Source organism: Saccopteryx bilineata, chromosome 3 (genome assembly GCF_036850765.1).
Source record: "Saccopteryx bilineata isolate mSacBil1 chromosome 3, mSacBil1_pri_phased_curated, whole genome shotgun sequence".
NCBI classification, from domain to species: Eukaryota; Metazoa; Chordata; class Mammalia; order Chiroptera; family Emballonuridae; genus Saccopteryx; species Saccopteryx bilineata.
Window position 1 is genome coordinate 113,015,436 of NC_089492.1, and position 288,358 is coordinate 113,303,793.

The following is a 288,358-nucleotide window of genomic DNA, read 5'->3' on the forward strand; positions in this document are numbered from 1 at the left end:
GTATAACTTGTGCTGTTGCTGTAGTCTGTTTATGTAATGTACCTCACCCTTTGCACAAGGACCATTGTGGAAGATACCTGTTGTGTAGATTATGAGGTGAGCAATCCTAAAGGGTGGAATGTGGGGAAAACAGCTCTGTTAGGCTTGCTCACTGGTTTGCCAGCTGCAAACACTTTGCTTGATTAATGTGTGAGCACGTGGCAGCACTACGTGTGTATAGTCTATGTAAGGCTATGGGTGCTGGCACTCAGTGTGGGAGATTGCAGATGGTGGATTGCAGATTGCCTCCCCGCCATTGTGAGGGGCCATTTTTGCTGTTTGTTTGCTTGAGAAGCAGTTATCCCTGCCTGTTTGCTCATCCACTGTGGTGAGACTCTATTCAATAAAAATAGCCCTATGCTTTCTGTCTCCACAGTTCTTCTACAGTCAGCCTGAATCTAATGTAAACCTGTGTGGCCTCAGCCACTGGTATTATACTGGGGAAATCTATAGTTTAGTGGTATAGGCTCACGATAAGACTAAGACCCAATTAGAGAACTCATAGGTATCATACTCGAGGGCAACCACTAAAAATGTTTTAAAATATATAATTGATATACTAAGAAAGGAGATAAAATAAAATCATGTAAAATGCTCATTTAAAACCACAAAAGGCAAAAAAAGAATGAAAGACAAAAATGAGAACAAATGACAAAGGCAGAAAATGAAAAAAAATATTAACCGATATTAATCCAACTATATCAGCAACCACTTTAGATGCCAATTGTCTAAATACACCCATTAAAAGACAGAAGTTGTCAGAATGAATCAATAAACAAGAACCCACTATAGGATGTCTACAAAAAAATCTACTTTAAATATAAAAACATATATAGATTAAAAATAAAAGGGACTCAAGGATTCTGGGAAGATGGCAGAGTAGGGAACAATTACTATATAGATCTCTCTTCACCTACCGTATTCCCCCATGTATAACACACACATATTTTTGAAAAATTTGGGGTCTAAAAACTGGGTGCATCTTATACAGTGGTTGTAGAAGTATGGCATTTCAAATGCCATAGATGGAACTGAGGACAAGGCAATATATGAAGACTGATTCATCATCAGACACAGATGAGGGCAAGCTAATGGATGGGAGTTTTGACAATGATGAGGAGTGGTATGAATTTTATGATGAATAAAACTTGAGTTCAATAACTTTATGTATTACATTTTTTAAAAAAATTCCAGGCCCCCAAATTAAGGTATGTCTTATACATGGGATCATCTTATCCTTGGGAAAATATGGTATATAACAATTGCTCCTGTAGAATCTGTCTGAGGTAACTATTTGGGAACACTGGGGCCACAGAAGGTTTGCAACTTCCATAAGAAGGGTTGGATGGTAAATGGTGGTTAATTGTGATTTATTTCAGCTCTTAGCATAGTAGCATCTACCTATCCCCCTCTCTTCAGTCACATACAGGCAGCTGTGACCTGTTCCTAGAGCAGACAGCACATAGGTTGTGAGATCCAGGGTGGAAAAAAAATATCAGCAATCTGAACTCTGCTGATTTCTGCTTCTGATCCCAGGGATTCAGACAAAGAGGAAGGCAACCACTGTTGTTGCCCCAGCCGCACTGTCCTCTGGCTTAAGTGACTTCGAGGAGTTTGAAGAGCCAGAGCCCTTCCTCCTTTCATGGTTCTCTCCTCACTCCTTTGGGAGTCAGATAATAAGGACTAGAATACTCAAAAGTGATGGCATTTATGGAGAAAATAACTCTGTATGGCCAGGGAAAGGCTCAGAGAAAATTTTAAGTTAATTTCTCAAGCTGATCTCTGCACAAATAGACTACAACAATCAAAGAAAAAATAAACAATAAACAAAATAATAAAAACCCAGAAAACCCTAGGGAAGGGAGAGAATCTGATTTCCAGCTACCTCACTATTAGATTTAAAATTCCAGTTTTCAAAAAAAGAAATTAAAGGAAAAAAGCAAAGAAGGAAGGAAGGAAGGAAGGAAAGAAAAACAGAAGGAAGGGAGAGAGAGAGAGAAAGAAAGAAAGCGAGCAAGCACATGGCATACAAAGAAATAGAAACATATAGTCCATTCAAAGGAAAAAATAATTTAATAGAAACTGTCCCTAAAAAAGACTTGATGACAGATATACTAGACTATCTTTAAAATGCTCAAAGAACTAAAGAAAGATGTGAAGAAAGTCAGTAAAATTATTTACAAACAAAACAAATATCACTAAAAAGATCAAAAGCCAAAAATAATTTTTTTTCCTGGTGCTGAAAAGTACAATACCTGAACTATATAATGTGGATGGAAAAGGAGCCACATGCTGAACCTGTCATACTCAGGGAAAGCCCACATGGTGGCCTTGCATACTCAGAGACCTATAGTAACCACACAGGATAATCTGAAATTAAAACTTTCTAACTGTTGGTCAAATAAGTTTGTAAAATATGATTTTTATGTTTGCTCACTGATAGTTTGCATTGGGGCTGGGCAGTGCCAGGTATATGTGCTCTGTGAAATTGAAAATTACCTTCCTGCTTGGGTAGGGCTATTGTTTTGCTAATTTTTGCTGGAGGAAAGGTTTTCACACCCGAAAGTTTCAAAAAGAGAGAGAAGAAGGAGAAGGAGAAAAAAGCCATGTTTTGCAGGGACAGCAGAAAGAATGCAGAATGATGAAGGAGAAGCCATGTTGGCAGGGAAAGAGAAGGTGTGAAGATGGGGAACCAGAGTTGAGGGTCTTTGTGAGCTCCCCTAAGACTGGTGAGGCCTTTGATTCTAGGAGAAACTGGAGAAGATTCTCCTGGTTGTGGAACCAGAGAGAAGTGTTTTACCTGTATGTTTGCTCGTCAGCTGGTGTGAGACTTTAAAGAAGGAATGAATGGTCCACCATTTTTTGGCTCCACTGTTTCTTTACTGTCTGCCTAAATCCAATGAGAACCTGTACCTGCATGGCCACGACAGCCATGACTACTGGTCCTACACTGACTGAAAGCAATTCATGATGGGTAGACATGTCCTAGGCGAGGTATTTTTCTCTAACAAGGTTCAGTGCTTACTTTAATCAAGCCTGTCTGTTGTTATTGCATCTACAATAATGTACCTGAGAACATGCCTTTGAAATGTAAGGGTAATCTTTTTTTCTGCTCCTCCCTCCACAGGGTAGGCATTCTAACAAAGCAGGAACCAACAGACCCTCTCATTGTTATTGTTATCATGTTAACTCTTAACTTTCTTATTCCTAGCTATGTAAAAGAAATTTCAGTACATACATTTTTACTTTTTAGTCTAATTCCAGAAATTTTCCCACTTTGTTTTCTCCTGCTTCCCTAATCTATCATCAATCAATTTCATGTAACCCCCTTCATCTTTCCCTTTGTTTCTGATATATAAAATAAGTGGTGAAATCACCATTTTCCAGAGCCCTTTCTCAATTCATTGAGATTTTGCTTCCTGGCAATTGTTGAGAGTTTGGTGCAAATAAACTCATAAAAAATTCTTACAGGTTTGAAAATTTCTTATGTTAACAATAATATTTTTTTTATTTATTTATTTATTTATTTATTTATTTATTTATTTATTTATTTTTACTGAGAAAGGAACATAAAAGGACAGACAGAGAGGAAGGGAGAGAGATGAGAAGCACCAACTCATACTTGTGGCACCTTAATTGTTCATTGACTGCTTTCTCATATATGCCCTGACTGGGGGGCTTCTGCTGAGCCAGTGACCCCCTTGCTCAAGCCAGTGACCTTGGGCTCAAGCCAGTGACCTTGGGCTTCAAGCTACTGACCTTTGGGTTCAAGCCAAAGACCATGGGGTCATGTCCACAATCCCATGCTTAAGCCGGTGACCTTGTGCTCAAACTGGTGAGCCTCCACTCAAGCCACTGACCTTGAAGTTTTTAGCCTGGGTCCTCAGTGACCCAGGCCAACACTATATCTACTATGCCACTGCTCATTCAGGCACATTAACAATAATTTAGTAGAGGGTTACAAAGGTAGATTTAAGCAAGCAGAAAAGGAATCAGCAAACATGAAGGTAGGACAATAATAATTATTGAGTCTGAAAAACAGAAAGAAAAGAAGAATTCTATATCTCCAGAAACCTATGTAAACCTCATATATATGTGCATCTTTAATAAAATTATGTATTAAAAATTAAAATTAAATAAAATGGGCCATTCTCTATATAGCTTGAAAGTATCAATAAAATTGATAAAGCTCTAGCTAGGCTAACTGAGGGGGAAAAAGAGAGAAGCCACAAAGTACTAAAGTCAGAAGTGAAAGATGGGATATCACAAAAGATCCCATGGATGTTAAAAGAATATGCAAGGAATGTTATAAACAACTCTAGATTCATACATTTGATAACCTAGATGAAATGGACCAATTCCTTGAAAATACAATCTTCTAAATTATCCTAGAAGAAATAAATAAACTGAATAGATCTATATCCATTAAAGAATTTGAACTTGAATTAATAATTAATAATCTAAAACAGAAAGCTCTAGGTTGATATTGGTTCACTGGTGAATTATACCAATTCTCTAAAATCTCTTTCAGAAGACAGAAGCAGAGGGAATATATCCTAGAATATCTTATTCTAGGAGGACAGCATTACACTAATACTGAAAACAAATGAAGACATTACAAGAAAAAAAACTACAGACCAATATTTCTCACAGACATAGCTGCAGAAATCATCAACAAAATATTAGCAAATTAAATCCAACAATATATAACAGGAGCTATAGATTAATTGACCATATAAGTAATGGTTTATTTCTGGGTTCTAGTGCATTAATCTGTATTTCTGTTTTTAGGACAATACCATACTATATATCTGATTATTTTAGCTTTGTAGTATAATTTTATATCAGGGAGCATGATACCTCCTACTTTTTTCTTTCTCAGAATTTCTTTGGCTATTTGGGGTCTTTTGTGGTTCCATATAAATATTAGAATTAGCTATTCTAGTTCTGAGGACATGCTATTGGTATTTTAATAGTATTGCATTGAATATATAATTTTAGGTAGTAAAAACATGTTAACTATATATACACTATATATACTTTTTTTTTTAAGTGAGAGGAGGAGAAATAGAGAGATAGACTCCTGCATGTGCCCTAACCAGAATCCACCTGGCAATGACATCTGGGGCCAATGCTCAAATCAATTGAGCTATCCTCAGCACCTCAGGCTGATGCTCAGACCAACTGAGTTATCCTCAGCTCCCAGAGCAAATGTTCAAACCAATTGAGCCACTGGCTGTGAGTGGGGAAGAGGGAAAAGGGGGAAGAGAAGGCTGAGAGGGAGGGGAAGAGAAGCAGATGGTTGCGTCTATGTGTGCCCTGACCATGGATCGAACCTGGGAGGTCCACATGCCAGGCCAATGTTCTCTCCACTGAGCCAACTGGCCAGGGCCCATTTTAACAATATTAATCTTTTCATTTCATTAACATGGAATGTCCTTCCACTTATTTGTCATTTTTTCAATTTCTTTCTATAATGTCTTATAGTTTTCAGAGTACAAGTCTTCCCCCTCTTTAACTTTATGTGGTGAGTTGGTGAAATAGAAGTTCTAGGTATATGTTAGAGTGAGAATTTTTTAAAAAAAGGAATTATATATAACAATCAAGTAAGGTTCATTCCCTGTATGCAAGGTTGATTCAACATTTAAAAATCAATTAATATAATTCATCACATTAACAGTCTAAAGAAAAAGAAAAATCACATGATCCTATCAATTGATTGACAAAAGCACTTGACAAAATCCAACACCTATTCATGATTAAAATTCTCAGCTAACTAAGACTAGAGGGGAATGTCCTCAACTTGATAAAGAAGATCTGCAAAACTTATATAGCTAATATTATCCTTAATAGTGAGAAACTTGAAGCTTTCCCACAGGATCAGGTATAAATTGAGGATGTTCTTCCACTGTGCTGGAAGGCTTAGATAACCCAATAAGACAAGAAAAGGGATATGTGTGAACTCTGCATTTTGTACTCAATTTTGCTGTGAATCTAAAACTTCTCCAAAAACACTATTAATTAAAAAAAACCTAAGGAAGTTGTTAAGTACAAAGAATAATAACATTCTGTTCAGGAAAGAGGAGATTGTCATATCAGATTGTTTTAAAAAGCAAGCATAGAAATGCACTTTAAATTGAAGCATAAAAAATAGAATTAAGGTACAAAGATAGAAGAAGATACCATTCAGACAATAAGATACAGAAAGCTGGCCTGGCTATTATTAATATCAATATCAATACTTTAAGGCAAAGAAGATTATAAAATATAAAGAGGAACATTTCATAATTATAAATGTGGTTCCTTAGGAAGTAATAACTCCTAGATATGATTAGACCTAATAATGAAAGTTGTTTCTACTTATTTTCTCAGTTGACCCTAAAAAATTCTGTCCTCAAATCCATCCCACCATTGGCTTCTGGTAAACCCAACATTCAAAATTAATAACTGCAACTCACCACAATAACTAAATAAAAAAGAAAAATCAGGTGATTACCACAGTAGACACTTTCATGATAAAAACACTCCACTAAGGCCCTGGCTAATTGGCTCAGTGGTAGATCATTGACCTGGCATGTGAATGTCCTGGATTTGATTTCCAGTCAGGGCACACAGGAAAAGTGAATATCTGCTTCTCCTCACCTCCCCATTTTTTCTCTCTCTCTTTATCTCTATCACACTCTCTCTTTCCCCCTCTTGCAGCCATGGCTCGATTGTTTTGTTTGGGGTTTTTTTGGCTCAATTGTTTTGAGCACATCAGTCCTAGGTGCTGAAGATGGCTCTGTGGAGCCATTGCCTCAGGCGCTAAAAATAGCTTGGTTTTGAGCACTAGCCCTTAGATGGGCAGAGCATCGGCCCCAGATGGGGGTTGCCTGGTGGATCTTGATTCGGGAGCATGCAGGAGTCTGTCTATCTCCCCTTCTTTAACTTAAAATAAAAAATAATGAAAACAAAACAAAACAAAAACTCCACCAACTAAGAGCTTAGTTTCAACTGTAAATGGACAATTATAATAACCACAGCCTTGAAAAGGACATGACAACCATGGGATGAAAGTCTATGTCACAGCACCTAGTATGTCACCAGACCCAACTGAAGTGCTAGCTAAGATTGAGAAGAATTTAAAATAGGTGACAAAGGAAAAGGACTATGAAATTGATTATGGCCTTGGGACCAAATATACCAACAAAGGTTGTATGTAGCTCATCCCATTAATTTTTGTAATTTTTTTCTAGAAATTTTGATGACCACCATGTTGAAGAAGCTGTGACAGGGTAAAGTAAATGAAGTTAGATTCAGATGACCAGAGCAATGCAAGGCGTGCAACACTAATGGAAAGTGTTCATGTTATGCCAGATTCCTTTATCATTTTTGTCTTCCCTGCTCCCAGCTTTTATACAATCTTTACTCCAATGAGTTACACCTATACTCTTCTTTGTCCTTTCTTTGGGCTACCAGAATCATTTGTGCAAAAACCTGGAAATACATTCTCATTCCCATCATGACTTGCTCACCACATATTCTTGCTCTATATCCAGTCCTTTAAGAGTAACAGATTTTTGTAGCAGGATGAAAGGCCAGTTTACTTGCCTTGGTTCAGGACAGATTCTGAGGTATACTATAATTATGCTCCAGTATCCTTGTAGTGTAAGGCTGAAGGTATATCCTCCACACTCTGCCCTTGCATGGCTTTTTCCCCTTTCTGCTCATGCTTTCCACAATTCCTATCTGGTTCCTAAGGAGAACACTTCCCTTGGACAAGAATCCTTATCTCTGAGTCTGTTCCTGGAAAACTGAACCTAAAGCATTTTGTGGTAAACGTACAAAGCGCCTTGTACTTCTACTTCATCTTATTCAACTCATGAGCAATTACTTATTTAAAATTGATCTTCCTTTCTAGCATGTAAACTGCGTAAGTCAGTGGACTGGGGTTTTCCTACTTCAGCATCCCTATGTATAAAAATTTGTAACACATGAATTCAAATACATATTGGATTATACCATATTTCTCTATGCATAAGACACATCTGTTTTTGAAAATTTTGGGGTCTAAAAACTGAGTGCATCATATACAGTGGTTGTAGATTTTTTTAACTTACATTTGCCATTTTTTGCACTTGTTTTTGCGCTCATTGTTGAAGACAGTGATTCATCATCAGACGAAGATGAGGAAAAGCTAATGGATGGAAGTTTTGACAGTGATGAGGAGTTGTATGAATTTTATGATGAATAAAACTTGAGTTCAATAACTTTATGTAATTTTTTTCAAATATTGGGCCCCCAAATTAAGGTGCTTCTTATACATGGGAGCATCTTATACATGGGGAAATATGGTAACTAGGTGAATGAACAAACCAAGAGGATCAAGATTAATAAGTGAAGTTTGTAATTTTTTAAAAGAATTATGCTTGTAATATTTTTTTTAAAAAAACAATGCTTTGTGGTTTTTAAGTTGAGTTAACTGTTAGTGAATTAACCAACAATAGATAAGCAAGCCTTATTACTAAAATATAGACATTTTAGAAATATGCTTATCAGTTATCAATCTTCTGCGCATTCTTTCTCTATATGTTCTACTCTGATAACTTTTCTTAGAAAACAGAATTGAGACAGGAGCTAAAGAGGTACCAACCACACTGAGTGCCAAAGTCATCTCCGGGTCATTCTTCCCCTTATGTTCCCTCCTGGCTGTGATGAATTTAACAGGATTCAGAATGATTCTTTGGACAGTATCAGCAAGACACAGCACATGATGTGAGCCCCAAATGACCACTGCTGCGGCTCATGTCTGCTAAGTGAGGCCTCAGTAAAATAAAGGGTTCCTGACATTACAGCAGTAACTACGGGAGATAAAACTTGTACATTAATCCACACACAGGGAGCTCTCCATTGGAAGGAAGAGGAACTGACTGGTTCTCTTGGTGTGCGTTCTCATTACTTTCACTGCACTGCTGCAGGTAGATTTCCTGTATATTTTAAGACAGAATACAGAAGAGAAGAACACATGAAAAAAAAAAAGCAGTTCTCTTTGCTAGTCTGTCTAGAATTTTAACTACTAAACTTAACCAATTTGACTTTTTGTTTTTTACAATCTTTTTCAAACCCAATTCTTCCTCTGTGAGTTGAATACACTTTATCCAATAAAAATGCCAATTTTGAGTAGTAACATGAAAAATGATGGGTTTGTTAATCATAGTACCTTGGCTCCAACTTGCACCATCTTCCCTTTGGGAGGTGAAGAAACTTTGTTCAAGATAAAAGAAATTAGGGTCCCTGCTGAGAGTGTAAAGAATATCCCAGTGAGGGAAAAGTGAATGTATATTTATCTGCAAAGACGCCATCTTTATAAAAGCCTCATGCTAACATTTTAGACATCATTATATCATCTGAGAAAAGAATGAGAGCTATGTTTGACTTTACCCACTAAAGGAAGACATAATTCAGGTAATTTTTTTAACTCGATAACTAAATTACTGTTTAATTGTAAATGAAAATTAACCATATAAGATTATATAACTTATTCCAAATTTTAGGTAAAAGGTTTAATCATCCAAGCAAGTGTAGAAAGGAAACAAAACCCCTTTGTTCATGGCAGCACTGGTTTTTTGTTTTGTTTTTGCTTTTATTGTGGTTAATTTAGAATTTCCTTAAAGCTGTTCCTGTGGCTTGATAGTCCCTCAATAAAGGCAGCCTGACTGTTGTTTTTAAAATTCCTGAATATATACTACATTTCTTTCAAAACTATGCCATAAGCATACAAAAAGAGGACCCTGGAATGGAGGTTAATAAATCAGGTAAAGGAAAATGGGAAATGAGAAAAAATAAAAAAGGGGATTTAAAGATACTAGCCATGGAAATTAATGATGTTTATATGACTGAATTTCTAAACAGGCCTCTGGACTTCCTGACAGCCAGACAAAAGGCCAAACATTGTAAATTTCAACAAATGATGATAATGGGGGTGGGGGAAACTCATTATTTAATTAGGATACAAAGATTTTCCAATTACAAATTCTAGACTGAATTTTTCATTTGGGATTGTATAAGAGATCCTGTTTAATCAATGGACATTATGCTTGGTTTTGCAGCAAACCCGTGGTTATTTTATGAGATAGTTCTTGGTCAAATAATGTCACTGAGCAAAGGTGATTCTGTAAGACAAGTTTATACAGCAAGTTCTTAATATCTAATTTGTTTTACTTATAGTTTTAAATTACCAAATGTAAGGAGTACACTATTTTTCCTAGATGAAACTTCTCAGCCAGGCTTTTGTTGGGATATAGAAGAAAACTAGATATATAAGAAAACTATACTTACCAAGCAAAGATTAAAAAGTGAATTCCTATATTGGTTGTGCATTGGAGAGAGCATCACATGCTTTGGAAACCAAATGAGCAGGTAAATAGACTGATCTTTTTTCTAATAACAGTTGATGAACAATCTAACAGAAGAACTCTTGAGTTTAAGTTTGTTATCTTTAGTTGTAGTTAATAGGCTTAATAGAGCTTTAAATTTTAGTCTTAACAGAAGCATTTAGGGATTAACAGATGTAAATAGCTGTTGTTTCAGGCAATTAAGCATTTGTTCCTAGGACTAGGAAAGCAGGCAGCAAGCAATTAACCACTTGTTGTCAGAGGGATGCATCAATCAAAGTGGTGTCTGAAATGCCAGAGAGAGAGAGAGAGAGAGAGATTTCTTTCCATTTATTTATATATTCATTGCTTGATTTTTTTGTATGTGGTCTGATTGTTAATCAAACCCACAACCTTAGTGTATCAAGACAACACTAACCAATTGAGCTACTTGGCCAGGTTCCACTTTGTTTTTTCTCAAGATTTCTCTGGCAATTCTGGGTTGTTGTGGTTCCATATAAATTTTAGAATTAGTTTTTTTAATCTGAGAAAAATGCCATTGGTATTTTAATAGGGATTGCATTTAATCTGTATAGTGCTTAGAATGGACATTTTATCAATATTAATCATTCCAACCCATGAGTATAATATATCCTTTCATTTATGTGCATTCTCTTCAATTTCTTTCTTCAGTGTTTTATAGGTTTCAGGGTAGAGGTCTTTCATCTCTTTGGCTAAATCTATTCCTAGGTATGTGTGTACTTTCCTATGCAATAGTGAATGGGATGTCTTCTTAATTTCTTTTTCTGAGCATTCATTATTGGTGTATAGAAATGCACCATATTTTTGTATATTGATTACATATCCTGAAAGTTTACTGAAATAATTTATTAGTTCTAACAGTTGTTTCTGTGGAGTCTTTAGGGTTTTATACACATAATATGCTCTCTGCAAATAATAAGTATTTTACTTATTCCTTTCTGATATGAATGCCTTTATTCATTTTTCTTATCTGATTGCTATAGCTAGGAATTTCAACACTATGTTGAAGTAAAGTGATGATAAGTGGGCATCCTTGTCTTATTCTTGATCTAGAGAAAAGGCTTTCAGCTTTGCACCATGAATGAAACATCAGTTGTAGGATTGTCATGTATAGCCTTTATTATATTGAGATACATTTTTCTAAATGCATTTTGTTGAGAGTTTTCATAAAAGGATGTTGAATGTCAAATGCTTTTTCTGCATGTATTGAGATCATCATATGGTTTTTAGCCTTTAAATTGTTGATACAGTATATTGTATTAATTGACTTATGGATGTTGAACCATCTTTGCACCACTGGATGAATCCCACTAGATCATAGTGTATACTCCTTTTAATGTATTCTTGAATTGGTTTACTAACATTTTGTTGAGAATAGGATATTTGTACCTATGTTCATAAAGGATATTGGACTATACTTTTTTTTTAATGTCTTCATCTATTTTGGGTATCAGGGTAATGCTGGCTCCATAAAATGTTTGGAAGCATTTCTTCCTCATAATAATTTCTCACTGACTATTTGATGATATTCACCTGGGAAGTCACCTGGTCCAGAATTTATTTTGGGGGAGTTTTTTTTTCTACTTCTGCTTCAATTTCATTGCTAGTAATCAGCCTGTTCAGATTTTGTATTTATTCTTGGTTCAGTCTTGGAAGGCTATGTACTGCTAGAAATGTATCCGTTTGTTTAAGATTGTCTAACTAGTTGGTATATAATTGTTCACAGTATACTTTTTTTTTGTTTTTTGTATTTTTCTGAAGTGAGAATCAGGGAGACAGAGAGACAGACTCCTGCGTGCGCCTGACAGAGATCACCCGGCATGTCCACCAGGGGGTGATGCTCTGCCCATCTGGGCTGCTGCTCCATTGTAACCAGAGCCATTCTAGACTTGAAGCACGGGCCATGGAGCCATCCTCAGCACCCGGGCCAACTTTGCTCCAATGGGAGAGGAAGAGAGAGTTAGAGAGAAAGTAGAGAGGGAAGGGTGGAGAAGCAGATGGTTGCTTCCCCTGTGTGTCCTGATTGGAAATCAAACCTGGGACTTCCACACACCAGGCCGACACTCTACCACTGAGCCAACTGGCTAGGGCCATTCATAGTATACTTTTAATGATTCTTTGTATTTCTGTGGTGTCACATAACTTTTTTTCAATTATGATTTTATTTATTTGAGCTGTATCTTTCTCTTTTTTTGATGAGTTGGCTAAAATTTTGTCTTTTATTTTTTCAATGAGCCAGCTTAGCTTTATCAATCTTTTCTATTGTTTTTTAAAATTTCTATTTCACTTATCTCTAGTCTGATCTTAATTATTTCCTGCCTTTTGTTTATACTTAATTTTGTTTGTTCTACTTATTCTAGTTTCTTTGTGTAGAGTTGTTTATTTGGGATTTTTCCTATTACTTGAGGTAGGCCTTTATAGCTATAAAATTTTAGAACTCCTTAGAACCCCTTAGAACTCCTCTTGGCTGCATCCCATAAATTTTGGAGATGTACTTTGATTTTCATTTGTTTCAAAATAGTTTTTGATTTCTTCTTTTATCTATTGGTTGTATAGTGGTACATGTTTTCATCTCTACATATTTGTTTTTTCTAGTTTTCTTCCTGTGGTTGATTTGTGGTTTCATTCCATTGTGATCAGAAAATATTCTTGATATAATTTCAATATGCTTGAGTTTGTTGAGGCTTGTTTTGTGGCATAATTGATCTAGGTTGATCTATCCTTAAGAATTGTTTCATGAGAGTGACGTCAGAGAAATGGCGCCATGAGGAGCGCTACCGATAAATATCCCCCAAATTTCAACAAGTTCTTCAACCAGAGACAGAAAAATCTATCCTTGGAGCATCTGGAAGTCCCATACACTGAAAACGAAGGTATGATCGAGTGAAAAATTGACTAAATATATAATCAACCCTGTAGGAAATAAGAAGGAGAAAGGAACACTCTGCCTTCCTCACTAACCTGAGCAAGGGCTGCTTTCACTGGGAACTGAGATAGAGTGAGGGCTAAAGGTGTGGAGGGAGCCAGGCTGCGGCACAGACATCCAAGCCGAGGAAAAAGTGTGCCTGCGGCAACTCAGCCAATGCGAGCTAACGCCTGCGCTGGACCCCGGCAAAGATGGGCAAGCAGAAGCCGCCATTAGCCCCGATATCCTGGCCAGCAAGTGTGGATAGTGTGCAAGAGGTTCCTTCTAGCACCCTGGGAGTGGGCACCCATGTTCCTGTACAGAGGGGAAGGGTCAGAGGCCTTTGTGTGGGCTGTGACCAGAGTCTCGGTGTGGTCCCTGTACCCTGAACAGCAGCACATGAGGAGTGCGTGAAAGCAAACTTCCCTATGCTCAAACTTCTCTGAGCTAACATCCCTGGGGGGAAAAAAATGAAAGCGTTAGGGAGAAGGGCATGCAAGAAGCTTGCAGTCTGTCTCTGGAGCAGATCTGCAGATCCAATCACTGAAATTAGCTTAACCCACAGTCTGCTCACCTCCCAATTGATCTACGTAGCTCTAACTGACAAGATCTCTCTCAGTTCAGCGATCTAAGACAAGAGGCATGATATGTTTTAGTGCCTCTTGCTATGCACATAGGGGTGGGAGAAACTTCTGATTGGCAGAGCTTTCATACTCAGGGCTATACGTTAAAAAGAGGGACTTGGCAGCTTTTAAGACCTCCTATATTGCAGGCAGTGACTAGGGTATCTTCTTCCCAGCCAAAACAGTTTACAAAGTGTAAAAAGCCTGGGGAGAGTGGTCCCACAGAGTGCTGAGGCATACTGGACATGCCTGGAGGCTCATAGAAAGGCACCTTGAGAGCAATTGGCTCCGAGCCCCGTCTGATTACGCTGGTGGCTCTGACTGAGAGATCCTTACCCAGAGCCCTGCACAGAGTGGGGATAGAGTGAGGATTTGCCAGCTCTTTGAACCTCTTACTCTCCAGGCAGAGGCAGTGGCAACCTCATAGCTGGATCATCAGGCTGCTAATTCAGGAAGGAGAGACTAGGAGAGAGGCTCTGGGAAAATAGACGCTCATTGTTTGAGCCTGCAAATGCTAACAAGCCTTGACTACCAACAAGACTGAAGCCTAATATATGACATTGCCATAGAATCTTATCAACTGCAAATCTCTACCTAAGTGTGCCACAGGGGCAGAGTCACAGACCAGGAAGAGGGAAAGGAAAGAAAAAGCAAAAAGATAACCTCCAAAAATCAAGAAAAATCCATTTTTTTTGTTTCTTTCATCTTCTTGTCTTTATTATTTTTTTCTCTTCCACCTTGGTTTGTTTATTCTCTGCCCATCTAATTATTTCCCCTTCTTGAACTACACTACCCATAAGTGTTACATCTCCCATTTTCTTTTCTTCTTCCTTTCTCTCTATGAGGGTTACACTCCAAAACCCTTAACTCTCTCTATCTCTCCCTTTGTTCTTTTTTCTTCTTTTCCTTTTTCCCTTTTTCTTTTTTCTCCCTATTAGTTTCTTCTTTTCTCCTTTACTTTTCCTCCCATTCAATCCTCAATCATGAACAAATTATTTTATTTGGGACTCAATTTTTTTTTTCTTTGTGGCATTTTGGGTACTTTTGACTTCACTTTTTAACTCATTAGCATTCCCCCCAACCCAGGCTCTCCATTCTACCTAGTTTTTGCTCCACTTAATACAATACTAATTTGTTTCTTTTTCCTGTTTCCCATTTATCCCTCTCATTATATCTCTTAGTCAACCATCACTTACAAGCAAATCATTCTATCCTTGACCCGAATTTTTTCCTTTTTTTGCATTTTGTGGGTACCTATCTCCTTTTTTGCCCCTTTATCATTTCTCCCCAACTCAGGCCCTCCATTATAGGTAGTTTTTGTTCCATTTAGCACAATATAATTCACAGTTCATCAGGATATTTTCTCAAGGAGAAGGGGAGAGGAGAAGAAAAAAAGAGGGAAATAATAAATTTTTTTTTCTTTCCATTTTTTTCTTTTTTTACTTTTTATTCTTAATTAATTCTCATTAGTGCAATCAACAAAACCACCCTCGGATGCCATTATGGAAAAGGAAATCAAATATCACAGATACAAAAGACAGAGATGTAGCACAGATAGATGAGGAAAAAATCTACAGAGAAAAAATTTAATATATTGAAAACCTTGGAGTTAAATGACAGAGAATTTAAAACATAAATCCTAAAAATACTCAGAGATATACAAGAAAACACAGAAAGGCAATTTAGGGAGCTCAGAAAATAACTCAATGAACACAAAGAATATATTACCAAGGAAATTGAAACTATCAAAACAAATCAAACAGAGATGAAAAACTCAATTCATGAACTGAAAAATGAAGTAACAAGCTTAGCTAATAGAACAGGCCAGATAGAAGGTAGGATTAGTGACATAGAAGACAAGCAACTTGAGGCACAACAGAGAGAAGAAGAGAGAGACTCAAAAATTAAAAAAAAATGAGAAAGCCCTACAGGAATTGTCTAACTCCATCAAAAAGAATAACATAAGAATAGTAGGTATATCAGAGGGAGAAGAGAGAAAATGAAATGGAGAACATATTCAAACAAATAATAGATGAGAACTTCCAAAGCCTGTGGAGAGAACTAAAGCCTCAAATTCAAGAAGCAAACAGAACACCGAGTTTTCTTAACCCCAACAAACCTACTCCAATTTCATCATAATGAAATTGACACAAACCAACAGCAAAGAAAAAATTCTCAAGGCAGCCAGGGAAAAGAAGAATACAACATATAAAGGAAGGGCTATTAGATTGTCATCGAATTTCTCAGCAGAAACTCTACAAGCTAGAAGAGAGTGGACCCCAATATTTAAAGTCCTGAAAAGAGAGGAACTTTCAGCCAAGAATACTATACCCATCAAAGCTATCTTCAAATACAAAGAAGAAATAAAAACATTCACAGATACAGAAAAGATGAGGGAATTTATCATCAGAAAACTCCCAAACCAGGAAATACTAAAGGGGGTTTTCCAACCAGATACAAAGAAGAAAACAAAACAAAACCACAAGTAAAAGCTCCACCAAGAACACAATAAAACCAAGTTTAAAATGTGACAACAAAAACAAAAAAAAAGGGGGGGAGAGGACAGAGGTTAATATTAGCAAAAGATGATGGAGTGCAGAGGCACTCATAAGATAGTATACTACAATGAACATGGTAGGTACCCTTTTCATTACTAAATGGTAACCACCCTTGAAAAAACCACCACAGAAGCACATGATTTAAAGAAGATAGCAACAGAGGAAAGAAGTATGGAATATAACCAAACAAATAGGAAAACAAAAGACAAGAATCAAACAAGATACAAAACTAACAGAAAGCAATTTATAAAATGACAATAGGGAACCCACTAGTGTCAATAATTACACTAAATGTAAATGAATTAATCACACCAATAAAAAGACACAGAGTAGCAGAATGAATTAAAAAAGAAAATCCAATTGTATGCTGCCTACAAGAAACACATCTAAGCAACAAGGATAAAAACAAATTCAAAATGAAAGGTTGGTAAACAATACTCCAAGCAAATAACATCAAAAAAAAAAAAAAAAAAAGCAAATGTAGCAAAACTCATATCTAATAATGCTGACTACAAGACAGGAAAAGTACTCAGAGACAAAATGGTTATTTCATAATGATTAAAAGGACATTGAATCAAGAAGCCATAACAATTCTTAATATATATGCACCAAACCAAAGAGCATCAAAATATATGACAGCTACTTATTGACCAAAAATAAAAATTGACAAAAATACAATCACTCTTGGAGACCTTAATACACCACTGATGGCTCTAGATCATTCATCCAAACAGGAAATCAATAAAGATATATTGGCCTTAAATGAAACACTAGAGCACCTAGATATGATAGACATCTACAGGACATTTCATCCCAAAGTGACAGAGTATACATTTTTCTCTAGTGTACATGGAACATTCTCAAGAATTGACCTTATGTTGGGTGACAAAAATAACATCAGCAAATTCAGAAAAATCAAAATTGTACCAAGCATATTTTCTGATCATAAAGCCTTGAAACTAGATATCAACTGCAAAAAACAGGAAAAAAGAACCCACAAAAATGTGGAAACTAAACAACATACTTTTTAAAAATGAATGGGTCAAAGAAGAAATAAGTGCAGAGATCAAAGATATATACAGAGAAATGAAAATGACAATACAACATATCAGAATCTCTGGGATGCAGCAAAAGCAGTAATAAGAGGGAAGTTCATTTCACTTCAGGCCTATATGAACAAACAAGAGAGAGCCCAAGTAAACCACTTAACTTCACACCTTAAGGAACTAGAAAAAGAAGAAAAAAGACAACCCAAAACCAGCCGAAGAAAGGAGATAATAAAAATCAGAGCAGAAATAAATGAAATAAAGAACAGAAAAACTATAGAAAAAATTAATAAAACAAGGAGCTGGTTCTTTGAAAAGATCAACAAAATTGACAAACCTTGGCAAAACTCACCAAGGAAAAAAGAAAAAGGACTCATACAAACAAAATCTGAAATGAAAGAGGAGAAATCACAACAGACATCATAGATATACAAAGAATTATTGTAGAATACTATGAAAAACTATATGCCACCAAATTCAACAATCTAGAAAAAATGGAAAAATTTCTAGAACAATACAACTTTCCTAGACTGAGTCATGAAGAAGCAGAAAGCCTAAACAGACCAATTAGCAGGGAGGAAATAGAAAAAAACTATTAAAAACCTTCTCAAAAATAAAAGTCCATGCCCAGATGGTTATACTCGTGAATTCTATCAAACATTCAAAGAAGACTTGGTTCCTATACTAATCAAAGTCTTTCAAGAAATTGAAGAAGAAGCAATACTTCCAAACACATTTTATGAGGCCAACATAACCCTCATACCGAAACCTGGCAAAGATGGCACAAATAAAGAAAACTACAGACCTAATATCTCTAATGAATACAGATGCTAAAATACTAAACAAAATACTAGCAAATCGAATACAACAACATATTAAAAAAACAATACATCATGATCAAGTGGAATTCATCCCAGAATCTCAAGGATGGTTCAACATACATAAAACAGTTAACATAATACACCATATCAACAAAACAAAGAACAAAAACCACATGATCTTATCAATAGATGCAGAAAAGGTATTTGATAAAATACAGCACAACTTTATGTTTAAGACACTCAACAAAATGGGTATAGAAGGAAAATATCTCAACATGATAAAGGCCATATATGATAAACCATCAGCTAACATCATATTAAATGGCATAAAACTGAGGACTTTCCACCTTAAATCAGAAACAAGACAGGGTTGTTCACTCTCTCCACTCTTATTCAACATGGTGCTAGAGTTCTAGCCAGAGCAATCAGACAAGATAAAGAAATAAAAGGCATCCATATCAGGAAAGAAGAAGTAAAGGTATCACTTTTTGCAGATGATATGATCCTACACATTGTAAACCCCAAAGACTCCACAAAAAGATTACTAGAAACAATAAACCAATACAGTAAAGTCGCAGGATACACAATTAATATACAAAAGTCCATAGCCTTTCTATGTCCCAACAATGAAACATTAGAAACTGAACTCAAAAAAATAATTCCCTTCATGATTGCCACAAAAAAATAAAATACCTAGGAATAAACATAACAAAGAATTTAAAGGACCTATATAATGAAAACTACAAAGCATTGTTAAGGGAAATCAAAAAAGATACAATGAAATGGAAGAATATTCCTTGTTCTTGGATAGGAAAAATAAATATAATCAAAATGGCCATATTACCCAAAGCAATATACAAATTTAATGCAATTCCCATCAAAATTCCAATTACATTTTTTAAAGAAATGAAACAAAAAATCATGATTTTTATGGAACTATAAAAAGCCCCAAATAGCCAAAGCAATTATAAGGAAAAAGAATGAAGCTGGGGGCATTACAATACCTGACTTCAAACTATATTATAAAGCCATGACAATCAAAATAGCATGGTATTGGCAGAAAAATAGACATTCAGACCAATGGAACAGAATAGAAAGTCCAGAAATAAAACCACATATAATGGTCAAATAATTTTCGATAAAGGGGCCTAAATACACAATGGAGAAAAGAAAGCCTCTTCAACAAATGGTGCTGAGAAAACTGGAAAGCCACATGCAAAAGAATGAAACTGGACTACAGTTTGTCCCCTTGTACTAAAATTAATTCAAAATGGATCAAAGACCTATATATAAGACCTGAAACAATAAAGTACAGAGAAGAAGAATGGACCTTGATTTTTAAGAGCATTTTATGAATTTGACTCCAAAGGCAAGAGAAGTGAAGGCAAAGATAAATGAATGGGACTACATCAGACTAAGAAGCTTTTGCTCAGCAAGAGAAACTGACAACAAAATAAACAGACAGCCAACTAAATGGGAAATATTTTCAAACAACAGCTCAGATAAGGGTCTAATATCCAAAATATACAAAGAACTCATAAAACTCAACAACAAAAAAACAAACAACCCATTAAAAACATGAGAAGAGGACATGAACAGACACCTCTCCCAGGAAAAAATACAAATGGCCAACAGATATATAAAAAGATGCTCATCTTCATTAGTTATTAGAGAAATGCAAATCAAAACTATAATGGGAAACCACCTCATAGCTGTTAGATTAGCTGTTATCAACAAGACAGATAATACAAATGTTGGAGAGTCTGTGGAGAAAAAGGAACCCTCATTCACTTTTGGTGGGAATGTAAAGTAGTACAACCATTATGGAAGAAAGTATGGTGGTTCCTCAAAAAACTGAAAATAGAACTACCATATGACCCAGCAATCCCTTTACTGGATATATACCCCCAAAACTCGGAAACATTAATACGTAAAGACACATGCAGCCCCATGTTCATTGCAGCATTGTTCACAGTGGCCAAGACATGGAAACAAAAAAAAGCCCTTCAATAGATGACTGGATAAAGAAGATGTGGCACATATACACTATGGAATACTACTCAGCTATAAGAAATGATAACATCGGATCATTTACAACAAAATGATTGGATCTTGATAACATTATAAGGAGTGAAATAAGTAAATCAGAAAAAAAACAAGAACTGCATGATTCCATACATAGGTGGAACATAAAAACAGACTAAGAGACATGGACAAGAGTGTGGTGGTTATGGGGGGGGGGAGGAGAAAGAGGGAGAGTGGAAGGGGGAGGGGCACAAAGAAAACTAGATAGGAGGTGATGGAGGACAATCTGACTTTGGGTGATGGGTATGCAACATAATTGAAGGACAAGATAACCTGGACATGTTTTCTTTGAACATATGTACCCTGATTTATTGGTGTCACCCCATTAAAATTAATAAAAATTTATAAAAAAATAAATATAGAACTATTAAGGTAAAAAAAAAGAATTGTTTCATGTGCACTTGAATGAAAATGTGTATCCTTCAGTTTTGAATACAGTGGTCTATAGATAGCTAAAAAGTCCATTTTTCGTAATGTGACATTTAAGGCCATTATTTCCTTATTAATTTTAAGTTTGAACAATTTATCTATTGATGTTAATGGGGTATTAAAAGCCTCTACTATTATTGTGTTACTATAGATTTATCCCTCTATGTCCATTAATAATTGCTTTACATATTTAGGTGCACCTATGTTGGCTGTGTAGATATTTACAATTATTACGTCCTCTTCCTGGATTGACTCCTTTGAAATTATGTAATGTTATTCTTTGTTTTTTATTTATTTTTTGGTTTAAAGCCTATTCTCTCTGATATGAGTAATGTAACACCAGCTTTTTATGTTCATTTCTACTTGCATAATTCTTTTTCTATCCCTTTACTTTTAGTCTGTGTGTCTTTTGAATTGAAATTAGTCTCTTGTAAGAAGCATGTAGTTGGATTATGTGCTTTGATTCATTCAGCAACACTATATCTTTTTATTGAAACGTTTAATCTACTTACATTTAAAGAAATTCTTGGTAAGTATGTACTTATTACTATTTTGTTAATTTTGGGTTGTTTTTTATAGTTTTCTCTGTCCCTCTCTTCTTCTCTTGATCTCTTTTGTTGTGGTTTATTGATTTTTTGTGTGTTTTATTTGGGTTTCTTTCTATTTAGTAGGTTTTTGGTTTTCAGTTACTATGAGATTATATACATCATTCTATATCTATAGCATTCTATTTTAAGCTGACAGGCATTTAAATTTGAATATATTCTAAGGATTACATTTTTATTCTCCTTTCCATGCTATACATTATTGATACATTTTAGATCTTGTTATGTTTTATATCTTCTAACTACTTATTTCAGTTTGAGTGGAATTTAATACTTTTTCTTTCCTTTGTTATAACTTTTTAAATGTCTGATTCACTGTATTTATTTGTATGTATTTGGTTTCACTGGTGAGAGCTTTTTTTTTTTTCCTTTCACATATATTCTTATTTTTGTCTATGAACTTTCCATATCTATTTCAAGAAGACCCTTTAAAAAGGAGACCCAAACTTGACATTTCTTGTAAAGTTTGTTTAATGGTGATAGGCTTCTTCAGTATTTGCTTATCTAGAAAATTCTTTCATTTTTCCCAATTTTAAATAATAACCTTGCTGGATAAATTATTCTAGGTTATATTTTCCTTTCTTTCAGTACTTTAAAGATGTCTCACTATTCTCTTGTGACCTATAAAGTTGCTGCTTAGAAATCAGCTAATCAACTTATGGAGTTTTCTTTGTATGTAACTGATTGCTTTTTTCTTGTTTCCCTCAAGATTGTCTTTTTAACTTTTGCCACTTTAATTACAGGATATCTTGATGTGGGTCTCTTTGGGTTTATCTTGTTTGGATTCTCTGTGCTTCCTGGACCTTAATGTCTGTTTCTTTTCCCAGATTAGAAAAGCTTTAGCCATTACTTCTTGAAATAAAGCTTCTGCTTTCTTTTCCCCTTCCTTCTCCCTCTGGGATCCCCATAACACAAATGTTTGAAGGTTTGATGTTATCCCAGAGGTCCCCTAATCTATCCTCACTTTTTCTAAAAATATATTGTTTTCTTCCTGCTGGTCTGAGAGGTTGATATTTCCACTAGTCTGTCTTTTAGGTCACTGATCTGTTCTTCTGTATTAGCTAATCTGCCCTTGATTCCTTCCAGTGTATTTTTTTCATTTCAGGTATTGTATTACTCAGGTCCAGTTGTTTGACTTTGCTAGGTCCACCTCTGGATTGAACATCTGATGGGCAGGAACCTTGTTTTGCTCCTTTTCTCATGTTTTCAGGTACAGGCAGTATTGAACTAGGAAGTATTCAATACAAGATTAAATTCAATTGACAATTCTATTTTGGAAAGGTCAGAAAGCCCAAGAAAAAGAACATAAAAAAATATCAAAATGTCTCTTCTTCTCTTTTCAATCAAAATTCAGCAGAGACCAAATATATTAAAAAATGTTCACTACCTCATTAATCCAGAACAGAAATATCTCTTTTGCAAAGAATAGAATTAATACAAATCCCAACTGTTTTGCCAAACTTCTTGAAAATAAATTTTTAAAGAATTTAATGCAACTCTATTTCGACCAAATACTTAGCTTGTTGTCATGTTTATATCACTTAAATTGAAATACCCAATATTTTTAATTTCTTCCAAATGAATCTCTAAATACTGTCAGTGCCTTCCTTTGATGGGTAGATTGCTTTGTGAAACACATGATATACTTATGAACTCCAATTTCTACATAAGGGCTTTGATCAGACTCTATAATCTATTTCCTGCATTAGCCAGGCTCTCTACTATGGCTTTCAATCAAAATTATTTGATCTCTTTAACTTTTGGCTTCTGCAGATAGGCACATTGATTCAACCTGTCTTTCTTAAGCTGTCAATTGTCATTTAAATGAAAGAACTTTTTTAGCTGTCATTATCAAACCCTGAATACAGAAAATCCCCTGAGCTACTTCCTTAACTGAAAAAAGCCTAATTGCATTTCTCAGACCATTCCTTGAAAGAACCTTCCCAAATATAACAATCATGTTCCATACAGAAATTTCGAGGGAGTGTGATAGATTAGGCTCAAGAGAAAGATCAAAATCCAAAAAATTGCTTCAGAATAAAATCTCCCTCTATAAATAAAGTCAGACAAATTTAGTCAATATGATCTGTTTTGAAATGTATGTTGCCCTGAGAGAATAATCTAAAGCATTTAGTTCTTCTGGAATAAGCACATTTATGAGGTCACAAAAGAAAGTCAAATTAAGTTAGCCTAGTTATTACAATTCATTAGTCTTCCTCATGGTATGTTCATTTCCATATATTAGAAATAAAGATGTAGGGAAATTTTAAGTGATATTCTGAATCATATGCTTCTTTCTTCCTTAAACATTTCTCTCTCTAAGTTTTTCAGAATGGCAAATATGGCACAGATTAAGACAAGACATTATACACAGCTTTCCAGCTGGTTTAGATTTCCAAACTGGAGAAAAGAGTCAGATTTTTAACATTTGCTTACTCACTGACATCATTTATTAACTCTGAGCACCTGACACTTATTGGTTTCTTCAACTGCTGTGTACTGAGAGCAGGTACAGAAGAGGTGAATTGTTATTGCTTTCCCAGGCAGATGGGCTTTTATCCAAAGTAAAGTGCTGGGATAAGCATTTCAGATAGAGGGTTCATCACGGAGTCTGTTTTACCAACAAAATCCTCCCCTTAAATAAGACTGGGTGATCTTGTCATCTGCTTTTGGTCCTAGTTGTTGGAGAGGTTTAAGTTATTTTTTGTGAATTATTCCTAAAGAATTGTTTCCACCCACTTTCTTTGTGGTTTCCCCATTCTGTTCTCACATACCTTCAGTCAGCTTTGCCTTTTTGTTCTTTAATATTAAAAAGTCTGTAAATGTATTTACCAAACTGTTCCTCAAAATGCCAAACACTCTCACAATAAGCCTTTAATTAGCTATATATGCTGCTTGGAACGATCTTTTACCTCATCTGCAATCTGCTGGTAACTTAAAAAATGTAAATTTCAGACTATTGCTGACTACCTGATCTATAGTAACTACCCAGTCTCTCATTATATTGTAATGTTTTGAATAGTTACTATAACTGATGTTTTCCTTGATTTTTATTGTTATTGTCATTGTTATTTGGAGGTCCTATTTTAAAAACATAAACTGAGACCAGAGACCTAGTCTCTCTACCTGACTCCCTATATCAAATACCTAGAACAGTGTCTGACACAGATTGGATGCTAGATAAATATTTGTTGGATGAAAAAAAAATATATATATATATTATTGCAGATATAGTCCACAATGTGGTCTGCTGAAATAACACATTCTTTTGTTTATATGATGGGACCCTATTTTGACTTCAGTCTGGTTTTGTGGTTAGCAAGGCTGGGTAAACAGTTGTGAAACAACAATATACACGCTTTATGATAACTGGCATTTTGCCATGGTAAGCCCCAACACTTTGCTCAGTCTTCAGAACAGAACAATTTTCTTCTGGTCTGTCTGTAACTTTAAGAAAGACTGTCAACTTGATTACTGGAAAGTGTCCCCTGAACTGAAAATAGCATCATAGCACAAAATTCTGCCCTGCAGCTGAAGTGGCCTGGATGTTTCCTCACCAGCAGCCGATGCCAGACAACCTTTCACTCCACCAGATAGGCAGCCAGCTGGGGAAGCTGTGATTGCTGTCAAAAACTATATATAGTGGGGGAGATAAAAGGATTAGGCGTTCTATGTGAAAAGAGAGAGAGGATTCAACCATATTCCTGAAATAGCTGGAAGGTTTTTTTTTTAGACTTTGGGGGACTAAATAGAGAAATAGTTAGCTGGAGATGCGTCGATTCCAAAGCAGCAAAATGGTGGGTGGAGAGTAATTGAGCATACCTTTATGGAAATCCTTTATCTATACTTCTCAAGGCTTCCTGGGTATCTTGCTAGTCCAAGTGATTATATCAATATTTATAGCCCAGCCCACCAGGGGGCCCATGTTTCCCAGCAGGGGCGATTAAAATGTGATAGCAACATCTGTGATAAGACACATTCTATTTCTGTCAACAGACAAAGAGGTTTCTGCTATCTCTGTCTGCTGAATACCTAAACCTTTTCTTTTGCTATTTTGCATAATAAACCATCTTTAGCTGGAGCTGAAAGATAGATGCTGGACTGCAGTCAGTTCTTTAAATAGTTTTCTTCAACTGGCAGGAGACCTGCCTATAGCTTGTATCAAATATGAGGAGCTCTACTTTTTGTAGAAAATAGGCAAGCAAGGGAAGATTTGCCTGCTATGGTTTTCGTAGTGTGTTTTCAAGCACTGAGCTATATATAATGGGGGAAAAGGCAGGGTTTCCATCCTCAAGGACCCTTCAAATAAATCTAGTATATATTACACAGTAAATATTAAGGAAAACTTATCTTTAAACAGTGGTTTCTTTTGAAGACTTTGAGGTGCTATGCAAATGTTAATTTCTAGAGTTACAATGAGAAGATGAAATGGACCCCTGTGAATTTTATTTAAAATAAAGCTTCTTCCTGAAAAACTAGAAATCAAGAACTAGTTCTTAGATAAAAGAGAAGCATGGTTTTATAATTTGTAGTGTGAGAATGTGATTACTAAAGAACAAAAGGTGTGTTACCCCATGCTGCAGATAATGCCCCTAGGTGTTGCTGAAGGGGTTTTTTTTGGGGGGGTGAAACTGAGTAGGTTGAGCTGAATTGTGGCTATAGTCCTTCTGCTCATGTTGCTCAGCCCACTGTGCCCCTGCCGCTACTTCCAGAAATAACTATGCTTGAGTGCTTCTTGAACCATTGGATTCTATGCAGCACATCCCTGGTCTCTACTAAGATTTTATCACTGATGTTAATAAAGAAGTAGATCCACTAAAGTTGTTAGCATCATTAAAATATCCATGGAGTTAATGGGACAACTGCTTGCTAACACACACACCAGTCTTAAAGTGGGTTCTTCTCTCGGTTATCAGGCAAATAAACTCCTTAGTGAAATGACAAAATATTATTTGCTATGTGATTTCTGAAATTTGATTAGAAAATGATGATAGTGTTAGCTAGCTAGTATATTTATTAGGAGCATGTTATGTTCTCTCTGTGCATTACCTATGTTATATCATTGAATGATCATAATCATTCCATTAGGTAAAATATTTTACTATGCCTATTTTAGAGATTAAGAAATAATTTTATATTAAACAATTTGTCTAAGTTCTCACAACAGTAAGTGGTGTTGCAAGGAATTAAATTAGGTTTTTCTGACTTTGATGCCTTTTGGTCTTTGATAGAGCAGATTATTATCCCAAAGAGCAGACTTATGCTACCCAACAACTTCCTTGGAGCATCTACTATTTTCTCAGCATCATCCTTTCCATTCTGGGAGATATAATTCCCTGGAAATGTTTAACTTTGCTCTCAGATATTTAAAGTCCTTAGAGACAAGGCAAATAAACATGAGTTAAACAATTAGAGAACAATTTAAAAGGAAATAATTAAGTGCTAATAAAATAAAACCAAGTGCTAGCCTGGTATCACATACAGAGCCCTTGATCTGATATCAGAAACATAGGTTGAAGTATATAGTTCTATATGTATTTAAGCAAATTACTTAACTTTGATTTCCTAACAGTATAATCCAGTCTGTCATGGGGATTTGTCCCGTCTCCACTGGACTGGATCTGAGTCCTGTGAAGTCTGCACGTACAAACAGAAGGTGTTTCGCTCAGTGTCTCTTCCAAATATGAGTGCACACATCCGACTGCCTGGGCTTCTCCTCAGAGAGATGGTAAGCTAAGGAAACCTTGAGCAAAGTGTGCTTCTGAAACAGTCTTTGCACCAGGAGGGGCCTAGAGACCCTGGTGCCAGAGAAGCAGGGGCAGAGCAGCCAGGAGGAACAGCAGGACCAGGGAAGCTGGTGAGATGCAGTGGTGCCCAGCAGAGCAGGGGAGGAATCAGCAGCTCCTGTTGAAGGGCTGGGGGCAAGAGAATAAATGAAGTCAACATAACATATATCTAAATATTTTAAAGTTGTAATGTAAATAGAGCTAATAGACTGCTAAGTAAAACCCTACCTTTATATGATCTTCAGCCTGATAGCACTGGGAGATATTGATCACCCCTAGCTGGTGGCATTTGTTCCTGACTTTTTACTACCTAAGTAGACTCTGTTCAGCCTTTCAGTGACCTCACAGATGCATGTGGACACCCCACACAAAGTGCCTAAGCTCCCTCTATAATCTCCATGAACAGCTCCACTGGGCTGCACCTCAGGCCTAGGGGTGTCTTCATGACAGTGTGATTTACTCTCACAAGGACAGAACTGGGCAGGTAAGAGCTGGCAGATGAATGGTGCTTCAATAGCTGGCAGAATACTGCAGGGAGGGTAACTTGAAATGGCAAAAAGAAAAAGAGCTAGCTCCTTATAGAAACCCTTCCAGAACCTAAAGGAAGGTAGGAAGTCATCAAAAGTAAACACTATGTCACAGACTGCTACAGCTTTGGCACTTGGCATAAATATTGTTGAAGAAATAACTCCTACAAAGTATCTCCCAGCTAATCCAAAATTATAATTGCATCATCAGTATCTAAATTCAGACATGACACATAATGACAACTACGCATTTGTTAAATGAATGCATAATCAGCAAAGCTATGTGCTAGAATCAAAGGTCGTTTGAATCCAGAAAGAATTCTTTTAATCAAATCAGAATAAATTAGTGAAAGAAATAATAAGTGAATGAAATATTTTTCAAAGGAAAATCACGGTACTGTCATTATCACTATTATCTTGTGAGAAATTAAGTAAGCAAGCTCGAGTAAAGAATCAAATTATTCAGGTTTAAGACAAAAATTTAAAAATAAAATAAAATAAATATAAATTTTCATTGTTATACATGAAATCCTGTATAAGTTCTTCGAGAAAGGAGTTTTCCAGATCATCGTCCATTGCAGGTGCAAGCAAAGCCTAAGGAATAGCATATGTAAAGTTTCTAGTAGATTTTTCCAGCCCAGAGATAACTCAGAAATAATGAACTTTATTTAAATTATGACATACTAGTTTTTCCTATCCATAGTGCAATAAAATCTCTATAATATTTGATAAATTTAAGCAATTCTTTCTTTTATCACATAAAAATAATCAAATGGAATCAGGTTTATATTTCTTATATTTAAAAAAAAAAATCCTTTCTCAGGAACCTGTTTTGCCTCACCCTGGAAAGAATTTTTATAAGAAGGATCTGGGACAATGTGGGACAGTAAACTTAGACATTTTTTAAAAGTTACCTTTTCCATTAAACTTTTCTCCTTGGAAGCTTCTAAGTCTGATATCCTTTACTCTGTATTAGTTTAATATTAAATTATATTGAGATTTTTACTCAGTAGGATTTCAAGTAATACACTTAAAAAATTAAGGAGTTCTTTCATATCCCAAAATGACTTCTCTCAGAAGCATTCTTCGTCATCAAGGAGATGGACTCTGGAAGCCATGATGAAAGATGGGCATTAGTTGATGTTCTCAGCACAAAGAGTAATTCCCTATCTTTGTGTTCAGAAAAAAACATATATCCCTTAGTCCTGTGAGATTTTCCTATATAAATACTGCTTGAAACCCTGGCTGCTCCATCCTGACGAATTTCCGCCTGCCCTACTGTACATGGGCTAGGTTCGGTGGCTTTCCCTTGCCTACAGTTATGTCCGGCTTTACTTTGTATCTTCCATTCCTTGTCAGAATATAACTGAATTGATATGGATTCTGGTTGACCAAGAACTTGCCAATTTACCTTCTCTGTCAGTGCCTAAAAAAAATGAATTTAAAAGCATCATTTCTGTCAGTTACCACTAGAGGGAGGTAACTAAAGGGCTTAATAAAAGTTCCCTGTTTGCATTTCCCGGAGGAGTAATAGTACTAAGTAACATATATCATTGGGTTTGTACATGCTTATAAATCCTACTGCCTTGGATAATCCTGAATTCAGGTACTATCTTAACTCATGATATATATATCTATCTCATGAGTTTATATATAAATAAAATAAACATACTGTCATCATGCATTTTTATATTAGTCCTTGCTCTATAATATATGTTCAAAGGTTGTTAATAATGAGGTAAATACTTCTCTGACTTGGCCATAGTCAGAGAAAATTTATTGCATATCATTTTATTGGAAGGCCTTCAATAGTTGACAAAATATAATAATGTTAGTTGAAATTGAGACTGAAGTAAGGGATATATCCAGGCAAAAGTAAATGATGCTTATATTCAGAGCAAGATGTCCCCTTTCTGCTCCTCTCCATGCTTATCACAGCACCCTTGTGTTTTCTGGCCTCTCACTCCCAACAGATATCTATTTTCAAAATACATCTGACAGTCTATTCACACTGAAATCTAAATGATAACTATGTGCCATGTGTTTCTTCACACAGGAAACTGTTTTAAAACAGGGTCTATAATATTAAGTTTAAGTCTTTAGCAAAGGAATGTCAAATATCAGCAATTTGGTGGCAAGAACCTGAATTATTTTCTCTCGATCCCTGAAATCACTCACCAAGGAGGAAAGGCAGCCCATATCGAGCTGCAGGAAGATTCTGATTGATTTTCTATTTCTTCACCATGGCACTTGGTGCAATGCAGAAAGACAGTCTCTGGACTTGGGATGAGTTGGAGAAGGTGGGGGAGCGCCATGGTTTCGCAGCATGACAGGGCAGCTGGCAAAAAAAAACAAAAAAAACACAAAACAAAACCACCAAAAAAACAAAAACAAAAAAACCGTACCGACCACAGTCCTTCAAGAAGAGAAAGGGGTGAGTCTATGGGGCCATTTTGTTTCTCGGAGGGAAAACTGAAATGGGGTGAAGACTGTGAATGGCCAACATGGAGAATGGAAATAGAAGAAAGACCAGTATCCCTTATGGATCTGTAGGGGCAACTTATTCACACGTATGTCCCCCAAAGTCTTAAGATATAAGAAAGTGAAATCTAAATTATGAGGAGTTGGAATAAAAAAATAGATATATATGGAGCATTAACAAGAGAAGTTCTCACTAGCTACTCTATCTCTAAATATTCAGAGTGCTTAAAATTTTTTTCTTTTAATCTAGTCCAGGCAATTCATTTAGAAAACATTACTAAGTTTCCAGAAAGACAATTAAAAAATATTTTTAAATTTATTGATTGCATTTAGAGAGAGAGAAGAAAGGAGAAAGAGAGAAGCATTCATTTATTGTTCCACTGTTTGTGAATTTCTTGGTTGCTTCCCACATGTGCCCTGATGGAGTATCAAATCTGCAACTTCAGTGTTTCAGGACAGTGATCTAAACCACAGAGCTAACAAGCCAGGGCCTTTTGTTGGCTATTTGTATGTCTGCCTCTAATAGCCTCCTCTTCTGTTTCCTGCCCAGCCCCCTTTTCTGATAGCATCAAAGCAAGCCATTCCCACTACTCATTCTATGTCACTTAGCATCTGCAGTGTTTGTTATCCTTTCCTGAACCCCACAGCAGCCCCCCACAAAAATCCTGGGAAGGACACTGCATGGCACAGGCTTCACCATCACTTCTTCGGAGATGGCAAGAAAAGCAATCAACACTGCTAAAAACCAACTCTCTCACCAGAGCAGGCAACTTACCCAGAGGCAATAGTCGTGACAACTCCACTTGGGGAAACTGAATCACAGAAAGATACTGCAGGCCAGTTGGACTGACCACAGCTCTGAGTGATCTCATTCATGCCAGGATGTAGTAGAATGGTGTCCAAATAAACAGCAAGCCCAGAGATGTCACTTAGTGGCTAGTAACATATTTAAATGAATGTTTGTTTAACTCTTTTTTTATATAACTCAAATTAGATATTCTGTTCAGATGTTACTATTTGAAAAACATTAAGTCATAAGATTTGATAACTTTTAAAAATTATGCTCACTTTTTTTTTAAAAAGTTAATATTTAAATATCACTTAAAAAAATAAGCAGTTCTGCTATTTCCCCCAGTATTGTAATCACTGCTTTTCCCCTCCTGATGCCCTTGCTGCTCCACAGGACTCTTGGTGGCCACATCCACTCTCCCTGAAGGGGAGGCACCAGGACCCAGATGCTCAGCAACCTACAACCATCTCTCAACACCAGTGCTCCACCGGAACTGACCCCATTGAACCTCTCCTCCCTCGCTGGCCAGCCTTCACACACATTCACCATGGTTAACAGCGCCCTCTCTTCAAGGGACTATAAACAGGTGAGGTAAAGGATCAGATAATAAAGCATATTTGATTGACACCAGATCAGTAACTCTTGAATTCAGTGGTTTTGAAGAAATGGACCCTGTTAAATATTAAAGCAGGACCAGCAGAGCGCTGCTGTGAAATGAAAGTCAATATATCTCAGAATCCTGACAGTGCCTGACATACGTCAGGATTTTTAATATTGGATAAAATCTGGGCACCTTTCACGGGCTTAACAGAAGCTACTTTTTCCCCACTTCAGAATTATTTCTAAGACAAATGCATTGACTACAGAGAACAGCCACTCATTTCTTTTTTTCTTCTCCTTCTCCCCATCCTGCCTTTCAGAGCTCAGTACATATTCCCTATTTCCAAAGTTTTTTTTTTTAGATTTCTAAAAGAATTGGCAAAACTTTGTTTTTTTAAATAATCCATGAATTTAAAAATTCATTGTTGAGTATGTCTCTAGTCATAGTAAGCCAAATAACAAATTTGAAATGAATATGCAATTTCCTTTTGATTAGTTTGGAAGCTAAGGGTGATTGTGCAAAGGCAACACTCGGTTGAGTGGGATTCCTGCCTGCTGCTGAGAGCAGGGCTTGCTATAAACACATAAACAGCAAATGAAGATGCATTGCCCAGACACGACCTCTACAGGGGTCCTGCAATTCTTCTGTTCTCTTACATTTTCTTGAAGACAACAAATTACTTTAAATGTTATACCTCATCTTGGAAGACCTGCTTGATTTCTGCTTCTATATTACACACATACACACACACACACAAATAGTGCATTCCTATGACAGTTATGAAAATCTTAGTATTATATTTCTAAATATATTGCATTATTAAGAGAAGTCACTTAGAAATAATTTCAAGCATGTGGTCTTGCTATTTTTGAGTGGCTATCAGGCATGACACATGCCTTCTGATGAGGAACCTGACAAGGTAGGCAACCCCCCACAAGATTTTAAAAACAACTATTTAAAACAACCACAGAGGTATGGCAAACCCATGAATGCAATTTTTCCGAAACCAAGAAGAAGACTAAGATCTGTTCTCCTCATTAGAACCAGGCTGAGGATATCTATGAAAAAGGAAAGAAAGTACTTCCTTTCTCTGCCCTTGTACCCTCAACTGGAGGTCACTGAGAAATATAAAATAGGTGCTCCAACATTTAATATGCACACTTCCACCCATCTCAGGGTCTCTGGGATTGTCTCAGAGAACATACCAGCTAAGTAGTCACAGCTGTGGGCTCCTTGGCCTTGTGCCATCACAGAATGTGCTGTCACTCAGGGACATGAATGCACTGTGGAGGTCCTACCATTGAACTGGTGTGTCTTCCAGGACCTCCAGCTGACCACAGTGTGACCAGAGTCTCGGAGACGCAGTGCTCACAGGCCTTGGTGCCCTACCAGGGGTTGGGGAGAGCCACATCCCCCAAAATGCTATAGCGGCTGATAAAACTGAAGCTAATGGATGATAAAAATACTGCCTCATACATGGGTAAAACCCAGCTAATGTTACGACTGTCCAAAGGAAAGCTCAAAGGACTGCACATTTCAGTGTTTTAAATAACACACAGTGAGAAGAAAAAAAAAAACCCACCAAACTAATGTCTTATCACTTTATTAGAGATAGGCTAAAGTCTGTATATTTTTATTTGAATATAAAAGTGGAAAGAACATTGTCTTTCTAAGTTTTCCCCTAGCAACTTGTATTGGAAAAGTTATTCCTGATCTAGGAAAGCAGTCATTTCAAATTCTGATGGCGCCATAATGTTCCACTAGGAAAGATCACATAACAGTGAACAGGACCGCCTTCTCCCCTATTAAGATCATCTTTCCACACAGTTGTTCTATCAGTGTGTAGCTCAATGCATGTATTTCTACAGGAGTAGATGATGGTTTAAAACATATAGGCTGCATATGGATAAAGTAAAGAGCAAACATTGAGATTTCAAGTTCCTTCCCAATGCCATATTACCCAAGTCGGATATGAATCAAGGCTGCCTGGTGCTTACAGCTTATTCTCTCCCTCCCCAAAAGGTACTTCCTCCCATCACACCTATACATCTCCACCCTGCACAGAGAGTAAGTGAAAAAAATCCTGAAAAAATGTTATTTTTTTAAAAAAAGGAAAGCTTGATGTTTCATTCAGTATTGGAGCAGAAATTAAATTCTGTTAGCCTTCACAATGCAGAATTGTTTTTGTACTTAATTATTTAGACATGGAAAAACACTAGAAAAAATTAATAAAACCTAAAGTTGGCTCTTTGAAACTATTAATATTTATAAACTATAGATACTTCTAATAAAATGAGAAAAGGTATATATAATCAATACATGGTTCAAAAACTGTAACTTATCTGTAGACAAAGATTAAAAATGAGAATTATGTAAACAATTTATATATAAATTTGACAAGTTAGATAAAATGGAAACTTAAAATACATAAGGACTTGTTCAATTGACTTTAAAATAATTTTAAATATAAAAATAAACCAATAATCATTAAAGAAATTTAATAGGTTGTTAAAATTCCATTTTCCTGCTCATACCCATGGTTCATACACAACCACCCATTCAACCTTTTGCACACATAACTTTCCCAAAAGGCTTAAGCCACTTAATTTTAAGAAAACATTTCCCAAACATAAACCTCTAAGAAACAGATAAAGTTTATATAATGTGAAGACTACAAAACAAAAATAAAGTAATCCAATTCACTCTATAATGAATATATAATCCAGAGTCAGAACTGTACAAATATATACAATTAAACACACTGAAATATAAGCAAAATTTCTAATCAAATTTATTGTAGTAAAAATATACCTCTTGAACACATACTGCCAATAACCATAAATGAAAAAATGATTGGCCCATTCAGGATAAAAACTATTGGCGAACAAGAGGTAGTGAAGAACTTTCTTAATTTGATGAATAAATCTATTCAAAGTTCATATTTAATGGCAAATTAGACAAAATATAATTTATTTAAACTGGAAGATTGATATAGTATGGTTATCTTATATATATTCTACAATACATTTTCTTCATACTTAAAATATTTCTTCATAAAATTATAATTAAATATAGTTTCAGGGGAAAGAAAGGTAAAAAGGGAAAAAAGGGAGAAAGGGAGGGAAAAAGGGAGGGAAGACCTTACCATTTATATATTAAACCCTAGCTGAAGAATCCTAGTAGCATTAACAAAAGTTTGGGTATATGCAAGGATTCTAGAAAAAGGTGAGTAAAAAGTAAGATTTTATCAAACTGTTTATCTAGCACTGATTAAGGAGGCAGGGCGCTTTAATTTTAGCACCCCTAAATGCCTGTCATTTGAGATGTTAATTATAAAGAGATGGAATAGTTTTCATTAGATTTTGTTGTCATTATTGTTTTCATCAAATGAATGAAATAGCTCTAAAGATAAATTACCTTTGATGACATTCTTTACAATCAATTTATGACTATTGAGTAGCCTCCTAAGTATCCTGATATGTACAAAGATTATCTTAGAGAGCAAACATAAATATCTATTCTACAAGAAACAATATTGAGTGCTTTTTGTAAATCCTATGATTGGGCTAGCTTACATGTTAGTTCCCTCTAACTTTGGTTACCTTCTATCTGTCTCCTTAAAAATGATCAAACTGTGTGTGCCCTGGAAGAAAAAATAATTCTGGGACAACAAATCTGGGAATAAGATTCTCTTGTTGGCTCAATAACTGGGAAGTTCTGCCAAGAGACTGACTTGCTCCTAGTATCGATCTTTTTCCATTTTTTAATTCTAATAAAGCCTACTTGAGAGACTAGCTACCAAGCTTCGGTTAATGTAATCCTTAACTGGTTGCAAGGTACTTGGCATATCAGAACTGGTTCCATAAATGTTAACTCAGCACCCCCTACACCCTTTTGCATCCATAGTCATGACATAATTGAATCCTATTCTGAAGAACTTTTCCAACTCCCATGACTTCTGTTTTATTATTTTTCTTCTAAAACATGCAGGAATTTGAGGAGAAAAGGCATGAAGTTCAATGCTATTGATTAATCTAATAATGAGAAGTACTATATCTCTAGTTTTATGCTTGTTCTAATTTTGAATTCTCATAGTATTGTTCATAAATGTAAGCTACCATCAGAAAACCACTCATTAGAAATATCCTGGAAGCTATTGGACTGTGCTGGAGAGAACTCACTTTAAGGGTTATAACTCTTAGCACAATAGGCAGTCTTTCTGTCGTGAAGTACTCCATCCCATAACTCCTCTTTTTTTTCTATATTTTGGAGAGTATGACAGGAGTTGGCTATAAAACTCCAAATGACTTTCTGAGTAAATACTAATAATAAAGAAGGTTATACCTTGCTTATTCCTTTGCTTGAAACCACCTCCTACTGATTCACATCTCACTTATCTCCAGAGTAATTTCTTTCTCAGAGAGCAATAAGATCCTAATGCTCAAATACATAAACCAGTCATGTGGAATAAATGTTCCCAAACAGAAGTCCTTTCTGTGTCTAAGAGAGGAAATGTACTAAATGCTGCCCTGCCATCTTGGAGGTGAGTTAATTCATATAGGGTTCTACTTTAGAAATATTTATATTAGAAAAAGCCTAAGTTCAATAATAAAATGGCAATAACACCTCAGGAACACTGGCTGTGTTTGCTTGCAAGTTTTCAATATAACAGTTATTTATTACACTGTAAGTGTTTGGAGAAAAGGGGGAAGAATAAAAAAGATTATCATTTCTGTTCTTTCTATGTCTGCTATACTACCAATCAGTTCTCAAGGTAGGTCAGTGTTATGTGTTTCTTTTGAGGAATCATTATTTATAAACTTATATTTTAACTCTTCTCATCTATTGACATTCTTCAACAGAATCTGTTATGTGAATTAATAACTTTTCTGCCAGGACACTATGTGTATGAATATTTATAATATATATACATTATTTGTGGGGTGTCATAGGTCTTTAGCTACACCTGGGTTTACTTAAATAAGGGCTGGGCATTATGTAAACAAAGGTGCAGTTATTAATTGTATTAAAAACTGCATTGATTGTATAAAGAATAGAGTGTACTGAATTCACTTAGCATTAAAGGTAAAATTAAGAGTTAGGTATAAGAAAGATCTCAGACACAAATCTGCTATATCTTGTGGGAAAGAAATGAGGGAAAAAGAAACTAACATAAATAGCAAGACAACAAAGTTACAAATGTCTATGAAACATTAAATTCCTGTCTATGAAAGTTGTCATAAAGTTTCAATCTAGGCCAGGTAAAGAAAAAGACATGTTTATAGACTGATTCAGATTGAAATGGCTACCTGTGTAACTGAATAGCAGTTGCTAGGACAAATTTCTCATCTAGGTACCAAGCCCCACGATGGCTGTCCATTATGATTCAGCAGTTCTTATCAGGTGTATGCTGGAAACCATGATAAAATATTGATATTTAATATCAGTTACAAAATTTAGAGAGACTGCAAATATGCAGGTTCCAGGGGAATGTGTTTAGGTATATACCAGAAAAGTATGGCTGCTATAATCCTATGTATTTATATTATACAAATATACCTAAAAGAAAATGCAGAGGATGACGTCAGAGTAATGGCGGGGAAGGAAGCGATACCAATAAATCTCCCCCAAAACTCAACATGATCTTCAACCAGAAACAGAAAAACCTATACTTGGAGCTTCCAGATGCTTCGCAATACACCCAAAGGTATGATTGAGTGAAAAATTGGCTAAATATATAACCAAACCCCGAAGGAAATAGGGAGTAAGAAATGCTCCGCCTTCCTCACTAACCTAAACAGGGCGGCTTTCTCTGGTAACTGTGAATATAGAAACTGAGGCGGGCAAAGGGGGTGAATAGATCCAGGCCGCTGCAGCACAAACGGCCGAACCAGGCTGTGGCATAGAGATCCAAGCCGAGGAAAATCTGATCCTGTGGCAACCCGGGCAATACAAGCTAACACTCGCGCCAAACCCAAACAAAGAAAGACAAGCGGAGCGGCCATTTTACCCGGTCTCCTGGTCGGTGCGCAGTTAGTGGGCGAGAATTTCTTCCTGGGAAAGCCACGCACGGGAGGGAGTGAGAACTAATTCCAACGGTGGAGATTTTCCGTGCTGGAGGGTGTTTCACTCAGAGGGAACCGCGGCCGGCCTCATATCCTGGTTTGCGCACGCAGATAAGGAGTGAGCAATTCCTCCGAGTGCCTCGGCAGTGTGCGCCCGTGTTATCACACAGAGGGGCAGAGTCAGGGGCCTTTGTGTGGGCCAAAGCGGAATCTCGAGCCGCCCCAGCGCCTTGCAAAAGCCACGCACGGGGACGGAGCGAGACTCAATTCCAACGGTGGAGATTTTCCGTGCTGGAGGGTGTTTCACTCAGAGGGAACCGCGGCCAGCCTCATATCCTGGTTTGCGCGCAGATAAGGAGTGAGCGATTCCTCCGAGTGCCTCGGCAGTGCGCGCCCGTGTTATCGCACAGAGGGGCAGAGTCAGGGGCCTTTGTGTGGGCCAAAGCGGAATCTCAAGCCGCCCCAGCGCCTTGCAAAAGCCGCGCACGGGGACGGAGTGAGACTCAATTCCAACGCTACAACTTTTCCCTGCGGTTGGGGGTTTCACTCAGAGCGTGAGACTGCTGGCCGGATATCCTGGTCGCAGACAGTGAGTGAGAGTTTCCTCCAAGCGCCCCGGAAGTGGACGCCCGCTTGTGTTACCGGACAGAGTGGCAGAGCCAGAGGTCTTTGAGTGGGCAGAAAGCCCGCCTGATTATGCTAGCAGCTCTGACTAACTGAGCCTTACCCAGAGCCCTGTGCTGAGTGGAAATAGAGTGGGGAGTTGCCAGCTCTTTGAACCTCTTACTATCCAGGCAGAGGCAGCAGCAACCCCATAGCTGGATTATCAGGCTACTAATTGAGGAAGGAAAGACTAGGAGAAAGGCTCCAGGAACACGGACTCTCTCACTGTCGGAGCCTATAAATGCTATTGAGCTTCGACCGCCAACAAGACTAAAGCACAATACATGACATTGCCATAGAGACTTATCAACTGCAAACCTCTACCTGAGCATGCCAAAGGGGCAGAACCCGGGGTACAGAGTCACCGACCAGGAAGAGGGAGAGAAAAGAAAAAGCAAGAAGATAACCTCTCAAAATCAAGAATAATCTGCAGACTTTATAACCTATCCCATTTTATTATATTTGTTCGTTTGTTTCTCTTATCTTCATTCTTGATACTTTTTTTTCCTCCTCCAATTTGGCCGATTAACTCTCTACCGGTCTTACTCTCTCCTCTCCTTGAACTACACTACCCAAAAGTGTTACATCTCCCATTATCTTTTCTCTTCTCTTCCTTTCTCTCTATGAGGGTTGCACTCCAAAACCCTTAACTCTCTCTCTCTCTCTCCTTTCTTTTTTCTTCTTTTAGTGGTTCCCTCTTTTTTTCTCTCTCTCTCTTTCTTTTCTCCCTCTATATTAGTTTCTTCCTTTCTCCTTTACATCTCCTCTCATTCAAACCTCAATAACAAACAAATTATCTTATCTGGGACTCAAACCTATGTTTGTGGCATTTTGGGGGGTTTTTACTTCACCTTTTTAACTCACTAGCAGTGCTCTCATCCCTGGTTCTCCATATTATCTAGTTCTTGTTCCACTAAATACAATAGTAATTTTTTAATTTGTCCCCCCATTTTTCCGTTTTCCTCTTATTCCTCTCATCATAACTCTTAGACAACCAACACCTAAAGCAAATCATTTCATTCTTGACCCAAATTTTTTCCTTATTTGCTTTTTGTGGATCCATACGCTCTTTTTTTTTCTTTTTTCTTTCCTTTTTTTTTTTTTTCTTTTTTTTTTTTTTTTTGCCCCTTTATTACTTTTCCCCAATTCAGGCCCTCCATCACAGGCATTGTTTGTTATAATTCACAGTCCACCACAAGATTTTCTCAAAAAAGAGGGGAGAGGAGAGGAGAGGAAAAAAGGAGGGGGGGAATAATTTCCTTTTTTTTTAATTTTTATTTTATTTTTCTTTATTTCATTATTAATTTTTTTAAAAAAAAAACAACTCTTCGATTTTTTATTTTTTTATTGTTATTTTTTTTAACTTTTTATTCTTTATTAAATCTCATTAATACTATCAACAAAACCACCCTCAGATGCCATTAAGGAAGAGAAAATCGAATATCATGGATACAAAAGAAAGACAGGTAACACAGCTAGATGAGGAAAAATCTATGGAGAAAAAATTTAATATATTGGAAACCTTGGAGCTAAATGACAGAGAATTCAAGATAGAAATACTAAAAATCCTCCAAGATATACAAGAAAACACAGAAAGGCAATTTAGGGAGCTCAGAAAACAACTCAATGAACACAAAGGATATATGTCCAAGGAAATTGAAACTATAAAAACAAATCAAACAGAGATGAAAAACTCAATTCACGAGCTGAAAAACGAAATAACAAGCTTAGCTAATAGAACAGGTCAGATAGAAGAGAGGATTAGTGAAATAGAAGACAAGCAACTTGAGGCACAACAGAGAGAAGAAGAAAGAGACTCAAAAATTAAAAAAAATGAGATAGCCCTACAAGAATTATCTGACTCCATCAAAAAGAATAACATAAGAATAATAGGTATATCAGAGGGAGAAGAGAGAGAAAATGGAATGGAGAACATACTCAAACAAATAATAGATGAGAACTTCCCAAGCCTGTGGAAAGAACTAAAACCTCAAGTTCAAGAAGCAAACAGAACTCCAAGTTTTCTTAACCCCAACAAACCTACTCCAAGGCATATCATAATGAAATTGACACAAACAAACAGCAAAGAAAAAATTCTCAAGGCAGCCAGGGAAAAGAAGAATACAACATATAAAGGAAGGCCCATTAGATTATCATCAGATTTCTCAGCAGAAACTCTACAAGCTAGAAGAGAGTGGACCCCAATATTTAAAGTCCTGAAAGAGAGGAACTTTCAGCCACGAATACTATACCCATCAAAGCTATCCTTCAAATACGAAGGAGAAATAAAAACATTCACAGATACAGAAAAGATGAGGGAATTTATTATCAGAAAACCCCCACTCCAGGAATTACTAAAGGGGGTTCTCCAATCAGATACAAAGAACAAAGAAAAACAGAGCCACAAGTAAAAGCTCCAAGAACACAATAAAACCAAATTTAAACTGTGACAACAACAAAAAGAAAGAGGGGGAGAAGATGGAGATTAACAGTAGCAAAGGACGATGGAGTGCAAAAGTACTCACAAAATAGTTCGCTACAATGAACAGGGTAGGGACCCATTTCATTACTCAAAGGTAACCACCATTGAAAAAACCACCACAGAAGCACATGAGATAAAAAAGATAGCAACAGAGGAAAGATGTATGGATTACAACCAAATAAAAACAAAAGATAGAAAAACGAAAGAGAAGGATCAAACAAGACACAAAACTAACAGAAAGCAAGATATAAAATGGCAATAGGGAACTCACAGGTATCAATAATTACACTAAATGTAAATGGATTAAACTCACCAATAAAAAGGCACAGAGTAGCAGAATGGATTAAAAAAGAAAATGCAACTGTATGCTGCCTACAGGAAACTCATCTAAGTAACAAGGATAAAAACAAATTCAAAGTGAAAGGCTGGAAAACAATACTCCAAGCAAATAACATCCAAAAAAAAGCAGGTATAGCAATACTCATATCGGATAATGCTGACTACAAGACAGGAAAAGTACTCAGAGACAAAAATGGCCATTTCATAATGGCTAAGGGGACACTGAATTAAGAAGACATAACAATTCTTAATATATATGCACCAAACCAAGGAGCACCAAAATATATAAGACAGCTACTTATTGATCTTAAAACAAAAACTGACAAAAATACAATCATACTTGGAGACCTCAATACACCGCTGACGGCTCTAGATCGGTCATCCAAACAGAGATTCAATAAAGACATAGTGGCCTTAAACAAAACACTAGAGCACCTGGATATGATAGACATCTACAGGACATTTCATCCCAAAGTGACTGAGTATACATTTTTCTCCAGTGTACATGGATCATTCTCAAGAATTGACCATATGTTGGGCCACAAAAACAACATCAGCAAATTCAGAAAAATTGAAGTTGTACCAAGCATATTTTCTGATCATAAAGCCTTGAAACTAGAATTCAACTGCAAAAAAGAGGAAAAAAATCCCACAAAAATGTGGAAACTAAACAACATACTTTTAAAAAATGAATGGGTCAAAGAAGAAATAAGTGCAGAGATCAAAAGATATATACAGACTAATGAAAATGACAATACGACATATCAGAATCTATGGGATGCAGCAAAAGCAGTGATAAGAGGGAAGTTCATATCGCTTCAGGCATATATGAACAAACAAGAGAGAGCCCAAGTGAACCACTTAACTTCTCACCTTAAGGAACTAGAAAAAGAAGAACAAAGACAACCCAAAACCAGCCGAAGAAAGGAGATAATAAAAATCAGAGCAGAAATAAATGAATTAGAGAACAGAAAAGCTATAGAAAAAATTAATAGAACAAGGAGCTGGTTCTTTGAAAAGATCAACAAAATTGACAAACCCTTGGCAAGACTTACCAAGGAAAAAAGAGAAAGAACTCATATAAACAAAATCCAAAATGAAAGAGGAGAAATCACCACGGACACCGTAGATATACAAAGAATTATTGTAGAATACTATGAAAAACTATATGCCACTAAATTCAACAACCTAGAAGAAATGGATAAATTCCTAGAAAAATACAACCTTCCTAGACTGAGTCAAGAAGAAGCAGAAAGCCTAAACAGACCTATCAGTAGAGAAGAAATAGAAAAAACCATTAAAAACCTCCCCAAAATAAAAGTCCAGGCCCTGACGGCTATACCAGCGAATTTTATCAAACATTCAAAGAAGACTTGGTTCCTATTCTACTCAAAGTCTTCCAAAAAATTGAAGAAGAAGCAATACTTCCAAACACATTTTATGAGGGCAACATAACCCTCATACCAAAACCAGGCAAGGATGGCACAAAAAAAGAAAACTACAGACCAATATCTCTAATGAATACAGATGCTAAAATACTAAACAAAATACTAGCAAATCGAATACAACAACATATTAAAAAAATAATACATCATGATCAAGTGGGATTCATCCCAGAATCTCAAGGATGGTTCAACATACGTAAAACGGTTAATGTAATACACCATATCAACAAAACAAAGAACAAAAACCACATGATCTTATCAATAGATGCAGAAAAGGCTTTCGATAAAATACAACACAATTTTATGTTTAAGACTCTCAACAAAATGGGTATAGAAGGAAAATATCTCAACATGATAAAGGCCATATATGATAAACCATCAGCTAACATCATATTAAATGGCACTAAACTGAAGGCTTTCCCCCTTAAATCAGGAACAAGACAGGGTTGTCCACTCTCTCCACTCTTATTTAATGTGGTACTAGAGGTTCTAGCCAGAGCAATCAGACAAGACAAAGAAATAAAAGGCATCCATATCGGAAAAGAAGAAGTAAAGGTATCACTTTTTGCAGATGATATGATCCTATACATCGAAAACCCCAAAGAATCCACAAAAAGACTACTAGAAACAATAAGCCAATACAGTAAGGTCGCAGGATACAAAATTAACATACAGAAGTCAATAGCCTTTCTATATGCCAACAATGAAACAACTGAGAAGGAACTCAAAAGAATAATCCCCTTCACGATTGCAACAAAAAAAAATAAAATACTTAGGAATAAACATAACAAAGAATGTAAAGGACTTATATAATGAAAACTATAAACCATTGTTAATGGAAATCGAAAAAGATATAATGAGATGGAAGAATATACCTTGTTCTTGGCTAGGAAGAATAAATATAATCAAGATGGCTATATTACCCAAAGCAATATACAAATTTAATGCAATTCCCATCAAACTTCCAATGACATTTTTTAAAGAAATAGAGCAAAAAATCATCAGATTTATATGGAACTATAAAAAACCCCGAATAGCCAAAGCAATCCTAAAGAAAAAGAATGAAGCTGGGGGCATTACAATACCTGACTTCAAACTCTATTATAGGGCCACGACAATCAAAACAGCATGGTATTGGCAGAAAAATAGACACTCAGACCAATGGAACAGAATAGAAAGTCCAGAAATAAAACCACATATATATAGTCAAATAATTTTTGATAAAGGGGCCAACAACACACAATGGAGAAAAGAAAGCCTCTTCAATAAATGGTGCTGGGAAAACTGGAAAGCCACATGCAAAAGAATGAAACTGGACTACAGTCTCTCCCCCTGTACAAAAATTAACTCAAAATGGATCAAAGATCTAAACATAAGACCTGAAACAATTAAGTACATAGAAGAAGACATAGGTACTCAACTCATGGACCTGGGTTTTAAAGAGCATTTTATGAATTTGACTCCAATGGCAAGAGAAGTGAAGGCAAAAATTAATGAATGGGACTACATCAGACTAAGAAGTTTTTGCTCAGCAAGAGAAACTGATAACAAAATAAACAGAAAGCCAACTAAATGGGAAATGATATTTTCAAACAACAGCTCGGATAAGGGCTTAATATCCAAAATATACAAAGAACTCATAAAACTCAACAACAAACAAACAAACAATCCAATAAAAAAATGGGAAGAGGATATGAATAGACACTTCTCCCAGGAAGAAATACAAATGGCCAACAGATATATGAAAAGATGCTCATCTTCTTTAGCTATTAGAGAAATGCAAATCAAAACGGCAATGAGATACCACCTCACACCTGTTCGATTAGCTGTTATTAGCAAGTCAGGTAATAGCAAATGTTGGAGAGGCTGTGGAGAAAAAGGAACCCTCATCCACTGTTGGTGGGAATGTAAAGTTGTACAACCATTATGGAAGAAAGTATGGTGGTTCCTCAAAAAACTGCAAATAGAACTACCTTATGACCCAGCAATTCCTCTACTGGGTATATATCCCCAAAACTCAGAAACATTGATACGTAAAGACACATGCAGCCCCATGTTTATTGCAGCATTGTTCACAGTGGCCAGGACATGGAAACAACCAAAAAGCCCATCAATAGATAACTGGATAAAGAAGATGTGGCACATATACACTATGGAATACTACTCAGCCATAAGAAATGATGACATCGGAACATTTATAGCAAAATGGTGGGATCTTGATAACATGATACGAAGCGAAATAAGTAAATCAGAAAAAAACAGGAACTGTATTATTCCATACGTAGGTGGGACATAATAGTGAAACTAAGAGACATTGATAAGAGTGTGGTGGTTACGGGGGGGAGGGGGGAATGGAGGAGGGAAAGGGGGAGGGGGAGGGGCACAGAGAGAACAAGATAGAGGGTGACGGAGGACAATCTGACTTTGGGTGGTGGGTATGCAACATAATTGAACGACAAGATAACCTGGACTTGTTATCTTTGAATATATGTATCCTGATTTATTGACGTCACCCCATTAAAAAAATAAAATTATAAAAAAAAAAAAAAGAAATGCATTAATTTATACACATAATTCTCCTTACAAAGGGTATAAAATATATGTAACTCGTTAGATGCTTTGATTCACCAACTATTTATTTCAATTCTAATATAACCAGTTGTGTTAGACACAAGTATACTATCGACAAAAGTATATAATGCTATATAGATTGTAAATGGAAGAAATTATTTATACATAAGGAGTTTGGCAGGTCAAAGGAACTAAAAAATGCAAGGGCCATGTATAAGTGAAGAATGGCACATGAACTAAGAAGCCCAGAGTAGCTGGGAGTCATGATTTGTCTAGCTAGCAGGAACCCAGCATCTGACAGAATAATATAACAGGAGGCTGGAGAGGAAGGATTGGACTGAATTATTTCTGAAGATTCTATTCCATAAATTAAAAATCTCATTGTTAACTCAATAGACAACGAAGAGTCATTGATATATTTTTTTTTACAGAGACAGAGAGAGAGTCAGAGAGAGGGATAGATAGGGACAGACAGGAATGGAGAGACATGAGAAGCATCAATCATCAGTTTTTCATTGCGACACCTTAGCTGTCTGTTGATTGCTTTCTCATATGTGCCTTGACCCTGGGGCTACAGCAGACCGAGTAACCCCTTGCTCAAGCCAGCAACCTTGGGTTTAAGCTTGTGAGCTTTGCTCAAACCAGATGAGCTCGCGCTCAAGCTGGCGACCTCGGGGTCTCGAACCTGGGTCCTCTGCATCCCAGTCTGACACTCTATCCACTGCGCCACCTCCTGGTCAGGCCATTGATGGTTTTTAAACACAGAGAGTACCATATAGTAAAGATACTATGAGAATAGTACCAATAATAGGATAATACAATAATAAGAATAGTAGCAGCAATAATAGCTTTAGTGCTGCCTACTTGTGATAACTATCCAGTATAGAAAGTAATGTTGAAATAAATCCCATTAGAAAACACCAAATCTTTAAGAAGTCTATAACCTGCCCTAAGGCCTAAGCATATTTTAGCTTTTACATGATCACAGCCCATTTCTTTTCTTCCTTTTCCTGCTCACACTGGCAGGAAAACAGCCTGTGTTAGGGCTGAGGTGAAAAAACTCTTTGTTGTTGAAGAATTTTATTTAACTTGAACAGTACATATTGGTAAGGCCAGAAAATTCAAAGAATAAGAGCAAGATGAGTAATTAGTATTAATTAATGTCATTACTATTTTTTTCCTGAAAAGAGCTCATGCTGAGGAAGCAATGATATGGTGTAGGCTAAACATATGTTAACAGCTTTCTTGAATTTTGCTAATTTTATCTTTTCCTTTTAAAAAAATTGAACATCATTTTATTTTATTCAAGAAGATTGATCAGGGGAAACAGCTTTGCCTAATGAGGTAATATTCCATTGGATTGCTGGCTTCTGTGTGACTGTGTGCTTTTGGAAGGGACTGTTTTAATTTGGCTCTGCTTTCTGACATGAAATGAGCCTTGAAGATTAATCAGCCATGTGGTATGTGCGCCCCCAATATCATATGTTGTCTTATACTTACTATCAACAAGAGTCTCTCTCTCTCTCTCTCTCTTTGTATTTTTCTAAAGTTAGAAGCAGGGAGGCAGTCAGACAGATTCCTGCATGTGCCTGACCGGATTCCACCCAGCATGCCCACCAGGGGGGGATGCTCTGCCCATCTGGGGCATTGCTCCATTGTGACCAGAGCCATTCTAGTGCCTGAGGTGGAGGCCATGGAGCTGTCCTTACTGCCCAGGCCAACTTTGCTCCAGTGGAGCCTTGGCTGCAGGAGGGGAAGAGAGAGAGAGAGAAGAGGAGAGGGGGAAGGGTGGAGAAGCAGATGGGCACTTCTCCTGTGTGCCTTGGCCAGGAATCGAACCTGGGACTGCCACATGCTGGGCCGACGCTCTACCACTGAGCCAACGGGCCAAGGCCTTCTCCCTCTCTTTTTTAATCTACACGTATCATTGGCTTCACATTAATATTGGAACTTAATATTTTTACCAAGCTGGAAAACTGCAGCAATTGATTGTGACATGAGGTTCACTATGTCTGCAAAATTTCCTAATGGCCAGTTTAGTACCTTTCTGTGCAATCCTGTTGCATCAAATGCACTGGACAATTTTCACATCCAAAATTATATTATATTATATATTCAGCATGAAATTCAAGAATGCACCTCAGGCCAACAGCAAAGTTTCAGTTCATTTTTAATAATTTAACATAAAATTACATATACATCATTAGATTTTGTTGGAGTTTAAAAATGCATATGCTATTAAAATGCTGTCAGGATGTTTTAGTTTTTTATTTTTATTGCTATTATTATTAATATTATTACTATTGTTTAAATAAATAAAAATCATTGCCTTTGATTTTCACAAAAATCAAATAATCCCACCAAATTCAGTCTGCCCTGTGAATTATTCAGTAATTATTCCTAGAGCTGCTGCATACAGGCATGCTCCCTGCATCCCTCCCATAAGGCATGTACAGGGAGCTTTATCTAAATTAAGGTGTAACTTTATTCTCAATCTCATAGTCTGACAATTTTTTGACTCAAAAAGACCGCTGAGACAGGTGAATTGAGGTATGCATCAGCTCAGAGTTCCAAGCAAGACTTCTTCAGTTTTGTGGTTGCTGATTATGATTGTGTTAGTTTGATTTTAATTCCTAATTCCATGTTTCTTCCTCCTGTCCTGTCAAACAGAATTTGAGCTAAATCATCCATTTAAATAGCTTTATGCTTTTCCATGAAAATGCACAAAGTTTGCAAAAATGCATCTGAGAAAGCAGCTGTGCTCGCTGGTTTTTATGTGCATAGGTAAAAATGGACAGTCTGAAGAAATGTAGAATCAAGTCTCACTATCAGATTAAGTGGATTTAGTAAGCGAGACTGTGCTCAACTTGCAAATCATCTAAGAAAGATCATTTTAAACTCAGTCACTTGGAATTCTGGGTGTGGTGCCTTCCATCAAACAAGCCCACTTCTTTTTTTCTTTTTTTTTTAAACAAATCTTTTTCTTTTTTTTTAATTTTTATTTTATTTATTCATTTTAGAGAGGAGACACACACACACACACACACACACACACACAGAGCGCGCGCGGAAAGAAGAGAGAGACAAGGGGGAGGAGCTGGAAGCATCAACTCCCATATGTGCCCTGACCAGGCAAGTCCAGGGTTTCAAACCGGCGACCTCAGCATTTCCAGGTCGACGCTTTATCCACTGCGCCACCATGGGCCAGGCACAAGCCCACTTCAAATATAGCCTAAGTTTAAGGTTGGAGAGAGGGCTCTGAGAAATTGGGGCCTGAGGTCATTATCAGGGCCCTGGAGCTTGCAGCAGGTATGGATATTCTGGCAGGAGAATGGAAAATTCCAAAGGTATATGGGCCTTAGGAAAAGGATCCTGTTGCTTCTTGGCCTTTTTACTAAGATCAAGTGTAGGAAAATGATCCCATGGGTTAAAAAATATAGACTTATGAGACAATGGATACAATGCACCAATGACAGCTGGAGTGTGGCCCTGGCAGAAGGAATGTCCAGCATTTAGTGGTTTAGTGAGGGCACCATATTCACCAGTTGGATTTCCTTGTGAGAGTTGATGAGCTTTCTGTGTTAGCCAACAGAAAGTGTAAATTATGGATTTTTTTTACCAGTACCCATCAGAACACTGTTTTCTCCCATTAGAGGCACTTGAGTTGCAAATTCAATCAGATTTTGATATTAGCCTAAACAGGTACATCTTGAAATCTAAACCGATACCAATTTTAGCTCTCCTTAAGTCATCTCTTATTTTTGAATTTTCCTTGTGCTTTCTTTCTCATGGTGAAATAATATTGCTACACACTTACTTAGTGATCTATTCTTTTAAAGCACTTCACACCCACTGTCTACAATGTTCCTAGCTTTATAGCAACTTCTGAGGATACAAAGATGAATAAAATATTATGTTTGCCTCCAAAGTCCATGTTAAGTGTCAGTATGTCAGATACTGGAGTGTAAAGAGATAATTATAATTCAGTATGAAATGTGATAATAATTGAATATACAAGTTAATAATTAATAATAAACTATTACAGTTATATTCATAAAGCCCTTGCTGTATAACAAACACTCTTGTCTCTTATTTTTTTTATTGTATCTTTATAATACCTAGTGATGAGGGCACTCTTATTATTTTAAATACGAGACCTCAGTTGAGGCTCAGGGGAAAAAAATAACTTAGCTAAGGCAACATAGCTATGCAAAGAAGACGCTAGGATTTCAACCCAGGCAGTCCAACTCCAGAGCACCACGAGGCCTCAATGCAGAGGAGAGAGTATTTTTCACCGCTTCCCAGAGGAGTGATTCATCTCTTGCCTGGGGAGGGTTTTGAAGGATGAATAAAAGTGAGCAAGAGGCTGGGGGAAAATCGTTCAGGAAGAGGGAACAACCTGAGAAAAAGCACAGAAACAGGAGAGAATCTTCAAAACCTAAATTGCTCAACAATTCTCACTCTCAAAGTATGAGGGGATAACGAGAGAAAGACGGAGCTGGAGAGAGGAGCTAGGGGACGGAGCTGTGCAGCCTTGTAGGGCATTCTGAGGAGCTGGGGCTCAGGGCTGGAGGCCACAGGGAGACAGGGAAGTTTGTATCGGGAGGAATGAAGCTGCTCACACTGGATTTTTGGAAAAATTACCACAGCTGCACGAAGAGAACAAATAGGAATGTGGGAGGATCCCAAACAAGAAGGGAGTGTGGGGCCTGTTGTGCCATCCAGCTGAGAGAAGACTGAGACCTGGACAGTATGGGTGCCCTGTGATGGAGGGAAGGAGGGGACAGATGCAAGAGACACCTCAGAGGAGACTGACAGACTTGGGTGGAAATGCGAGAGTGAGAGAGTTGGAGCACAGGAGACTGGCTTCAGAAGTTCCTGTGGGCGACAGCTCGGACTGTGGGACATTGTAAGTAATTACCTGGGGGCGACATCACTTTCATCAAATACATAGAAATTGAAGGTTTCTCTTGAAAATGGAAAAAACAATGAGCTGTTTTAAGTTCTTTTGAAAGTCAAATCAAATGCAACTTTGCTGATGCAATGATTTAATAGCTAGGAAACTGTTCCAAAAACACAAGGGAAAAACTTCATCATTGTGCCAAAATAACTCCTTTTACATCACATTAGTCATCATTATATAACAGCATTTTCCACTCCTCTTAAGAGCTTTACATGAAATAACACGAATTCTCCGTTTCTTTATCTACAAAACAAAGACACAGTGCCTGTAACACAACCACCACCTCCTGCATAGTTTGCAACCTTAGCACTGAAAGTAATTCCTTTTTCTGTCCATGGAAACCCTCTCTCTCTTGAGGACAGGGCCAGCTTTGAACAAAACTAGCACGTTTGTATCAGCTTTCAAAGAACCCTTCTATGGTGGTTTGTGGAAAACAATTTATAAATTAGTGTTCCATAAAACTCAGGAATTCTATGGGTTTCTGTTAGATGCTTTCTGATTTTACGCTAATTTAGTTCATTTGCTCCCGAAACAGTTTGGGACAAATGCTCATTAACCCTGGGAAGAATTAATCATAAGAAAACATACCCCTTGCCTTATTTAGAGACATAATAAGGGATGCTTAATTGATTTTACAGGTATGATCCCTGAACAGACACAGGGAGTTTAATTAGAATGCTCTTGCAATGATCCAGGTAAAAAGAGCAGTCAAATGTAGATGGGGGTGGGGAGGGATAAGAGGAGGAGAAATAATGAAAACACCAAATCAAAAGTCCTATAACATTCTATTTAAAAGAAGGGTAATATTACCTTTTCAAACAAATTTCTAATCTGCATGCTTTTGCAAATTCCCAAAACACTAATACTAATCCTCAACCTAGCCCACTGACTCAACTGTTATAGAGCTCCATAGTTATGAGACTTAAAACACTGGTTTAATCAATCAATCAAGCAAGCAAGCGTTTTATCAGTGCAGATAATGTTATTCAATACTGTTAAGCCAAATTCGGAGGGACCCAAAACATGGAAGACAGGAACAAGGTCTGTTGGTTACACATCAAAGCTTTATTGTCTAGCTTGGCCAAGCAGCAGCTACTCCGACAGAATTCTGAAAGAAAGCGTGCCGGCCCTTTGTTCTACTTAGTTTTTATAGTTTTGTAAGTGGGAAGTACAGAAGCAAAAATTGCAATTAGGAGCCCCTTACCACTATTGTTTATAGTCATATGCCCTTTAACATGATAGGACCACGTTCAATTTGCAAGCCATACATCCTTTCGAGGAAAACAAAGTTCACAAGCCAACCCAATGGTAGAAAGATGTCTCTTTAAATATTAAAAGGCATTCCTATATTATCTAGTGTTCATCTGCTATCTCTCTGACCTGAGTCACACGAGTTAACCACACGCATTTACATAGGAGAGGTAGTTTCAGTGGGGACAAATGCCCGCAAATGGCTCATTGCTATGAGAAAAGGTTTATTTTGGTTTTTCTCTCCCTGTACCTGGCTAGCCATTCACCCTTTTCCCCACAGGTGTGGTGGAATGTCTGGGGATCCATGTTTCCTTCCCTTTGCATTTACAATACAATGCCAAGGGCCAACCTGACTATGCCAATCACATAGTACAGAGACTATTCTCACAATTTCTTTCTACACCTTAACCCAAATCAACAAAATGTTTCTCAAGCCTCCCCAAATATTAATATTAATTCTGTAGCTTTTGGTACTTTACAACACCTGCGGGTGACGTGGCTCAGTGGCTCCTCAAATACAATGATTAGCTCACAACAGCTACAAACACCACACACCCAAAGTGACATACTAAAATGATTAGCAACAAACACCACAAACCCAAAGTAACATACCCAAATTCTCAAACTGTTTCTGTATCAGATTGAAGCCTAGTGATGAGTGTGTGTATGTTCTTTATCCAGTATGTTTAAAAACTCATGTTTTTCCTCTAAGGAACAAAATACATGCCACAGTAAAACTTACTCTAACATATTAATAAAAAGTACTAGACTGGCTGTGGCCAGTTGCTCAGTGGTAGAGGGTTGGCCTGGCATGTGGATGTCCCAGTTTCGATTCCCAGTCAGGGCACACTTGAGAAGCGACCATCTGCTTCTTTCCCCCTCCCCCACTTCTCTCTCTTCTCCTCCTGCAGCCATGTCTCAGTTGGAGCAAGTTGGCCCCAGGTGCTGAGGATGGCTCCATGGCCTTGCCTCAGGTGCTAAAATAGCTTGGTTGGCAAGCAATGGAGCAACTCCCCAGATGGGCAGAGCAACACCATGTAGAGGGCTTATAGAGAGCTTACCAGATGGATCCCGATCAGGGCACATGGAGGAGTCTGTCTCTCTGCCTCGCTGCTTCTCACTTAGGAAAAATAAAGAAATACTAGACTGAGCAGTTCAGCTTAAAAACTTTACCCTGTTAGCAGTAGGAGGCAAAGGGTAAAGTCGCAAACCTCATCAGTATAGCTCAGAAGTCTGGAAGATTCTTTCTAATAAGATACTTGGGTTCAGAAAAGTAAACCCTTAACAGTCACTATCAATTAGGTTAGGTTTAACTATCTCTCTCTCTATCTATGCATTTAATTTGTAAATTGAAAACTCTGCTATTGCTGTTATAGGGTAATCAAGACTAACATTTCATCTACTTGATAATTTAAAAGAATTAGATACCACTAAAATGTAATACAGGTGAAAACCAGATTCTAGACTTCTATGGAAATACAAAATGTATTGTTATATGCAAGAAAACAAAAGGAAATTGAGTTTTTAAAAGAAATTATATAAGAAATTAAGAATTTTTGGGATTGTTAAATCTCTATGAATATATTCATGGTATTTATGTAAGGCATATATAGCTCTGAGCAAACAATAAGCACACAAGAGGAAAGATCCTTTTATTTCCAAAATAATTTGTTGGATTAAAAGCTTTACATAACTTAAAATATTTCCATTCTAACTTCCTCAAGCAAAATTTCATTTGCATATGTAACACACAACATTTAGCAATATAAAAATAAACCCAACTCCCACTAAAGAAGAAATCTCAAACACATTCAAAAGACAATGAACCAGTTGTACTACCCATCAGGATTACATATACATCTCGATATAAGATTAAAATTTCCCAAACTCTTAATTGAGCCCAAATGAGTCAATTATAGGAAAGAGAGGATACAGTCCCCTGTGATGGTACAAAGGAGCAGCAGACAAAGAGCCTGAGATTTCTTACCTCTCAGGATGGGCCTCTAAAGAGGCCTTAGACTTGGATCTTAAACATTGCCTTTGGCTATCTCTTTCCATGTTTAAATCAACTCCTCATTTATTTAAATACTTCTATTGCCTGGACAGCAATATTATTCTACCTCCTTCCCTTGCCCCCACTCCAACTGTTTATTACACTGGGGGAAAGAAATCCAGGTATCTGGAAGGTGTCAGCCTGTCACAGCCACCATGGCAGAACTGCTATAAATGTTGACAGGGATGTGACTTGCCTTGCAATAAGAAATCTGTCTCCTGTAAGGCAGGCGGCAGTATACGAGTTGTCCATCTAGCCTGACTTGTCAACAATGAAATGCAAAAGGCTGGCTTGTGTTCACCTTAGGATATTTATTATCAAATAGTTTTGGTTAGTTTCCTATGGGGCCAGATTTTAAAAGATCTAAAATTGGTAAGTTGTTTTGATAACTTTGTTCTTAACAGTGTGCTTTTCAAAACAATCCAAAAAGACTAATAGTTTGGATTCCTGAGGTGCTGATCCCCAAACATTTTTCCAAAAGGCAGATTGTGAATTAGCATAATTAAGAAGGTGATTTCTATGCTCTGATATCAGTCTAGAAAAAAAATCAGTCTATACATTTATATCTTAAATGTTAAAATTCACAAGGCACTTTAATGTACATTATTTCCCCTGTATTGTTTGAAGATAAAAGAAGACAGGGCAATGTAGAGAATAAAAGCACTGAACATAGCAGCTTGATACGCAGGTTCCAGGAATAGTCAGGCCATCACAGGTAGAGTTTTGGTTCTTAGAAAAGTTGCCTACCTTTTTAGGTCTGCTTCCTCTTCCATAAAAGAGAAGAGCATTAGATGGAAGATAATGAAGGTCCATGTTCTTCTAACATTTTGCTATGCAAGGAAGGACAGACAATTCTCATGGGGTGAATTTCTTGCTCCACACTAACAAGATCAGAAGGTTAAGGCTAAGATACTTTAAGTAATGTGGCCAAAAGCATATGTCTACCCTAGCCCGATTCCAGACATTTGCAGGAAGCCTCTGGCAAACTACCCCACCCTTTCACGCAACCATTAAGAATGTCAGCAGGCAGTGCCAGTGGCCCTTATACCTAGGGTTGCCAAATTTAGTGAGTAAAAATATAGGATGCCTAGTTACATTTGAATTTGGGATAAACAATGGATTTTTTTTTTTTTTAGTATAATATGTGAGCTATCCATACATTTAAAAGTATTTGTTATTTGTATAAAGTTCGAATTTAACTGAGTATACTGTATTTTATCTGGCATCCCTCCCTTGTTCCATGAAGGAATGGGGCCTAGATTCACGGTATTCACTTCTCCTAGCCACCCTAAAATCCATGTGGTTGTCTCATGCCAGAGTTTCTTAAGACACTAACACTTCTCCGTTCCATAGCACCTCCTCCTGTCAGAATACCGGTTTTCCAGAGGGAAGGAACAGTTCCCTCTATTCCTTAGCTGCCTTGAAAGGTCTATTTCTTCTACCAGTCTTATTTCTGAAGATTTGAATCATGTTTGTGGCCTTTCCTGTTACGGACAGATTCCTTCTCTTGATTCTCCCTTTGTCTAACACTGCGATTATCTCTATGCTGCAGTCTACACACTGACCCGCTCTCCATTCTTCCAGATCAGGTCTCTAATTCGGGATTTTTTGCACATGTTTTGGAAATAAATAGATTCTAGCCATCAGTTAGAACTTAAATTGTATTCCTGGTATGCAAACACTCCACGGGGCTGTCTTCCTGCCACTTCCTCTTGCCAAGACTTTTCAAGCTTTCTAACATTACCCCTCACTCTCAGTTTGATGTCTTGTCACTCCTAGCTTGCTACAGAGCTGACATCCTATAGAACAGCCAAACTTAGGTTTGGGATAAGAACTAGTCTAGAACCTTTGCTTTTATATAAAATAGCTAGTACTTTCATAGTTGGCTAGAACTGTGCTGTTCAAAATGGTAGCTGCCAGACACTTTTAGTGATTTCACCTAAATTACAGAAGATTAAAAATTCGGCTCCTAAGTCACATGAACCACATTTTAAGTGCTCAGTAGTCACATGTGGCTTCTGACTACCACATGGATCAGCACAGGTATGAAACATTTTCCTTGACACAAAAAGTTTGAAGAGGGTCAATCTAGACCAACGGTCAACAAACTTGTTCTATAAAGGACCAGATAACATATTTTAGGCTCTGAGCCATGTGCTTTCAATTTCACATTCCCTTTTTTTTTTTACAATGCTTTAAAAAGTAAAAACTACTCTTAGCAGTGGTTATGCAAATATTGTCTACTTGCCAGATATAGCCCACAAGACATGATTTGCCAACCCCGCTTCTAGACAATTCCTCTCACTGGAATGGTCAATATACCTATCTTCCCATTTTTATTTTTATCAAAAAGTTTATTTCCTCAATGGTCCCTCAGTTACCTGCCCTGGCTCTGATCTCTCCGCCTCAAGTCCTCAACTTGCCACAACTCTAACTGTATTCATTTGTGTTTTGAATCACACAAAATAATATTCTATATCAGTTTCCCCATGAGAGGACTGAAGACTTTCCAGGTAGCTTTACCTTAATTTTGTCTCTCAAAAACCAGGTAACAAGTCACAGAAAGGCCCTCCCTGGGCCTTCTATTCCACAGTCTCACACCCCTGAGTCACTGAACGCAGCCCAGCCCATATGGCAAAATATTTGCTAAGTGACTGAGTATTTTCATGTATTATGGAATATGTGAAAATGAAAATGCCTCATAAAGCTTCTTTGGTGCAATATGATTCAATAAGAACATGAATTATATATAACATTTCTCATGTATTTTATTATCTATACAATACATAATCATTTGATTACTGCCAAATTAAAATTGAAAACCAAGAGAGGTATCTATTCTTTCACATTGCTTAAGGTTTTTCTTACTTTCTGTTCTTTCTCCATAGAAAAGAAAATCAGAGAAACAGGGGAGAACTAGGGGATATGATGTTAAAACCTACTTTTTAGGAGTACAATGGGTTTAATAGAAGAACATAACATTTGCTATTGCAAAAGCTGTCTGTGAATCCTGTCAATCCATCAACTATAGCCACAGACAGCTAATCAGAGTATAATAATTGCTTTTAAGACATTACTTATTTCAACCTAATTTTTATCTCCTGGTTGGAAGAATGAATGAGAAATCTGGCTGCATTCCACTCTGGACCAATACAGACGTTCCTTTTAAGCAAAGACAGCTGACCAACTGACAAACAAAGCCATTATATTTTTAAAACCTACATCTTTGTGTTTCATATTTGAACTTGAACTGAATATATTTTACCTTTTAAGGCACTGGAGAAAGACAAGAAGGCGGCATTGTAATATATACAACTGTTCCATAGACAATTTAGCTCATTTCCCCAAGATTTGTTTATATGTGTAACTCTCTTAACATTTCTTCCTTCATGTGGAAACATACACCCACATTCATTTGGGGATTCAATTTACTTTGAAAAGCGATTCCATTTCACATGCAGTATGATCTCCATATTTAACAGCTGTGTTAACAGGAATTGATATACTGAAGAGTTCTGCTAAAAGCTAGAAATCTGATATCTTGTCTCTACAAAATGTGAGAAGGTACAAAATATACTGATGTGTAAAGTGTAATAAAGCTGAAAAGTAAAATTTTAAAAACCAACCAGCTGGCATCTAATGTTTGAGAGAATGACTACCTGGGATTTATTTTGCATTTCCTCTTAAAAAAATAACTAACTTATCTCATTTTATACAATCTCTAAGTGGAATGATCGACAGAGACTTAGACAATTCAGGACAGTTAGGAAACCACATTTTTCAAGGTACAAGAAAAATCATAATGGATATATTACCAATCCTGATTGTCTTTATAAATTGGTTTTTACTGCATGGATTATGATGCCAGAATTTGTCCTAGTGATTGACATACTAACACAACAAGGACTTGGAAACCTTGTTTTCTAAAAGTCAGTGTGAGAGGGACAGCACTGGGTAGATCACGAATGCCGCAAGAATGAGTGAAGTGGCCCAATTCAGCAACATCTCTTCAGGCAGGGGCCCAGCCCAGTGCAGCATCACGACACAGGAAACTACATTGACAGCCTGGGCTGTGTCACCAACAGGGAGTGACAAGTCGCTATTAGATATCCACAAGAGTAAGACTACTTTCCACTTCTTTTGCAAAGAGCTGACAGGTCTGATTATAGAGACAGGCTGCCCATCTGTGAGGAGAAATTGATGTGCACAAGGAAATTGCTGTTGTTTTTGTAGCCCTGCTGTAAACTGGGAATGCCGATTTCTGCCGCATAGAGGTGGGGGCAAGGCGACTAAAGGTCATCAGGAAAGGTGAGACCAATCTATGTTTAGAGAATTCAGTAACTTTCTGTATCTGAAGATTTTTTTTTCTTTTTTCTTTTTTTTTAAATAATTTTATTTTTAATGGAGCGACATCAATAAATCAGGATACATATATTCAAAGATAACAACTCCAGGTTATCTTGTCATTCACTTATGTTGCATACCCATCACCCAAAGTCAGATTGTCCTCTATCACCTTCTATCTAGTTTTCTTTGTGCCCCTCCCCCTCCCCCTTTCCCTCTCCCTCTCCCCCCTCCCCTCCCCCCGTAACCACCACACTCTTATCAATGTCTCTTAGTTTCACTTTTATGTCCTACCTACGTATGGAATAATGCAGTTCCTGTTTTTTTCTGATTTATTTATTTCACTTTGTATAATGTTATCAAGATCCCACCATTTTGCTGTAAATGATCCGATGTCATCATTTCTTATGGCTGAGTAGTATTCAATAATGTATATGTGCCACATCTTCTTTATTCAGTCATCTATTGACGGGCTTTTTGAAGATTATTTTTTTAAAAAGAAAACCACCAAAATTTATTTCAGACAATGAATAGAGGCCAGGGTAGGATGTAAAATGAAACTTCAAAAGTAAGAGTTGTCTTTTATGTTGGGTGATAATTTATGTTGTAGATGAACAATGTGGTCAGTTGCCAAAATTTTTACACCTACTTGCAAGGTGTTCTACACCTCCAACTCCAACTACTGGTTTTTAGAATGCCTCTTATAGCTAAGTTAGCAGAAACTCACCATCCTCATAAGAATTAACTGACACTATATTACATCGTGATTTAGCAACATCAAACTGATTTGATTAAAGTAACTTTTTGAGTGGGCATGCAATAGTTAAACCAAGAAGAATAGCAATGAGAAATGACTTGTCAACTTGAATATTCTATGATTACAAAAGTATGTCAGAATGGAACAGAATGATAGAATGTCAAATGTACACTGAAGGCTGGTTATTTGCATGGAATCCAAAATAGGAAAGAGGAATGGCAGAATGAGGATTTATAAATATTGTTCTACAATATCCAGTAATAATGATATGCTGACTCTAATCAACTGCTACTGATTCACTGGTCAGAAAAAGCCTCTGGTGTGGAAAAGAGCAGTAGGTTAGTTATGGTCCCCAACATTTCCCAGCCTGTGTCACTGGAGCATAAGTCACTTGCTTAAAGTCAAAACAAACAAACAAACAAACAACAACAAAAGAACAGACCAAGTTAATCATCTAGTTAACTTTAGAAAATCTGTATGCTGTATAATCCATTTATGGACGGATACCAAACATGATGAGCATGTTATGAGCTCTAGGAAATTTTCTGACTAAAAAAAAAAAAACTTGTTAACTGTTTAACCAAGAATTTTTCAAAGTTATTTAACCATGTGGGTGCCTTGACTTCCCAACACCAAACAGCTCTCAGAGCCCCATGAAAGTACAATCTGAGATAGGGTACAGTTGAAAATCTTCAGAATCCAGTACCTTTGCCCTAACTGCATGCTTAACAAGCATGCCTGTGGTTAAAACATGGGCTTTGGTGTGACTGTGCTACCCGCAAAGCGACGCCCAGGCAGGAGGCCTGCTCTCGACTCTAGGCTAGATAGATGTCCTCCTTCTCCAGGGCCTCTGCCAACAGAATAATCGCTGAAAACTCTGAAAACAAGCACTGTGACGCTGAAGCAGAAGTCTTGGTTTGCTTTCAGATTTCCTCAGTCTCTGTGCAATCCTTTCACTGTTTCCTTAGGAAAAACTGAGCACAGGTAGCAAGGGGTACAGAAAGAAGGAGAAATTTCATCACTTCATGCTAATAGTGAAAAACAAAGCACACAACCTATTAAGACCTTATTTATGGCAGAGGAACAACTGGGCAGAAGTAATAAAAGTCACAAATCACCTGTCTTTGCTCTCTGGATTCCGTGGAGTATCTTCATGCAGTATTTCTGAAAGACATGCCTCAACCCACTAACAGTGAGCTATGCCCGCCTGATTGCAACTCATATTAAAATGCAGTGTGTAAATTATAGCCTGATGGTTAGACTCGATGGATTTGCCACAGTTTGTATTTAAAGGGCCATAGAGTAAATGTTTTAGGCTTTGTGGGTCCAAGAAATAAGGTTGAGGATATTACATAGGTACTTACATAATGATTTAAAGTGTTATCAATTAAAAAATGTAGAATATATTCTTAGTTCATGGGCAGTTAAAAAAGCAAACACCAAAATAGGCAGCTGGTCAAATTGAGCCCACGGACCTCAGTCTGCCAGGGCTTGACGGGGGGCATGGACTCTGGAATCAGACCGCTGAGCTCCAGGCATCACCTCCAATTAGCTGTGAGATTGACCTTGGGAAGTACTTAATCTCTCTCTTTCCCAGTTTTTTCATCTATAAAATGAAGGTGACAGTAATATCCTTCCCTCAGTTGGTACTTGTGAGGATGACTTAGTTAATACGTGTGAGGCACTATAGAACCCTACCTGACAATATGTTCATTGAATGTTTTTTTTAATCATTTTTTAAAATAGTTTGTGGTAGTCCAAAAATAAACAGACCCTGAGATACTCCTAGCTCATTCGATAATAAAGTCAGAGTATGTGTAGTGTGCCAGGAATCCCAAGGGATGCGGAGACTGTGTGAGCCTACTCCATCACATGTGCTGGTCTGAAAAGCAGTCAGAACCCCTGATCCAGCAGCTCCTAACTGAGTAGGTAGGATACTAAGGTCCTATTTTTAGTACTGTCCTGGTTCTTCTGAATGCAAGATGACTAGACACTTCATATTTCAGTTTATCCAGGCACAAAATAGCGTTAGCAACACTTTACAGTTCAGTAAATATGTGGGTGAAATAAGATATTAAGTATGAGGTATTATGGGAAAATAACTTCTAAGCTCCAGACTGTAATGTAATATTGGATGTAACTTAGATGTTGACCCCAGGAGTGCCACTAAGCCTTGTAGTAGATCTGAGAAGGGAGCTCCTGGGAGATGGTCCATAATTGTATTGGGGGCAAACACTCCACCATAGCTCTGCCTTCTAAACAAGCATTATGCCTAGAAAATCTCACTGAGCATGCAGCTCATCTTTGAATTTTTATGGTCTGAATACTGAATTGAGCCCAAGTGTCTAAATCCCTTAGAACTTAAAATCTCTTTAAAATGAAAAGAAAATCTATGAAAAGAAAGATCCTATTGTATCATAGGGAAATAAGAACTAATGTCATTCACATCTTTGAGATTTTAGAAATTCCTAGCTATCAGAGGGGAGGGGGATGAGGGGACTGAATGAAAGAATGTGAAGGGATTAATAAAAAAATACACACACACACACATACACACACAGACAATAGCCAGAGAGAAAGGGAGGTGGGAGCAAGTTTGAGGTGGGCAAAGGTGAGAGGAACAGGATCAGAAAGAGATTTTGCTCGGGGTGAAGGGCGCACACTGTGGTGTGTAGATGGTGTTATACTGGGTTGTACACTTGAAAACTGTATGGGTTTGTGAACCAACGTCATGCCAAGTTATTCAAATAATAATAAAAAAAGAAAGTAATGAAGCAGGTCGATAGAAAAAAATAGACCAAAACCATCAGAGTGGCAATGAAGTATATGAAAAATTCCAAACTTGGAGCACACACATCCACAAGGCAGGTGTGATAACAAGGTGAACTGCATTCAGAACTGCTGAGTTCCTAGCTACTGTGCCATTACTTGTTGTTGGTCAACCTGCAGAGCCTACTGGAGCAGTGTCTACCGCCCCCCTCTGGATGCCCTGAGAACTGCTGCTTGAAAGCCTGTGGTTCTTCTGGTGGAGGGGGGAGACACTTGAGACAAGATCAGTCTCTAAAAGACAGAAAGTCAAAGAGGACTTCTGCCTACTAAGGCTGTTCTGTGAAATATTTCATACATGGGAGAAGACCCAGACACCAAAGAACTAACACAGTCAAGCAGGAGCTTTCACACTAAGAGGACAAATTAATGTCAAGGACACACTGAAACCTGCACCACGTTCTTCCTCATGATAAGTAGAGGGAGGCCTTGTAGGAAGATAAATAGGACAGGAAAGTTGAGACACAGAGAGCTTAGGTCCAGAGCTTTCTATGAGTTTCAGAATGAATATACAAAGGAAATGGAATGGAAGGAATAATAAAGAATAAAGTCAAATCCTATATATGAATAAAAACTCAAGTCTGAAAACTGTATACAACATTAGGGCAAAAGAAACCTGCACTGAGGTACATGTTGATGAAATTTCAAAAATCTAAATAGAAGAGAAAAAGTCAACAGTTTTCCTAAAATAAAATAAAAACTAAAAACTACTAGCATGTGACAATCCAACTGACATCAGAATTTTTGTCAGTAACACTAATCTCCAGAAAACTATGGAGTCCTGTTTTCAAGAGTCTGAGAAAAATAACTTAACACTAGTATACAAGTGTGAGAACAAAATAAAAATATGCATAAAAATTCATAAGGCTAAGAATGTTTATTTAGATTTTTTGTGAAAAATATAACTAAGTGACACCCCTGCAAGATAAAATAACAATAAAAATTCAAAGAGAGAAAGACATACATATAAAATTTTTATTTTTTTATTTTTTAAAGAGAGGCAGGGAGGCTGAGAGACACACTCCCACATACACCCTGACCGACATCCACTCAGCAAGCCCACTAAGGGGCAATGTTCTGACCATCTGGGGTATTGCTCCATTGCTTAGCAATGGAGCCATTTGCTGGAGGTAGAGGCTACAGAGTCACCCTCAGTGCCCAGGGCCAATTTGCTCGAACTATTCGAGCCATGGCTGTGAGAGGGGAGTAGAGCGAGAAAAGGGGGAGGGGTGAAGAAGCAGGCAGTTGCTTCTCCTGTGTGCCTTGACTGGGAATCAACCCCAAGACATCACCATGCCAGGCTGACATTCTACCACTGAACAAACCATCCAGGGCCAGAGAAACAAAATTTAAAGAAAAAAATGGTCTTTAGACAAGAAAAGGGGTAGGTTGACAGGAATGAGAATTTATAGCTAAGCCTAAAAATTGCTGTTGCACAATATATGAGCAAAAATTAACCCATGGGATAAAATTACAAATTATTTTAGTCTGAGAGTTGGTAATAATGGAAGGAGTGTGACTAACCAAAAAGAGATTAGCTTTTTATTTTTCATCTCAGTTAAAACAAATCATCATTCAAATTTCTACGGTGCAATGAATAAAAAGCTAACCATCTTGACCTGTTGCTCATCTGCTTCATGAAAATATCTAAAACTCAATGAGATGGTAATCTCAGAGCCCATTGTTTAAAGTAGAAGATGGTCCACACACCCTCCCAAAACCCTGGTAGGAGTTTCAAGGAAGACATACTCAGCATCCTAACACTCAATATGAGCTGGGCTGGGTCAAAGGGAAATGAGATGACTTTTTTTGCTAGATCTCAGGCAACAAAGTCTTATGTTTAAATTAGCAGTAACTAAGACCAGAGAGAAGAATCTCCTTACATATTCTCTCAGAGATTGCCTTTCTTTTATTTTTTTATATTTTAAAAACAAAATAATGAAGCCTGATGGGTTGTGGCACAATGGATGGAGCATCACCCTGGGATGCTGAGGTCCCAGGTTTGAGACCCCAAGGTCACCAGTTTAAGTGCTGGCTCATCCAGTTTGAGCATGGAATCATCATCAACATAATCCCAAGGTCACTGGCTCAAGACTAAGGTCTCTGGCTTAAGCTAGGGGTCACTGGCTCGGTTTGAGCCCCCCAGTCAAGGCACGTATCAGAAGCAATCAATGCACAAGTAAAAATGATGCTGCAACTCCAAGTTGCGGCTTCTTATCTTTCTCCCTTCCTGTCTCTCTCATTCTATCTCTCCCTTTGAAAAGGAATAATAATAAAAAATAATGGAGTGTGGATAAAGGACAATCTACCTCCATTATTTACTATCACACCAATCACCTTTAACCTGAGAGATTTAATGGTGTATAGGACCATTTGCTAAAACATCATTAGGTATACTCATCATTGTTAGCCTTTGAATTAACCAGAAGACATTTTAATTTTTAAATCAATCTAGCTGCAGCAGTAAAATCAATAAGAATCATAACTTTCTAAAAATAACGAGTCCAGTAAAGTCTTCTTAATAATATCAAACGCTCTTACAGAAATGGTCTTTCTGAAATAAATGCATATCTTGCTCACCAAGAAAGGACACAGTAACTTCTTAAAAAAATAATTAACAAATACTAGAAAATAATTTTCTCATGAGGAAAGATTATTTGGGTCCCCATAAGGAGTTGAGTCAAGGCTAGAAGAGTCTGTGATCAGAAGCCAAGGATGGCAACTGTCACCCACTCTCACCTCCATTTTCATGATTTAATCCTTCTATCATGGTTCAGATCTTCATTTTACCTACAAAACAGAGAGAGGTTTATTCTTGTGTGTCCAGATAAAATTGTAATATACTTCACCCTGTGTTCTTCCCATTTCCATCATTAGACTTCTCTTCCTTTTATTCTCTTCACCCCTCTCCATCTTCATCCTTGTTCTGAAGAGTTTTTTTAACATCATGGCAAGCACAGTTTGTGCTATGAGATATTATCTCTTCAATAAAAGAGATGTTTCCTTTTCTTATGATTTCATTATGCTTTTATTATATGTTGAAGAATACGAACAACAAGGGAGGCTTAGACTTGTTTATGTAGACACAGCATAAAATCCATCTGCCAGATTGCACATAAATAAGTGTAGGATACAGTAGGACTCACGGGAGAGGAATAAGAAAAGAAATAGGAAGTCCAAAAGAAAGAAAATATCATGAAAGAAAGAAAATATCATAATACTTATCTTTGGATGCCATGCTAGCATAGGTAGACAGTTATTAATAAAGGAATGAGCAAATGGAATTAGATATTAAGCCTAGTAAACTAGGGAGCTGAATTGTACATTTAGCCTCACTTCCTAGGAAGCTGTAGCATTCACAGGCTCCCCAAGGGACCACACATCCTCTTTCAAAGAGACTTAATGCTGAGCAATCTGAGCTGGCAGGAGAATTTACTTTCCAATCTCCCTAGGGATCAACCAGCTTGGAAAACAGTAGGAGAAATTCCTTTGCTGAGCACATGCACAATAGAAATCAGATGAGGAGGCAAGACTGAGGAATGCACAGTAGGAGCCAAAATGGCGACATAAAGGGGAGGAGTCTAATCTGGGAAAAGAATTGGATAGGATTTGGGTGCTGAACCCCTAGGAAGATTCAGGAAAGAAATTGGTCAGAGGTAGGGCCCAGCACAAGTCTGGGAAAACCCAGAAAGTAAGGTTTAAATCACAAGTCTTCATGTTCCTGAAAACCATGAAAACATATAGAGGATTATCAATGATCTCGGATCAGTTGTTACTAGAGCCAGCCTGCTCTCTACATCCCCAAGGGCATATTACTTCTTTTTACCCCAATAAATCTTACCACTATGCTTAAATTTCTCCCACACAGGTGTCCTTGGAAATTCCTTTCTTGAGACACCACAAAGACCCATTTTCACTGGCAACACTTAGAATATTCTTGACTTTCTACTGGAAAATTTTGGTTATTGCTGGTGGTAGGCAGTGTTCTTTTTTCTTTTCCAGATTTTAATGAGAATGCTAGATGGCATGAGTGTGACTCATATTGGTCACAAAAGTTCTCACATTTTTTCCAGCTATTTTACTACTGAAATGCAGTTTTGGGGATAAATGGATACAATAGCATTTGCCTTGTAAACATTTTATACTCTTTGCCTCCTTCCTCCTTTTTATTTCTATTTCCTCAAGACTCAGAACAAATGGCTTGTTGTGTTGTAAAGAATACACGGTTCCATAAAAGAACATAAATAAATTTGAGTGATTTATGCAGACTTCCTCTTCATTTCAGAGAATGAGGGGCATGTCAGGGAGCAGGCAGAGTTGCTGTTATTTGGTTTTGGCAATTTGCTTCTTTTGTAGTAATGATATTTTAAATTCTGACTACAAAAATAGACATGGTCATTACAGAAATTTAAAAACTATAGAAAAGACTGAAGAAAAAAATGAAAATCACCCATAATCCTACCACTCAAAAATTATTATTATTTAATGTGTTTTTCAATCTTTTCATTAGTAGGTAATATACAAACATATATAACATATATAACATATATTTATATAAATAGAATTGGTGTGCCCATTTAATTTTAATTGCATCATTTGTCACTAAATATATTGTGCTTACTATGTCTTTTTTTTAAATTTTATTTAAATTTATTTTATTCCTCAGTGTTTTAATTGTATGTAGTTTTTTTATTGAACTATACATATTTAGTACAGAAAATTTTCATTTTCATTATAAACAACACTGAAGAAAGTACCCTTCATTTTATTCACCTGAAGCAAATGCCATTCACACTTCATAAACTGCTCTCACCAAGTCCCCAAGGAACTAGATTGCAGCCATTGCCACCTCCTTGCAACAACACACTAGGTGAAAAATCATGCAGAGAGAATATCAAATGGTTCCCTCTGAAACTGGTGATGCTATTATGCAGGATGGAAAGGGGGACAAATATATAGACTCTGTTTTGCAAAGTAAAAGTTGATAATCAGGTACTGGGAATGCGCCCAGCAACTGTGATGGATAGTTGAATAGCAGTGTAGTCAATTCTGAATAATCTTTTTAATAGAGGGAAGCTTTGAGTGAGGTAGAAAAAAAAAAGATGGAGGATGAGTAATCCAAACACCAATCCAATCAAAATGAAAAATTTCTGGTATTTGATTTGAGGATAGATAATATTTCTTTGGGCAATAGAAATAATTCCCAATATTCAGGGTTTAAATAATAATATATATAGGCACTGCCTGAGCTCACATAATCCTGAACTCCATTATGGAAAATTGATCCGAGGCAAGAAAGTTGGCCTAGGATTAAATTTGTGCATCCAGGTAGTATGCACATGGACCGTCAGCATGCAGAGAACCTGGAGCTACTGTGTAATGCAATGTTGATAGATGGCCATACAGCATTATAATTGAAACTGTGAAGAGAAATTGATGGCTTATCAAGTAGAGTTCTAAAAAAGAAGTCAGCATTGAAGACAGTACTGACAAAAGAGAGTAAAAGTGCAATCTCCATGCAGGCTGTGCATGAGAGTTTGCTTAAATTATTTAAAACCCAGATTATTTTATGACAGACATGTTACCCCAAACACAGAAGTGGTCTGTTAGGTACTTGGAGTATTTTTCCTTTTGAAACAAACTTGAAAACTCTGATATAATACACATAATGGATTTCAACTTCTACTCAGCATACAAGTTACCTAAAGGCCAAGTGTTGCATTGGGTGCTTTCATTGTGTGTAACAGAAATAATTTCACCTTGGCCTGCTAAGAACATAATAATCCCATTCCCCTACCTTAATCTATAGGAATCCTAAATCCCTGTTCAAAAATCCCATGTTCTAAATTTCCTCTTCATCTTCTTTGTGTGTGTGTGTGTGTGTGTGTGTATTTTTCCAAAGCCAGAAACGGTGAGGCAGTCAGACAGACTCCTGCATGCACCCGACCGGGATCCACCCAGCACGCCTACCAGGGGGTGATGCTCTGCCCATCAGGGCATCACTTTGTTGTGACCAGAGCCACTCTAGCACCTGAGGCAGAGGCCACAGAGCCGTCCTCAGCCCCCGGGCCAACTTTGCTCCAATGGAGCTTTGGCTGCGGGAGGGGAAGAGAGAGACAGAGAGGAAGGAGAGGGGGAGGGGTGGAGAAGCAGATGGGCATTTCTCCTGTGTGCCCTGGCCGGGAATTGAACCCAGGACTCTTGCACGCCAGGCTGATGCTCTACTACTGAGCCAACTGGCCAGGGCCTTCATCTTCTTTTTGAGCACTCCCGAGGCTGGCCTACCTTGTTTCTCTTCCATAGCTTCTACTAGTTGCTCCCACATGTGTTTTCTTTCTTCCTCAGTGATGAACTGATAAATTTTTAACAAAAAATCTTCAGGGGGAAAAAAATCCCACACACATATGTACCTTTTGGTAAATAAAATCTTTTACCAATATAAAGGATGTGCAAAGCACAATATACAAGTAATAGTAAGAATAATACAACACACAATTCCATGTAATCAGTTGACTCTCACAAAATGTTCTGGCCAATTTTTGCCAACTTTTATTGCAATTGATAAATGAGTGTAGTTCTGACCAAAATGTGGGATATTTTTATTGACATTAATGAGTAACATGAAAGTAAAACAAAGATGTGTGTACGTCACAAAGTAATAGATATAGCCATAACCTACTTTTAACTTTGAAATAATAATACTATAAATATTTCAGCATTTTTTTCTTAAATTTAACCTAGAGATCAGCAAATTTGAGCTCATGGGCCTAATCTGGAGGCCTCTTATATTGGTAATTGGTTTGATACACAGGTACAGAAAAAGTTTGCTAATTTTTGGTTTAGATGATCAATAAACCAACAAATCAAGCCATGATGTGTAACACTTGTTATATCTGTTATATGAATACTCCTACAGGGCTAATTTCAAGCTGCTAACCAGACCATGGAATTGGGAGGATACTTACAATAGTGCATTAGTCTATAGTAGTTCTACTAAGCAAATAGACATAAATAAGTTTGATCATATGTAATAGCAATGTGTAGCAGAATAATTAGAAAGTAGTGAATTTTGAGTATTCATTACCTTTGTTTTTAATATAATTTATTTAATTATAAGTTTATATAAGTTAATTGTTTTTTAGTGAGAGAGAGACAGAGACAGAAAAAGGGACACATAGGGACAGACATACAGGAAGGGAGAGAGATGAGAAGCATCAATTCTTTGTTGCGGTATCTTAATTCAGTGGTTCTCAAAGTGTGCTCCAGGGTACACTGGTGTACCCTAGAAGATCTCCATGTGCACCCTCAGGTATTCTAGAGAAATATGCCTGTTGGGGACCAAAAAGCCAACAGGGTTTTTGGAGTTTAGATTTTTGAGAGACAGAGTTGTGGGGAATTGGCTGTAAACAGTCTGCCCTGTTTGGAATTGGTGTGGAACAATCTGCCCAACCCCCCCACCTCACTTGCCTGATTAGGTTGCAAAAGGTTGTTAAGCTGTGGTGCTGGATTGTTTACACTACCCCCCATGTTCCTCAGAAAGACTGGAGGCAAGTTTCTTCTATCTTTTGTTTGGTATAAAGTTAAGATGACATGCATGGTGGGGGTTTTCTGCACTCAACACAATTAAGAGTAAAAAGAGAGGAATTCTTCAACATATTGACAAGGAAATGAGAATTTGCCTTTCAAATATATGCTCAAACACTGAAGAACTCGCTAGGACACATCAGGCTCATGTTTCTCATAAACACAAGAATGAAAAAACTAAACATATTCACGCCGAGACCTGCTGAATTTACTAAATCTTACTAAGAATGTATTTATATATATAAAAAGATAACTTTTTGTTTTTTTTTAATTTTTAACCCCTCTTTTTTATAAATTCTAAAAGGCATAACTCAAAAAACGTAACATAATAGTGTTTTTTGATGTCAGAATAAATTTAATTTTGTTGTATTTATTTCATTTAATTACCATAAAAACATACTTGGACTTTATATATATATTTTTAATATTTGACTTAATTATTATAATGTATTTCTCAGAAATTTGTATATAGTGTGCCTATAATTATTTGTAGGATTTTAAATGTGCCCTGACTTCAAAAAGTTTGAGAACCACTGCCTTAGTTGTTTTCTCATATGTGCCTTGAATGGGAGGGTGGAGTCGGGGGCCCCAGCCAAGCTAGTGATCCCTTGCTCAAGCCAGCAACCTTGTGTTTCAAGCCAGTGACCATGGGGTCAAGCCAGATACCATGAGGTCATGTCTATGATCCCACGCTCAAGCTGGAGACCTCATGCTCAAGCTGGTGAGCCTGTGCTCAAGCCAGGGACCTAGGGGTTTTTAACCTGGGTCCTCTCTATCCCAGGCTGATGACCTATCCATTGTGCCACTGCCTGGTCAGGCATAATTTAATTTTTAATAATAAAACTCTATTTAACAACCAGCTTTCATAATTCACAGAAATCTCACAACTAGGTGTTGTGAGCCAGTATGAGCCAGCTTCAGCACACCTTCAACTTTACTTTCACTGTCTGCACTTCACAGTTCTCCTGTGTTTCTGTCTCTCCACTAAATCCACCATTTTGGAGGTTTACTAGGGAAGGACAGACTTTTGATAAGGAAACCAAGAAAATAGTCAGTTATTTAACCGTAACCCTAACTCTAACCCTAACCCTTCTTCAACCTCCTTCTCCATGCTCTGCAATTAAATTCCACAGAGAAATTTAAAGTCCACATGAAAAAAGGATTAAAGGTGAATTTTTTAAACACTAATAGTAGAAGATCTCTCTACAGTCTAAAGAAAAATAACTCGACCCTACATTTGGTTATTTGATCTGACGAGCTGGGTCTAAAGTGAATGAACTAAAGTGATAGAATTGGAGATAACATCCAAAGAGAGAAATGTCAAAATTTGGTTTGTATTGGGGGTGGACAGGAGTGAACAGGAGTGAACAGAGTGAACTGAAGTGGCCAGAATGCATGACTGAGACAGGGTTGTGTCTACAACGGTTAACCTCCCCATTCTGCCAGATCTGAAGTAAAGTGAAAAGTTAGGCAAAAGAAGGAAAATGGATTGAAAGATCAAATTAAAAATAGCAGCAATATAGAAGTAAAGCAAGTCATGACAGTGACTGGCCTTTGTTCCATCGTGGTAAATGTGAACAAATCTCAAATACTAAGAAACAGCTATGCTATTATTTACAATTATTTTACCAAAGCAATTATGGTGGGTGAAGTGATGTTTATTCTCACTTTCATACTCAATCAAATATAATGTTTAGGCCTTATCGGAAGCTCTATTATTGCTTCATCTCTATCTTTCTCCCTTCTAGTTTTATAGCTTTCTCCAGGTCTTATAAAGCAGTGTTTTCTGGAGTGCACTACAGAAAGCCTTAATGTCCTAAGTTACTGTGTGTGGTGTGTGTATGTGTGTGTGTGTGTATGTGTGTGAAAAATATTCTGTGATTAAATAAAATTGGGCAATGTTAAAAATTATATCATTTTCTCCCTAGAGCCTCACAAATATATATTAGTAAAAATAAACATTTTGAGAAATCTGGCTGTAAAAATAACTGCAAAAAAAACTAGTTTTGTTCTCCAGACTATACACTGGAAAATGCTGAATTAAACCCTTACACAGAGCTGGTGTATGGAGACAACCTTACTCGAATAGATACACTGTACTGTATGACAGAGCAGGGCCAAAGCGCTTACCCACCCCAAAACATTCCCCTCTTTTTCAATTACATATATATAATATATATTATAAATATATTTTTCTTACAATGAGTGTTTTATAAATTAATATCTGAGAGGAGAGTCATATTTGAGGCCGAGTGGAACAATGTGACACTGGTTAGGAGGCATAGTGGACAGTGCATGAGTCATAATAATATGTGGACCCTAATAATTGACTCAGGGTTATAATGAGGATTGAATAAGATATGAATCTGAGTCAGCAATATCATCTTCAAATATGAAAGGTGACACTGTCAACCAAAAACAGTTACTTAGGTTATTTGCCTTTAAAATTGAGATAAGATCCCTGAAGATATTTCCTGATCCAAAATGTAATACTGGTGAGCTTCTTACCTAAGAAGGACTGTTGATTGGTAAATTACTCATACCTCCTTTGTGAATCTTTATGAATGATCATGCCCAGAACAACCCATGTGCAGACATGCCACCTGTCAGGTTCTGGAAAACCTCTCTTCAACAGGTACAAGAATTCTGGACATATGGCGTTTGTCACAAACAAATGCTTCACCATTTAAATACGGGACTTAAACACTCCTGAGTCAAGAACAGCAGGATGTTTTTTTAAAAAATGATGCATTGAGGGGGGCTGCAACTCCAAAAATCTATAGACAGTAATTATCGTGAGAATAACCCAGAAGAATATAAATATGTATAAATGCTAATCAATTCAAATGCTTATACTGAGGTCCTCCACAGTGATTATGACCTAAAATGAATAGTCAATGCTTGCTTTGAAAATATACAAAAATCACTTTAGTGACTCCTCTGAATCCTATGAGAATTAAATGAGATATATATTCATGTCACCTAACTAAAGGTATGTCAAATAGCAGGAACCTGAAAATTCTCTAACATACTACCATTCCGACTTCCTAATGCTTGAAGAAACATCATCATGACCTCATTACCAATAAGATTTAAAGTCCATATGTCCCTCAGTAAATTTAACAAAAGTTAATATTGTAGTAATTTGTAAGAAATGAATATAATAATAAAAGCTAACGTTCTTTAAATAATTATATGAGAGGCCCTGAAATAGATTAATTTGTTTAATCATCACAAAATTCGATGACTTCATCAGTTTACTGAACTGAAGAATAAACTAAGAGAGATTAATGAATTTACACAGCTGGTAAGTAACAGAGTCAGGATTTAATCCAAAACAGTCTCTCTTCAAACCCCGCACTCCTAACCACTACTCCATAAAACTTCTTCTAGGCTTTTTTTTCTGAACATAAAGATTGATATACTAGTTTCAACCAAAAGGGAAGGTTTCTGAGCACAAGAGGATGAAAAAAGAAGGAAGCCAAGAAGTGAGGAGAAGAGCAGGCATAGCAAACTCAGGGTCACCAAAACAAAGCTGCTCCACTTCACACAACTACTTTTGCAATGTGGTTGGGTCTTCTCTGATCCTTTAGGAATTAGTCAGCTAGATCTCATTGGGCCATGTTTAAGAGACTTTTTTTTTATTACATTAAATGAGTGAATATTGCTTACTACTAACAAATTTTTCTGATAGGACCAGACTTTTTATAGCTATTCAAAAATGATTATATTTTATTATAAAAAGTGTAGGTTCCTGGCCATGGCTGGTTAGCTGAGTTGGTTAGAGCATTGTCCCAAAAGACAAGGTTGCAGGTTCTATCCCCAGTCAGGGCACATATGGTAAGTAACCAATGAATGCACAGCTAAGTGGAACAACAAATAAATGCTCACTCTTTGTTTCTCTCTTTTTCTATTTCTCCCTTCTTTCCTCTTTCTGTCTCTCTAAAAACTATCAGTAAATAAAAAGTGTGGGTTACTGTGTGGAAATATACATCTATTCAGAGTTGTTTATAAACTGATTGAATTTGACTTGCAAAAAAATAAGCTTTCAAGTAGCCAGAGAAGGTAGGCAACCAAAGTATTCATTGAGGATTGAAAACATTCTTGAATTATCAGTATCACTTATATGTGGAATCATTTTTGAAAAAAAAATCATAGAAATAGAGAGTAGAAAAGTGGTAACTAAGGGTTGGGTGTGAGGAAAATAGGGAGAGATTGGTAAAAAGGTACAAAATTTCACCTGAGATTGGTAAAAAGGTACAAAATATGGTCTGAGAATCTAATTATAACATGATGACTACAGTTATAACACTTATTAAATAACTGAAATTTGCTAAGAGAATAGAACTTAAGTGTCCTCTCAAAAAAAAATTATGTTTAAGTGATAGATGTGCCAATGAACTAGATGGAGGAATAATTTCACAATGTATTCATATATCAAATCACATGATGTACACTTTATCTTTTTTATTATTATAATTTTATTATTTTAATGGGGTGACATCAATAAATCAGGATACATATATTCAAAGATAACATGTCCAGGTTATCTTGTTCAATTATGTTGCATACCCATCACCCAAAGTCAGATTGTCCTCTGTCACCTTCTATCTAGTTTTCTTTGTGCCCCTCCCCCTCCCCCTTTCCCTTTCCCTCTTCCCCCTCTCCCTCCCCCCATAACCACCACACTCTTATCAATATTTCTTAGTCTCACTTTTATGTCCCACCTACGTATGGAATAATGCAGTTCCTGGTTTTTTTCTGATTTATTTATTGCACTTCCTATAATGTTATGAAGATACCACCATTTTGCTGTAAATGATCCAATGTCATCATTTCTTATGGCTGAGTAGTATTCCATAGTGTATATGTGCCACATCTTCTTTATCCAGTCATCTATTGATGGGTTTTTGGTTGTTTCCATGTCCTGGCCACTGGGAACAATGCTGCAATGAACATGGGGCTGCATGTGTCTTTACGTATCAATGTTTCTGAGTTTTGGGGGTATATACCCAGTAGAGGGATTGCTGGGTCATAAGGTAGTTCTATTTTCAGTTTTTTGAGGAACCACCATACTTTCTTCCATAATGGTTGTACTACTTTACATTCCCACCAACAGTGGATGAGGGTTCATTTTCTCCACAGCCTCTCCAACATTTGCTATTACCTGTCTTGTTGATAATAGCTAATCTAACAGGTGTGAGGTGGTATCTCATTGCAGTTTTGATTTGCATTTCTCTAATAACTAAAGAAGATGAGCATCTTTTCATATATCTGTTGGCCATTTGTATTTCTTCCTGGGAGAAGTGTCTGTTCATGTCCTCTTCCCATTTTTTTATTGGATTGTTTGTTTGTTTATTGTTGAGTTTTATGAGTTCTTTGTATATTTTGGATATTAGGCCCTTATCTGAGCTGTTGTTTGAAAATATCATTTCCCATTTAGTTGGCTGTCTGTTTATTTTGTTATCAGTTTCTCTTGCTGAGCAAAAACTTCTTAGTCTGATGTAGTCCCATTCATTAATTTTTGCCTTCACTTCTCTTGCCTGTGGAGTCAAATTCATAAAATGCTCTTTAAAACCCTGGTCCATGAGTTTAGTACCTATGTCTTCTTCTATGCACTTAATTGTTTCAGGTCTTATGTTTAGATCTTTGATCCATTTTGAGTTAATTTTAGTACAGGGGGACAGACTGTAGTCCAGTTTCATTCTTTTGCATGTGGCTTTCCAGTTTTCCCAACACCATTTATTGAAGAGGCTTTCTTTTCTCCATTGTATGTTCTTGGCCCCTTTATCAAAAATTATTTGACTATATGTATGTGGTTTTATTTCTGGGCTTTCTATTCTGTTCCATTGGTCTGAGTGTCTATTTTTCTGCCAATACCATGCTGTTTTGATTGTCGTGGCCCTATAATATAGTTTGAAGTCAGGTATTGTAATGCCCCAGCTTCATTCTTTTTCTTTAGGATTGCTTTGGCTATTCAGGGTTTTTTATAGTTCCATATAAATCTGATTATTTTTTGCTCCATTTCTTTAAAAAATGTCATTGGAATTTTGATGGGAATTGCATTAAATTTGTATATTGCTTTGGGTAATATGGCCATCTTGATTATATTTATTCTTCCTAACCAAGAACAAGGAATATTCTTCCATCTCATTATATCTTTTTCGATTTCCCTTAACAATGGTTTATAGTTTTCATTATATAAGTCCTTTACATTCTTTGTTGTGTTTATTCCTAAGTATTTTATTTTTTTTGTTGCAATCATGAAAGGGATTATTCTTCTGAGTTCGTTCTCAAATGTTTCATTGTTGGCATATAGAAAAGCTATTGACTTCTGTATGTTAATTTTGTATCCTGCAACCTTACTGTATTGGCTTATTGTTTCTAGTTGTCTTTTTGTGGATTCTTTGGGGTTTTCGATGTATAGGATCATATCATCTGCAAAAAGTGATATCTTTACTTCTTCTTTTCCGATATGGATGCCTTTTATTTCTTTGTCTTGTCTGATTGCTCTGGCTAGAACCTCTAGTAACACATTAAATAAGAGTGAAGAGAGTGGACAATCCTGTCTTGTTCCTGATTTAAGGGGGAAAGCCTTCAGTTTAGTGCCATTTAATATGATGTTAGCTGATGGTTTATCATATATGGCCTTTATCATGTTGAGATATTTTCCTTCCATACCCATTTTGTTGAGAGTCTTAAACATAAAATTGTGTTGTATTTTATCAAAAGCTTTTCTGCATCTATTGATAAGATCATGTGCATTTTGTTCTTTGTTTTTTTGATATGGTGTATTATGTTAACCTTTTTACGTATGTTGAACCATCCTTGAGATTCTGGGATGAATCCCACTTGATCATGATGTATTATTTTTTTAATATGTTGTTGTATTCGATTTGCTAGTATTTTGTTTAGTATTTTAGCATCTGTATTCATTAGAGATATTGGTCTGTAGTTTTTTTTATTTGTGCCATCCTTGCCTGGTTTTGGTATGAGGGTTTGTTGGCCTCATAAAATGTGTTTGGTAGTATTGCTTCTTCTTCAATTTTTTGGAAGACTTTCAGTAGAATAGGAACCAAGTCTTCTTTGAATGTTTGATAAAATTCGCTGGTATAGCTGTCTGGGCCTGGACTTTTATTTTTGGGCAGGTTTTAATGTTTTTTTCTATTTCTTCTCTACTAATAGGTCTGTTTAGGCTTTCTGCTTCTTCTTGACTCAGTCTAGGAAGGTTGTATTGTTCTAGGAATTTATCCATTTCTTCTAGGTTGTTGAATTTAGTGGCATAAAGTTTTTCATAGTATTCTACAATAATTCTTTGTATATCTACGGTGTCCGTGGTGATTTCTCCTCTTTCATTTTGGATTTTGTTTATATGAGTTCTTTCTCTTTTTTCCTTGGTAAGTCTTGCCAAGGGTTTGTCAATTTTGTTGATCTTTTCAAAGAACCAGCTCCTTGTTCTATTAATTTTTTCTATAGTTTTTCTGTTCTCTATTTTATTTATTACTGCTCTGATTTTTATTATCTCCTTTCTTCGGCTGGTTTTGGGTTGTCTTTGTTCTTCTTTTTCTAGTTCCTTAAAGTGTGAAGTTAGGTGGTTCACTTGGGCTCTCTCTTGTTTGTTCATATATGCCTGAAGTGATGTAAACATTCCTCTTATCACTGCTTTTGCTGCATCCCATAGATTCTGATATGTCGTATTGTCATTTTCATTAGTCTGTATATATCTTTTGATCTCTGCACTTATTTCTTCTTTGATCCATTCATTTTTTAAAAGTATGTTGATTAGTTTCCACATTTTTGTGGGATTTTTTCCCTCTTTTTTGCAGTTGAATTCTAGTTTTAAGGCTTTATTTATTTATTTTTTTATTATTTTTCTGAAGCTGGAAATGGAGAGAGACAGTCAGACAGACTCCCTCATGCGCCCGACTGGGATCCACTCGGCACGCCCACCAGGGGCGATGCTCTGCCCACCAGGGGGGCATGCTCTGTCCCCCTGGGGCATCGCTCTGCTGCAACGAGAGCCACTCTAGCACCTGGGGCAGAGGCCAAGGAGCCATCCCCAGCGCCCAGGCCATCTTTGCTCCAATGGAGCCTTGGCTGTGGGAGGGGAAGAAAGAGACAGAGAGGAAGAAGGGGGTGGGGTGGAGAAGCAAATGGGCACTTCTCCTATGTGCCCTGGCTGGGAATCGAACCCAGGTCCCCTGCACACCAGGCCGACACTCTACTGCTGAGTCAACCGGCCAGGGCTCAAGGCTTTATGATCAGAAAATATGCTTGGTACAACTTCGATTTTTCTGAACTTGCTGATGTTGTTTTTGTGGCCCAACATATGGTCAATTCTTGAGAATGATCCATGTACACTGGAGAAAAATGTATACTCAGTCACTTTGGGATGAAATGTCCTGTAGATGTCTATCATATCCAGGTGCTCTAGTGTTTTGTTTAAAGCCACTATATCTTTGTTGATTCTCTGTTTGGATGACCGATCTAGAGCCGTCAGCGGTGTATTGAGGTCTCCAAGTATGATTGTATTTTTGTCAGTTTTTGTTTTAAGATCAATAAGTAGCTGTCTTATATATTTTGGTGCTCCTTGGTTTGGTGCACATATATTAAGAATTGTTATGTCTTCTTGATTCAGTGTCCCCTTAGCCATTATGAAATGGCCATTTTTGTCTCTGAGTACTTTTGCTGGTCTTGTAATCAGCATTATCAGATATGAGTATTGCTACGCCTGCTTCTTTTTGGATGTTATTTGCTTGGAGTATTGTTTTCCAGCCTTTCACTTTGAATTTGTTTTTATCCTTGTTACTTAGATGAGTTTCTTGTAGGCAGCATACAGTTGGATTTTCTTTTTTAATCCATTCTGCTACTCTGTGCCTTCTTATTGGTGAGTTTAATCCATTTACATTTAGTGTAATTATTGACACTTGTGAGTTCCCTATTGCCATTTTATAGATTGCTTTCTGTTAGTTTTGTGTCTTGTTTGATCCTTTTCTTTCATCTTTCTATTTTGTTTTTATTTGGTTGTATTCCATACATCTTTCCTCTGTTGCTATCTTTTTTAAATCATGTGCTTCTGTGGTGGTTTTTTTAATGGTGGTTACCTTTAAGTAATGAAAAGGGTTCCTACCCTGTTCATTGTAGTGCACTATTTTGTGAGTACTTTTGCACTCCATCGTCCTTTGCTACTGTTAATCTCCATCCTCTCCTCCCCCTTACTTTTTGTTGTTATCACAATTTAAATTTGGTTTTATTGTGTTCTTCCTGGAGCTTTTACTTGTGGCTTTGTTTTTTTTTTTCTTCTTTGTATCTGATTGGAGAACCCCCTTTAGTAATTCCTGGAGTGGGGGTTTTCTGATGATAAATTCCCTCATCTTTTCTGTATCTGTGAATGTTTTTATTTCTCCTTCATATTTGAAGGATAGTTTTGATGGGTATAGTATTCATGGCTGAAAGTTCCTCTCTTTCAGGACTTTAAATATAGGGGTCCACTCTCTTCTAGCTTGTAGAGTTTCTGTTGAGAAATCAGATGATAATCTAATGGGCCTTCCTTTATATGTTGTATTCTTCTTTTCCCTGGCTGCCTTGAGAATTTTTTCTTTGCTGTTGGTTTGTGCCAATTTCATTATGATGTGCCTTGGAGTAGGTTTGTTGGGGTTAAGAAAACTCGGAGTTCTGTTTGCTTCTTGAATTTGAGGCTTTAGTTCCTTCCACAGGCTTGGGAAGTTCTCATCTATTATTTGTTTGAGTATGTTCTCCATTCCAATTTCTCTCTCTTCTCTCTCTGATATACCTATTATTCTTATGTTATTCTTTTTGATGGAGTCTGATAATTCCTGTAGGGCTATCTCATTTTTTTTAAATTTTTGAGTCTCTTTCTTCTTCTCTCTGTTGTGCCTCAAGTTGCTTGTCTTCTATTTCACTAATCCTCTCTTCTATCTGGCCTGTTCTTTTAGCTAAGCTTGTTACCTCGTTTTTCAGCTCATGTATTGAGTTTTTCATCTCTGTTTGATTTGTTTTTATAGTTTCAATTTCCTTGGAAATATATTCTTTGTGTTCATTGAGTTGTTTTCTGAGCTCCCTAAATTGCCTTTCTGTGTTTTCTTGTATATCTCTGAGTATTTTTAGGATTTCTATTTTAAATTCTCTGTCGTTTAACTTCAAGGTTTCCAATATATTAAATTTTTTCTCCATAGATTTTTCCTCATCTAGCTGTGTTACCTCTCTTTCTTTTGTATCCATGATATTCGATTTTCTCTTCCTTAATGGCATCTGAGGATGGTTTTGTTGATAGTATTAATGAGATTTAATAAAAAATAAAAAGTTAAAAAAATAAAAATAAAAATTGAAGTTTTTTAAAAAATAATTAAATAAAAAAAATAAAATTAAATAAAAAATTTAAAAAAAGGAAATTATTCCTCCCTCCTTTTTTCCTCTCCTCTCCTTTCCCCTTTTACTAGAGAAAATCTTGTGGTGAACTGTGAATTATATTGTACTAAATAGAACAAACAATGCTTGTACTGGAGGGCCTGAATTGGGGAGAAGTAATAGAGGGGGGGAAAAAAGAAAAAAAAGGGGTATGGACCCACAAATAGCAAAATAGGAAAAAATTTGGGTCAAGAATAAAATGATTTGCTTATAGGTGTTGGTTGACTAAGAGTTATGATGAGAGAAATAAGAGGGAAACAGGAAAATGGGGGGAGAAATTAAAAAATTACTATTGTATTTAGTGGAACAAGAACTAGATAAAATGAAGAGCCAGGGATGGGAGCACTGCTAGTGAGTTAAAAAGGTGAAGTAAAACCCCCCCAAAATGCCACAAACATAAGTTTGAGTCCCAGATAAGATAATTTGTTCGTTATTGAGGTTTGAATGAGAGGAGATGTAAAGGAGAAAGGAAGAAACTAATATAGAGGGAGAAAAGAAAGAGAGAGAGAAAATAAAAAGAGGGAACCACTAAAAGAAGAAAAAAGAAAAAAAGGAGAGAGAGAGAGAGAGTTAAGGGTTTTGGAGTGCAACCCTCATAGAGAGAAAGGAAGAGGAAAGAAAAGATAATGGGAGATGTAACACTTATGGGTAGTGTAGTTGAAGGAGAGGAGAGAGTAAGACCGGCAGAGAGTTAAACAACCAACTTGGAGGAGGAAAAAAAAATCAAGAATGAAGATAAGAGAAACAAACGAACAAATATAATAAAATGGTATAGGTTATAAAGTCTGCGGATTATTCTTCATTTTGAGAGGTTATCTTCTTGTTTTTTCTTTTCTCTCTCTCTTCCTGGTCAGTGACTCTGTACCCCGGGTTCTGCCCCTTAGGCATGCTCAGGTAGAGGTTTGCAGTTGATAAGTCTCTATGGTGATGTCATGTATTGGGCTTCAGTCTCGTTGACAGTCGAGGCTCATTAGCATTTGTAGGCTCTGACAGTGAGAGAGTCCATGTTCCTGGAGCCTCTCTCCTAGTCTTTCCTTCTTCAATTAGTAGCCTGATAATCCAGCTATGGGGTTGCTGCTGCCTCTGCCTGGATAGTTAGAGGCTCAAAGAGCTGGCCACTCCCTATTCTATTCCCACTCAGCACAGGGCTCTGTGTAAGGCTCAGTCAGTCAGAGCTGCTAGCATAATCAGGCGGGGCTTCCGCCCACTCAAAGACCTCTGGGTCTGCCACTCTGTCCGGTAACATGGGTGGGTACCCACTCCTGGGGCACTTGGAGGAAACTCTTGCTCACTGTCTGTGCGCAGACTAGGATATCAGGCCGGTAGTCTCACACTCTGAGTGAAACCTCCGCCCACACGGAAAAGTTGCAGCGTTGGAATTGGCTCTCGTTCCGTCCCCGTGCGTGGCTTTTTTAGGGTGCTGGGGCGGCCTGGAGATTCCACTTTTGGCCCACACAAAGGCCCCTGACTCTGCCCCTCTGTGGGATAACACGGGCGCGCATTGCCAAGGCACTCGGAGGAAACTCTTGCTCACTATCTGCGCGTGCAGACCAGGATATCAGGCTGGAAGTCTCACCCTCTGAGTGAAACCCCCTCTCGCACAGAAAAGTTCCAGCGTTGGAATTGGCTCTTGCTCCCTCCCCATGTGCGGCTCCCTCAGGGCACTGGGGTGGCTCGAGATTCCGCTTTTGGCCCACACAAAGGCCCTTGACTCTGCCCCTCTGTGGGATAACACGGGCCCCCACTCCTGAGGTGCTGGGAGAAATCTCTTGCCCTCTCTCCGTGCATGCCGACCAGGATATCAGGCCAGCCGCCTCACCCTCTGAGTGAAACCCCTCCCGCACAGAAAAGTTCCAGTGTTGGAATTGGTTCTTGCTCCCTCCTCATGCGTGGCTCCCTCAGGGCGCTGGGGCGACCTGAGATTCCGCTTTCAGCCCACACAAAGGCCCCTGACTCTGCTTCTCTGTGGGGTAACACGAGCACCTACTGCTGAGGCACTCGGAGGAATCTCTCGCCCACTATCTGTGTGCTCCAATCAGGAGATTGGGGAAAATGGCTGCCCCACTTGTCTTTCTTTGTCTGTGTTTGGTGCGAGTCTTAGCTTGTATTGACTGGGTTGCTACAGGCACAGTTTTTCCTCGGCTTGGATCTCTGTACTACAGCCTGGTTTGGCCGTTTGTGCCACGGCCTGGATCTATTCACCCCCTTTACCCGCCTCAGTTTCTATATTTTCAGTTCCCAGTGAAAGCCGCCCTGTTAAGGTTAGTGAGGAAAGTGGAGCATTTCTTACTCCCTATTTCCTTCGGGGTTTGATTATATATTTAGCCAATTTTTTGCTGGACCTACCTTCGGGTGTATTGCGAAGGCTCCAAGGAGAGGTTTTTCTGTTTCTGGTTGAAGATCTTGTTGAGTTTTGGGGGAGATTTATCGGTATCGCTTCCTACCGCGCCATTATGCTGACGTCATCTCCCTGATGTACACTTTAAATATCATACAATTCTGTTTGTCAGTTATTGCCTCAATAAAGCTGAAATTAAAAAAAGAAAAAGTCTGAGTATTATAATGTAGAAATACAGGAGCTCCATTGTTTTAAAGAGATAGTGGTACATCTGCTGACTGTAATAGTTAACAGTGCAAAGGCTGCTCTCAGAAAGCAATTGTATGGATGGCCCCAGCAATTCTCAATGATATCTTCAGGAAATCTTAAGGAGTCTTAGGCTATGACCTTATGCTACGGGAGAAAAAATAATGGGTGCTTTATGGAACAAATAAATAAATAAAATGTCTTATTTATTCAAAAACATGATCCAATTTGATTAAAAAATGCTTTGGAATAAATGATTATAATGAAATTTGGCTGCTGTCATTTTTCAAAGGGCTGAGGAACAAAATTATTAAATCAGGGGAAAATGCCTTAGGAGACTTTAATACAAACCCTCAGATTTGAAAAACAGACATGGAAAATAGGGAAGATTATCAATATGTTTCTCTCTGACAGAAAGAAGAAACAGTGTCACCTATGTGACAGAGATCATTTAAAATTGCTATTTCATGACCTCATTTTAAACAACATCTATTATCATCTTTCCATGTTGGAGCCCTGATTTCTAACAATGCAGCTGTTAAACTTATTTATGTCAGTGTGACCCTGTGGCTGAAAGATGAGTTTATATGGCACATTAATTTAACATTTACATACCCAGATACAATATTAGTTGTGAGTTCAACACTGAATCATGATCAAGATTAAATAAGAAATGTAACTCATTCTAGGTATATTTAGGAAGTGTACCTAGAGGAATTTAAAGATGTACAAATGTATTATTCAAATTCTCCAGGTTTATGTAGGACAAAATTGGGGAAAAGAGCTCAAAGCTTTATTCCACATATCATAAAGAGAAATATAATAAAAAAACCAAATAGAAATAGACATATCAATGATGAATTAAACATTTAGAGGTCACATGAGATTGTAACCTGAGCTCTCAAGGCCAAGTATATGCTATGGAACATAAGATAAGATGATGCATAATATGAAATAGAAAATAAGGAAAAAGATAGAAAGCAATGCTGATTGTAGGTCCAAATCTCAACTGCTTGGGTAAATAAATGTGAAAACAAAATTCCCGGAAACTTAAATTGCCAAATAAACACACAATTAAAAAATCTATATACAAATATATATATATTACATTACATATTACATATTATGTATTATATATTGATATATTACATATTATATATTACACATATATATACATTATGTATTATTTATACACACATATTATATATCATCAATTACATTAATGATAATGTAAATAATATGTTTTTATTTAAATATCTGTTTTAACTTAATCATTTTGCTTTGCTTATCTCCTCAGGGGAGAGGTAATTATAAATGTCCAAATTGCTTACAGAGAAAGTGATTTTTTTCAAATTTTTAATGGCATCCTGGTGTCGATTCTTTATTTACTTTGTAGAAGTTTTTATGCTCTTGATTTACGCTTATTGAATGAGAGGAAGTGAAAGAGGAGGAAGGGGGAAAGGAAAGAAGGAAGTAAGGAAAGGAAGGAGGGATGGAAGAAGAAAGAAAAGGAAAGAAAAGGAAAAAGGAAGTAGAAGGAAGGAAGAAAGGAAGGTGAAGGAAGGAAGGAGGAATTTAATTCAACAAATGGTATAGATAATATATAAATGACAGGGAGTTTCCAGGTATGAGGGTATGAAAGAGTGATTTCTCTACTCACTAATATGGTAGAGGCTAGGGAAGATATCACCTACTTTACATCATATGCTGTTGTCCAATATTTTTTTTGTTATATGTTTGTTTTGTATGATTGTAACAGACGAAATTTTGAAGGACAATCTGGTTATGCCTTTACCTTAGAAGCTACAGTCACTGTGATTTCAGTTCTACTGCACAGCCATGTGTCATCTTGATAGGAATACTGAGCTAACAAAAAAAGGACTGGGTTACAAATTTTAATCATTTCTCAAAGTTTTACATAAAGATGCTGTTTTAAATTTTCTACTAAAATTTGAGTTTGAATTATAAAATACCATTTGATTTTGAAAGAACCTTTTTTTTTTGTCCAAAGTATTTTGAACTTCTGGTGAAAGGTATTGCATGAATAAAATTATGATGAGTTTTAAAGAAAGATCTATTTATAGTTCTAGGTCCGTATAATCCCAGAGGTATTTTATTTTATCTTGTCTTTCCTTTTTTTTCTCCTTGCCACATTTGGGGGGGTGTTATTCTTACATGGGTCTAATTCAGGATGTTTAGTGGGAAGAAAAAGAGCCCCATTAATGATAACGTAAATAAAGTGGGATTATAATTCAAATGTAGAGCAGTAAGAGAGTGTGAGTTGAATTTAATGACTCATTGCTAATAGCTGGATTCCTGGGATGTTCATTACCAGCTAGGAAGCTCCATCTCCAGTTCAATCGCTAGGAAGCTCCATCTCCAGTTCTATCACAAGCTGTGTGATCTTAGAGGCTGCCCCTCTGCTGTTTCCTCCTTCTCAGCACAGTGCTCTGCAATTACTCAGTTCCTGCTTCCTCAGATTGTCAGCCATAGGACTGGGCTGCTGGAAGGATAAATCTGATACTAACTCCTTACAGAGGTAGCACTCAGACTACCTAATCATAGTGTTTTAGGTCCTTGCAATCTCATGTATGATCCACAGATCAACAATATTAACTCCATTGGAGAGATTGTTAGGAAAGCAGAGTCTCTGGTCCCACCCTAAATTTATTTTTTAATTTTTTATATTATTATTATTATTATTATTATTATTATTATTTTTGTGTGGCAGAGACAGAGAGAGTCAGAGAGAGGGACAGATAGGAACAGACAGACAGGAAGGGAGAGAGATGAGAAACATCATTTCTTCGTTGCGGTTCCTTAGTTGTTCATTGATTGATTTCTCATGTGTCTTGAAGAGGGGCTACAGCAGACCGGGTAACCCCTTGCTTGAGCCAGCAGCCTTGGGCTCAAGCTGGTGAGCTTTGCTCAAACCAGATGAGTCCTTGCTCAAGTTAGAGACCTTTGGGTCCTGAACCTGGGTCCTCTGCATCCCAGTCTGATGCTCTATCCACTGTGCCACCACCTGGTCAGGCCCTAAATTTATTGAAGGTGAATCTATACTTTAATAAGATCCCCAGGTAATCCATATGCAGTTTAAAATTTCAGAAGTACTTCCTTCACCTAAACTATAAAGAGGGAAACTGGTATCACACAGGGCAGATGTTTATCCCTTGTGCAATTAACTACATCCAAGAGGTCACCTGCTGAATGAAGACTAAATGCAATGGTGTATCTTGGCTTGACGCAGAACAGAAAAAGAACATGAGTGGGACAATTGAAAAAATACTAAAGAAGTCTTGTGCAATGTTAAGTTTTTTAGTTTGGGTAAATGTGATATAGTTATTTGAGACAGTAACATTAAAAAAAGCTTACTGAAGGGTATATGGAAACTGCAAAATCTTCACAATTTTTATGAAAAGTTAACATTTATAATTGTTTCAAAATAAAATTTTAAAAAGTATAGCTGTGTATCAAACAATCACAAAAATCTTTGTGGCCTGACTGGGATAAAAAGCAAAATAATCAAATCCCCAAAATTATTTATGTGTGTATCATTGTGTCTCTGTTGGAGTCTCAGGTGATAAAATTGGTTTTGTTAAATGTGCCATGCAATTGGGTCAATGTTCCTATTTGGGTTAGATATGTGACTGTTACTTGTTAAAAATACTGTAAAGTCATAAGGTTTACTGTAATGGATAAAAACAGGAATGTATATAAATATACACACACATGTCATATACATACATACATAATTATCATTACTTTTCTAGGACAGTGAAAGTGTGATGCCAAGTATGCAATCTCCCCTTTACTGAAATTCAAAAAGTGTGCGTGCATTTCAGTATTGAATCTAAGGGATACCTCTTTCAGATATGCAGAATTTTCTAACTAAATATCAGCCACTGAATAAAAACATTATGAAGCACCTAAGTTTTTGCATATAAAACTAGATGTTTGTATAGAAAAGGATATAAAAATATATTACTTATCTTAATATTTATTACATAATTACTGTGTGCCAAACATTCTAGGTGTTGGTATCAATGGTGGTGTTTCTTCCTTTTAATATTTGGTAAAATTTATCAGTGAAGCCATTTAATTGGAAGTTTTCTTTCTATTTTTTTTTAATTTTTAAGTGAGGGGAGGGGAGTTGGTGAGACAGACTCCTGCATGCAACCTAACAGGGACCCACTCAGAAACCCCCATCTGGGGCTAAATTATCCAAGCTATTTTTAGAGCCTGAGGCTGATGCTCAGACCAACCAAGCTATCCTCAGCTCCTGAGGTTGATGTGCTCAGACCAACCGACTGTCTTCAGTGCCTGGGGCCCACACTTGAACCAACTGGGCCACTGGCTACAAGAGGGGAAGAGAGAGAGAAGGGGGAGAGAGAAGGGAAGAGAAGTAGATGGTCACTCTTCTTGTGTGCCCTGACCAGGAATCAAACCCGATATCCATGCACTGGGCCAACACTATCCATTGAGCCAATTCCTCTAATAAATACGGAGAGATGCAGATTATCTGTTTCTTCTTGAGTGATATTTGGTAGATTGTTTCTTTTAAGAAATTTGTCATCTAAGCTTTCAAATTGGTATAATGTTGCTTATAAACAACATTATATATAAAATTTTCTCTTTTATCCTTTTTAAGTTTGTAGGATCAATGGCATTGCTCTGTTTCTCATCTTGGTATTAGCAACATCTCTTCTCTTCTTTATCCTGATTAACCTGGCTAAAGTACATTAAAATATATTTTAACATATTAATAAAAATATAAAGTTTATTTTATTTTAAAATTTTTTTTTTTCACAGGGACAGAGAGAGAATCAGAGAGAGGGATAGATAGGGACAGACAGACAGGAACAGAGAGAGATGAGAAGCATCAATCATCAGTTTTTTTGTTGGGAAACCTTAGTTGTTCATTGATTGTTTTCTCATATGTGCCTTGACCGTGGGCCTTCAGCAGACCGAGTACCCCCTTGATTAAGCCAGCAACCTTGGGTCCAAGCTGGCGAGCTTTTTTTTTTTTTCCCTCAAGCTAGATGAGTCTGCGCTCAAGCTGGCGACCTCAAGGTCTCTAACCTAGGTCCTCTGCATCCCAGTCTGACACTCTATCCACTGCATCACCACCTGGTCAGGCTCAAGTTTATTGATATTCTCAGAGAACCAGCATTCAATTTTAGTGATTTTTATCTCATTTTTTAGTTTTTTATATTTTTGTTTCTTCTTTTATATTTGTCATTTTTTTTCCTCTTGCTTACTTTGGGTTAAATTTGCTCTACTTTTTCTAATGTTTTAAGAAGGAAGCTTACATAACTTATCTGAGACTCATCATTTCTTTTTTACTTATGTGTTTAAAGCCATAAATTTTCTCTATGCACTACCTTAACTGCATTCCAAGAATTTTGTATGTCTTGTTTTCCACTTTATTCAGTCCCCAATACTTCTGATTTTTCCTTTTGATTTGTTCCTTGATCCAAGTGTTATTTTCAGGTGTGCTGTTTTATTTTGTTTGGGAATTATCTAGATTCCTTTCTTTTATGGTTTTTTAATATAATCCCACATTTGTTTATAGAGTATTTGAATGATCTGAGTACTTTTATTGAGACATGCATTATGACCATGATATGATCAAGTTCTTTGGGCATTTGAAAAGAATGCGTGTTTTGCTATTATTATGTGGAGGGTTCTAAAAATATCTACTTTTAGATATTATAAAGTTTATAGCATTGCTTAAGTCTTCTATAATTGTTCCTATTTTTTTTCCTTCTATAAAGTATAAAATCTCTTAGTATAATTTGGGGTACAATCCAGGACATTTCAATATGAAATGATGTTATATAATAGGTAAGAATTATTTTTAATGTTTCAATTATAATTGTGAACATATCATAAAATACTATCATTTTAATTTTATATGTTGCTTAAGCAATAAAATAGTGCAAGGGTGATTTTGAGATTAATAACATATAGTGTTAGTGTAAAGTGGAGCCAAGATAACTTGGATCTCAGCAAGATAAAATTTATTCCCAATTCTGTCACTGAAGAGGTAAAATAATATTGGAAGATTATAGCTCAGATCTTGTTGTGGAGGGTTGCAAAGCCCTGGCCAATCAATGGTTATTCAGAAGTTTAAATGGATACAGAGTGTATTATGCTAAGTGCCATAAATCAGACAGAGAATGAGAAATAACATACAATTTCACTTATGCATGAAATCTAAAAAACAAAATAAATGAACAAACAAAACAGAAACAAAATTATAGATAAGAAGAACAAATTAATGATTGCCAAAGGGGAGGGGATTTGAGGTTTGGGTAAAAAAGTGAAAGAATTAAAAAGTAAAAATTGCCAGTTATGAAAACATTCATGTAAATGTAACATACAGCATAGAAAATATAATCAATAATATTGCAATAATTACAGTGGGGAACAATTTTTTTTTTCATTTTCTGCTGTATGAGGTTTTAGAACTGTTTCTATATATTTCTGCATCTCTGATTCCAAATCTGAAATCCATTTTTTGGTGCATGCTCTAGTTTTTATGCAGTTTTAATTTCCTTTTTTTACAGTTAATGGCATGCATTGGTTTTTAAATTGGAGTTAAAGGGCAATGACTCTTGGAATAAACATAACCACAAGGCAATTAATGTTTTACAAACATCACTTTTACATAATTGTAGTTGTTTTTAAATGTAAAAAATTATTATTTGATAAAAACACCCTCTTATTGTGTTTTTTTAAAGATTTTATTTATTCATTATAGAGAGGGGAGAGAGAGAGAGAGAGAGAGAGAAGGGGGCAGGAGCAAGAAGCATCAACTCCCATATGTGCCTTGACCAGGCAAGCCCAGGGTTTTTGTACCGGCAACCTCAGTGTTTCCAGGTTAACGCTTTATCCACTGCACCACCACAGGTCTGGCTTTTATTTTGTTTTAAGATTGAATCATGGCTTCTTCAAGTAGGCATAAATGTAAGAATAGTACTGACACCTTCTGTTATATATGTGGCTGTTACACACTTCAACATCAAAGGCACAATATTTCATCATTTGTGACACATGTATATATTGCCTATTTTCAAGTTCTCCTTGGCGATCAAGATAAAAATTGGGCTCTTCATATTGTGTGTCATAATTATGAGAAAAGTCCTGGGGACTGAACAAAAGGAAAACGCAAAAGAATGCCTTTTGGTATACCCATGGTTTGGCATGAACCTAAGGACCACAGCAGTGACTGTTATTTCTGTCTGATCCATACAAAGGGCATCGGCAAGAAAAAATGGCATATGATTGCATATCCTAATATTCTTTCAGTAATACGACCTATCCCACACTCTGAGACACTCCCGGTTCTACTTTTCAATGGTTTTATTTCTTCTAAGGACGAAGAAAGTGAACATGGTGATCAAGTGTGTGTGTGTGTGTGTGTATATATATATATATATATATTTATTTTATTTATTTTTTTTTGTGTGTGTATTTTTCTGAAGCTGGAAACGGGGAGAGACAGTCAGACAGACTCCTGCATGCGCCCGACCGGGATCCACCCGGCAAGCCCACCAGGGGGCGACGCTCTGCCCACCAGGGGGCGATGCTCTGCCCCTCCGGGGCGTCACTCTGTTTCAACCAGAGCCACTCTAGCACCTGGGGCAGTGGCCAAGGAGCCATCCCCAGCGCCCGGGCCATCTTTGCTCCAATGGAGCCTCAGCTGCGGGAGGGGAAGAGAGAGACAGAGAGGAAGGAGAGGGGGAGGGGTGGAGAAGCAGATGGGTGCTTCTCCCGTGTTCCCTGGCCGGGAATCGAACCCGGGACCTCTGCACACCAGGCCGACGCTCTACCACTGAGCCAACCGGCCAGGGCCGTGATCAAGTGTATTTTGATAAGATGCATAAGGAATGATTGTAGAATCTGAAGGGTCTTCTTCTGATGCCAAAGTCATTAACCCCTCAGCAGTTTAGCCAACCCAAATTGAATGACTTAGTAAGAGATTTGGGCCTATCAAGAAAGCAGCTGAGTTATTAGGCTCCAGGCTTCAAGAAAAGAATGTACTTCACCAGTCAGCTAAAGTATCCCATTTCAGGAAGCGTGAACAAATTTTTGAGGATTTTTTTTCTGAAGACAAACACTTAGTTTACTGTCATGATATCAGTAGTCTTCTCAGCCAGCTAGGTGTTACCACTTACAGTCCAACAGAACGGTGGCTATTTCTGGACAACTCTAAATGGAGTCTGAAATGTGTTCTCTTACACAACGGTAATGTTTATGTAGCGGTTCCAATTGGTTATTCAACTCATCTGTGAGAAGATCAAAATGACATAAAAATTGTCCTCAACTTTCTGAAGTATGAGGAGCATAACTGGATCATTTGTGTGTCTTAAAATGGTAAATTTCCTGCTAGGACAACAGAGAGGTTTCACCAAGTATCCTTGCTTTCTGTGTTTGTGGGACAACCGAGCCTGAGAGAAACACTGGGCACAGAAGGAGTGGCCAAAACGTGAAACTCTGGAAGTAGGGATGCAAAATATTGTAAATGAATCTGTAGTTAATTGAGACAGGATCATTTTCCCCCGCTTCACATTAAACTTGGCTTAATGAAGCAGTTTGTTCAGGCTTGGAATAGAGAAAGTGAATGCTTTCAACATATTATTTCTGCTTTTCCTGCCTTGTCTTTCGAGAAGATAAAAGCAGGTGTATTCAATGGACCTCAAATTTGAACCCTCATAGGTGACAAAGAATTTGCCAGGAAGATGAATAAGGAGGAGAAAGCAGCATGGCAGTCTTTTGTGGCAGGAACAAAGAACTTCCTTGGCAACAAAAAAGCAGAAAACTATGAACTTCTGGTTCAAAGGATGCTGTTGGCTTTCCGTGACATTGGATGTAACATGAGCATTAAGATTCACTTCCTGAACAGTTACTTTGATAAGTTTCCTGAAAATCTTGGAGCTGTTAGTGATGAGCAGACTACTGCTGGAGCATCAAAGGAGATTGTCTTCAACAAATATACAAACTCAAGAGCTACAAATGCAATTTTTTGCCTGAGTAGAATTTAAATAAGTTTTGTGCAAATTTTATGATTAAAATAAGTGTTTTAATATGTTTTATTTTGAAATTATAGACAAATTCTGATGCAGTGATATCTTTTAATGTATTAGTATATTTACTGCATTATATAAATTATTATATTTTCACAAAGATGATGCCCAAGAAGACATTCTACTTCATTATGTTAAACTAAATGTTGAAAATTTTACAATAAGATAAAAACCTAAAATCTTGAATTGCAAAAAAACTATAGCTTACAGAGAAAAACTAATGTCAGATTTGAGATCAGCACAGTCGAATTAGGTAAGAACAAGTGCTTTTGTGGATGCAACAAAAATTTTGTTCCCCAGTGTTATGTATGGTGTCAGATGGGTACTAGAATTATGGGGGTGATCACCTCTTAAGTTTTATGTGTGTGTGTGTGTGTTGTACATTTTTTTAAATAAATTTTTATTAATGTTAATGGGATGACATTAATAAATCAGGGTACATATATTCAAAGAAAACATGTCTAGGTTATCTTGTATTAGATTATGTTGCATACCCCTCGCCCATAGTCAGATTGTCCTCCGTCACCCTCTATCTAGTTCTCTGTGCCCCTCCCCCTCCCCCTAACTCTCTCCCTCCCTCCCTTCTATGTCCTCCCTCCCCCCACCGTACATTTGAAACAATTGGATGTCAAGAGCAACTGAAAAAAGTTTTTTAAAGTTTAGCTTTGCTTTCAGTTCAAAGGTGTGTATTACGGGATCTTGCCAAGGTTTAGGCAAACTCAAATCTCCTTTAGTCCATAGTGCCAAATGATAGTAAAGCTTGGGTTCTGAAGCCTGATGATGCAAATCACCTTCTAGTTTCACATAACAGCAATATTAGTATAGAATTCCCAAGGTGAGGTAAAACAGAGTCAATAGTTAGAAACCAGTCCCATGTTTGGGATTCTAGCCAGAAATATTTTTATCATAAATTAATTGATACTATATACAAAGCTATATATCATTGAATTATTTAATGTCCCATCTTTCACATTACTTCCCTCATAGTCTGAACTACCTCGTCACCTAATTGACTATAAAAGAAAGCCATCAGGATTTCTCCTTGCTGTGCCATCTGCAAAGTACCCTACATGTCAATTCTAAGCTCCAGAGGTAAACGCATGACATGCTTGAATGACCTTCATCTTCTAATCCACCTGGCACACAGCTATTTGCTTTTGTTACTCTACTGCAATACTATCTTCCTGTTGGTTGCCTTTCCAGATATTCTTCTTCCTATTTACTTCCTCTTGCTGGAAGAGGATGAGGAACCCCCTTGTTGTGTGCCTCTGACACCCAGATGCTCCTTCAATGATGATGATAATTTTTGTTATTGCAAATATTTGTTTTCTTCCTTCAAATGTGACCTGTCTCCAGGTAGTGCTTGTGTATTTGTTTTTAAAATGATATTGCCTAATGTAGTGTTTGCTATATAAAAGGACTCAAAATTGTGGAATAAATTGAATACACTGTGAAACAGCAGAATAATAATTTATTATAAGATTGAAATTCACCTAAAATTGAAATGTTTTCCCTGCTCTAAATATTTCTTTTATATGAGTCATATGCCTTTTAATTTGGAAAGAAAATTCTTTTTGTAGAAATACACACCAAGTACTGTCATCAAAACTTGCATATGAAATGTGAAATTTCAATTCATGAGCCAGATGTTCTTTTCTATTCAATGGCAAACATCTGGATGTTTATATAATCAGTAATGATTGGTTAATTTTGTTTTTATTTTTCCTCTGGGTGTTTAGTATCATGTGAAAACAGTTTATATTTCTGATATAATAAAATATGTTTTATACACACAAAAGAAAAATATGCTGTGTTTAGTAAAATATCAGTTGGTTCCACCTTCCTTTTTTATTTTTACTTCTGTAATTTTGTGTTTTGAGATGGTATGTATAGGAGACATCCACTTTCTCCATACATACCTTTAATTTAGGCATTCTTATCCACATTATATAAATAAGGTTAAATGTGTTGTTCCTAGACATACAAGAGTCTGGAGAGCTATGATTTGAAGCTAGGTCTTTCTGACTTTAACATCCAAAGTAGTAACATTTATATCATACTAAATGTTGTGCTTATGATTAAAGCCTATTTCAGTATAGATCACTTTTTAATATGGCATTTATTATCAAAGTACACTCTGAAAATCTCTTGGCATCTTCTCATGATAATCTCCCTGATCCTCTTTTACATTTTTAAATGCTTTATTCATATATTACTTAAATAAACTCCTCACTAAAATATGGTTTTATTGTTGACATCATAGGTTCTAAGGAGGCTCTTCTCCATTGAGACATCGTGACAGATCTAAAAAGCTACAAGGATACAGGATAAAAGCCAAGACAGGAAAGAGAGAGAAGGTAGAACTATAATCCCAACAAAAACCTTCCTTATTATATTAAAATATCAATAGAATGTCTCAGATCAGTTATTTCTTGGATATTAATTCCAAGTGATAGCAAGGGATATGCTCAGTTTGATATCAAGTTTGTCAGATCCTGGATTTAGTATACTTGAAGTTAATTTAGCAAAGAATTTTCCCAAGCTTTTAATACACTGAAGTATGTGTTGTAAAATTGCATGGGGCAGAGTATACTATGTCACATTTCCCAAATATCTGTGATCATGAAACCCTTTTTTTTTTTTAAGGAATACCTTGTGTGACCCCTGTCAACAGAATACACTTTTTAGAAGAACTGAAATATCAACAACTGCCAACTAAATTTTGCAACCACTTTCCCTGGCACTGGACAAGACTTAGGGCTTTGGCTACTAATGCCATGGAGCAACACAAAGGACTTAGAACGAAGTTATATAATAAACATGTATGAATGATATCATGTATAGTACAAAAGATCATAAGGTCTTTGAACAGAGGGCAGCTCTATAGAAAGAACTAGATCAAAACCATGTTCATATTAACCTAAGACTCCGTTGAACCATGTTGTGCTAGGTCTCCTGTATGCTGATTATCTCAGGAAAGTAGGATTAATTTATAATCTAGTGAAAATTTAAAAACAATTTTTAAATTTATTAGGTTGGCATGATTTGCCAAACTATACATTTTTCAAATGAACAAGTCAGTATAATACTATCTACTAACCCCATGATGTAGCAAAATACTTTCAGCAAAAGGAGTGGAATCTATAAAGAATACGAATGAAAGGGATCATTAGGAAATGAGAAGCATTTTAAATTTGAAACTAAAGTTATTATACTTAATCACCCAAAAGACCCTTTACTATTTTTCACTTGACATTTGTCTATGCAGATTTCAACTTTCTATCTGCTGGCCTTATTCTTATTCCACATTCAATATTCTCATGCTCCTGCCTTCTAAATTGTGGCTGATTTCTGTTAATACAACAGACTAGATGAGATTAAGCTATTTAGACTATCTGTCAAGTATTTGAGTTAATGAAAGTTTTTATTCATTGAGACTACTTTAGAGTCTTTACAGAAAGCAATTTTCTTTAAAAAAAAATTTTATCTACAAAGTAGTCATTCAAGAGTAAGACCTCTGTAAGTCAGAAGAGGGATTGGATTCTGACTCTATTACTTACTAATTGTTGTGACCTTGAGAAAAGTTTCTCAGTTGTCTAGATGTATTTTCTTTTCCTTACAATAGCTTATGTGATCCTAATTTATAGAATCGTTGAGAAGATTAAAGAAGATAAAGCGTACAAAGCGCAGGATCCTACTGAATACATTCTCAATAAATCTTTGCTATTGTGATGCTGATGATAGTGATGATGTAAATAGGTTAAATCAATATCATTAGAAAGCATATGGCACCAGCAGGTGCAGGTGATCTTAAATGTTCTTTGTTTTTTTTTTAATTAATTAAAAAAATTTAGTGTGAGAGACAGACAGAGGGACAGATAGGGACAGAGAGACAGGAAGGGAGAGAGATGAGAAGCATCAATTCTTCATTGAGGCACCTTAGCGGCTCACTGAGTGCTTTCTCATATGTGCCTTGACCAGGGGGCTGAGTGACCCCTTGCTCAAGCCAGTGACTTTGGGCTCAAGCTGATGAGCCTTTTTCAAACCAGATGAGCTCGTGCTTAAGCAGGCGACCTCAGGGTTTCAAACCTGGGTCCTCCAGGTCCCAGTCTGACGCTCTATCCACTGTGACACCACCTGGTTAGGCTAATTAATTAATGTTTTGACAAAGCTAGGGAGCCAGAAGAGTAAATCATTCTCAGAGAATGGAATCCTTGAAACACAATTTTAGAGGTAAGAGCAGCTGCTGGTGACAATGTAATCAAGGGTGTAACCAAGAAAATGGAAGGCTGAGCTGGGTGTGGCATGGCTAAAGGATATAAGATTATAGATTTTGACATGTGAAGACAATTAGCCATAATCTATTCAACATTTCATAAGGCAATATTAATGCCAGTAAAATAAAAGGTAATTCAAAGACAAAGTTTCATAACAATTTTTATATTGTTATTTCAGTAAGAATTAGAAACTGCCATCCAACAACAAAAAAAATTATACAGTTACTTGGGATGACTATTTTGACCAGTAGCAATGACAAGAGGGAATGGGCAGCTTGCAGAAGCTAGAACAGAGAACCAGTCTAGTGACCAACACAGGATGATTTTTGGTGGCTTCCTCTAAGTACATAAGAGTTTGACTGCAGTCTTTTTGCAGCATAAGGGGAGTAAGATGTGTCAATATTTATAGTGGGATCACAAAAGCTTGGCAACTTCACGTTAATTTGCTCCACAGGATGCATGCTAAAAGGCATTTTGTAAGTGCTCTACAAGGACCTTCCATGTGTACTGAAATATCAACTGGGGTGCTTGCCCTGTGGGCCCACAGTCCCATGGAGGCTGACTCAGTAGGAAGGAGAGGTGATTTTCCCAGGCAAGCCTCAAACAACACTAAGAAGCACTGGATCAGGTTCCATTTTTGAACCTCCCTTTACCCTCCAATGTGTTTGCATAGTACCTGTCCTTTGTTCATTTGGCTCTTGCTCTCTGGCATGGCAGATAGGGGCTTATGGAGCAGCCAGTGTCTCTAGTGTTGATCCTGAAAGTTGCAAAACCTTAGAACAGCACTCCCTATCTCTCAGTTTGAAGAAGGAATTCATTTTTTGTTTAAATTAGAGTGGCTCTGGTTGCTTGCTAAAGGCTACATTCCTTTGAGCCTGATATATAAAGGCATGAACAAGACTCACACACACACACACAATAGTTTGCGTGTGACATAACACTTCATTTGATATCACTGCCTACAGTATTTAGACAATTGTTTCAATTCTCCACTTTTGTTTAAGGTATGGCATACCAAAGAAAACAGCATTTCACAAATTTTCTTAGAAAAGGAAAGCCAGGGTACATTTTCATTTTGCAAATAAACTCTTATTGTACCTCCCTCCTGCCCTTTTTTAAACAAACTACCTTCCCTGACAATTGCCTTTGAATTTTGATGAACTCTTTTAGGATCAACTGTATTTTTTTCTTCCTAAATTTGCAGAGGAGGTGACAAAACAGGTGCTTCAGGCAAACGCCAGTACAGGAGAGCAAGAACTCATTGCCGTGGCCTCCTGCAATTTGTTCTGTGAATCACAAGGTGGAGTCCAAGTGTGAAAAGAACAGGAGAACACCTGGCCTTCAATAGCTACAAGCCAAAAGAATGTAAAATCAACAGAGCTCATAGGCCCCTTGGTCAGGGATAGCAACGCGACTTCTCTCAGCCTCTTCATATCAGCTCTCCAGCCAGGAGGATGTTAGAGCCCCGGCAGGGAAGAGACAATCTCTTTGCTAGTGGGAAAACCAAAGCCTATGGGGGTTGGGGGGCATCTTTGAAACCCAGCCCTCGGAAGAATAAATAGCAATATCTTAATATTAGTATTTGTTATTATGAGTTGTGGTTTTTTAAGGCTTTGTCTCAGGATTTGCTTTGAGTAGTAAATGTTCCTGCTTTCTAGTGGACGGAGGGCCTTGAAAAAGAAAACACTAATTGAGCAGGTCTTGAGGGCCCAGATAATTCTACAGATAATTCCAAGGTGATGAGTTATCATGACTGTACAAACATAAAACCTCGAAAGCTTATCAAATCATTTTTATGTGACATAAATTATTTCTGATCAAAGCCAGCTGCCAGCATAAAGTCAAAATATGAAGCTCCTATGGATTATGTAAAGTAGTCTGGCAATGACAGCTGTAGGCTGTTTGTATGAGTATTAGCTCCAAGTGGGCCAGTCTTTTGACTTTAAAAGCCATTTGCAGCTAAACTTTAAGAATTTCAGTATTAATGGTGTTTTTCCCTAAATAAAACAGCTGTCAAGTCAAGCTCTGCCCCCAGCACATATGCACATCAGAGAATGTTAGTCTTTCCGCACCCTGGTTACTTCCTTCTATAGATTACCATTCTGTCAGAAAACAATGTTTGCCTATGCACTTACAAAAGTGATCTTTTTACATTCACGTGTTAACTTCAAATCTGTCAGCTCTCAATGTGTTAACTAAAAGTGATTTGTCAGTAGAGATCCTTTAAGTTTATTAAATTTCAGGTACCTACTCTGAGAGAATGCTTACTATACTAACAGCATCCCCCTCATCCCTATGACTCAACTAAAAGGTCTATACCTGCATCAAGCAAGAAGGTGGATTGTGTGATTATTACAAAACTCATTTAAATTAATACTTCCTGAAAAGGGCTTTATTTTCATATTACTTTGTATCTTTTTCAGACAACATCCTATTTTGATCAATAAGCAAAGCCTGTTTTTACTTGTTAAAAAATCTGTTTTCCTCTGTGGTTTAAGGCTTGGTTAAAGCATCTTCCAAAATGTTCTGAAGGCTGCCATGCTTAGAGAAATATTTGTAAACAAAGAAGACCCCTGCACATCCTTTCTGGCAGTTTTTCAAATAGACTCAGAGAATCCTCATATATTCTCTACTTGGCATGTTTTATATAGAATATTTAAAAATCAAAACTGTCCAACTTAAGAAAAGAGCTTAATCAAGGAGGTCAGGATATCTTTCAGTTCTTTGTTTTGAAGAAAAGTGTTAATTGAAAATAACAGCATCTTTTTAAGGAATAGACTGAGAAAGATATTGTACTATTGCACTAAAAGATATTTTGATTCCAAGTGCCATTTTTCCCTTCAGCTATTCTTTACACTTCCATCAACCATTATCTTGGGACAAAGTTATAAGTAAAGGTGACAGCTGTATCTCCTATTCCTGAGTAACCACACAGGGACAAATGACAGTGAGAGAGATGGGGTTTCAGAAACTAATAGCAACAGGCACATGGGGAATGTAGAAGGGGTGGCATTCTCAATAGGTAAATGGAGTTTATATGTAGAAGCCACAGAAAAAATGAGTAGAAGCTGCCTAAACAATTTTGAGAGATTGCAAGAAATCAGTTTCTTACGTTTTTTCCAGTTTCAAAGAAAGATAACTTTTCTGAGATAAATTCTGGTCTTCATTAGGAAGAAAATCCTCAGGAACATAAAGATACCTACCTCATAGACAATCCAGAATTTTTAAATACATTTCCTCTAGATATATATGAGATAATTCAATCAATATTAATCCATCTCTAATAAAAGTTTGAGGATTCACTTTGCAAAGGCCATCTTTTTCCTATATGTTTGCATTTGAATGTCTTTTTGTGAGATAGAGGAAAAAAACATAAAGACATAAAACTTAAAAAATATATAATCCTGCCTGAACAGGTGGTGGCGCAATGGATAGAACGTCAGACTGGGATGCGGAAGACCCAGGTCAAGACTCTGAGTCGCCAGTTTGAGCGCGGGCTCATTTGGTTTAAGCAAAAAAAAAAAAAAAAAAAAAAAAAAAAAAAAAAAAAAAAAAAAAAAAAAAAAACTCACTAGCTTGGACCCAAGGTTGCTGGCTCAAGCGAGGGATTGCTCAATCTGCTGGGGGCCTGCGTTCAAGGCCCATATGAGAAAGTAATCAATGAACAACTAAGATGTCGCAACAAAAAACTGATGATTGATGCTTCTCATCTCTCTGTTCCTGTCTGTCTATCCCTATCTATCCCTCTCTCTCACCCTCTCTCTGTCTCTGTAAAAAAAATAAAATAAAATAAATAAGATATATGTTTAAAAATATAATAATCCCAACTTCAACAATGAGAAAAATTTTGGAAAACCTCATAGACAATTACTACCTGCATTATAATAATATTGACTTTTTTTTTTTAAATTTAGCTGGAGATAAAATAAATGCTACCATATCTTAAAATGATGTAGTATACTAAAAGAAATGCTTGGGTCTACATATATATAGTTAATAATTTAGCTTATGCAATGCTGACAGTTGCAACTCAATTTCTGTGTCTTTAAGACTTAAAAAAATGTGTCCTCACTTTCTATCACCGTGGATATCACTGACATAGTATTCCCTGAACAAAAATTTTCTTGTCAGTCCTGGCCAGTGGCTCAGTGGCAGAGCATCCACCCAGTGTGTAGAAGACCTGGGTTTGATTCCCAGTCAGGGCACATCGGAGAAGAGATCATCTGTTTCTCCACCCCTCCTCTTTCTCTCTCTTCCTTTCCTGCAGCCATGGCTTAAATGGTTCGAGCCAGTTGGCCCTGGGTACTTAGGATGGCTCCATGGCCTCATCTCAGGCACTGGAATGGCTCAGTTTCTGAGCATTGGAGCAGCCGGCCCAGATGGGCAGAGCATCACCTGGTAGGGGGCTTGCTGATGGATCCCAGTTGGGACACAGACGGGAGTCTGTCTCTCTGCTCCTCCCCTCTGACTTAATGAAAACAAATGTTCATGTCATTTTCTGAAGGTATGTTAGTATAATACTAAACTCATATTGATTAGTATCTAATAATATATTTTTGATCAGCACCCAGACTTGTATCTGATGCTTAGCGGAAAAATAGGTATTTTAAGGTTGACAAAACTGAACCAGAGAAAAATGGACTTACCCAAGAACCCACCATAATCAGTGAGTGACCGGTAGGATTAAAATGGATGTATTTTGATTTTCAGTGCCAGAAAGTGGCAGACATCCAATTCTAGATGAACAAAATATTTTTAAGAATAAAAAAAATTTGTTTTTGTTTTTAAGTGAGAGGAGTGGAGATAGTGAGATAGAATTTTACATGCACCCCAATCAGGATCCACCTGGCAACCCTTGTCTGGGGTCATCGCTCAAACCAATCAAGCCACTGCCTGCAAGAAGGGAAGAGAGAGAGAAGGGGGAGAGGGAAGGGCAGAGAAGCAGATGGTCACTTCTCATGTGTGCCCTGACTGGGAATTGAACCCAAACATCCATACACTGGCTAACACTATCCACTGAGCAAACCAGCCAGGGCCAAAAGAATTTGGTGGTATCTGCCAAGCAATTATTCTGTCAAAGAAGTATGTTATAAATTTCTATTTTCTCTTCAAGATTTTTTCTGCTAAAATGTTTGAGCAGTATTATAAATTGTTTAAGATATCACAAATAAAATAATGCTTAAAAATAGAAATGTAATTAAAAACATAAAAATCTATTAAGTAATATTATATACATTGTATTTATTTCTTAATCTAATTAATTTATCTGCAAAAATAAAAAAATTTGTTTTAACTATCTTTATCCTTCCAAGTTTTCTCTCAGATCCTTCTTGATATATTTTTAGGTTATTAGCCAGCATTTGCTGAGTGATCCAAAAAAATTCAGTTTACCTTACATGTTTTTATATAGTCCAAGCCTTAAAAATAAAAAACTACACTACAAAATTTCTGAAAGTCCGTTCAGTTTTATATAAATCAAATATAAATAATAGAGCTTACTATGTACCAATCAATGCTCTGAGTTCTTTATAAGTATTATTTCATGTGATCCACACAGGAATTCAATGTTGTAGGACCAGACTTTATCCACTTTTTATATAATGGAAAAATGAAGCTTAGAAAGGTTTAACAATTTAGTCAGTTAAGTAAAGGTGAAAGCTAGATGTCGACTTTAGGTCACTTGACACCAGAGCTGATGTTCTTAATCATTGCACTTCACTATTCCTATTGTAAAGATCAAAGCCATGAAATAGTAAGGTCATATAGCTTACTATAATAGCTATGCACATAACAGCTACAACACAATAGACTAATGCCTCACTACTAGAAGTACAGTCTCAGACCAGTCATCTCAGCGTTACCTGGGTGCTTATTAGAAATGTAGAATCGCAGCCTCCACCACTAGACCTACTTTCAAATTCTGCATTTTAACAAGATGCGTACATGATTCACATGCACATTAAAATCGGGAAAGCACCATACTAAAGGACATTTCAAAAAGAACATAGACATGCAAGGAAGAAAATGGCCACATACTACCTGATTTTAAGAAGTGGACAATGTTATTCTTTAAAAATAATTTTTTCCTTGGTCTTTCATGTTAATTATATATTGAGTGAACAATAAAACAGACAAATGTGCATATAAATAAAATAAAAGCAGTGTCAAAAGCAAAAGTAAAGAAAACATGTAATCAACAATATAGTCTACTGTCAAGCTAGACTAACCATTCTAGTGCCTGGAAAAAAATTCTTTTTCTTTTTGTCTTTAACCTGTATGTGTTATTCAAATCACTGAAAATAAGGTCAAAGTTTAATAAATTTCTTTATGCTGTTCATACAGCATTCAGTATAGAAAAGGTCCAAATGAAGGCAGCAATTGTCAATGAATAAGTTTTTTTTTGTTAATTCCGCAGAGATATTCAAATATGATGGGTCCTAGCTACATATAGAAAGTTTGCTATATTTATCAGTTCCCTTTTTATATGCCATGGAAAATCTAGAAAAGGGAAGTATAAACACACATTCTATATGTTGCAATGTTTAGTAGTGGTACTATAGTATTATCCTAATGAAACAAATTAAAATATTTATATATTTTATATTAATGAAAACATATAGAAATCAAGTATAAACCAGAGGCACTGAAGATAAAATGTCTCAGGCAATTCATTCTCTTGCCAGTTTATCCCTATTTCCTTCCCTTGAAAGTATATGATTTAAACTAAATTAATTTTTATGAGATAGCTACTTGCACCTGAAACATGTTTTGCTTTGTATTTTAAGAAACACCCCTGGTTTTCTTGCTGCTGTATTTGAACCCAACTGAGGAGCAAAAATGCACTTTCTAGTCAGCTCCAATACTGCAATTCTCCCAGATCGATATGCTTCAAGCTGGTTTATTTGTGCCTTCAGCTGTTAAAACTCACTCTTTAATAGGAATCAACCCTGCATAGTACAGTTCATCTTAGTTCAGGTGATGTGTTTTGTGTGCTTGGCATAAATAATATACTCAGATTCTTAAGGGTCATTGAAGAAAATGATTGAACTGCAATGCTGAAAACAGACCTCTTATCTTTTCTTTCCTTATTACCAGAGTAGAGCATTTACATGACAATAAAATCATGTGAGATAATATAATGAGTATCAAAGTAGCCCATATAATTTCATCACCTGCTATAAATATATATGAGTCTGCTGGGATACTTGGTAGAGATAAGAAAGTTGAACTATCAGCAAAAGTATTAATTTACAACTAAATCATTGTTCTTATAATAGATCTAACTATTACTAAAGATTTATCTGTGTTCCAAATTCAGAGTCTCCTTAAATACTTTAAAATGCCACAAACTGCCTGGTCAGGCGGTGGCACAGTGGATAGAGTATCAGACTGGGATGTGGAGGACCCAGGTTCGAGACCCTGAGGTCACCAGCTTGAGCATGGGCTCATCTGGTTTGAGCAAAACTCACCAGTTTGGACCTAAGGTTGCTGGCTTGAGCAAGGAGTTACTCAGTCTGCAGTAGTCCCACGGTTAAGGCACATATGAGAAAGCAATCAATGAACAACTAAGGTGTCGCAACACAAAACTAATGATTGATGCTTCTCATCTCTCTCCATTCCTGTCTGTTTGTTCTATTTGTCCTTCTCTCTGACTCTCTCTCTGTCTCTGTAAAAAATAAAATAAAATGCCACAAACATAAAATCTAGTTTGATCTTACACTATACACTATAGTTTAGTTATTGATTCCTTATGAAGATATGACTCCAGCCACTGACTATATGCACCACCTATTTATTTTTTGTTGTGTAATTAATCCAGTTTGAAATCAGAAAGTAAGTCTGGGGCATATCTTGGGAATATGAATATTAGGCTACATATTGATTACCTTAGGCAGCAAATTACTCATTAACTCATGAAGCTTAATGGCAGTTAGGATAGAAATTGTTCAAGGTATGAGAATGGTTTTAAAGATCAGTTTTTGTCTAGAGTACAGTAATTTAAGGTTAGGTACAATCAGGAGGATAATATTCAAGCCAAATATTGAGTCAAGAAAAGGAATATTCGCCCTTTGATGCAGAAAGGTCAGGAATAGATATCCAGAACCATGGACAGCTCTCTTGAGAGCCTTGTAACAAATACTGAGGTTTCTAATACTCAAAATTAAAATTTAGCTTGGTTGATTAAAGCTTTGTCATGATGCACAAAGGTTGTGGGTTTGATCCCGTCAGGTCACATACTGGAACAGATCGATGTTTCTCTCTCTCTCTCTCTCTCACACACTCTCTCTCTCTCTCTCTCTCTCTCTCTCTCTCAAATCAATAACTAAATTTAAAACAACAGAACCCCTAATTGTTGGCTACTAAGAATATTTTGGCTTACAGAAGTTCATCTGCTATTAAGTTAAACTATTGTCACAGAGGATGTTATAGTCTCTACATAAGAAAGAAGTCTGGCTGGGGTCTTCAAAAATATCTCTAAATATTCATTGGGCTTATAAGATTATCATGCATCATCTCAGCCTTTTTTTTTAGACAGTTAAATTCTTTTTTTTTAATGTATACCTTACTGATTTTTTAGAGAGAGGAAGAAAAAGAGCGTAAGAGAGACAGGAACATCGATCTGTTCCTGTATGTGCCCTGAACCAGCAACCTCTGTGCTTTGGGACAATGTTTTAACCAACTGAGCTATCCAATCAGTGCAACCTTCTTGTCTTTAGGTAATTCAGAATCCCTATATCTACCAGACAGAGGACTGATATCTGACTTGGTCACCAGCCACACACAGTGACCATAATTAATAGTGAGATATAAATGCAATTACCTTGAAGTTTGACAGAATTAAAACAATTTCAAAGTTATAAACATTGCTATCATTTCAGTCCCCTGTAAGGAAGTTACAAGATGTGGTCTGAAGCCTGCTTCCCACATGCAGAGCAAGCACACTGGGAAGTTCAATGACTTGCCCCAAAACACAAGCCAGTGAGGACAGAGTCAAAAATAAAAATTCAGATGTTTGTTCTAAACTTGCTATGTTGTTTAAAGGAATATGCAACATAGATATTTAACCATCTTAAAAATTATGTTTGTTATTCACCTAATTATGGAACTATAATGTCTGTAGGTTTCTGAGCTCTTCCCCCCTTTTCTTCAAAGTATGTACGTACTTCAAAGTATCTTCCATTGGCACCTCAGTTTAGTTCCTTTCCTAAATCTCTGTCAAGAGCCCACACTCAGGGGGTACGTGATGAAGAAAAAAATGATTCCACATTTATGCAGAAAAGAAGGGTAAGTGACACTCTGCCCACCAGGGGGCGATGCTCTGCTGTGACCAGAGCCACTCTAGCGTCTGGGGCAGAGGCCAAGGAGCCATCCCCAGCGCCCAGGCCATCTTTGCTCCAATGGAGCCTTGGCTGCAGGAGGGGAAGAGAGAGACAGAGAGGGAGGGGGGGGTGGAGAAGCAAATGGGCGCTTCTCCTATGTGCCCTGGCCGGGAATCGAACCCGGGTCCCCCACACGCCAGGCCGACGCTCTACTGCTGAGCCAACCGGCCAGGGCTTATGTTTTGTTTCTTTTTGAAGGGTACAATTATTGCTTGCAAATAGCTACTTACCTGGAGACTAGATTTCCCAATTATGTTCATTTAGGACTTTAGGTAATGTCAACGAGTACTTTTCTCAATGGAACGTAAGGCAGTACAACGTGCATATTAATTCCTACCCAAAGCAGCTAAGAATTGGGCAGATTTTCCCCTAGTCTCTTTTCCCATCCCCAAGGAAGATCAGCCAGTGAAATGGAAGTGCCTTATGTTCCCTAATCACATTATGGAAGGCAATCTGACCAGAAATACCTGACTGTAAAGTGAGCAAAAATGAAACGTTTATTGCATCGAGTCACTGAGGTTCGAGGAGAACAGCTAGCATTCACCACATTTAGTGCAGTTTCTAAAATTCTTTTAGTACAGTGCTTCTTAACAAAGGAAAAAAAATTTCCCCCAAGGTATATTTCGTAATGTCTAGAGATATTTTTGGTTGTCATAACTGAGGTGGAGGAGAACTGTGCTACTGGAATCTAAAATGGAAAAAAAATCAAGGATGTTGCTCAACAGCTTATGATGCAGAAGACATTCCAGGCTCCATTCCCCAGGAAAGAATCTACCAATCCCAAATATCAATAGCGCCAATTTTGAGAAACTTTATTTTAATATATATTTATATAAAGGAACAAATGGCAGAATAAGTAGTGTAGAGAATATACCAGAGAGAAGGGGAAGGAAATATCCATAAATGAGCATAGTAAATCTTGATGTTTTTAAATTGGTTTTATATTATCTGTGAAATGGGGAAAATGTTCAATACTTAGCCTAAGATCAGAAGTAGCATGCTCTTTTTATGTATGTGTGTTCTTTTTCCTCTTTGTGCCCCTGAATTTTACCAATTCAATGCCCATGTCTTCATTGTCCCATTTTACCACTAGTATCAGTTTTTAGCTTAAGAGCAATGAGGCTTAGAACAGGCCGCTCACAAGCAAGCCAGCCAATTCCAAAGCTTTTTCATTGTTTGCTCATGCACTCCCTTTCTAGGGCCTAATCTGTCTGAGCAGCGCACAGAAGCCTTCTATCTCTGTAGATTAAAAACAAAAAGATGTAAAAAATAGGACAAGGTTAGGTTATGTTTGGCAAGTGGATTGCTTTAACAAACAAGTCTTGTCCACTGCCATCAAGTGTTATTACTTTAGCATTGGAAATGCAGACAAAAATCTGCAGGACTTACTATGCAACTTTAAGGTTGGTTTTCCTAAACTTACGTGGCCCCATTTTAAATGATTTTAATTAATAATGCAATCATATATACTAACTTTCTGTCTCCATCTATTATATTCCTTTCCTTGAAGTATCATTATTGAACAGAAAACTGAATGACAAATGGGTTTATGAGCTTAAAATAAATATCTATAATATCATAATAAATGAGGATCACTTCTCTTTGACAGTATGGAGACTGCCCACGCTTTCCTGAAATTGTTTTGTGGTATTTTACATCAAATTAAGAACAAAAAATTTGAGGCACTTTGATAGAAACTGGAGAAATCTCTTTAAGGCATAATAAAGCACAAATATAATAAAGCCTTCAAGAGCTTTAATTCATTTCAAATAAATATTTTGTACAAAAACAATGCAGATATTTTCTAGAATTCATTATCTCAATGTACAGTCTTGAAAAAATGTACTAAATTTAGTAGTTTGGATAAATCATAAGTAGGTAAATGGAACAAACAAGAAATGATTTGTTTTCATTATTCTCATGCCTAAGTAACACATTCAGGTCAGAAATAAATTCAGTATAGAATAGTTACCTGTTAATAGTTTCCTGTTAATCTATTTTCAAGTAGATATAAAAGTATCATTGTATATTTTCTGAACATTTATGATAACATAATAAGTGGTAACTGTTTCCTCAAAGACAGAAACCAAAATTCTTGTACTTTTGAAGCATACAGGATTTGATGCCTTTTTTTTGGTTATTTTAGAGGCAAAAGCCGGAAGGATAAATTTGAAAGAAAACTGAATGATGAGAAGCATAATTTGCCAATAATGTATGAAACTCGATATGGGTGGGCATTTCCTTCTTTCTGTGGGAGTTATGCAGTCACCGGCTTTGGACTAGCAAGTAGCCTGTGGCACAGAAATTAGAGGTGACATCTACAAATCAGAAAAATAACAAGTCTACAAGGTGGTTATGGAGGTTGGAGCAGAAGAGCATGTTAGAGAAGAATCTGTAAATAAATTAGTATGTACTCAGGAATCCAATATTGACATGAAACTCCAAGGATTTCAGCTGCAAATGCAATTTCGTTATTGTCCTCTCAGTTCCCTTGGAAAATGATGTCATTTCTCAAACTTGCTATTTCTAGCTTAAGTACTACAGTGAGACCATTATGACAACAAAATCTCTGTCAGAACCAAAACCCACTGGACCCAAACAAAAGAGCAGTGCAGGCTCACTTCCTAACTAAAGCAATAAAAACCATCTCTCTAAAGAATATAGTGTTTTGACTTTGAACAAGCAACTTCATGTTCTATTACTTTATCAATGGCACTTACTGGTTCTCTTTCTCATTTTCAAAGGGATATTATATACTGACAATAGAAAGACAGGGAGGTAGGATACAGATAAAATGTATAGGTAAATAAAAAACATTTTTGATATTCAACATAATATATAAATACATAATAAGTATATATAATTACACAATAGGTGCTTATGTAGTATAAATGTTCAACTCAGACATTTTTCTGCATTCACACAAACCACTAAGCTAGGACATGGTCTTCATAGTAAATTTTAATTAATGCATTTCATAAAAAATATTGAGTCCATTCATGGTGTAGGGAATCCAAAGAAACATAAGACATGGCTCTCAAAGAGTTCATGTTTAATCAGTAACATACCATTGTAAAACCTCATGGTAAATGCAATGATAGATACATGTGCTAGGAAATTAATAGTAACACAATGCAGAAAATGATTAATTCTGCTTGAGTAAGCTCAAGCTCTACAGAACACATTGAACTAGGCTTTGCAGAATGATCAGGAGTTACCCACTTAGTTAAGAAAAAAGAAAACCATTGCAAGTATAAGAAGTATATACATAGAATATTCAAGACATGTGATAGTATATTAGTTTAGTTTTTCTAGAAACATAGCTTAATACAAAAATTTGTTAGTTCTTTATTGGTGAAAAAAATTCGAAGGAGGCAGGAAGGAAGGAATGGAGAGTGAGGTATTGAATGAAGGCAAGTACGACTGAAAGTATTATAGAGCTGGTCGCTGCTTGGAATCCAGCATGACCTACTTGCTCAATCTAGTAGGTCTGTCTTCTGAGAGGGCATATTTATTACTGCATTTTAAGAGCATCTGTCCAGGAAGAGAAGAATTAAGAATATATTCACCATCTCCCACTTTCCATCAGTCAAAAGTTTAACTTCAGGGTTGCACATGCGTAGGTGCCAAGTGTATCCTATGGTATTTCACACCTCAGTAGAAAACTAGGGAGCCTCAGGGAAGAGGCAAGAGATGCAAGGGATGGACATGAGACAAGGTGCCCTCATGTGAAGTGAGTTACCACAGAATGTGGGGTAAAAAAGGGGGTCATGGACAAGGGGTGGATTGAGGTCAAAAGCAGTTAAAGTCCTACTTAGATGTCTGATATGGTCCATTCCTTGCAGTCTCTGGGTTGTTCACACCATCTACCCTAAGGGGGACATCTCAGTATAGAAGCTCACCTAGGCCATGAATTGGGGAAGGAAATTCCATCATTCCAACAAGAGAAAGCAAGGGAAGTATAAACTCCTGTGGAGAGAAGCATGGCTACAGGAAGTCTATAATAGTACCCTCTAGAGGGTAAGGTCCAGGGAAGTGATCTAAGGATCCAAAGGCATTACTGTTTGAAAACAGTAATCATTATTTATATAATTGTGTATTCATGGATGCCTAACAACATGATGTTGTACTCCAATGTGTATTTTTAAAAAGTGAGATAATGAAAGTAACAGGAAAGATGACTCAAGAATATTAGAATACAGAAAAAGATAGAGACTAGTATAGGAGATTTGGTCTCTAACAGAGGTATTTATATTATTCTGATTTTTTTACTAAATGATTTGGGTTACTAAAAATCTTCCTTTAAAGAAACAAAGAGATCTGATTGATTTTTCTAAGGTTTTTTTCTGGTTCTAAAATTCCATAATTTATTTCAACTCATCCCCAGCACTGAAAAAGCAACTCAATAGTATTATTGTATATGTCCTTATTTTTTTAATATAAAAGGTGATAGTAACATAAAACCCATGAAAAAAATTACAAAACTAATAACTATATGTTTTAATTGGATTTGGTTGGATATGTTTTCTAAAGAAGTATCAGGGTTCACCTGAAATTAAACATTGAAAATATACTAGTTGAGAATAAATAACATCTAAGTAAACAAATGTCTCTTGTAAAAAAATGAATTAATAAAACAACTATGAATTTTACCCTGGCCAGGAACTAAGTCATCAAATCTGTTAAGAATTGAGAGATCCCCAGTAGAAATAGCTTAGGGAACAGAAAGACTACAAACTTCATGATGATTGGTCTAGGTAATATAGACCACAGAAGCATACTAGGACTTTTCATATTAGTAAAATGGTTACTCTCTCATGCCTGACACTTACCAAAGACCACATGCATTAGTCAGAGATCCCAGAACTGTAGGACAAGAAAGACATTCCTAGGATATACCCAGTGAACTAACGCAGTTAAAGTTCTAAGAGTTTTTAGATTTTAGTTTTAGATAGACCTAGAACCACCATTTTGTCTTTTGTTATTTAAAAACATTTTAAATCTCTTTAATTTACCTTCATCATATGATTTCATATGGTATGGATCATGTAGCAACCAATATTTAAGATGGACATAAAGAGTATAAAGTTTTAATATATTTGGCCTTATGGAAAAATTTAATAAATCCTTAAGTTCTTATTTTCTTTACTTAAATATCAGTATTTGGAAACTTTTTCAGCACTGTACAAAAAAAAATTACGTTTAAGAAGCTCTTCTATAGATGTTATACTAGGGATTGATATATTCTCCAGTCTAGTCTTCTCAATAATTTTCATGAGGCCTTAATATCTTCATTACTTTAAACCACACACTATAATTCTTATATTTCCAGGACAGATCTCAGAGTTGGGAGCAAGCAGGACAAACAGATGTTTGATGGTTTTAAATATTAGAGACTAAATTTCTAAATCTTTTAAAATGTATTTCTAATTATTAAAATAATGATTTTTAAATCATACCTTAAATACAGGCATTGGCTCAGGAACCAACCAAATGTCTTATTAAAATATCAGAGACATGTATATTCTGACCAGTAGTGTACACAGGTCCCAATTTTCCCACATCCTTACCAATGCTTGTCTTTTGTTGTTGTGAAGTAATATTTTATTGTAGTTTTTTCTTACAATTCCCTGATAATTAGTGACATCACATACTCATACACCTATTGGTCATTTATGTGTCTTTTATGGAGAAATGTTTAAGTCCTTTCTTCATTTTTAAATCATTATTTGTTATTTTGCTATTCAGTTTTAAGAGCTTTTTACATATATGAGAAATTATTTCCTATTAGATACATGGTTTGAAAATATATTTCCAGTTTCATAGGTTGTTTTTCAATTATTGATATGTTGTTTTCTTTGCCGTGCAGAAGTTTCTTAGTTTGATGTTGCCCTACCTGTCTATTTTTGGTTATGTTGCCTGTGCTTTTGGTGTTATATCAAAGTAAATCATTGCCAAGACAAATGTCAAGAAGCTTTTACTCCTTGTTTATTCTAGGAGTTATATGGTTTCAGGTCTTATTGTAGGTTAGCTTCAATCTATTTTGAATTAATTTTTGTGTAAGGTATAAGATATGGATTCATTTTTTCTTCTTTCCTTTTTATTTATTTATTTATTTTTTCATGTGAATATGCAGTATTTCCAAAATCATTTGTTGGATTTTCCCATTGTGTGTTCTTGGCACCCTTGACAAAGATCAATTGACTATATAGATATAAATGTGTGGGTTTCTGGTTGAACTATTTTTCCCCTTGGCTATATGTCTGTCTTTATGCTAGTACCACACTGCTTTAGTTACTGTAATTCTGTAATATATTTTAAAATCAGAAAGTATGGTGCCTCCAGATTTTCTTCTTTCTCAAGATTACTTTGGCTCATTGTTTTCTTGGTTCTATATGAATATTAGAATTGCTTTTTTCTCTTTCTGGAAAAAACACCATTGAGATTTTTATGTCGATATCATTGAATTTGTAGATTGCTTTAGCTACTCTGGGTATTTAAAAAGTATTAAGTCTTCTAATGCATCAACATAAGACCTTTATCTATTTCTTTGTCTTTTTTCACTTCTTTCATTAGTGTTTTATAGTTTTCGGTATATAGTCATTTATCTCCCTGGTTATGTTTATTCTTTAGTATTTATTCTTTTCAATACTATTATAAATAGGATTGTTTTCTTATTTTTTATATGGTTCATTGTCAGTATATTGAGACACAACTGACTTTTGTAAATTGATTTTATATCCTGAAACTTTACTTAATTTTCATATTAGTTTTAAAGGGAATGTAAAAATGATGCAGCAGCTATGGAAAACAGTATGAAGGTTCATTAAAATATTGAAACTAGAACTACCATTTAATCCAGCAATCCTACTTCTGGTTATAAATCCAAAATATTTATAATTAAATTCAGGATCTGGCTGAAAGAGATATCTTTACTACCATTATGATTGCAGCATTACTTACAACACCCATGATGTGGGAACAATCCAATTGTTCATCTACAGATGTACAGATAAAAATATTTTGGTATACACCCACAATGGAATATTATTTAACCTTAAAAAGGGGAGAGAGGTATTTCACTATTTGGTTAACATGGACAACCTTGAGGACATTATGCTGAGTGAAATAAGCCAGTCACATCAGGACAAATACTGCATGATTTCATTTATATGAGGCATCTAATATAGTTAAAATCATAGAAGTAGAGAATGCAGTAATGGTTGTCAGGAGCTGGAGTGCGGGGATTGTTTGGAAATGGAGAATTATTATTATTATTATTATTATTATTTATTATTATTATTTTTTGTATTTTTCTGAAGCTGGAAACAGGGAGGCAGTATGACAGACTCCCGCATGCTCCGACCAGAATCCACCCGGCACACTCAACAGGGGGCGATGCTCTGCCCATCCGGGGCATTGCTCTGTTGCAACCAGAGCCACTCTAGTGCCTGAGGCAGAGGCCATGGAGCCACCCTCAGTGCCCGGGCCATCTCTGCTCCAATGGAGCCTTGGCTGCAGGAGGGGAAGAGAGAGACAGAGAGGAAGGAGAGGGGGAGGGGTGGAGAAGCAGATAGGCACTTCTCCTATATGCCCTGGCCGGGAATCAAACCGGGGACTTCCGCATGCCAGGCTGATGCTCTACCACTGAGCCAACCAGCCAGGGCCGAGAATTATTTTTCAATGGGTATAAGGTTTCAGTTATCCCAGATGAATAAGTTCTAGGTATGTGCCGACAATATAGTGTCCATAGTTATAGCACTGTGCACTTTAAAATCTGTTAAGAAGGTAGATCTTATGTTGTGTTTTTACCATAAAAAATTTGCTAAGAGTATTGATCTCATGTTCAGCATTTGCACCACATACACACGCACACAAAAAGGAAACAAAGAACTTACGAAAACTGTGGGAGCTCTTAGATATGTCTGTTTCCTGATCATCATGACAATATCGAGGATATTTGCAAATATGCCAATTCATCAAATTGTACACATTAAATTTGTGTAGTTTTCATATATTATTTATACTTCAAAAGAAGTTGTGTTTTAAAAAATGATACCAGTGATAGACCTGTGGAAGACTCAGGTTCTTATTTTTTATTCCCACTTTCTAAATATGTATTCTCTTCTTACTTGAAATCCATGCCAGCAACTACATGTCCTCTGGCTGACCATACAATTCATATTTCCACGAAACAAGATATTGAGACTAATTTGTTTACCAGTCAATCCTCCCACAAGTATCTCTACCTCATTTGAATCAAAAAGATAAGAAGACCTTGACCAACAACTTGGACTTAAATTGGAATTTGCATTTTTTACTTGTTTTGTATGCTTTCTTTTAACAGTAGTAACTCACACGAAGCTTTAGTAGAGTCTACTGTAGTCTTAGTTAAATATGATATACTGTCCAATATCGCTATTTCTTTACAGATTATGCTTTCAAATTAGGATTTGCACTAAAAATATCTTTGTTGCAAGGACTGTTGCTAAATAAACTCTCATTCTCTGTTGTATTTTAAAAAACTTTTTGAATTTACATTTAATTGATTGAATATTGTTTTTTTTTGAAGTGATCAGTTCTAAACACAATCATAACAATAATAGAATGGAAAGACGAGGGTTCTGGTGGAGTGAAAGAGAATGAAAATGAGTTGGGTTAGGAGAAAGAGCAAACAATAAACTGTCTGAATGTCATAAGAGCAAGCATTAAAAGCCACTTCAAAATTTCCAGAAATAGCTGATGCAAATCCAATAACTACTACTTTTAATCTGGAAATCAACATAATGACTCTTGATATTTCTCTTTAATACTTACAATAAAAAATATGTACTCCCCCATATGTCACTGTATTTTGTGAATGTTGAAACTTATTTTTCCTTCCAAAGAGAACTGTGATTTTAAAATAATTCATAGGAAATATGAAATATTAAGTATATCTCCTGACACGGTAATTTCTTATTCATCAACAAATGATACAAATGCCATACATCCATTCAGTAGTTAATAAATATGTCAGTTGAATAAATGAGTAAAATAACCTCTTTGTACCCCTATAAATTAACATTCTATACATACATTGTATAAATATATTTTCTTTAAAAAGTACTTCTTAACAGTTAAGAAAGTGAATTAATTTTCAAACTTGGACTTTCAGTCAAGGCATTAAACCACACACATGAACTATTTCCCAATTTTCTTAGATCAGGTATTTTAGCATAGTTTCGCTGGTTCCTCTGCTTCACTGTACCACACAAGCCAACAATCAAGGCATTGACCGGTGCTAGGGTGTCATCTGAGGCTTGCATGGGGAAGAATTTGCTTCTAAGCTCACGTAATTATCAACTGGATTCAGATCTTTTTGAGCTGTCAGATAATGGCCTTAGCAACTTGTTGGCTGTTGACCACAGACCACCCTTATCTTTCCCATGTGGGTGTATCCATATGGCATTATGCTTTGTCAAAGCCAGAAGTAGGAAGAGTCCATAATTCAGAGTGTGCTAGCAAGATGGAAATTACAATCTTCTATGATGTAATCACAGAAATGACATCTCATCAACTTTGCCATATTCTGTTTATTAGAATCAAGTCACAGGTCCTGTCCATAACCAAGTAGAGTATTTCAAAATACCATGAGCAGGACAGCCATCTAACAGTTTTTTGAAAGCATTGTTCCAGATGCTGTAGACAGAGAAATAAGCCAGACAAGATACCTGTTCTCATGGCAAATATAAAACATAAAAAATGCCATTGATATATTGATAGCCTTTCCTTATCCTGATCACTTTTGTTCGACAATAATTATATATTTTATATATAATGTAGAAATTATATGTGTATATATATTGTGGAAAATTAACTGTAAAGTTATTAAAATCATCCAAACATGAAGTAAGGAAGTTCTGTTTGGGCCTGGGAACAGTGGAATGGAACAGCAAATGCCTAGGATACTATGGACTTGCAGCTCTTAGAAAAGCGGAGCAACAAGGGCAGCAAGGATGGCCCAGAGTGTTCCGCCTTGGCCATTGGGATAGTAACGATGTCTATGAATATATCCTAAAAAGAACTTATTTAGGAAGAAAACTAATGAATTTGTTTTAGACATAATAGGTTGAAAGTAAAATAAAAACTTCAGGTGAAATTGTTCTCCAAAATGTAAGAGAGGCAGGGCATACGTTTCAAAGAGATCAGAGTTTCAGAAATAGAATATTGCCCTCCAAAAATAGTGAGGCTTTGAGTAGAAATATCTCCGTCCAATTTAAAGGGTATGTAATGGGAATGATATTTCTTTAAAACGAATAATATATTTTGATGTTAGATGAGTATTTAAGAATGATCTTGGTTTTATCTGCTTCAAATCCAAACCATAAAAAACTTGAAATCTTGAGACGTTTTTTATGCCTTGTGCTTCTGTCACTGCCGGCCCCTGTGGCCCACATTTCCCTCCCCTCCCCTTGCCAGGCACGGAGTGTGGGTCCAGCACCTGGGTTCTAGCTCAGGTACTAACTGTTAGTCATGAAACAAAGGCAAGCTACTTCACCCTTCTGAGTCTCCTATTATTTCTACATGCTATTCTCTTTATTCCTTTTATATTTGTTATAAATGTTACAAATTATATTGATTTTGTATTTGTTTCACATTTAGCTCATTTGAGTTCAGAGAGAGACCTTAGGTTTTGAGGCAAATGACCATAGCTATACCAACTTTTAAGTAAATATGGAGATGTGGCAAATTTTCAGTGATTTTATATAAAATGTTTTTATATACTATTTTTCTTCATTATGATATAAGCTCCATAAAGGTGGAGACTGTTGTCTGTTTTGTTTACTTTTATATTCCTTTTCCTACTAGGGCATTGAGCACATGCTAGGCAATCAATAAATATGTACTGAATAAATAGATGACTTAATTTATTCCTTCATTCATTTATCTCATTGAAAGAAAAATAATATTTAGATAGCCGAAGTAACCATGTACTGGTTTAATTATTCTGGTGACTCAGGAAAGACTATATTTTTAAGTTTTTTGTTATTATGGATGGACATAGAGGGCATAATACCAAGTGAAATAAGTCAGACAGAGAAAGACAAATACTGCATGATTTCACTTACAGGTGGAAACTAAACAACCAAGAAATAAATGACTAGATCACAACTATTTTTAGAAAACTCTCTGGGAAGCAAGAAGTTTTCCTTGTTATGCCTCTAAGGTGAGACACTGAGAGGTGAACCAATAATCAGGCAAAAGTAAAAAGCAGCCGCACAAGAGATAGCACTGAATCCTCACGAGAAAGCAAACCTCAGATACAGACCAGTTAGAATGGCAACAGATGCTGGTACAACTGAGGCTTTTAAAACCATGGAATTCAGCAATAAGAATAAAAATTCTCAAGATTTCACATTTAATTATATTTAGGAATGTATTTTTCCTAAAGTTGAAGAAGAATGTGACTTCTTAAAGTATACGGACCCCAGCCTGACCATGTGGTGGCGCAGTGGATAAAGCATTGGACTGGGATGCGGAGGACCCAGGTTCGAGATCCTGAGGTCGCCAGCTTGAGTGCGGGTTCATCTGGTTTGAGCAAAAGCTCACCAGCTTGAGCCCAAGGTCGCTGGCTTGAGCAAGGGGTTACTTGGTCTGCTGAAGGCCCACGGTCAAGGCACATATGAGAAAGCAATCAATGAACAACTAAAGTGTCGCAACGAAAAACTGATGATTGATGCTTCTCATCTCTCTCCGTTCCTGTCTGTCTGTCCCTGTCTCTCCTTCTCTCTGACTCTCTCTCTGGCCCTGTTAAAAAAGAAAGAGTATGGACCCCAAACCATCAAATGCAGAGATGTACTTTTCAAATCTTCACCCACAATTTTCCTTAAACCACAAAAATTTCATCTCTCTGCTCTCACCAAACTACAGCATAGTAATAACAGTAACAGTAATAATTAATGCTCTAACACATCTAGTGAAAGACTAGGGGACACAATCTTTTTTTTGTGTGTGACAGAGACAGAAAGAAACAGAGAGAGAGAGAGAGAGATAGAGACAGACAGACAGACAGGAAGGGAGAGAGATGAGAAGCATCACATCTTTGTTGTGGCACCTTAGTTGTTTATTGATTGTTTTCTCATATATGTCTTGACCAGGGGGCTACAGCAGGCCGAGTGACCCCTTGCTCAAGCCAGCGACCTTAGGCTCAAGCTGGTAAGCCCTTGCTCAAACCAGATGTGCCTGTGCGCAAGCTGGCAACCTCAGGGTTTCGAACCTGGGTCCTCTGCATTCCTGTCCGATGCTCTATCCACTGCGCCACTGCCTGGTCAGCATAGGCCCTAGGGGACACAATCTTAACCCCAAAGCTGCTATTTGCTTGTCAGTCAGTTGGATAATATGAGAATTTTTAACACTTAAATTTTCAACTCTTTCACAAGTTCAGCTTCTTATGTTGTCTGAGGTTCTTTTAATGTGATATATCTATGATTATAGGTAAACATAATAATGTTTCATTATGGGTAGATACCAAATACATTCTAGAGAAACACAGATTGATACTATCAGAGCTTCCATTTTTAGATTGGGGTTGGAGATTGTAGTATTTGAAAGAATGCAAATAACACCTGGAGTCCAACAAAGGAGAGGAAAGATCCTGACATAGAAAAGGAGGCAGCATAGTTCCTGTAAGTACAATGGAAGCCAAAGTGGCTAAAACCAAGAACAAATGATTTTTCATCATGTAACCATAGACCTTAGACTGGCTGTCTTTGTGCCAGGATAAAGAGAGACATAGAGATATACACAAGATGGATTTTGCTTCAAGGCTTCCACACCCCAAAGATGTGGTCCTGCATAATGTTCCTATATGTGAGTTAGTGTGTGCACATGTATTATGTAGGTATGAGAGAGAGAGAGAGAGAGAGAGAGAGAGAGAGAGAGACTCATCAACCTATCAGGTTGGAGAGAATCCCCTTTGTACCTTCAGTAAATTCCTATTTGTGTTTCAAATGATGATGTATATTTCAGTTTGATATGATACTTCTTGGGCTTTAAGTTCACACCTGGCAAGCATATTCCTGAACCTCTTGGAGCCTCCTAGTCTTTTCCAGATGAACATGTAAAAGAATTATCTACATAAATAAGATTTGTCATTTCAATTGCTATTTTTTAAATTGATAATTTTGTGACATTCTTAAAAATATTTTGTGCCTTGCCTGACCAGGCAGTGGTACAGTGGATAGAGAGCGTCAGACTGGGATGAGGAGGACTCAGGTTCAAAACCCCGAGGACACCAGCTTGAGCGTGGGCCCATCTGGTTTGAGCAAGGCTCATCAGCTTGAGCCCAAGGTTGCTGGCTTGAGCAAGGGGTCACTCAGTCTTCTGTGGCCCACCCCCCATCAAGGCCATATAAGAAAGCAATCAATGAACAACTAAGGTGCCACAACAAAGAATTGATGCTTATCATTTCTCTCCCTTCCTGTCTGTCTGTCCCTATCTATCCCTCTCTCTGTCTCTCTCTGTCACACACACACACAAAAAAATGTTTTGTGCCTTTTCGTGTCTTAAGTATAATATACAAAACATAACCTAAGTCTTTACTGATGATGAAATCATTTTAATATGCATCCATTATAAAATTGTATAATATTGTTGAGGGATGCAGAATAATTAGCTTCTGCATTTAATGGCTCTGGTCTGCTGTATATTATCTTTTTTACATCTATTTTATAACTGCCTTTTCTCTCAATATTAGGCTATGATATGTCAGTGTGTCACCCCTATGAGTCATTGTAACTAGCTACTTAAATGTCTTATGAGCTGAGAAAAAAATACTCTAAAGTTAAATGTTGAAAAAGAGTCAATAAAATCTAATGAGAATCTGAAGATCTCTTTTAAGAATAAAGTGCTGGGAATTTAATGTATAAATTGCATGGCATGAAGTTATAAGGAATGATATAACTTAAATCTGAGATTATGCTTGAAGTTGTGGCATGTCTAAGAATATAAATAAATTTGGATTAGTACAACATTTTGATCACAGCAGTCTGTTTAAAAATAGCAGAATATGTAATCCAAAGAGGCTTTTTACTCTGCTTTCAGAATATTTTGATTTGATAAAGGGGTGGCAAAATCTAGAAATCATTTGGGATTGAGAGAGGGGTTACCAAGTCAATTCCATGGTTGTGCTTCTCCTAGGTAAACGGTAATATGATTCACCTAGAAAAGAAAATGATGAAATTAAACATTACCAAGTTTAGCACTAATACTGAAAGTGGATGTGGTGGGAGAAGTTTGGCAGAGTCCAGGAAAAGACTCAGCAGCAAGAATCTTATTAATTAATTAAACTAAATATTTATTTAAAAGTTAATGTGTGCTAAACACTCTTGTAGATGCTGGCAACATTGTGGGGAACAAAGTAAACAACCCTTCCCATGTGGAACTGATAGTTGAACAGATAATACTCAAAGGTAAGATGGGTATGTCCCATCTATGTTGCAGTAGAACCCTACTTAACAGTTGGAGGTGAAATGAAGAGGGTCTAGCATCCTTGAAATCCAGGTTGAATATTCAAATGACAACCCAAAAGACTGGATTTGATTAAGGCAGGGTTCTCATATGACAGGAAAGCTGAAATGGAACACCTTACTCTATTATACACTGCTCACAAAAATTAGGGGATCAGGGAACATGTAGATACTCCAGTACTTTCAGCCTTTTGTATAGTGCATTTTCACCAATGAAATAAAAGAGGGTTTTGTATCTCATTTACATTACACTGGGGGACAATTATTTTTTTCATTTTCTGTTGCATGAGGTTTTAGAACTGTTTCTATATATTTCTGCATCGCTGATTCCAAATCTGAAATCCATTTTTTGGTGCATGCTCTAGTTTTTATGCAGTTTTAATTTCCTTTTGTTACAGTTAATGGCATGCATTGGTTTTTAAATTGGAGTTAAAGGGCAACGACTCTTGGATTGAACATAACCACAAGGCAATTAATGTTTTACAAACATCACTTTTACATAATTGTAGTTGTTTTTAAATGTAAAACATTACTATCTGATAAAAACACCCCCTTATTTTGTTTTAAGTTTGAATCATGGCTTCTTCAAGTAGGCATAAATATAAGAATAGTCCTGACACCTTCTGTTATATATGTGGCTGTTACACACTTCAATGTCAAAAACGCAATATTTCATCATTTGTGACATGTGCATATATTGCCTATTTTCAAGTTACCCCTGGCGATCAAGACAAGAATTGGGCTTTTCATATTGTGTGTCATAATTGTGAGGAAATTCTTCATGACTGGACAAAAGAAAAATGCAAAAAAATGCCTTTTGGTATTCCCATGGTTTGGCATGAACCTAAGGACCACAGCAGTGACTGTTATTTCTGTCTGATCCATACAAAGGGCATCGGCAGGAAAAAATGGCATATGATCGCATATCCTAATATTCCTTCAGCAATACGACCTATCCCACACTCTGAGACACTCCTGGTTCCAGTTTTCAATGGTTTTATTTCTTCTAAGGACAAAGTGAACATGGTGATTAAGTATATTTTGATAAGATGCATGAGGAAATGGTTGCAGAATCTGAAGGGTCTTCTTCTGATGCCAAGCAGTCATTAACCCCTCAGCAGTTTAGCCAACCTGAATTGAACGACTTAGTAAGAATGACATAAAAATTGTCCTCAACTTTCTGAAGTATGAGGAGCATAACTGGATCATTTGTGTGGATTTTAAAATGGTAAATTTCTTGCTAGGACAACAGAGAGGTTTCATAAAGTATCCTTGCTTTCTGTGTTTGTGGGACAGCCAAGTTTGGGAGAAACACTGGACACAGAAGGAGTGGCTGAAACGTGAAGCTCTGGAAGTAGGGATGCAAAATATTGTGAATGAATCTGTAGTTAATCAAGACAGAATAATTTTCCCCCACTTCACATCAAACTTAGCTTAATGAAGCAGTTTCTTCAGGCTTTGAATAGAGAAAGTGAATGCCTTCAACATATTATTTCTGCTTTTCCTTCCTTGTCTTTTGAGAAGATAAAAGCAGGTGTATTCGATGGACCTCAAATTTGAACCCTCATAGGAGATGAAGAATTTGCCAGGAAGATGAATAAGGAGGAGAAAGCAGCATGGTAGTCTTTTGTGGCAGGAACAAAGAACTTCCTTGGCAACAGAAAAGCAGAAAACTATGAACTTCTGGTTCAAAGGATGCTGTTGGCTTTCCGCGACATTGGATGTAACATGAGTGTTAAGATTAACTTCCTGAACAGTTAGCTTGATAAATTTCCTGAAAATCTTGGAGTTGTTAGTGATGAGCAAACTGCTGCTGGAGCATCAAATGAGATTGTCCTTAACAAGTACACAAACGCAAGAGCTACAAACACAAATTTTTGCCTGAATAGAATTTAAATAAGTTTTGTGCAAATTTTATGACTAAAATAAGTGTTTTAATATGTTCTATTTTGAAATTGTAGACAAATTCTGATGCAGTGATATCTTTTAGTGTATTAGTGTGTTTACTGCATTATATAAATTATTATATTTTCACAAAGATAATGCCCAAGAAGACATTCTACTTCATTATGTTAAGTTAAATGTTGAAAATTTTACAATAAGATGAAACCCTAAAATCTTGAATTGCAAAAAAATTATAGCTTACAGAGAAAATCTAATGTCAGATTTGAGATCAGCACATTCAAATTAGGTAAGAACACATGTTTTTGTGGATGCAACAAAAATTTTGTTCCCCAGTGTTATCAAACAACTTTCTTTGATTTGTCATTTGATTTTTCTGTTCTTATTTAATAAAAAAATCAAATACCTCTTTTTTTTATCGCTTCATATTCATTCTGAAATATTCCCTAATTTTTTTAAGCAGTACATATAGATAGACACCTTACTACCATACTTACATAGATCAATAGATAGATAGAGTTTTCTAGGGCAGTTGCAACAAATTACCACAAACGTGATGGCTTAAAACAACATTAATATATTATCTTACAATTTTGGACTCCAAAACAAAGTGTTGTTTGGGGCGTGCTACCTGCCCTATGAAGGTTGTAGGAAAGAATCCATTCTTGCGTATTTCATCTTCCGGAGGCTCCAGGCATTTCATAACTTGTGGCAGTATAACTTTAATCTCTTTCTCCATCTTCAAATGCCTTCCCCTCATTTCCCTATGTCTCTCCTCTGGGTGTCTTTTTACAGGAGCTACTATGAAAGTGTGTTTACTCATATTTTAAATAATTAAAATTAAATAAAACTAAAAGTTCAGTTACCCTAGCCATACTTTAAGTGCTCAGTAGTCTCACATGGATTGTGGTTATTATATTAGATAGCACAGATATATACTACTTCCACGATGGCAGAAATATCCTTTGAGTAACACTGTGCTAGAATGAGTCAGCTTCTTGTATGAATCAACTCCATTCATTTTTCCATCCTGTGTCATGCCATTGAAGATTAAAATTTGGGAAAGAGCCGCTTTGGCTGTGCCTGAGTTATGCATCAACCATTTTACAGAACACATCAATGGAGAGCAATACCCGGACTACACATAATATGAAAGATAATTTCCCCAAAGGGAATTGTGGTTCTAATATTAGAAGATTCAGGAGTAGAATCTTGGTGGATAAAGCAATCCAAATGTACATTACACAGACCTGTCTTTACATGTTCACATGTTCATTGTAATTTTAATGTGAGCATGAGGATGGCACTGCCAGATAGTCTTCATTTATCAGTCAGCTAATTAGAACAGAAGGCAGCTTAAAGAAAATATCCATTCTTTAGATTAGCAGCTGGGCTGGGGTGTGCAGGGCTCTTTGATGCCATGTCAAAAAACCTGGCAGGTAAGGCAAAACAGAAAGAGTCCTGGAACCATTCATCTGGTCTCTCTCTCTCTTTTATTAATTTTTTTTTGTATTTTTCTGAAGTTGGAAATGGGGAGACAGATTCCCGCATGTGCCCGACAGGGATCCACCCAGCATGCCCACCAGGGCGCGATGCTCTGCCCATCTAAGGCATTGCTCTGTTGTGACCAGAGCCATTCTAGGGCCTGAGGCAGAGGCCACAGAAGCATCCTCAGCACCCGGGCCAACTTTGCTCCAATGGAGCCTTGGCTGCAGGAGGGGAAGTGAGATACAGAGAGGAAGGAGAGGGGGAGGGGTGGAGAAGCAGATGGGCGCTTCTCCTGTGTGCCCTGGCCGGGAATCGAACCCGGGACTCCTGCATGCCAGGCCGACATTCTACCACTGAGCCAACTGGCCAGGGATTCATCTGGTCTCTTTATGTCTGGATTATACTTTGCTTTAAGCCTAGTCTCCTGATAAAGGAAATGAATATTCTTACCAAGTTTGGGAAGGGTAGCACTGTTGGCTTCACGGGGTAACTTCTTATTATGCAGTAGCCTTCAGCTTCAGCAGGGAAGGAGGAGGGAAAAACAGTTTTTTATCTGTACCAATACTTTCATTTTCCCTACACAAACTCCCTTTGTCCAATATCCCTAGCTTGATTTATGATTGCAGATCATATCTCACAGTTCTTTGTGGTCTCATGGTAATGCACATGCAGGGAACATATTTAAACCTTAAATTGGTTGTAGCATGAATTTCAGTCAACCTGCCAAGAAAGGGCTCAGCACATCTCTCTCTACCAAGGTTTGGAAAAAAAAGAAAAAAAGCAGCAGCAACAACAACAACAAAAGCAGTCATTCGAGGAATGAAAATAAGAGTTAAAAATGTAGATTTGGCTTGTAAATCCTAGTCTTGGGTTCTAACTCTGTGCTTCAGATCTCCCTGTGTAAAAGGAAAGAATTGGAGTAGGGAATCTTCAGGCTCATTTTGACCTCTAAAATTCTCTCATTCTGATTGTGCTGACACATGACCTGTCTGTCCTCACTTCACCCCCGACTAAATCATACTCCCTCAATTTTTTCTGTCTGTTGAATTAATGGCACCAGACCACTGCAGTGATACTTTCTGGTGCCTTCACTTGCATTTTGTTTGCTGTATTTTTCCTTCCCCTCTGCAACAAGGAAGCCAGGCCCTGAGTATTTTTTTTTGCTTTTGGAACATTTTTTTTTCCCCAGGACTAAAACCAGAAGCAATTTGAAGTTAAGAGCTCTTACTTTATTTGCCTAGGGGCATAAACTAATTAAAAGGATTATTCCGAATGAATCAAAGAAAATGAGTTCTAGAAAGAAGCCAGAGAGAGAGAGAGAGAGAAAAGAAAGTTTTCCTAAACTGGGAAAATGAGGGGAGAATCAACACATGTGTTTCCTACTCTTTAAAATTTTTTATTTATTGATTGATTTTAGCAAGAGAGAAAGAGAGAGAGAGAAAGAGATAGGAACATAGATCTGTTCCTGTATGTGCCCAGACCGGTTATCAAACCAACAATTTCTTTGCTTTGGATGATGCCCTAACCAACTGAGCTGTCTGGCCAAGGGTGGACCCTACATTTTTAAAGACAGGGGTATTACTTGTTACTGCATATGTAAGAGGGCTGGAAATTTAGGAAGTATTTCCCTACTTGGAAAACATCCTTATGCTTCCAGTTCCTAGACACAGAAACAAGGGAGTTAGAGAAATTGAGGGACACATATGGGCTCAGACAAAGTAGGCTAGGTGATACCACGGTGGGGACCATGATGGAACAATGAGTGAATGATGCATCACCATTTTTCAAGGAGGCCAACCATCCACTTGAGAGCAAGTTAATCACATTAAACTTTTTCCATCCTGAAAGAGATAGTGATTCATTTGGCTGCACAGATACATAACACACAAAGGAATCTGCTTGTGTAATAGGAAGGTCTTCTACTGGCACCATGATCAAAGGGCTTACAAAGTGTCTGATCTACTGGTAGAATCCTACATAAAATTCCTTCAGAACAAAGAACACACTTAACTGTGGAGTAAGTAGGCAGGAGGCACATCACTGTAAGACCCACTGGTCCTACTACAAATCTTACCAACCAGAAGCTGCTAGCCAGACATAGCAATAAAATGGCTTGTTGATGGCACAAATGAGACCCCCAACTCAAAGATCAATCTTTGTAAAAATGGGGTACCACTCTCTAGGATTCATTATATACTCTAAATGGTGGCCATCATAACATGCCATGTCCCCAGTAGGTAGAATGTATGGGTCCAAGGACAATGAAGTGGACCACTGGGGAAATTTTTGCTTCCCTTTCTACAAATCTTTTTACTGCTGGTGTAGAACAAGTGTTAAGTTTTAAGATGTGGCTGCTACCCAGGCACTTCAGGATCTGTATTATGTCTAAAGACCTGCAGGCAAGAAAAGTCACTATCTTGGCAGAGCTTATTGACCCTGATCATTAGAAGATAAAGTTATTGCTATGCAATGGGGGAAGGCAACCCTTTAGCACTCTCTAGATAATTACTTGTCCAGTTTTGATGTTAAGTAGACAAGTGTAACAGCTACAGATGGAGAAGAACTGGGTGATCAAAAGCTCAACTCTCACAGAAATGAGATTCTGGGTCACATTGTCAGGGATGCCAATGAGACCAGCAGAGGTTCTAGTTGAAGAGAAGATTGAATGGATGATAGGACACAATGAATGTTATCTGTGATCTTAAAAGGAGTAGCAGAGTCTGTAATTCATCTTACTAATGTTCTCACTATACATTTCCAGAGGAAAAGCAGTGCACCAATATCCTGAAGTAGCTGCTCCCAGAAACACAGGAAGAAAGCGATCTGATCAGAACAGGGTTGGACTGTAGTAGCGGACACTGCACGGCACCCATAGACCCTCCCTTCAGTAATAAAGGCCATTTTCCTTATTGTTGAATTGTAGGTACTCTGATAGCTCTCAGTAGTCAGCCCTATCCAGGAATTTTACTCTGCTACATGGTATATCCACTTCCCAAGGGAAAGCCTGCATGTCTGGTCAATGTGAGGGTGCTCAGGAGAACTCTGAAAAACCTACTCTAGCTTTTGAGCTCCCAGTGGATTCAGCATCTGTTGTGAATGCATCACAGTCCAATTTCTTGATCTGCCCAGTCATGCTTCCTTCCCTTTCCCTGTGTGTGTTAATCCTCAAATCATTCTCTAATAATATTTCTGCACACAAATCTCAGCCTCAGAATCTGTGTCCTTGGTGCCCAATCTATGTGGAGAAATCATTTTTCCCTCATTAGAAATAACTTAGCATTTGATCTGTACACCTTTCATGCTCATTCATTCATTCATTCATTCAATATTTACTGGAAAGCACTAAGTGCCAGGAATTGTGATAAAACTCGGTGACTCTTCCTCACCACACAGATAATCTCTGTCTTCTTATGCTAAGCACTTCTGGTCTAATCTATTTGAAAGGTGTTCAATATTTTTTGGCAAGCATCAGTTTCAGTCAGTTCCTCAGGGATAGAAAACCACATCATCTGGATCACTTCCAGAATGATAAGGAAAGGCAGATAAAAAAAAACAGAGGAAATTAGCTAGCAAGTGTTCTAAAAACTACTGTTTGCTAGATGCTTTTAAATTAATCACTTAATCCACAAAAAAGCATGTTATGATATTTATTTTCTTCTTATACATGAAAAAACTAAGTCATATAGTGGAAAATAACTTCCAGAAGAACCCCCCTCTCCCCCCAAAAAGGGAAAAGTCAGGTTTTGGGTCTAGGACTACCTGGCTGTGCATTGTGTGACTTCTGCAATAAACGTGTCTGTACTTACACAAAAGAACATGTAAGAGACTTTAGTGAATGTCTGATGAATGTGGGGAATAAATGACACAGTATATAAATAAATGGGTAATTATTTGTAGGTCACCAAGTTAGATGCTAAATCTCTTAGCTGGTGCTTTTTATGCTAGCTTTGAAGCGTTTCCTGTCAAGGAGAGGTTGACGATTTCTAGTCATTTGCAGCTATTATGATGTGCTCTTCATCAGTGTTACAGTGTGGAAATAAGACTACTCTCTCTTTGGCTCCATGATCCTTCAGCTTCGAGGGACAGGCCTAAAATTAGCATTAGAAAATTACTCCTGGCCTCAGCAGAACTGATGAACATTTCTGCTTTCAGGGGATATCATAGCCAGAGGAAAGTTTTCTCATGTAAAGAAATAAAGAGCATTCCACTGCTGAGGGTCACTTAAGGATCAAAGCACAAAGTAAAAAAGTTAAAAGAAAAAAGGGTGCATGTCTACTGGGTTACAGAGAATCAGAGTAGGGTGCTTCTGAAAAGAAATCATTCTTCCTAATGCTGCACATACTACATTCATAATATCTCATCCAGACATGAGGGAGGTTTACAGATTATTTACCATTGATTTACAGCAAAAGAAAATAAAAGATCTAAACTCCCTGTTTAGATTTGCAGGTGATTATTTCATAACCAAGTTCTTAAGTAGATTTCACTACCAGACTCTCTCATCACCATCTGAAAAGCCCAGGTACGGCATAAAGAGAAAACACTTATCATTCCTTACATCTCAGATTAAACTGCTTCTGGGCAAGATCTGAAAATAAATACTTGATTCCAGAATAAGATATGCATTGATGAGGTCCAGTCCTCCTGGGAAGTGGGACAGTAGAAAAAAACTTTACTTTCAAACATTTTCATTATCTTATATTTATTTTTATTATTTTGACTTTGCTCCACTACATCATTGTGGTGGCTGCTTTTGTCAATTATGATTGCTTTCTTGCCCAAGGTTCACAAGGACCAATAAAGAGCCTCTTCTTTATTATATATGCTCCAAAGATAAATCTTCTAAAAACATGAGTTTGAACAAGCAGTCCTTATACTGACAAATAGTTCTCTCTTCTTATTACCAAGAAAGATAGACCAGAGATGGGAAAATCTAAATAGGATGTTAAAATGGGATGTTTCTGATTTCCTGCTCTGGGGAAGTGCTCAAGGTACATTTTTGAAATGCGCCTTCATTATGGACAGTGGCAGCCAGCCATGCTGACAGAAGTCCTTCAGTTTTCACTCTCTTTGACACATGCTAATGTCTGAAATCATGACTTCCACACTTTGTCAGCTCAGTGCTCTCTGCTCCTAATGTTCCCTTCAAGAAATTAGCATAATCAAAGTATGTGGCACTTATATTCTATCACTGTTTTGCTGGCTATTTTTAACAAACAACTAAAAGACATTTTAGTTAAATAAGAAAAAGCAATGGCAAATCTTTTCCCAATAGGTAAATGGAATGAGAAAGGAAGAGCTGTAAGGAAAATAAAAACTACCTGCTTTCTGGGTCAGGTGCTTGGCATATGTTGATTTTTTTATCTTTACGGTCTAAAGAAAAAAGACTTTTTGGCCAATGCCATTTTGTCCTCATTTCCATCCCTGCTACCTAGCCCATAGGTACTTCCAGCCATTGCAAGGCACTGGAGGAGGATCAAAGGTGAGACTGAGAGAGCAGTCCATGTACACCTTCTGTTCTCTCTTTTTGCTTTCTGTAGTTTCTTTCAGCAGTGACTATATTGCTTCTATGGCTCCTTGATACAGTCCCACCCTCCGTGACTTATCTCCATTTAGCCAAACCTCATGCCAGCTGAGCTTCAGGCTCTCCTGGGGTGGTCTTCACTGCCAGAGCCTGGAAAAAGCATCTTCCTAGCCCTGCAGTGGGAGATAAATCCTCCTAGTGCTAACCACGGCGATGCCTTCTTTGGGTTCTCCTTTTTATAGTCACCTATGTGATCAATAAACTGTTTTAAATTGCCTTCTATTAAAGTACATAGAGTGGTTTTAATATCCTGGCTAGACCCTGACTGACTTAGAAAATGTCAGCTTAAAAAAATCATCCTTGAAAACTAAAGGGAAGGCTCAGAAGAAATCAACATTAGAGTGACTATTTAGACAAAGATTCAGGAATATGACCTCTCTTATCCTAATGGCAGCTTTATCTGTAGAGAAATGGGTGAAGAAGTACTTTACATTCTTCTTGTCTGGGCTCAGTAATGCTTTTAAAGCTACCCTCAGATTATAATTTTCAAATTCATGTAGACTTGTCTCCACAAAAAAATGTACTAACCAGTAAATATGAATATTCTCTCCTGGTAATGTATTTTCATTAAAAAATCCAAAAATAATCAAGATATGAAAACAACCTAAGTGTCTATTAATTAATGAACAAAGAAATTGTGTTATGTGTGTATATACTGAATACCTATTTCATTGAGTATGTGCATATACATGAGTGTGAGTGTGTGTGTGGTGTGTGTGTGTGTGTGTATGCATGCAACGGGATATTATTCAGCCATAAAAAATAAAAAGAAAAAATCTTGCCATTTGTTATAATATGGATGGATTGTGTGGGCATTATGCTAAGTAAAAAAGGTCAGACAGAAAACGTCAAACCCTGTATGATCTCTCTCTTATAGATGGAGTCAATAAATATACACATGCACGTATTCCTACATAGCCAAACTCATAAAAAAAAACCTTATGGTTTCAACCATCATAATCTGAAAGACTGATAAATGAGAGACTGTCCATGAAAGTTTGATCTTCCTCTTCATTTATTGTATGAAATCACATTAAAAACTTCAGGGAATTGTAAGCAGATCTATATATTTGGACTGCAGGGTATGCTGGAAAGGTTGCAGGGGTTGCAATGTGGGTGGCCTAACATTCAAAGCTAGTAAACTTTTGCCTTTTACATTTAGAAGCCACAAGAAGGTTAATGGTAGTGGAGCAACATAATCAGATGAGTGTGTTTAAAGGTGACTTTAATGAATAGGTAAAGAATGACCTGAGGCAAAGAGTGATAAGGGACAATATAACTAGCAATATATATTCAATATATTTTAAAAACCAAACAGCCAAAGCTTTTGCTTCTGCTAGGACACTAATCTCAAGCCGGTGGGCAGTCACTGAGAAAAGTAGTAGGTGAAAGGGTAGCAATTTTTCACCCCCAGCATCATCATGTAGGACTGAATTCTAAGCCCCTTCTTTCCTTCTTCATTGTATCTTCCATTAAACTTAGATAAATTTTCACTTTTCTGAAGCAAAATTAAAGTTATAACCTCAGTAATTCTCATTTCCAGGCTTATGAAATAGGATAAAGCCAACCAGGCACACCCAGCACTTTGGTACAAATCAGCCCAGTATGTGGAGAGGCCAGGAGACAGAAGGTGAACAGAAGTAATGTCACAAAAAGTGGCAAAAGAAGGAAGTACTTATTTCATGATTAAGAAATGACTAGCAAGAAGTTGATTTGAAATCTTCACAGGTAGGGACATCTGCATTCCTAGTTACACCCATGGTGTCTGGCATCTAGCTGTATTTCAATACACATTGAAAAGAAGAAAGACTGGGAAAAAAGGAAGAGTGAAAGAGTGTGAAGGAAGGTATAAAAGAGAGAGAAAGAGAGGGAGAAAGGGAAGGAATATAAGAAGAAAGAACAGCCTGACCAGACGGTGGTGCAGTGAATAGAGCGTCGGACTGGGATGTGGAGGATCCAGGTTTGAGACCCCAAGGTTGACAGCTTGAGTGTAGGCTCATCTGGTTTGAGCAAAACTCACCAGCTCGGACCCAAGGTCACTGGCTTGAGCAAGGGGTTACTCGGTCTGCTAAAGGCCCACGGTCAAGGCACATATGAGAAAGCAATCAAAGAACAACTAAGGTGTTGCAACAAAAAACTGATGATTGATGCTGCTCATCTCTCTCCCTTCCTGTCTGTCTGTTCCTATCTAGCCCTCTCTCTGACTCTATCTCTGTCTCTGTAAAAAAAAAAAAAAAGGAAGAACAGGAGGGAATATGGGAGAAAGGGAAGAAAGGAAAACAAAAGAAATATTTTATTGGGGATTTATAATCATTCTAGCAGTTACATTAACTAAATTCATAAAGGGACAGTTTTAGAAAACAAGAAGATCTAAAGAGACTTAATTTTACATATAAAATCAGATTATTTTCCCCAAGTTTAAGGTTCAATGATGAACACAGATGTTGACAACTCAGCCCTCCCGGGAAATTCAGAAAACCAGGAATTGTTCACTCAGCTGTGACACTACTGACAGAGATCTAAAAAGACTGGGACATTTGGTGAAGAAAGAAATCACTGGATTCATGAATACTTGGATGTGATCAACAACATTTTCTGATATGCAGAAAGCACATGTCAAAGAGATGGGCAAAGTCAGCTCCCATAAGGCTAAAGACAGCAGCTCTGAAATCCTCCAGCCACTTTACCTTGGCTTGCCTTGGCTGCTGCTTATTAGTGATCCCAAGGGAATATATGAATACAAGTTGATATGGGCACAATTTTTAAAGTGTTCCTATATGTTAAAGAAACTATCACTGAATCACTTCTTCATTTCAGGTTAGGGCATAAACATCAGCTGCCTAAAGTTTGAAAGAGTGATTATAGTTTTGTTTGTATTTCTAATGAGCTTGGAGCCTCTGAAGAAAGTTTAAAGTATTAGAAGAAATGTTTCTAAATCTCATCATTTTAAAAGCCAATACATTGGGAAATCTGAGTTGTACAACATGTCAACTTGAGAGGAGCTAAATTTACAGCTCTCTACTCAGCCAGTACAGTTCTACAAGTCTGCAATTATATGGTATCAAGCTCATTAACCTACAGACAGGTTTTAAGCCTTCTGCAAGAAACCTCATTAACAATACTGAATGGGTTAGGTATTGAATGCTCTGAACTTATATGTCTGTCCATTGTGTAAAAGTTATTTTAGAGAATACAATAGTGCTGTACATAGTCCTCTCTAAAAGTAAATTTGATGTAGGCAATTATTATTTTTCTTTACATTTAAATCCCATTTAAACTAAGAAGTGATTTACTAGAGGGTTTAAGAGCACAAACTTTATGGTGGGAGAGCCTACATTTCAATTGCACTTTATGGTGGGAGAGCCTACATTTGAATTCCAAGTTTGCCATTCACCAACCTTAACAATGTTGGTCAAGTATCTAAGTATATCTGTGTCTTAGTTTCTACAATAGTATAATGATAATAGTAATACCATTTACAAAACTAAAGTATCATTGGGAACATTAAATGAGTTAACTCATGTAAATTTCTTATAGCAATGGCTGGAACACAGTAAGCACTCAAGAACATCAGGTATAATAACAATACTTGTCATTATTAATACTCGATACCATTTTTGTTAATCTTTATCTGCTATTGTCCCTACCTTCCCATACCCTGAATTAACTATTTGCTTCTAAATTTTCTTGATTTTCCCTCAGCTCCATACATTGATTTATCTGACATTTTCAAATATTTTTATATTTCAATACAGTACACATACATGTAAGTCTTCTCTCTAAACCTCATCTCTCATACCCAAAACTTTTACAAAACAAGATTCACTTTTAATTCATATGCTAGAATTGGGATGTTCTGTTCTATTCTATTTTAGTCTAGTCTAGACTATTCTATTTAAAAATAAATAATATTCATGATCTATTAAATTGATTTCACAACCTAGAAATATATCATGTCACACAGTTGAACAACAATTTACTAGAAGATAGTGGCTAATCAGATAAACTGCTATATTATTAAAGGATGATGTTAAGTAATGAATTAACCCTAGAAGTACAGATGTGCCTGTTATCAGAGGCCCCAAATGGCTTAACCTGAAAGGAATGACTGGGAATTATGGGGAAGTAGGAGACACATTGCACTAAAACAGATTTATATCTATTCCCTAAATTAATGTTAAATATGTCCCATTCAGATGGTTAACAGAAATGAAAAGATGTTCAACCTCACTAATCATCAGGGTAATGCAAATCAAAACTACAATGAGATATCATTTCACATTTGTCAGAATGGCTATTATTATCAATAAATCAACAAACAAGTGTTGGTGAGAATGTGGAGAAATGGGAACCCTAATGCACTGTTAATGGAAATGCATATTGGTGTAGCCACTATGGAAAACAGTATGCATACTCTTCAAAAAACTAAAAGTAGATCTGCCATATTACCTAACAAATCCACTTTTGGGTATTTATCAGGAGACAAGAAAACACTAATTCAAAAAAATATATAGGCATCCATATGTTCTCTGCAGTATTATTTATAATAGCTAAGGTTTGAAAGCAATCTAAGTATTCATCAATAGATGAATGGATAAAGATGTGACATATATATCTATATATCTATATCTATATCTATATATCTATATCTATCTATATATATATCTCAGTCAATAACAAAGAATGAATCTTGCCATTTACAACAATATGGATGGACTTCCAGGGTATTATGCTAAGTGGAATAAGTCAGAGAAAGACAAATATCATAAAGGTTCATTTGTTTGTGGAATCTAAAACAAAACAAAAGTAGACTCATAGAAATAGAGATTAAACTGATGGTTGTCTGTGGGCTGGAGAGATGAGTGTAAAAGGTAAAGAAAAACATAGTCAATAATACTGTGATAAGTTTGGCCCTGGGTAGTAGAGGGTCAGCCCAGCATGTGAATGTCCCTGGTTCGATTCCAAGTCAGAGCACACAGGAGAAGTGTCATCTGCTTCTCTACCTCTCCCTCTCTCACTTCTCTCTCTCTCTTTCACTCTCTCATACTCTCTCTCTCTCTCTTCCACTCCAGCAGCCATGGCTCAATTGAAATGAGTTGGCCTTGGGCTCTAAGGATAGCTCCATGACCTTTCCCTCAGGTGCTAAGAAGAGCTCAGATGTTGAGCAATGGAGTAATGCCCAGATGGGCATAACATCGCCCCCTAGTGGGCTTTCTGGGTGGATCCCCACTGGGGTGCATGCAGGAGTCTGTCACTCTACCTCCCTTCCTCTCACTGAATTAAACACACACACACACACACATTGTAGTAAGTTTGCACAGTGTTAGATGATTACTATACTAGGTATGATAATCATATTGTAAGGTATATAAATGCCAAAACACAATACTGTATACTTGAAACTCATATGATATTGTCTACCAACTATACTTAAATTAAAAAAAATAATCTTGAGAGATGACATCAGAGTAATGGTGGGGTAGGAAGCAATACCGATAAATCTCCCCCAAAACTCAACAAGATCTTCAACCAGAAACAGAAAAACCTATACTTGGAGCTTCCAGATGCTTCGCAATACACCCAAAGGTATGATTGAGTGAAAAATTGGCTAAATATATAACCAAACCCCGAAGGAAATAGGGAGTAAGAGATGCTCCGCCTTCCTCACTAACCTAAACAGGGCGGCTTTCTCTGGTAACTGTGAATATAGAAACTGAGGCGGGCAAAGGGAGTGAATAGATCCAGGCCGCTGCAGCACAAACGGCCGAACCAGGCTGTGGCACGACGATCCAAGCCGAGGAAAATCTGATCCTGTGGCAACCCAGGCAATACAAGCTAACACTCGCGCCAAACCCAAACAAAGAAAGACAAGCGGAGCGGCCATTTTACCCGGTCTCCTGGTCGGTGCGCAGTTAGTGGGCGAGAATTTCTTCCTAGGCCCCGAGAGTGGGTGCCCGTGTTGCCCCATGGAGAGGCAGGGTCAGAGGCCTTTCTGTGGGCCGAGGGCAGAGTCTCTGGGCAGCCCCAGCGCCCTGGGAAAGCCACGCACGGGAGGGAGTGAGAACTAATTCCAACAGTGGAGATTTTCCGTGCTGGAGGGTGTTTCACTCAGAGGGAAACGCGGCCGGCCTCATATCCTGGTTTGCGCACGCAGATAAGGAGTGAGCAATTCCTCCCAGTGCCTCGGCAGTGCGCGCCCGTGTTATTGCACAGAGGGGCAGAGTCAGGGGCCTTTGTGTGGGCCAAAGCGGAATCTCGAGCCGCCCCAGCGCCTTGCAAAAGCCGCACACGGGGACGGAGCGAGACTTAATTCCAACGCTGCAACTTTTCCCTACGGTTGGGGGTTTCACTCAGAGCGTGAGACTGCTGGCTGGATATCCTGGTTGCAGAGAGTGAGTGAGAGTTTCCTCCAAGTGCCCCGGAAGTGGGCGCCCGCTTGTGTTACCGGACAGAGTGGCAGAGCCAGAGGTCTTTGAGTGGGCGGAAAGCCCGCCTGATTATGCTAGCAGCTCTGACTGACTGAGCCTTACCCAGAGACCTGTGCTGAGTGGAAATAGAGTAGGGAGTTGCCAGCTCTTTGAGCCTCTTACTATCCAGGCAGAGGCAGCAGCAACCCCATAGCTGGATTATCAGGCTACTAATTGAGGAAGGAAAGACTAGGAGAAAGGCTCCAGGAACACGGACTCTCTCACTGTCGGAGCCTATAAATGCTAATGAGCTTCAACTGCCAACGAGACTAAAGCACAATACATGACATTGCCATAGAGACTTATCAACTGCAAACCTCTACCTGAGCGTGCCAAAGGGGCAGAACCCGGGGTACAGAGTCACCGACCAGGAAGAGGGAGAGAAAAGAAAAAGCAAGAAGATAACCTCTCAAAATCAAGAATAATCTGCAGACTTTATAACCTATCCCATTTTATTATATTTGTTCGTTTGTTTCTCTTATCTTCATTCTTGATACTTTTTTTTCCTCCTCCAATTTGGCCGATTAACTCTCTACCGGTCTTACTCTCTCCTCTCCTTGAACTACACTACCCATAAGTGTTACATCTCCCATTATCTTTTCTCTTCTCTTCCTTTCTCTCTATGAGGGTTGCACTCCAAAACCCTTAACTCTCTCTCTCTCTCTCCTTTCTTTTTTCTTCTTTTAGTGGTTCCCTCTTTTTTTCTCTCTCTCTCTTTCTTTTCTCCCTCTATATTAGTTTCTTCCTTTCTCCTTTACATCTCCTCTCATTCAAACCTCAATAACAAACAAATTATCTTATCTGGGACTCAAACCTATGTTTGTGGCATTTAGGGGGGTTTTTACTTCACCTTTTTAACTCACTAGCAGTGCTCCCATCCCTGGCTCTCCATATTATCTAGTTATTGTTCCACTAAATACAATGGTAATTTTTTAATTTGTCCCCCCATTTTTCCGTTTTCCTCTTATTCCTCTCATCATAACTCTTAGACAACCAACACCTAAAAGCAAATCATTTTATTCTTGACCCAAATTTTTTCCTTATTTGCTTTTGTGGGTCCATACGCTCTTTTCTTTTTCTTTTTTTTCTTTTTTTCTTTTTTGCCCCTTTATTACTTTCCCCAATTCAGGCCCTCCATCACAGGCATTGTTTGTTATAATTCACAGTCCACCACAAGATTTTCTCAAGAAAGAGGGGAGAGGAGAGGACAGGAAAAAAGGAGGGGGGGAATAATTTCCTTTTTTTTAAAATTTTTATTTTATTTTATTTTTCTTTATATCATTATTAATTTTTTTTAAAAAAACAACTCTTTTCGATTTTTTATTTTTTTTTATTTTTTTTAAAACTTTTTATTCTTTATTAAATCTCATTAATACTATCAACAAAACCACCCTCAGATGCCATTAAGGAAGAGAAAATCAAATATCATGGATACAAAAGAAAGAGAGGTAACACAGCTAGATGAGGAAAAATCTATGGAGAAAAAATTTAATATATTGGAAACCTTGGAGCTAAATGACAGAGAATTCAAGATAGAAATCCTAAAAATCCTCCGAGATATACAAGAAAACACAGAAAGGCAATTTAGGGAGCTCAGAAAACAACTCAATGAACACAAAGAATATATGTCCAAGGAAATTGAAACTATAAAAACAAATCAAACAGAGATGAAAAACTCAATTCACGAGCTGAAAAACGAAGTAACAAGCTTAGCTAATAGAACAGGTCAGATAGAAGAGAGGATTAGTGAAATAGAAGACAAGCAACTTGAGGCACAACAGACAGAAGAAGAAAGAGACTCAAAAATTGAAAAAAATGAGATAGCCTACAAGAATTATCTGACTCCATCAAAAAGAATAACATAAGAATAATAGGTATATCAGAGGGAGAAGAGAGAGAAAATGGAATGGAGAACATACTCAAACAAATAATAGATGAGAACTTCCCAAGCCTGTGGAAAGAACTAAAGCCTCAAGTTCAAGAAGCAAACAGAACTCCAAGTTTTCTTAACCCCAACAAACCTACTCCAAGGCATATCATAATGAAATTGACACAAACCAACAGCAAAGAAAAAATTCTCAAGGCAGCCAGGGAAAAGAAGAATACAACATATAAAGGAAGGCCCCTTAGATTATCATCAGATTTCTCAGCAGAAACTCTACAAGCTAGAAGAGAGTGGACCCCAATATTTAAAGTCCTGAAAGAGAGGAACTTTCAGCCACGAATACTATACCCATCAAAGCTATCCTTCAAATACGAAGGAGAAATAAAAACATTCACAGATACAGAAAAGATGAGGGAATTTATCATCAGAAAACCCCCACTCCAGGAATTACTAAAGGGGGTTCTCCAATCAGATACAAAGAACAAAAAAAAAAACAGAGCCACAAGTAAAAGCTCCAAGAAGAACACAATAAAACCAAATTTAAACTGTGACAACAACAAAAAGAAAGAGGGGGAGAAGATGGAGATTAACAGTAGCAAAGGACGATGGAGTGCAAAAGTACTCACAAAATAGTTCATTACAATGAACAGGGTAGGGACCCTTTTCATTACTCAAAGGTAACCACCATTGAAAAAACCACCACAGAAGCACATGAGATAAAAGAGATAGCAACAGAGGAAAGATGTATGGAATACAACCAAATAAAAACAAAAGATAGAAAAACGAAAGAGAAGGATCAAACAAGACACAAAACTAACAGAAAGCAATCTATAAAATGGCAATAGGGAACTCACAAGTATCAATAATTACACTAAATGTAAACGGATTAAACTCACCAATAAAAAGGCACAGAGTAGCAGAATGGATTAAAAAAGAAAATGCAACTGTATGCTGCCTACAGGAAACTCATCTAAGTAACAAGGATAAAAACAAATTCAAAGTGAAAGGCTGGAAAACAATACTCCAAGCAAATAACATCCAAAAAAATGCAGGTGTAGCAATACTCATATCGGATAATGCTGACTACAAGACAGGAAAAGTACTCAGAGACAAAAATGGCCATTTCATAATGGCTAAGGGGACACTGAATCAAGAAGACATAACAATTCTTAATATATATGCACCAAACCAAGGAGCACCAAAATATATAAGACAGCTACTTATTGATCTTAAAACAAAAACTGACAAAAATACAATCATACTTGGAGACCTCAATACACCGCTGACGGCTCTAGATCGGTCATCCAAACAGAGAATCAACAAAGACATAGTGGCCTTAAACAAAACACTAGAGCACCTGGATATGATAGACATCTACAGGACATTTCATCCCAAAGTGACTGAGTATACATTTTTCTCCAGTGTACATGAATCATTCTCAAGAATTGACCATATGTTGGGCCACAAAAACAACATCAGCAAATTCAGAAAAATTGAAGTTGTACCAAGCATATTTTCTGATCATAAAGCCTTGAAACTAGAATTCAACTGCAAAAAAGAGGAAAAAAATCTCACAAAAATGTGGAAACTAAACAACATACTTTTAAAAAATGAATGGGTCAAAGAAGAAATAAGTGCAGAGATCAAAAGATATATACAGACTAATGAAAATGACAATACGACATATCAGAATCTATGGGATGCAGCAAAAGCAGTGATAAGAGGGAAGTTCATATCGCTTCAGGCATATATGAACAAACAAGAGAGAGCCCAAGTGAACCACTTAACTTCCCACCTTAAGAAACTAGAAAAAGAAGAACAAAGACAACCCAAAACCAGCTGAAGAAAGGAGATAATAAAAATCAGAACAGAAATAAATGAATTAGAGAACAGAAAAACTATAGAAAAAATTAATAGAACAAGGAGCTGGTTCTTTGAAAAGATCAACAAAATTGACAAACCCTTGGCAAGACTTACCAAGGAAAAAAGAGAAAGAACTCATATAAACAAAATCCAAAATGAAAGAGGAGAAATCACCACGGACACCGTAGATATACAAAGAATTATTGTAGAATACTATGAAAAACTTTATGCCACTAAATTCAACAACCTAGAAGAAATGGATAAATTCCTAGAAAAATACAACCTTCCTAGACTGAGTCAAGAAGAAGCAGAAAGCATAAACAGACCTATCAGTAGAGAAGAAATAGAAAAAACCATTAAAAACCTCCCCCAAAATAAAAGTCCAGGCCCAGACAGCTATACCAGCGAATTTTATCAAACATTCAAAGAAGACTTGGTTCCTATTCTACTCAGTCTTCCAAAAAATTGAAGAAGAAGCAATACTTCCAAACACATTTTATGAGGCCAACATAACCCTCATACCAAAACCAGGCAAGGATGGCACAAAAAAAGAAAACTACAGACCAATATCTCTAATAAATACAGATGCTAAAATACTAAACAAAATACTAGCAAATCGAATACAACAACATATTAAAAAATAATACATCATGATCAAGTGGGATTCATCCCAGAATCTCAAGGATGGTTCAACATATGTAAAACGGTTAATGTAATACACCATATCAACAAAACAAAGAACAAAAACCACATGATCTTATCAATAGACGCAGAAAAGGCTTTCGATAAAATACAACACAATTTTATGTTTAAGACTCTCAACAAAATGGGTATAGAAGGAAAATATCTCAACATGATAAAGGCCATATATGATAAACCATCAGCTAACATCATATTAAATGGCACTAAACTGAAGACTTTCCCCCTTAAATCAGGAACAAGACAGGGTTGTTCACTCTCTCCACTCTTATTTAATGTGGTACTAGAGGTTCTAGCCAGAGCAATCAGACAAGACAAAGAAATAAAAGGCATCCATATCAGAAAAGAAGAAGTAAAGGTATCACTTTTTGCAGATGATATGATCTTATACATCGAAAACCCCAAAGAATCCACAAAAAGACTACTAGAAACAATAAGCCAATACAGTAAGGTCGCAGGATACAGAATTAACATACAGAAGTCAATAGCCTTTCTATATGCCAACAATGAAACAACTGAGAAGGAACTCAAAAGAATAATCCCCTTCACGATTGCAACAAAAAAAATAAAATACTTAGGAATAAACATAACAAAGAATGTAAAGGACTTATATAATGAAAACTATAAACCATTGTTAAGGGAAATCAAAAAAGATATAATGAGATGGAAGAATATAGCTTGTTCTTGGCTAGGAAGAATAAATATAAACAAGATGGCTATATTACCCAAAGCAATATACAAATTTAATGCAATTCCCATCAAACTTCCAATGACATTTTTTAAAGAAATAGAGCAAAAAATCATCAGATTTATATAGAACTATAAAAAACCCCGAATAGCCAAAGCAATCCTAAAGAAAAAGAATGAAGCTGGGGGCATAACAATACCTGACTTCAAACTCTATTATAGGGCCACGACAATCAAAACAGCATGGTATTGGCAGAAAAATAGACACTCAGACCAATGGAACAGAATAGAAAGTCCAGAATAAAACCACTTATATATAGTCAAATAATTTTTGATAAAGGGGCCAACAACACACAATGGAGAAAAGAAAGCCTCTTCAATAAATGGTGCTGGGAAAACTGGAAAGCCACATGCAAAAGAATGAAACTGGACTACAGTCTCTCCCCCTGTACAAAAATTAACTCAAAATGGATCAAAGATCTAAACATAAGACCTGAAACAATTAAGTACATAGAAGAAGACATAGGTACTCAACTCATGGACCTGGGTTTTAAAGAGCATTTTATGAATTTGACTCCAAAGGCAAGAGAAGTGAAGGCAAAAATTAATGAATGGGACTACATCAGACTAAGAAGTTTTTGTTCAGCAAGAGAAACTGATAACAAAATAAACAGAAAGCCAACTAAATGGGAAATGATATTTTCAAACAACAGCTCAGATAAGGGCCTAATATCCAAAATATACAAAGAACTCATAAAACTCAACAACAAACGAACAAACAATCCAATAAAAAAATGGGAAGAGGATATGAATAGACACTTCTCCCAGGAAGAAATACAAATGGCCAACAGATATATGAAAAGATGCTCATCTTCTTTAGCTATTAGAGAAATGCTAATCAAAACGGCAATGAAATACCACCTCACACCTGTTCGATTAGCTGTTATTAGCAAGACAGGTAATAGCAAATGTTGGAGAGGCTGTGGAGAAAAAGGAACCCTCATACACTGTTGGTGGGAATGTAAAGTAGTACAACCATTATGGAAGAAAGTATGGTGGTTCCTCAAAAAACTGCAAATAGAACTACCTTATGACCCAGCAATCCCTCTACTGGGTATATATCCCAAAAACTCAGAAACATTGATACGTAAAGACACATGCAGCCCCATGTTTATTGCAGCATTGTTCACAGTGGCCAGGACATGGAAACAACCAAAAAGCCCACCAATAGATGACTGGATAAAGAATATGTGGCACATATACACTATGGAATACTACTCAGCCATAAGAAATGATGACATCGGAACATTTACAGCAAAATGGTGGGATCTTGATAACATGATACGAAGCGAAATAAGTAAATCAGAAAAAAACAGGAACTGTATTATTCCATACGTAGGTGGGACATAATAGTGAAACTTAGAGACATTGATAAGAGTGTGGTGGTTACGGGGGGGAGGGGGGAATGGGAGAGGGATAGGGGGTGGGGAGGGGCACAAAGAAAACAAGATAGGTGACAGAGGACAATCTGACTTTGGGTGGTGGGTATGCAATATAATTGAATGACAAGATAACCTGGACTTGTTATCTTTGAATATATTTATCCTGATTTATTGATGTTACCCCATTAAAAAAATAAAATTATAAAAAAAATAATCTTAATGCATCTACAGGGTTAAGTGAGAGAATGGATTAGTCAATTCTATTTAGAAAATGCATATTTGCTTTCTGCTTTCATGACAATCAAAAAGGGATTTTCAATTTTGCCACCAATTTATGCTAATAACCTTTAACCATTTTTTTTTGGCAGCCTAGAGAAGTCTGTGAACCTCATCCAGGATAATGGTTTTAAATACATATGAAAATGATATGAAAACATAAGCCACTTATATTAAAATACTGACCTATTAATGGCAGCTTTGAAGGTCCCTGGAACCCAGGTTAAAACCTATATGGTTAAAAACTATATATATATATATTTTTTTTTTTTCTACCCTGCTCAAGCACTTTCTTGAAGAGGTAAATAAAAAACTTACCCTTTAATAAATCAGATGTGGTCTTTTAAAATTTAAACTGATAAAAGTTGTATTTTTTATAATCATTTTTTGATGTTAGGGTAATATGCTCAGGTTTGAAGGTAAAACCTCTTATATGCAGAAAGCATCTCACTAATAACACTGCAAAACCAATCATGTTATTTTGATAAATCTATCATAATGTCAAAACAAAATGATCTTTAAACATATATGCTTTATATTTTTACTATCAATAAAATACAGTCTTCATAATACTTCTTCAAATAAAATATTCAAATCAATCCAAAGACAATGGGAGGAAGGAAGGAAAAAAGGGATGAAGAAATGAACAAATGAACAAAGGTTGAGCCAGCTACCTGCTCTGGTTCCAAAAAGTAAAAGAAAATGTAGCCTTGGACTGAGCCATGTCAAAGAAACAATTAGGATTGCAATGGAAATACACTGGAACTTATTTGAAATAAATACTACTGTAACTGCTTTAGTCTTTTGGTTTTCCATGCTGAAATAAGCTTTTCCCCCAACTTTATGGCATTTTATTTAACCTTTAAATTATTTTGATCTTTCATGGCTAGAAAATTTTATATTGCTGCTATAAAAATGTTATATACGTAGAGGTCATCTTTCTGAAATATCAATCATATATGTGGCTCAAATGAAATTCTCACTACTCTAATGAATCTTTCCTACATGATCTGTCATGCTAACTGGCTAGAAACACATGAATGACAGTTTTAATGGGTAGAGTCTGTAACTGAGATAAAAAGCAGATATTAAAACACAAAAAATAATAAAATTTTAAAGCATTATCCAACTGTAGCTTCCAGTCACTGGATGTAGCAATTCAACACGTTCATTTCCATGATATTCCTAAGGGAAGTTATATAAACTGAAAGCACAGATTTGTTTCAGAATGCGAAAAATCAACCCAACAATTCTCTCTGCTTCCATATTTACAGTCAATTACATGAAATATTCAAGCAGCAAATTACCCCAGGACTGAAAGTATCCATAAATAATTTAAATTGTAAACTTCTGGAAGATTTACCAAAAGCATTGCTTTTATTTGTGAAACAATTGAGAAATTTAATAAAGAAGAACATATGTATATGGGGAATATACCCACAGTGTTTTACAACAAAACCTGTCATGCTTTCATGTTGTCAGCTGATGATCCCGATATACAGTCTCAGAAACTGGTATCCTATTTAGAGCTGGTTATCAGCAGGTCAGAGGAGATGCCATACTTAGCATAAAGACATCTAAATGAGTTTTAAATGTGAGATGGCATTTACAGTAATTATTTTATGATACTGACAAAAAAGAGAAAACATTTATTTTGAACATTAGGCTAATTGATTAATGTCCAGTTATGAAAGTGACTCACTGAGTGCTTAATAACCACTTGTCATTCTACTTGGTGCTTTAGAGGAGAAAGATGAGATAAAACACAGTCCTTATAGCAAAGATGCCCCACTACTGAGGGAGAGATGGATATAATTTTTTTTAAATGAGCTTTATTTTATTTATTTATTTATTTTTTGTATTTTTCTGAAGCTGGAAACGGGGAGATACAGTCAGACAGACTCCCACATGCGCCCGACCGGGATCCACCCGGCATGCCCACCAGGGGGCGACGCTCGGCCCACCAGGGGGCAATGCTCTGCCCCTCCGGGGTGTCGTTCTGTTGTGACCAGAGCCACTCTAGCGCCTGGGGCAGAGGCCAAGGAGCCATCCCCAGCGCCCGGGCCATCTTTGCTCCAATGGAGCCTTGGCTGCGGGAGGGGAAGAGAGAGACAGAGAGGAAGGAGAGGGGGAGGGGTGGAGAAGCAGATGGGTGCTTCTCCTGTGTGCCCTGGCCAGGAATCGAACCCGGGACTCCTGCACGCAAGGCCAACACTCTACCATTGAGTCAACCGGCCAGGGCTAAAAATGAGCTTTATATAAAACCATATGACATATAGAACTTTCATTGTAAATTAAATTATAATCAAATGTGACCTTTCAAAAAAATTTATCACAACCTTTAAAAAAAAATTACTGTGGTATGATCAAACCTTCCATTTCATAACCTTTTATGACTATCACATAAGGTGGGAGAAAGAATGGGAACATAAATTCAGTTGCCTTTGTGTCAAATATTTGCATAACCTAAAGCAGCTATCTACATAGTTATATTTTTAATTGAAAGGTATACATATATCCAGGTGAATGAAATGTCCTTATGCCATATTAGATTATGGTTAATTAGACCAAAAGTCATGGAGTGCCTGGTTTTATAACCATGGAGATGTGTATAAAATTAAACCTTGTAATTTGTAATAATAAAATTATCTATTAAACAAATTTTTATTGCAAGTGTGTCCTAAACATGTAGGATTCAGAGATGAATCAAAGATATAAGCCACAATAAAAGATACAAACGTATACACAAGTATAAAATAAGTATTATAATAAATATATTTTAACTATTTGAACATTTTCAAAGCCACAGGAAAGCACAGCTAACAATTTATGGGTACAGAGTGGGAAGAAAAATATTCAGAAGACATTTTATTGAGGTGATGATTTTTGAAATGAGTTCTAAAGGGCAATTTAGAAACTGAATTCTAAGGTAAGTAAAAAATATATATAACTAGAGACAGAGTAGAAATGGCATGACAGGATATCCAGTTTAAGTTTTAACATGTAAAGGAGTTGAAGGTATTACTCCCATCCTTACAACAGAAAGAGCTAGAAAACTGAAAATCAGTAACTTTTCTTGGATCCCTGAGAGATCTGAGGTCTCAGGGAAAAGTGCCACCCCCTATTCATGAAGAGACAAGAGCATCTAAAGAGTCAGAATTAGGATTTGCTTACCCAGAGAAGTCACTCGGAGCCATCATTTGATAACAACACTTACATAGGACGTACTCTTGGAGGTTGAGTGTGGACTGGCTTTAGAATGACAGTCTTTATGCTGCAATCTTAGGTGAGTCTCACACTTTTGTGGGCTTTACTTCCAGGAATCCTACTAGGTTCTTGCAATGAAAATTCAATAAAGATTCCCTTGTGGCCCTGGGAGAGGGAGGAGAAGGGAATATTTGTGAAATAAACCCAGAACCTCCTCTATAACAAAGGCTTACTCTCTAAGATAAAAGGTTTGACCAGAACCTTATTTCAGATGGAAGGAGAAAACTCTTCCCAATTCAGCCCCCTTTAGCCTCTTGTCTCAAAGAAGGAGGAGAACTGGTCAAAAGGGATCAGGTTTTCGAGGAAATACATTTGTTCCTATTCAAATCCATAGAATGGTGGTGCCACAGAAAGGAGTAAAAGGTGAGAAGAAGAGAAAAATTATACTCCTTGAGAAACACTTGTGAAGATCACAGCTCCTTGAGCCCACTAGACCTAGCATCTCTCTTTGGATAAGTAACTTGGGGACCCACGAAGTCAAGAGGAGGTAAAAACGTGGACATAAGGGAGTCAAAGTCTCTAATACTTGCAGCTACAGCATGCACTAATATGGTAATGTCGTCAATACATTCTGTAACTTTAAGTAAAAGGACATATAAGGAAACCAATTTTACCATAGGCTAACTGAAATAAACAAGGCACTTCATCAACATTATAATGAAATGACCTTGAATAAAAAGACGCATTATTCTGGAACCTGCTGTACAGCCCAAGTTTTATCCAGATTAACATACATCCTCACACAAAAAGCCCATTTACATCAGTTTCCATTACCTGAAAGAACGTATTCAGGTTCTAAGGAAAAAAATTACAATGCATGCCAAAAGGCAAGAAAAAAGTCTAAATAAATAAAGCAATCATCAGCACTAGATCCAGATGTGGCTTAAATGTGGTAATTATCAGAGAATTTCAAATAACTATTAACAAAGTACTAGGAGATCTAATAGAAAAAATGGGCAAAATACAAGAACAGATGGGTAATGTAAGCAGAGAGATGGAAACTCTAAGAAAGAGTCAAAAAAATGTTAGAAATAAAAACACTGTAACAAATATGAAGAATGCCTTTGATAGAATCATCAGCAAGCTTGACAAAAAGAGGAAAAAATCAGTGACCTTGAAGATTGGTCAGTAGAACTTCATAGGTTAAAATGCAAAGAGAAGAAAAGATTTTAAGAAAATGGAACAAAGTATTCACAAACTCTGAGATAATATCCAAAGTGCAACATATACATACATAATTGTAATACCAGATGGAATTATAATACCAGACGGGAATAAAGAAATTAGCAGAAAAGTATTTAAAGTAATAATGACCACAAATATTTCAAAATTAAAGACAGACACCAAACCAGAGATCAAGAAGCTCAAAAAATTCAAAGCAGAATTAAAATAAAAAAAAATGTCACTTGGGCATATCATATTCAAATTGCAGAAAAACAGATAAAATTCTTAAAAAAGCACAAGGGTTAGCCTATTTATTGAGAAACAAATATAGTTACAGTGGCTATCTCATCAGCAGCTATGCAGCAAAAAGAGAGTGTTAAAGGAAAAAATCCCTCTAACCTCCTAGAATTAATAATCAGTGAAATTAACCTTCAAACAGACTGAAGGAATTAATTGACAGCAGACATGCAAGAAATGTTAAAAGAACTTCCTCAGACAGAAGAAAACAAATATAGATCAGGAAGTTGAATATACAGAACAAAATGGAGAGGTAAAATAAGTGGAAAGTCCAAGATGGCAGCGGTGTATTAGGGTGCTGAACTGCCCCGCCCCACGAGCAAACTCAAACACGGTCCATTGAGAGCAATGACTCCAATGAGACAACTGAGGGCTGAAAGAATGCTTCGGAACAGCAAACAAGAGACTGAATTGAAAAGGCTGGAAGCTGTGGGAGCCCTCCAGGAGCTGCGGGGACTCTCTGGACCACAGGAGCCTGTGGGCACCATTGTTTACATTCCCTTCACCTGCACTGGGCAGGCAGGAGTTCTGCTCAGGTGCTTTGGCCTACCTGCTGGATCACAGCTGCATTCCCAGCTACACTGCCTGGATGGAGCCTTTTGTCTCAGAACAAAGAGTGCAAGCAGGAACATACGTGTCACCACAGGCATCTGTCTGACAGGCCAAGGTCCCTGGCACCCTAAGTGCCTGCAAAGCCCACACAGAGGTTGTGTCTGTACAAGACCACTTTCTGTACAACAAACGAGGGGGAGAAAGAAGGCTAGTAGCTGTGGTAGCTCTCCAGAGACTGCAGGAATTCACACGGGTAAGAGGGCCCCCATTGTCTATGACCTCTTCCACCTTCATAGGGTGGCTAGGGGCTCTATTCAGGGGTTCTAGCTTACTTGCAAGGTCACTGTAGCCATTTCCAGATACATTGTCAGAGCTCATTTCCGTCAGGAACAAAGGCAGCAAGCAGTATCAACAGGGCATAACAGCACACACCTGGCCTGACACGGCTGCACTAGTCAATAGGCCAGGGCTAGGATGTGGATGTCTTAGACACCTGCTTGGCTCCAGCTGGCCTGCAAAACCACCCAGCTCACACAGCCTACACAAAGGCCACTCTGATGGAAGGCGCTTTTTCAAGGCTGAGCAAGGTAACTCTTTTGTGTACTTCACATAAACAAGCATAGAAAGTCAAACAAAATTAAAGACTGAAAAACCTCTCTCAAATGAAAGAACAAAGAAAAATCCCAAGGAAACATAGGTAAGGAATTTGACCAACAATTCAAAGAAATGGTCATAAGAACCCTTACCTAAAGTTAAGAGTGGAATAGAGGCATTTGGAGAGAACTTCAACAAAAAATGAGAAAGTATAATAAAGCAGTATCCTTCCACTGCCTATGGAGAATCACTATTTGAAATTTCTGCATCACCTTCAGTTCAACATATCCCAAACTGAATTAAATTCTCGCCTTGGTTAATGTTAGTAATGAGACACCTTGTCTGTGGGGTGCTTTCCTCTGATTTCCAGTTTCTTCACAGATATGTTTTCACTCTGGAAGTCTGTAGAGCAGAAGAAGCCAAAATGTCCCTCGGAAGGAGAACTATCTGCTTATTAGGTGTTTAATTTTAAAAATGAATTTGTAGTCTCTTTCCTTTGCACTTGATTGCCAAGTAACTAAGCTGTGAGGGGATGTGTTGTGGGGGTGGAGGAGAATCATGTGAGAACAGAGGCACACTTTGCCCAACATTTCTTTGTCAGCATTTGATTTAGGTCTTCAAGCCTCATAAAGAGTCTTATAGTGCTGAATTTTGAAATTTCTAGGGTGCTTTGAATTATTAAGATAGTAACATGAGCAAAGTCAAATTGTAAAAGTTGTAGAGAAATGTTACTACTTTGGTTTTGGTTGTTATTTTCTTTTATTTACCTGTTTAGAAGAAAGATTTGTGAATCTTTAATTATTAACTTAAAATGCAATAGGTATATTGACCCATCGGTTAGGTATGTTACTCTCACACTTTATATCAACTTTAAATAATCTTTTTTATACCCCAAGTTTTTGTTTGATCTGAAAAACAGCACTGAGAATCCTGCCTGGAATCTTTGTGAACTGACTGAGAGTGTATTCATGTAATTCACGGTGTACTCAAAGAACATGGGCTTGTGCAGACAGCAGCCTTGGACCAGCTCTTTTCATTTAGAATCATTACACTTACAAACGAATTACTTGCTGCCTTAAAGGTAACATGTTAATGAGGCTATGTTTCTAGGGATTCCCTGGAATTGTTCACTTTTAAAACTAAAATGTATTATAAATATTAATAATGTATTTTGGAAAAGAGAGGTCATACTGGCTCCATAGTAAGTCAAATGTGGATAACAACAATAAATTAACAATCCTTTATCTATAGAATATCTGCTTACTGTAAAATACTAAATCAGAAAAGCAGCTCAATGCCTTAAGTGTGCTCTTTTTAAATAGCTGTGTAGCTTCATCTACCATTAAACCCCTGAGATTAGAATTTTTAGCTTTAATAACAAAGAAGAGAAATAGAAAATAAGGACATATAGATAAAATCTTGCTATTTTAGCAAACCCTTTGCTAAATATGTTCTTCCAAATTTTTATAGTTTATAAGGTTTGTACTCCAGATAGAACTTACACTAGATACTTTTAATTATATAGAATGGATCCTGAGGTTAAGCGTAAAAGAGTAGAAATAACATCGCATAATTAGTTATATTTTTTAGATTTTGTTTATTCATTTTTAGAGAAAGAGGGGAGAGAAAGGGAGAAAGAGCGAGAGAAAGGTGGAGGAGCAGGAAGCATCAACTCCCACAGGTGCCTTGACCAGATAAACCTGGGGTTTTAATCTGGCAACCTCAGTGTACCTTGTCGATGCTTTATCCACTGCACCACCACAAATCAGGCTGCATAATTTATTATTAACATTAATTGAGTTCTCACTCTGTAAGGTGTACAGTAAAAAGAAATAGCAAGTCAGGTTCAGGCTTCCTTACAAATTAATCATCAACTGAAATGAACACCCAGTCCTAAACTTCCATCCCTATATACCAACAGGACCAATATTATTAAACTTTATATTTGCATACACTTAGCAATGTGTAGTCTGTTCTCATACATGGTGTCTCTTACAATCTCTTAAAATACCAGGAAAACTACAGGTGAGGAGGATGGATTTTGGGTTTAGATAAAGCTGGTTTTAAATCCTGTTCTGCCTCTTAAGTTAAAAATTTAAACATCTCTGTGCCTCAGTTTTCTCATTTGTGTAGTGAGGCTAATAACATGCCTTTTAGTGCTGCTTTAAGACATAAAGAAAAGGACAGGTGATTTTCCTCATAGAATGCTAACCATATAGTGGTGTCCAATAAATATGCACATCTCTTTTATTTTCTTTATTTTGCAGATGAGGACACTAAGTCTTTGCTTGGGACAACTAGGTCCTAAGTCTTCTAAACAAGATTGAGACTCCATTCATTATGCCATTATGTATGTTTAATGGTCCGAAGGCTCACTATAAAAAAAATCATGTTTACCAGCCTATGCTATGGATCTATCTATCTATCTATCTATCTATCTATCTATCTATCATCTATCTATCATCTATCTATTATCTATCTATCTATTATCTATCTATCTATCTATCTATCTATCTATCTATCTATCTAGTTAGTTCTCTATCCACAGATCACCATTTTGACACTGGGTAAATTGATTCTTTCAGAGATGCTATAAGCTCCACAAATTTCATTGTATTTTTCTATCTTTGCTGTGTATCAATGTGGGTGATAGGGGGCAGCAGTGACTAGAAAAAAAAAAACATACAATCATTGGGGGATGGTAGGATACGTAGAAAACAGTAAAAAGAAAAATATGTGGGCATGTGTATTAGTCAAGGTCATGGGTGTATCCAGAGTATTTCAAGAAAAACACCAACCTAATGGAAGGAATAGAGCTAACAACGCATATAGGAATTGTGAGCATGTGACCTCCCTAGGCACATCTCTTGATTTTATTTTATTTTTTACCATTTCTTTGGAAGACCCAAAGTATTATCAACATCAAAGCATATTTATTGACCTTAAAGGGAGTTTTAAAAATATCTAACATTAGCTTTATATAACTTCATTACCCTTACCAAATATGTTTTGTATAGATACGTTGCCTACCTTTTTTCCGGGGCATGTTTGGTATAGATATATTGAATGAAAAGAGAGGTGATTAAAAAAAAATCTCTAAGTTTTAAGATGATGGTGTTTATCTCTTTAACTATTAGAAAAATGATCACTTTTGTTCATGGTTGATTAGTGTATACAGAAATAAGAAAGAAAAAGCATTTTTCTAAAAATGAATTTGTCTTCCTACATAGGTTCAGTTGAAAGGGAGACTTTCTTCCTCCAAATATCTTCTTTAGAATATTTATGAGACTTTCTCTCAAATGCAATATAGCGATATCTACTTAAGAGTTTTTCATTGGATTTTAAGTGAACAGAAGTCAGGGAGTTGTTGAAGAATATACAGATTTTTTCTCCTTAAAGTAAATATGGTTTCCATTCTTTTGGCTTATCTCCTTAGGAGCTATTAGGTTTGTAGTTCTAATCAAACTTATTTTAAGGAACAGCTATTTCCACAGTCTTTCTGGGTATGTGTATTGTGTATTCAATTGTGTGTTTCTCCAGCTGACCAAGTGCTTGGAAGGAAACTATAGTAGTTTTCAAGCTCAAGTGATCAATCAACTGGGAATACTTGAGATTCTGAAGCTTTAATAAACAATATAATATTCCTCAAAACTGTATAAGTGGAAAAGCAAAGATATTTTTAAAATATCTGCTGAACTTATAAAAATAAATAACTTTCTTTGCAGTTATAGTGGTCATATCTAAACATCATAGGATATTAGAGCTACAGTAATGTGAAGATTTCTTATTTCAATCCTGGTATTACAAATGATGAACATGAGACTCAAAAGGGGAAGGTAAAGGTCCAAGGTTCTAGAGCTGGTTTTGGTCAAATGAATCATTACAACATCTCTGGCTATTTCTTTTTCACTGTATGATGCACAATGCACAAGAAAATATGGCCTAGAAGAATTGCTTTAGAAATCTAATTATGTGAGAATTAGAAAGCTGAGAGATAGTAACTTGATGTCAACTCATTGATCTGGTGATGATTCACAATAAATGTAATTAATATATGCTGCAGAGACAATGACTTCTTGGAGACCACATGTTGTGCACCAAAGAACCTAGGGAAGACCGCCACACAGTCCCCTATACAGGAGTCAAGAGATGGCCATGACCCCCAGTCCTCACAGGTATTTATTATTACACACAAAGTAGAAGCAAAGATGAGAAGGAGGAAGTCAGGAAGGGGAACTTCTTTAGAGCAGATTAAACAGCAAGCGAAATAGCTCAAATGTCCCCTCTATTGATTAATCAGAATTGCTAATTCTATCCCTATCTTGCTGCCTTCAGCACCTTACTGCATTCAGTACTTTTGTCAGTAAAACCACTGTGGCCTTTGCCTCGGGACACTGACCTCTGTCTCTGTTTTATGTTCCTATTCAGGGCCTCTACAAATATACAATGACAGAGTCGTCAGATACCATTATTAGATCCTTTCATTTAAAATATTTGTAAAATAGAGATTTTATTTTTGTTTTCATATACAGAGATGACCTAACAAACCTCATGTTTTATACTTTTTTAAAAAAAATTCCCAAGGGAGATTATATTTTCTCACAATATTATTCAATGGAGAACTAGTCTTAACCAATGAGAAATTAAAGTGCATTTATTCTAGCCTCTCTGATGTCCCCTGCCTTGACCTCCCCAAATACCAGAACCACATAGGACTTGAAATCAAATTAGAGTCTACATAGTTGTCATGTTGTAAACAGCCCATTTAATTAAACATTTTAATTGTCATTGCTTCATGATGTTTGCTAACAACAAAAACAAATTGATGGCTGGGTTATTTCAAGAAACATGTAGTAGTACAAGTCTAGCAAATACAAATCACAACCTCTTCACTCTGCATTTTTAACACATGCCACCTTTAAATTCATTGGTTGGATATTCACCTAATGCATTTTTTTCTGAAAGCAGCCAAGCTATGAAAATAAAAGAATAGGAAATGGGATACAAAGAAAATAATATAGAATAGAAACATATACGTTTATGTTAAAGATTTGCTTTAGAATTCATCTCTTAAATATTCATCTTCAAGTTCTTAATTGAAATGAGTTGTTTTATGTGTAAATTTGTGCCTCTATTGACAGTTTGACTTTTATAATTGTGATATGATTGCCTCTTTGATTCTTAGTGTTCTCATTTATAAAGTGGAGATTGTAATAGTTCTGACATCATTGGAGTTGTGGACAATATAAGAAAAGAAACTGTATACTTGAAAATATTTTATATATTTTCAAAATACATTGGTATATATTCATGTTTATATTCTATCAAGGATATAATTTGCAAAAATATCTAGTTTTATTTCTCACTCTTAAATGCTATAATACCCAATCTTCATAATCTGACATACCAATGCTTCTGTAAAGAGCCCATCCATATATCCAATGCCAGGGCAAGTACCTTTCTGTTTTCTACCTCCTGAAGCATGTTAATTACACACGGATAAATATTTATCTTTGCATCTCCCAGCGTGTGCTTAGTTTTAGGCCTGGCCTTCATTCAATTAATAATCTGGTTGTTTTCAAGCTAAGTCTACCTAGACTAGTCTGCAGCTATCATTGTACAATGTATTGCAGAGAGCCAAAAAATTGACTGGTCAAATTATTTAAAACCTCACTTCGAAGAAAATGTTGAAAAGTTCCAATGTTTGTCACCTCTACACCCACCAATTTTCACTACCTTTCAAAAATAAAAATTAGAAGTAGGGAACATCACTGAACAGTCATGGAATGAGTTGGTTATAACATAACTTTCCTCCCTCAATTCCTTTAAGTGTATCTTGGCAGCAGCCCTCGATTCTGACTGTGTACTGTACAACTGTTGAAATAATTCAATCACTGAATTTATAAAGCCTAGCCTGGCTTTCTTTTCTCTACACCTGGTCTCCTACATCCACTAAATAGAATGACAGTAGTTGCCATTTGCATCCTTGTAAGGACATTTAAGATTATCTTTGTAAAGTATTTTGAGGCCATTAAGACTCCAAATATATACTGGTATTTTCTCTTCCTCAATTTCAGTGCTCAACTTAAAAGTTATTTTATTTTTATTTTTTGGCATTCTTGGGAACAGTATCATAAACTGACAGAAATGTTTTCAGTAACATGTTATCAAACCCCTATGCTCTTTTATTGAAAACAAGAGGAAAACACCTAAATGTGCTGAAATATATATATATATATATATATATATATATATATATATATATATATATATATATATATATATATATCTTACTCTCAATAAAGTGAAAATATCTAAGATGTTGTCTCTGAAAATATAACAGGTAGACAGCACAACACTCTTAGATCAAGTCATTCAGAGCAGGAGTCTCATGGCAATAGCACCTCTCTCAGAGCTCCAAGATTCTCCTGTATTATCGATGTGGAGATTCTTGCTCTCAGCCCAGCCACTTGCCTCTTTGGCTTTCTGGAATCTTGCCCCTTGGGCTTTGTGTAAATTTTCTCATGTGCTTTGTTCTCCTGAGTTAATACAGATGAAAAAGGAAATGGGAAATTTCACTCTCATCATTCCTGTTATTTCCATGGTGATGCAGGTATCTATGGTTTAGACGGTGTTGATCCTTCCCAGCCTTCTAATAACACCCTTCACTATGATTTCCTTCTCCAACTTTTCCTTTTAATAAGAAGTTTAATCTTTTAAAACAACTTCTGAACATGCCCCTTCACTACTCAAAAACAATCACCGACACCCACTGCCTGCATATAAACCCAAACATCTTAGTCTAGCAGCTCAAACCCTCCACAGTACGCACCTAACCTGCTTCCTAGCCATAACTCTCATTTTCCTCTTTGGGTAAAGTGGTATTCTACAACTTCTGTTCTACTCAATTGCTATATAACATCTTGTTTAACTTTGTATTTTCTGTATTTTTGTATTTTTTATTCATTTTAGAGAAGAGAGGGAGAGATAGAGAGAGAGAGAGAGAGAGGGAGGGAGAGGAGAGACAGAGAGAGAAGGGGGGGAGGAGCTGGAAGCATCAACTCCCATATGTGCCTTGACCAGGCAAGCCCAGGGTTTTGAACCAGTGACCTCAGCATTTCCAGGTCGATGCTTTATCCACTGCACCACCACAGGTCAGGCTATTCTTGTATTTTTGCTGTTTCCTATTACCATAATTATAGGCCATGTGCAAAATTTCATCTTTTTCAGCCATTTTAGGGGGGAAGTGGCCCCTGTATTTTTGAAGTTTTAATACAACTCTTAGGCATAACTACTATTGTTAGCAGTTATTGTTTTTTATATGTGTCTTACATTTCTCATTATACTGAAAACTCCATAATGCAGTGTTTATAGATCAACCATTCTTATCATCCTTTCAAGATCATATTCTTACTCTGGGCTCAAATCTTAAATATGTGTTTACTTGCAGAGAGCCAAAAAATTGACTGGTCAAATTATTTAAAACCTCACTTCGAAGAAATGTTGAAAAGTTCCAATGTTTGTCACCTCTACACCCACCAATTAACACCATTTATCATACTCTATAGTTAATATTACAGGCCCTGCATCAGAAATTTTAAATATGTCATTTCATTAATTTCATAAATATTTCCAATGATACTTTAAGGTAATACCTTTACTATTATTATTATTATTATTATTATTATTATTTTATTTTACAAAAGGAATCTCACAAAGAATCAGAAAAGAAACAAAGTGATTTGCAAAGGCCATAGAGTCAAAGTGTCTGGGAAAGAGTTTTGAACAGGTTTATTTCACTCCAGAAACTTCATCCTACTAAGGCTTAGGCAAGAATTCTAATAGGAAAAACAACAACAACAAAAAATTATCTGTGCAAAGCCTGCCGGGATGCCTTATAAGAATAGAGATCCCCAAAACTCTCCAGACAACTTGAATATGAGAAATAAGCAGAACTCGAAAATTTCAGGAATAATCCCTTGTCACAGATTGTATACAGTTGTTACATTTACTGTCAAATTTGAGATATGCTTCAGACAATGGTGAGATGGATTTCCTGTTCTATGTGGTTTTCTGTCAGGTACAGGGGTACTGCCTGACCTACACCAGCACCTCCAAAATGTCTTGGCTACTTCATACGTTCCCCTGGAAGCCCATATTCATATTCAATTTCTGTGCCAGTGTTACTCAAAGCTGGCACTCTGGGGCTTATAATTATGTTACTTATCTTAGACTTGATAGCTGGGTTGTGATGGCTAATTCTGATATTGTTCCCATGTCGCTTTTGCTGTTAGCTCATGTCTGGTACATCTGGAACTGATTTCTCGAGAGGGAGTTTAGATGTGGACAATGAAAGTAAAAACAAAAGCACAATGCAAGATTTACCAAGGGTATAAAAGCTTAGTTGTATTAGAGCAAAAATGCTGTCCAGAATGGTTTACCAAAGGAATAGGATGAAAAGAATCTAAGAGTATGGAAATCAGAGTGGGTGCTAACTGGTTTAAAGTACAGGAGTAAGCAGATGAGCAGAGCTGGGCCAGAGAAGTCCAGAACAAGGGGACTAAGGGGAGAGCCTGGGAGGGTAAAGGCAAGAATGATCTTTGGGGACCCAGGGAATGATCTGAGGTCAGTAAGGTGAAGCCATAAGCAAAGTTTGCTAGTTTAAAAGCTTATGCCATCTTTCTTGTAGCCTCTGCTTTTTTTTTTCTCTTAAAGTAGCCATCTTTGTAAGTGTCACTGTTATTTTATTAATTCATTCAAAACATGTTCATAGGATGACCTCCACTCAATCATTCATCCATTTAGCAGAGGGAATACAGTGCCAGTCATAAAAGAATTCTCAGTCAAGCCAGTAAGACAGATAGAAATCAAATAATAATGCTAATAATAATAATTTTAAAAATTTTTATGAAGGAAAAGAACATGGAAGCCCTCCATGAGGAAGAATCATAGAAAATGAGACTAAAGGTGAGATGATAACCACAAATAGGAGGGAGTGCGTGTCTCTGGCAAAAGGGTCAGGAAAATCATGATGCATTTAAGGAGCACAGAGAAGTCCAGTGTCTTTGGGGCATAGCAAGGGATAAGTGAGTGGCATGAGAAAAGATTAGAAATATGAACAGGGACCAATAACATAATGAAAACAAATAAAATTATAGAACCAAAACTTATAGAATGATTAATGTATTCTTCTAACAAGTATTCTTGTAATATTGTTGTGAATGTCTGTCATCTATCTATCTATCTATCTATCTATCTATCTATCTATCTATCATCTATCTATCTATCATCTATCTATATCTATCAATCTATCATCTATCTATCTATCTATCTATCTATCTATCTACCTTTCTATCTTTAGATATAGATATATTCATTTAATAAAAAAAGTCTACAAGGCAGATATTTTTACTATGATCTTAATTTCCAGATGAAACTTCTGAGACTCAAAAACTTAAAAAACTCAGTAACTCCTCAACTCATCTAGCTAGGAAAGGGTACAACCAAAATTTTAATCTGGGCCCTTTAGCTCCATAAACTATGTTTATAAGCCTCAGTCATAAATGCTTTTATATAGTCTTTCTGTAGACTATATTAAGCATATAATTCAAACCTAAAAGCAATAGTAAGTAACTAAAAGGTTTTAATAGCAAAGTGGGATAATCAAGCTTCATGGTAAAATATAATTTGGGCCATCAAATGGAGAATGGATCAGAGAATGAAACTAATAAACAGGTTGTTAGAGTAAGTAGAACTTTGTATCTAACAGATTCTTAAATTTCCTTATCTCCTAACTGGCTGGGAGGTTTGAGATCAGCTGATAACCCACCTCAACTGTTTATCCAAGAAGGTTCCAAGTTCCAGAACTATTCCTTCTTAACCACAATTTTAATGCTGCTGCTCATCTTATATAACTGTAAGCAGTTTGGAGGATTGGTGAATCATTCAGCATTCCAATATTTGTTATTGCAGGCTTAGTAGCAGCCAATTAAGAATTAGGTCAATCTTATCAGGCATTCTTTACAAAATCAGCAGATACTTATAGAACTTTAACCAATTTTGACCAAATTTTCGCTCTGTGGTATAGTCAGGCAATCAAGTTAGTATAAATTCAAAAAGTAATGATAGCATTATTTTAATATTTACCAAACACTTTCTATATGTGGTATAAATATAGCTTTGAGGGATTTTTTTTTTAACAGAGACGAGAGAGAGTCAGAGAGAAGGATAGATAGGGACAGACAGGAACGGAGAGAGATGAGAAGCATCAATCATTAGTTTTGCGTTGCGACACCTTAGTTGTTCACTGATTGCTTTGTCATATGTGCCTTGACCGTGGGCCTTCAGCAGACTGAGTAACCCCTTGCTTGAGCCAGCGACCTTGGGTCCAAGCTGGTGAGCTTTGCTCAAACCAGATGAGCTGCGCTCAAGCTGGCGACCTCGGAGTCTCGAACCTGGGTCCTCTGCATCCCAGTCCAACGCTCTATCCACTGTGCCACCATCTGGTCAGGCACTTTGAGGGATTTTAAAAATGATCTTAGATCTATTTGGGTCAATCTGATTTTAATATTAATAAAAGTTATTGACTTAATTGCATAATGGTCAGTTTGGGTTATCTAAATGAAAATGACAAAGGTAGTTGTACCCATAGGAGTATTTTATGTCTATATGAAAATGAGGTAATATTTACTCTTTGCTGTGTTTTTATTTTATTTTTTTGCTTCACAATATTTTTAATAAAATGCAACTGCAAGAAGAAAAACCCATATTGTTTCTCAATTGCTTTGAAGTTTTATACATTTTAGAATTAAAACAATATATATTGTTTTTTAAATAACTCTTGGGAGAAACTATTAGGCAATTGGCAGATATTCTGTTAAAACTGACCTTTTCTTGTTTTTTAGTTATAGCTGTGTTGAGAACCTTAGGGTTTTTAATTATTAGTAAAGATATATTGCATTTTATTAAGTTCATCCTGTTCCTCAAAGCCTTATACTTCAGGAAATCAGTTGTTCTGTCTTTTGAACTATAATGATGATATGATTGGGTAAGTTTTGTGAAAATCTGTGATATATTTCATCTCTATAAAAAAACTGGTATTTTGAGAGCTAATGCTGTTAAGTGTGACATTTGAGGCTAATTCTCTGTGACTGAAATAAGAGACTATTTGGTATAAATTAGTTACGTAGTTCCACCTTAACTGCACTAAGTAAAGAGGAGATTTATTAATTTTCTAACTAATTCAATTTAGATACATAATCTGTAAAATAAGATGAAGCATACTTTTGTGTAATCTTGGGTGTTCCATGAACAGTTGCTACCTGAAATCAATGTGAATGATATATAAATCAGGATGAATATGGGTTATTTAGGGCAGGAAACAGCAAGCTATCATTCTAAAGGTATATGCCACTTCACACTTTCAAAGTAATTACTTAATCCCATACATTACTTGAAGGAAGGGTACAAATAATGCTAAGATTGTAGATTTTTTTTTAGTATTACTTTACAAAGACTATTTATCTTATAATGGAATTCCTTTGTGAGGAAGTTTTACCCCTGTGATTAGTATACTATAGTTTAAGATTATTATGTAGAATGATGTGAAATTCATTCACATTAAAAGTCAACACAATCAATAGTTCAAATGCTATAAAAATGTTTATCTGCAATCTATATATTGTTATTGATCAATGTCACCTCATTAAATTTCTAAATAAAAATAAATAAATGAAAGGCAATTAGCTTTTATAGTTTTAATGGGAATTTAAAGCATGAGTTTAGTTTCTGTCTTGTTAGAAATGCAACTGGCTACCATGAAAAATGGAAATTTCTTTTTGCATCTTATTTTCATTCCTAGAGATGATGAAAGCTAGACACAGCTTTCATACATTGGGGTATATGTTATTTTTATTTATAAGGTATTGCTAAGGAAAGGGGATGAACAGTCTGAAATGAGCTGGCTATAAAATATCCTAAAATAGATAATATTTGTTTATTCCTCCATCATCTTCTTCCTTGAAATTGTTTTTAAATTTTACTTTTCAGAAAGGAAAAAAAATAATATTTGTTTGATGGTTGTTTAAATAGAGAATGTTGCAACTTTTTAGGATGAATAATATAGGAAAATAACAGAAGGCATTAAACAAAAATCCACAAAGGTCAGTGTGCTTTGTATAGGATAAATACTAAAACAAAATAACAAAAATAAAATAAAAATAAATAAAAGAACCCCAAAATCAGACACATTGCAGTCAAATTGCTGAAGACCAACAACAAAATATAAATAAAAAAGATGTCCAGGAAAAAGTCACTTTACAGAGAGAACAAGAAAGGCAGTAACAGAAGTGGTAAAAAAAATAAAATAGAAAGAAATGGCTGGGAGAAAATGATGAAAGCATCATACTATTGTGAGACAACTTAAAGCAATCTAAAAATTTGTAATTAGGGCCCCCAAGAACGCTGATATTCTTTGAAGAAATAATGGCTAGATTATTTTCCAGATTTGATGAAAAGTGTAACCCTATAAATCCAAGATACTCAATGACATACAGACATTAGAAAAATGAAGAAAATTACACAAGAATGTTGATAATTCCATTGATTAAAACCAATTATAAAGAGAAAAATCTTAAACCAGGGAAGTGGTGGGGCAGATAATATTATACAAAGGAACAAAGACATGAATGACTGCAGACTTTTCTTTGGAAACAATACAAGGGAGAGAACAGTGGAGTAGCATCTTTATATAACAAAAGAAAAAATCCTATATTCATGCAGTATTATTACTCTCAAAATGAGGTAAGTGATGTCTTCAGGAGTGGCAGAGCAAGGACTTCCAAAATCCACCTCTCATAAAAGTAATGAAAACAGAGGCAAAATTAGTCAACATCAATTTTTTAAATCTCTAAAAATTAATCTAGATCTTTGAACAATCTGAGGAGTATTTTCAAGATAAATGGTTATATCTTGGTAAAAAGAGTAAGATTTGTGGCATTTGATCATGCCCTATTATAATACCCTTCTCCCAGCTCCAAAGCAGTTTTGAAAACCAACAATTCTATCCATGTTCATAGATAAAAGCAGAAGCCTAGCAACCACTGAAGAGACAGAGCAGGATTGGAGCTCTTAAAAGTATCTTTCTTAGAAAATTTATTATTTGAACCATCTGCCTATTCTTTAACTTTATGTAGGATTTCTCTGAGTAAAGAATTTTCCCTGGGGGGCATTTATTGGTGGCAATTATAACATATTTATCATCTCACCTGCCTTACAATAGTGATTATAGTTGGAACAAGCAATAGTTCAAAAAAATTTTTTTAAATGGAAAGATGAACAATATGATATTTATAGTGGGTTATGAAAATCTCAGATGTGGTCCAGGGAATCTAGAGTACCACACACAAACACAGAGCAGCTCACACAGCCAGGACTATAGCATGTCTAGACACCATAAGTTTTCACCTTTGGCTGACCTTGAGATTTCTTGCTGAAGCAGAAAGTAAACACTTAGGCAGAGCTGTAAGCTGCTTGTCTGATAACTGAAGTTGTTCCCCAACATACACACAGATCCCATCAGCAAAGGCTGTTTGTTATCAATTTCAATCATTTAAAAAAATGTCTAGCCTGACCAGGCAGTGGCGCAGTGGATAGAGCATCGGACTGGGATGTGGAGGACCCAGGTTTAAGACCCCAAGGTTGCCAGCTTGAGCGTGGGCTCATGTGGTTTGAGCAAGGCTCACCAGGTTGAGTCCAAGGTCACTGGCTCAAGCAAGCTCACTTGGTCTGCTATAGCCGCCCCGTCAAGGCACATATGAGAAATCAGTCAATGAACAACTAAGGAACTGCAACGAAGAATTGATGTTTCTCATCTCCCTCCCTTCCTGTCTGTCTGTCCCTATCTGTCCCTCTCTCTGACTCTCTCTCTCTCTCTGTCTCTGCCACAAAAAAAAAATCTCCATGCAATGATTAATTGACAACTTAGCTAAGTTAGCAGAGATTTCAGTGGCTACACACAACAAAAATGAACGCTTTGTAGAATTACTTCAAGAAAGTCACTTAAAAAAAATCCCCAGCAAACTCAATGCAACATACAGCAAGAACAAAAAACCCTGGTGGTGGGGAGAAATCTGATTTCCAGGGTTGCCTCATTGTATTATTTAAAATGCCCAGTTTTCAGAAGGGTGAGATAATATGCAGAGAAACAAGACGTATATCCAAATGTGTGCTAGGAAAGAATAATGTAGTCAATAGAAACTGTTCTTAAGGAAGCCCAGGGTTAAAATTACTAAAGAGATCATTTAAATTAGCTATTTCAAATATGATTAAGGAAGTAAAGGAAGCCATCTAAAAACTAAAGGAAAGTATGAGAATGATGTCTCACCAAATAGAGAATATTAATAAAAGGATAAAATCTATTAAGAGTAACCAGATAAAAATTCTGGATTTAAAAGGTAGAATAACCAAAATGAAAATCTTATCAGAGCAGTTCAACATTTGAGATGGCAGACAAAACAAAACAAAAACAGTTAGCAAATTTTAAATTTGATCACTTGAGATATATACAATCTGAGAAACAGAAAGACCAAAGAATGAAGGAGATGAACAATAACCTGTGGGACGCCACCAAGTATAGCCACATAGAGAAGTCTGGGTCGAGAAGAGGAAAGGAAAAACAGACAGAAAGAATATTTAAAGACATAATGCCTACAAGCTTTCTGTAAGGTATTTTTCCCCTCCGAGAAGGAACAGGTCTCGGAGCCACCAAGTGTGGTAAGTTCAAAAGGCTTTATTCAGTACAAAGCGTTCCAGGGAAGAGACTCACTGGCCTGCAAGATGGAGGTCAGGGAAAATCGCACACAGAGAGACCGCGCAGGTATATTTAAAAAGGGGTCCCTCTAGGGAAGTCGGGCTAATATGACGTAGAGAAATCTTACTGGCTGACAGTCAGTCGCTCTTTTTCCAAGGAATCCTAGGAAGTTTCTTTTGGCGCTCTTGGCTGTGGGCGGTTCCAGCCAAAGTTCGTGGGCCTGGGTTCTCCACTTGACCATCCCTCTATCCACCAATCTTACACTTTCAACTTTCATGGAAAACATTAATATACGTATCAAAAAAGCTTAAACTCTATGCTGCAAAAATTCAAATAAATCTACCATCACCACTGACTTGGGGTTTTGAATAAACAATACAATATACATATAATGTATACATCTGAAACCTATATGATTTTTTTAACCAATGTCACCCCAATAAATTCAAATAAACATTTAAATAAATCTACACTAGAAATATCAAAATAAAAATTTAAAAACAAGGACAAAGAGAATTTTTGAAAGCAACAACAGAGGAGTAATTCAATGTGTGTATGGAATTTTGAGTAAGATTAGCTGCTAATGTCTCACCAGAGTACATGGAAGACCAAAAACACTGGACAGAATGCTCAAAGTGCTGAAAGAAAAAGTCTGGCAATTTAAGATGCTGTATGTAGCAAATTATCCTTCAAAAATTAAGAAGAAGTGAACACATTCTCAGATTAGAAATAACTAAGAAAATTGATGCTGGAAGACTGAAACTACAAGAAATACTAAATTAAAAATTTTTGTACTTCAAAGGACACTATCAAAAAAAGTAAAAAGATGAACCACAGACTGGGATAAAATATTTGCAGAGCACCTATATAATAAGGGACTGCTCTCAAAAATATTTAACAAACTCTTAAAATCCAACACACAAATAACCCAACTTTAAAATTGACAAAATATATGAATAAATATATCTCTCAATAAGAAATAGAAAAGTCCAGTGAGCACACATAATGATATTAAACATCCTTTGTAATTAGAGAAATACAAATTAAAACTGCAATGAGATATTACTTCATGTCCGTTAGGAGAGATATAATAAAAAAGTCAATACAAATATTGGTGAGGATGTAGAGAAATAGTACCTTTCTACATTGCTGATGGTTACAAAATGATACAATTGCTTTGAATAACAGTTAAAGCATTTTCCAAAATTTGATAGCATTATCATATGATCCAGTACTTCCACTCTTAGTTACATATTCAAAAGAACTGAATCCACATACCCGCACAAATACTTTTATAGAAATGTCCACAGCAGCATTATTCATAATAGCCAAAAAGTGGAAATAACCCACATTTCTACTATTTGATGACTGGATAAATAGTATCTGGTATATCCATGTAATGAAATTATATTTGGCAATAAAATTAATGATAAATGATACAAGATGGATGAAATTTGAGATTATTATGTTGAGTGAAATAAATCAAACACAAAATGCCATATATCGTGTGACACTGTTTCTATGAAATGCCTAAAATAGACAAAACCATAGTAATAGAAAGAAAGTTAATGGTTACAAGGGCTGGGAGTACAGAATTAGGAATAACTGCGAATGAAGACAAGTTTCTTTTGTAGGTGATGGAAATATTCTGGAATTAGACAGTGGTGATGATTGTGTAACTTTGTAGATAAACTAAGACCAATTCAATTTTATACATTAAAAGGTAGTTGTATGGTATATAGATTATAGCTCAATGAAAATGTTAAAGCCAAAATAAACTTATAAAGACATATAAAAACTGAAATAATTTATACTAATTCACTTTTAAGAAATTTTAAAGATGGTTCATCAAGCAGAAGGAATATGATGGCATTTAGGAGTCTATTTTTAAACTGTAAGATAACAATGAAAATCTCTCATCTTCTCAATTATCTCTTAAATAGAGGTGACAATAGAAAGGAAATTCTAATATATATATTTACCCATGTAGTGACCGTTTTGAAGAGTTGTTCATCCCACACATCTTTGGAACTAAATTAAAAGATTATCCAGATTTTTACCCAGAAAGGCCCCCCTTATCAATACTTGTATGTATTTATAGAAATATTCTTTGCATTTGTAAGTATGTATATATGGATTTTTAAAAACAGCAATATAGCATATTAGACACACTTTAAGTCTTACTGTTTTCAAATAAAATGCATCTTAAAGATTATTGCCTATCAGTATTAAACTAATTATAATAAAACCATTACATTTGTATAGTCTGTTTTCTTACTGATTTTAAGGTTTGCAATGATTATTTTGATCATCTTTATCATAACTGCTTTGTGGAATATATTAACATTTCTATTTCTTTTTATAGCATGAATCTTTGAAATGAATAATGATGCATGCATCTACTTTTTCTCACCTCCATGCCCTCCCTTTCAATACTGTTTAATAGTTTATATTCTTAGATCTTGTTTGTCTCCCCCCGTGCATTTATTTAGTGTTTCACTTGCTGGGGTACAGCAGTGAACAAAGCAACAACAAAGCAAAGAAATATGTCATCACAGGTAGATACAAGCAATATATAAATATAATATATAGTATGCTATAAGATTGATGGAGGAAAAAAGCAAGTTTCAGAATAGAGGGTGCCTGAGGGAAGTGGGTAAATGGAAATATTAAGTAGATTCATCAGAGAAGGATTCATTAATTAGGTACCATTCTAGTAAAGGCATGAGAAAGTAAAGGATTGAGCTGTCTTCATTTCTGTGCATTTGTTGGGGAACATTATTCCTATTATCTTTCTCATTGGTTTACTCATTTATATATGGGTTAATTTCTCAACTTTCAACTCCCATTTTTAAAAATTTATTCCTTTATAATGTTTAATTGTTTTCAAGAATTCTTTCTTATCCTCTTAATATTTTATTTACATAACGTTCTGTTTTTATTTCATGTGCACAACATAAAGATTTCTTGTCTTTTCTGCATTCCACATACTTTACTCTTACTTTCTTTTGTCTCTCATTTTTCAATGTCTTCTCAAAGGTTATTTGTCCCTATTTCAGACTGAGACATTAAAGGCTTAATGGAAGTTATGTCAACTGATGAATTATTTATTTAGACTGAAAAGATGAGGAACAAGGTTTTTCACTGGGACAGTCCCAGATATTAGCATTTATCAGTACTTTTTTTCCTGTGACTTTTTTGTTCTGGGAGGAATCTTCTGATTTTCTTCCTGGTGGGATATATACCTAAATGGCGACTCTTTTTGGTTATAATTACAACAAAGGGCACAGAAACTACGAATAAGTGAATGCACAGACATTCACTTATTCCCACTGTTTTCAGTAGAGAAGAGGGTCTGGCTGGTTTAACTTCTCCTTGCATAAGCATTATACACCTACTTGTTTTAAGCTCAAAATCTCATTCTCAAGGGATTCTTCAGCTAGATGCAGTTTGCTTCTGGCTGGATTTCTTCTAAGCAAACATTTTTTTTTTATCTTCTCAGCTCTGCTGACGAGTCCATACATTTTTCTTCCTTCTTTTACTTACACAAAAAATAATGAAAAATCTGGAATTCTTCCCAGGATGGTGATGGACATGAAATAAAATAATAGATTTGAAAGCTTCCTAACCTACTCCAACCTAAGCTCTCCAACCTACTTTGGTCCCCTCCTCTCTCTGTTCACGGTTGTCCAGTTGCTTTCTTTTAATTTCTTCAATACTTTATACGATTCTTGCCTTAGGGTGGGGGGCTGTCTTACAAGTCTTTTTTTTTTTTTTTGCCTAGGATGTTATTTCTTCACTCCTTTTTTTTTATTATCACTTTTGGTATAGCAGCTGATACATGCAAAGTAATAGAGCATAGCAGTATTATGCAATAGTGAACCCATATGTAACCCAGAAAATAAACCATTATGGCCTACTTTATCCACCTTTGTGGCTGTCTCCTAAACCAACCCTTTCTCATCTTCAAAATGAATCTCTTCTCCCACATTCTATAAATACAATTTCTTTCCTGTTTAAAATCATCTTATCATATATTTATATACTATATATACGTTAACACTATTGTTTAGTGTGACTAGTGCCTTGTATAAATACAATTTTTTTCCTATTTAAAATGATCCTATTACCTATTTATATATATGTAAACATACCATTTTTGTTTGGTATGATTAGTGCCTGGTAAGTAGTATTTACTGTATGCAGTATTTTGGACCATATTTTTCTTTCTCAATAATATACACTCATGCTTCACTCATGTAGTTGGATAATTCACTTATTGTCATTGCTATAAAATTTTACAATAATAGCCCTGGCTGGTGAGCTCAGTCAGTTGAGAGCATCATCCCAAAATGACAAGTTTGTGGGTTCGATCCCCAGACAAGACACACACGAGAAGCAACCAAGGAATGCACAACTGAGTGGAACAACAAATGTATGCTTGCTTTCCCCCTGCCCTCTATCTCCTTTTCTCTCTCTCAAATTAAATACAAATTAAGCCCTGGCTGGATAGCTCAATTGGTTGGAGTGTCGTCCTGGACCATGGAGATTGCTGGTTCAATTCCCTGGCCAGGGAATACAGGAGCAGCTTGATGTTCCTGTTTCTCTCTCCCTACCTCTCTCTCTCAAAAAAAGTTACAGTAGTAAAATTCAAAATTATTGATCTGTTCTCCCATGTATTTATACATTTTTTCTCTTTATTATGGATATGTATCCTGTTACACATATATGCACAAATTTCTCTGGGGAAATACCTAGGACTGAAATCACTGTTTCAGAAGTTATGTGAAAGGTCAATTTTATAAAATACTGACAATCAGATTTTCAAAGGGTTTGTATCAATGCTAATGTACTCCCAATATTATTAAATTTTATGTATGCATATTATTTCAAACACTAGTGTTGATCCTTTTTTATTTTTTAATAGTTCTGTGGGTGACAGTAGTGACCTCATACAGTTGTAACTTACATTTTTCTGATTAACAAGTTTCAACTTGGTTTTTCACATTTAAATGACCATTTGAATATATCTTTTGGGAAATGCATGTTTAAATCTTTAGCTTATTTTCCAATTAAATTTTCTGCATTTTCCTTATGGATTTGTAAGAATATCTCTCTCTCTCTCTCTCTCTCTCTCTTTCTTTATTCAATGAGAACTGGGAGGCAGAGACAGACTCCTGCATGTGCCCTGACAGGGATCCACCTGCCAAACCCTCTAGAGGGCAATTCTCTGTCCATCTGGGGCACTGTTCCATTGCTCAGCAACCAAGCTCTTCTTAGCACCTGAGGTGGAGGCCATGGAGCCATTGTCAGTGCCTGGGGCCAACTCGCTCCAATCAAGCCATGGCTGCAGGAGGGGAAGAGAGAGAGAGAGAGAAAGAGAGAAAGAAGCGAGAGGGGGGAAGGGTGGAGAAGCAGATAGGCGCTTCTCCTGTGTGTCCTGACTGGGAATTGAACCTGGGACATCCACACACTAGGCTGACATTCTACTACTGAGCCAACTGGCTAGGGCCAGATTCTCTTTAAAATATATATATCCTGGGTAAAAATTCTTTGTCTGTTGTTGATTGTGAACATTCTCTTCCAATGTGTGTCTTACCTCTTCACTTCTCTAATGGAACATTTTCAAAGACTTTCAATGTAGTCATATTTATCTATTTTTTATTCTTTATTTTATATATTTAAATTTTTTTATTAATTTTAACAGGGTGACATTGATCAATCAGGGTACATAGGTTCAGAGAAAACATCTCCAGCTTATTCTGACATTTGATTGTTGCATACCCATCACTTTTAGCATGTCTTAGAAATCTTTTCCTAATTCAAATTCATAAAGATATTCTCTTATGTTATCTTCTATAAATGGTATTGCTTTGACCTTCACATTTAGTATCTTTGATTTGGAATAGAATTTTCAAATTATGTGAAGTCATGCTCCATTTTTTATTATCTCTGTATAGAGTTGCATAGAACCATCTTTACCATTTGTTTGCTGTACCTTTTTTTATAAATTTTATAAATTAGCCATTCATATATATAGACTTTCTATTCTGTTTCATTTGTCCTTTTTTATATCTTTGTACCAATACTACATTGTCTTTATATTATATATATACATATATACACACATGTACATATACATATATATATGTTTACATATATATACATATATAAGTCCTGATTTTCCTACAGCAAGGTTGAGAAAACTGCGACCAGTGGGTCAAATTCATCTGACAAGGAAGTTCTCCTGGAATAACATATATTTGATAAGAATGATAGTCACCAAGATAACTAAATTTAAAGTTGATGGGACCATGAAATACTGCTCTTATCAGAGAGCGGGACATTACAGATGTAACTTTGTTATGAGAATTTTCCTTTGGTTTAGCGGATATCTCAGAGAAAATTCATGAGCTCCTGAGCTTCCAGATCCTGTGTTTAGAATGGTGGTGGTCCCCTTGACTTCAACTCAAAATTGTTAGAAAGTGCCAAGATCAAGAGTTCAGTTCAAGGTGATTTTCCTAGCCATCCTTTACCCCAGCAGGCAGGTTCTCTATGTGAAACAGTTTCCTAGAAATCCTTTGAAGCCCTTTGGCAGCTGAAAACTGTAAATGTAATTATGAATACTTGTTCAGCCAAACAGGAATCTGGTATTTGCAATGTCGGTTAAAATTTGCAATGTCGTTTTTTTAAAAAACGACCTTAAATATGATTTGCACAGAATAATCCCACCAATAATTTTGTATTTACTTGTTACTGATATGGCACATTATGATTAATTACATCAATAATAATATAACATACTTAATATCTATTGTAATCATAAAAATTAAAATGCAATAGTAAATTTGAAGTCTAAAAGCAATTGTGTTTTTAAACATTTAAGGAGAATACAGATATCAGATTGAAAAGAAAAAGAGAGATCTTTTGGGAATAGTCACACTGCAACATTCTTCCAGAGAATTATTGCTGCAAATTCTATTTTTATGATGTGATTAATGCACATTAATGAATGTGGCTCAGAATTAAGACTGCTTGATTTAAATTTCTTTTATGTTGGCTAGCTTTTGGGTAATAGTTCCCTCTTTTTGTCCATTAACAAAGTCATTTTAAGTGATAATAACTATATAATGAAGTAAATTGTATCATAATGACTTTATTGTGTTGATACGAGTTTGGCAATGGCAAAACTCTTGAAGAAGAAGACACATGGAATGTGTTTACCTATCTAAAATCACAGCACAAATCCCATTTATGTATAAAGAGAATTTAACAAACTTGTTTGATTCACATGAACATTAGTATTATCCTGTCTTTATTGATTTCTTTCTGAATTTTTATTGTATGATTCTTTTCTAAGTTCAAGTTTCAAGTGAAAAATAAAAACACTGGAATTAAAGTCAGAAGCACTGGATTTGGGCAAATATTTAGCCTCTTGAGCATCGCTTTTCCTAATGTATTAATTAGATAAAAATATTTCCAGGCTTTGGGTGAACTTTGTGTGAGGAATGTGTGTGTGTGCCCAATTTTAGTTGTGCAGAAGTCGTACACTGCATGTGTATTTACTTTCTTAGGTGACATTTAATTAAAAGTTATAATGACTAACTAACATCATACTTCTCTTGCCTCTCAGTTCCCTCATCACATAACAGGTTGCCAGATGACACTGTTTATTATTTAGTTAGTGGTACACAACAGTTTATAATTTTCTTCTGCAGTAGTTCCTTCTTATCCTCTGGGGATATGTTCCAAGATCCCCCCAGTGGATACCTGAAACAATAGATATACCAAACTCTATATATATTATGTTTTTTGCTATACACATATACATTTCACAGATTTCTCTGGCATGTCCCAATTGCCAATTATGCTTTGGGGCTATTATCAAGTAACATAAAGATTATTGAAAGCAGTGCTGTGGTACTATGACAGGTTGATAACTAAGAAGGCTATCATGTGACCAACAGTCAGGTAGCATACACAGTGATGATACACTGGACAAAGGGATGACTCACATCCTGGGTGGAATGGAGCAGGTCAGTATGAGATTTCATTGTGCTACTCAGAAAGCAGATGGAGAGGGTACTGCTGTATACATTAAAGAAAATAATTGTGTTAATGTATCTTGAGTCTCTATTATATTTTTCATATAATAGTAGCACTTTCTTGATTTCTAAAAAGCATACCTTGGTTGGCAATGATCCTCATTTATTTGAGAAACAATAAATACTTACTTTGTCTCAGGCATTGTTTTTGTTTCTGGGATAGGGGTAATAGTAGTAAGTAAAAGAGAGTAGATCCTTGATTTTTGTGAAATTAAATTCCAGTAGGTAGAGAATAGTATGAATTCATAGTATCAATTCATCTAATACTCATGAAATTTAGGCTTAAATCTACTATATGTATCTTAAATGTGGTCACTGAGTTGTCTTCTTATTGAAATAACATTTCTAGCATCAGAAAAGAATTAAGCAAGCATGTAATTTTGGTCCAGTTAAGCATAGTATTGAATAAAGAAGTAGAAAATATTTTTTTTCCTATTAGGTTGCATTCACATTAAAAGTATCGTGTTTATAAAAATTTAACTGGGAATAGGAGCAAAGCTATTTAGTAGCACTGCTGAAAATAATGGGAAGAGGGAGGGAGAAAGATTTTCCAGTATTCAACCCTAACACTCTGGATCCAAAGGTAAGGAGAAGGGGGTGAGATTTGTGACTGTCCAACATGATTGTAAGGGACCCTAGGGGACCAGACCGTTACTGCATGAGGACAGGAACTATGTTGGCAGCAGACCCTTCTGCAAGTCAGAAAAAGAGTCATGGAATAAGAAATGAATTGATAAGCTTTTTTAGCTAAAAATACAGGTAAACTAAGATTTAAAAACCAAAGATGGAAGAACTAGAAGGAGAGCAGAATTACAGTAGGCATGAATACAGTACAGAGAAAGGGTGTCTAGGGCTAACTTTCGTAGATACGGTTTCAACTGCTGTGGCCTTCTGAGCCACATTTGTCTGCTTTGAGCAAGTCTATAAGGAGAGTTTCTAGGTGGATAAGTAAAGCAAAAGAAATTGCTATTCAAGTCTGTTTAGCAATTACTAGGTATTCTTATACACATCATTTTATTCAATTTATCCCCCTTATTTTAAGTGGAAAAGCAAGGTGTACAGAGATTGTGATTTATCCAAAGTCCACCAAGTTAGTAGTAGAAATTAAAATGGTCCTCTGACTCCTAGCCTGGTATTGTTTAATAACAAGCCTATAAGTGACTTTTCTCTCCTTCAGAAGGCCTCTATCATCCACTCTATTTTTTTTCTCAAGTGAGACCATAAACCATTTCCATTCCATTCAGTTCCATTCTGTTCCATTCCATTTTAACACCAAGTTCTGCTTAGAAAAAAAATTACATGACTCATCCATATCCACTGTATATTGTACTTATTACAAATGTAATTTTTCAACTATATTAAAATATTTGTTAAAAATTGCTAGAGTTAAAGTAGATTACTTGTATCTAGTAAGATGTGCAGTCATATGCAAGAACAGACATTTCCTAAACTTAATTTTTGAAGCTGGAAAAACTAAACTTATAACAGCAACATGTTGAATATATGTACTGCAATCTTTATTTCTCACCCTTGCTTGGGCAAAGAATTTGATGATGTTTCTTCTTTATAAAATAAAATTATTCTCTGATAAGATTATTAATAAGATGGTACATGAAGAAAAAACATTCAAGGGGAAAGGGGAGAATGCCATGCCAGGAAAAGGGGCCAAAGATTCTGTGGTGTAAGATATATCAATTATTCAAGAACTTAAAGAACCCAGTGTGATTAGAATACAGAGAACGTGATGTTAAAATGAGGCACAGTAGAAGCAATACTATATAGGATCTGGAATACCATGGCAAGAATTCTGGTCTTCATCATAAACTCAGTACGAAGCCAATGGATTATTTTTATAAAGAGGTGGGAAGATGGTCTGATAATTTTAGGTTTGAATAGTTATTGGAAGGGATAAGAGTAGGTATAGGAATCCAGTTAAAAAGGTTGTTTTAGTAGTGTAGGAGAGAGAAGTGTGGCAGAGGATTGTGGTGATTTCACTAGGTTGGTGGTAGTAGAAGAGGAAGGAATGGAACAGAGATGGCATAGACTCCAGGGTAGGAGTCAGCAGGGTGGACTATTGGATTAGACTTGAGGTGAAAAGAGGGCTCCAGAAACACTCCAGGGTTTTTGACTTGTATAAACTGGATGGATGTTGGTAATATAATGTTTAAGTAGAGAACACTAGAAAAGACACATGTATCCAGTTTTGGATATGGGCCATTAAGTTATCCCAGTGGAAAGCTTATATAGATATTAAAATACATAGTCCTGGAGTCTGGAGGGATGATCCAGTCTAGAAACAACATTTTGAGAATCATTAGTATATGGGTATTCAGTGGGGATGCAATTCCATGAGAAAAATTTTTTGACTGGTAAAATAGGAGGGCTAAGTCTCAGTTTGGACATCCCAAGAGCATGCAAGGGGAAGAGCTTGTAAAAATGATAAAAGAGAGCATAGCATCACCTATATCAAAGAAAGATACTCTTATAAGTTAGAGCAGTTAGAAGTATTGAATCCCACAGAGGAGTGAAAAAAAATAAAGACCACAATATGGCAATTTTCTGTTAATAGTATATGTAAGTTTAAGTAAACAGCCAACATGATTTGTTGTTCATGTCAAAGAGGGTTTTATATTCTGCAGTTGTTTAATGGCAAAGAGAGGAAATGTATATTTGTGTATAGAACATTCTAAAGTGTTATTCTAGGGCAAATATGAGGATACAACTGGGAACCCTGGGAAATAATTCCAAGGAAAAGAGACTAGAAGCTAGTCTTGGAGGTACTGACTAGCACTGGAACTAAATTAGATTTCTTCTGCTTTTTCATTCTCAGCATGGTTTCATGGTTTTCCATGGCAACCAAGTTTAAATGGTTCTGCTAGGTGAACGGGTCAACACAATTACAGCCATTTGTCTTACTGCACTTATCTGTCATATAAGGAAGCCTACCTTATTTGAGGGAGCCTATTAAAATTCAGTCAAGCTTCTTATCTCTGTTTCAGTTCAAAGCTTTTATAAATGTTTTGCAAGCAAGCAGTATATACTAAATCTAAATGAGCAAAGTTTCACTATATAAATTAGAAATCAAGTTTAGAATAGAAGAATATAATGACTTTTAAAATATGGAAATCTAGTTTGTCCTGGTGGAGAACACAAAGGGCTAAGTTGAAAAGCTTTCCAAATCAAACAGTAATCACAAATAAAATGCATAACTTTGGGAAGCTCAGCATAGTCTCGGTAAGTTTATTTTTCTTACTGAACACAGTAGACAAAATAACGAATCACTAAACTAAAAATATAACAGCCTGACCTGTGGTGGCGTAGTGGATAAAGCATCAACCTGGAAGCACTGAGGTTGCCGGTTCAAAACCCTGGCTTGCCTGGTCAAGGCACATATGGGAGTTGATGCTTCCTGCTCCTCCCCTTTCTCTCTCTCTCTCTCTTTCTCTCTCTCTCCCCCCTAAAATGAATAAATAAATAAATAAAAAAAATTAAAAATATAACAAATATTTTACTTATGAAAGATAGTAATGCATTGATTTTAATCTTCTGATATTAAAGGGGGAAAAATAACCAATGTACTATTTGACTGACAAAATGTAGAGGTTGTTTTCCCAAAGTGACTTTAAACAATGGAGATGCAGGCAGGGGTAGTCAAATTTTTTATAAAAACTGCCCACTTTTGCAGTGCTGGTCAACCTAGTCCCTACCGCCCACTATGGGCGGTTCAGCTTTCATGGTGTGGGGAGGGTAGCAGAGCAACCAAATGGCACCGCGATTGGTCCATCATGAAAGCTGGACCGCACACTAGTGGGCAGTAGGGACCAGGTTGACCAGCACTGCAAAAGTGGGCAGTTTTTATGAAAAGATTGACTACCCCTGTATGGTCATGGATGCAAGACTATGAAGTGGCACTAAGCTCTGTCTGGTGCAGGTCCCTTCAGCCCGTGTACACTGTGTGCTCTGGGAAGTGACAGGTATTTCACCATCACTATTCACTTGCCAAAGATTTTGGCCAATTATTAATTAGGTTTTTATTTACAGGAAGAAAAAAATTATAAGGGTTCAAAACTTGTTAGTTAAGTTTAATATTCTTTTTGAAATGGAAATAAAAATATAAACATCAATTTAATTATAGGTCTCAAGAAAAATACAGATGGAAATTGCAACCTTTAGCAATCATATACCATTAATGCATCACAAAACCGAGAAAGAATTAGAGCCTAATTGTTCATTAAATATTTACTACAGTTCAGGGTTTGATTTGATTAGCTTATGCTCATTTCTCGAAAAGATAATACAAGTTCAGATATATGGGTGCCCTGCGTTACTGATTATTGTGGGTTATTTGTTCTGAGCATCATCTGAAGTTGCAGATGTTAACTGTGCCTCAAGCATTTATGACAAAACAAAAGAGGGTTGCTAACTCATGGAAGTGAGCAATGTGGCACAAAGGTTCTATTTTCAGCTACTAAATTCCTTTGGGCCAACAATGTTTTAAGTTGCAGGCAGGGAGAACCAAACACTTGACTCATGAAAAATGTTAATATTTTGAATAACTTACCGGGAAGCAATTTCTATGTTTCTGGAAGATTGTGAAGATGGCTAGTCAGCTTTGTTAGCTATTCCTCATTTAACTATATTCCACTGTTTCAAATTATGCTATTCCCACAAACAAAAAGTTCACAGGGCAATGAAATAACAATGTGGTTCACTCTCTCTTTCTGTAACATACACACACACATACACACACTGCATGTGAGCCATATATATTCTTTGAGCTTTATTCTATTACTAATTTAGTCACATTAACACACAGTATTTCTGCTACATCTTTTCATGTACAGAATAAAAAATATAGAGTCCTTCGAGACTTGCCGGGAGGGGCACGGTGATGAACACACAATGCGGTGTACAGAAGATGTGCTATAGAATTGTGCACCAGAAATTTGTATAATTTTGTTAACCAGTGTCACCCTAATAAATTCAATTAAAAAGTTCTTGAAACTAACAATAAAAACTGTAGAGGGAAGGGGAAGAATCTTTACATTTTGTATAATTTTTCTATATGTTTACTTATGGTCTATAAATAGGCAAAGTAGAATGAAAAATCCTGATACCATGAGTCATTGAATTATAATTTAATAAAATTTACATGCTTTAATCTATAAAGCAATGTAATAATATTAATTTAAAATTTTTATTTACACTAGACAAGATGAAAGTGATGCTCCTGACAGGGTGAATGAGAGGGTTACTGTCCTCTTCCATCAAATACTTTCTGTGCACATATTCTCCATAGATGGGTTTTCTACCATAGAGATGTTTTAAAATGTCTGGAAAACCATTATTTTAATGTCTTGCTTGGTTTTTTCTCTTCCTGGCTCAACATTTTACAGTATGCTTTATAGTTCTGAATACTATTAATAATCATGTTAACACAGGTTTTAATTTTAGTATCTAGGGAAAGAGTTGGTAACCAAAGAAACATTTGCTATTTGCAAATCTTAAAGATTGACAACCTGTTTGTGCCTACTCTGCTGGTTATGACTCAATGTTGTGTAGGACATAGTGTAGTGTAAGTTGGCTGTTCTCAATAACTGAATTGAGGCACTGGCCATTTGGCTCAGTGGTAGAGTGTCAGCCCAGCATGTGGATGTCCCAGGTTCAATTCCCGGTCAGGGCACACAGGAGAAACACCCATCTGCTTCTCCATTCCTCCCCCATCTCACTTCTCTCTCTTGTTCTCTCTCTCTTCCCCTCCTGTAGCCATGGCTCAATTGGAGTGAGTTGACCCTGGGCACTATGGATGGCTCCATAGCTTCTGGCTCAGGTGCTGAACAATAGAGCAATGGTCCCAGATGGGTAGAGCATTGCCCCTTGTAGGCTTACTGAGTGGATTCTGGTCGGGATGCATGTGGGAGTCAGTCTCTTTGCCTCCCCTCCTCTCACTGAATAAAGTAAGGAAGTAAATAAATAAATAAGTTGAGACTCATTGTGTCACACTGTATATTGCAAGAAATCAATTAATTATATGTATTTTAAAAACTGCATAGTCAAATCATATTGGAATACTTTATCAGATTATCATTTTAATTTGCCATTTTTCCTTACATTCATATATCATTTTTTGGGTGAAAAACATAATATTGGAATAGAGCACAAACACAAGAATTAATTGTAATCTAGGGTAGGTACATGACAATGTGTGTTGTATGTGTTATCATATGTGTGGGGTCTGGTGTACAAGTTATAGAATCACTAATATAGGTTATAGATCTATATAGATATATATCTATACAGATATATACACACACACATAAATATCTATTAGATAAATACACATACACATAAATATCTATATATATGTCCACAGATTATATATATGTGTGTATATATTTATGTATATACCTCAGATAAAATAGAAAAATTAACATTTCTTATGATCATAGCACATTCATTACTGACCACACTGTATATAAATCTTCTGTTAACTTGATGATATGCTTATTAGAGTAAGTGAACAGCTTCAAACTAAAGGCTATACAGAACATTTTCATTGACTTACGAAGTAGCTGACATTTTCAAGCTCTTCTGAGTGAATGAACAATGATTTGACACTCAGGTATTTCCTTGCTCAATATTATAAACAGATATTGCAAATTCTAATTTTATTTGATTGGTTGCATATTGCACAACTATTTCATTATTGTTCCAAATTCAGTTTCCAATTTTCCCCCATTCCCCTCCTGAGTTATGCTAGGGGAGGCTGAGCTCTGTGGACTACATCATAATTTGTTTGTGGAGAATTATGATAGGAGATCTGAGGGAAGAGAGTGATGTCAGGACATTTATTATCCCAACTCACTCTGGTAGCTCTGTCATTGACTAGTTGAATCTTTAAGTGAAGATCACAGCTCTATCTGGTGACTATCTACACGAAGTGCTTTCTCTCCCTCTTAGCCCCCATCACCCTGATCCTAGTAGCCTGTCTCTACACCCACCTTCTCAGGCCTAAAACTGGTAATGGCGCCCCACTCTGTGATGTTTTTAACTTGGGATTTTGCAATCTCTTGAGGTCTTCCTTAATGTCTTAATATGCCTAGTTAATACATTAACCTTCATCATAGATATGTATGTATAGGAAAATCACACAATATATAGGACTTTGTATTATCAATGGTTCTAGGAATTCACTGGTGGTTGTTTTTTTTGTTGTTGTTGTTATTTTTCTGAAGTTGGAAACGGGGAGGCAGTTAGACTTCCGCATGCTCCCGACCAGGATCCCCCCCCCACTCCCGCACCCCCCCCACTCCCCCACTCCCGGCATGCCCACCAGGGGGCGATGCTCTGCCCATCTGGGGCGTTGCTCTGTTGCAACCAGAGCCATTCTAGCGCCTGAGGCAGAGGCCACAGAGTCATTCTCAGCGCTCGGGCCATCTTTGCTCCAATGGAGCCTCGGCTGCAGGAAGGGAAGAGAGAGACAGAGAGGAAGGAGAGGGGGAGGGGTGGAGAAGCAGATGGGCGCTTCTCCTGTGAGCCTTGGACGGGAATCAAACCCGGGACTTCTGCACGCCAGGCCAATGCTCTACCACTGAGCCAACTGGCCAGGGCCTTCACTGTTGGTTTTGAAATATCCCCTGTGGATAAGGGAAAACTACTCTATAGATAACTGTGTTTATTCTAATTTGAGGCAAAGTTAAAGTCTTAGATATTAAATATAACCCTATATTATTTTTCTTTATTTTAACTTAATGTAGTGAGTTTAGAGACTAATATTTTCTGAAAATCTTTTTTTTTTTGTGTGTGTGACAGAGACAGAGAGAGGGACAGATAGGGACAGACAGACAGGAAAGGAGAGAGCTGAGAAGCATCAATTCTTTATTGTGGCACCTTAGCTGTTCATTGATTGCTTTCTCGTATGTGCCTTGACCAGGGAGCTACAGCAGACTGTGTGACCCCTTGATCGAGCCAGCGACCTTGGGCTCAAGCTGGTGAGCCTTGCTCAAACCAGATGAACCTGTGTTCAAGCTGGCGACCTCGGGGTTTCAAATCTGGGTCGTCCACATCTCAGTCCAATGCTCTATTCACTGTGCCACCACCTGTTCAGGCTGGAGATCTTTAAGTAAATACTTTTACTTTATCCAACTGCCAGGAATCCTCACTGCAGTTATGAACTGCATGTTCGTGTTTCCTCCAAATTCCTATGTTGAAACCATAATCCCTAGTGCTACCATAGTTGGTGATGGGACCTTTGGAAGGTAATTAAAACATAAGGGTGGAACTATCATAAATGGATTACTGCCTTTATAAGAAGAGACGCTAGAGAGTGTGCTTCCTCTCTCTCTCTCTCTCTGCCATGTGAAGACATAGTCAAGAAGAGAGCTCTCACCAGGAACCAAATTGGCTTTCATAATCTTGATCTTAGATTCCCAGCCTCCAAAATTCTGAGAAGTAAATTTCTATGTTTAAGCCTGAAAAATTAGGACAACTACATGCATTATTTATTTATTTATTAGAATAAGAGTACACACAGTGTTACTGCAAGTGCTCTGTATAACATGACAATGGATCTCAATTTGAGATTAAGCAAAAGAAGTTTTAGTCTCTGAATAGTCTAAAAATACCAGTGCAATAATATAATTAAGAAGTGGCTTTTTGGGGTACTAGAGCATAGGTAGCAGGGTTAGTAAGAAGAATATATAGAATAGTATATTTTCAAAACAGCAAGAGAGAAAATGAGGAGTCAAAGTGACATATATGTTGGTGAGGTGATCTTATGATGATTTTTAGTGCTATGAAAAAAATATATAACAAAACAATACAAGATACCTGATGCTTAATCTATTCTGCAAACAAAGAAAATAATACATGTACTTTAACTCAATGTATACTTGATAAATATAGTCAGGTAATATCCAATGGTTGTTAAATTTTTGTCAAATCATATTAACTTTCAGATATCCTTATATGTTTTCATAGTTTTCTGAAGGAATATTAGAGAGCAGATTAAGCAGTTAAGCATTCTTTGATCACATTGGAACTTCACAGAAATTCCACTGTTCTCTCTCATGATCGGCATTTCCGCAGTAGACATTAGAACATCCTCTGCCAAGATCGTAAAGGATCCAACACATTGAGTTAGAGACGATGGAAACAAGAATAGCTTTCGGAACCAGAATTGAATGGAAGCATATTGAAATGACCAGTAGTTTTAAAAAGTGGAAGTAATGTGCTACGATGTTTAACTGTGTCTCTCTTTTCAACTCAATATAATGAACTTTAAATTACTGGTTAAATTGTCATATATAGAAGCTCTCGAGATTTAAACACATTCCATTGTGCATAGAATATTTCACTGGACCAAAACTTTGCTTTTAATGAATTTGGAATTTAGAAAATAGTGTGAAATCCAGAGTGCTTTCCTTAAGCAATGTTGCTAAATATATATAACAGAAATAATCTTGCTTCTGGACATTTCCAAACTTGCTGCTGACTACTGCATTATTTTGAAGGTTAGAAACTAGACCAAGGATGGAAATAAGGAAATATAAGTAAAAGGCTGCCTTAGGAGTTCTAGATAACCGATGTATGAGTTTGCTGCCTTTTAGTTTGAGCAAGGTTTAGGATTTTACAGGGTTTTACCCCTGAATTATTTTTGATGTTCTCCATATAGTATCTCACATTCCACAGATATTATTTGCTCTATACTAGGAGTTAACAAAGTATAACCTAAAGCCCAGTTCTAATAAGTAAAGTTTTACCAGAACACAGTTACTGACATTCATTTAGAGTTTCAACAAGGACATGACAGCTCACCAAGTCAAACATGTTTACTCCCTGGCCCTTTACAGAACAAATTTGCTGGCCTGTGTTCTGTACTAAGAACCCACAACCCACTCTTATGCCGCAGGTGCTGTCCCCTCACAGTTGTTCCGGAACCATGAGATTGTCCCTGGACTTTGCCTCAATGGAAGCATGAGCATCAGACAAGAGACAAAAATCTATGGCTAACACCAAGTCGTGATATTTGACAAAGCTATGCAAGGCCGAGTTAGGATGGTGGCTTATGAGAAGGGCAGTGAGGGAAAGGTAACATTGTTTCCTGACCTGAGTGTAAGCTACTTAAGTATGTTTGATTTGTATAAATTCACAACACTGCATGCTTACAAGATATGCACATATCACTATTTAACAAAAAAGTAAAAACTATTCAGAGCATATGCTTAAGTGGAAGCTTCTAGAACTGACAGTTCTATAACAACTTTCAAGCAGGGCTCTGTTTCTCTTAGACAAGAGCTATGCTTCACTTTTTAGAATGTCCTGGTTAATATTTTTCCTTAAAGACAAAATTTTAAACTTGATCTATTAAAAATTATTAATTTAAGTATATCTTTGCTGATACAATACTCTCGGTAGGCACAGGCCACTTTTTCTTATTTGGGGTGCCCTTCCTTTTCATTCTCGCCAGCTTAGGGCTCGGTGCCCCTTTCAGTTGTACAGAAGCTCTCATGGATCTTCCCTTCACACAAATTAGACTCCTCACCCCCTGCTTTTCCCAAAGAAACGAGGAAATACTTTTATCCCCTTCAACCTCATAATAATCTTTACAATGATCTAGGGTAGCGACAATGGAGTTAACCTTTCATATTATTAACAAAATTATTTTCTGATTGTCTTGAATGTCTCTTCTGAATGAATATTTTCACTAATGAAATAATCAAAATACCTATAAAAGTACTCCTACCCAGCAAAGAAAAAGCAAAAGAGCTATTGACCTACATTAAGGGCAGGTTTTGTGGTCATGTTATGCCACACTGGGAGTGAAACTCGCACTGAGTTTCACGATTTGAGAGACGTGATGTTTATGATGCCCAACCCTTTAAACAACAGTTTTTCTTTATATTGTGCCCTGGAACCTACATTCTCTTCAAATTTCCACCCATTAGATCACACTTAAATTCTTGCTCTCTGCTTGGCCTCCTTAGACTGGTGATTTATTTGGATGTTGGACTGGGCTTCCTAGTTTTGCCGACCAATGTACTTCTATCACCTTCTTGTACTGCAGCTCCTGGCATCCCAGGCTAGAACTACTTGAGCTCACATTTCTGTTAGTCTTGGAGGAGATACTGTATACCATCTAACTCCATCAGATTTTGGGTATTTTGCTTGTCATGAGTTATGTTTAAAGCTCAAGAAATAAAGTAGTTCAATTTGTCCTTGATGGTTCTTCTCCTTAGGTAGAGCTTTACCAGGAATTTAGGTTATATTCCTAGACCTACTGATGTGAACTCATGACATGAGCCACTTTTTAGAGCCTATTTAGGCCTTCTGAGAATGATGAGCAATGTTGTGAAGGAAAGGGGAGCATGACCTCTGTGGATTTTAAGTTTCATCATGATTTAATAATGGTAAATCACTGTCAATTTCCCAGACTTGACTTTTCCCAATAAACATTCACTTTACGGAAGAGACATGTTTACAATTTCTGTAGGTAGTTGTTCTTCTCTAGTTGCCAAAGTCCTTGTTTACCTTCTCTCCCTCTGCTGCAGCCCAGCCCTAGAGTTAGGTACAAGGATTGAGTGTGTTCCTGTGCAAGTGGGAACTGAGTGGACCTCAAATTCATGTTTATTTCTTGACAGCTGGCTCTAGAAGCCACAGTGGGAGAAGGAACTATTACCCTCATTCTTTTTGGAGATGCTACTTCCAAAATGTTGGCTAACTCATGTGAGTGTGACCTGGCTGAGAATGATTGTGATAAGCCCAAACTTCAGCCTACATCAGGTCCTGCTGTCTAGGCTAAAACCATCAGAAGAACCCTCATGTGCTAATCAGGTATTGTCAGAGCTCATAATTTTTTTTATTGATTTTAATTTATTGTGTTTACATAGATTCAAGTGTCCAACTGAATACATCCTCCCACCCCCATGTTTTCCTCAACATCCCTTTTGCCCCCCTCCTCCAATGCCCTCCCCCTTCCCTCCAGGATTTGCTTTCCTGCTCTCTATAGCACTGTGTTATGTATAAATATATATAATTTCATGTATCTTTATCTCCTCTCTGATCCCATCCTTTCATCCCCTTTCCCTCTGTCATAATTATAGAACCTAAATATTCAGAGCACCTGAGGGCAATTCTTTTTTGTTTGTTGTTTTAAATCTAATATTTAACTGAGGACTTAACTATGCCACATCTGCCTTAATCACTTTGCATATATTTTCATGTTTGATCTTTATAACTGAGTTGCTATGTTTACTTTATCCTCTTGCACACGAGAAGATGCAGGCTTAGAAAGATTACATAACCAGTAAAAGTTCATCTAGGTACTCAGTGATGGAACTAGTTTTTGACCCAAGGGTTTTCTGACTTCAGAGACCAAGTCCTTAGCCACTTTGTGATTCTGTTCACCAGGTAGCACTAAATAGTCTTTCTCTAAGACAGTATGTGAACAAAAAGCCCACTTGGAAAAGCTTGCATCAGAATATTCAGTTGTCCAACAGCATTTTCTTTATTTCTTTTTTTCATTTTTTCAATTAAATTTATTGGGATGACATTAGTTAATAACAATATGTAAGTTTCAAGTGCCCTTTTCAAAACTTTGAAGACCACCTGCAGAGGTTTCTGGAGATAATACACCATCACCTATTATAATTGGTTCTTGATCACAGTTTCAGGTAACTTAAGAAGCTGTTGCTCATCTTTCCTTCATTACATGTTTCTGAAATAGCATTCATCCAGACCTAATATCCAGGCTACCCTGTTTAAATTTTGGCAAAATTGTCCTGGTAATGTTTGGCACCCCATTGAATACAACACATTTTATTTTCTGTACTGACCACCAAACTCTGTCATTCTGTTCATTAATAGAATCTCATATTACCACACACTTTCAAGACCTCAGATATCTGACTTCAGCCCCAGTGTTCTGATGTTGATATTCTGAGACTTCCTGAGTGATCACTGACTGAAAGAATACCAGCGAAGCACTTGGTGGTCAGGGGGCTCTGGGTAACAGTGTGGAGTTTCTACTGCTCACAAAACTTAGGGGATATTTTATCACTTCATATTTATTTTGAAATATCCCCTAGTTTTTGTGAGCAGTATATAATAAGCTTTACTTGTCATTTCTGACTGTATCTCCATTCAGAAAATTTATTTTCACAGAAATTAGAGCTTTTATTCCTAGTGTCCCTGAATCGATACCTCATCCCCTTGTTAGAACATGGGGAACTGTTGCCTGGCCAGTAATTACTTCCAATATGCAAAGTCAAATGTCCCTTGGTCTCCATAACATATTTTCTCATTATTTAGGTAAGAGATCATGAACACTTGACACATTTGTCATGGTTCACTCTTCTTATATTCATGAGAGTAATAGCTAATCAATCATAGTACTGTATCACCCTGGACTTAGCTGTCACCTCACATTCTTCACCAGAGTCCAAGCAGCTTCTAACAATTGATAAGCATTGGCATATAAGATACAGCATAATTGACTGTCCAAATGATGTGGAGATGTTTTCTCGAAATCTATGTACTCTGGTTGACCAATATCCCCCTGTTAAATTTAATTGTCTAAATAAAAAAATAAAAAAGAATAAAAATTAAAAAAAAAAAAAAACTCCTTGCCATTTCAGATTGGTGATATAGATTTGGCTACCTGCCCGGCTCTCTATTTCAGCTTCACTATCTCTTGGTCTAGTTCTTTTGCTTCACTTGCTGTAGCTCAACCTTGTTTCCCTTTCAGACTCCTGCTATAGTCTTCATCAAGGGGACTTTAGTGTCCATGCTTCTCTCTCCCAGTTACCTGGGGTCATAATCAGAATCCTGGTAACCACTACACATTTCTCCCAGAATTAGTAGATTTTTAGTAAAATATCATAACACATTTCATCATCTCATAATCTGGATAACTCTATGAATAAAATGAAAGAGAAAAAGAGATATTTCATGAAGTTAGAATGCTAGCCAAAATAAGAGTGAAAATAATGCTAGTAAAAGAGAAAATGATTGGGCTAGATACCTGAGAAAGTGATGATGGCTATCGTGAATGTATCTTCTTATGTTCCTCTTATTCATAAAAGAATAATTATTATATAGTATAGTTAACCCCTCACCAAAAATAATTGTCCATTAAAAATTAAATTTTTCCCAAGTAGCTCTATTCCCTCTCCATCTCCCCGGAGGTAATGGGAAGGGTGGAAGTATTAAGGGGTAAGTTATAAAAGGATTTCAATTTCCTTTAGTACATTACTCTCTAATTATTTTCACCAAGCTTACTTCAAATAAATAGGCTCAGATATCCTACCAAATCTTTTCACTATGCAAGTAGGATCCAAAATATCTAAACTTTACTTTCAACATTTCTTGTTTTCAGAGGTACAAATCCAAAGGAAATCAAACAAAATTTTCCTAGAATCCCTTAATATATTTTATTAGAACTTAAAAGTTCTTAGAAATAGGTAGTATTTCAATGATGTTTCATGTCTTGGCTATTTGGAATGAAAGGTCAAATGAAAAAAAATATTCTTGTGATCCTTCAGAAGTATATATTTTTATTCTCCTGCTAGCAGATTCTTTTAGTTTCTATTTTATTTTTACATTGGAACATATTTCTCAAAATTAGGCTCACATCAGTCAGACCAAACTGATTAAAATTTTATTTATTTATTTATTTTTTATAGAGACAGAGAGTGAGTCAGAGAGAGGGATAGACAGGGACAGACAGACAGTAACAGAGAGAGATGAGAAGCATCAATCATTAGTTTTTCATTGCGCGTTGCAACACCTTAGTTGTTCATTGATTGCTTTCTCACATGTGCCTTGACCGCGGGCCTTCAGCAGGCTGAGCAACCCCTTGCTGGAGCCAGCGACCTTGGGTCCAAGCTGGTGAGCCTCGCTCAAACCAGATGAGCCCGCACTCAAGCTGGCGACCTCAGGGTTTCAAACCTGGGTTCTTCCGCATCCCAGTCCAACGCTCTATCCACTGCGCCACCACCAGGTCAGGCAGACCAAACTGATTAGATCACAGACTTCAGACATGTGAAATTTGTCTGAAAGAAACACTATAAAAATATATGTCTCGTCCATCTAATGACTATCATTTGCATAAACAGATATTATTTATCAAGTAGAAATTAGTCTCACATTTTTCTTCATTAAGTGATTTTGGAAAGTGTACATACAGGTTATGATTTAGGTAACAGGGACTCAATTATTTTTTATTTCATTTTATCATATTATTTATAATCTGTAAACAAAGACTAATTTGACTTTGATCAAATCACAGTATGTTAGAAGTGTCAGATGAAGGCTACTCCTTAATCACTTGATTAAATTATTAAAGAAACAGTCTGGTGTCTCTTTAATCACAAAAGAGACACATCACTCTCATTAAGAAGCAAAGGAAAGCATAAACAAGGTTGGAAAGTAAAAAAGAACAATTCTTGTGGCAGTAACAATTTTAGGTAATTAAAATTACATTGTAAAAATGTGCTACCACTAATGTATGCCACTAATGTGATATTTGTGTGGATGCTCATGTTATCTACTATATAGGTACATATACCGCTCTAAATGAGGCTCATAGAATATGTTTTTTCCTTACTTACTTTTATGTGGAAAGGAATGTAGTTTCAAAAAGTAAAAAATAATATGGTGGCTCTTAGAAACATAATCATATTCATTTTTTCTACCCCCCTCTGCTTGTTAGAAGTATAGCAAGGTTAAGATTAATCCATTAAGTACCAAGATGTTTTAGTAGATAAGTAAAGAAATAAACTGTGGCATATCTGGCAATGGAATATTATTCAGCTCTACAGGAAATGAGCTATAAAGCTATGAAGAGATATGAAGGAATTTTAAATGCATGTTACTAAGTGAAATAATGCAATTTTGGGATACATACTGTATGATTCCAATTATAGGACAGTCTGAGGAAGGCAAAACTATGGTAACAGTTAAAAGATCACAAGGTGCCAGAGGTTAAAGAGGAAGGAAAGATGAATAGGCAGAACAAAGAGGATTTTTAGGGCAGTTAAACTGTTCTGTACAACACTATTATTATAGTATTATCAGAATTATTTATGCTTATTTTCTGCAATTATACTTCTATTTCATTTCATGAAGAGACCTTACAATCTCAAGGGTTACTGTCTTTTCTATTTCATCCAAACTATTTAGTTAATTTAATATAAACTTTAAAATTTCATGTTCATAGTTGATAGCTAAAGAACAAATTTGTATACATTTTCCATGATTACTGAGAAAGGTTTTCATGATAATGTAAAGACTTGACTTGGGGGTGGACACACAATATGATATACAGAGATGTGTTGTACAATTGGGCCACTAAAACCTGTGTAACTATGTTAACCAGTCTCACCCCAATAAAATTCAATTAAAAATAAAATAGTCAAATACTTTGTTATTTTTGACCCATAGATTCATTCTTTGACTTAACTGGCTACCAAATTCTCATTAAGCTATCATTAAGGACAATATATATATTTTCATTTGACAATATACAAACGCCATTTTGGAAAAGACATGTCTTGTTTACATCATACCATTAAAATATTCTTCTCCACATACCTACCCAAAATCCATCCAAGATGATTAATGATTAACAATCAGGTTTTATCTCCCAAACATTAATATGTTCTGAGGGACTCAGATATTAATAAATATAAAAATAATTTGTCATCAAATACCATATTTTTTGCTCCATAAGACGCACTTTTTTCCCCCCAAAAGTGGAAGAGAAAATGCGTATGCGTTTTATGGAGCGAATGTTCTTTTTTTTTTTTTTAGCTGCTGTGGGTTCCTGGACAACTAGAAGAGTATTTGAACATTAAAGTCTCTACTCATTTGTTAATAACAGTGCTAATAGTTGTTAATACTGCTGCTGAGTTTACATTGTTGAAATATTATGGTATATTTTATTAAACATTTTAACAGACCATTTGGTTCAGAATATTTTTTTTCCTATTTTCATCCTTAAAACCCTAGGTGTGTCTTAGGGTCAGGTGCATCTTATGGAGTGAAAAATACAGTATATCTAAAAAACACTGAAGAAAGTAGGTTTATTTTTTGCAGAATTTTTCAGATTCTTTACTTTGCTAATATGCAAATGAATCTCCGAACCAGGCTAATATTGTGTGTTTTATTTAACATGGGGACATTTTTCTTTTTGAAAGAGAAACCTGCAAGATGAGATTACCATGGGATTCCCCTTGGGAGATGTGGACCTATATATTCAGACAATTAATGCAGATGTCATTTAACTATGCACTATTTCTAATTTATAAGGAATTATATATTTTTGACAATTTTCCATCTGCAATTTTTAGTAGTAAAATGTCAGAGAAATTTTCTTCCCCTAATAAAAGTAGAAAAGTTCCCAAATCACTTTGTTACTGATTTGTTCTGTTCTTTTATTTTGTAAATCATAAATCATAATAAAATACCTGGATTATGAAACATAACTTACATTATATCTTAATGTTTCCAAAATTTTCCCCAAGATTTGATATTCTCAATTGACAAAATATAAACTCACAGAGGGTGGGACATCTTAGTAGTCTCTCAAAAAGAGGTTATTAGCTTTATTAATGATGTCCAATTTAACATAATTGGTTTGCCTTGTTCTTCTGCAAAAGGGGATCTTAGTGTCTTCACCAGTACTCTCAAAATTTAAAAATGTATGCTTATCATAATTTTAACTGAAAGAATAGCAGATGCGTTATTACTACTGCTGTGGGAAACTAATATTTCCCAGTATAAACTTGGAAAAGAGATTCTGAAGTTAAACTATTAAAATCTATCCACAAGAGATACAATCAGCCATATGTGAAAGGGAAATGCAAATACTGAAATAAGTAGGCAAAGTGTCTAGAAACTATCAATACATCTTATTACCACAATACCAAGGGGAAGTGATTTTTGTTTTCATCTTAGTGAGTGTACACTAGTACAGGCCCACGGGTGGCACGCGGCCCCCTGAGGCCATTTATCCGGCCCCCACCGCATTTCTGGAAGGGGTACCTCTTTCATTGGTGGTCAGTGAGAGGACCCATTGAAATACTGGTCAGTTTGTTGATTTAAATTTACTTGTTCTTTTGTTTAATTTTTAAAATCATTTTTTATTTTTCAATTACAGTGAAATATAATATTGATATATTGGTTTCAGGTGTACAATTCAATGATTAGATATTATGTAACTTACTAAATGATTATCCCAATAAATTCTTTTTTATTCAACAATCCAACCACGCTCCCTCTGGCAACTATCAAAATGTTCTTTGTATCTGTAAGCCTTTTACTGTTCTCCTTGTTCTTTTATTTTGCTTTTTTATATTCAATTATTGATAGATATATATTTGTTGCAATTTTATTATTTATATTTTTGATCTTTTTTTTTTTTTCTTCTTAAAGAAGACATTTAACATTTCATGTAATACTGGTTTGATGGTGATGAACTTCTGCTGTTACTTGTCCTGGAAATTCTTTATATGTCTTTCAGTCATAAATGATAGTTATTACTGGGTAGAGAAATCTTGGTTGTAGGTCCCTGCTTTTCATCACTTTGAATATTTCTTGTCACTTCCTTCTGGCCTGCAAAGTTGTTTTTTTGTTGTTGTTGTTTTTTAAATTGATTTTAATGGGGTGACATTGATAAATCAGGGTACATATGTTCAGAGAAAACATCTCTAGGTTATTTTGATATTTGATTATGCTGCATTCCTATCACCCAAAGTAATTGTCTTGTCACCTTCTAACTGGTTTTCTTTGTGCCTCTCCCCTCCCTCAATACCCTCCCTCTCCTCCCCCCACCCCATAACCCCCACACTCTTGTCTATGTCTCTGAGTCTCATTTTTATGTCCCACCTATCTATGGAATCATATAGTTCTTAGTTTTTTCTGAGTTATTTATTTCACTCAGTATAATGTTATCAAGGTCCATCCATGTTATTGTAAATGATCCGATGTCATCATTTCTTATGGCTGAGTAGTATTCCATTGTGTATATGTACCAAAGCTTTTTAATCCACTCGTCTACTGACGGACACTTGGGGTGTTTCCAGATCTTCACTATTGTGAACAATGCTGCCATAAACATGGGGGTGCATTTCTTCTTTTCAAACAGTGCTATGGTGTTCTTGGGGTATATTCCTAAAAGTGGTATAGCTGGGTCAAAAGGAAGTTCGATTTTTAATTTTTTGAGGAATCTCCATATTGTTTTCCACAGTGGCTGCACCAGTCTGCATTCCCACCAGCAGTACAGGAGGGTTCCCTTTTCTCCACATCCTCACCAGCACTTATTCTGTGTTGTTTTGTTGATGAGCACCATTCTGACTGGTGTGAGATGATATCTCATTGTGGTTTTAATTTGCATTTCTCTAATGATTAGTGATGTTGAGCATTTTTTCATATGCCTATTGGCCATCTGTATGTCCTCTTTGGAGAAGTGTCTATTCATTTCTTTCGCCCATTTTTTGATTGGATTGTTTGTCTTCCTGGTATTGAGTTTTACAAGTTCTTTATAAATTTTGGTTATTAACCCCTTTACAGACGTATTGTCAAATATATTTTCCCATTGTGTAGTTTGTCTTTTTACTCTGTTATTATTGTCTTTAGCTATGAAAAAACTATTTAGTTTGATATAGTCCCATTTGTATATCCTGTCTTTTATTTCACTTGCCTGTGGAGATAAATCGGCCAATATATTGCTGCGAGAGATGTCAAAGAGCTTACAGCCTATGTTTTCTTCTAAGATGCTTATGGTTTTACGGCTTACATTTAAGTCTTTTACCCATTTTGAGTTTACTTTTGTAAATGGTGTAAGTTGGTGGTCTAGTTTCATTTTTTTTGTAGGTAGCTGTCCAATTTTCCCACTTGTTTGTATCTTCCCTGATTTCTTTTATCAATGTTTTATAATTATCTGAGTATAAGTCTTTAATCTCCCTGGTTAAATTTATTCCTAGGTACTTTATTTTTTTGCTTGCAATGGTGAAGGGGATTGCTTCTTTAATTTCTCTTTCTGACAGTTCATTGTTAGTGTATAAAAATGCCTCTGATTTCTGAGTGTTAATTTTATATCCTGCCACTTTGCTGAATTCATTTATCAGATCCAGTAGTTTTTTGACTGAGACTTAGGGTTTTCTATATACAATATCATATCATTTGCAAATAATGATAGTTTTACTTCTTTTCCTATTTGGATGCCTTTTATTTCTTTTTCTTGTCTGATTGCTGTGGTTAGGACTTCCAGAACAATGCTGAATAAGAGTGGTGAAAGGGGGCACCACTGCCTTGTTCCTGATCTTAAGGGGATGGCTTTTAATTTTTTCCCATTGAGTATGATGTTGGCTGTGGGTTTGTCATAGATGGCCTTTATCATGTTGAGGTATGTTCCCTGTATTCTCACTTTGCTGAGAGTTTTTTTTTTTTTTTTTCTGAAGCTGGAAACAGGGAGAGACAGTCAGACAGACTCCCGCATGCGCCCGACCGGGATCCACCCGGCACGCCCACCAGGGGCGGTGCTCTGCCCACCAGGGGGCGATGCTCTGCCCATCCTGGGCGTCGCCATATTGCGACCAGAGCCACTCTAGCGCCTGAGGCAGAGGCCACAGAGCCATGCCCAGCGCCCGGGCCATCTCTGCTCCAATGGAGCCTTGGCTGCGGGAGGGGAAGAGAGAGACAGAGAGGAAAGTGCGGCGGAGGGGTGGAGAAGCAAATGGGCGCTTCTCCTGTGTGCCCTGGCCGGGAATCGAACCCGGGTCCTCCGCACGCTAGGCCGACGCTCTACCGCTGAGCCAACCGGCCAGGGCCTGCTGAGAGTTTTGATCATGAATGGGTGCTGGATTTTATCAAATGCTTTTTCTGTATCTATTGAAATTATCATGTGATTTTTCTCCTTCCTTTTGTTTATGTGATGAATTACATTGATTGATTTGAAAATATTGTACCAGCCATGCCTCCAAGAATAAATCCCACTTGATCATGGTGTATGATTTTTTCATATATTGCTGGATCCAGTTTGTTAATATTTTGTTGAGGATTTTAGCACCTAAATTCATCAGGGATATTGGCCTATAATTTCTATCTTTGTGTTGTCTTTGCCTGGTTTTGGAATCAGAATTCTACTTGCCTCATAAAAGGAGGTTGGAAGTCTTCCTTGCTCTTGAATTTTTTGAAATAGTTTGAGAAGGATAGGAGTTCTTTGAATACTTGGCAGAATTTAATTGTGAAGCCACCAGGCCCAGGACATCTCTTTGTTGGGGTTTTTTGATAACTGTTTCAATGTCATTTATTGTAATTGGTCTGTTTAGGTTTTCTGATTCTTCCAGAATAATTTTTGGAAGATTATATGTTTCAAGGAATTTGTCCATTTCATCTGGGTTGTCTAGTTTTTTGGCATACAGTTCTTCATAGTATTTTCTGACGATCCTTTGTATTTCTATTGTGTCAGTTGTTATTTCTCCACTCTCATTTCTAATTTTATTTATTTGAGTCCTCTTTCTATTTTTCTTGGTGAGTCCAGTCAAAGGTTCATTGATCTTGTTTACCTTTTCAAAGAACCAGCTCCTGGTTTCATTGATTCTCTGTATTGTTTCTTTAGCTTCTATGTCATTTATTTCTGCTCTGATCTTTATTATTTCCTTCCTTCTACTACCTCTGGGCTTTACTTGCTGTTCTTTTTCTAGTTCTTTTAGATGCAGGGTCAAGTTGTTTATTCGAGCTTTTTTTAGCTTCTTAAGGTATGCCTGTAATGCTATGAACTTCCCTCTGAGGACAGCTTTTGCGGTGTCCCATAAATTTTGAGTTGATATATGCTTGTTATCATTTGTTTCTGGGAAATTTTTTATTTCTTCTTTGATCTCATTGTTAACCCATTTGTTTTTTAATAACATGCTATTTAGTTTCCAAGTGTTTGAGTATTTTTCAGTTTTTCTGTTGTGGTTGATTTCTAGTTTCATGCCATTGTGATCACAGAAAGTGCTCAATATGATTTCAATCTTCTTAAATTTGTTGAGACTTGTTTTGTGCCCTAACATGTGGTCTATCCTAGAGAATGTACCATGAGCACTTGAAAAGAATGTATACTCTGCTGCTTTAGTGTGAAAAGTTCTGAAGATATCTATTAAATCAAGTTGATCTAGTATGTCCTTTAAGTCTGCTGGTTTTTTGTTAATTTTCTTTCTTGAGGATCTATCTAGAGATGTTAGTGGAGTATTGAAATTCCCTACTATTATAGTATTGCTATTGATCTTGCCCTTTAAATTCATCAAAGTCTGCTTTGTATATTTAGGCGCTCCTATATTAGGTGCATAGATATTTATAATGGCTATATCTTCCTGATGGATTGCTCCTTTTATCATTATATAGTGACCTTCTTTATGTCTTACTATAGCCTTTGTTTTAAAGTCCATTTTGTCTGATATAAGTATTGCTACCCCAGCTTTTTTTTCATTTCCATTTGCTTGAAATATTTTTTCCATCTTTTTATCTTCAGTCTATGTACATCTTTTGTTTTAAGGTGTGTCTCTTGTAGACAGCATATGTATGGGTACTGTTTTCTTTTTTTTTTTTTTTAATTTCAACTGGTCGTGCTTCAGCACTTTTTAATGACACTTGTTTGTCACATTTCCGTAACATTTTATTATTTTACAGAGGCAGAGATAGACAGGGACAGACAGACAGGAACAGAGAGAGATGAGAAGCATCAATCATCAGTTTCTCGTTGCGCGTTGCGACTTTTTAGTTGTTCATTGATTGCTTTCTCACATGTGCCTTGACCGCAGGCCTTCAGCAGACCGAGTAACCCCCTGCTGGAGCCAGGGGCCTTGGGTCCAAGCTGCCAAGCTCTTTGCTCAAGATGAGCCCACGCGCACGACCTCGGGGTCTCGAACCTGGGTACTTTCGCATCCCAGTCCGACGCTCTATCCACTGCGCCACCGCCTGGTCAGGCGGGTACTGTTTTCTTATACACGCAGTTACCCTATGTCTTTTAATCAGGTCATTTAATCCATTTACATTTAAAATTATTATTGATATGTAGTTGTTTATTGACATTTTGTTCTTTAAAACTGTATTCCTCTTTTGCTATATTCTTTTCCTCCTTTGATCTGTTTACAACAGGCCCCTTAGCATTTCTTGCAGCCTTGGTTTTGTTGTAGTGAATTTTTTGATTTTTTTTTTTTTTGTCTGTAAAGCTTTTCATTTCTCCTTCAATTTTAAATGATAGCCTTGCTGGATAAAGTAGTCTTGGTTGTAAGCTGTTGTTCTGCATTACTTTGAATATTTCTTGCCATCCTTTCTGGCCTCAAATGTTTCTGTTGAGATGTTGGAAGTCATTCTTATGGGGGCTCCTTTGTAGGTGATAGTCTTTTTTTCTCTAGCAGCTTTTAATATTTTCTCCTTATCATTAGCATTGATATTTTAATTATGATGTGTCCTGGTGTAGAATTCTTTGGGTTTCTCTTTAATGGAGTTCTCTGTGCTTCTTGAACTTGTGAGATGTTTTCCTGCCTTAATTGAGGGAAGTTTTCAGTTATGATATGTTTGAACAAGGTCTCTATCCCTTGTTCTTTCTCTTCCTCTTCAGGAACCCCTATGATGCGGATGTTATTTCTCTTCATGTTGTCACAGAGCTTTCTTAGAGTTTCCTCAGACTTTTTGAGTCTCCTTTATTTTTTCTGCTCTGCTTCCATGCTTTTATTTATCTTGTCCTCTAACTTGCTGATTCGATTCTCAGCTTCATCCATCCTGCTTTTAATTCCTTCCACTGTGTTCTTCTTTTCTGATATTGTATCTGTCATTTCTGACTGATTCTTTTTTATAATTTCAATGTCCTTTTTTATATTGGTTATCTTTTTATTTAGGTGTTTATAATGACTATCTATTGTTTTTCTAATATATTTGAGCATCCTAACAATCATTATTTTAAATGCTGCATCTGGTAATTTAGTTATATCTAACTCATTCCGGTCCTTTTCTGGGGATTTCTCTTGATTCATTTGTGTTGTATTTCTCTGCCTTCTCATTTTGTTTGTGTAAAAGAAGGTTTTGGCCACTGGAGTCCACTGTATGTGGCCTCTGTGTTCCCTAGGTGTGGTCTGTCTGCAGGCCAGGCTCCCCCTCTGCTGTTGCTGCCTAGGGCATTTGGGTATGGGTGTTGCTGGTGCCTGCCCACTGGGTCTGTTGCTGTGGTTTCTGCCTCTCCCTCATGGGGTGGCTGTGATCACGTGCTCGGGTATACAAGCCTCGGTGGCCTTGGCCTTCGCTCCATCCCACGGGTGGCGTTATGCTTGACCCTGATAGCAGGGGTGAGCATCTTTGCTCAGCTGCGGGTCTCCGCCTGTTTCTGGGCTTTTGCCTTGCCCTTGCAGGAGGAGCCTACTTGTGGGATGGCTGCAAGCCTTGGCTCCACAGGCCCAGCGGGATGCATGCCCACCCTCAGTAGCAGGACTCTGCCTGTTCTGGGCTTTTGGTTCCACCCCCAAAGGAGGAGCCAGCTTCCAAGTGTGGCCACAAGCTTCGGTTATGTGGGCAGGGCAAGGCTGTGCTCCTGCGCCCTTGCTCAAGGGCAGGTCTCCACCCATTCCATGCTCCTGCTCTTCCCCTGCAGGCTGGATTGCAGGTGGCCCACAGCTGGGCTTGACTACTTTTGCATGTCTCCTCCTCCCCAGCCAGGGAAGACTGAGCTCACACCTGGGCCCAGTGGTGGCCAGCCAGCTTCGGCCCTTGCTGACAGAACTGCGCCTCGCGTCCTGCCACTGCCCGCCCTCGGGTGAGCCCTCAGCCATGTGGGTGGGGGTGCTGCAGCTCAGACCCTAACACTCACTACTGTAGTCCCAAAAGCTCCCTCCTTCTAAGCAACTCTGCTCTGAGTACCATGGGAGAGCTTGTTTGGCTGCTCTCCTGCTTCCCTTTGCTGTTTCCAGGGGAAATATTCACTTCAGATTTGGGGAGTGACTCATCCCAGAGGTTAGGGTGGCTGTCTCTCAAAATGATTCTCCCTGTGCCTCCTAGATTACACTCTCTTCCTGCTACTGCAATCCTCTTCTTTCTCCCCGTCCCCCGGAGCCCCGGGTGAGTGGTTGTGAGAGAGGTTTTCTGTACGGTCCCTTTAAGAAGAATTGTGGGTCTGAGAAATCAGTCTCTTTCTCACAAACAGTATCCTGTCTTGTTTCCAGCTAAATACTGTCCGTACGCCTCTTCTAGGCTCTGGAGCTGCAGGCTGGGGCTTTGTTCCTAGGACTCAAGACCTCCTCTCTCTGCTAAACTCACTTCCCGCCACGCGAGTCTCTCCCGGCTGCTGTTTGCTCCAGGGAGCTGGGCAGCCCTCTCTGCATTTCCACTTTTCCTACCAGTCTCGGTGTGGCTTCTTCAGAGTTCCTTGGTTGTAGAGTCCTCTTAGTTTAGTCCAAAGTTGGTTTTTCCAGATGATGGTTCTTAAAATTAGTTTGTAATCCACTTTGTTTCTGGGTGGTAGAAGTTGGTATGTCCGCCTACTCCATCGCCATCTTGTCTCAAATTTACTTGTTCTTTATTTTAAATATTGTATTTGTTCCCATTTTGTTTTTTTACTTTAAAATAAGATATGTGCAGCATGACTGGGCAGTGGCACAGTGGATGGAGCATTGGACTGAGATGCGGAGGACCCAGGTTTGGGACCCCGAGGTTGCCAGCTTGAGTGCGGGCTCATCTGGCTTGAGCAAGAGCTCACCAGCTTGGACCCAGGGTCGCTGGTTTGAGCAGGGGGTTGCTCGGTCTGCTGAAGGCCCATGGTCAGGGCACATATGAGAGGGCAATCAATGAACAACTAAGATGTCTTGGTGAGAAACTGATGATTGATGCTTCTCGTCTCTTTCTGTTCCTGTCTGTCCGTATCTATCCCTCTCTATGACTCTGTCTCTCTCTGTCCCTGTACAATAAATAATTAAATAAACAAATAAAATAAAATAAAATATAAAATAAGATATGTGCTGTGTGCATAGGGATTTGTTTATAGTTTTTTTTAATAGTCCTGCCCTCCAGCAGTCTGAGGGACAATGAACTGGCCCCTGTGTAAAAATTTTGGGGACCCCTGCACTAGTATATGATTTAAATTTACTATGTGGAAGTCTACCCAATTACATTTTACTCTGGTGACAAACTATATGTTTACAATTAGATTTCAGTCTAGAGAGTGGCCCCAAATCAACTTCTTATCAGTGTGTCCCTGGGAGAGTATGAAAATATAAAAATGTCATTGCTCCACACTTGTATGTTCTGGTTTAATAGGTTTGAGTTGTGTGCCCGCAGTATGTAGCTTTAACCAGATCCTTAATGAATCTTCATGCAGGCAGCCTGGCACCTTTTTTTTTGTCAGTCTGCATTTGGAGGCACTGATGTAGACCTATGAAGCCCGAAGAGCCAAAAAAGAGTGGCATTTATCTATTGGTCACTGGAGGAGAGGCTATGCAACTGGGAAACAAAAACATACGATAAAATTAGAGTCTGTGTGGGTCGGGAATAATTAATCAGGTCACCAGAGTACTCACCTCTCTTTGTTTTCTTTTTATTAAGTCTTCAGTTTACTAATTGAATATACTAAATTTTCAGTTAACAGGAAAGTTTCATCTGGTTGTCACATGAGTTTTGTGGTTAAGTGAAAGTCATATAATCCATTATTACAAATGAATAAAGTTGATTAACCTGATTCATCCGCCTTAATCCTGTCTACAATGGAATCCCACCAAATCATAGAGCATAACCCTGAGTGTCAATAAATCTGTCAAGAAAATGACACTTTGGGGGTCTCCCTGGAGTTGGACTTTCTGCTCTTCAGTTCTAGAAGGGGAGAAAAAATTGTTGCTCACTCACTTGATCCTGATCTCACATCTACTGCTTTCTCCTAGATACCCAGCCACAGTTCAGACTCCCTGAAAAGAAAAATGAGATAGAGAAATTAGGTAGTTGTTTGATTATTATTATTATTATTATTATATATTTTTCTGGTTATCAGTTAGTCAAAGCTTGACATTTTGCCTCTCTGTCACCGTACATCAATAGGATATAGAAAAAGTGGCATATTTTATCAATTTTATCATTTTCTTTTTGTATCAGCCACCGAGTCAGAGTGTTGATATTTAATAAACAGATCAAAACAAATTAGTTTGTTCTTGAGTCCTAAGAGCTTTCTTTGGCAGTCTCTCATGTTTCACATGGACACATCGCACAGTGGCAATGGACCCCACAGCCCATTCCAGTCATTTTCAACCCGTGTGCCGTGGCATTCTCGTGTGTTGCAAAAAATTTTAAAACATGCAATACCTGACTATTTAGTCACAAATAGTCAGGACCTCTAAAGGACCTCTTTTCTTTTAGATGGTCAAATAAAAAATGACAACAGCCAACACAACACTAGCCTTCTGGTGTGACTGAATCAGAATTTTGCTGTGCTGCAGAATTTTAGTCATTTGTTTATGTGTGCCGTGAGATGAGAAAGGTTCAAAATCGCTGGCCTGTTCCAATTCCATGCTCATTTTTGTTCACCTCTTTCTTTCTCCACAGTTAGTACTAAGTCTCATTTCCCCAGTCTGCTGCCATAGATTGCTTGTCTGCAATAAAGGTCTGCCTCAGAAACATCAACTATAATGAAAAAATGGGAGAAAAACAAGACGAAGTTGAACACTGAAATTCCCGAGGGTCTCACATTCATAAAGCACACAAGTTTTGCAAATTCATCAACTAAACTTTAAAATGTGTTGGCTCTTATCTCTGAGCAACTCTTAGTTTTCTGTTCATTCACTACATTGAGATTATTTCACTGATAATACTGAACATTTGAAGAATTACGTGTGTATCTATAGAACTATCCAAATTGAGTTTTAACATTTAAAACTTAGTTGGAAATAGAAAATGAATCACTAATTTAAGAGAGAATGTTTGAGTAAATATTTTGTTTTTGTTAATATATTATCTGTTTCCCTGAAAAGATATAAACACTTATTTTAAAAATGGGTCAAATATCCTCACTACCCACTAGATGTTTTGCTTTATACTTATTTGTGTCTTTTCACATTTGACTGGAATAAGCATTGAGTCATTTAACCACATAATATATATTCATTACATGCACACACATATGTATACACATACATACACATTATATATATATAACTTTTGTTCCAATTCTTTTATGTTAATAAGAAGATAAAATGAAAGTTCCAGACTTTGCTTAAGGAACAAAAACATGGACCTAGAATATATTTGAGAGAAGAAAACTGAAATAAAAGTAATCTGAAGGAAGGAGTTCTACAACTACATTTATATCAATGCATAAAAATGGTCTCTTTCTATTTATGTTTTTAGAAACATACAAAACAAAATTAAAGCAAACAAAAAGACTACTCTGAGTAATTTTATTTTTAGTCTTTAAATGACTTGAGAAGAATATTGTATTCCACTTAATCCTATGATAAGTAATTTGTTATAATATTCCCTTTGAAGATGAGAAAACTAAAGACAAGGGATATTCAATAAATGTCCTCTTCTTACACAGCTAGCTATGTAGCTGTGTTAAAATACCCCTGTCTGCCCAGCTGTGGTACATCAGGATTCATGGCAACAATTATTTGCTTCCTGAATCTATGTCCGTTTGTTTTTTCTATGCCACAACACCTTTCATTACATCATAATGCAGTGGTATGAAAAGGCAAATAATTTACTTATTCATCAAGCATTCATTAATTATTTCCCCAAAGTCTACCACTGTGCTAGGTAATTTTGGAGTATCACAAATGAAGATAATAAGCACTTATCTCCAAGACACTTACAAAAATAGAAGGATAAATGATGTTATCAGTAAGTAGACACCATGCTCCCACCAGTGACACCCCACTGCCTTTGACATCATCCTGGTGATTGTTTCCAGAATGTTGTTAGGAGATCTACCCCACCTCTCTCTACATGCGCCTTATCTTTTGCAGTGTTGGCAGCAATAACAAGCTACAGTACTTAATTAGTTAGGGGGGCTAATTGTTGCAACACACAATTACAAACTCTTGTGGCTTAACACACGCAATACAAGTTTATTTCTTACTCCTGGCAGAGTGCAAAACAAATTGTGGAGACTGCAAGGAGAGAGAAGCATGGGAAGGCATCTCTGCTTCAGTCACTCGGGGCTCTCAGTGTCTTTTTTTTTGTGTGCTGTTGTTACCGTCCATCCATGCCCTGTAAGGTTAACCATGAATGAGGGGCAAAGATGATGAAAAAAAAGATTTTTATAGTGCTCATTTTCATACATGTACCATTTGTTGGAATATAATTGTGTGACCCTGACCTAAATGCAGAAGGTTGGAAAAACATAGATTAGTTGTGTTCCTGGTAGGAAGATAAAATGATTTTTTTGTGTGTGTGAGTATGAAAAAATTGTCTCTGCAACAAGTACTTTTACCCCATTGTTAATTTAAGAAGTTTGATTAACAAAATAATACCTAAAATGCAGATTAAAAATTAGTTTTCTAGGGTATACAAAGGCGTGGAGAAATCTGGGACTTCTCATGTATAAAAAACCAATACACCCAATTTTATTCTCTCATATCTCCTCATCTACTCAAACTTTATTTCTTATATCACCTGAGCAGGCATGGCAAGAATGTGCACTAATGTTTGGCCTCTCACAATTCCCTGGAATTTACTTCAAGACTGAGTTCAGAAGAACTCAGGAATCCTTTCTTATTTTTGTCTCAGAAAGAAGATCTGTCCAGTGATATTGTCTCTGAGTCATTTACTCATTCACTTTTTTCAGAAATACATTTTCGATGTCTATTATATATAAAGTTTTATATATACATACATACATGTATACCTACAGTGACCAAATGGACATGGTCCTTGACCTTTTGGAACTTCAAGGTTAGTTAATGGAACATGGGGGAGAGGCAGATATTAATCAGAGAATGACATGACACAATTATAAATCTAAAAGCTGATATATATTATAAAAGAAATTACTTAGAGCTGTGGAGTCTATTACAAGGGGGCTGAGGAGTATTTACAAGGGTAAATCCTGAATGATCTTTGAGAACTGAAGAATAAAAGACATTTAACTAGGAATTTACGAAAGAGTTCTGAGCAGAAGAAATATTTCCCTCACTCTCCCTGCAGTATGAATGACTCCAGGGCCTTCACTGCCTGTCTTCTGTGAAGCCACACACCCCACAGCAATTATGTGTCTAGATTTTCCACCATTGTCACAGGGTAGAGAAAAATTATACAAACCCTTTCTGAAGTCTCCAGGGAAATAAAAAAAATAATCTCTGTTGATGAACAGGAATCTTTTTTCTCCTGTGAGTCTAATGCAGTGTTTCCCAACCTTTTTTGTGCCATGCCCCACCTTAACCCTTCTAAAACTTTTATGCCCCCCCTATGTAACATACATAATTTTTAACATTAAAAAATTGGTTTGTTCACTTAATAAACATAAATGATAGGTTCTAGGAAGAAATCACTATGAAATTGTTAACAAAACACAGTAAATAAAATTTCAAAACATATAATGAAAAACAGAAATTTAAATTCCAAATAATTTTAATACAGATTTTTCTATATTAATTTATTATTTTAATTTAGTGTGATCCTCGCGCTTGATGCTTGCTGCACTGAGATTTTATATTAGGTTCCAATTTGGTTAGCTTTAGTCTCAAGTCTCCACGTTGTGTTATATCCAGCCGATATCTTTTTTTAACCAGTAAATCATTTACAGCACTAAATCCACATTCAGCTGAAAATGAAGATGGAAACGGTAGCAATAGTTTTCTTGCACATTTGGTTGAATTTGGGTATTTGATTTCTGTTTCCTCACAAAGCCATGCCATCGCTCCTTTGATATTAAATAAAGCTTTAACTGACTCATCATTTTGCAATTTTGCGAGTTCTTCTTGATACTGCATATTTGATATATCAGACAAATCCACTAACATTGGCTGCATCATCCATGTTGGGAAATCAATTTGTTTTAAATCAGAAAATCTTTCTTTTAAATCAGCCGATAGAATATTCAAATGATTGACAATAACAAGTAAAGTGGTATCAATTACTTCACATTTTTGGAGCCAATGAAACTGTTTAAAGTTTTTGTTGTTAATATGTTTCTGACAGAACTCAATATTGGTAATGAAACCAAATATCTTTGCTTTTGCATCGACAAGAGTTTTATTTGTTCCTTGAAGTTGCTTATTTAATATATTTAGTTTTTCAAAGATATCAGCTAAATAACTCACAAATGCTTTCCCATCTATTGTTAACAGATACTTCATTTCAGGTTTGTCGCTTAAAAAATCACTAAGAGTATCAAACAGTTCCATAAATCTTTTCAAACAGTTTCCTTTAGATAGCCATCTTACTTCAGTATGAAGTAAAAGTCTCACATGGTCTTCATTTTGTTCTTCACAAAATAGCTTGAAAAGACGCTCACATTTGGCACTAGCTTTAATAGCATTAACACACTTTATTACTGTATGTAATACTTCATTCAGAACAGGCGAGATGTTTTTAGCTACCAAGTTTTCCCTATGAATAACACAATGCACAAGAATCATTTCTGGATTCCCATCTTTCATCAATTTTAAGCAGCCATTTTTCTTGCCCATCATATTGGGAGCACCATCTGCAGCACAAGATGTTATATTTTTCATTGGTATATCATTGACATCTAAGTAGTTTTTTAGCTTATTATATATATATATATCTTTGGAGGTAGTGGTGCTTTCTAATCTTTTACAGAACAACATTTCTTCAGCAAAATGTCCTTTATCAATATATCTTACGTAAGTTATCAATACTGCCTCACTGTCTCTCAAAGTTGATTCATCCATTTGCAAGGAGAATTTTCTTGTTTTCAGCTTTTCAATAAGTTGTTTTTCAATATCCTCACTCATTTTGTCTATTCTTCTGCTAACAGTATTGTTACTGAGTGGCATAGCTTTTACATCTTTGTCACCCTTTTCAAGAACTGTTTTAAGAAATACTGATATTGACGGTTTTATTAAATTCTCTCCTATAGTGTGATTTTCTCCAGTTTTAGCGATGAATAAAGAAATTTGATAACTAGCCTCAAGAACACGATTATTAGTTGAAGTATGAGCAGTAAATAGAGACTTTAATGTTCTTTTTTCAAAAATTTTCTTTAAAGTTTTAAAGTAACTCAAATCTGAATTAATATGAGCACTATGTTTTGCCTTCAAATGCGCCTCAAGACGACCTCATTTCATTGATTCGTTGGTCAAGCACTGCTGGCATAAAAGACAAAAAGGAATCCACTGATCGTGAACAGCGGGTATGAACCCAAATTTTAAATATTCCTCCGAATATTGATGAGTTTTTTTCTTGCACTACTCATTTTACTATGAGCTATAATAAAAATAAGATCAATTAAAAATTAATATTAAAATGTGTGTTAAAATATATTCAATGTGACATAAGAGTAAACATATACTAAAAATTTATATTTATTTAAATGTATATAACACATTTACTACATTACCACCACAAATCAAAAGGTATCTATATTTTTTCCACTTGACAAAATTTTCTGTAAAGTTATGCTTCTAAAATTAAAATTGTCGTGCATGCACTATTATAGCCCCAATAATATTTAAAAAATATTAGTGCTTTCTAGCCCTGATGCAAGAAGTACTTAATAAAGAGTTTAATATTGATAAAAATAAAATCAAATACTTACCAATTATATCTATACTATATATATGTATATTTATTAAATCAACCAGCTTTTACAACAGTTTTGACTGACACTTATTTCAAATTAACAACAACTGAATGATGTGAAACACTACAGAAGTTGTGATGGGCCAATTAGGTGAGAATAACTGCGTTGTTTAGTGAGTTTTTAAAACGCCGGGGGTTCCCCGCGACAGACAGCACGCTCCGCGGTGAACCCAGGATGAAGTTTACTTGATGCCAATCACCCAGTTGATATTTTGGTCTCGTCAAACAAAATTATACTTAATAATTATTTACCGCAATTATTTAAGAATTGCATTTTTTGTTAAATTTGGCACCGATATCTAGCATTGCATTTAAATGGCCCCGGGCGAAAGAGTTAAAGTCGTGTTGAGTCCATTTTCAAATTGCCCCCCTTAACTATGGAATTGCCCCCCTGTGGGGCGTGGGCCCCACGTTGGGAAACACTGGTCTAATGCTTTTCTTGTTAATCGGAAAGTTAAGTCTTATTTAGGTTTGTCTTTCCTGTGGCTTTTCTGACCTCATAAATCCTCTACTACCCCTTTTCTATTCACTTCTAACTAATTTTTTAAACATTTTATAAGAATTGTTACAGTTTGACATTCAATATGAAATGAGGACCGTAGCTTGTTGGCTCAGTGGTAGAGCATCTACCCAGCATGTGGATGTCTCAGGTTTAATTTTTGATCAGGGCACACAGGAGAAGTGCCATCTGCTTTTCCACCCCTTCCCCTCTCACTTCTCTCTCTCTCTTCCCCTTCTGCAGCCATGGCTTGATTGGAGCAAGTTGGCCCTGGGTGCTGAGGTTGGCTCCATAGCCTCTACTACCTCAAGTGTTAATAAGAACTTGGTTGCTGAGCAATGGGCAATGCCCCAGATGGGCAGAGCATTACCCCCTAATGGCTTGCTGGGTGGATCTGGTCAGGGCACATGTGGGCATCTGTCTTTGCCTCCTCTCCTTCCACTGAATATTAAAAAAAAAATGAACTGATTCTAGAAATAGGTAAGTGTAAGTGTACAGTTAAGTGCCATGAAGTGCTTTAAACAATGAAGGAAATCAGCTCTGGAATAAGTACATCAGTCCTTTAGTAGTCAAGGCCAACATTTTACAGTTAGGGAGGGAAAATTACAACTATGTTTCAAAAGATCTTGAGTCAATTGGAGTGGAGCTAATATCGATACTAACTGAATGTCAAGAATTTTTAGGGATTTAAAGAATTACTTTTTAGTTTTATTTGTAGAAAATTAAATATTTAGATTCTTTAAGCAATAAGTAAGCTGATTATAGGTAGGATAACCAAAATACTACATTTATTTTATTTCCAGCTCTGAAATATAAGAATGTGAATTTCTACCAGGCTTATGAAAGTCAAGTACAGTTGAAATCATAATGGACAGTAATGACATATAATCAAGGCTGAGCCTTTTAGCTGAGTAAACAATTTTAATTTATGTTTAAAGTATAAACAGAGTGTTATAATGAATTTAATTTGGTCCCTACTTGGATATCAGTTAACCTTTTGTCTTTATCTTAGCCATTAGCATAGTGAAAATGTTTCCAAATGTTTTTATTTTGTTTCATTTTTGTTTTTGTCTTGGTAGTTGAAGAGCTCATTCTTTGAAATCATTTATCAATCACTGAAATATTTTATTTGATAGGATAACTATGACCCACATTCCAGGCTATGTTTTCAAAACTTTCAAAGTAATAGATAAAAGATGTTCTGTGCAGAAAATTCAGTATCAAACACAGAGATTAGAACATCTCCTTCACCCACTGTGTTTTGGGGTAGATCATGAATAATTTATTAACCAAGAGCTTTAGGAAACATACTTTCCTCACAAATGAATGTCATTTTTATTACAATATATTAACATCTTTCTTTCATCTATGACTCCAGATGAACTTTCTTGAACTAGCAAGAATTTGATTCATTGTCATTCTAAGGAATGCTCTACATAAATATTACCCTTTATATATAGTAAATAACAAAAAACCCTACTAAAGGTGGCATAAACAATAACTATTTTATTGGCTCATATAACTGAATCATCCACAGATAAAACATTGGATTTAATTGTTTAACCTGTTTGCAATGCTGTGACCCATTTCTCTATGTTCTTTCCTTTTTTCTTTTTTTTTTTTTTGTGTGTGTGTGTGATGCTGGCTTTGTCTTATGGGTCCTTCTTTCAAAGTAGCAAGGGGACTACAACTAGTTTTAGGGCAACATGATTTTTTATTCATATTCAATGAGGAGAAAAAGGGGATTTCTTTTACCTAACCATAATAAGACTGTTATGGTTTGTTCTATTTGGACCAAAATAGGATACTGTCATGAATTTAAGCTTGAATTTAGGATTCCTCCCTACAGCAGTAACTGTTATGGGAGTAATTGGTCACCTTGAATTCTGGGTAATCAGTATGCACATGGTAAACGTGGGGGTGGTAAATGTCAACAATAGAAACACACTGTCTAACAAGTACTCCTTTTTCTGACCAGTCCTGGATTTGGTGCATTCCATTCTGATATCTCTGCCCATATTATAAAACTAATTTTACCATGAATTCTAAACTGGACGGAACCCCCAAAGTAAAAACTAACTTTACTAGTTGCAAGGTATGCAGTGTTTATGGTATTCAGGTGAAAGAATGATACTGTAATACCAAAGATACACATATTTCTTCCTAATAAAGTAAGAGAATGTTTAAAGAAAATCAGGTCTTATATGAAATTTAGAAATTTAAAAAAGCCCCATCAAATATTGTTCCTCAGGAGATACGGTTAGGAGTAGCAAGGACAATGTCACTGTTAGAAAGCAAACTTGTCCCGTTGTTAAAGTGGCATAACTTTATCATTGGATTATTGGAATTACCTTTATATTGCCTTGATAAATATAAGGTCTGTTGAAATTTTTATGCACTTTAAAATTTTTATGTGTAGATGTGCTCAAATCTTCAGTGGCACTAAAGCAAATTATTTAAAGTTTATGAAACACTATTAAAATGATAAGTTTGATTCTATCTAAGATTCTGCAGCACATGGAAAAGTGCTTTCTGGTGAACACAGTGGGAGAGGGGCACAACAATTACAGGAAAACATTAATGTGCAGCTCCCACATAAATCACAGATATTCCTAAAATAGCAACATTTTGCAAGGATTACATGGAAGTCCAGAGAAGAAGACATCTCTTACGTATAGATAATCACATATGACATGACTTTTTTTTTGTAGTTCTTAAGTATATGTAAACAGTTAATTTAAACTACAAATGCCTATCATTATTTATTATATTGATATATATATGAAACATTGCTATATTTAAATATTCATGGTATGTCAGAAAAATATATTATTACAAATTACTAGTGTGAGTATAACTTTGTACAACTTTTCCTGGGGATAATATTATTACATATAAAGTTTTTAAAATATATGTACCAAGCAGTTCTGTCAGAAATTCCTGGGGCAATAATAGAACAATGAGTGTAAAAAATATAGAGAAAATGTTCAACAAAGCATGGCTTATAACCAAGAAGATATGAAAATAACCCATGCAATAAAGCACTATGTTACAATTAAATGATTTTATGCATCAATATTACTTGAAAGAGAAAGGTGCTAAATAGTTTATCTACATTAATGAATAAATTCAATGTGATGTCAACAAAAACTAAAAATATAAAGTAAGACACACATATAAATATGGTGTGTAGAGAGAGATGGGTAGGGAAGAAAGGGAAGAAAAAAAGTAAAGAAAGGGAGAAAAAAAGGAAGGAGGAAAAAAGAAGGAAGGGGAAAGAAGAGAATTGGAAAGGAAGAAAGGAAAAAAGAAAAGAGGGAAGGAAAAAGAGAACATGAAAGAAAGGGAAGGTAACAAAGCTAAAACATTGAGGAACTTATATATTTGACAACTGCATCAGTTTTCTATTGCTACTTAACAAATCACCCCATAATTAGAAAGCGTAAAAACCAGAATCACTTACTATGGCTCTTCAGTCATGAAGAAGGGCTAATCTTAGATGGTCTGTCTAAAGAGTTTGGGGTTCATGGTTCTAGCATTACCTATACCTCATTTAGGTATAGGATTATCTACTTCACTAATAATTAAAATAATATATATTAAAATAATGAGAAATGTTTTCTTAGATCCAAGAAACTGACATAGTTTAAAATTTTGGTAGTAGATTGTGGTAACCAGGGTGTGAAGGTACACAAAGTTAATTAGAAGATAATTTGGTAATTCATAATATGAAATAAATGTATTTTGTAAACAAAAGTTTTACTTCCAAGAACATGACCTCTGAATATACACACATATATGAATAGATATATGAAGAGCACTGTGAATTGTTTATAACAGCAAAACTGAAACAACTCAAATATCTATCAATATGGATCTGTTTACATAAATTGTGATACATTCATTTAGTAGTATACTTTGTAAACATAGAAAAAATGAAGTAAATCTATGTTATCTATTACAGGGTTGTATTTTAAAATTTAAATTTGAATAGTACAAGGTGCCTGATGTTGGAATTAGTTTCCTATTTAGTATATAAATGGTTATATTATTGATGCTTTACCATATATAATTCCAAATAACTACAAAGAAGTAAAATGTGCATGGAATATTACTTAGTAAAACAGTGAGTGAACAAAACACTATCTAAATGGCCTTTTACTATAAGTTATATACAAAGAGACTTATGCACCTAGATAAGGCTGGGCAGTTCACCAAATTATTAAAAGTAGTTTTAATGGAATGTTATACAATATTCACATTTCCATTCATCAGTTTGTTTTTATTTTATTTTTCTCAATGAATATATATTATCCTTTTAGTGAAAAATTACTTTTAATTTTAGCACATTTTTTAAATCTAAATCTACAAATGGGGGACCTTTGACTATATCCCTTTAATGATCATTGAACACATCTGAGTGCCTGACCACTCAGTATCAGGAAGAGTTCTGATGCTGCAGCTACATCCATTGTAAGGGGCCAATGCTATTCTAGTAAGGGAGCTAGCCAATGAGCAACATAAGAAAATGAATGAGTACTATCATTTTGTATAGTGATTAATGCATTTAAACACTTAAGAAACCACCAGGTTTTTTTCTGCCCAGAGAAGCTCCATTCTGCCTTTACCCAAATTTTTGAGAAAAAACTCTGCTTCTTCCAGCCACATGTACACGCTGACAAACTTTATTAATTGGCTATTTTGTGAAAGACATTGTGCCAAATGCTGGGGATATAAACTTACATGAAATAAATCTTACCTCCTGGTTTTTATAGTTTTTGATGTAGCAGGCTATTTTTTTTTGTTATATTTGTATTCCTCAAAAGAGGAATTTGACTAAAGCAATGGTTCTCAAATAGGAGGAATAAAGTATTAATATAATTTGGATTTTTATTAAAATATACATGGCAGACTTATATATCCTTATTTTACTCTACAAGACTTACACTATTCTTTTGGATCTGTATCTATGGGGCAGAACATGTGGGTGGTACATTAGTTCTAATCACCCCCAAGGTGATTGTCATATAGTTGATAATCACTGAGTCTGACCATCAATATGGTCAATTCCATCTCTAAAATAGAACATTGCTTTGCTTACTTAGTCAGTGCAAAAGAAAAAATAATAATAAAGGGAGGGGGGTATAAGCATAAATTTAAGACTGTCACTGTTGGATAAAAAATGATTCTTGTGACAATATTAGTTGAAATTACTCCCCCAAGAATTATCTAGCATGTATCTGGCATGATTCTTACTGTTCTATGTTCAAAAATGATGCTACTGACTACTAGATGCAAATGTGACTTCAAAATCAATGAGCGAAGGAAATATGAGTATCTCCCACACATAAAGCATAATCCCAAAACAATTTTCAGATTGAGAGTAGTCAGTGGGGCACATGATGATCTCAGGGAAAGTGGAGACCTAGAAAATTTCTAGGACCCTGAAGACTTTATGTGGCCACCACTAATTCCAGAATACTTATCTCTGGACTTTTATTTAAAGGAAAAATATATCTCTATTTACTAATTTAGGGTTATTAAGGTTGTCTCTTATATACAGTCATATTTAATCCTCAATGATGGAAGTGATAATATGTGTACATAAAGGAACCATGACAGCTAATTTTTTTATTTGTAAATCTAATTAGCATTATCATAGTGTAAAGCCAGAAGCCAGGGCCAGGGCCACCGTCACAGCAGCCTCCTGGCCTGTGCAGAGGTGAGATGTTGCTCAGCCATGGAGGTGTTATTTTGATGCAGAGCCCTTCTGTCTAAGCATTTTGAAGGGATGATAAAATGCAGAGCACGTGGCCTTGAGTCCTTAATAGAAGAAACTCATTTGATTAATAGGATGTGATGTATAGTTGTTTGATTTTAAAGCACATTTGGTGGTTTTCATAAATGATCCATCTTAATTTAGGATGTATTATCAATATACTCTGCAAATATTATTGGCTATGCCTATTACAACAGGCATGCTTTTCTATGAAGAATAATTTTGCCTATAATTTATCATTTGTGTTTAGTTCAGGCCCAGTTTTATGCAACTTACCATAAATATTGATCTTAATGTAAATAAGGTGAATTTTTGTGTGTGTGTGTGTGTGTGAGACAGAGAGAGTGACAAGGACAGACAGACAGGAAGGGAGAGAGGCAAGAAGCATCAATTCTTCCTTGCAGCACCTTAGTTGTTCATTGATTGTTTTCTCATATGTGCCTTGACCAGGGGACTATAACAGATTGAGTGACCCCTTGCTCAACAAGCCAGAGCAAGGCTTGGGTTCAAACTGGTGAGCTGTGCTCAAACTAGATGAGCCCATGCTCAAGCTGGTGACCTTAGGGTTTCGAACATAGGTCCTCTGTGTTCCAGTCCAACACTCTATCCACTGTGCCACTGCCTGGTCAGGCTCCATCTTATATTTGTTAATGTTAAACCCAAGTACTGCTATCTCAGAAATAGTGCATTATTGAATCCATCACATATAACATTAGATTAGTTACAAATATTTTCTGTAATGGGCTTCCTTCTGAACTCTAATCTGTTCCATTGGTCAACACTTGCATCAACGCTAAGTTAATACAGCATTATAATTCTTGATATTTTATACGACCAGTATCCACTTGTTTTTCTTCTTAAATACTGAGGCTCCTTTAGGCACTTTGATTTCCCATGTAAATTATAAAACTGTTTCTTAAATTACTCCCCTCAAGTGATTTTTAAAAAAATTAGAATTATTACTAATTTATAAATCAATGTTTGAGGAAGAGGTAACAATATAATTTAAAATTTTCTAATTTATAAAAAATACATAAATGTATTGATTTAGTTGTTCTTAAATAGTTTTCAATAAAATTGAACCATTTGATCTATAAACTTCTGTATTTTTTTATATTTATCTCTAAATATTTTTTGGTTGCTTGAGTTATATTTTCTATCTATTTATTCCTAGTTTAAATAAATACAATTATTTCTGTATGCTGGTTTTTTGTATTCAGAATTTGTTAATCTCTCTTAGTAATTCTAATAGCATATCTGTAAAATTTGGGGAGGCAACTATGTCTTTTATGAAGTGGTGCTAAAAATCAGTTACCTAATTTTTACTTGATTGATATTACCTTTAAGGAAAAGTATTTTCTTTTAAATTGACTTTTTAGTACAAATGAAGTATCATATTCTTGTGTAGAATAGAAATTCAAGCTTTAGTTTCTTTTTTTTTTTTTTTACAGGGACAGAGAGAGAGTCAGATAAAGGGATAGATAGGGACAGACAGAGAGGAACGGAGAGAGATGAGAAGCATCAATCATCAGTTTTTCATTGTGACACCGTAGTTGTTCATTGATTGCTTTCTCATATGTGCCATGACCTTGGGCCTTCAGCAGACTGAGTAACCCCTTGCTCGAGCCAGTGGCCTTGGGTCCATGCTAGTGAGCTTTTTTTTTGCTCAAGCCAGATGAGCCTGCGCTCAAGCTGGCAACCCCGGGGTCTCGAACCTGGGTCCTTCCTCATCCCAGTCCGACGCTCTATCCACTGTGCCACCGCCTGGTCAGGCCAAGCTTTAGTTTCTTAACTTCATGTTTGAAAATATCCTTGAAAGTTTAGAATAAAATTTTTTAATGCTATGTGCTGAAAGGTCCTCAAGAGGGATTTAGGATCTCAGAGCCCATTCGAAATTCCAATTTGTGACAATGGAATTGGTTGTCTGAGGTGGAGAAAGAAGACATTTTGTTAAAAATGAGAGAGTCAAGAAATTTAGTAGCTAGAGTGTTGAAAAATTCATCCAGTTTAAATGCTAAAGTCAATAAGAAAAATAACAAAATAGAGAAGGAATGGAAATTTGTAAACCAGAAACGAGGTCTTCAATAAATGAGAATTTACCCAAAAGTAAACTGGTACTAGCAAAAGGAGAAAGTGATACAGCCAGATAATTCAAGCATCAAAGGGAAGGACATTTTCCTGAAAGCAGGTGGAGAAAACATCTGGAATAAGCAGTAGGAAGCAAGGAGAATATCAACCACACCTCCTGAACCTGAGATGTTCTGGATGGGAGAGAAAAACGATCCTGTCCTTTAGAGGGCTGTGAGGGATAAAACAGGGAGCCTTGTTTCATTTCAGGCCAGAAGAGTGTTCATGAGAACAAACTGAGTATGTAGACATGCTGAGTTTACAGGATGCAAGTTCAAGAAACCAGAGTGAAGGTTTTCAGAAAGAGAAATGAGGAAATTTAGAGATGACCCAAGAAAGAAAGTAAGGAAAGGAGAATGCAAAGATAAGGGTTGGCAGGATACTCTGATATTCTGCAGGTTAAGTGATAATAGGACATTAGGTTTAATGAGAACTTTTTAAATTGTCCCCAATGGGTACAGAATGGGGGGAGGAGAGTAATGAAAGACAAATATACGGTAACGGAAAATGATTTGACTTTGGGTAATGGGCACACAACACAATAAACAGTTCAAATGCTAGAGATGTTCACCTGAAACCTATGTACTCTTATTGATAAATGTCACTCCATTAAATTTAATTTAAAAATTAAAAATAAATAAATGGTATTTGAAAGGACCATAGAAATTTAGTGCATTATAGTCCCAAAAGCATAGCTTAGAGATGTGAGGGTTTGGAGTGGGCAATATTGTCTTCCCTTATCTATAGCACGTGGTGGTATGGCAGGACTCCCATGATTTTCTTGTTTATAGACTATAATTGCACATTAGTATGCAAATAATAGGCATTCAGAGATTCTGTTAGATATTGTAGGCACTAAAAAGAAACATTTCTGATAAAAATCTACATTTTTCTGCAATTAAATGTATGTAGTTAAGAGAATGTGTGTTCAGAACAGGAAGAGAATGGAAGTAGCTTGCAAAATGGTGTTTTAGGCCATTTTTGAAAAGTCTGATTCCTGAACATTGCTCAATAAGAAGAAATGTCAGTGGCCCTAGAGGTTCAATAATTACATGATCTTCATTGGAACAGAAAATATGTATTTTCTCACTTTTCCAATTTGGGGCTCAACAAGAGTCCTAAGTGGTAAGTTTCAGACATTAACATGAATGAGATTATATTTCTGAGTATAAATAATTTGGCCTTTATATGTGAAACTATTATTGTTTTCTATAGTATATTGTTTGAATACCTGATATGTCCCAATTATGATTGACAATGGCTCCCATCACATGCCAATTTTAGCTGTCAATATTGGTAGCTGTTTTTTGGTTCAACCAACTTTATTATTTGCCTAATAATAAGGAAAGATCTTAGATTTTGTTTTTAATAAAATGTTGATTTCTTATATTATGTGTCTTTGAACAAGTTGTTTATCGTCACTGTTCCAGTTTATTCACCTCTGAAAAGAAGGTAATTATTCTTTTCCAATGTTTGTTAGATAAAAATAAAAGGTACCCACAAGTAGTGTTAGACTGTATGAAAGAGTCATTCAATATTAAGCTTTCTAACATGAAAATTTCTGTGCCAATTTTATAGTTTTATTGTTGCAAGAGCTAAACCTATATCATAACATGCTTAATAAAGCAACAGATAATTTGATGGTCCCATTTTTAGTGAGTTATGCCTTCTCTATATACAAACATTTCAATTTTGAGCATTCAGTAATAGTATTGTAATATTGATATTCTAAATTTGGAATGTATAAAAGGATAAATGTTAGGAATGCTTGTTGCTTTTCTCAGGTCAGAGTAATCAATAAAGTTGTTTTTTGTAATTAGTTTAGTTAGAAAGCTGAAGTATTGACAAAATCAGCAATGTTATTTATTGTCATTGCCGCTGTGAAAATTATATACCACAGATTCTTATATTTTAATGTAGCAGTTTGCAGCAGTGTTTAGTAATAAAAAAAACATTCAGTTTAAGTATTACTGTTACCTGTATGGTAATTAAGCTCACAAGCACCAAAGCTCATATTTAATATGCATAACAAGCTGGAGCATTAGAGTGATAAACAAATTTTAAAGGTCTTATTATTCATTACTGTACATAGTAAAGCTTCGAAATGTCAAAGGTAAAATGTTATTGAATTAAAATTAATGATCTTAATAACAGGGAATAGAGATTTTAATTTCACACATGAACCTAGCATTTTGAATAATTTTATAGGTGAACATTCCAAGTTGTCTGTTTATAAGACAAGTTTGCAAGACATGTATCTAAACAGAAAGTATCAATTTTAACATTTTCTTTATTTATTCTTTTAATGAACAAATATTTAATGTAAATCTTCAACCAAATATATTGGATACCAGGGCTGTACCACTGGCTCTCCAATTAGGACCCAGTTAAAGGCAATGACTAACTCTGTCCTTTGTGTGGCTAATAGGAAGGTAAACACATAAGCAAGAAATACAAAATTACACGATAATTGGAAATATATGCAAAAACAAATCAAGGACTAGGGAGAAAGAGACAACAAGCCAACAATAAAAACAGATATTTTGAAAAATAAATAAATAAGGCCCTGGCCAGTATGCTTAATGGTAGAGAGTTGGCCTGACATGTGAATGTCCTGGGTTAGAGTCCTGATCAGGGCACACAGGAGAAGTAACCATCCGCTTCTCCAACCCTCCACATCTTCCTTCTCTCTTTCTATCTTTCTTTTCCTCTCCTGCAGCTATGGCTTGGCTGGAGCAAGTTGGCCCAAGGAGTTGAGGATGGCTCCATGGGCTCACCTAAGGCGCTAAAATAACTTGGTTGACGAGCAAGGGAACAACCCCAGATGGGCAGAGCACTGCCCCCTAGAGGGCATGCTGGATTGATCCCAGTTGGGCACATGGAGAGTCCGTCTCTCTGACTCCCCACTTCTCAGTTAAAAAAAGAAAATAATAAATAAATAAGTAATAAATAAATAAATAAATACAGAATATGTGGTTATTTGCAAACCTGAAACCAAATGTATTTAGATATCTTAAGATTAATTTTAAAATATGACAGAAAAAAATGTATGGAATTTTGAACTTATGCTCTGAGACCCCCCAAAAATCTTGCAAAGGTTATATAGCATTGCCATTCATTACTAAGGTCTTTGCAAAATGAAATTCCAAATATTTCAGTGTTCACTACTCCATATCAAATAGAGATCGATCTTTAGACAATGCATTCCTGGCATCAGGATTGTACTTTTATCTTTGAAAATGAGGGAATGTTTATTAAAGGATTAGCAAACTTCTTTTATGAATCTCTGTTCTAAGGGAGAGATCAAGCTGTTTTCCTTAAAACCTTGAATCGTGTTTTGTGATAGGATCCTTAATTCATGTCCCAGGGAAACTTACTGGAAGATATGAGGTGATAAAAATGTCTCACCATCAAAAAGAAAGGGCTGATAAAATATATAGAAAATATAATCTCCACTTCCCTTATTCACTTATAATTTGTAATTTATTTTCCTTAAAATGAGAAGCAATCTTTGGTTCTATCTCTTTAGTAAATGCAGTAGCACATAATTGAGTGTTATTTAGGTGAGATAAAGTAAAATACATAAAAACGTAAATGTGTGTGCATGTGCACATGTGTGTGTCTATATAGAAGACAATGCCATGGAAATTATTTTGTGATAAAAAAAACCTCTCTTCTGCAGGGGAGGGGGAAGAATGGAGAGGGGTAAAAGCAAATATGCAATATGGGACACATAGAGAGAGGGGCTGCGTTGAAAACTACATGGTTTTTAACATAATTTGATTCCCGGATGGGGTAATTAACATTTTTTAATATGACATCCGATTTTATAATCCTTCAAATAGCAATTTTAAATATACCTATTTTTATTTACTGATTAATTAATACTCTGACACATACAAGTAGGATAACATTTAGTCAAGCTCATTACTCTCTGAAAATTATAGCCAGGTCACTTAAATCTGGAAGCTTTTGAACTGTAAAGGAAACCTAATCTTATTTTTTCAACTATGAGTAAGAACACATTAAGGGTATTGAGAACTCAGTTACCCACATGATTTAGCTCTGAATATCTGGTTATGTATTTATTTCAACCTCACTTTTGAAAGATATATTTGCTTGCTATATCAAATTTTAGGTTGATAATTTATTTATTTTTTGGCCATTACTTTAAAAATGTTTCACTCTCTTCTCCCTTGTCATATACTTATGAGATATCTACTATTCTTCTTATCTTGTTTCTATCCTATACAAAGAAAACATCATTTCTGACTGCTTTTAGAATTTTACTTTTATCACTGTTCTTATGTAATTTGCTTATGATCTGTTATTTTTTTTTCACTTTTACTTTATTTTATTTTCAATTTGGATCCTATTAAAGTCCAGAATAGAGAAATCTTTGGACTTTAATTTTATTGAAGAAACTATATCTGGGGTTTTATAGTTTTAGAAAATTTATAGGCTTATTTTTTTCTGCCTCTTCTATTTTATGGTTATATCTAGACTCCTTGAAATCATCTCATAGCCCAATGGTTCTCTGCTAACCTTTTCAACCTCCTTTCTCTGAGTGCTCCATTGAAGGCATATGCTCTGAGATATGCAGACTCAGAATAACAGTCAGAGACAGCGAGGCACCCTAGGGCAAAAGCCCTGAGCAGAATAGAGTCCAAGGGCCTCTCTGACCCATACTGGAAACAGCAAAATGCAAGATAAGATTTAGTAACAGAATTGTTTAGGCTCTCAGAACAGAGATTAGGAGTCAGCATGTTCCTTGTCCTTTACTTCATCCCCCTGAAGATTTCTTCTGTTTCCTTGAGTTATTTGTATTGGCTAATAAATAGCTGAGAAAAATACTGGGATGAATTAAAAAGGCAAATATATCAGCATTCAGGTTGATATGTAATGGACTGTCAGTAAAAGAAGAAAAGACTGCAAGAAAACCAAATACAAAACAGTTTAAAACAAGAATAAAGGGAATAAACAGCAACATAGATACTACTGGCTATAAACTAAATATATGCGTTTCAACAAAATTTATATGTTGAAATCCAAACCCCCAATGTGAGGTTATTTGGAAGTGGAGTCTTTGGGAAGTAATCAGGTTATGAGGGTGGAGCCCTCATTAATTGGATTAGTGCCTTTATAAGAAGAGACATAAAAAGCTTGCATCCCCTCTCTCTGTTCTCTGCCATGTGAGGATACAAGAATAAAGTGACCTGCAAACCAGAAAGTGGGCTCTTATAAGACATCAGATTCCCAGCACTTTGATCTTGAACTTCCCAGCCTCCAGAACTGTGAGAAATAAATGTTTACTATTAAAGCCACCCAGCGATTGTGCATTAAAAGCAGCATGAACTGACTATGACACTATTAGAGGTATGTCCAAAAACAAAGCTATAACAAGTTGAACACAGTGATAATTTATGGCTTAAAAGAAAGGAGTAAAAACTTTCTGAGGTGAAAAATCTGATTCTGGAGATTAAAAATCCTCACTGCTTCCAGGAATAATTAATAGGAACAGAATCTACCTTTAGACAAATCCTGGTGACATTTTTGAGTTTCAAAGCAAAATAAAATCTTACATACTTAGAGTTTTCCTTAATCTGTCTCTCTACTTCACTTAGTACCTGGTGACAATGAAGCAGCATGAAGAATTTTTTGCTTGAAGTTTAAGTCAATTCTTTGGTTGAAGTTTAAGTCAAGTTATATTTTGCAGCCAAATGGTAGCACATTATTAGGGATATGGTCTAGAAAATAGCTCTCAGTTACAGCAAAATTCTGAAAATGCATGACTCATAACTTTTGAAAATACATGACTCATAACTTCATGAAAAAGTTTCAAGTACTACAGCTGAACTGAATTAAAATTAAAATATCAAGACAAGGAAAGATCTAGCATAAAAGTAATGCCAATAATGGACCAATTTAAATATATGTAATTAAACTAATTTTATTTTAAATATTGACACACAATATTGTAAATATGCTAAAATGATTCTTGAAAGAAATATTAGAACAAATTTAATAATTATAATCAAGTTTCATGACCTAAATTAATTTCTCAAATATAATTGAACTAAATTATTTATTTTATCAATTTTATATTCAAAAAATATTTTTAAGTCTTAAAAGTATAGAGTTAAGCCCAACTTCTTTTTTAAACTAAAAAGTAACCAATATTCACATTTAAACAACAGTTACTTCAAGTTCTTATAGATATAAGGAAAATTCGATAGTAAAGGTTAAAAGCTCATAGACCACATAACAAATGCTGAAAAAAATCTGTTAGAGTTAAAAGAAAAATGAATAGGAACCTAATATAGCAAGCTTGACATTTTCTATATTTTAGCAGATCAGGCCAAATAAAAACAAGAAAAATGTCAAACATAGAAATTATATATGGTCTAATAAAATTATTGCAATCTCTCTGTGTATATAGGTATATACATACATGTGTATATAAAGTATGATAATAGATTAACAAATAATATTTTTTCTCATTGACTGAAGAATTGTTATGATATTGGTCATCTTTACTTTTCACAATGGTAACATCTACAAAGTGGTATTAGGAAAGTGGTATATTATATACTTTTTAAATATTAGATTCTAAAATAATTAGGTGTTGTTTTGTAATGCATTTTAAAAATATATTCTTAATATATAATTATACTCACTTCAAAATATAAACTGTAAAACTTCCAAAAGAAAAGATATTGCAGAAATATAACTTTTGACACATTGCAAAAACAGCAGAAAGTAAAGTTTAGAGAAGACATTCCAACTCCTCAATTAAAAAAAAATGTATCTTAAACATCTCCAGGGTCAGCAAATCAATCAAAACATTTCATAGATCAAAAATAAAAAAATTAATTTAAAATGACACATTATAGAATGTAGTCAGAACTAGATTAAAGATATTTTCTTAGACTTACATATTTCTATATTAAAAGAAAATATTTTTAACTCAAGAAGTTATATCAGAAGAACAAATTGATAAAGAGTAGAAGAAAAACAATTAGCAAATATAAAAACATAAACTAGTAAACCACAAACAACAATATATGAGTTATGTTAGTTCTCTAGGGCTGTTATTACTAAGTAACAGAAACAGATGGTTTACACACTAGAAATTTATTTTCTCACAGATCTTGAGGCTAGATGTCTCAAATTAGTGTTGGCCTGATTTTGTATCTTTTGAGGGTTGTGTGAGAGAGAATCTGTTCCATGTCTCTCTTCCAGTTTCTGATAATTTGTTGGCAGTACTTGGTATTCCTTAGTTTATAGATATATCACTCCAATCTCTATCTTCATTTTTACATGAAATTCTCTCCTGTGCCTTCACATTGTTTTCCCTTTGTACATGTGCATCTCCAAATACAAATAAATCACAAGGAACACAGTCCATAATATTGCGATAACTGTATGGTGCCAGTCGGGGTACTGGAAATATTGAGGGGAACATTATGTAAAGTATATGATTGTATAACCACTATGCTGTATACCTAAAACCAATATAAAATAAACCGAAAAAAATAAAAACACCAGTTATTTTGAATTAGGGCTCACTCTAATCTTATTTTAACTTGACTTCCTCTGTAAAGATTTAGCTTCCAAATAATGTCACATGCTGAGCACTGAAGGTTTGGATTTCAATATATTGCTTTTGGGGGGACAACTCATAATTATGAATGTTCAACCCATAATATGAATAAATACAAAGTCCAGTTATTTGGGGGACAAAGTAATATAGATGATAGCAATAGTGTAAAAAATAAAACAAGAATTAAAAATAATAAATAATAGAGAAAGTAGTATAGATACAGTGGTTATTAATATATGCAACATGGTATGCCATAATATGTACGTATTTTAATAAAAAAATTTAAAATGTAAGAAAAATAATTTAAACATTTAGAAATAGAAGCTCAAATATAGAGATAAATTAAAATAAACATAACTTAAGATGAAGCAGAACACCTAGCAGAGTCATGGCCTAGCAAGCCATTGCATGATTAAATAAAAGACATTATCCTTTCCCTCTGAAAAAGGACAGTGAACCCAGATAGTGATTTGGTGAGTTAGTTTCCATTATTTATCACAATTATTTTTCTGTCTCCACAAAATTTACATTTGCAGTACATTCTACTAGTGTACCTCAATGTATTCAGTAATTTACAACTGGGTATGGAACATATGTAGTTTTAAATGTCATGTAAGGAATTTCTGATACACCCCTCCCTGCTCCCTACCACACTAAGTATTGCTATCTTTAAAGATTAGGTGATTTACATTTCATATACTCCATTGCCAATTTAAAATGATGGGAAACTTCCCAATTCTTTAAAAAATTGTACCATAGAATTAACAGTGAAAACCAAAAGAATTAATAATAAGATTAAAAACAGCACAAGAGTAAAGATTAGTTTCACAAACACAGATGCAGAAATCCTAAATAAAAGGTTACCCCAATTCTGCTTTATATTTACAATTAAAAATGGTACAAATAAGTAATTACATCTATATCAAATGGTCTTAATATAGATAAAAACAAAATAATATATTTTCATTTAAAAGGCATTTATAAAACTCAATGTCTATTCTCAGTGAAGCATTTTAAAATAATGAATTACATTTATCTAGAATATTAACAGTCATAATATTAAATAGGACATGTTAGAGACATTGGTATTAATGTCAGGATCAGAGTAAGCACATTATTAGTTAAAGAAATATCTTCATAAGCAAGTATATTATGTGATATACCTAGAAAATATACTATATCAAATGAAAGACTGAGATAAATTCTAAGAGAACTTACTAATTTAGCTGATGCAAAATAAACCAAATATTAAGACTTTCTATATGTCAACGATGATCAATTAGAATTAAAAGGTTTGGCCCTGGCCGGTTGGCTCAGTTGTAGAGAGTCTGCCTGGCATGTGGATGTCCTGGGTTCAATTCCTGGTCAGGGCACACAGGAGAAGCGACCATCTACTTCTCCACTCCTCCCTCTTCTCCCTCCCTCTCTCTCTCTCTCTCTCTCTTTCCTTCCTGCAGCTATGGTTTGATTGGTTTGAGTGAGTTGGCCTCAGGCATTGAGGACAACTCCATGGCCTCTGCCTTATGTGCTAAAAAAATGGTTCCATTGCTGAGCAATGGAGAAACGGCCCCAGATAGGCAGAGCATTGCCCCTAGTGCAGTGGTCCCCAATCCCCGGGCTGTGGACCGGTACTGGTCCATGGGCCATTTGGTACTTGTCTGCAGAGAAAGAATAAATAACTTACATTATTTCCATTTTATTTATATTTAAGTCTGAATGATGTTTTATTTTTTTTTAAATGACCAGATTCCCTCTGTTATATCTGTCTAAGACTCACTCTTGATTCTTGTCTCGGTCACATGATACATTTATCCATCTCACACTAAAGGCAGGTCTGTGAAAATATTTTCTGACATTAAACGGTCTGTGGCCCAAAAAAGGTTGGAGACCACTGCCCTAGTGGGCTTGCCAGGTGGATCCTGGTTGGGGCGCATGTGGGAGTCTGTCTCTCTGCCTCCCCTCCTCTCACTTAATAAAAAAAAATTGCTCATGTCATTTTCTAAATAATAAAAAAAGAATTAAGAGATTTAAAGAAATTTGATTAAATACATTTAACTAAAAATCTAGAATACACTAAAAAGAATAGTTCGCCTACTAACAATTTTTATTAAGTGATGGATAATTTTTTTCTAAATAGCATTTTGATTACTCTATATTTGACTATTTACAAATAATCCCAGGACTTTGGGATTAAATTAAACATGCTTATGTAGTGGAATCCTAGGCAATACCATTTTAAGTGATAAAATTTATTTTGAAAATTAAAATTTTCTAGAGTAATTACAATAATTGCTTAGGAAAATATAATTTTACAATATTAAAAATAAGAATTGTTTTTCAATAGATTGGTCAAAAAAGCAAGTACATTTTAAATTCAATTCCTGTCTACACATATTGTAATAGAAACATAAAATGTAGCAAAATTCTGACATGGACAGATTGATTTGTAGTAATTAATGGAAGTCCCAGAAATAGCAAAAGGATATCAGATATTTGTATATGTAGATAAGAAACAGCAATTATTAAAGGCTGCTTTGCCTTGAACGATCTCTGAGTCAGTTTAGTGTCAGAGATAACATTTAGGGAGACCACCAGCAGCTTTCCACACTGAAAGTACTTACTAGTCCAGACAGACGATGTAAATTTACAAGTACCCGGGCGTCCCCAGAGCAGTTTCTGGAAAAAGGAGAGAATCACACGTTCGAATCTTTTTTTTTTTTTTTTTTTGTGACAGAGACAGAAGGAAGGACAGATAGGGACAGACAGACAGGAAGGGAAAGAGATGAGAAGCATCAGTTCTTTCTTGCAGCACCTTAGTTATTCACTGACTGCTTTCTCATATGTGCCTTGACCCAGTGTGTGTGTGTGTGTGTGGGGCCTACAGTAGAGCGAGTGACCCCTTGCTCAAGCCAGTGACCTTGGGTTGATGAGCCTGTGCTCAAGATGGCGACCTTGGGGTTTTGAACCTGGGTCCTCTGTGTCCCAATTCGATTCTCTATCCACTGTGCCACCGCCTGGCCAGGCACATTTGAATCTTTATTAAGAACTCCAGAAAGGAAATTTTCCAGGTCCTTACCCCCAACCCCTTTTTCTTATAGTATACTGCTCACAAAAATTAGGGGACATTTTATAGCTTCTTGTGAGCAAGTATATTTAGTTCAGGTCTAGTTAAGGAACGGTTTTAAATCTCTAACTAGAAAATTTTGAGAGGCCTATTTTTTTTTCTTTTTTTCAGAAAGATGCCATGGTTGGTTGAGAAATCAGAGCTGTATTGCTTCTCAGCAGGTGTTACGAGAACTTAAAACAGTTTAGTGGGTTGTTGAGGAATTAACTTTGTAGTGAAAGCTTCAATTATGTCATAGTCAGGAGCATACTTTAATGAATTGAAAAAAAAAAGTCTATATTTAATTCTTCCATTTATTTTTTTTCTAAAATTAACTTCTTTGAAGTTAAAAATTCCCAGGAAAAGTACATACTATGTCTCTGAAATGTGGAGTTTAAAAATAATATACCATTTTTGAGGCTATTAATGGTGCATGAAAAGTCTCTTATGGGATAGTCAGAAAGCAAGGATTTACTTAATCCAGTTTCAGATTCAGAGGGAGACTGAGAGATGGGCTGTGGGAATGAAAGACTGAGGCGGAGACAAAAGCATTAGAATGAGATGGGTAGGAAATAGCATTTTGGCTGATCTTTTTGGAGGAGGATATTATAAAGGTAGATTACTATGACTTTTTTTTCATTCTAGCATGAAAAAATTTTAAAGCAAATAATAAAAATTATAAAGATTTTTTTTTGCAATGGTATTCATTTAGTGGGGATTTAATTTGCTTTTAGGTCTTAATTTGGTAATATACGTATTACAGAATAATCCATTGAAATATTCTTAACTAATTTAACACTTCAGTATTAGATAAAAAGGAGATACCAAGAGATTATCTAATACTATATTTCTGTGTCAGAAACTATATAGGGTGTGGAAAAAATAGGTTTACAGTGGTAAGTACATAAAACAGATTATTTTTATATTATTATTTATGAATTATTGTGTTATTTTCCATACAAACAGCTGTAAACCTACTTTTACCAAACCTCGTGTTTTACTTCTTTACCTTTTGACATTTCCATATGATTGATTACTTGTCTTTTAAGTTTAGAGACATTCATAATTCAAGGAAGGAGAGACTAACATATAAAATATAACTGGAATATTTAGTCATAGGCTAATAAGAATCATTTAATTTTATATAAAGGATGCATTTCCATAGATAATAATCTCCCCTTTTTCTAAAATTGTCTCCGAATTTGACTTTAAAGAATATAAGATTTTTCCAGTCTTAATCTTTAAAACAAACCTATTAATTTTTCAGTTTTAAAATAAAATCATAAATTAAAATGAAAGTGTAATTTTAGTATGACTATAAAATTTACTAAAGGGAACTTAAAATAGAAGAATCACCTGGAAAGCTAAAAATGTAAAAAATCTTTATTCCGTCAATCTATTACGCACCTAGGACGTGTGAACATAAAGGGATCCAAGAGAGATCTTGGGTTTCTCTGTAGAGCCTTAGAGTACAGTGTGAGACTAGAGGAAAGACAGGCAAGAAAGTGAGGTTTCCAACCTAAGAGGGGTTTTTTTGTGTGTGCTTTTGTTTTCTGAGATATAATTGATATATAACATTATATTAGTTTCAGGCATACAACATAATGATTTGATATTTGCATATATTGTTAAATAATGACCAATATAAGTCTAGTTAACATGTCACCATATAGTCACAGTTCTTTGTGTGATGAGAACTTGAAAGATTTACATACACTCTTAGCAACCCTCCAGTATACAATACAGTGTTATTAACCACAGTCACCATGCTGTATATTACATATTCATGACTTATTTTAAATTGAGTTTTGTGAGTCCATTTAGTTAATGGGTAGTATTCCAGGCTTTTATGTATTTCTACTGTGTGCCTCAGGGAGCTGCATAATGTAGGAAACATTCTTCAGAGAACCGTATTTCATAAATCTATGGATTACAGATTTGTTTACCAATAAGGAATCCTAAACTAAGGCCATTCTGTTAGAAATATTTTGTAAATAGGGAATTTCCTGTGAATAAAAATATTAGTCTATTTAGAAAGTCGGTTGTCGGTATGCTTAAAAGGCTATCAGATTGAACCAATTCCATTCTTTTTTTTTTCCTCTGAGGCAATCCACCAGGTATGTGGAGGCCACTGCTTTACCCCAGTTCTCCCAGGCTCTTATCTGCTCTAAGACATATTAAAATAGTTTGAAAGCTTTTCTTGTTGTTCTTTTTCTATTTTGTAATAGGAAAATTTAGCCATGTAGATTTACCATGTTTAAATAAGTTAGATAATTTTATATTTATTGAATACATTGCTTATTTGGGCTGTGGTCACTTTTTCACTTATTTCAGGATGCATATAGAGAAAAGTCGGTACACAAAAGGAGATGGAGAAATTGCTGATTCAACAGACATGAGCGCACAAAACCCACCAACTATTTTTATTGCTCAAATTATTTTTGATGTGCAAGTTGATGTGGAATAATTTTTGGCCAGCAAATATGGTTTGAAATTATTTAACAACTCTTTCTGTTCTCAACTGTATCCTTTGTTTTCCAGGCAAACTAATTTTGAAAAACAAAAGAGTAAAAGGTACATTTCCTAAATAAATTTTTTACTATTTTATCAATATATTTACTCCAACTTAATTAAACTTACAGTATACTCACTAACATGAGATGGGAGAAAGGAAGTCTTTGAAGTATGCTTTTATTTGAAATAGTTCCCACTTTATTTTTTTTTTAATTTTTTTTTAATTCATTTTTAGAGAGGAGAGGGAGAGACAGAGGGAGAGGGAGAGAGGAGAGACAGAGAGAGAGAAGGGGGGGAAGAATTGGAAGCATCAACTCCCATATGTGCCTTGACCAGGCAAGCCCAGGGTTTCGAACCGGCGACCTCAGCATTTCCAGGTCGATGCTTTATCCACTGCGCCACCACAGGTCAGGCAATAGTTCCCACTTTATTCATACTTGATACATAATTAGAAGACTATATACATTAAGAATTCTTTAAAATAACTCTAATTTTTGCCCTGGCCAGTTGGCTCAATGATAGAGCATTGGCCCGGCATGTAGAAGTTCTGGGTTCAATTCCCAGTCGGGGCACACAGAAGAGGTGCCTATCTGCTTCTCTACCCTTCTCCCTCTCCTTCCTCTCTCTCTCTTCCCCTCCCACAGCCAAGCCTCCATTGGAGCAAAGTTGGCCTGGGCGCTGAGGATGGCTCTATAGCTTCTGCCTCAGGTGCTAGAATGGTTCCAGCCACAATGGAGCAATACCTCAGATAGGCAGAGCATTGCCCCATGGTGGGTATGCTAGGTGGGTCCTAGTCAGGCAGTCTGTCTGACTGCCTCTCCACTTTTAACTTTGGAAAAATATAAAAAATTAATTAATTAAATTAAATTACTTTAATTTTTCACTTTATTTTTATAATATTTTAAGAAAAATGGTACCAAGCACAAAGAAACTAGACTAGTGAAATAGAATTGGAATCTGTTATTGACTCCTTTATCTACTTAATCACTTTTTGAGGCATCTTATCTTCTTCAAATCTATCAGATAAATGTAAACTAAAACTGTGGCTATTTTCTTCCATATACATATTATCTTTTATCAACTCTTTAAGATGAGTGTCTTCATTCTTTATAACTGGTAAATATTAGAAGCCCATTTTGTTTTCTACTTTGTAATTTCAAGGACATTTTGACAAAATATTTTGGCTTTTTTGACCAATTGAAAATTAACTTCTGCTTTCTGTGTTGAATTTTTTTCTATTCAGACATTATGCCTTTATGAATGTCTATAATCAACATATTTTAAATGACTTCAAAATGTTGACAGTAGAAATAACTATATAATTTTTTTTCAAAATTCAACATTGTGATAAAGGAGGCCTGTTGATGTGCCTCAGGCTTCCAGAAGGAGTATAAATCAAGACAATATTACCTAAAGCAAGTTTGGATTAAAAACATGCTTTTTTTCATCAAAAATGAATAGTATAAATGAAAAGGACCTCAGAGATAATATAATCAAACTCTCTAATCACAGGAAGAAGAAAACAGAGAAGCTCAGAAAGATTTCACAGGTTAGACAACATCATTCTCTAGAGCCCCATCCTGAAACTGCTGCTCTGTGTTGTCAAAACATTTAGTAAGCAGTTTGCCAGTGTAGAGACAGATCCCCTAATTGTCTTCATAATTTAAATAGATGTGGACATTCTCAGGGAAACAAAGGTTATTCCCAATGCTATTTAATTAGCTGCTTCTGCAGATCCAAGTCAGTTTTACATTGTAACATTTCCCAGGCAAAATGCCAATATCAGAAAAATAAGCAATGTTTTCACAATATATAACAATGAATGACAAAAGTAACAATGACAGCTTAAAGAAAGTATCTGCATTCACAGAAGCAATGGCATGAAATACATTTAACATGATTTTTTTTCCCTACAGTGTATTTCAAGCAATTATTTTTCAGAGTCCTATTTTGTCTTTTCTTTAAGAAAACAACAAAACAATTCTGAATGGCTACAGAAAGTTTTACACCAGAGTAGAAATATTACTGAAGAGTTTATTTTTTATGCAAAAAAGCGTAATTCTACATAATTATCAATGTTATTGCACAGATATAGAACTATTTGAGAAAAATTCAGACATTTTATTCAAAGCAAATATCTGGGGTTATTTGAATTCTGATGGTAGGAATAGTTGTAAATGCCATATAACAGTGTCAATACTAGAAATAATTCATTAGAGTTACATTTCTTTCTTCTACTTTTCAATTTAATATGTAGAGGAGAGCACAAAAATTAATACTGTTACAAAGGTAACATTTTAATAATAAAATGAAAAATTTTTAAAATAATGGCAATAAAAATAAACAGTGTCATGAACCAGTGCAACTAGTAATTCCAGGTCCTGAGTGGGAATGTTGCGGAATTAAGAAAATACACTTAAAGAATTAAAGAATGGGTTTGGAGGGCTCTACAATTGCTGCTGGCAAGAAGAGAGCATACCCAAAAACTGCATCTTGCTTTATTTATAGGGCAATGTGAGCCATTAGCAAATCAATGAGATCTCTGATCACATTTCCAAGGCAACTCAAGACTTTTTACCAAGTACAGAAACCCCCCACCATATATTACATCTTAACTTTACTAAACAAAGAATTTAAGAAACTTGCCTCCAGTCTTTCAGGGGACATGGGGGGTAGGATGAGTAAAAACAATCCAGCACCACAGTTTAACAGCTTTTTGCAACCTAATCAGGCAAGTGAGGTGTGGGGTTGGGCAGACTGTCAGCTTACAGCCAATTCCTCACACCTCTGTCCCCCAAAAATCTAAACTGCAAAAACCCTGTTGGCTTTTCAGTCCTCAACAAAACAGAATCTACAACAGGGAAAGTAGCCCCCTCCAACTAAGATTGGAGATCATGCTCTTTACCTTAGGAAAATAGTTATTCACTAACTTGGGAAGTATAAAATCTTTCTAAAACATATCATATATAACTGACTATACACTCTATAAAATGGAACTGGTCAGTCTTATTAACCTTCACATATAGGTGGTATTTGAATATTAATATATCTCTCAAATCATAAACAAAGTGTTATGAAATTTTATTCAGAAGACATAGTTCTTTCGGGCACAATAATTTAGTGTCCTTAAATTTGTTGCTCTGCTCTGAAATTACTGTCATAAAGAAGAAAAAGTTCAGGATCACATAAACCTTGTAAATAGATCATTGGTATCCCCATTTTCCCCGCATGATTTCATCATGGAAATTCATTTCACAGCTGTTATATGTAGTACATATGTATGTATAGAGCACTACATTTGCTATTATCTCTTCCACTCTGCATGACAGACCCATTTCCCTCTTTCATAACTAGTATAAGTGCTTCTATAAACTGTAAAAAAAATTGTGTGAAAATAATTTGGAGAGCTTGAGCATGGTTTCCATGGCTACGTAAAAACACTTTATTGGTGTAAATTTACCACAATTTAGAAAAATGCAGTTGCTGGCTTTTGGTATTATTATGCTTAATTTTTATTTGACTTGAATTTGAAAGAACAATAATCTTAATGTTTAACAGATTTGGTTTAACAAATCCATGTACCATATTCCTTTTGGTAATTTAAAATCAATAAAATAATTCTTTTTTTAAAGAATTTATTTATTCATTTTAGAGAGGTCAGAGAGAGAATGAAAGAGAGAGAGAGAGAGAGAGAGAGAGAGAGAGAGAGAGAGAAGGGGGGAGGAGAAGGAATCATCAACTCCCATATGTGCCTTGCTCGGGCAAGCCCAGGGTTTCAAACCAGATACCTCAGCATTCCAGGTTGAAGCTTTATCCACTGCACCACTACAGGGCAGGCAATAAAATTTTTCTTTTTTCTTCCTCCTTCTCTCCTTCTTTCTTCTCCTCCCTCCCTCCTTCCCTCCTCCCTCTTTCTTCTTCCCTCCCTCCTTCCCTTTCTCTCTCTCTCCCTTCCTTCCTTCCTTCCTTCCTTCCTTCCTTCCTTCCTTCCTTCCTTCCTTCCTTCCTTCCTCCTCCTTTCTTTATTTCACCCCTTTCTACTCTGCCTTCTATAGAAGAGTTGAATTGTGAAATGTCAGCAAAAGTTAGAAATTAAATAGATAAGGATATATTTGAGTCTGTGTAGCCAAACTTCATATAATTTGTTACCCTACTATAACAGTTGTATTTAATTGAAATACAGCGATTTGATGTCATCTTACAGGTATCATATATGAATGACCCCCAAAATTTTCTTCACCATTATAATTCATGAAGTCTAGAAAAGTAGGATGAAATGTAAATTCTATTGTTGAAGAATTCAGACCTTCTTTATGAGTGCCATGAAAGGGTTACAGGTATGCTGCAAAACCTTGGTCCCCTCTGTCCTTTTAGAGACAAGATAGAGCCTGGGTACCTTAAGATCTCTGGTCTTATATGTTCATTTGTAAATAACTTAATTTACATGATCAGAAAAGTCTAAAACAAAACCCAGGTGCAAGTAGTATGAACGAATTTGCTATCCCCTATATATTAGCAAGGCCAAAGAGGCTCTCAAAGCTGAATACCTGCCACAGGTGCAGCTACATAAGACTCATCTGCCCACTGTCTACAATGACCTGATGAGATGCTGGATGAGCAATTGAGGAAACAGGAAGCACTGTGTGGGGAAGGGTGATGCGGCAGGGGAGAACTCCTGGCAGGTACAGATCTTGGCAGCAGCCAACTTCAATCTTACTTCAAACAGATAAAGTATGAAGAATACACACTTTTTTTCCTCTGAGGTCCATACAGAAGTCTCCAATTCCCTTCAGTTTGCATCAGTGTGCAATAGAAACATTCTCCCTTTCATTGTGCCATGTTATATTTCAAATTAAACTACATGAGTGCTTCTCAATTAGGAACAATACAAATTGGCATTATAGTCAAAACAATAGCATTAATGCATTTTTTTTACTGTGATCCCAAAAGGATATTTCCAACCTACACTATATTCTTTCTTCTATGACATCACTGCCCTCTTTGAATTTTGGAGGACCAATAGACTCAACACCTCCTAGAACACTATTTTAATAGGGGGTTTATCAAAATTATCCTGGGAGACTAAGAATTAAGTATTATGTAGTAACACATGATATACTTGAAATATATAGTATTATGCAATATAAGTAAATATAATAAAATATGTAATAAGTTGGGAAGAATATCCTGGAGTAACTAGATAGTTGGAGGCAAGACAGTAAGCAACCAGAGATAAGACTGCTACTTGCAGTATCTATTTATAAATTCACTTACTCTCTATGTCACCTAAGTTTTAACTGACAAGTATAGAAAACTTTTTTGAACCCATTTAGAATAGACAAGTGATAAATGTTTACATCTCTGAAGATTTTTATAATAGTTTTTTTTAAAAAAAACCGTACAAAGAATAAATAAGAAAACTGCATTTGCCTGAACAATAGTTCAATTCAATTTGATTTAACAGATATCTATCGACTGTCTATTAAGGGAACAGAACATGAAATGTTAAAAAGCCTTGAGCATGGTTTGCCAAACATTATCAATTGGATTATACAAGTTGTATAACAGGACAATAATTTATTTTTCCCAGTTACATTCCACTTGAGAGATGGAATAAGTCTAGCAAAATAACATTGAAACCAAATAAAGTCTTTTACTACTATTTAAAGAAAGTGTTATTTGTACTTTACTTCTCTACAGAAATTGGCCTAATATTGTCAACACAATCTAAGGCTTTCTCAAATATATCAATTAAAACCTAGCCCTCCACAAAATGAATGTGTTTAAGTTGACTTTGTGGCTTCTGTTTTTGTGCCTAATTCCCTTCTCTGATTCCTCCTACAGTTACAACCCTGATATTTAAGAAGCCTTTTCTAGCCAAACTAGCTTTGAGGTAAAGACACACACTTAAGTCACACACTCCTTATTCAAGATAGCATGCTAATTTTACCATTGACATTCATATTTTAAACTCTATCTTAAAAATGAATGAATGTACTCATTAAAGGAATTACTCTTTTTTAAAAATTTAAATTGAATGGCTATCTTAATCCAACCACAGGGAAAAATAGTAAGGCACATATTTACCCAAGAAATGTCTGGTCAGATGTTATTATTTAAGAGTAAAATATCAGCATCTATAAATCTAAACAGTATTAAATATAGCTTATCATCAATTTAAATTCACACATCTCAACATTTTGTAACCTTCCCAAAATTTATTGAAAAGTTTGAAACTTTGGTAATTAATTTTGTGACAAATAAAACTGTTGCTCATATAAAAACTCTGTTATTTTGGTAAATAACAGTCAACCATTCTTCCTGTCAACAATTATTTTCAAACAAAAATTATCCTTCTTCAAACTGCTTAATAACATTTGACACATTTTAGTAATGCAAAGAAAATTATCCTTCCAGTAAGTACCTTTTCATGAGTCAGAAACCAGATGCAGGAATTATTAGAAAACAGATGCAGAAATTATTATTTCTTAAAACAATATATTCACAGACTTTAAAAAAGATCCATGAGTCCTTGATATATAAGATAGTTATTTGAATTAAAAACTCCAATAACAGCCTGACCAGGTGGTGGCGCAGTGGATAGAGCGTCGGACTGGGATGTGGAGGACCCAGGTTCAAGACCCCGAGGTCGCCAGCTTAAGCGCAGGCTCTTCTGGTTTGGGCAAAGCTCACTAGCTTGGACCCAAGTTCGCTGGCTCGAGCAAAGGGTTACTTGGTCTGCTGAAGGCCCACGGTCAAGGCACATATGAGAAAGCAATCAATGAACAACTAAGGTGTCACAACGAAAACTGATGATTGATGCTTCTCATCTCTCTCCATTCCTGTCTGTCTGTCCCTATCCCTCTCTCTGATTCTTTGTATCTCTAAAAAAATAAAATAAAATAAAATAAAATAAAAAAAAACTCCAATAACATTGTAAAGTAATAATTTTCAGACTTCCAAATAAAATTAACTTTCTAACTAACAGTCAACTACTAACCATTTCATTTTCTCTCCACAAAAGAATTGTACAGTAAATATTGTAGAATATAATTTGATTGTGCTGTGCTCCTTGGCAGAAGAAATAAAAGATAAAATTAGAGAATAATGCCTGGCCAGGCAGTGGCACAGTGGATAGAGCATCAGACTGGGAGGCAGAGGACCTAGGTTTGAAACCCCAAGGTCACCAGCTTGAGCATGGGGTCACTGACTTGAGTGTGGGATCATAGACATGACCCATGGTCAGTCACTGGCTTGAGCCCTAAGGTTGCTGGCTTGAGTCCAAGGTTGCTAGCTTGAGCCCAAGGTCACTGGCTTAAGCAAGGGGTTACTCAGTTACTTCACCCCCTGGTGAAGGCACATATGAGAAAGCAATCAATGAACAACTAAGGTGCTGCAACAAAGAAGTAATGTTTCTCATCTCTCCCCTTTCCTATCTGTCTGTCCCTAACTGTCCTTCTCAGTCTCTCTCTCTGTCACACACACAAAAATAAAATTGCAGCACTTTAAAGATATCAGATGCAAACTAAGTCTTGAGTATTACTAAAGACTCAGATGGTAGCTTTCATAACACAGAGAGGATTTTGTCACTGTTTCCATCTGAGTATAACTATAGTGATCTTTAAATTCATGTGCAGTGGAGCCATTTGTCAGTTTTCCTCAGATAGCTGGGAAATACCATCACTCACTCATCAAAGGTATTTCTCTCAGAAAATTTGAACTGCATGTCAACAATTCAACAATTGATTTCATCAATTTCTCTTCAGTTGAAGAAAAATGTGCATGCCTTAGGCATTAGTCATTCAATTAAAATAGCATGTTTTATTACTTGTTTAAATTTTTACTCTTTTAGAAGTGAGAAATATCATTTGGTTGTTGAAGGTATACTGCCTTTCAATGTATTGGAAATAATAAGCTTTAATTATTTATAAATACTTTATCTAGACCCAAAATGATTTTTCTCACTAAGTCTTTTGAAAAAATACTCACTAAAATATGATTCTACTTAATGATTCGTCAAAAATATTTATTATGAGCACAGTAGAGAGCTTAGAAACTTATCCATGTGATAAAAGTATTTAGAACATATTTATTTGTATACTTGAGGCCAAAGTACTACTTTGACCTTAATTATCTAGATAATTTTAATTCTTTAGCATTATCTATCTAGCTGTAATTTACCCACATGATGACAGAGTTATTTACTGCACAGATGAATATGTGCATATTTTGACATTTAGTTTTTCTAAGTCCAAAAAGTAGCATAAATCATTCTTTTTGTATATGGTAAGTGTACTTAGAAAAATGTGTGTATTTTCCCAAAACAACAATTGAATTAACTGCGTTATCTGTAACCATAGAGGTAAGACATATAAAGTAATGAGGCTTTATGCAATACATGTACATATAATATCAATACAAAGCAGATTAAAAAATAAAATTCCTATGCTTTGTGATTCCTTTTTAATAGATCATACCCCAATGGTGTATGATCTTTCTATAAACATGGTGTAGATGAATTTCTGTCGCCATTTCAATGCCACATTACATTTAACATCATCCTATGATTGACATTATGAAATTATAAAACAATGTCGTGCCATAAATCAGAAATGAATGGTTTTTTAAAATGTCTAAGTAAAAGGATCAGCTATTTTTTCCAACTTTTTATTATTATTTTAATTTGTTTACATACATTCAAATGTCCCACCAAATATATCTCCCCCCACTCCCTTATTCCCCTCGGCCCCTCCATGCCCCCTCTCCCCTATACCTTCCCTCCAAGATTTGCTGTCCTGTTCTCTATAATGCTGTATTATGTATATATAATTTCATTAATCTATTTCCCTTCTCTGATCCCATCTTCTCTTCTACTTTCCCTCTGACCACTTTCCCTCTGGTCCCTTTGATCCCACCTCTGCCTCTGTTCCATTGCTCAGTTCACAATGTTCGTTAGATTCCTCAAATGAGTAAGTCATATAATATTTTTATTTCTCTGCCTGGCTTATTTCACTTAGCATAATAGTCTCCAGGTCCATCCATGTTGTTGCAAAAGGTAAGATTTCCTTCTTCCTCGCAGTTGTGTAGTATTCCATTGTGTATATGTACCACACCTTTGTAATCCACTCATCCACTGACAGACACTTGGGCTGTTTCCAGATCTTGTCTGTTGTAAACAATGCTGCAGTAAACATTGGGGTGCATTTCTTAAAGCCAAAATTAAACTAATAATTTCTTATGACCCAGAATCTGTCTGTCCTAAACTGAAAGGTGTATGATTCTGAACCATCTCATTCACTGAATTCCATGAAAGCAACAAGTTAACACCACAATATACACATAATTATATGAATTAGGTAGAATCTTTGGCCTCAAACTGCCATAATTGAAAGGGAAACAGAAATTTGCATCACTAATTTAAATTTATATAGTAATTATATTTATGGCACATGCCCATACGACTTGCTATTATTAACTCATTTAATTTTTCAAACAAGTGAGAAAGATAATGTTATAATTTTGCAGGTTATTTTAAGTACATTGCCCATATTTAAGAGGTTGGTAAGTAACAGAACTGTAATGTAATTCTAGGCTGTGCCACCCTGAGTCTAGCATGTGGTCACTATACTCTGCTGCTTTGCTGTTATATCCCAAGTATGAGCCCTGGGAGCCCAATGAAGCAACCTATTTTTACCTGAGAGAATCACCACATAAGAAATGAGCATTTTCTCCTCAAAGAATGCTAGCATTTTCCTCCTCAGTGTACACACTTGGAAGGATCATTCTGAAGAGTGGATGGCAGAATAAAGATAAAAATTCTAAAGAATGATCATAATCACTATAATAAGGAATTTATTATCAACAGAATTTACTTCCTTGAGTGAAGTGTATTTTCGTTGGTGACCTTGAAAGCCTATAAGCACAAAGTAAAACCTGAACTTATGCATGTTGTGATCATATTCTTTCAGATACTGGCTGAAAACATTAAAAAGGGCCTATATAGGTGGTAAGAATTGCGGTCTTCATCTGAACAAAGTATGACCCAGAGCCTTTAAGTATAAAGAAGTAAAAGTAAAGTTTGTCTGGGTAGTCTGTATAGCATAGTTATAGTTTCAGGCAACCATCAATTTGGCATAATCACCAAACTAGGGTAGGATTCATGCATCTAGAACTAAAATACCACAGTCCTTTCTACAAATTCTTCAACTTTTCCCCCATATGTAAAAATAGGTAACTATCTACTTTCTACAGATTCTGAGAAAGTTAAATGAGACTTAAGTATTAGAATAATGTATACATACATCTGATATGTTTGCTTACAAGTGATTTCTAGAATAGTTTTTGATGAAAAACAAAAAGAAAAGTTTATTTGCAAAGAATACAAGGAGGTTCGATTTTAGAAGCATTGGATAACTAAATATAAAAATCGATATGTAAAAGAGGAAATAATATAATTACTATGATGCTAACTTAATATGATTCTGTTCATGTTGGAAGGACTGTAATTTACTTACATGAATATTGTATCCATAAAAAATTGTGATTTATCTTCAATTTTCATTGTTGAACAAGTTCAGAATGAATTAGTGTGACTAGACTGGTTCGTGCTTACAAGAAATGTTCACATTTTCATTTTAGAGGGAACAAATACATGGCCCTGTTATTTTGGTTTGTCTTTAAAAATGATGTTGAATTTGGTTTCTTAATATTTTGTTGAGGATATTTGCAACTATTTTCAAAAGGGATATTGGTTCATAGTTTTCTATTATTGTTCTGCCTTGGTCTGGTTTTGGTATCCAGGTAATGCTGTCCTCATAGAATGAATTAGGAAGTGTTACCTCCTCTTCTATAGTTTGAAAGAGTGTGAGAAGCACTGAAGTTAAATATTTTTAAAATGTTTGGTAGAATTCACCAGTGAAGCTGTCTGTTCCTGGGTTTTTGTTGTTGTTGTTGTTGTTGTTGTTGTCGAGAGGTATTTGATTATTGACTCAAACTCTAGTTTTGGAACCTTTGTTTCAAGTTTTGATGAAGTTGTTTCAGTTTCTGGTTGTTTTTTTTGGTGTTTCTGTGGATGGACAATGGGAGTTTGGAGCACCAACTCTGTCATTTTGCTGATGTCTGTTATTATTATTCCCACCGTTACCTCAGTGAGAAAAATCTTCCTGGGATTTCCTGTCCATTGATCCCTCTGTTTATTCCTACCAGTAGTTTTCTATTGTACTGCCTTCCTTCATTACCCAGATTGGGTTCCATATTGCATCATTTCAAACACTTCCCCACAATGTTCTAAATTCTCATTATTCCCTTCCTATGTTGTACTTCTATCCTTATAGCTTTGGCAAATGCTCAACTATGGATAAAACCACGAAGATGCTTTCTTCTTTAAAAACATGACCTGGCTTTGACCAGAGTGCTACCTAGTTGCTTAAAATTGCTATTAATTTCTGGTCACTAATTTCAGCTGGGTTCCCAACATTTCTCTGCAATCTTCCTGTGTTTCTCTAGTTAGCTTGCATTCTCTTTATCTACCTTTTATATTTCCTCAACATCTTCACTTCTTTCATCTGTTCTCATAAGATTACACCCTTTCATTTAATAAAGAAAACAGACATCAAACAGCAACTCATTGACTTTTGACACTAAATCCATAAACCAGATTACACTTGCTCTCATCATGAACTTCTTCATGCTAATGAAATTAAAGATGTTTCCCTTATTTCATTCAAGGCTGAATCCCCTACAAGGCATCCCTTCTTGTGTCTTTTTAGTGACTCTTGCTCTGTGATGTTGGTTATCTACTTGCTTTGCTGAAACCACTTTATTGGATCAAAAGAAGTGATGAATTTTAAGAAGCTTTGAAAGCTGGTTAATTTTATTTGGTAGGTGGAAATTTATTTGGTAGGAGTATTTACCTAATATAAATTATAAATGTTACAAATATGTACCTCTTCTTAGGTTTTAGAAAGACAAATCTTAAACATTTATCACCACACCACTATTTATCCCTACCTCTCCATTAAATTTCATTCCAATTAACATTTTAAAAATGTTGATCTTTCCCAACTTAAAAAACTGAAAACAAAAATACTAACAAAAACTTAGGACTTTCAGCTGTTGTTGTAACTCTCCCCTCTCCTTTGTAGACTGGATTGTAAAATAAAATATATCCTCAACTTATAACACAGTATATTACACATTGAAGTTAACAAATACGTTTGAATCAACATCATTTGGGCCAGTGAGGTAGATATTTTCATTTAGTACTGATTGAAAAGTAAATTTAGTTGGTAATAGGGATAAAAAGCCTTAAGGATACCCTTTGTTCTTTAATTTATCAATGGTATTTAGAGAAATCTATCATAAGGAAATAATTCATATATAAACAGGATTCAGCTCACATGATTTTTAACAGTGAGATGTTGGAAACAGGGTAAATGTTCAACAATAGGGATATTTCTAAATGAATAATGAAGCATTTATGCAATGTGTGAATATATATTCAGTGTAAATGAATTAATCACAATTTTACAATTTCTAGGAGAAAAAAAAGGGACTGGAAGGAAACTTGCTGCTATGTTAGAAAAAAAAAGAACAAAAGCCCTAATGAGCAAAGAGAATATCAAATTTTTATGAGGGGTAAAATCATACAATTAATCTAACAACACAAAGAGATAATATTACATACAATTAATATAGCTTGATTAAGCTGCTTGATGGGTTTCCATGGGTGGAAGTAGTACAATTTGCAATATACTAACAAGGAGAATTAACCACACCAAAATTCATATTGAATTAATTTTTTCTTTTCCCTTAATGCTTCTGTCAACTCGGCTGAGGAACATCATGTATTTCAAGATAACCAATAGCAAAGTTTATAATAACATCAATAACTCATGCTAAGAACCCTTCAAAATTTAATAATTTCTAATTTATTTGTCTGTTGAGACATAAAAAATAAGCTTTTGCTTAATAACTCAGTTTATTTATCTTAGCATTGTGTTTATAATTACTTTTAAGTAAACATGATATTTCTTTTTATTAACTGAAAAATGAATAGTAAATATAATATAATCACTGTCCTTAGGAAAATCTCTAAATACATGGAAGAGATGTAATAGTGCATTTAAATAAAGCATTATACATGATATTCAGTAATCATAAAGGTCTTGATAGTTTTCCCCTTGTCTCAGATGATATTCTCATTCATTTATTCTACTTTCTGGAAAAGGATGACATACTAAAACACTAATTCAAGAGTTAGCTTTTTTCTTTTAACTTTGAAATCATATTATTAAAATTACCTAGAAACTGGTTTAAATTGTTATTCTAACTACTATCTATATTTTTAACAGCATAATGAGATAGAGAGTAGCAACTAGTTTTATTTCAAAAGTAGAAGATAAAAGAGATGATTCCAACTGTTTCATATGCATTTATTACTTGGTAAATGAGTATCGATATTAGAAAAAAAAACTTACTCTTTTTCTACCACCAAGGGTATTCTATAAACTATATCTATATATGTATATCTATAACTATGTCTACATATGCATATATCTACATTATTTGTGGGTAGATAGATATATTTGGAGTGTTTTTTTTATAAGAAAAACTAGCTTTAAAACAATGACATCCATCCTACATTCAGGGTCTACTGTATATTTTAAATGCTTTGAAACTTAGCATGCTAAGTTTCCCCACTATCCATTGACTAATCTTCCTTAGTAACAGAATGATGATCTTTTTTTTTTTTAGTACGTATAGCAATGTGTCTAGTTAAAAATAATTATTTCCCAGGTTCCTTTGAAGCTAGGTATAATGATGTGACCAAATTACAGGAAACAACTTAAGCAGAAATTGTTGTGTGAGACTTTGGAACAGTTAGAATGGTAGGGCCAGAAAGATTAAAGGATTCTGGTTCCCTGAGGAAGGTATGGACTGCCATATTGACCCTGTTTTGTCTTTATCTGGCTATTTTTTTACAAGGAAAAAAAACCTACCTCATTTAAGCCATTGCTTTTTTTATGTGTTTGAATAACATTTCTAACATATCTAGTCACGTTATATATCTTCCAGTATTGTTACTAGACCTAATATCTAAAAAATGTGCCATTTAGATATTCTAAGTCATTAGTTAGGATAAAGCTGTCTCTAAATAGCACAGAACAACTGGACAAAAATGTGGAAAAAAAAATCTTGCATTTGAACATAATAGTGAAAAGTATTTGCACAACTGTATCTTCTAGTAGTAGCATCCTTGCACTTTTATCTCAGGTTTTGCTGATATGTTCCCATCTCATTCAGACACTTCCAGATAGGAGGTGTCATCATCTTAAGTGACCCTACTTCCTTGGTCACTCTCTACTGTTTATCCTCAAACCCAAAATGGGGCAGTGATTTCAAGCTTTCCTGTCATTTGTCCAAGCAGTTGGCACAAAGCTATAATCGGAAGTCAGAATTATTTCTAAAGTTTATTTTAATTAGTACTAAGAGAAAAGGATCATTGCCTTTCTAGTACTGAGGATTGGGAAATATGAGCTAAGAGCTGCTAACAGTTGTGACTTGAATATTTAATCAAAAAATGACTTTAGCCTGACCAGGCGGTGGTGCAGTGGATAGAGCGTCGGACTGGGATGCGGAAGACCCAGGTTTGAGACCTCAAGGTTGCCAGCTTGAGCACGGGCTCATCTGGTTTGAGCAAAAGCTCACCAGCTTGGACCCAAGGTCGCTGGCTCGAGCAAGGGGTTACTCGGTCTGCTGTAGTCCCACAGTCAAGGCACATATGAGAAAGCAATCAATGAACAACTAAAGTGTCACAACGAAAAACTGATGATTGATGCTTCTCATCTCTCTCTGTTCTTGTCTGTCTATCCCTCTCTCTGACTCTCTCTCTCTCTGTCTCTGTAAAAAAAAAGAAAAGAAAAAAAATGACTTTAGAGAATAAACAAGTGTAGAGTAAATAGAGTAATACACAAAGTCCAATTACTTTTGGGTTACGAGGGCCAATGATCCCTGAAGCCCTTATTATTGTTTAGTTATATGAGTCAATAATTTTCTCAGTAGACTAATTCTGTCTACAGCTTGTCTACTTGGAGAGCAAAACTTGTGGTTGCAAAATGCTTGAAATTAAAATAAGACAAAATTTATAGCTGTGGTTGGATGAGCATAACTAAAGACAGAGTCTTATTTGAATGAAAAAATATTAAAATCTTGTATGCTGTCAAGAAATTTATAATGCATATAAAGTGATGTACCAGGTAAGTGTATATCACTATGTTTTTCCAGGAAGGAAAAGAAATCTCAGTATTACCAAGATTTAAACTTTTACTTTTTATTTTATTTATTCATTTTTAGAGAAGAGAGAGAGGGAGAGAGACAGAGACAGAGAGGGAGAGAGGAGAGAGAGACAGAGAGAGAGAAGGGGGGAAGAGCTGGAAGCATCAACCCCCACATGTGCCTTGACCAGGCAAGCCCAGGGTTTCGAACCGGCGACCTCAGCATTTCCAGGTTGACGCTTTATCCACTGCACCACCACAGGTCAGGCCAAAATTTTTTTATCTTCAAACAATCCTTCTTTCAGGGTTCTTGAAAATTAAAGGTTTGGTTGAATAACATATCAATTACCTTTAAAACTTCAAATAAAAAGCCTTGTTCTCCAATACTCTCCATATCTAAGGACCTGAGAAAGAATTATTTTCTTTGTTTATGCGAGTAATTACTCAGAAGCATTCATTGTTAGGTAGCATTTACTAGAATTTGCATAGTAAAAATAGGAGAATAGAAATTATCTTATCTCCCACCCAAATTGTCTATTTTTTTCTCCTTTTTTAAAAATTTATTTTAAATCAAATGTATTGAGGTAGGGAGAAAGGGTGGAGGAAGGAATTAAAGAAGGACAAATATACAAGGACAGAAAATGATTTGACGTTGGGTGATGGGCACACAATGCAATCAACAGTTCAAATGTTATAAAGATGTTCACCTGAAACTCATCTCATATACTGTGGTTAATCAATGTCACCCCATTAAATTAAATTTCTATATAAAAAGATTATTGAGGTGACATTGCTTGACAAAATTATATAGGTTTCAACTTACAATTCTATAATATGTATATATCATCGGTATATTTTATTGGTTGTTCACCACCCCAAGTCGAGTCTCCTTTCATTACTATTTACTCCCCCTTTACACTCTTCTGCCTCCCCCATCCCACTTTCCCTCTGGTAACCACCATCCTGTTGTCTCTGTCTCTTCACCTTTTTCTTCAAGTACCCCAACCACCCTCCCCTCTGACAGATGTCAGTCTGTTCTTTGTATCTATGAGTCTGTTTCTATATGTTAATTTCATTCATCAGATTCTACATATAAGTGAAATCATATGTTTTTTTCTTTATCTGATTGGTTTATTTCACTTAGCAAAATATGCTCCAAATCCATCCATGATGTCACAAAAGGTAAAATATACCTTTTATCCTTTTCTTTTTCTTTTTCTTTTTTTTTTTTTTTTTTTTTTTTTTTACAGCAGAGTAGTATTTCATTGTAAATGTAATGTACCTGCTTTTTTATTCACTCATCCACTGATGGACAGTTGGGCTGCTTCCAAATCGTACCCATTGTAAATAATGCCGCAATGAACATAGGGATGCATATATACTCTTTCAAATTAGTGTTTTGGTTTTCTTCGGATATATTCACGGAAGTGAAATCACTGGGTCATAAGGCAGTACCATTTTAATATTTTGAGATAATTCCATACTGTTTTCCACAGTGGATGCACTAATCTACATTCTCAAAAACAGTGCATGAGGGTTCCCTTTTCTTCACTTCTTCATCAACATTTGCTGTTTGTGGATTTATTGATGATAGCTATTCTAACAGGTGTAAGCTGATATCTCATTGTGGTTTTAATTTGTATTTATCTGATGATTAATAATGTTGAGCATCTTTTTATATGTCTATTTGCCATCTGTATGTCCTCTTTAGAAAGGTGTTTATTCAGAACCTTTGACCACTTTTTAATTGAATTGTTTGTTTTTTGGTATTGAGTTTTATATATTCTTTATAAATTTTAAACATTAACACCTTATCAGGTGTATCACAGACAAATATGTTCTTCCATTCAGTGGGTTATCTTTTCATTTTGTTGATGATTTCCTTTGCTGTGCAAAAACATTTCAGTTTGATGTAGTCCTACGTTTACTTTTTCGTTATATCACTTGCCTGAGGATATGTATCAGAAAAAAAAATATTGCTACAAAAAATATATGAGATTTTAGTATCTATCTTTTCTTCTAGAATTTTCATAGTTTCAAGTCTAAGATTTAAGTCTTTAATCCATTTTGAGTTTATTCTTGTGTATGAAGTAAGAAGGTGTTCTAATTTTATTTCTTTGCATGTATTTCTCAAATTTTCCCAACACCATTTATTTGAATAGACTATATTTACCCCATTGTATGTTCTTGACTCCTTTGTCAAATATTAACTGATTATAAAAGTGTGGGTTTATTTCTGGGAATATTTGTTCTAGTTTTGTGAAATATGCCATTGATATCTTTATAGGAATTGTGTTGAATCTGTAGCTTGCTTTGAGTAGTACAGACATTTTAATGATGCTAATTCTTCCTATCTATGGCCATGGTACATATTTCCACTTCTTTGTGCCTTTTCCGATTTACTTTTTGTTTTCTATTTTTAATTTTTTAGTGAGAGAGACAAAGAGAGGGGCAGATAAGGACAGACAGGAAGGAAAGAGAGGAGAAGCATCAATTCTTTATTTTGGCACTTTACTTATTCATTGATTGCTTTCTCACATGTACTTTGATAGAGGTGGAAGAGGGGGTTACAGCCAAGCCAGGGACACCTTGGTCTCAAGCCAGCAACTTTGGGGTAACTTCTATGATCCCATGCTCAGGCCAGCGACCCTGCATTCAAGTTGGTGAGCCTGTTCTCAAGCCAGAAACCTTGGGGTTTTGAACCTGGGTCTTCTGCATCCCAGTCCAATGCTCTATCCACTGCACCACTGTCTGGTCAAACTCCAATTTTTTTCTTTAGTGTCATAATTTTCTGAGTACAGGTGTTTTATTTACTTGGTTAAATTTATGTAATTTATTCTTTTTGAAGTAATTTTAAATCAAATTTTTTAATTTCCCTTTCTGATAATTCATTACTTTACTGAAGTCATTTATCAGTTCCAGTAGATTTTTGTTGGCATGTTTAGGGTTCTCTATATAGAGTATCATGTTATTTGCAAATAATGACAGTTTTACTTCTTCTTTTCTAATTTGGATGTCTTTTATTTCTTCTTATCTGCTTGTTTCCAGTACTATACTGAATAAGAGTGGTGAAAGAGGATGTCCCTCTCTTGTTTCTAATTTTAAGAAAAATGCTGTAGTTTCTGCCCATTTAATATAATGTTGGGGGTGGATCTGTCATATATGGCCTTTATTACATTGAGGTATGTTCCCTATATTCCCACTTAGCTGAAGTTCTTATCATGAATTGGTGCTCGATTTTATCAAATGCTTTTTATGCATCCATAGGTTTGATTATGTGGTTTTTAATCCTTCATTTTGTTTGTGTGGTGTATTACATTCATTGATTTGTTCCAACCTTGCATCCCTGAAATAAATCCCATTTGATCATGATGTATGATGTTTATAATGTATTGTTGGACCCAGATTGCTAATATTTTTTGAGGATTTTTAGCATCCATGTTCATCAGGGATGTTGGATATTGGTCTATAATATTCTTTCTTTGTAGTGTCATTATCAGGCTTTGGAATTTGGATAATGCTGGCCTCTTAAAATGAGCTTGAGTGTTTTTCCTCCTCTTGAATTTTTGGGAATAGTTTGAGAAAGATAATTGTCACTTCCTCTTTGAATGTTTAGTAAAATTCACTATGAAGCCATCTGGTCCAGTACTTTAGTTTGCTGGAAGTTTATTGATAACTGCTTCAATTTCACTAGTTGTAATCTGTCAATTTAGAGTCTCTGTTTCTTCCTGATTCAGTTTTGGAAAACTGTGTATTTCTAAGAATTTACCCATTTTATCCAGATTGTCTTATTTGTTGACATATAGTTGTTGATAATGTTTTATTACAATCCTTTGTATTATTTTGGTGTCAGTTGTTATTTCTTCTTTTTAATTTCTGATTTTATTTATTTGGGTCCTCTTTCTTTTTTTTTTTTGATGAGTATAATTAAAGGTTTGTTAATCTGGTTTATTTATTTACTAACAAACCATCTCTTAGTTTCATTGATTCTTTTATTGTTTTATTAGACTTTGTTTAATTTACTTTTGCTCAGATCTTCATTATTTCCTTTCTTCTACTCACTTTGGGCATTGTTTATTAATCTTTACCTAGTTCCTATAAAGTTGATTGTTTATTTGAGATTTTTCTTGTTACTTGAGATAAGCCTGTAATGCTACAAATTTCTCTCTTAGGACTGCTTTCACTGTTTCCCATAGATTTGGGGTTGTTGTGTTTCATTTTTATTTGTTTCAAGGTATCTTTTGATTTCTTCTTTGATCTCATTGTTAACCCATTTGTTTAGTTAAATGTTATTTAGCCTCCATGTCTTTGTCTGTTTTTTTAATTTTTTCTCTTATGATTGATTTCTAGTTTCTTATCATTATAGTCAGATAGATACTTGATATGATTTAAATCTCTTTAAATTTATTGAGACTTGTTATGTGCCCTAACATGTGGTCTTTCTTAGAAAATGTTCCATGGGTACTTGAAAAGAATATACATTCTGTGTCTTTGGAGTGAAATGCTCTGACAGTATCAACTAAATCCATCTGATCTAGTGTGTCATTTAAGGCCACTGTTTTCTTGTTGATTTTATGTCTGGAAGATCAATTCATGATGTCAATGGGGTGTTAAAATCCCCAACAATGATGCTATTACTGTTAGTCTCTTCCTCTACATCCATCAATATTTGCTTTACATATTTAGGTGCTTTTATGTTGTTTGCATTAATGTTTAATCCTCTTGTTTGATGGCTCCCTTTATCATTATATAGTGTTCTTCTTTGTCTCTTACTTTAGACTTAGACTTTGTTTTAAAGTCTATTTTGTCAGATATAAGTATTGTACCCCAGCTTTTTAAAATTTTCATTTGAATGAAATATCTTTCCATCCCTTTAGTCTGTGTGTGTCTTTTATTCTGTGGTGGGTCTCTTGTAGACAGCATATATATAGGTCTTGTTTTCTTGTTCATTCATCTACCCCATGTCTTTTGATTGGTGCATTTAAGCCATTTACTTAAAGTAATTATCATTTGGTATGTATTTTATTACCATTTTATTCTTTTAACTATGTTCTTCTGTCCCCTCCCCCTCCTTCTTCTTTAAGCAGGCCCTTTAACATTTCTTGTGATACTTATTTGGTAGTATCCAACTCCTTTAGCTTTTTCTTGTCTAGGAAGCTCTTTATTTTTCCTTCACTTTTAAACTATAGCTTTTCTGGGCAAAGTAGAATTGGTTGTATATCCTTGCTTTTCATGACTTTGTATATTTCATGCTAATCCTTTCTGGCCTGAAATGTTTATATTAATAAATCAGATGTCAGTCTTATGGGAGCTCCCTTGTAGTTAATGACTCTTGAAAAAAAATTTTTTTCCATATTTGGCTAAGATGATTCCTTTTATGATGATGTATGTTAACTTTTATTTTGATACACATATTCAACCAACAAAAGTAAACATTTTGAAATTTTATTTGTTTCAAGTGATAACCAAATTATGTTTATTTTAAGTTAAATTGCTTATTTTTTAAATATATTTTCTTACTATGCACCATTTATTATAAAAAGAATACAAATGATATACAAATATGTATAAAATAAAGCAACATAAAGTAAATTTAAATAAGTATAAAAAAATAATTAGGTTAAATAGTGCCCCATCATCAGTGTGCACTTACAAGAGCAACCCATGTGTTTGTTCACACATTTTTGAAAATACAACACAAAAAGGAAAAATAATTTATTATTAAATATTTAGTGTCTATATCCATGTTGTCCAATAGACTACTATCTAGTCACAGGTGAATTAAGCACTTAAAATGCAGCTAGTTCAAATTGAAAAGTCAAATGTGTAAAATATACTCTGAATTTCAAAGACTTGGAATGAAAAAGAATGTAAATATTCTCATCAATAATTTTAGATATTACAAATTTAATGATAATATTTGAATATATTGTATTAAATAAGATGTTGTTAAAACTAATTTTACCTGTTGCTTTTCACTTGAAGTGACTACTAAAATATTTAAAATTGCTATGTGACTTACAACTGTGGCATTCAACATATTTTTTGGGGGGAGAGCACTATTCTCAAAGAGTAAGAAAGCACCACTATTTCTCAAACAGGTAGTCTTCACTTTGAATGGTTCTGACATGCTTAGGTTTCAGTTTGTGTTACTTTAGTTTAAATAACTAGCCTTACAGCAACACGATCTCAATTTTAGTTACCATGGTATATTAACTATGAGTTATTACATAAAGTATAAATTTCACTGCTTAGCTATTCTTTCCATAAATATCTATGTTTATCAGGATCAATGACCAATCATGACCTGTAGTGTCTTTCCCAGTCTCTTGGTGACTAGCTACTTTCCATCTGGTATTCAGTGGGCATGCACAAGCAGTAAAGCAGGTAGTTGTGTTGCCTTCATATCTCTGAATGATAACTCACGTGACATTTCAAAGTAGATCATGAAAAGAGAGATTAGGCCAACAAACATAAAACTGCAGTAAATATAAGACATGATAATGATGGAAGTGAAATTTTAATTAAATGCTTATCGAGTCTCAAAAAAGAAACAGGTGACTGTGGAAATGTTCGCACTGTCATCATTTGAGAAATCCAGATATGCAGTCAGAGGAATTTAGTGAAGGTCAACTTATAGACATAAATGGGGTAAGCGGTTGTGATAAAAGAAGATGTAAGGCTAGTGACACTGTCAAAACTTCACACACATGGAACCTTCTGAAGTTATTGTACAACACTGAAAACATAAAAAGGATAAGAAGAAAGCAATCACTGTTCAAACTACTCTTGATATGCTTTTTTCCCCCAAAGAAATGAAGCATATTAATTCTCAATATTTCTAATGTTATATTTAATAAACATTAGTTTTATTATTTTTAATTTTCTATACACTTATCACTAAGAATAAAATAATTTTGCCTGACCTGTGGTGGCACAGTGAATAAAGCACTGACCTGAAAGTTGAGGTTGCTGGTTTGAAACCCTGTGCTTGCCTGGTCAAGATACAAAAGAGAAGCAACTACTTAGGAGCTGATATTTCTCAATCCTCCCCCTTCTCTCTCTCTCTCTCTCTCTCTCTCCCTTTTCTCTAAAATTAATAAATAAAAAAATCTTAAAGAATAAAATAATTTTAGAACTTTGACAAACATTTACAAAGTGGCAGAATAATACAAAATAATAAAAAACATTTTTTATTGATTATTAAGAGAGTTTTGCATTTTATCTTTAGTACTTATTTTTACAGTCCTACAGTAAGGCAAAGTGAAGACTACCTGTATTAAGATCAGAGGAAATATATTCTAAGGTTTCTCATTAAAATCTTATTGCTTAATGTGATGTAAGCATCTTAAATCCTAGCATAAAGTCAGTGACCAGATTTATTTTATTTTTCTTTGTTAGCATTCATTAATAGTTCTCCACAGTGGGACACTGTGATGGGATCCAAGGGGAGCTCACTGATCATCTCTCTTAATCCACTGATAGATTCGACAACAGACTGTCAATTCATAGGGCAAATTTTTATCGACGATTATTTTTTCTTTCTAATTTTGAAAAGGAAAACAGCACAGAGTTTGGGATTATAGTCCATAAAATACTTCTACTGAGGATATTCTATGTTACCAATTAAGTACAGAGGACATTGTGTTTGAACAATGAGTAGAATCATACAATTATTGAAATAGATTAGCTAGTAAATCAGAGAGAATGGGTGGTTTTAAAAGGTACACGTACTCTGAGAACTGACCTTCAGTTTTTTTCTCTCTTGGTTTGAGATGCTGAGTCAGGCAAGTGAGATTTGGGATTAAGACCACAGAGAAGACCTGTGGGACCTGCTCCTGTTTGTTCTTGTTTGTTTCAGACCCTCGTAATTATCACTTAATACTGATAAAGTGAGCATTGTCTGGAGTACTTATGGGTTCAAGTCTACCTCTTTTTTTTCCATAGAGAATTTTTACCACCATATGTCAGATCATATCTTATTTTTTTTTTGTGAGGGGGGGGGGGGGAACAGATAGGGACAGACAGGAAGGAAGAGACATGAAAAGCATAAATTCTCTGTTGCAACACCTTAGGTATTCATTGACTGCTTTCTCATATGTGCCTTGACCAGGGGGCTACAGCCATGTGAGTGACCCTTTGTTCAACCCTTGGGCTCAAGCTGGTGAGCTGTGCTCAAACCATATGAGACCATGCTCAAGCCAGCGACTTCAGGGTTTTGAACCTGGGTCCTCCACATCCCAGTACAACATTTTATCCACTGTGCCACCACCTGGTCAGGACATATCTTCTTTCCCTTCTCATTAATTCTTCCCTGTATCTTCCATTATATTGTCTATGGCAAGTTATCCATGTTTAATATTTTGACTTGCATTCACTCAGAATCATCACAAGGACATTGTGAGATAGGGCAGATAGTTGTGTTTCTCTTTGTCATATGAAGAAAATGAGACCACAGGGAACTGGTGACTATTTGTGAAGTCCATAACAGTGTACCTCACTGACTTCCAATTGCTGGGAGCATAACTGACTGAAGGCTCTAGCTGCTTCCCCTGAAACTTATCACAGAAATACAAAGGAAGTCTGATTTCTAGGTAACTCTAGACTCCTCAAACTCTAGACTTTGATTGGAGGATTCCCCAATGGCAGTGTTTAATCTTCCCTGGATTGCTGACAGTCTAAAACAGAGGTCCCCAAACTATGGCCCATGGGCCGCATGCAGCCCCTGAGGCCATTTATCCGGCCCCCACCACACTTCTGGAAGGGCACCTCTTTCATTGGTGGTCAGTGAGAGGAGCATAGTTCCCATTGAAATATTGGTCAGTTTGTTGATTTAAATTTACTTGTTCTTTAATTTAAATATTGTATTTGTTCCTGTTTTGTTTTTTTACTTTAAAATAAGATATGTGCAGTGTGCATAGGGATTTGTTCATAGTTTTTTTTATAGTCCGGCCCTCCAATGGTCTGAGGGACAGTGAATTGGCCCCCTGAGTAAAAAGTTTGGGGACCCCTGGTCTAGGACATTTCCACCCACCCTCTCTTTCCAGTCTTTAACTCTGGGTCACAGTTGCATTATAGTCTCTTGGCCTTCTCAGCCTTTTAAGCTTTTGTCCCCTTTTTTTTCTGCAGGCATTTCCACTAATAAACTTAGATCAGGAAGAGCTACTGTTGGTTATCAGAAAGTTATCTACTGCTGACTTTCAGAAACACAAGAAATACAAACAAACTAACTAGAGATGAAGATTATGGCTTCCTGTATCAGAAAAATATAGCATTTTTTAATGTCACAGAGAGGTCACAAGGAAGTCATTAAAATTCTATCATACTCTATATACCTGCTGGAGGTGGAGATGGCTTCTTTTCCTGCAATTTTCAGTTTCTTATGAGTACCTCTCATTGGTGTAACTAAATCAGAACACATTTTGCAGAAGAGCCTGGGAAATGAAATCCAGTTTCTGCCACATTGGAAAGAGCATGGAAGGTGAGGGTTAGTGTTGAGGACCAATACGTGGTGTCTGGCATTGACAGAAATAATTCAAGATAAAAATGTTGTTAACGACAAAATTTTCTTGGTTAGCCATTTTATTAAACCCAGTTAACTTCTTTTGTGCCATTTTTTATTGCAGATTTTATTCTTTAAACTTGACTCAAAATCAAACATGGAAATTTCTTAAAATATGATCAATCTAGGTTATCATCACTCCTTCCATTACTTGAGTGTTCATCTTTCAATCATTTGCATACATTCTTTGCTAACTTACCTATGTTCTGCAAGTGACTACTATGCTGGGACATAAAAGTACCATAGGTGGGTTTAGAAAGAGCAAGATGGGTATCAGCTTTATCAATTTGAAGACAAGAGGTCTTTATTTTTCTAACTTGTTTTTGTGTGTTACTAACCTTTTTTCAGGGGTGTGAAATGGTGGTAATGCTTACTTAAACATTTAAAATTCGATTGATGGCTTAGTTAACTTCTTCAAGGAAAAAATCAGAGTGTGGTAGGATGAAAAGCCAAGACACTATCTATTTTTTTCTCATATCCTCAGTATGACTCTGCTGTTGAAGGATTTGTTCAATTATTGAACATGTACCATCTTTCAATCATTTATTATTCTACACTCTGGCAATGAAGAGAGGAAGAAGAGAAAAATGTTCACCACTCTTATGACACTTTTTATTTCTTAGTAATAAGTGCCATGCATAAATGGTTTTATCAATTAAATAAAAAAAGAAAGCTCAGACAACAGAAAAATATCTTTTAAATACAATTAAACAATGCAACATGAAAGAACTAATAACTAGGTGTGGGCACAATATAGTTAAGATGCCTAGATAAAGAGTTGCATTTATTTGACATCTGGAAGAAAAGAAATTTCCAGCTCTCTAGGGGCAGAACATTCTAAGCAAAAGAAGCAGCATATGCAAACATTTTTCGGCAAATTTCCTGGCAGAAAAGAGCATGACATGTTTAATAATACAGAAGGTCAGAATGGCTGTATTATAAAGGAACAAGGGAGAATGAGAGTTATGAGAATAAATTTGGAAAAACAAGCCAGCACCTGTATGGTACTGTAGCCATGATGACTTTGAATTTTATCCTAAGAGCAAGTGCACACTGCTGTAGCAATGAAAACACAAGTGTTATATGCTCTGATTTGCATTTTTAATTAAAAATGGGGCTAAAATAAGTAAACCATGTTATTTTATCAAGCTTTTACTCTGTGTTTGCCACATTTTGAAAAACATTAATTTGTTATTCTCTTTAAAGTAATATAATGAGCATTTAAAAATGGGGTTTGGTTGTATTGTTTTTATTAATACCTACAATACCCTGACATTAAAAATCTGAGATTTGATATGTTTTCTTCTGATTTCCAAAAGTGTGCTAAAATTTGAAGACTATGACAACAAAGAGAGTTCAATTGTTGCTTGCCAACTGCTTAAGTATTAAAGATTTATTGATTACTTGTCCTGCAAGTCTCCATAGAGATCCAGGCTGATTCATGTCCTGTATGAATAATCTTTTTAAGACAAAAAAATTGCAAAGTGATAAGAGGCAGAGAAAGAGGAAAGTGTAATATCAGTGAAGGGAAGGGAGTAAGCATTATGTGGAGAAATCCATCAGATACCATTATAGAGTTCAACACCGGAAATTACTTGTATTGGCATGCTGGAATATTCCCGTAAAAGAGGAATGTTAAGTTATTTTCAACCTCACAATTCACATAATGAAAGGGATACTCCTCCCTTACAGAATGAACCCCGGCCCAGAGCATAAAGAGGCTTGTGCCAGTGATTCGAGTTAAGAACTAAGGTTTGTGGACCTTGATCCCTGTCCCAGACTGTGGACAGCACTCCCCTTACAACATCCAGCAGAACAATTCATCTTCTTGTCCTTATGTCTACTCATCAATACAGTTTCTGTTCTCAAATTACTTCTTCTAGCACATTGTACAGAACAAATATTTAGTACATGAAAAGTTTTAAGTACCTCTAGGAGAAAATAAATAACAGGAAACATTAACCTCCGTTTTTTCAGACTAGAGTTTAAGAAGGGAGGCAGGCGGCAGACATCTGTGACGCTGTGCCTGCTGAAGGACTTCCGCCCTGAGCTGAATGAAATTTCCATTTAATGACTTCATTTTCACACTTTCTTTTCTTGCTACTCCTTCAGAAATACGTTTTAATTCATCCAATCAGTCAGAATTGTTAAACATCTGTTTTATGTCAGGCAATGTGTTGCCAACATTGAGTTGTATATAGAGTAAGTAGAAGTCAAGTGCATCTGTGCTCCTGAGGGTTAAGGGCCAGTATGCTTATCATCAGGGTCATTATTCACCAGTTTATTATTTTTTCTCTTTTACAACAATGTATTTATTTTTCTCTACTATAACAGTGTGTTAAAAACAGATGAAGTATTCCATAATAGAGGTATTTATGAGAAATAATATAGAGTTGAAACAAATTGCATTTTGATTTTGATCAAGAATAAAATTCTACTTAAATATTTCAATTTACTTTTAAAATGATTGTTAATTGAACTGTAAAGCCTACCTTTCTTACTTAGCATTTTATTAAAAGTAAATGCACATTAAAAAAAAATTTTTCCCTCTTTTCTAAGTGAGAAGAGGGGAGATAGACAGATTCTCACATGCGCCCCAACTGGGACCCACCTAGCAACCACCATCTGGGGTCGATGTTCTGCCCATCTGGGGACATGCTCACAACCAAGGTATCTTCAGTGCCTGAGGCGGAGGCTCCATAGAGTCATCTTCAGTGCCTGGGGTCAATGTAAACTCGTATAGTCCACACCTTCATTCATGTTTTCCTTAAGAAAAAGTAGCTCTATTTTAGAATATTCTTTCCTGCTTAATTAACATAGAAAAAGCACTGGAAACTTGTTTAAAACAGAACCTCTAAAAATTGGTATGACTTTCTCCTTATAGAATGTAGGAGAACATTAATTTGAACATTCAAAACTTTTGGTAACTAGCATTGCTGTTTGAGTTTTTTTTTTTTTTTTCAAAAGATGAATCAGACTGAGCTTGAAAGCAACTCCCATGGAGCAGTGGCTTAAAAGGCACAACTCTCAGAGCAAAACATTGACAACTCTTTAATGATGCCTTTAAAAGAGAGCACAACAAATTATGTCTGATTAAAACTTATGATTCTTACTTACACATGTCCCACAGAGAAGCAGACTTCCCAGAATTTATGTGCGTGCTCGTGAAACACAAAAATATGATTCAAAACATGATTTAAAAAAAAAATCTCATGTAAAATATAGTTGTCAAATGTCTCATAACAAACATTGTGCTGTCATGACTGAAAGCACTGCAGAGCCATAGTGGGGGGAAAGCCTTGACTGTTCCTGCACTGGTTTGATTTTACATACCATGGACCATTCAATTAAGTTATGGAGAACAAGCACAGGGTGTTGTTAACGAAGGGCTGTTCGGGATGGCACAGAAAGCACATCTTTGATGCTTGCTGATGAAAACAGTGCCGTCTTGGGATAGAAGTTTAGGGAAAATAAAAAGACAGCGCTGAGGTCAAATCAAGGATTAACATCTCCAGATATCAGAAATGGAAAAGAGAAACAGAGCAGTGGGTGATGGTGAATCCACACACCCAACTGGGAGAAAGCTTTTCCCTGCAGGTAATTGGACCCAAAGTGCTCCAGGTCAAGTCTGACACAGGGTCGAGCTCCCTGCATGCATCCAGACCTCAGGTAGAGACCAAAGATGTATAAAAGTTTAAAATGATACAGAGTTATTTTTCACCTAATGCCCTAAATTTCCAGCTTTCTAGGAAGCAGAGCCAAAAGGACATGCTGCTGGTGATCAGGAACAAAATCAAGCCTCTCAGGCTCAGCAAATTGACCTACGATTTTTCCAATGACAAGCACAAGAGAAATACCACTATAAAAACTGGTTACGAACAGGGGCACTGGTGCTAAATGTAGGCAGCAATAAACTTATTGGATACCGATAGTTGAGCATAGAAGAAAGGAAGGCAAGGAAGGGAGAGAGAGAAAAAAAAGACAATAAAAACTTACTACACAAAATAAACCTGCACACCAAGATTCCAAAATAAATTCCAGAATAAATGAATAGATAAATATTTTAGTTAAAAAAATAAAGCTAACAAAATCAGCAATCTGAATTTGAATTTACTCCAGGTTAAATTAATTTTAGGAGACAGTGTTTAAAAACTTTAATTACATACTGAGATGTTCATATGTGATGAAATGATATCTAATTAAAGTTACAAAGGTAATAAAAATAAGATAATAATTACATCACTCATAATATGTCAGAAGATAATATTGAGTAAATTACACAGACTGAAGAAAATATAAAAATATGAAAGAGCAGTAAACAGACATATTAATAAGAATAAAAGGAGATAAAAATGAATAAAAAGTATTTGAGCATTAGCATGAAGCCTCAGGTTTATATTATAGTATTATATTTATATTATGCTAAAATCAGTGACAATTCAAGAAAAATAAGTCACATCAGTTCATTTATGATGAGTGAAAAAATGCCATCTCAGTAAATTACATAATGTATGAAAACCTATATATATCACTATTGAAATAAAAAATTATAGACATAGAGAATGGACCAGTGGTTGCCAGAGCTGGCACAACTGGCAGGGAGAAAGCTATGACTATAAAATGGTAGCAGGAGGAACCCATATATTAGTACTTTTGTTTCATGGCTGTGGTGGAGTTCACCCAGTATACACGTGATAAAATTGCATAGAACTAAATACATACATACCCACAATTTAAGTATATCAAATAAAGAGAAATATATATTAAGATGACAAAATTCTGAAATAGAGTACCATATGCTGCTAAGTAAAACCCCACAATAAGACAGTTTATGATGAGGAATAGCCTTCAGGTCTTAGCTGTGAAGAATTAGGTGTAGGACAAAAGTAATTTGTTATTCTGTATAATGAAGTAAGAGAAAATTTAAGAAATCATGGATCAATAAAGAGAAAAGTGAGAGTATCATAATAAAGTGGTTGGTTGAGAGAATATATAAAAATTGAAAGAGAAAAAATTGCAAAACAGCAACATTTTTGGAAACCCAAATGAAGCACAAGACAAAGAGTGAGAAGTTCGTAATGGAATATGCAGAGATATTCCCTCGCTTTCATTGCAAATCGCTCCTGGTTATCACTCTACCCACTGCTCTCCAGCCCACCTGCCCTGACAATTCCTCTTGCTTCTATTCTTAGTGACTGGTGGTGTTTGGGAGTGAATAAAATCAAGAAAAGTAATATATTTTATAAATGGGTTCAGTCAAGGTGCAGAACAAACAGGTGAGACACCACACACACACACACACACACACACAGAGACACGCGCACATGCGCATCCTTTAGTAAAAGTTGGAAATCAACCAGAGAAGCTTCACATATTTTTGTTTGCTTATGTATGTGTACCTGTATGCATAGAGTGTGTGTGGTTAGCAAGAAATTTTAATTTAAATATAATGGAGCTGGGTGATCCCAATAAGTGGGAAGAACCCAGACAGATATTTGATGATTTATGTAATTACTTCTTGCAGATTTTCACAAGGATCTTCCACTTCCAGCCCTTTCCCTTTCCTGTCCCCTCGATAACAGAACACTCTCCATGTACTCTTAAGTAGTGGAGCATTTGCAGGAAAAATGGGAGAACAGAGCTTTGCAGTGTGGTTGGCTCCAACTCAGCCTTGTAACTCCTAGTTACCTTAAGAAACAGAGCACAAGAGTATGAGCACAAACCTTTAATGTGGATTCTGGCTTACTGGCTATCTGAGCTCTAAGAATATCACTTAAATCCTCAATTGTCACCTAAGAAAAAATATGAGGGTCACCAGGGATTGCAGGTTTTACTGGGTGAACCTCTTCAATGGATTTGCAAGTACAAATCCCAGAAGACTGTTGAAGAGAAAACCACGGGCAGAAAATGGTGTCATTTGTGCTAAAGCATGTGATACCAAACCTAGATTTAATACCTCACCTGATTGCTCTTTCAGCCTTTCCCAGAAATATAGTCTTCATCAACCAGTCTGGGAGTTTCTGGTCAAGCACCCTTATGGAAATCTGTCTAATGGGCCTTCTTCACACCCCCACTTCCCTCAGAAAAATACAATCTTCATGATAAAAACCCTTGCCATTCTCTTTCACCAAGAGTAATGTCTTGGCCTAAAAACAATTCTTTCATTTTGTTTGTTAATAGCTCCCTTGTTCCTATAAAAAAAAAATCTTTATTTTGAACAATCCCTTGGGACACTCTTCTAGTTAGTAACTGCTCAACTCATGAATTGCTTAATAAAGCCAATTAGATCTAGGCTTTTTAAAATTTCAATAAAGAAATTACTTGGTTGAATTTTGTTTTTTAAAAGGAAAATATGGCTCCATCCTGGTATTATTTAAGTAAGGGTCTATTGAAAATTGTCCAGTGCGGATGAACTCTTCTCCAAAGGAAATACTGATTAAACCATAGATGAAATAAAGGTGACAAGGAAGAAAGACTTGTTTTGGAAAGTATATATTAGGAAAGCTGACTGAGATGTTTTAAATAGGAGCTAAGTAAAAATTAGAATTGTTAAAAACATACAGAATATTGTATTTTTTTTTACCTTCAATCAAAAAAGCCCATGTTTGGAGTACAACTAGAAAAATTCCTGGGAAGTGTATTAAGAGAAGACACTCAGAATAATTTGCATGTAAATTGAATGTGTGCTTCATAGTTTAAAAAGAATTCTCTCAGGTTAAGCTTGTAGTCTCTCAGAAGTCTTTAAATTTCCCACTCTTGGACCCTCATCCTCATGCTTGAGTCTCCAGAAGGTTGCTGCTGCATCATTTTTCTCTCTCCTACTTTGTAACAGTGGTTTAAAAACTGTGCTTTGAAGAGCCCTGGGAATTCTATGTAGGTCCCTCAGTAATAAGCACCCGCAGTAACAGAGAGCGATGGTGAGCAACATAGCATTCTACCACAGCATGTTGCTGCAATCAGTTTTATTTGTTTATGCTTCTAGGCATGATTTTTTTTTTTAGTATAAAAATAGTTTGAGAACAAATGTGTTGGCAAGTCCCTCGCTAGATCCTTGGTTGTAACATTAGAAAAACTGTATCAATATGCTTTTCTATAAAAATGATATCCATCCATAATATTTCTTGCTGGAATTCATACAGTAAGATGAAAATCCGCATTTTAAAGTGTGATGAGAAGAATGATTTCAAAAGCAAGTTGATAAAAGTTAGAAAGACTAGAAAAATAACACACGCGGTTCTATCTGACATTTAAACCCTTAAATTCCAACCAAGGTCCATACTAAAATAGGAGTTGTTTTATATATATAGTTATATATATTTATAGTTTATATATATATGTCTACATATATTTGATAGTAATATATATTATATATATACATAAATATAATTATATATAATTACTAATATAACAATTATAAATAATAGTGTTCAGGTATATTCAAAACCATGTGAGCCTTCTTATTTTATTCTTATATACAAATGTGAATGCTCCATGAGGGCAATGGCTTGCATCAGGAATGCTCATAACTGTAACTTTGCATCTTGTAAAGCTACACTCAAGTATCTGAAGAATTTCTGTTGTTGCAAGCATTAAGTATACATCTTATCTATATTATCCTAACTTGTTACATTCCTTTGTTCATTCACTCAATGAATATTTCCTGGACAGTGTCTGCTAACTCTGGTAGGCTATAGATGGATGCAGCTTGGGTTTAGGTGCCAGTTATTTGGGAAAGATTTACCAGGGAATATAACATTGGGCTAAGGCAGAATGAAGTGAAAGCAGGCTAAGCCTGCACAGCAAACTGGAATGCATTCCCCAGGTGGTCTTTGCTATAGGCCCCTGGGACTGGATCCCATTGGATCAAGAGCCCTGCATAATACATTTCAGAATTTTCTGCCCAAAAGACAGAAGAACGGACACTTTATGAATGTGGACTCATCCCTCACTGGTTAAAGATTGCCCACTGGCATATTCACTTTCATGAATATCTGGACCAAACTTGTGTGAGGGCATGGCAGGTTTTCATAGCAGTTTAGCCATAAAGTCAGGGAAGCCTCAGGGCAGAAAACAAGAGCTCCAGGGTGCAGCTGGTGGGAGATGCTGCCAGGGGTTCCTGCATGAAGCTAGTTGCTGTGGCCATGGAGGAGTAAAATGCTGTCCCAGAGGTTATGAGGGAATACATGGGAGAGGAGTCATTCTATTTGCATCCCTGCTCTCACCTACAGTAAAAATACAGTCCTTTTTGCTTTGCCTTTCTCTGCTCCTTCCTTCTCTTCTTGCTTTCACATTTCTTATGAGGAAAATATCCCCACATTTTTGTAGGGAGAAAATTTGCATGACCTCTATCTACCTCTTCTTTACAAATGACATCCGGGACTAGGTTTGCCCACCTGAGGCCCAGACTGAAACTTTGAGATTACTATTTATAGCCCACTATATTAAGCTTTAAGCAAACTATCTCCCTGCTGTGTTGCTATTTGGTGTGTGCAGCACCAGTGTGTGGGTAAGGTGGTGGGGATGTTTACCTTGTCATCTACATAAAAATTAAAATAAGAGGACTAGAGATTGAAGAAAAAATAAGATGACTTGATATTATAGAGTCAATATGGGTTGTCACTCTAGGTATCTAGAAAGAAAAGAGATATTGTTAGAAATGTAAGCATATCCAGAAATTGCCACTCTTTCTTTTGTGACACTGGAATATTATATTCCCAAACACAACTCTTAAAAATATAAGCATTGTCTTTTTTTCTTGTACTTTGGTTAAGAGAGATCATATCTGTTGTGAAAACTATATGTGAATTATGATGAGGAAAATGTGTATCCATTTGTTTTATGATACTCTGTAGTTTGAAATAGTTTACAATAATAAAACAAGAAAAGCAGAAAAAATAAATTGCTATTACTAGGTGGTTTAAAAAAAGTATCAACTCTTGCCTATATATCAGAATTTCCCTTAATTAAAAAAATTAAAGCAAGATGACTTTCAGCATGTTTTACTTTCCATATGCTATGTAATAATGCTACAAATATATCACTGATGTTGATACATAATTTCTCATAAAGGTCAGGGCAGAATTCCCTTACTTGTTTACTTTTGAGCCAATGATAATAATTTCTAAGAGCCACTATCAGAACTGTTATTACTAGCAGGATGAATTAGACAACCATCCAGATGTTTTTATGTTTAAAGTACATCTGGGTTCATGCAGGAAGGAGGAAAATATTTCATGAAATCAAGAGAGAGGTACATAGGGTACAGGAAGAAAGAAAGAAAAGGAAAGCATGAGTGCAGTGAGCCGAAGAAGGAGACAGAACGTTCTCAGTCTCCACGGAATAAAGTCACTAGAAGCAGAAGGAGCACAAATCACCACCTCCATTGGGTATCCCATCACTACAGGAGGGAAATAACAAATATATATTAACTATATATATATATTAACTATATATATATATATTCAGATTCAAGATATATATTTATATATATATATCTTGAATCTGAATATAAACAGTCTTAAATTATCCACAATCTTACACTTATTTTACAATCTTCTTAGCACCCTAACAAGCTTTCTCTAAAAGTACAGGAGAAGTAACCACCCAATTTTCATCTGGTTGAATTCAAGTCTGAGGAGTATTTGTTTGACCAGCATTCCATTTTTTTGTTCTTGTTGATGATGATATTGTTTTAACTGAAACCAAATGTCCTTGGCTTGCTCTGAACTCTCTGGTTTGCCTTAATGCTCACCATCTCCTCTGTTGCCCAGCCCCCTTCACTCATTTATACTTTCTGCCTGGTCTCTGGAGGCATTTGAGTTTCAGAGCCTTTGTAGAGAGAACAAATCGGATCAAGCAAAAATTAGACTAGACTGTGTTAGAAGTAGCTGAAGCTCAACATTGTCACAAGGATTGCTTGACCTAGAGATGGCAGCACAAGAGCAAAAATTATATTTTGACACCGCTTCTTCAAAGGATCTTCATGGACTCCCTCCTGGTGAGCGCTCAGGCAATATGGTGCTGATGGTGATAACTGACAGCCTGAAGAGCTCCACTATGGAGGACTGTGGGCTCACCTACCCTACAGTCAGCAGTCTGATGGGAAGGAGTGTAGGAGCAATTGCTCCAGTGGCCTGTGTGAGGTGAAAGAGGGCAAGACGTTTTACCTCAAGCTGCTGTTGTCTGAGATGTCCATGTATCAAATATGAAACACAGAGTATTTGTACTAAAGATTTTTAGGCTGGCAACTATATACTATGTCAAATGTCACCTAAGTAGCTGTAACTTATAATGCATTCTAAACTTTTTATTCATCATGAATTTTTCATCTTTATGTCTTGTTTCTTTGGCATAATTTATTAAGGTGAAGTATAGCAGTTCTTAGAGTTTAATTTAATTTTCAGGATATGTCATTTCTTATCTACACAAATATTTCAAATTAAATGCTACTTTTGAAATAAGAATCCCAAACATATTTTTTTCTGAGATATGGAAATATATTAATACAGTTTCTTTACCCTGGTTGAGAGGCCCTGTATGTGTATAGAGGCCCATCCCTGTGCACTAAGGTCACAGGTTCAATCCCCGGTCAGGGCACGTACAGGAACCAAACAATGAGTGCACAACTAAGCGGAATAAAATTTTCTCTGCTTTTTACTAATAAGTAGGTGTAACCAGACCATCAATGTGAATAATATTTATTGTGGAAGAATATAAATGATAACTAAAAAGTCAATTTAAAAAATTGAGAAATATCAAATTAGCATACCTAAGACTTCAAGAGAACTTAAATACCAATCACCCTCAGCATCTCTGCATGGTGCACAGAAAGTATTTTTCACCTTTTGTTGCTTACTCATCTCTCCAATTTAATCTAAGCTGGCTACTACCCTCTGACTCTCATCCTGTCTCCTACTTTATACAAAGACTTCCAGTCCATAAATGTTCTAGCTGTCTTGCCTGACCAGGTGGTGGTGCAGTGGATACAGCGTCAGACTGGGATGTGGAGGAACCAGGTTCAAGACCCCGAGGTCGCCAGCTTGAGCGCGGGCTCATCTGGTTTGAGCAAGACTCACCAGCTTGAGCCCAACGTCGCTGGCTCGAGCAAGGGGTCACTCAGTCTGCTGTAGCCTCCCGATCAAGGCACATAAGAGGAATCAATCAATGAACAACTATGGAACTGCAACGAAGAATTGATGTTTCTCATCTCTCTCCCTTCCTGTCTGTCCATCCCTATCTGTCCCTCTCTCTGACTCTGTCTCTGACACACACACACACACACACACACACACACACACACACAAAGTTCTAGCTGTCTCTGAGCCTTTGCAAATGTTAATCCTTTCTTGGTTCTTGATTTCATTTCTAGTCCCTCATTAATCAAAGTCCTACTTATCTTTGGGAGAATATTATTTTAAATGGTTGGATAATAATTATTTTAGATTTGTGGTTCACAGAATCTCTGTTGCAAACCTCTCTACCTTCCTATTTTAGTAGTAAACCAGCCATACACATACATAAATGAATGTGCATTGCTGTTCCAGTAAAACTTTCCTAACACAAACAGGAGGCCCACCAATGGGTCTTAGCTTGCTGAGCCTAGTTTTAGAATTCAATTCAAATATAATTTTCTGGTATGCATTCACTGAGCCCCATATCTGAATAGGCATCATACAGTTTTGTAACTTTTGGATTAATTTTCAGAACTTCAGGTGATAGTGTTAGACATGAGACACTAGAGGGTAGAGAAAATGGATTAATAATTTCTCTTTTCTAGTATATGATAATTGTCTATTTGACATAAGTAAACTAAGATGCCTTTGGCTGTTTTCAAGGCATGAAGAATGCACATAAAGTCATCAAACTAATTTCGAAAAGCCTCCAAAATACAGTATGAAAAAATAACAAAGCCAATTTTCAGCAATGGCTAGAAGATCACTGTGTCTCAAATGAATAATGTCAGATTGATCTCTTTCCATTTTATTAAAAAGAAAAATAAACTATTTTTTTAATGTGGAAAGTTTTGTTAGAAGTTTATTTCTTTTCTAGATGTTTGGATTTTTAAGCAGCATATGGGGTGAAAGTAGTATCATATTATTGAAAATAGTGTTATCTAAATGTTATTTTTAAACTGGTTATTTTTAAGAGTGTTTAATAATTCTATAGAGAGCATACTTATTATGTATATCTATAACACCAGGTGGAAAACCCTCATTTACATCCTAGAGGAAAAAAATTAAAATATTTAATTGACATTGGCAGAAGTATATAAAGAAGTTATGTTTCACAAAAAGAAACAAAAAGCACAGGGAAATATGACTGTTTGCCTGAAAAAAAGTAGATATAAAATTAAAAGTAATTCCCATGACCTGGTACAGTATGAACAGTTTCTATGGAAATAGAACAAAAGGTGATTCTATCACAAACAGAGAGCCTTATTCGCCAAGATAATTAAAGGGTGCAGAAGCCCATTTGACCTGGCTTACTTTTAAGTATCTTTCTTTTTAAATTACTTTTAAGTATCTTTCTCTTTACAGCAGTCAGAGTGACATTTTAAAATTCTCTAATATTTATATTATTATGGATTTGTATACCTGAAACCTATATAATTTTATTACTGGTAGTCAATGGCATCCCAATAAATTTAATTGAAAAATTTTAAAAAAATAAAAAAGAGGAGAGGATAAAAAGTTAAACTAAGTCCTGTAATAAATGTAGAGGCACTGAAAATAAAACTTTTACAGCCCAGCCTGCCCTACACCAAGCCCTGCAAGAACTGGTCCTGCCAGCTTCTCTGATAAATCCCTTCACCTTTTTGCTCACACAGCTCCAGCATTACCAGCCTTCTGACTATTTAGAGAAGGAGGTCCTTCATACCTTAGAGCTCTTCCTCTTGATACATCCTCTACATGATAAGCTCTTTATTTAGATTTTTACTCCTTCTCTTCATGTAGTTCTGTGCTTAAATGTCACCTTCTTAGAAGACCCTTTTTAACCACAAGTTTAAGAACACTCTACTCCTACTCTATCCCACCCTCTACCTATTACTCCATTTATTTTCTTTATTAGTCCTAATGTTACATTAACTTGTTTATTATTTGACTCTCTGAATAGAATCAAAACTCCATAAGCACTGGGACCTTTTTTCTCTTGTTCTTCTCTCTTTTCCAGTTGTTAAAAATGTAATTGACATGATTCAGGACAAAATAATTATTTGAAGGTATTACCACCACTTGTAAATTAGCCATTTGGAGGAAAAGAAAGCTCAAGAAACAAACAAACAAACAAACAAACAAACAAAAAACCTTCCCACAACGAAACTGTCTCTATGAGTTTTAATGTATTGAACTGAATTATTGAGGGACATTAGCAGAAAAAATGGACACTGAGTTTATTTAAGGTAGTTTTTTAGATGAAAAGAGATAGAGTAGGGAGGTGCCTTATTTTCATTCCCTTCTTAGGGAATGTGTTTTCTTCCTTATTTATGTGTTTGTTTTCTCAATAGCCACCTCTCCCCTCTCACCTAGGAAGATGCCCAAATTATCTTCTTTTTTTAAAATTTTTATTTTTCAATTACAGTTGACATACATTATTTTTTAGTTTCAGGTTATACCCTAGTAATTAGAATTTACATAGCTTACTAAGTGATCATCTTGATAAATCTCACACCAATCTGACACTGTACGTAGTTATTAGAATATTATTGATTATATTCCCTACGCTGTACTTTACGTCCCTATGACTATTCTGTAATGAACAATTTGTACTTCTTAATCCCATCACCTTTTTTATTTATCCTCCCAGCTCTCACTCCAATTATTATCTTTTATTATGAGACCCATTTAAAATTATATTAAAAATGGGCTCTCTCGCCTGACCAGGCAGTGGCACAGTGGATAGAGCATCGAACTGGGATGTGGAGGACCCAGGTTTGAGACCCCAAGGTCTCCAGCTTGAGCACGGGCTCATCTGGTTTAAGTAAAGCTCACCAGCTTGGACCCAAGGTCGCTGGCTCGAGCAAGGGGTTACTCAATTTGCTGTAGCCCCATGGTCAAGGCACATATGAGAAAGCAATCAATGAACAACTAAGGTGTCGCAACACGCAACGAAAAACTATGATTGATGCTTCTCATCTCTCTGTTACTGTCTGTCTGTCCCTGTCTATCCCTCTCTCTGACTCTCTGTCTCTGAAAAAAAAAATTGGACTCTCAAATAAAAAACTTAGTATAAATTTATTTCAGAATAAAGAACTAAATATTAAAGCTTTTTGTGACATTTTAGTTTAATGTTAAAACAAAGACTTATTTAACATACTACAAGGCATTCTTTTTTTAATATACTGAGATAGGGTATGTGGCAGAAGAGTTGCAATCTATAAGAGCTACAGAAACTATCAAGAAGAAGGAAGAACACTCCCACCAGATTTATGAGCAGCTCAACACAACATGGTAACTATTTTCACTTAATGGTAACCACTAGCCTCATTATATGCTCATTATATTATTAGACATACCTGGAGCCACCATGTTTGGAAACAGAAAGCCCATATAAATTTACAAAATGGCTGGTGGAACTGCCCTGAGAAATCTCCACCTCTTTCCTGGGAAGATCCTGAATATTCCATCCCCCTACTGAACACCCTACAACTCTGTCCCCCCATTAAATGAACATCAATAGAGGAAGCAAATTCCACTAACTGGGGCCTGCTTTCTCTGTGGAGTAGCCCATTCTCTGTCTTACTCTTTCACTGATAAACTTACTTTCATTTCAAACTCTATGCAGCCTCATATTATAATTCTTTCTTGCTTGAAGCTAAGAACCCATAATGGGTTATGGACCTTGGGACCCCCAGATCCTAGGAATGCCAGCATCAATGCTATGATAGATATCATACAGTAACTGTACAAGAGCATTACAAATATACACTCTAATAAAATAACTCATGATGACTTTTTAAAATCACTTCTTTAGATAGATTTTTAAGGCACACATTTAAGAAAAATAAATCTTTCACTTAGTAAATTGGAAGAGGCTCATCAGTATGAGAATAACAAGAATTCTAGCACTCTATACATTTCACTATTTGTTGGAAAATAACATATAGAAAAAAACTTCCCTGTGCTGTTCTACCTTTGGGAATATTGACATTCTTGGTATGCCAGAATTTATTACAGCTAGTTTAGTCTACTATATCCTGTTTGATGTCAAGATTTTATCTTCTACTTGTTGAATCTACATAGAACTTAGTAAATCCTTATTTATGTAAGGATATATAGTTCAAGATATTATTTAAAAATCTAATAAATGTTCTTTAAATAGAATTTATATTCTGGATTAAAGTATGTATCACTCTTACAACCTATAGAACTAGTAAAAGTGAATATAAGTAACATATCATAGTTTATCTTACTGTGGTAATAATTTACACTTCAATTCTCAGTAAGCTTATATGTAATAACCACTAAGGTCATTTAAAAAGATTCATTGAAATCTTATACTAAAAATTAATATTGAAAGGCTTAAAAATGCTTTGTATCTCAAGGCAGTGATACATAAAGAAAATGTTAGGCCCTAGCCGGTTGGCTCAGTGGTAGAGCGTCGGCCTGGTGTGCAGAAGTATCAGGTTTGATTACCGGCCAGGGCACACAGGAGAGGTGTCCATCTGCTTCTCCACCCCTCCCCCTCTCCTTTCTCTCTGTCTCTCTCTTCTCCTCCAGCAGCCAAGGCTCCATTGGAGCAAAGATGGCCCAGGCGCTGGGGATGGCTCTGTGGCCTCTGCCTCAGGCTCTAGAATGGCTCTGGAGGCAACAGAACGACACCCTAGAGGGGCAAAGCATTGACCCCTGGTGGGCATGCCAGGTGGATCCCAGTCGGTCACATGCGAGAGTCTGTCTGACTGCCTCCCCATTTCCAGCTTCGGAAAAATGCAAAAAATGCAACAAAAAGAAAAAAAGAAAAAAAAAAGAAAATGTTTACCTTCCTATTAATTTTTTTAAGTAAGTTTATTTATTTATTTTTATTTTAATTATTTTCTTTACAGAGACAGAGAGAGAGAGTCAGAGAAAGGGATAGATAAGGACAGACAGACAAGAACGGAGAGAGATGAGAAGCATCAATCATCAGTTTCTTTTTGCGACACCTTAGTTGTTCATTGATTGCTTTCTCATATGTGCCTTGACCGTGGGCCTTTAGCAGACCAAGTAACCCCTTGCTCGAGCCAGCGACCTTGGGTCTAAGCTGGTATTTTTTATTTTGCTCAAGCCAGATGAGCTCGCGCTCAAGCTGGCAACCTCGGGGTCTCGAACCTGGGTCCTTGGCATCCCAGTCCAATGCTCTATCCACTGCGCCACCGCCTGGTCAGGCTACCTTCCTACTAATTTTATTTCAAAGTGAATTTATTTATTTTTAGCTAATGTCTCCCATTCTTTTAAGCCTTGCAACCTTCATACTTTTATTTTCTCAAGTTTTATAAGAATATACTCTTTCATAATACATGGTTTTAGTACAATTTGACTTTAACTTTTTTTGTTCTTTTTTTTTCTCTTCTTTCCCTTTTTTCTCCTTTAATGGCAAAGGACCTTCAATATAAACAAGGATTCCTTGATTTTTTTTGTAGCTATCCATGCAGATTTCTCTTACCACACACTGAGTAAAACCCCAAATTACAAGGATATTTATTATAGCAACACTGCTATTTGGGGAAATTATATTATAGTTCACCCTAAAAATAAAAAGGCAACACATTTTACATGCTGGTAGCTGGTTTCCCCTAACAAATGTACTTGATTTTTCTATAGATTTAAATTTATCCTTCACCATCTGGTCTTTAAGTATTCTAGAAAATACAATATTGCATTCTGAATTTCCTTGAGAGTAAGTTATTCCTCCTTACAGATTTCCTTGTTGGATTCATAGTCTTACCTGCATACACATGCTTAATATTTAGGAAGTGCAAGTAATTTTGTTCTTCAGTGTAGATATAACTCAGAAAGCATGCAAGTAATCACTCTCATAATGCTGTGGGCATGACTGAGAAAACGACAGAGGCATTTTTGTTTCAGTGATGGCCTTAAGAAAAGTTGTTGCTGAAGCCACTAAGTTTTTTTGTTTGTTTCTTTATTCATTCTTTCAACAAAAAGTTATTGAAATATTTATTCTTGAAACCCTTTTGGAAAGAAGTGTACCAGCCCTGCTAACACAAAACAAATCAGAGTGTATGTTGCTTCATTTTCTGGCTACTGAAATGACATTTATGCCTACCCTCTTTACCTGACACAGTTTCCAAATCCAGGTGGTCTAAAACATGAAAACATTATCATAAATATTTTATCCTTTGGTTTCAAGGTGGCTATAAGCCCTGACCAGTTAGCTCAGTGGATAGTGCATCCTCCTGGCATATGGACGTCCCAGGTTCAATTTCTGGTCAGGGCACACAGGAGAAGCAACTATCTGCTTCTCTCCCCGTCTCTCTCCCCCTTCTGTGTCTCTTCCCTTCCTATAGTCAGTGGTTCAGTTGGTTCAAGTGCTGGCCCTGGGTGCTGAGTATAGCTCAGCTGGTCTGAGCGGAGGCTGTTGGGTGGATCCCAGTCAGGGTGCATGTGGGAGTCTGGCACACTATCTTCCCTTCTCTTACTTAAAAAAAAATAAAATAAAAATAAATAAACAAAAGTACCTGTAATTAAAAAACCTAAATCTGCAAGGAGCCATGTTGGTTCTTTTTATGTGGTTAATTTCCTGCACAGGCTTCAGGGCAATCATAAAGTGAAGAGGAAGAGAGAACCAGGAGAATTGGGATGTGAGTACAGGGTGGACTACAACTTTATATGTAGTTTACAGTAAATAGGCATTTGTAGAATAACTATGAGAGGGTGAACAGAAAACAAAAGGAGAAGTCTTTCCTAATGTAAGATATTGCCCTGAGCCAGTCTTTTTTCTAGGAATTTTGACTTTGCCTTTTACTCTAATTCAACTAAAGTCTGACTTTGTTCCACACACTGGACTCTATCTTTTAACAGAGAATGAAGAGGCTTCACTTGCCTAAGATATTGATTGATAGATAAAATAACTACTCAGCTGCCATCCTGAGGCCTGGAGGAGGAGGAAGCGCTTAAAACACAATATTCTTATCCCCTCCACTGTGAGGTTGTAGTTAATTTGCTTGCTACTCTTTCTTAAAAGGCTCCCTGGCCTTTACTTTGAAATGTAGCAAAAAGTTTAACTTTGCAGGAATGTCAGAAAAGGTTTTTTTTCCCCCCATGTATAAGATACTCCCATGTATAAGATGCCCTTAATTTGGGGGCCCAAAATTTGAAGAAAAAAAATGTATTACATAAAGTTACTGAACTCAAGTTTTATTCATCATAAAATTCATACAACTCCTCATCACCATCAAAACTCCTATCTATTAGCTTGTCCTCAGTTGTGTCTGATGATGAATCACTGTCTTCAACAATGAGGCAAAAAAGCAGGAAATGCAATTAAAAATATCTACAGCCACTGTATATGATGCACCCAGTTTTTAGGCCCAAATTTTTCAAAAAATGGTGTGTCTTATACATGGGGAAATATGGTACACTGTAAAGGGACCTGACAATTAGGGGAGTTTAAATCACAATATTTGTTTATAAAAACCTATAGAATTTACTGTAAAAAATTAAAGCTTGTAAATTAATTAGACTAAGTTCACTAATCTTAAGTCTTTACTTTGTATCCTAAAGAAAACAGAGTCTGTAAGAGAAATTTCACAGATAATTCTCAGAGGTGCCAGGACCCAGCAGTTCCTAGAAAATACTTGACCCCTGCTGTCTGGAATATTTACCAAGGACACCAGATAGGACCACGCTCATTAGGCCTGTACTACATCAAAAGAACTTGCAAAGGAGGTGTTTTTGCAGCTGAACCCCCTACCTCCTAATCTTCAAGTCAGTGACCAAGGACATAAACCAAAAATGCTAATCTGCCTGTAAAGCCGGTGGCCACGGCCACCATCACAACCACCTGGCCCATGAAGGTTTGTATTAGATTCAGACAGTTGGTAATGAAACAACAGAGCCAAAAACTGGTGGGCCATTAGCTTTAATCCTAGCTTGCATCCAGCGGGCAAGTAAAAACACACACTGGGCTCCAAAACCCACTCATTCAGTGCTCATAAAGCTGCTGATTTATCTGAGTTTCCTCGAATCAGAGGTTTCTAGCTCACCAGCCTTATTCACCTCTGTTCCCCATCTTCTTCTCTCTGCACAAACTCTGCACAAACTGGCTTCTCCTTCAGCACTCCGCCATCTTGACTGCTTCTCCTCTCCTCCACGTGGCCTTTCTCTGCTCTCCTCCCTGCTCTCTGCTAGAACACAATCACTCTTTACCCGGAGCAATGTGATCTCTCTTCCTTTTAAAACCTTTTGGCGCAAAAGCCCTCCCCCAACACACATTAATATAATCAGGCCCATCCCAAGCAAGAAGGGCAATTAATATTATCACCTGGGCAATGGGCTTCCACTTGGACAGCGCCATCTTTAACAAAGTAAACATAATATAGTTTATCTGCCCAACAGGAGCCAAGAACTGGTGGGCCATTACCTTTAATCCTAGCTCACACCTGGCAGATGAGAAAATACACACAGTGGGAAAACACTTCCTTTTCCATTCAGGGCTCTCAAAGCCACTGACTCATCCAATTTTCCTAGAATCAAAGACCCCATTAGCCTTATTCACCTCTGTTTCCCATCTCCTTCTCTCTGCACAGACTCTGCAGAAACTGGCTTCTCCTTCAGCACTCCACCATCTTGGCTAATGCTCCTCTGCAATGCTAATTTCAGGAATCGAGAGAGAGAGCTCCTGGTCTCCCCCATTTTATAGAGCAGAAATTAAAGCCTTTAAGCCAATATACAAACAAGGAAGTCTCAGATACAAAGCCATTTATCTGAGGCATAAATGGGATTTCTCATAAGAGCACATCACCTCACATTATGCAACAATCAAGGGTGTGGGGAAAAGCTTAGTGTTGAGATCTTAGTATTAAAGGGTAGTGTTGGGCAGATAAAATATATTATGCTCACTTTGTTAAAGATGGCACTGCCCACATGGAAGCCTGTTGACCAGATGATATTAGTGTGTGTTGGGAGTGGGCTGTGGGCAGGCAGGATCCTTGTAGCCTGGGGCTTGGTTTTAGGACTAAGCCTTTCCCACCCTTTTGATGTGGAGTGGTGCAATCCCATCATGTCTCTGATAAGTGACTTTGTATTAGAGACTTCCCTGTTTTGTATATTGGATTAAGGGTTTTGATTTCTACACTTTAAAATGGGGGCAGAACGGGAGCTTGCTCTCTTGGTTCCTGAGATTCACATTAGAGGAGAGAGCAGAGAAAGGCCACATGGAGGAGGCCAGGAGAAGCAACCAAGATGGCAGAGTATTGAGTGAGAAGCCAGTTTGTGCAGAGTTTGTGCAGGGAGAAGAAAGGAGATGGGGAACAGAGGTGAATAAGGCTGGTGAGCTAGAAACCTTTGATTCTAGGAAACTCGGATAATTCAGTAGCTTTGTGAGCACTGAATGTAAGTGGGTTTTGGAGCCCAGTGTGTGTTTTTACTTGCCTGCTGGGTGCAAGCTAGGATTAAAGATGATGGCCCACCAGTTTTGGCTCCATTGTTTCTTTACTGCTGTCCGAATCCAATGCAAACCTGCATGGGCCAGGTGGCTGTGATGGTGGCGGCGGACACTGGCTTTACAGGTAGGAAAGCTTAGTCTTAAAACTAAGCCTTAGGCTATAAGGACCTTGCCTGCTTACAGCCTGTTCACCACACCCAATGCAAACTATAAGCGAGCAAACATATACATCATATTTGCAAACTTATTTGTCCCACACTGCTTGTAAGGCAGTATAGATGGCCACCATCACAGCTGCCTGGCCCATGCAGGTTTGCATAAGATTCAGACAGACGGTAATAAAACAATGGAGCCAAGAACTGTTGGGCCATTAGCTTTAATCCTAGCTTGCACCCAGCAGGCAAGTAAAAATACATACTGGGCTCCAAAACCCACTCATTCAGTGCTCATAAAGCCACTGACTTATCTGAGTTTCCTAGAATCAAAGGTTTCTAACTCACCAGCCTTATTCACCTCTGTTCCCCATCTCCTTCTCTCTGCACAAACTCTGCACAAACTAGCTTCTCCTTCAACACTCCACCATCTTGGCTGCTTCTCCTGGCCTCCTCCACATGGCCTCTCTCTGCTCTCCTCTCTGCTCTCTCCTCTAATGCTAATCTCAGGAACTGAGAGAGCAAGCTCCTAGTCTGCCCCACTTTATAGTGCAGAAATTAAAACTTTTAATCCAATATACAAAATAGGGATGTTTCTAATACAAAATCACTTCTCTGAAGCATGATGGGATTGCACCACCCCACATCAAAAAGAGTGGGAAAGGCTTAGTCATAAAACCAAGCCCCAGGCTACAAGGCTCATACCTGCCCACAGCCTACCCACAACACATTGATATCACCTGGGCAACAGCTTCCACGTGGGCACAGCCATCTTTAACAAAGTGAACATAATATATTTTATCTCTCCAACACTGCCCCTAGCCCCTATATCTAATGCTCCCTCCTACAGCTTGTGGTTGACACACCTCTGCTGGTCTCAGTCTGCCTGCACCCAGGTTTTTTAAAATAAATTTTCCCTTTGAAACACACTAGCTCACTAGCTCTCTGTTTTCGGTTTGGCCTGTGTTTTCAGCCTTTTATTGATGACTTCCCAGAGGTTCTATGGCATTATCATGCTGATCTTGATGTGAAGACAATCAAGGAATTCTTTGTTTATCAATAATTAGTTCTAAAACACATTCAGAAAAGTAAGTAGAGGCTACTGCAAATTTGTAGACATTTAGATATGGTGCAATTGGTATGTCATGAATTAGTAGAATGGCAGGGGAAGTGAAGGAGTTTGCATGTGAACTGCTTATCTAGGGATCAGAGGAACCTGATAAAACTTCCTGGATTGTTCATTTGTGAAACAGTAAGAGATGGCTTAATGTCCCTGGAGTCACTTTTCACACTGTGACTCTGATTGCAGCTCTCTTCTTCTCCTTAGGCTCACAACACACAGGGTTCAGTGCCAGAAGAGAGGGAAGATGCAAAATTCCCCACTGTGACTGTGGGGAGTGCGAAGGTTATCTGAGAACATTCCAACATGTGACCTTGATTGTTGACCTCATTTCTGTGTCAGCACATCACAGAGAGAACCTCCCTTTGCCACAGGCACTTGTTTTAGTTGAGAACAAGGCCATACTTGGCATTTAGTGTTTCTCTTCTATTTTTGCATTATTATTTTTAGACCTCTACAGAATCATAAAATTTTAAGGCTGAATGAGACCTCAAGAGCAACTCAGTCTTTTTCTAAAGAATAAATCCCTTTATAACACCCACTAAACTGATTAATCAGCTCAAGCACTTTACATGTCTTGGGACTTACTGCCTCATCAAATATCCCGTTCCACTTTGGCAGCTTTGAGTGTAACAAAGTTGTTTTTTTTTCTTTATTGAGTTGAAATCTGTACCATTCAGCCCTCTGTAATTTGGACTCATTAGTCCTAATTTTTCTTTTTAGAAGTACACACACACACACACACACACACACACACTGTTGGCCAAATAAGTTTGTAAATATGATGTATATGTTTGCTCACTTATAGTTTGCATTGGGTGGGAGACAGGCTATAAGCAGGCAGGGTCGTTATAACCTAAGGCTTAGTTTTAAGACTAAGCCTTTCCCACCCTTTTAATACTAGGATCTTTTCAAAACTAAGCTTTTTCCCCACACCCTTGATTGTTGCATGATGTGGGATAGTGAACTCTCATGAAGAATCCCATTATGCCTCAGATAAGTGACTTTGTATCAGAAACTTCCTTGTTTGTATATTAGATTAAAGGTTTTGATTTCTACAATATAAAATGGTGCAGAGGAGCCCATGCTGGAGGGGAGCAGGGAACGACCATGTGGAGGAGAGGAGAAGCAGCCAAGATGGTGGAGTGCTGAAGGAGAAGCCAGTTTATACAGAGTTTGTGCAGAGAGAAGGAGATGGGGAACAGAAGTGAATAAGGCTAGTGAGGTACAAACCTTTGATTCTAGGAAACTCAGATAAGTCAGTGGCTTTGGGAGCCCTGAATGGAAAGGAAAGTGTTTTCTCACTGAGTGTATTTCTTGCCAGCTGGGGGTGAGCTAGGATTAAAGGTGATGGCCCACCAGTTCTTGGCTTCATTGTTTCATTACTGTCTGTCCAAATCAAATGCAAACCTGCATGGGCCAGGAGGCTGTGATGGTGGCTGTGTCTACTGGCTTTACACACACACACACACACACACACACAATGTTCTCATTAACTTGATAACCTTTCAAATATTTTAAGCCATGTGTTATATACTCACATGGCCCTTTAAAAATAATGATAAATTCCAAGTTTCTGCAACTATTGTTTTTTAATTCCCATATATACACTTTTTTAAGAAATAGAAGAAATTTTAGAAATCATCTAGTCTGTTTTTTTCTACAAAGATATTTCTACAAGATACTAATTATGGAGATAGTACTAGTAAAAATTCACAGTAAGATCCTAACTTTCGTTTTCTTCTAATGCCTGTGATTACTGAACTGTGGACTTCTCCTGCTGGAGTTACATGAAGGGAGTCTCACAATAAATCTGGTGGTTCTTTTATTTTATCTTACTTTTCTGGACAATTTTATCAAAGAAGTTTCATTATTTTTATATTAGAAACATTGGCATTATAAGTACTCAAATAAAAATTTATGAAATATGAAATTTATAATTTTTAAGGGGCAGCTGCTATGGACTGAATTATGTTCTATCTATCTATCTATCTATCTATCTATCTATCTATCTATCTATCTATCTATCTATCTATCTATCATCTATGCCATGTGAGAAAAAAACAGAAACTGACCATGCTGGCACCCACACTGACCTTGAGCTTGAAGCCTCCAGAACTATTAGAATATAGATTTCTGCCATGTAAGCCACCACTCTATGGTATTTTTTACGGAAACTTGAGCTGACGAAGATATCACCAGTGTTCTAGGTCAGTTGCTCTTAGCCACAGGTGACATGGCAAAACCTGGAGACAGTTTTGATAGTCACAATTTATGAAATGCCACTAGGATGTAAGGTTGAGGGGTCAAGGATACCAATAAACATTCTAAAATGCCCACAATAACAAATTTTGTAGCCCAAAATGTCAGTGGTTATTGGGGTTGAGAAACTCTGGACTTGGTTGCTATAAGGGATACCTCAAAGAAATGTTTCTTACTTATTATAATTTATTATTCATCTTTTAAATGCAGAAAATGAAATACCATCATAAAAGGAATAGTGTTTCTAAAATAAAGGAGGCTACATGTCTTTTCTTTTTTCAATCCTCATAGCAATTTATAGTGCTCTCCAATCAGCATTTTGTTTTTGTCTGTATGTTTATTCTAATCTCAACAGGATATTCTCTGTGCTCCTGGGAAGAAGAGGTTGATCACCTCACCTCTTAAATAGGTTCAAATAACAAGGCTCTTAACATTGAGGTTGTGATTTAGATAGTGCTTGTATTAGGAAAACAGAACAAGAAAATAGAACCAATAAAATTTGTGTTTGTGTGTGTGTGTGTGTGTGTCTGTCTATATTTTAAGAAATCAGCTCTCACAATTATGTAGGCTGGCCAGGCCTAAATCATTAGGATGGGCCAGCAGGCTGCATACCCAGGGAAGAGCTGATGCTGGGTTCAAGTTCAAAGGCCATCAAGCTGCAGAAATCCTTCTTGCTGTAGGAAGGTCTGTCTTTTGTTCTATTCAAACCTTCAACTGATTGGATGAGGACCACCTACATGGAGAGCAATCTGCTTTACTCAAAGTCTACCAATTTTAACACAAATCTTATCTAAACAAGCTTATAGAAATTATCCAGAATAAGGTTTAACTAAAAATCTGAGCACTGTGACTCAGCAAAGTTGACATAGAAAACTAACCATCACATGCTTCTTTCTGACTGCATTGTATCCCATTCTGTGTTCAATCTGAACCTCTTTAAAAGCACACAGAAGAGGCCATTGCACAAGGGATGGTGACAGCCTCTAGAAAGAGCAATCACAATAGTGTTGCTTCAGTACTTTTAGTGTCTGATTAAATGTTTTATTTATACTTTGCTTTCATTTCTGATCTGTCATGTTCTCATGTTAGGGAAAAAAAGGCCCATGTCTGCTAGGGAGTCTCACTGAGGCCAAGAAATCCATCTCAGCCTATAGATAATCCGAAGGACTCTCTGAGTCTTGTCCTGAGATCCAGTGAACTTCTTCCAGTGAGCAGTGATTTGGGTGGGAGACACCGATGGACGGTAGCAGTAAAGATAATTTTTATGAGTGCCCTCCTAGGTAGTAATGTTTCATTTTATTCCCTTAAGTGGTATCATTTGTGTTGATCAAGATGGTGTTAACATTCCACCAGCTTTACTAAACTTTAGACACTTGTTTTCCTGGATATAAGCCTCTGACCTCCCTTTTCTTACAATATTTACTTCAGAAAACTTGTAAATAATTTTAATTTTAGTTTTTTTCTCTGCCATTTTGAAATGGATATAAATTTTCTCCCACCATCTTGCCAGTTTTACAACATAGGAAATATCTTTTCAAGGACCATCCTGTTGGAATACAATCAATCATCAAGGAAGATAGCATCCCCATCGCCTAGTCTCTGTGCGAACATAGGAGCCTATTTTACAGAACCTATTATCAAACTCAGACGGATTAATCACAGAGAAAAACATTTGCAAAGTCAATAATAACTCCATATGCTGTACACATCTCACTGATTAGCCCCCACTATTGCTTCCAGCACTTTTTCACTAGTTTACCCTAACACTTTAAAACCCTTCTGCTTTTTACTTTAGTTGAATTCAGTCCCTCTCCTCTATTGGAACAGCCTGAATCAAGTCTTCTCTGCCTGTTTAACTCTGTGCACTTTTTGTTTGGACAGTATTTGAAAGTAACCCTCAACTTTTTATATCCTAAGAATAAGTGATGACAGTAATTTCAGGTACAATAATGCATCAAAAAACAAGAATAAGCAGCTTTCTGTGGTAGGCCAGTTATATTGAGGTTTTCTCATTTTTCAAGGAGAAACTAGATAGTTACTGTCTTTGAGGAGTGACATACTAGAAAAAGAAACTTCTTCCCACACTTTCAACAGTTGATAGTTTTAAAACTATCTTTCCTCTAAATATTGTACTTCAAGTTAGTGAGAAAACTCTAACTTTAAAATTAATATCAGTATTTTTCCAATATCAAAAATATAAGTAAGCCTGACCAGGCAGTGGCACAGTGGATAGAGCGTTGGACTGGGACGTGGAGGACCCAGATTCAAAACCTCAAGGTTGAGAGCTTGAGCATGGGCTCATCTGGTTTGAACAAGGGTCACCAGCTTGAACCAAGGTCACTGGCTTGAGCAAGAGGTCACCTGCTCTGCTGTAGCCCCCTGGTCAAGGCACATATGAGAAAGCAATCAATGAACAACTAAGGTGCTGCAACGAAGAACTGATGCTTCTCATCGCTCTCCCTTCTTGTCTGTCTGTCTCTATTTGTCCCTCCCTCTGTCACAATATATATATATATAATATATATGATATATATATAATATATATATCATATATATAATAGTAAGGAAAAAGAAAACAAAACTAACAGGAGTAAATGCTATGTAAAAAAGGTTTTGAAAGAATATGAAAAGCTGTATAAGCTATATTCTTCAAATTTGGAAAGACAGCCATAGACTAAAGAAATAAAACCTGACCAGTGGTGGCACAACACATAGAAACTCAAACTGGGACACTGAGGGCCCAGGTTCGAACCTTGAGGTCACTGGCTTGAGTGTGGGATCATTAACATGAACTCATGGTTGCTGGCTTGAGCCCCAAGGTCGCTGGTTCAGCTGAAGTCTCCCTTTGCCCTGTCAAGGCACTTATGAGAAGCAATCAGTGAACAACTAAAGTGTCACAGCTACAAGTTGATGGTTCTCATCTTTTTCTCTCTTTCTGTTTCTCTCCCTCTCCCTCCCTCTCTGTCTCTCTCTCATAAAAATAAAGTAAAATAAAAATAAGAAAAAGAAGAAATAGAGATATATAACTTTTTCTTACAATTTCTTATATTACTACTCAATACATTTTTATTTTGACCAATTACCTACCTTCTTTTCTCAAAACCTGAGGTTTTAATAGTGTAAGATAAATATTAAAAAACAATTGATATTTACTAACCTAATCTTGCTTTCCTATACTTTTATCTGCTTTTTTCCCCAAGTTTCCCTTGGTTTAAAAGCTTTAGTTTTGTACCTGACAATGACATTGACAATGATATAATTTACTATAAATATATATATTTTTAGTTTACATTTAATAATAAAAAAAGAAACTTTTAAAAGTGTAAAGTAAATCTCTTGTTATAATCATTTATTTACTTTTAATTTTAAGCCTATCCTACTATAGGTTTAATTAAGAATGTTCCAAAATTGAAAGCAATTATTTGAATAAGTGTGAAAAGTACAACCCTTAAGTAAAAATTGGACTATATCCTTTACTTGGAACTGGAAGTCTTCCAAACCCAGCTTAGTAAAAATTGATTTAAATTAGAAAGAAAATAAAAGGTATCAAAAAGTTTTAGGAATATTCTAGCGCTAAGGCATGGCAGTTATTTAAGTTTAAAAATCATTTAACAGTACAGCTATTAGAATTTCTACACCAGATGAATTCCTTTTCAAACACTAGATATTATTTTCTTTTGAACATCACTTTCACAGCATTCAGACTTGGTGCTATACAAGTATTGGTTTTGCAAAGTTGCCAAACTTCTTCAGGCATTTAGGTGTATTTTTAATTAATTTTAAAAAACAAATTTGCTTTTTCTTAAATTGCTTCTGTACTCAAGAGAGTCTCAGTAGTTTATCTTGAGAAGTCTTAAATGTGTATTATTTACTACTCATCTAAGTGTTGGTATTTCTTTTCCTTTTGGTTAATTGACCATAACACCATCAGTATCTGAAAAATATGCATAAAGTATCTTTGAAACCTATAGAAATTCTATGAGTATTTAATGTTTAATGGGTGTGTTGTTGAGGTTATGAAAACATTTATTTACTGCAAGGTTTTCGATGTTAAGTCTGACTCTTTATCAGAGAGGTCACACTTGGCTTTGGTACTTGCCCTTCCCTTCTCTCTCCCTTACTCCCATATATCAGGCCCAGCAGTAATAATATCTCTACCCTTCTCTGCGTTGAGGATTTATATGCATTACTTCCTTTCATGGAAATGTAAACTGTCCTGTACTTCACCACAAGGCCCTCAAAATGAACAGATCTGAAGAATAAACCAGTGCTGGAAATGAACAGTCCTTTACTTGCTATGATGTGTCATCTATAGTTCACTTTTCATTGTTCTAACTGGGAAAGTTTATTTGGCCTTCTATTCTGTCTTGACCTGTGTTTCAGTTCTGTTCAATAAAATACATCAGAAAAAGGATTCTGTTCTCACTCAGAGTACAGAGAACTGCTTTATTACAACCTTTCAAGCTGAGAAAACTCCCAAAGATATTGCGGAAACAGATACAATATTGTCTTCAGTGGCCTATAATTTGAATAAAAAATTTAAAAACTAATAAATGATTCTGATTTATTATAACTTCAACTAAAAACCAAAATAAGTAATTCCATAAATACTTATGTGGTATATAGTGGGATCCTAGTTAATATGAGGAACAGAAAGGATTAAGATATGGTGTTGCTCACTCAAAAGTTACATTCTAGATATCCAGAGGAGATATGTTCATAAATAATGATAGTTCAAATCAATATTTGAAACATGCTACAGCAGGGACAAACTATAGTAACACAATTTAGAGAAGGCTGTGATCATTTTTGGTAGTAGCACCTGGGGCAGTGATGGAAAACTTCAAGAAATAGGGTAGGTTTTGATTTAGAACTAGTTGGTAGAGATAGGATGCACTTTCAGGACCACAGCTTCTCCTATGAAGGCAGTAACTTCCTCAGGCAGATAGATCTTTATTGATTTACTCAGAATCTACTTGCTCTTCTGTTTGTTGAACTATTGGACGAATCTAACTTGAAGGGCTTTCTAGCCAGACTTAGGCTTCATTTTGAGCACATTAATTTTAGACCAGGAATATGTTTTTGTTCGCAGAGAAGAACAAATTCCATAGCCACCTTTTTTTTTTTTTTTTTTTTTTTAGGTGAAGCATCAGTGAGAGGAGGGGTGGGGGCGAACTAAAGGGCAATACAAAGGTGTCACATTTTGGAGATCAAAATTTGAGATATTTATCTGCCTAAATCGCAGCTTATCAGTCCAAAGTGGAATCAGCAATAAAGCAATAACTAAGGCTTTTTGATTCTACGAAAAATAAGATTGGCCATTCATCCATTTTACGGTGCTACATAGTTTTAGACAGGGGAATAAGGAAATGCCAAGTTAAAACATGAGCTGGAAAAAAATATGTAGCATAAATGCTTGAAAATCCAGGTGAGAGATTGTTGGATCCTATAGAGGTCTGCGGCTAATTTTTGAAGCTATTTTGTACATGGATGGGTTATAGAATTTTGCACCTGAAACCTGTGTAACTTTGTTAACCAGTGTCAGCCCAATAAATTCAATTAAAATTATTTTGATGGAGGCTGGGCTTCAGCGGCGAAAATGAGTGGGCTGTATTATGAGGGCTTTTGGCTTTAGCAATGGCAATCTCAGTCTGCTGGGCACTCCTCCCCAGGTCTCAGCAGACCAGGGGACCAGATTCAGAGCACGTCCATTCTTCAAGGGAGAGAGTGGCTCTGGACAAGTAGCTGTGGGGTATATCTCTGCCACTCTCTGAACCAAGTGAGGAAAGGGAGGTGGGATCTGGGAGGCTGAGGGCCACACTTTATTTTTCTCTGTCTCTGTGGCAAGTGTGGGCTGCTGGCAGACTGCAGGAACACTGTCTGGGACCCCTTGTTCTGCTGCCACGTTGGTTTAGTATCTCCCCCACTGCCCTTCAATCTTACAGATTCTGGCAGAAGAAGACCCAGTCACTCCAGATTTCTTTCCTTTCCAGAGGCCCAGCAGACAAAATCCCAGACAATCCAGGTTTCTCTCCTCTACAGAGCCAACAGTGAGTGCATATTCTCTTCCATCCCCTTTCTCAACTCTTCCCACCTTTACTCCATTCAGTGGGCAGATCTTGCAGGCAAGCCTGCAAGCCCAGCTGGGGTTCCTTTGCTACATTATAGCTGTTCAATGTGTTAAAATTCAAGGGGAGAGATCAAGAGTACCTCTCACACTGCCATGACTCTTCACTAGCTAATAGAGAAATGCAAATCAAAACCACAATGAAATTCCACCTCACACTTGTTAGATTGGTTATTATCAATAAGACAGGTATTAACAAGTATTGGAGAGGCTGTAGAGGAAATGAAACCCTGATTCATTGCTGGTGGAAATGTAAACTAGTATAGCCATTATGGAAAAAAGTATGGTGACTTCTTAAATATTTAAGAATAGAACTACCATCTGATCCAGCAATCCCTCTACTGGGTATCAACCCCAAAACTCGAAAACATTGGTATGCAAAGACATGCACTAGCACTACTATGTTCACTGAGACATTATTCACAGTGGCCAAGACATGAAAATGACCAATGGGTCCCCAGATATATGATTGGATAAAGAAGGTGTGGTACATATATACAATGAAATACTACTCAGCAATAAGAAATGATGACACACTGCCACTTACAATGACATGGATGGACCTCAAAGACATTATATTAAGTGAAATAAGTAAATCAGAAAAAGCTAAGGACTATATGATGTCACACATAGGTGGGGTATAACAGTGAGACTTATGGACATGGCTAAAAGTAAAGTGGTTACTGGGAGAAGGGGATGTGGGGAAGGGTATAAGGTGGGCAGAAGGGAGTGAAGAATGCAAATATATGGTGAGGGAAAATGATCTGACTTTGGGTGATGGGCACACAACACAATCAACAGTTCAAATGCTATAGAAATGTTTAGTTGAAACCAATGTACTCTTATTGATCAATATCACCCTAATTAAATGTAGTTTTCTAAATAAAATTATTTTGAAATAATTTTAGATTTATAGAAAGTTTGAAAACCTAAACAAAGCATTTATGTAACCTTTCACCTAGCTTCTCCAAATATTAACAACCTACATAACCACAGTACAAATTTATAATCAGAAAATTAGCTTTGATACAATATTATTAACTACACTGCAAACCTTATTAACATTTCACTAGTTTTATCCTGTAATGTTATTTTTCCATTTTAGGATTCAATCTAAAATTCTGCATTGCATTTAGTTGTTGTGTCCTTTTAGTTTCCCAGTCTGTGACAAATCTTCAGTCTTTCCTTGTTTTTCATGACTTCAGTATTCCTATGAGTGCTGGATAGTTATTTTGTAGAATAATTTGGCATTGTTATTCAAATTGGCATTGTCTGATGTTTTCTCAAAGTTAAACTGAGGTTTATATATTTTGGGTGGGAGTATCACAAAAGTAATGCCGTATCTTTCAGTAAATAATTTTAGGGAGTATAACATGTTGATATGTCTTATTACTGATGAAGAGATAAGTGTTGGCAAGGATGTAAGAAGGGGGAACTCCTGTACACTGTGGGTGATGATGTAAATTAGTATAGCCTCTATAAAAAACAGAATGGAGGTTTCTCAAAAAATTAAAAACAGAACAAGCACGAGATCCAGCAATCCTACTTCTGAATTTGTGTCCAAAAAAATTAGAATCAGGATCTTAAAAGATGTCTACTCTTCTATGTTCATTGTAGCATTATTTTCAAAAGCCAAAATACAGAAAGAAACTAAATGTTCATCAACTGATGAATGGGTAAAGGAAATGTATGGTGCACACATACAATAAAATATTATTAAGCCTTAGAAAGAGAAGACAATCCTACCATTTGCTACCACCTCCAGGATGGACTTGGAGAACATTATACTAAGTTAAGTAAATCAGAAACTAAAGAACAAACACTGCATGCCTGTGGACAACAAAATTGACAATTATTTAAAATGTAGCTTTTTTTTTTTCTGGTGTATAATGGTATCACGCTGTGGTTTAATTTGCATTTCCTTGACAACTAAAATAACACGCATTTTTATGTGCTTCCTGGCTGTTCATATATCTTCTTTTTATTTTTTTATTTTTTTGCCTGTTTTTATATTTTTAATTGTAATTATTATCATTAAGTTGTAGGATTACTTTATATTCTTGATTCAAGTTATTTGTCAAATATATTTTCTCTAAATGTTTTCTCACATTGCTGACTTACACATTTATGGTTTTTTTTTCTTTTTTTTCTTTTTTTTTTTTTTCTGTATTTTTCTGAAGCCGGAAACAGGGAGAGACAGACAGACTCCCGCACGCGCCCCGGGATCCACCTGGCACGCCCACCAGGGGGTGACGCTCTACCCACCAGGGGGCGATGCTCTGCCCCTCCGGGGCGTTGCTCTATTGCGACCAGAGCCACTCTAGCGCCTAGGGCAGAGGCTGAGGAGCCATCCCCAGTGCCCGGGCCATCTTTGCTCCAGTGGAGCCTCGGCTGCGGGAGGGGAAGAGAGAGACAGAGAGGAAGGAGAGGGGGAGGGGTGGAGAAGCAGATGGGCGCTTCCCCTGTGTGCCCTGGCCAGGAATCGAACCCAGGACCTGTGTACGCCATGCCGATGCTCTACCACTGAGCCAACCGGCCAGGGCCACATTTATGTTTTAATTTTTTCTCTAGATTGTGTTAAAGCTCAGACTTATTCAGAATTGTATAACAGAACTCTACTTTGGCTCTCTGAAACCAAGATTATGGGTTTTGAGAATTTACTGTAAGACTATAACAGTATATGACAAACTAAAAGTGGAGTACTATCAGGTCTTGGAAAAAAAACTAGAATAATTGACCTTAATGCAAAATGGCAATCTTTCTCCCTGTTTTGACCATCACATTGCCTTTCCTGATTCTCGTTTTCTGCATCCCTCTTCCACTTTCTCATTACCTGGAGCACACCCAGATATTCTAGGATAGCAGTTTTATCTTGAGGTTAGCTGTCTACACCCTGAATGCAAACTTTATTCCCTTTTCCCATGTAACATAGCATATTCACTGGTTCCAGGGATTAAGATATGAGCCTCTTTGGGGGAGCCACTATTTTCTATAACAAAAATGGCTTTCTCTTCTCTAAGACAAGAGTGCTAATAATTAAATGCCTCAAAGTTTGTAGTTGAAGGTAATGATAATATCTGTATTTAGTCTTAATGGATTTTGATACTATTTTAGATTAGAAGGAAGAATTCTATATAAAATCATATATATATATATAATCAAACAATTTCTGGAAAATTTTATGGTTCATATTTATGAAACTTTTGAAATGTTATTCCCTGATTAAATATAAGAGGCAATTAAGAAGGAGGGCTTATTGCAAGTTCAATGCCTTGAGATGCCATTCACAAGAGGCCATAAGCTTTCATCCTTTTCCTATTAATTTTGCCAATGAATAAGTTGGAAGACTAATATATTTGTATGATCCATAGTTCTTCAATGTGGAGCAAATGAACAGAGTACTGAAGAAATATTAGAATTCAGATAGAAAAGAAAGATTTGGGTGATGATATTTTAAGCAGAGAAAGCTCAATGCTGTCAAGGAAATACTAGTGGTTCAATGTCATTAAAGGTAAATATAAACTGAATATCCAGAGAAAAGCAAACAAATATAAGTAAGGTCCAGACATGGACCATACAAAGTCAGTTTTTTTTAAAATGAACATAAGCCGTGCCTGACCTGGCAGTGGTGTAGTGGATAGAGTGTTGGCTTGGGATGCTGAGAACCCAGCTTTGAAACCCCAAGATTGCTTGAGCACAGGCTCACCAGCTTGAGTGCAGGGTTGCCCACTTGAGCATAGGATCATAGATATGACCCCATGGTCACTGGCTGAAGCCCAAAGGTCACTCACTTGAAGCCCAAGATCATTGGCTTGAGTCCAAAGTTGCTGGCTTGAGCAAAGGGTCACTGAGTCGGCTATAGCCCCCCGGTCAAGGCACATATGAGAAAGCAATCAATGAACAACTAAGGTGCTGCAGCAAAGAATTGATGCTTCTCATCTCTCTCCCTTCCTGTCTGTCACTCTCTCTCTCTCTCTCTATTGCTGAAAAGAATAAAATAAAGGTAAGCTTTAAATAGTTTCTTGAACACACACAAAATAAAGAAATTTTCAAACAAAATATAACAATAACAACAAATCCCTAAAACTCCTCATTGGGTAGGCATCTGTGTCCCCAGAGTCCCCTTGGGTCCTGCAGCTGGTCTTCCCTCCACTCACCCCCCTCCCCCACTCGCCATCGTTCAGTAAAGAGCCGTGCAGTCAGTCCTGCTGGCTTTCTCAGTGCCTTCCGGTTCTTCCTCACAAAGTCATTTTGATTTTATCCTAAAGTCAATGTAAGTCATTGAAGAATTTTAAATAGGTGAATTTTTAAACTAGGATTTGTATGTTAGATTTATTTATAAACTCCCTAACTGATATTATCTTTTCTTTTTTTTTTTCCACCCACATTGTGGTTGAGATGTTAAGATATGGTCGGATACAGGATATCTATTTCAAGATATAGCTAATAACACCTCTCAATGTATTGTATGTGGCATGGGAGAAAAAGAAAAGTATGAGTAATGATTTCATGGGTTTGGACCTGAGCAGTCTGAATAATGAACTTAAAGTAAATGAAACTGAAGAACAGAGAGAGCATATTTGGAGACTGAGATGACACAAATATTACTTTTGGTCTGTTTTTTTATTATTTTTTTTTAAAAAGCAGTCTAAATGGAAAGACAGAGAGACATACAGACAGAAACAGTGATCTGTTCCTGTATGTACCCTGACTGGGGATCAAACGAACCACAACTTTCAAGTCTACAATCTATGCATTTCAGGACGACTAACTAACTGAGCTATTCTGCCAGGGCCCCAGCCTTTTGATGTACTTGACCCAACCAAGAACATTTAGTAAATGTATTACTTCATTTCTAGACTAGAGAAAATTGTTTTTCTCTTTTTTAATTACAGCAATTTTTGTTTGGCAATACTTATTCATTCACTTTTATGTGTTCAGGTGATATCGTGGGAGGTTTGAGTGGTTGTGAAATTTGCAATGTTGAGCAGGAAGTCTTTTTGCTCTAATTTTAGAGAGCTCTTCTTTCCATATTTAAGTTTTACCTGTTTCCTTCATTGCTCTCAGTTTATTAACTGTAACTTCCTTCTGTCAACACTGTGGTTAACTTAAGTATTCCCAAATTCTGATTAATTTTAATTTATTCATAGTCGAAAGGCTAGGTGGAATTTATAAAATTATCACTATGCCAGTAAAACTTTTGAATGAAATGTCAAGTGCTTCTTTGGTGAATAGTCAAAACAAGTGTTTTATTAAATCAAATAAATCAAATCAAATCTAAAGATGTACAGATATCTCTTTCTATACTTAGGGGTCTTTCTGGATTGTTACCAAGTTCTCATTGATTCTCCAAACTGCTGAGTGTGCAGGATAAGTAACCTTCGGATAAATGCCATGTACAGTTTTATTTTCCCTTCACAGGTCACTGGAAACATGATTAAGTCATAAATTTTCTACTGTAAAAAAAATGCTGCATCTTTCCATTTTAGTTTTTATTCTAGCTATATAAAATAAAAATTGTTTTCAAATCATTTATATATATTAATATTTGATCTCATTCCAGGCACTGAATTACAGCCAAGCTCATCTTAAATAGAAGTTGGCTAAAATTCTTCTGGACTAACTCAAATATTGGCTGAAATGATAATGTGTCCTCATTTGTTCAGTACAATCATAATGTGGCATTTTTGTCAATTAAAAGCTATTTGCAAAGGCATTCAGTGACTATGGAATATTTAAGGACTAGCTGAAGCACTTCATTTTAGTCACCTTTTTACTGAATCGATCTTAAACAATGCAAGGACCTGGAGGCCTGCTGACAAATGAAAAAGTGAGGACTGTTGAGTGTCCTTAGAGCAAGGAAGCATTACCACCTAGTGACATATATTCAAATCAGCAGAGGATTAGAAATAAAGAGCAATTATCTTCTACTCTTTTTTTTTTTTTGCAACTTGTGAGTAATAATAAACAGCTATTATTGTATCACTCTATGTTAAGGTGCTTAGAATCCTTTAACAATTAAATGCATGGGATACAAGTTGGAATAGCTTACTTGGGTAAAATAAAACACAGAATGAATTGTTCAGCTGAGAAGATATATAGAAGGAAAACCTCTGGGTGGAAAAGAGAGCTTTTCAATTGGTCTTCTTCAATTTTATTTCTCCTTTACTTGGTTTTTATTTTCCTAGGGCTGCAATAATAAATTGCTATCACCTGGTTGCTTAAAACACAACAGAAATCTTAACTTCTCACAATTCAGAAAGGCAGAAGTCTGAAATTAAAGAGTCAGCCAGGTTGGTTGCCTCTGCTATACTGTTACCTCAAAATGTTGCAATTTTGCCATTAAAAAGTTTTTTATTCTGTAGGCTCTGAGGGAGAAACTTTCCCATACCTTTCTTCCAGCTTCTGGTGGTGACACAAAATCCTTGGCATTCCTTGACTAGCAAACATGTCACTCTAATCTCTGCCTCTATCTTCATATCACTTTCTTCGCTGTGCCCTTTCTGTTTCTTATAAGAAAGGATATTATCTTTGGGTTTTGGCCTAACCCTAACCCAGTATGATTTCTTCCTTGATCCTTACTATAATTACATCTACAAAGAACATATTTTCAAACAAACTCATATTCTGAGGACCCCAGTGGACATGGATTCTGAGGATGACAGTATAATACCCACAATACTTGAGATTCTCCTTCTCATTGCTGTTATCATCAAAATCAGACAAATTTTCTGTGCGTGTTGCATGTATGTATATGCGTGTGTGAATCTAGCTACACTGTGCCCCCCTGCTATAATTGATTGGCCTATTATGAAAACTTTAGCTTTTGCCAATAAATATCTCTCTTGTGGAAATTTAAAATTGGATTAAGAAACCCCAACTCTATTGTGAATGGAGGAGTTGTAAGTAAAACTATGAATGATCAGTTTCTGCCAAGTGAACTAAAATAAAGTTGGCATACATAGAGGGAAGAGTGAAGCCAAGAATCACAAGAGGCCAAACTCAAGAGAGGAAAGAATTATTATTTCATATAAAGTCTATTATAATAGTTCTTTCCTGAGGCCTGATAACATCTCCTCTTTTTTAAAGTCTCTAAAAATATTGTTATATTCTTACAATCAACCCCCAAACCCAACATCTTTTGTTAAAGAGAGCTCCAATGGGGCTTCTTTTCATGATATGAATAAGTATGAACTTTTAAGCATCCTTGTAAAGATTTGGATATATATTATATATGGGAAGTTTATGCCTGTAGCTAGGTGAGAAAAAAAATCAAAGTGAGTGAAATAAAGGAAAGTGCAAACTAAGAACAGAATTTGGTTCACTCAGATCAGTGGCATCTTATTCTAGAACTCCTTTGTGCTTGGTGACTAGAAGGTTCTATCCTTTAGTCATTCTTTGTAAAAAGAGAGTTCATTCATTGAGATATCCACATGCAAATAAGCCCACAGATGACTAGTGGAGCTCTAGGAAAATAAGTACTTATTTGTTTGATATACTATTCAGAGAACTTAGAAATATCAATACAGATATTACGAAAATTGTGTTGAATATAGTTTGAATAGTTGATAATATTTTAAGCCCACTAAATTGTGTGGAGTATCTTATAACAATTATAATAAGTCTACAATTTAACAATTAGCTAAAGAGGAGTTTCAATTCAAATCATGAAACAGTTATTGAGTACCACATATGTTACCGATGCTCACAAGGTATAAGGCCTATAAGATACGGTAAAGACAACACTGGAAATCTTAGGGAATTTAGCAGTGGCCAGATTATAAAACATGAAAAAAGCTGTGATTCAGAAATAATGGTTAGGATTTAATAAACACTTACTATGTGTTTATTAAATGTTCCATGAGTTTATGTTTTAATGTCTTTAATCATTAAGGTGGTATTTATTCTAATTTTATTGACAAGAACTCTAAGGCATCAAGAGGTTAAGTGAATTGTCACTATCACAGAGTTGGGAAGCAGTGGGAAGGATGTTAGATCGCTGGTAGTATTTGTCTCAGGGCTTTTTATATCTGATAAGGAGTATATATAATAATGATCAGCTAACTCTGATTGTGGGCAAGCGATGACTTCTCAGAGAATGTAGCATTCTAACTTAGTAATTTCTTTTTAGCAGCTTTATCAAGGTATAGTTGACAAACAAAAATCTGTACATATTTATTTAATTATACAATTTGATGAGTTTGGACATATGCATACACCTATGAAACCAACCCAACTAAGTCTTTAAGGAAGGAAATTTTTTTTATATAAATTTTACTAGGGTGACATCAATAAATCAGGGTACATATATTCAAAGAAAACATGTCCAGGTTATCTTGTCAATCAATTATGTTGCATACCCATCACCCAAAGTCAAATTGTCCTCCATCTCCTTCTATCCAGTTTTCTTTGTGCCCCTGTCCCTCTCTCCCCCTCCCCCTTCCTCTCCTCCACCCCAACCACCACACTCTTGTCAA